At 45.3% G+C, this 232414-nt stretch overlaps 6 protein-coding genes across 27 annotated transcripts; 5 read left to right on the top strand and 1 right to left on the bottom strand.

The window, feature by feature from the left end:
* Positions 1-13282: 13282 nt before the first annotated feature.
* PPP3CC (protein phosphatase 3 catalytic subunit gamma) lies at positions 13283-113196 on the top strand. 3 transcript variants are annotated; one of them, XM_042983277.1, is made up of 15 exons: positions 13283-13612; positions 52775-52972; positions 53297-53421; positions 65072-65183; positions 77420-77565; positions 78981-79120; positions 84170-84247; positions 84334-84428; positions 88155-88280; positions 89010-89081; positions 101772-101853; positions 102473-102570; positions 109373-109402; positions 110759-110962; positions 112621-113196. In XM_042983277.1, exons 1-15 carry the CDS (start codon positions 13564-13566, stop codon positions 112674-112676), a joined length of 1611 nt encoding a protein of 536 aa, XP_042839211.1. In that variant the 5' UTR covers positions 13283-13563; the 3' UTR covers positions 112677-113196. The 3 variants fall into 3 exon arrangements, with proteins under 3 accessions (XP_042839211.1, XP_042839212.1, XP_015398274.1); XM_042983278.1 differs by lacking the exon at positions 112621-113196 and adding an exon at positions 111382-111592; XM_015542788.2 differs by lacking the exon at positions 112621-113196 and having other exon boundaries at positions 110759-111277.
* Positions 113197-115114: 1918 nt separating this feature from the next.
* SORBS3 (sorbin and SH3 domain containing 3) lies at positions 115115-143968 on the top strand. Of its 8 annotated transcripts, none has more exons than XM_042983271.1 (23): positions 115127-115975; positions 116973-117051; positions 119881-120035; positions 125094-125250; positions 125543-125615; positions 127334-127527; positions 128403-128466; positions 130888-130926; positions 131276-131369; positions 133048-133135; positions 133386-133472; positions 133572-133625; positions 134427-134513; positions 135061-135107; positions 135511-135650; positions 135888-135940; positions 136067-136113; positions 136299-136413; positions 137829-137954; positions 139140-139445; positions 140248-140348; positions 140907-141013; positions 143640-143968. In XM_042983271.1, exons 1-23 carry the CDS (start codon positions 115959-115961, stop codon positions 143699-143701), a joined length of 2292 nt encoding a protein of 763 aa, XP_042839205.1. In that variant the 5' UTR covers positions 115127-115958; the 3' UTR covers positions 143702-143968. The 8 variants fall into 8 exon arrangements, with proteins under 8 accessions (XP_042839209.1, XP_042839205.1, XP_042839202.1 ...); XM_042983268.1 differs by having other exon boundaries at positions 115128-115975; positions 125498-125615; XM_042983272.1 differs by lacking the exon at positions 116973-117051 and having other exon boundaries at positions 115128-115975; positions 125498-125615.
* Positions 143969-147845: 3877 nt separating this feature from the next.
* On the top strand, positions 147846-161309 carry PDLIM2 (PDZ and LIM domain 2). Of its 2 annotated transcripts, none has more exons than XM_042983266.1 (10): positions 147846-147994; positions 149425-149519; positions 150240-150391; positions 153189-153258; positions 153368-153519; positions 153676-153754; positions 157245-157333; positions 157581-157726; positions 159168-159285; positions 160600-161309. In XM_042983266.1, the coding sequence occupies exons 2-10, from the start codon at positions 149427-149429 to the stop codon at positions 160775-160777; spliced, it is 1077 nt and encodes a 358-aa protein (XP_042839200.1). In that variant the 5' UTR covers positions 147846-147994; positions 149425-149426; the 3' UTR covers positions 160778-161309. The 2 variants fall into 2 exon arrangements, with proteins under 2 accessions (XP_042839200.1, XP_042839201.1); XM_042983267.1 differs by having other exon boundaries at positions 147846-147979; positions 160600-161308.
* Positions 161310-166792: 5483 nt separating this feature from the next.
* Positions 166793-171695, top strand: CB1H8orf58 (chromosome B1 C8orf58 homolog). Of its 5 annotated transcripts, none has more exons than XM_042983265.1 (7): positions 166793-166966; positions 168132-168643; positions 169003-169167; positions 169276-169411; positions 169545-169657; positions 169899-169981; positions 170535-171695. In XM_042983265.1, the coding sequence occupies exons 1-7, from the start codon at positions 166918-166920 to the stop codon at positions 170644-170646; spliced, it is 1170 nt and encodes a 389-aa protein (XP_042839199.1). In that variant the 5' UTR covers positions 166793-166917; the 3' UTR covers positions 170647-171695. The 5 variants fall into 5 exon arrangements, with proteins under 5 accessions (XP_042839199.1, XP_042839197.1, XP_007093958.1 ...); XM_042983263.1 differs by having other exon boundaries at positions 169875-169981; XM_007093896.3 differs by lacking the exon at positions 166793-166966 and having other exon boundaries at positions 167661-168643.
* Positions 171696-172275: 580 nt separating this feature from the next.
* CCAR2 (cell cycle and apoptosis regulator 2) lies at positions 172276-186779 on the top strand. Of its 6 annotated transcripts, XM_042983256.1 has the most exons (22): positions 172781-173149; positions 173240-173294; positions 173457-173551; positions 173830-173921; positions 174350-174441; positions 174646-174760; positions 174931-175060; positions 175242-175338; positions 179294-179413; positions 181171-181393; positions 181481-181594; positions 181960-182123; positions 182574-182745; positions 182833-183063; positions 183172-183393; positions 183983-184127; positions 184247-184329; positions 184690-184836; positions 185013-185124; positions 185223-185411; positions 185564-185769; positions 186028-186779. In XM_042983256.1, exons 3-22 carry the CDS (start codon positions 173494-173496, stop codon positions 186070-186072), a joined length of 2757 nt encoding a protein of 918 aa, XP_042839190.1. In that variant the 5' UTR covers positions 172781-173149; positions 173240-173294; positions 173457-173493; the 3' UTR covers positions 186073-186779. The 6 variants fall into 6 exon arrangements, with proteins under 6 accessions (XP_042839193.1, XP_042839189.1, XP_042839190.1 ...); XM_042983259.1 differs by lacking the exons at positions 172781-173149; positions 173240-173294 and adding an exon at positions 172276-172579 and having other exon boundaries at positions 184250-184329; XM_042983255.1 differs by lacking the exons at positions 172781-173149; positions 173240-173294 and adding an exon at positions 172277-172579.
* Positions 186780-187136: 357 nt separating this feature from the next.
* Positions 187137-229474, bottom strand: BIN3 (bridging integrator 3). Of its 3 annotated transcripts, XM_042983260.1 has the most exons (10): positions 229399-229474; positions 225484-225544; positions 206749-206797; positions 199998-200038; positions 199502-199563; positions 196215-196351; positions 195617-195657; positions 191068-191209; positions 190718-190852; positions 187137-188008 (listed from the first exon to the last, which is right to left on the bottom strand). In XM_042983260.1, exons 5-10 carry the CDS (start codon positions 199527-199529, stop codon positions 187862-187864), a joined length of 630 nt encoding a protein of 209 aa, XP_042839194.1. In that variant the 5' UTR covers positions 199530-199563; positions 199998-200038; positions 206749-206797; positions 225484-225544; positions 229399-229474; the 3' UTR covers positions 187137-187861. The 3 variants fall into 3 exon arrangements, with proteins under 3 accessions (XP_042839194.1, XP_007093962.1, XP_042839195.1); XM_007093900.3 differs by lacking the exon at positions 225484-225544; XM_042983261.1 differs by lacking the exon at positions 229399-229474 and having other exon boundaries at positions 225484-225550.
* Positions 229475-232414: the final 2940 nt, after the last annotated feature.

Here is a 232414-nt window from a genome sequence, read left to right as displayed (position 1 = left end):
AACTGTTGTGTTTCCTAAGAGGAACTTTCTGTCAGTGCTGTTTCCCCATGTGTAATTCTACGATTTGAAACTCATAGAGTATGCTTGGTTCATTTAGACCACACCTCCTATACGTCTTAACAGGGAAAAATCCTGTCATGGGACCTAAAAGTTTAAACCTGTTCTCACTCCAGTTTAGTCATAGGGCCAGGGCTGTTGTTGTTCTTCCACAACAAAAATGAGCAGTAAGGTATAAGAATTGATGTGACCTTATTACCACACTAGAAAATCCCAAATGCCTATTGCTCAACCCTTCCATTATTTAAAACTCAAGAATTATGTAGCTCATGCTGGTCTTCTAAGTTGCATTAACCAGCTACTCTATGGGGCTGCCATCTGCCAGAGTTCTTCAAAATGACATTCACTCCACTCTTCAGCTTGTATGCCTCCTGTGGAAAGCTTTCCTGGGTTGGCATTGGTGCCTCCTTGTACATATCCCAGTCAGTGGGCTTGTGCTGTAATCTGTCTTCAGACACCAAGTTCCTACTGGGTGGAGGCTATATCTGGTTTCTTGTGATTTCAGCACCTGCCACATAGGAGGAATGAATGGGAAAAAAAAAAGAAATGTCTCAAAGGTCTGTGAAAACAATCTTTTTCCACCAGCAGCTATTCCATTGGTGTTTTTCTGTCTTTGGTGTTGGTTTTGCTTATGTCTTCTTATTACTCATTTTTTTTTCTTAATTTTTTTAATGCTTTAATTTATTTTTGAGAGAGACAGACCACCCAAGCAGGAGAGGGGTAGAGAAAGAGGGAGACACAGAATCAGAAGCAGGCTCCAGGCTCTGAGCTATCAGCACAGAGTCCTACGTAGGGCTCGAACTCGTGAACTGTGAGATTAGGACCTGAGCCTAATCTGAGCCTGAGTCAGATGCTTAACTGGCTGAGCCACCCAGGTTCCCCCTCCTTTTTTTTCCTTAACATTTTTAAGCTTTTACTTTTAAAAGTAATATCCATGCCCAATGTGGGGCTCAAACTCATGACCCCAAGATCAAGAGTTGCTGTAACAACTCAGCCAACCAGGTACCCTTGGTCCTCCTTCATTTAGAAACAAGTTTGAGAGATGAATTTGTGACCCAGGTGGAACAGAGCTAAGCAGAGTAAACAAGTCCTTCAGGAGGTTAAAAGTTAGATATTAGACCATTCTTTGTAATGTTCTTAACCAGCTAGGCCATTTGGGACATTTTTGGTGGGAGGTAAATGCTTTTCTATTGCCTTGCTTCTAGAAGCACACTCTTTATCATGCAGTGATGCTGAGATGTGATCTGAGCAAAGCCCCCTTTAAGAAATAATAGAGACACCAAATGTGGACAAAGCGTTTTTAAGTAATCTTTACACCCAACATGGGGCTCAAGCCTACAATCCCGAGATCAAGAGTCATATGCTCCAGGGGCGCCTGGGTGGCTCAGTCGGTTAAGCGTCCGACTTCAGCTCAGGTCACAATCCCACGGTCCGTGAGTTCGAGCCCCGCGTCGGGCTCTGGGCTGATGGCTCAGAGCCTGGAGCCTGCTTCCCATTCTGTGTCTCCCTCTCTCTCTGCCCCTCCCCCGTCCATGCTCTGTCTCTCTCTGTCTCAAAAATAAATAAACTTAAAAAAAAAAAAAAGAGTCATAAGCTCCAGCCAGCCAGATCCCCCAGTGCTCATCTGTTTTAAAGATTTTTTATTCTTTTTTTTTTAAGATTTTTTTTTTTATTCTTAATGCTTTAGTGTGAAATATCTAAACTTATGAAGAATGATAGGTTCAAATACCAGCAGAAGTGAATCCCTTTCATCCTTCGGGAATAAAATGGATTAACATTCCATTTACAGCAAAAAATATTAGTGGTTGGAAAAGATTCATAGGTCCTTATCGGCCTTTGGCTAAGTATGTTTAGAACTGCTGGTCAAAAAAAAATCATTTTTCTTACCAACACTACAGCCCCTTCTTGCCATATGCCCATTCGTGGTTGTTTTTTTGTTTTGTAATTGTTTGAGTAAGCTCCACACCCAACGTGGAACTTGAACTCACATCCTCAAGATCAAGAGTTTCATTCTCTACTGACCGGGCCCAGCCAGGAACCCATCATGGTTTATTTTTATTTATTTTCAACCTAGAATTTTTGTAATGTTTATTTAAATAATTTTTGAGAGGGAGGAGAGAAAGAATCCCAAGCAGGCTCTGCCCTGTCAGCATAGAGCTTGACGTGGGGCTTAATCTCATGAACTGTGAGATCATGACCTAAGCAGAAATCAAGAGTTGGATGCTTAGCAAATAAGCCACCCAGGTGCCCCCACTCACGGTTTGTTTTAAATGGAGGAAGGAAGTTAACAGAGACTATCCGCCCTGTATAACAGCAATCCTTGACCCTGGCAGTAGGTGGGATTCCGTGATGGTAGCATCAATTACGGTTAAGGAATAACCCAGAAGTGTTCTGACTCTGGCAATCACAAGCCAAGAAGTAGTTCTTTCTTCCACTGGGCTCTGGATTTTTTTCTCTGTCTGTGGTTTGTTTATAGTTGTTTTGGAACACTAAGAATAAACTCAGGCAATAATCCATAAGGGTTTTTACAAATACTATACACATCCTAGAAAGCCATCAGGCAATTCCTATTGGAGCCCCTGACAAGACCTCTTTTGATGAAGTAATTCTAACTGTGAGATGTGCTCTTAAAATACATATTGCCCTGCATTTGGTTTTCTGTGTGTGCACATTTAATATGAGAAGTGGGGTACTGCTGTCTCTGTCAGTGTGTATAGGGTGGTAGGGAGACAACCAGAGAGTAAGAGGCTGTTCTGGCCCCAGGCTGGGGAGAAGGATGCGGATTGAGGGGACGGGGTGGGTAGGGTGGTAAAGCTCTGCACACATCCTTGGACCACAGTCCAGGCACACTCTGTCACCGAAGCAAGAATAGAATACAACAGTGCAACCCTGGTGTTGGGAGGCAGGAAAGGGAAGGCACCGGACAAATGGTGCAGCCCACATTCAGTGCTGCCGGGTCTGGCCCACCTCCTGGCCAGACCCTCTTGACTGACCCCCCTACCTCTATCCCTTGGAACCAAGGCAGGACCCCGATGTAGCTACTAGGTCTTAAATCAGTGATTATCAGCCAAAGCCACCACCATGTGGCCAGTGCCTGTCCCGATGGCTCCTGCACTGGTTCCGCAGTCTTGTTGATCTAGGAGCGGAAGGAGCTGTCGAATACTTGGATCAGCCACCATCCCTCTGGGGTCCACAGCTACTCCCACGGGAGCCAAACTTGAAAAGGAACTCTCCACTGGCACTGTACACCCCCACTGAATGACTGGAAATGCTTCACTACAACTGCATTCCTGTTTACAAGATGGGGCCCTACAAAGTGCATTGGGCTGGGAGGTAAAGACAGAACTTGTTGGCCACAATGCGGTGGCCACTCCGGGGGGCCTGTGAGCCAGCTCTGATCTTTGTCTTAAACGAAGACGCTGCCCCAGTGGTTGTCACAGCCACACTACCATCTCCCTTGGTGTCCACTGCCACAGCTAGAAGGCACTGAAGCTGCCCAGGTGATGCTCTCAAATCCCAGAGCACATCTTCCCAGAACTGGCCTTCACCAGAGAAAATCTGGGTACTTTGGTGGTGGTTGTCTGCTACCACGATGCTGCTGCTGCTGCTAGCTGGCAGATTTGGTCTTCTCCCTTCCATGGCTGCCAACATGGAAGATGGGGGTGTCCTGCTTGAGTCCTGGCTGTGCTCAGGCTGCCCGGAAAGCAGAGACTGGACACAGAGCGGGGCAGGGCCCAGGGAAAGAACATGTGTTCTGCTTGACTAACAGTTTAAAATACAACAAAATCTAAGAATGACACCCAAGCCGGTTAAATGAAAATTCCTGCCAAACATGATGTTAACCCTGTGGGTTTTAAGGGAAACAACTAATTCAATAAAGACTTCTTGTTATTGTTGCTTAAAATAAAGGTTTAGGTCTTTAATTACAGATGCTAGAGAGGAGGGAAAAAAGTCTCTTTGATCTAGTGTATCTTCCCAGAATAGGAAATTCTTTCAAGTGGCATGTTTTTCTATAACTTCTTGAGGTTAATAAAACAAGCTCTTTTGAAGCCAGTGGCTGGTTGTATCGTAGAGACGTGGCCCCTGAGAAGAACTCTCTCAGGCTGCTAAATTCACATAGTTTAAACATTTTGTATTAATTCTCCAAATAATGTAGTTTCCACATCCCCACCCCTTCTCTTGAAAATTGTGTGAGCAGAAAAGAGATTAAATTCGGATTTTCCTGGGGCACCTGGGTGGCTCGGTTGGTTGAGTGTCTGACTTCGGCTCAGGTCATGATCTCACAGTTTGTGGGTTCGAGCCCTGCATCAAGCTCTGTGCTGACAGCTCGGAGCCTGGAGCCTGCTTCGGATTCTGTGTCTCCCTCTCTCTCTCTGCCCCTCCCCGGCTTGTGTTCTGTCTCTCTGTCTCTCAAAAATGAATTAACGTTGAAAAAATTTTTAACTCAGGTTTGCCTTTTTTCTAGAAAAACTGACTTTTTTTTTTTTTTTCCAGTAGGCTCCACTCCCAAAATGGGGCTTGAACTCACAACCCTGAGATTAGAGTCACATGCTCTATGGATAGAGCCAGCCAGATGCCCCTGGAATAACTGATTTAAAAAAAATTAGATTAGACTGATTTTTCAAGATAGATGGTTCAATTGTGTATCATAACTAAAAGAGTAGATAAAATTGAAACATTAGAGATCTCAACATTGTTTTCATTTGATTTTAAGGGTTGTTATATTTATTCTTGCAAACTGATTTTCCTAATTATGCTCTACTTAGCCTAGCAGAAAACTATTTTGCATTCCTTGGTTCATACATTAAAATTTTCCCTGAAAACTGCCTTGATCTAGCTGATGGTAATAATTTTTCATTGAAAATTTTAATGCAGCCTCATATGCTAGTTTAAATAAGGAAGTCTTTAAAAAGTGTTAAGTTTGGTGCTTTTTAAAGCCAATGAAGATGAGCAAGAATGAATGCAAAACTACTAGCCCAGGATTCTGGATTCTGTCTTTGTCTTCAAGACGTGAAAGAGCACAAGATGTTTAGGCCAAAAGAATGGATTTGTCATTCTGTTATTGACCAGCTATGTGAACTGCACCTCAATGCCTTTATCTGTCAAGTAGAAAATACCATTTCTATCCTATCTATCTCCACAGATGGAACGAGAACTAAACGTATGAGAAAGTGCTTTATAAATTATAACTCTATACCAGTGGTAATTAACATTTTGCTGTTTGGATTCCTCTGAGAATCTGAAAAATAAAGGTTTTCCAACATTTCTCTCACACACTCCCAAAAGCACTTGCAAATGTACTCAAACCCTTAATTTCATTTACAGTTGGGAAGGAATGATTTGAAAGCCTTGCACCACAGGTTAAGACCTTCTGCTACAGGGGTGCCTGAGCGGCTCAGTCGGTTAAGCGTCTGACTCTTGATCTTGGCTCAGGTCATGATCTCACAGTTTGTGAGTTCAAGCCCTACATCAGGTTTTATGCTGACAGCACAGAACCTGCTTGGGATTCTGTCTCTCCCTCTCTCTGCTCCTCCCCCGCTTGCTCTCTGTCTCTTTCCCTCAAAATAAATAAGCTTAAAAAAATAAAAAAGAACTTCTGCTCCAGACAAGAGTAAGATATCTGCCCATTCAACAAATTACTGAGCTCCGACTTCATGCCAGACACAGCAATGACAATGGCAGTGCCAGTGAACAGACAGAAGAAGGCGCTTCCCTTAAGGAGTGAGGGTAGACCCAAAGAAACAAGTGCTACAGGTAAATTGGGGTAATGAGGTAAGAGAGTGGTGGGGGTGCCCTAGCTTTAGTTAGCACAGTGATCAGAGGAGGGGCATTAGAGCTAGCCATAATCAGAGGAGACATTTGAGCTGGCCATAAACAATGAAGAGGCAGCTTTGTGAGAATGTTCTAAGCAAAAGAGATGGCAAATGCAACAGCTCTGGGACAGAAAGGAGCTTGGTCTGTGTGAGGCCAGTTTGTATAAATCTAGTATATACAGTATAAACAAGGCCACCATGTTTGAACTTCAGCAGCCATAGGGAATGAGGTTGGAGCTGAGTTCAAAGAGACAGGCCACTTTGGAGAAAGGAAGAGGCACTTGAGGGTTTCAGGCAGAGGAATGACATAAATCAGATTTATGTTTTCAGTTTGGGAAGATTTGTTGTGTGGCAAAATGGACTGTAGAGGGCATCAGTTGACAGGATATGTCCTGTGAGGGATCTTGCCTCCTCCTCCAACAGCCCGCCCATTCTACATTTCTGGCACAAGTGACTTGATGAATGTCAGTGCCATTTCCCTTGTGGGGCCCAGATGTGAGAGAGGTATTAAATTCTGCTCTCCTAGACGATTGTATTATGTAGCCAATAATGACTATCACCATTATCTCCTGCTTCGTAATGATGTAAACAAAAGTAATAGGGAATGATGGCAGCTTTGGGGCTCCTTGTCACATCACAGTTCTCACAGTGTTGGAGTCTCCCAAGAAGACCAAGGGAGACCTTGGTCCAGGAAGGGAGACCTTGGTCCAGGAAGGGAGACCTTGGTCCAGGAAGACCACTGCTAAGACGTTTGCATACTGCCCCCCAAAATGGGCTGAATATCAACCTATGAATACATATTACACATTACACAGTCAGCAGAACTTTCATGAGATTTTACTTACAACTGTCTAGAGGGGTTCCTAATTTGATATCAGGCTATCATAATTAGTAGGATGTTGCTTTGGACTGTGTTTTTTCCATTACAAAATATATAAATATATATATTTTTTGATTCCCTAATTTTTTTAGACATCAAGACTGTGGAGTTTCCACACCAAGGTAATTTAATCGAAACTAAGCATACTCAGGAAGATATGAATTAAATATAATACAGTATATGATGTCTATACCATATGTATTACTAACTGGGGTGCCTGGCTGGCTCAGTCGGTAGAGCATGCAATTTTTGATCTCAGGTTGAGCCCCCATTGGGCATAGAGACTGCTTTAAAAAAATTATGCAGTGCTTTTCATATAAATTTAGGAAGTATACACCATAAAAGACCTTTTCTGTGTAGACATTTTAAAATATTTTTTAATGTTTATTTATTTTTGAGAGAAAGAGAGAGACAGAGCATGAGTGGAGGAGGGGCAGAGAGAGAGGTAGAGAATCTGAAGCAGGCTCCAGGCTCTGAGCTGTCAGCACAGAGCCTCATGCAGGGCCCGAAACCATGAACTAAGAGATCATGACCTGAGCTGAATTTGGACACTCAACTGACGGAGCCACTTAGGCACCCCTGTGTAGCCATTTTAGAAACCTTCATTTTACTCTAATTTTAAAAAAATTCTATAGTTCTCTTACCTGCATTTAACACAGAAGTTTAATATTTAATGGCTTCATACAAATCAAAACTGAAACCAGGTTACTTTTATACAACAATGGAAACTAGGATTCCCTGTACATTTGTTAAATTGAAAGCATTAATAATTATTTCTCAGAAGGGCTGGTCATTAATTAAGATTTATGAAGTGCCTTGGGAGTTTCATAAGGAAATACACCAAATCTCGCAAGCTCTGTAAAATGGAAACCTAGATTTGAAGAGATTAGTAGAAATGCCAATTACACATGGATCTTGGTGATTTCTAAAAAAAATTTTTTAATGTTTTTATTTTTGAAGGAGAGAGAGAGAAACAGAGCATGAACAGATGATGAACAGAGAGAGAGGGAGACACAGAACTCGAGGCAGGCTCCAGGCTCTGAGCTGTCAGCACAGAGCTGGATGCGGGGCTCAAACCCACAAACTGTGAGATCATGACCTGGGCTGAAGTTAGATGCTTAACCAACTGAGCCACCCACCCAGGGGCCCTGGGTCTTGGTGATTTCTAATAATCATAACCAATGCAGAAAGCAAAAAGAAAGAGAACCAGACTTGCTAGTTAGATAAAAACACCACATACCCTGGCCAGGTGAATGGGTGTACAAACTGAATGAAATAGAACATTCGATTGTTGCTGGAAACTCTTAATGTCATGATTAAAAAAAAGCATCACCACTACCAATAAGCTTGAATCTCATTTATTTAAAAAAATTATTTGGGAAGGAGCTTAATTAGAGTTTTCTTTTCATATTTTCATTGAGTGGCTCTGATCAGAGAAATCTGTCAGAAAATCCCCCAAATGAGTATGTAACACTACTGGAAATAGGCCAGGACAATAGGTCTTTGAAAGAAAAGAGCTCTTTATTTTCACCTAGTTATAAAGTAATACTTCCTCAGCATAGACAATTTGTTTTTTTTTTTAATTTTTTTTTTAACATTTATTTATTTTTGAGACAGAGAGAGACAGAGCATGAACGGGGGAGGGTCAGAGAGAGAGGGAGGCACAGAATCAGAAGCAGGCTCCAGGCTCTGAGCTGTCAGCCCAGAGCCCGACGCGGGGCTCGAACTCACGGACCATGAGATCGTGACCTGAGCTGAAGTCGGATGTTTAACCAACTGAGCCACCCAGGCGTCCCGACAATTTGTAAAATACAGAAATTATTGTTCATTTGTTTCTCCTAAGCCACCCTTCTCCTAAGTCACACTACCCAGAGATGGCTACTATTAACATTCTTTTCCACAACAGACAATGCTCCGTGAGGGTTTGAACTGTGTCAATTTTAGTTCATCACTGTATCCTACCGCCTGGCATAGGGCCAGCAGGCACAGTTGGCATTTGATTAATGTTTATTGAATGAACAAATATTTCCTTCTAGCCTTTTTATGCATACATTTGCTTGTTTGTTCACAAAGGGGGTCCATACTGTACATTATTATATTCTATTATTTCCTGAGGCTTTTCTCATATCAAATATCTTTGTAGTCTAAAATACGCTGTTTTTTGGGGGTGCCTGGCTGGCTCCGTCAGAGGAGCATGCCATTCTTGATCCTGGGGTTGTGAGTACGAGTCCCACATGCAATGTACAGATAACAAAAAAATTTTTTTTTTCATTTTTTTTAATGTTTATTTTTGAGAGAGAGAGAGAGAGAGAGTGAGTGGAGGAGGCTCAGAGAGAGAGGGAGACACAAGATCTGAAACAGGCTCCAGGCTCCGAGCTATCAGCACAGAGGCCAATGCGGGGCTTGAACTCATGAACCGCCAGATCATGACCTGAGCTGAAGTCACCGACTGAGCCACCCAGGCACTCCCCCCAAATTTTTTAAATATGTTGGTTTTTCTTAAAACATAATGTTCCATCCGATATCATATTTCGTTTAACCATTTTCCTATGCAAATGAAATAACATAGTATGTCTTATTTTGTATCTCGCTTCTTTTGTTCCCCACAATGTTTTGGAGATTCATCCATATTGTTGTATGTACCAGTAATTCTTTATTTTATTAGCTGAGTAGTATTTCATTGTTTGAATAATCACTGCTGTCAGGTAAAACACCTAAGAACAGAATTACTGAGTCATAGAGTAGGTGTATATTTAACTTTATAAGAACCTTCCCAACGGTTTTCCAAAGTAGGTATAGCATTTTACTTTCCCATCAGTAACGTGGGAAAGTTGCAGTTGCTCTCACCCTTGCCCAACACTTGGCACTGAGAATCTTTTTTTGGTGGGGCACCTGGCTGGCTCAGTCTGAAAAGTATGCGATGCTTGATCTTGGGGTCATGAGTTCAAGCACCATGTCGGGTGTAGAGATTACTTAAATAAAAAGTTAAAAAAAAACAAACAAAAAACTGCTGTATTTTATTTGTTTGTTTTTAAAGGGCTTTAACTCATGACCTTGAGATCAAAAGTCACATGGTCTACCGACTGAGCCAGCCAGACACCCCAGTATTGAGAATCTTTAGTTTCAATTACTCTAGTAGGCTAGTGAAGTGGTATCTCAATATGGCCTATTTTACATTTTTTTGATGACAAATGATGTTGACAGAATCTTTTCATTGGCCATATGTAATCTCTTCTTTATTGATACTGACAAATCCCTTTCTAGAGAAGTTGTGCTAATTTGTAATTCTGCTAACAGTATCACCTTTTCAAAATGTTTTCCTATTTGCTATGTGAAAAATGGCATCTTGTTTTAAATTGATTTTTTTAATTTCTTCTGAAGTTGAACATTTTTAATGTTTATTCTTTTATAAACTCTTTGCTTATGGCCTTTACCCATACTTGTAGAGTTCTTCTTTTGAATAGTGAAAGTTCTTTATCTTGACTTCCGAGATGCAAATATCTTCCTGCTTTTGTGCCTTTTAATTGTGTTTATCTTTTTCAAGTAGTCAAACGTAACATTCCTTTGTGATTCCTTTCAGTACTTTTGAGCTTAGAAAGTCCTTATCTGAATTAACTAAGTTGTTTTTGATCTGATAAATGGGGGGAGGGAGCATCAGCATCTGTTGGCATCTATTAGCTCTGGAGTTACGCCAATCAACCAAGTAGGATAACTTCATTTTCTTCCAGGTTTTTTTCTTTTACTTTTGCATGTAACTTTTTTTTTTTAAGATTCTTTCTTTTTAAAAAATGTTTATTTATCTGTTTTTGAGAGAGAGAGGTAGAGAGAGAGAGCGCACAAGCAGGGGGAGAGGGCAGAGAGAGAGAATCCCAAGCCGGCTCCACCTTAGTGCAGAGTCCCGCATGGGGCTGTGAGATCAGGACCTGAGCCATAAACCAAGAGTTAGCCAACTGAGCCATCCAGGTGCCCTTCGACGTAACTCTTTAAACAAGATTCACTTTATTTTAATATTATGGAGTGGCTCCAACGTGAGATCCAAATGGTAACTTTTCCACTACTACTATTATTATTATTGAAAAATCCATCTCTTCACATTGGTTTGCAATGTTTTCTTACCATTTTTTGTTTTTTAGCTATGTTCTTCAGATGAATTTTAGCCTCTACTATGCTGCAGGCACCACTTTAGTTTTGAACTTTAAAGATTTGCTCTGTTTGATAGAAGTGTGGTGTTCTCATTACTTTTTTTTAAATGATTTTTTAAAAGTTTATTTATTTTGAGAGAAAGAGAAAGCACAAGTGGGGGAGGGGTGGACAGAGAGGGGGGGGAGAGAGAGAGAATCCCAAGCAGGCTCCACACCATCAGCATGGAGCCTGATGGAGGGCTCAAACCCACAAACCATGAGATCATGACCTGAGCTAAGTCACACACTTAACCGACTGAGCCACCCAGGCGCTCCAACTTTTTTTTTTCTTAAGGTTTTTGTTTATTTATTTTGAGAGAGAGAGAGTGTGCGGTGAAGGGGCAGAGAGAGAGGGAGAGAGAATCACAAGCAGGCTCCATTGCTGTCAGTATAGAGCCCGACACAGGGCTTGAACCCATGAACCATGAGATCATAACCTGAGTGGAGGAGTGCCTGGGTGGCTCAGTTGGTTAAGTGTCCAATTTTTGATTTTGGTTCAGGACATGATCTCAGTGTTGGTGAGTTTGAGCCCCAAATCAGGCTCTGCACTAACAGGACAGAGCTGTTTAGTATTCTCTCTCTGCCCCTTCCCTGCTTGTGCTCTCTCTCTCTCTCTAAAAAATAAACATTTTTTAACAATTAAAAAGATAGCTTTAAAAAAATAAAAATTAAAAAAAATGATCTGAGCCGAAACCAAGAGTTGGACGCCTAACTACCTGAGCCACCAAGGGGCCCCACTCATTACTTCTTAAATGAAGAACTTCCTCAGCGTATCTGAACAATTCTCTTGGGTGAAAGCCTTAAGTCAAGACCCAAGAAAACAGTACTAAATTAAATCCAGCTTCCAAAGTGCTCCTACCTTGTTGGGGTTGCTATGAATGGCCTTAGGTCAAAACTGCCAGGCATAATTCAAGGGATGCCTCCAATGTATACCCCCAGATCTCCTCCCAATACATAAATCTATATTAATGGAGATTTAGGCTTTAACCCTTATAATCTTTTAGTTAGAGGCTGTCCAAAAAGACTTTGTGCTATGATGGAAATGTACTATGCTACCATGTCCAATAGGGTAGCCACTAGCCACAGAGTTATTGAGCGCTTGAAATGCACTTGAGGAACTGAATATTCAAATTTTTAATTCTATTTAACTTAAATGTGTATAACCACAAATGACTTATTGGCCACCATTATAACTGTTAAGACTGGTTTGACTCTGTTTCTTGTATCTCGGTTTCAATATCGCATTATCATTGCTAAACTAAACTCAAAATATTTTTGACTTTGCTGGAAGCTATACTCAGTGAGGGAAGGCAGTCATAGTTTCTACTCTAGACTTACAACATAAGGAAAGAAAAGGTCGTTTTTTAACCCAGAGATGCGCTAGATTATTAAGACTCTAGAGACTTGCCCATCGTGTTCCACAGTAAGCATGAGCGGGGCAAACAGGTACTGTGTCACTGTGTCAAAGGGGAAGAGGTGTTGCTTCTAGCAGAGTAGGGGACACGCAGAGCATAATTATAAGGTCAGTTCCTTGCACGGTGGAGGTCTGGCTCAGGGGCTCCCTGGAGCGGCTGCCCTCCCTTCTGTTAGAAGGTGGCAAGGAAGTGAGGAGGCCACGGAGCCTCGTAGGGTCTTAGGCCACTTGGAATCTGAGTCCCCCCCCCCCCCCCCCCCGCCACGTCCTGGACTGGAACTGGCATGGACACGAACGTACTTCTTACAATACTAACTGCACTCAACAAATGTGAAAACTGAAATCAGGTCTTAAATGGGTTTGATGAATCGGGGGAGGATAACCTATGGGAAGGAGCGTGGTCAAATTGTTAGGGACTCCCACAGACAGAGTGGGCGGAAGACCAGAAGAAAAAGAGGGAGGCCTCCCGTGGGGAAGGTCCGGGAAGACAAGGGCTCTCGGCAAGGTGGGCCCAGGGTGAGGTTCGCACCTCCACCGAGCTGCTGCTGGGTAGCTGCGGCCGGGGCACAAGATGGCTGCTGCTTCGCTGCGGCTTTCCGTGCAGGACCCGGGGGCTGGTGTTAGGTGCTGCAGGTCCGGGCAGCGGCAGGCAGCCCAGATGGAGTCAGCTGCGGGGAGGGCAGGCTGAAGAGAAGGGAAGACGGACCGTTGGAAGCAGGAGGGGAGAAAGGAAGCACGCGAGCGCGCAGAGCGCCCGCGGAGCCCTCGGGCCTCAGGAGTGGGGTCGGCAACGACCGGGGGGGCGGGAAGTCAGGTGGCCGCCTCGGCCAGGGCAGCGGGACCGCGCGTTGGGCTTCGGCAAAGCGGCGGCGCGCGCGCACGGGCCGCCGGGAAATTGGGAGCGCGGCGTGCGGCGGCGCGCGCGCGCGCACGCGGGCCCGGGCTGCGAGCAGCCGCGGCCGCCCCGGTTGCCTCCCTTAGCGCGGTGTGCACGGGACTCGGCGCCTCAGGAGGGAGCGGCCAGTGGGCTAGCATCTTGTCGGTGGGGTTCTGAGGCCAGGCTGCCGCGGCCACCTCTTTCTGGTGCCTGAGCCTCCCGGAGGGGCCGGGGCCGGGTCACGGCGGGCTGACTGGTCCCGGGGAGCTGAGACTGCTGGACCCGAAGGCGGAGGTGCACGTCCGGCGGTCGCCTGGCGCCGGGAGGAGGCTGAGGGGACCATGTCTGGGAGGAACTTCCACCTCTCCACCACCGAACGCGTCATCAAAGGTGCTGGGCGGGCTGGGCCCTCCTCGTCCACCCGCGGGAAACGGCCCTCGGCCGGGCGGTGGCGGGAGAACGGAGGGGGAGAGCCGAGGAGGGAGGGCGGCGGCGACCCAGGCTGCTTCCGTCCGGGAGGAGGAGGACCTGGAGGGGCTATGGGACAGAGGAGGGGGATCCCCTCCCCGTGGGGCCCCGGGCATTTTCTGTTGCGCCTTGACCCGTAGTTTGCTGGAGATTGCTGATTTATCTCCGGTCGAGCTGGACTTGCAGGTGGGGTGGGGATTTCTTCTGCCACCACCCCAAAGGGCCAGGATCCCCATCTTTTTAAAAAAGAAACAATTCCTTTTTTCTCGTCTTGTATCTGGTGAAGCCATCTAGAGTGGCGTGGGCAGGGACTTTAGCAGATTCTTCCAAGTCAGATCTTCTGCCGCTCCGCTCCCCGTCTTTAGGATCTGATTATCTCGCCCCTCCCCCACCTTTTTTAAAGGACATTTACGCGTACCTTTTGGCCCACTTTCTAGAGATCATCACAAGTCACTGTTGTTACTAAAAGAAATAGTGTGGTGAAATAAATACAAATAAATCCATTTGGGAATGTGTGAAAGGGATTCACAGGTCTCTTGACATGATGTTGGTGTTTTATTTTTTGGCTAAAGAGACTTGGAGAAGGATGTTCTCTGATTCAGAGGTCTAACCAAAACTAAACTGTTCCTTACTAATACTTGTGCGATTTTACATTGTTGTTTCTATTCTTAAACTAAGAATACTGGTTTAAACATAACCACTAATTTATGCACTTTTGTTTTAGCGTTAACACTTAACTACAACTCTTCTCGCCCGAGTTTTAACAATCGGTTTGATAGCACGATTTTATAAGAAGGGCGTATACCTCGACAAGCCCTGTTAGTGGCTTCTGGATAAAGGGGTTAGCTGTACGAGGGGAAAACTATTAAAATGCTCTTATTTTTTCATTTTGATAATTAGAAGGAGAAAGGAAACTAAGATTGGTGACAAGAATGCATATATTTTTTAAGTGGAAAAGTCTCTTGAATGTTCAGTGAAGGGGGAGAATTTTAGCGTTTAACTTAGATTCTCCCCCCCCCCCCCAACACATGAATCATCATAAATGTTGATTTTCTACACTACATAATTCTAGTGTGTAACTTAGTTTTTTCCCCTCTAAAAAGCCAGGAGCATAAGTGATGATCATAAACATACACTACATAATGTTTAGTAAAGGTAATGGGTTTTTGAGATTTGTCAGTTTGTTTGGTTTTATTAAGGATCTAAGTGAATTGTTCATATAACTGACAGCCCTTTAACTGTTAAATATTTTGACCATTTTAATGTCAGTTTATATAGCATATAACCCATAAAAAGTATAAATCTTCTCTTAAGATAAAGAATATACTAAACATAACCTTTTTTGATGAATCAAGGTCAGTTGTGTACATTAATTTCTGTCCTGTGCTTTTAACATGGCTGGTGCATTCTGCCGTATAAGGGTGTTGGCAGTTTCTTCCTGTACCAAAATGACTCCTTACTGCTATACCATTTAATGCTTTTGTCTGTTTTTAGTTTATCTCCTCCAAGACTGTTTTCTATCTGTCAAAATATGCCCTTCTAATCTGCTGTTTCTAAGCTGAAGTAGGCAGGGAAACCAGATAAACCAGAATTGTGTGTCAAGTCAGAATAAATAGGATCTGAGCAAAGCTTAGTGGCAGTCCTCAAACCTTCAGGTATTATCAAATTCTGATCGCCATTGTTGCATGTAATGTCCATCATAAGATATAAAAGAGATGTTAAAATAACCCTCTTAGACCCTTAAAATATAAAAGTAAAGTAAAATAAAACATAGTTAAAAGGCAGGTGCTGTCTTAGTGCTAGGCATGCTCATAGTTAAGAAAACACCCTCATAGTCTGTATCATTTAAGTTTGGTTTTTGGCGAACTTATAAATTAATGCATGTTGTATACTTATAAGATTAGTCTTAAATAAATGAAATATAGTGATTTCAACGCCTTAGAAATGTATGGATTTATCTTGTATATAAAAACTTTAGTGTGGGGCACCTGGGTGGCTCAGTCTTTAAGCAGCTGACTCTTCTGAGGTGGTGAGATCGAGCCCCTTGTAGCACTCCGAGGTGAGCTTGGAGCTCTGCTTGGGATTCTGTCTCTCTCCTTCTCTCTGTGACATTTCCTGGCTTGCTCTCTCTCTCTCTCTCTTTCTCTCTCAAAATAAATAAATAAACATTAAAAAAAAAACAACAACCAAACACTTTAGTGTAAGAACTTGACCACAGCAATTTTGGCTTCTCCGTGACTTATGTTGCTTTTTTTCTGGGTTTTCCAGAGTTTGAAATAGTTGAGGTTTGTTCTAAGAAAGTAAGGTGTCACTGTATGTATAATATAGCTAAGATCCATTGTACCGGGTACTAAATCCTGATAGGATGTTATCCTGCCTGGCCAGAGTTGTCTGCAGTTATTCACAGCTGGAAATCTTTTTCAGAGGTGAGACCACACCAGAGTTATTTTTGGTTCTGTCATTTCCTGTTAACTTAAAAGTCTACTTAATTGTTTTGTTTGAACAAATCTTGGAGAAGAGTGGGTAGGTAGGAGGGAGTGATTAGTATTTTAAGTGTCCTTTGAAAAGCAACTTTCCTAAAATGAAGGACTAGGCTGATCATCAGAAAAACCTAGATTTTACTGTCTCTGGAACTTACTTGTAACCTTGAAACTTTCTCTCTCTCTCTTTTTTCTACAATCTCATCTGCATAGTAGGGTTAATGATACCTTCTTCGTCAGGCATCTGAGCCATGCAAATGATACAACTGACATGAAAAGCTTAAGACAAGGTAGTATTATGGGGGCCCCTGGGTGGCTCAGTAGCTTAAGCGTCTGACTCTTGGTTTCGCCGCAGGTCGTGATCTCACAGACTGCCAGTTCAAGCCCCGTGTCAGGCTCTGTGCTGATTGAGTGGAGCCTGCTTGGGATTCTCTCTGCCCTCTCTCTCTCTGCCCTTCCTCTGCTCGCTTGCACGCTTTCTCGCTCTCTCAAAATAAATAAATAAAGACAAGGTAGTATTATGAAACATGATAGTAGTTTGATAATAAATCAGTTTCTACAGAAGTGGTAGGTAGAGAAATCGTTAACATTTGAAAAACACCAGAATTAGAAAGTACATGAAATTATAAGTTAGAAAACTGAAAATATCTCTTCTATAATTTATTACTTTATTTTATTTTTTTAAGGTTTTACTTTCAGATAATCTCTATACCCAATGTGGGGCTCAAACTTGCAACACCGTGATCAAAAGTCCCATGCTGTACTGACTGAGCCAGGCAGGTGTCCATTCTCTCTTACAGTTTAGAGGGTATCTGTCTGGGTGGAGTCCCATGTGAAAGAAAGTGAAGAGAGACCAGTACAGTTCTGCCTAGTACTTTCTTGGCAGCTGGTTTCTTCCCTAGCAGTTGAAGGTGTCTGGATCTAAATTTTTTTTAATGTTTTATTTACTCTTGAGAGAAAGAGAGACAGAGCATGAATGAGGGAAGGGCACAGCGAGAGAGGGAGACACAGAATCTGAAGCAGACTCCAGGCTCTGAGCTGTCAGCATAGAACCCAATGCGGGGCTCGAACTCATGAACTGTGAGGTCATGACCTGAGCCAGAGTCGGACGCTCAACCGACTGAGCCACCCAGGTGCCCCAATGTTTATTCATTTTTGAGAGAGAGACAAAGAGCGTGAGTTGGGGAGGAGCAGAGAGAGAGGGAGATGCAGAATCCAAAGGAGGCTCAGGCTCTGAACTGTTAGCACAGAGTCTGACGTGGGACCCGAACCCACAAACCGTGAGATCGTGACCTGAGCCAAAGTTGGACGCCTAACCAACTGAGCCACCCAGGCACCCCTTTTTTTTAATTTTTAAAGTAACAGTTCTGAGTGTCTTTAGAATAGTCCATATGCATTGGGGTATCACTCTTGGTGACTGGTATCGAGAGCAGAAAACCTCAGAAACTCAAATGACTGAATTGTGAAAATCTTTCAGCTTGATTTTTTTTTTCCTTCTGGTTTCCAAGTTTCTTTTCTGTTTGAGGGAATTTTTTTCTTTGACAGTGATTGTTATAAAAACAGTTTTTTCCCCTGGGCTGAATCTTTTCAGAAGCAGCAAGGAAATTTCACCAGGAATTACATGACAGATGTGGAGAATCCATTGTTGGTGGCCAAATGGTGTTTTACAGAAAAGTCTGACTTATTTTCAATAAGATGCTGATATATTGCTCCCATTCATTTGGAATTCAAGTATATTGTTTATTCACAGAAAGAATTGTGTCCTTGGTAGCACACACTGGAGGCTACTGGTTCTTTAATATCCTGCCAATTGGAATAGTGTGGCTATGGTTTTCTTACAGGATTTTAAGAATAGTATGGACAGAAATTGCTGTTTTCTCAGGTATACCCTGAACCCTGTTTCAGTTTCTGGTACCTATTCCTCATTTATTTCCACATCTCTTTGTCTTCTCTTGCCTTTTTTTTTTTTTTTTTTTTTTTATTAGGAGAATGGATTTACTAAGGTTTTTTTGTTTTTGTTTTTCTTTTTAAGATTATTTACTTATTTTGAAAGACAGAGATCATGTGCACATGGGTGAGCAGGGGAGGGGCAGAGAGGGAGAGAGAGAATCCTAAGCAGGCTCCATACTGTCAGCACAGAGCCCGACAAGAGGCTTGATCTCTGAACTGTGAAATCATGCCCTGAGCCAGAATCAAGAGTCGGATGCTTAACTGAGTCACCCAGTCGCCCGCCAAGTTTTTTTCTTTTCAATGTAAGCTCAGTCCTGCTTATTATAACATTTGAAAGGCAGAAAGGGAAGAAAACAAAGGTGTCATATTCCTTCCCTGCAGAAACAAGTTCTCTTAATACTTTTCATGTATTTCTATCTGCTAGTGTATTTTGAATTCAAAGAAGAATGGATCACATATATTAAAGCTTGTACTTGGCAAATGTTTCATATTATTTTAATACAAATATTATAATTTTACCTAAATACTCATGATGATCTCAACCAATATGAAAACGGTTTGAAAGTGCTTGTATTCATATTTTGGTCCTTTGTATTTTCAATCATTTGATACAGTGCCAACCTAGAAGAAACATTTTTAAGTATAAATATTTAATGTGGTCAAGTCATATAGTACATATCTGTTGAATTTGTCAACACCATTTAAGTTATTACTTAGTTTACCATTGTAATTAACAAGCCACCACAACATTTAAACACTGGAAATCTATGCTATTTGAGTTTCATACCTCTCAGTGGAAGTCTCAAACCTTGGAAAGGACATCTTAATGTAAACACTTAAATCTTTTTTGAGCAGGAATAAGGTGTTCTTTCTTACCTGTATGTTAATGGTTGTGATTAAAGCTTTATTTATAACACATGTGGTAATAAAGCTTTCTTCTATAAAGCAACATATTACCACTTTTAGTAAAGTTAAAAAAATGTTTTTGGGGACACCTGGGATTCTCTCTCTCCCTCTCTCTCTGCTTGGCATTCTCTCGCTTCCTCTTTCTCTGCTCCTTTCCCACTCTCAAAATAAAAAAATAAAACTTAAATGTTTTGGGGGGCACCTGGTTATCTCAGTTGGTTAAGCGTTGGACGTCAGCTCAGGTTGTGATCTCGTGGTTCATGAGTTCAAGCCCTGCATCGGGCTCCCTGCTGTCAGCATGGAACCTGCTTTGGATTCTCTGTCTACCCCCTCTCTCTGCCCCTCCCCTGTTCGTGCCTGTGTGCGCTCTCTCTCAAAAATAAACATTGGGGCATCTGGGTGGCTCAGTTGGTTAAGCATCCGACTTCAGCTCAGGTCATTATCTTGTGGTTTGTGAGTTTGAGCCCTGCGTTGGACTGTGCTGACAGCTCAGAGCTTGGAGCCTGCTTTGGATTCTGTCTCCTTCTCTCTCTGCCCCTCCTCTGCTCCCGCTCTGTCTTTCTCTCAAATAAATAAATAAATAAATAAATAAATAAATAAATAAAGTTTTTGGATCATTTGAGTGAAAAATGCTAAGGATTCAGTAGTTAAGATGAATTAAAGAATTAATTGAAAACCTTTCTGAAGTGGTATTTGGTAATAAAATACCTTACCATTAAAGTAACATTTTGGGGAAAAAAATAATTTTTAGACATATCTATGAGAGACAAAATTGTTCAGCTAATTCTTGGTATTTGTAGTCATTTTGGAGCTTTGCTGCTACTTAATTGGAAGGACTAATGGAAATAAAGGGGTGTCTGGTAATCATTATCATCCTTTGGTGCAATCATTAATAGACTATTATACTCTGTTTTAAAGTTTTCATGTTAAATTTTAGCTGCATTTTATTATTTTTTTTAAGTTTATTTTGAGAGAGAGAGCAAGCGCATGTGGGGAAGGGGCAGAGAGAAAGAGGGAGAGAGAATCCCAAGCAGGCTCTGCATTACCAGTGCAGAGCCTGATGTGGGGCTCAAATTCATATACAGCAAGATCATGACCTGAGCCAAAGTCAGACACTTAGCCAACTGAGCCACTCAGGTGCCCCTTAGCCACATTTTAAATTGCAAAACTGAGATGTAAAAATTTCAGCTCATCCTTGGTGGTATCTGACTTAGGTATTTTTATAATCTACCTAATTATTCAGATACATGCACAGAGTACTTTTAGTTTTATTTATTTGATACAAACTAGATTTTTATCAAGAAATTTGTTTCTTGAGTCTTTATTATTAGAAAAACGTACAACTTGGTAACTAGATCTCTAGCCTGGTGACAGAAAGGTACGCTGTATAAGCTGGCCAAGGCAATGTGCATTTTCTATGATCATTATTAGATTTATTGAATGTGAACAATTCATGAGATTTTGTGCAGTCTAGACAGTGTTAGCCCAACAGACTGAAACAAATGAAATAAATACTGGGAGACAATTCAAGAATTTATTCAACAATTACCTATATAATCCTTGCTAAAAATGTTTAATCTGGATCAAGTTATAATAAACAATCAGACAAATCCAGTTTGTGGGATTTCTCTAAAACAACTGGTCTGAACTCTTCGAAAATGTCAAGGTGATAAAAAATATAAAAAGCAGAGAGACTATTATAGATGAAAGAAAATGAAAGAGAAATGACAGGTATATTGCCAAGCCTGGATTGGGAAAATAAAAAGCTGTACAGGCCATTTTGGAGACAACTGAGGAAATTTGAATATGGAGTATATAATAGATAATAACATGTCAGTGTTAAATGTCTGGATCTGATGATAATGCTATTGTGCTTATAAAGGAGAATGTTCTTATTCTTAGCCAATACCTGATATAGTATTTATGTTGAAATGTCATGATGTCAGCAATTTGCTTTCAAATGGTTCAGAAAAAAAAATTATGTATTTGTTGAGAGAGAGTAAAAGTAGCAAAATGTTTACCATGTTGAAAAGGTAAGGAGCAAATGTGTATTCATTTAACTATTCTTTTACTTTTTTTTTTAAAGGTGTTAATTAAATTTTTAAAAAGCTTTTACTTATTTGTTTTGAGAGAGAGGGAGAAAGCCTGAGTTTGAACAGGGGGTGGGGCAGAGGGAGAGGGAGACTGAAAGTCCCAAGCAGACAAAGAATCCCAAGCAGGTTCTGTGCCCCCAGTGCAGAGCCTGACATGGGTCTCAAACACCATCCAGGCTCCCCAAGATTTTATTTTTAAGTAATCTCTACACCCAGCGTGCCCTTGAACTCACAACTCACAAAAAATCAAGAGTTGCACACTCCACTCACTGAGCCAGCCAGGTACCCCTAATCTTTTACTTTCTTATAGGATTTCAGTTTTTCAAAATACAAAGTTGGGGAGAGAAAGGCTTCGGAAAGGCTACCATCATATTTAAGGATTCAGTAGTGTCTTAGGGAAAGCTTAAAAGAAGAAAATTTTAAAGTATATTATACCTGATGTGAAGTAGAGGTAACTTCTTTAGCAGAACAAGAGGTTGTTGCAGTTACATAGGGTTTGGAAAAACATGCAGAAATGAGGATGGAGAAAAACAAAGTGTATTTGATTAAGGAGTAGACAGGGTGGGTAAAACTAGAAACCTCAAAGAATTGAAAGAGGTAAAACAAAAAAGTGGAAGAGAGATAGCTGAAAACTGCTAGGGCAATTGATGGTGATTCTATTAAGGGAATAGCAAGATTATTTTGATGGCTATATGTTTTTAAAAACTCAAAGCTTAATTGGCTTATAAATGTAACTCAGAATTATAGGTAATTGAGGGGCGCCTGGGGGCTCAGTCAGTTGAGTGCCCGACTTCGGCTCAGGTCATGATCTCACGGTTTGTGAGTTCGAGCCCTGGGCTGGGCTCTGTGCTGACAGCTCAGAGTCTGGAGCCTGCTTCGGATTCTGTGTGTCCCTCTCTCTCTCTGCCCCTTTCCCACTTGTACTCTGTCTCTCTCTCAAAAGTAAGTAAAGCATTAAAAAAATTAAAAGAATTATAGACAATTGAAACATTGTACAAATAGAAATTGTGGAAAGTGAGACCTGTTTTAATTTTATTGAAGAGATTATGAAAAAAGTGGGAAAAGGTGGCATAGGGATAAAACAAATATTCAAAAGCACTAATAAGCAGAGGAGATAGAAAGGATTTTCTAAGTGTATTTCCCCATCCCTGTTAATCACACCACTTACCCATTTAGTCACTGGCTCAGATGACAAGCCTGGGAGTCAGGCCAGACCCTGTCCTGTCCCTTGCACTTCACATCCAGTTCTTCCAGACTCAGTTCTATGGACTTTTGGTTTGCACATAGCCTTCTACTTCATCTCCCTCTCTGACTTCTTGTTTATACCATTGCAGTAGCCTTGTGCTAGGGCTATTTAATCTAATGTCTATATTGCCATCATGATCTGTAGATAATGTAAAGGATTATTCTTATGCTTGAAATCCTTCATGAGCCTGTTCTGCCCACAGAATGAACTCTAAACTCTGTTGATCTATAGTTCCCCTCATGCTAAACTGTGTGTTACTTTCTCCTCTCATTTCATACCCCTGTTCCCAAACTTTACTACTGCTTGTGGTCCCTAGAATGCCATGATATTTTATATCTGTGAATGGGTTCTTTGTATTATTTTTATATAGACTCTTGTGCCCCAACTTGACCAGGTCCTATTTCTCTTTCAAGATTTAGCTAAGAGGACATCTGAGAAGCGTTTTCTCTTTTACTAAGAGGCTGTCTAGAATAATGGTTTTTAGAACACGGGCTTGGAAGTCAGACATACTTGGATTCAAATGCTGCGTCTTTTAGTAGCAGTATGACCTTGGACCAGTCACTTAATCTTGTTTTTCCTCAGTTTCTCTATCTGAAGAAAAGGGATAATATAACCCACTTTACAGGATAGTTGTAAGGATTAAATAAACTCCACAAACAGTGATAGGAGCCTAGTAAGTGCTCAATGTATGTTAGCTGCTATCATCATCATTAGAAGGGTTAGATACTGGGGTCCCTGGGTGGCTCAGTTTGTTAAGTATCTGACTCTTTTTTTTTTTTAATATTTATTTATTTCTGGGGAGAGCACAAGCAGGGGAGGGACAGAGAGAGGGGGACAGAGGATCTGAAGCAGGCTCTGCGCTGACAGCCTGACAGCAGCAAGCCCAATGTGATGCTGGAACTCATGAACCAGGAGATCATGACCTGAGTGGAAGTGGGTCACTCAACCAACTGAGCCACCCAGGTGCCCTGCGTCTGACTCTTGATTTTGGCTCAGGTCATGATCTCACAAGTTATTGAGTTTGAGCCCTGCTTTGGGTTCATATATGTATGTGTACATATATTTGTGTACATATATGTATATATAAAAAAAAATATATATATATATATGAAAGGTTAGATATTGCTCCTATGAACAGTCTCATTGCTTTTCAAATTTCTCTAAATATTTTTGTTATTTATTTACATTAAACTATTCTCTTCAAGGGCAAGAACTGTGCATTATTAATGCTGGATACAGTGCCTAGCATGTAAATGCTTAGTAAATGTTTAAGTAAGTGAAAGCTTAAGAAGCTTATTTTATGGAAGATAGTGTAGAAAAGGGCACAGTCTCTGCTAATTACTAGCTCTGATACTTTTTTATTTATTTTCCTTGCTTGAAATTTATTATTTTTAAAAAGAATTTTTAAAATGTTTATTTATTTTTGAGAGAGAGAGAGAGAGAGAGAGACAGAATGAGCAGGGGAGGGGCAGAGAGAGAGGGAGACACAGAATCTGAAGCAGGCTCCAGGCTCTGAACTGTCAGCACAGAGCCCAACGCGGGGCTCGAACCCATGAACCGTGAGATCATGACCTGAGCTGAAGTCTGACGCTTAACCGACTGGGCCACCCAGGTGCCTCTATTACTATTTTTTTTTTAAGTTTATTTATTTTGAGAGGCAGAGCGAGCAGAGGAAGGGGCAGGGAGAGAAAGGGAGAGAGAGAATCCCCAGCATTCTCTGTGTTAGAGTGGAGCCCTGATGTGGGACTCAAACTCATGAACCTTGAGATCATGACCTGAACCAAAATCAAGAGTCAGATGCCTAGCTGACTGAGCCACCCAGGTGCCCTTCCTTGCTTTGAGTTTAAAATGAGTGATAACAGGGGGCGCTTGGGTGGCTCAGTCAGTTGAGTGACTTTGACTCAGGTCATGATCTCGCAGTTCATGAGTTTGAGCCCCACGTTGGGCTCTGTGCTGACCGCTCAGAGCCTGGAGCTTGCTTTGGATTGATTCTGTGTCTCCCTCTCTGCCCCTCCCCTATTGTATGTAATGCATAGTACCTCTAGTGGGTGCTTAATAAATGTTAGCTGTTCTTTATTAAAGGAGTTAATCTTGAATCTTAGATTTGATAGCAGATCTGTTTGACTTTAAGTGGCATATGTGAAATGAATGTTTAAGAGTGTTGTATTTTATGTTTTCCAACTGTAGTCTCCTTAGGACTTTTGAAAGGATTTAAACCTAAAATGCTTGATAAGGAAATTTCCTTTGGGGCATCTGGGTGGCTCAGTAATTAAGCTTGTGCCTTTGTCTTGGATCATAATCTCAGGGTTCATGAGTTCTAGCCCCGCATCAGGCTTTCAGTGCAGATCCTGCTTCGGATCCTCTGTCCCCTTCTCTCTCTGCCCCTCCCTTGCTTGTGCTCTCTCCCCGCCTCTCAAAAATAAACATATAGTAAAAAAAATAAGGAAATTTCCTTCTATAGTATAGGTAGAATTTCATATATCATAAATTTATAAACATATTTGATGAATTCCTACAAGAAACACATTTCTCTCTTAAGCTTAAATACAGTCTTGAAAAGTACTCAGCATATATTAGCTTCCCAAAAGCGTGACAGAGATTAGAAGTATGGAGCTTCCTAGGACTAATACCACCATGGAGAGCAGACATCTAAATGGTAGACTATATCTGATATGAAATCTTTGCTTCCTCACTCTACAAATTGACAATCCTTTCAAGTTTAAACTTTGGACATTGATCAGTAGCCTAAAGAAATAAGACTCAATTTGTGGTTTTTTTGTGTGTATCCATAGGTACGTTGTGTTCTTGTGACCTAAGGGTTTGTGGAGGTTTAAAAATAACATAGGATAAAACAAAAAACTAAATAACATTAAAAGAAAAACCATAAATAAAATAAGAGTTTCAGTGAATGGCCAGAGTAATAAAGGTAATTGGTAGATTTATCCATAAAAGGAAGCTAGTTATTTTTGACTATTGCATGCTGTTTTATTAAAAACTATGAATGTCACTATAACCTTACTGTTTCTATCAGATTATCATTGATAGTGATTATTACTTAATTGGTTTTGGGAGGGCTAGTTCCTAATATTTTGAAAGTGTGCTCTGGAACTATCAGAGAATAGAGGGAATGATCTCAAAGAGCTATGTCAGATCATTGAAATAAAACTACTTGTTCTAGTAGGTTATGAAAGGATCTGAAAGCTACATATGACTTTCGGTAATAATAGTTAACATAACCTTTTCAGTGGTGTTTAACTGGTTCATGATTGGAAAAGCAGGTGAGTAGATTAGGAACTAAATCTGCAAAAGTAGGGCAGGCTTGCTGGCTTAAAATAGGAATGAAAGCAGGGTTATTTGTAGTGAACAGAGATAGCTATTTGGGTAAATCCTGGTGTCCCATGGGGGTTAAGACCACACAATAATCTAAAAATAAAGCTTATAGGCCAATAGCTTTTAAGGTTTATATTTCATAGTTGCTGCTGGATTAAAGTGGTCATCATCAATGTTTTCTTTCTCTTGTATGCAGCTCTGCACCTGATATTAGGTATATTTACCTAAAAATATCATTTATGTAGTAGATCTATATTGTAGCAGGATATTGAACTGATTTTGCCTGTGAAGAGGCTGCAGAATTTCTTCAGTGTGCTTTAGAAACTTAGTTTAAAAATTTTGTGAGGTTTTTGTTTTTAGATTATAGATTCCTAGGATGTTGCAGAGAATGTACAGAGAGAGGTCCTACGCATCCTCCCGTAGGTCTCTGTCCTCCACAGTGTCAACATCCCACACTACCACAGCACTGTACCAAACCGAGAAATTGACATTGGCACAATTCATAGAGTTTATTCAGGTTTCACCAGTTATACATGTACCTGTGCACGCATGCATGTATGTGTAGCTGTATGCAATTTTACTTGCGTAGACTTGCATAACTACCACCATGATCAGTGTAACTCACCACAAGACTCCTGTGTTACTGCCTCTTTGTAGCCACACTCATCCTCTTCAAGAAACTCAATATTGTTTGTTTATTATGTTCTTTAAAAGTTTTATTTATGGGGCACCTGGGTGGCTCAGTAGGTTAAGTGTCCAATTAAATAGGTTAAGTGTCCAGCCTGATCTTGGCTCAGGTCGTAATCTTATGGTTTTTGGGATTGAGCTCCCTGTGGGGCTCTGCACTGACAACATGGAACCTGCTTGGGATTTTCTCTTTCCTTTTCTTTGTGCCCCTCCCCTGCTCACACTCTCAAAAATAAATACATAGATAAATACAAATTAAAAAATAAAAATTTCGTTTATTTTAAGAAATTTGTGCACCCAACATGGGACTCAAACTCACAACCTCAAGATCAAGAGTCACATGCTCTTCTGACTGAGCCAGCCAAGCACCCTTGTTTGTTTTAAATCATGTGTACGCTTGGTTGGATTAGGGTTTTTGATTCTGAGTTGGAAGCACTGTAAAAAAAATTTTATTGAAATACAGGTAATCTAACAACAACTGAATCATGGTAAAAAGCTAGGTTAAAATGTATCAGCAGGGATACCTGGCTGGCTGTCAGTAGAGCATGTGACTTTTTTTTTCTTTAAGATTTTATTTTTAAGTAATCTCTACACCCAACATGGGACTGAAACCTATATCCCTGAGATCAAGAGTCACATGCTCTACTGACTGAGCCAGCCTGGTGCCCCAGAGCATTTGACTCTTGATCTCAGGATCTTGAGTTCAAGCACCATGTTGGGCATAGAGCTTACTTAAAAAAAAATAATATGTTAGCAATTTGAGAGCACTAAAAATTTCTTGGATGAATATATATAGGCTTACAATGATGGTCCTCAACTAATCAGAATCAGCTCTGGAGCTTTAAAAAAATGCAGAAAAATGGCTTCTGTGGCCCCATTCTAGATAAGTCTAGAAAGCAGTGTCGAGTATAAAAATGTAAGTTCCAAAAAAAAAAAAGTGAGTTACAAAAGGATGCACAGTATGATACCGTTTATATAAAATTTAAAATATACTGTGTTGTGTATAGATATAACAAATTATATACATGTGGGAAGGATATACAACTACTTAAATGTAGTAATAACCTCTGGAGAGGAAGGAATCGGATGAAGGTTGCTCAGTTATATCTGCAACATTTTATTAGTTCTTTTTTTAAAAGAAATTTTTTTAATGTTTATTTTTGAGAGAGAGAGAGAGATAGAGATACAGAGGGTGAGCAGAGGAGGGGCAGAGAGAGAGGGAGACACAGAATCTGAAGCAGGCTCCAGGCTCTGAGCCGTCAGCACAGAGGCTGATGTGAGGCTTGACCCCACAAACCGTGAGATCATGACCTGAGCCGAAGTCGGACACTTAACTGACTGAGGTACCCAGGCGCCCCAAGCAACATTTTAGCTCTTAAAAATATTTGAAACAGATATGGCAAACTTAATATTTTAAATCTACATGTTAGGTATATGGGTAGGTAGCAACATTTAAATTATTAATATTATTTCCTATACCATTTTATGTAAAATTATTTTTGAAATATTTCATTAAAAATATCCATACAGGGGCACCTCAGTGCCTGAGTGGGTTAAGCATCTGACTCTTGATTTCTACTCAGGTCATGGTCTCACAGTTTGTGAGTTCAAGCCCCACATTGAACTCTGCACTGATAGTATAGATCCTGCTTGGGATTCTGTCTCTCTCTGCTCCTGCTCACGCACACTCTCTCCCTCTCTCTCTCTCAAAATAAATAAATACACTTAAAAAGATTTAAAAAAATCCATACATGCAGTATATTAGATGTATGTCTGTCATTTCTTCCTTTCTCTCTTTTAGTATACCTTTTATTTTGGTGCCAAGAGTCAAGTGCTGCTATAACAAATACCTAAAAAGTGTGGAAGTGGCTTTGGAACTTTGAGAAGATCCAGCTCAAGTCTCAAGTTTCTGATGTCCTTCCTTGATTTCTGTAGCTACAGCTGACATCCCTTTATATTCTTCCATGCTAAGAGCCTGTACCATACAATGTATTGTTTAACTGTTTTATGTTCATATTAAATCTTGTTTTATGTGAATTCTTTTGCCTACTTAAATAGAACATGGGACACCTGACTGGCTCAGTCGGTGCAGCAGGCTACTCCTGATCTCAGAGTTGTGAGTTCAAGCCCCACGTTGATAACTTAAAAATAATCACTTAAAAGTGCAGAGATTACTTAAAATCTTTTAAAAAAAATTTTAATGTTTATTTATTATTTATTTTTGAGAGAGAGAGAGCGAGCTAGTGGGGAAGGGGCAGACACACACACACTCACACACACACACACACACACACACACACAGAATCCAAAGTAGGTTCCATGCTCTGAGCTGTCAGCACAGAGCCTGATGTGGGGCTCAGACCCACAAACTGTAAGATCATGACCTGAGCTGAAGTCAGATGCTTAACTGACTGAGCCACCCAGGTGCCCCAAAAATAAAATCTTAAAAAAAGAAAAAAGTAGACCATAAAGTGCTGCTATGTGTTAAAACTGTGTAATCTATAAATGACTTACACAATGTGAGCATGTAATAGGTGCCAGATAAATATTGAATTATTTAACTCAGAATATAACTACTTCCCTAGTATTTTTGAATTTTAATTAATGAACCCTTCCAGCTCTCTGTATCCTATAGATTTCAGAACTTTAGAGTTTAGCAGATATTATTATCCAGTTCCAGGAAGGCTAGCTATAGAAACTTAGATCTATTCAGTTATTGAATGTTTTGTTTTTTACTATCATACAGTCTTTCAGCTTTTATAAGGATGACACTGGATAATTAGACTTGAATTGTAAATTGCAGATGAAGGTAAAATGCCAGAGTTTCATAAAGAAACAGGAAAGATTTGGTGATTGTATCCAATCTTTCCTAGCTCCAATTATTAGGAAGAGAGATAGTGAATTCTTCTAAGTTAGCTACTTTAAAAACAAATAGCAATAGTAGGTAGAATGATAAGAGTATAAAATGCTTCATTATTATGAAGAACAGTGCAATCTTAGCATGTGTAGACTTCACATATTGAAGTTGACACTAGAAAGGTAAATTTAGTAATTTTTTTTTAAATCTCTCTTCTCTTTTATAATAGAGCCACAGATTCTTAGTACTCCTTATGCAATTCCGGTGTGAAGTTGTTACTAACAACATTGGAAGTTCTGAAGTTTTTGAATGATTTTGTATATTTGTCTGAGAATTAGGGTGGATTCAAGATGACCACTAATAATCACTTTACTGTCACTCACTTTGTTGTGTGGGATTTTTCTTTTAATATAAAAGAGGCAGTTATAGCTAATTTATCTAGAATTGTGTAAAATCTTTTTCTTTTCCATGAGAGTATGTTTTGTGTATTTGTTGTGTGTTATGCCTACATAGTTCTCATTTGGACTTACACTTTAGTGGCCACTTGGCTTATTTTCATTCCTTCCCATGTTATATCATGTTGATTTGTACATTAAGAAAAAGTATTAGAGATTATTTGGTAAAGCAGTGTAGCGAAAGAGGGAGAAGAGCTTACTTAGGCTCTGGACTCCGCTGACATGGGATCAAGGTCCAGCTCCTCTAGTTGCTAGTTGTGAGGTCTTAGACAAATTTTCTAACTTCCTAAGCCTTGGTTGCCACACCTGTCAAAAAGAGAAAATAATACTTCATAGAGTGTTATTAGGTTAAATGAGAGTATATATAAAGCACATAGCGGGGCGCCTGGGTGGCTCAGTCGGTTGGGCGTCCGACTTCAGCTCAGGTCACGATCTCACGGTCCGTGAGTTCGAGCCCCGCGTCGGGCTCAGGGCTGATGGCTCAGAGCCTGGAGCCTGCTTCCCATTCTGTGTCTCCCTCTCTCTCTGCCCCTCCCCGGTTCGTGCTCTGTCTCTCTCTGTCCCCAAAATAAATAAAACGTTAAAAAAAAAAAATTTAAAGCACATAGCATAATGCCTGTTGTGTAGTTAGCACACAAACAGTAAACAACATGGTCATTATTATTATTGCAAATCCAGTTAAGAAAATTGAAATCTAAAACCTATATTGAAAAGGCTTTGTGGATACTGTAGTTTTAGCAGTTTAGCACAATATAAATAATTTAGCATCGAATGTTTTTTAGCAAATTGAATGTACTTTTTTTTTTTAAAGCAAATTGAATGTATGAATTATAAGAGTAACACATCATTAGCAAGTAGGGTATATCCCAGAAATGCAAAATTGGTTTGAAAATCATTCAGTGTAGGGGCATCTGGGTAGCTCAGTTGGTTAAATGCCCGATTTTTGACTCGGGTCATGATTTGTGACTTATGAGTTCGAGCCCCACGTCAGGTTCTCTCCTCTCAGCACAGAACCCACATGAGGTGTAAAGATTGCCTGCAAATAAAATATTAAAAACATAAGTAAAATAAAAATTTGCCCGGAGTTGAGGCATCTGGCCAGCTCAGTTGGAAAAACAATGCAGCTCTCAATCTTGGAGTCGTGAGTTCAAGCCCCCCATTGGGTTCAAAGATTACTTAAAAAATAAACATTGCTTAGAGTTGAAATGCCTTTTAAATAGGGAAAAAAATATCTGCCCTTTATTGCTAGCTTTAATATGTGGGTGTGTTTTTTAGTGATCTTTTATACCTCCCTGCAAATCACAGAAAAAGAGAAAAAGAAAAATGAGCAAAGGATACAATGTTTATAGATAATTTATAAATGAGTACATTTAAATGGCTGATAAACACGTGAGCTTATAATGTATGAACAAAGATACTTGTTGCTACATTATTCATAAGAGCAAAGAAAATAAAAAAAAATCTGCAATGTTTAATAAAGCAGATTAGTTAGGTGAATTATGTTATCTCCATGATGCAGTCTGAAAATTATAGAAGAACATTTGTTGTTATGAGAAGATTTTAGTAGTTTACTACAAAATTTAACAAAAGACAGATTACAAGATTGTATAGTATAACTGTTTATAAAATAATATATTTAAATATTTAAAATGTTAAGATATATACCAAAATTTTAAATGGTTATCTTTGACATTCTAAGAGATTTGTTTTTGTCTTGTGGTAGTTACTGTTTTTTGTGCTCTTTAGTCTTAAAAAATTCTTTTGCATTGAGTTATAATGTAGTATCTTTGATTTAAAGAAATCTTCAAAGAGTAGTTTGAAGGTTGATAATTGATACTACATGGGTATTCATTATGCTGTTGAACATTTTATAAGAAAAATTTGCTGGGACCCCTGAGTGTCTCAGTCAGTTGAGCGTCTGACTCTTGGTTTTGGCTCAGGTCATGATCTTCCGGTCCAAGGGACTGAGCCCTGTGTCAAGCCAAGCCCCAAGTCAGGCTCTGCACTGACTCTATGGAGCCTGCTTGGGATTCTCTCTCTCCCTCCCTCCCTCCCTCTCTGCCCCTCCCCTGTTTGCTCTCTCTCACATTTTCTCACTCTCTCAAAATAATTAAATAAACTTAAAATCTTTAATAAAAAATAAATTTTATTTATTTTGAGAGAGTGAGAATGCAATAGAGAGTGGGGGAGGGGCAGAGAGAGAGGGAGAGAGAGAATCCCAAACAAGCTCTGTGCTGACAGAGTAGAGCCTGACCAGGCTGGGCTTGATCTCACAAACCCCAAAATCATGACCTAAGGTGAAATCAAGGGTCAGTCGCTCGGGGTGCCTGGATGGCTCAGTTGGTTAGGCGACTGACTTCGGCTCAGGGCACGATCTCACAGTCTGTGAGTTCGAGCCCCACGTCAGGCTCTGTGCTGACAGCTCAGAGCCTGGAGCCTACTTCAGATTCTGTGTCTCCCCCCTCTCTCTCCCCTTCCTCTGCTCTCTGTCTGTCAATAATAAATAAACATTAAACAATTTTTTTAAAAAAAGAAAGAGTCAGTTGCTCAACCTACTGACCCACCTAGGTGCCCTGAGATTTTGAATTTTGACATAAAGATCTATTGATGATATATTGATGATCTGTTAATGTTCTGTAATCCCTCTTAGCCTTATAGAAACAGGTAGTGAGTTTTCCTGTCTGCTGACAGCCAGCAACACTGTGATTCCTGGATGAGTTGTTACTGATTGTATATTGGTAGTGTAACTGTTGGTTGACTCATTTATGATAAGAGTTATATATATTTGTAGATTCTCATTTTATTCTTTTAAATAAATAATATAATAACATGGTATAAAAAATTTTAAAGGTATATAGCAAGGGCGCCTGGGTGGCTCAGTCAGTTAAGTGTCCAACTTTGGCTCAGGTCATGAGTTCATGGTTTGTGAGTTCAAGCCCTGGGTCAGGCTGTATGTGGACAGCTCGGATTCTGGAGCCTGCTTTGGAGGCCCTGTCTCTTGTTCTGTCTCTTGCTCTCTCTCTCAAAAAGAAAAAAAAAATAATAATAATAATAAAAAGGTATACAGCAAAAAGTCTTCTTCCTATTCCCAATTCTGGGCCACCAGTTGCCTGCCTTGGGAATGTTAAAGCCCACGGCCAACGACCACCAGGAACATATCTGTAATCAAAAATAAGTTCACATGTATTTAGCTTGCTACAGCAAGGAATGACACACACCAGAATAACTGTGGGGCATCTCAGAAGGAGGCAGTTAGCAAAGAAGATACACAGGGTTTTAGGAGCTGAGGTTAGTTATAAAGTGATTTTAGGGTGGAAATTAGTTTCAGCAGGGATTGGCTAAAATCTGTAATTTAGGTGAGTTGCTGGGATAGGCAATGGTTTTATCTTTAGTACACAAGAGTCCCTGAGAAGTTATAGCTAGATCACTTTGACTATGGTATTGGAACATAATGAGCTAATGTTTAAAGAAATCTGAGCTTGGATAGTATGTGATGCACATTGTGGTTTGGTTTGGTTCAGTTTATCTGTTTTATAAGTCATGGTGTTTTTCAGAGTGTTTGTGAGCACTTTGTGGTTTCTCTTTCAATTCTTAGTCTCTGCTTTTGATCATTTTTTTCTAAGCTGGAGGATTTAACCTTTAGGGGAAGTGATCAGTCAAGATCTGTATCATTGTTAGGTAGGTTGTGAATGTTTATCAAGCTTTTGATGGTAGGAATTTTGACCTCTGTAAACACCACAACCCTGTTCTGTTTCTTAGATGATCATGTGTTAAATCATCTGGCATGATAATATCTGACTGTAGCATTTAAGACCCTGGAAATCACACATACATGGTTTCTGGTTTCTGCAACAAACAAAACCTCAAACGAGTTACTATTAAAGTTTGAAATAATGTCCTATATGTACCATTATCTATTTGGATCTTCCTTTAGTAACCAAGTAAATTTTTCTCCTTTAATTTTGAATGTGGATTATTTGCCTTACCAGTGTCTGAAGAATTCATCCTTTATGTAAAAGTGATTGTCAAGGATAAAGGTGTTGGTAGTACTAAGAATAAAGGACAGGGTGTTTGTTGACAGTCTGGAATCTTTTCTTTTTCTTTCTTTTTTAAAAATGTTTATTCAGTTTTGAGAGACAGAGAGAGATTGTGAGCAGGGGAGGGGCAGTCAGAGAGGGGAGACACAGAATCTGAAGCAGGCTCCAGGCTCTGAGCCGTCAGTGCAGAGTCCAATGCAGTGCTCAAACCCACGAACTGTCAGATCATGACCCAAGCGTAAGTCAGACGCCCAACCGACTGAGCCACCCACGTGGCCCTCTTTTTTTTTTTTAATATTTTATTTTTTTGAGAGAGAGAGCAAGCGGGGGGGGGGGGTGCAGAGAGGGACGAAGACAGAGGATCTGAAGTGGGCTCTGTGCTGACAGCAGAGAGCCCGATGCAGGGCTTGAACTCATGAACTGCAAGATCATGACTTGAGCCAAAGCTGGACGCTTAACCTACTGAGCCACCCAGGTGCCTGACAGTCTGTAATCTTGAACCGGCAGAGAAGAAAATAGCCATGAGGATAAAGGACAAAATCATGCAAAGTACATGGTAATCAGTGGCTTCTGGGCATCTGAGAGGTTGTGTTCTGATGATCTTGGAAATAGGTGGTCTATTCACATTGTTGTCTTCTTTTGGATCAAAACAGTTCTGAAAACCCAGATTCAGCCACAAGGTCTGTCTGTAGCAATGATGTCAGCAGTACATGTAATTCATTCTCTGCAGCATCAATAGTTGTAAGTGCATGATGCATACCTTTATAGAAGTTCTTTCGATATATCTCCACACAGTTCAATACTTGATCTTAGATTATAGATGGCAACTTTAGGTGAATGTAAGGAAAAAGCAGAAACCACTTGTGGATATTGAGCTGTAGGCTTTAGTTAACTTATTATATTAACCAGCATTGTTAACCAGAATCTTCTACTGATGTATGTAATCAGGTGGTTTTTTTTTTTTTTAATGTTTATTTATTTTGAGAGAGAGAAAGAGAGAGCAAGTGCATAAGCAGGAGAGGGGCAGAGACAGAGAGGGAGAGGGAGAGAGGGAATCCCAAGCAGGCTCCACAGTGTCAGCATAGAGCCTGACATAGGGCTCGATCTCACCAACTATGAGATCATGACCTGAGCTGAAACCAAGAGTTAGACACTTAACTAACTGAGCCACCTGGGTGCCCCCATAATCAGTTTTATAAGGAGTTAGTCACTGATTATCCTGAAAGTAAGAATGTGCTATGCCAAATCTCCAGGCCTTTTATTTACCCTATAAAATGTATCATGAATTTCACCAGTACAAACTTATTTAAGCCTCGAGATACAATCTGTGTAGACAGCTGTTGTGTCAGTCTTTGTATATGAAGGTTTGTTTCCTTTAACCTGAAAGATACACAAACATTGAAGCATATTTTACTCACACATGATTAATTTAGGAAGGTTGAACTCTTTATCAGGTTTTTTTTTTCTTTTAACCCAATTTTAATAAAGCAAAAAAGCTCTCATAATAGTTTTGAGTTAATTAAAAATTGGAGAATGCCAAACAAAACTAATAATTTCTGTAATCCTTTAAAAACATTTTTAATAAGATGAAGGACCAAATCTTTATGTTGCCTAATGATCATTTAGCATAAACCCAAAGATGTCATAGGTGTCAGAAGCATCTTAACAGTTTTATTATTCTGAATTTGGAGAAGAAGAAAATCAAAGAGAATTTTCATTTGACAAAATGTAAGTCATGACTATCCAAAGAAACAGTTATAGGCAGTTTTTTAATTTATTTTATTTTTTAATTTTTTAAAAGTAATCTCTACCTCTGATGTGGGGCTCAAACTCAAGTCCCCAGGATCAAGTCTCCTGCTCTACCGACTGAGCCAACCAGGTGCCCCCAGGCAGTATCTTCAAAAACAGCGATAAATGACAGTTAACTTTTCCCTAAAAGTAAGGAACTTAAAAAAAAAAAAAGATTTATGACTAGACTATTTCAAAAAGCAGAGAGAGTTAACAGAATATTTTGATGATGTAAGGGATGTTTTATCTGGGCACAAAACATTTGCTTTTTTTTTTTTTTAACAAAGCAAAGCTATTTATTTATTATATATTTTTTAATGTTTATTCACTTATTTTTGGGAGAGGAGAGGAAGGGGCAGAGACAGCGGGAGGGAGAGAATCTCAAGCAGGCTCTTTGCCATCAGCACAGAGCTGAAATGAACCGTGGGATCGTGACCTGAGCTGAAACCAAGAGTTGGACCCTTAACTGACTGAGCCACCCAGGAACCCCTAATTTTTCTTTTTTAACAAAATGAAAATTAAATTCTAGATTTAGTCTATTATTCATGAAGAAGCTACATTAAAAGGATTTATAAGGTTTTATTTTTTATGATAAACCTCTCATATTTGACCAATTTTGTCAAAAATTTTAATATATTTCTTCCTTCAAATTCTTTTTTTTGTAACTATTACAAACCCAGACAAATAAAGTGTACTTATTCTTAGACCTTCTTCCCTTACAGTGTATTGTCAAATTTGTTTCTCACTAGATTCTTTCACATCTTGGTACAACCAGAAATTTCTCTTTTTTTCCAGCTTTATGGAGATACAATTGACATATAACATGCATAATTTTAAGGTATGCAATGTGTCGATTTGATACAGCTATATATTTTGGAAAATGATTACCACCATAGGATTAGCTAATGACATATAACACCACATAATTACCATTTCTTTTTTGTGGTAAATCATACGTTACTTATTTAAGACAAAGTTATCCTTTTTATTTCTAGATAAACAAAAGCATTTCTGATACTATGCATTCATATTCCCTTGTCTTCACACACATTCTTTTTTATTCCTCCAAAATCACTGTAACTGCAAGACAATATTAAAGTGAGAAGGAAACTCTGGAGGTGTTAGGAATTGCTCTCACTGAGTAATCTCATAGCTTCCCAGAGAGTTAAAATTTTTAAGGGCTTTTAATTGTTTCTTAAGGATTAATCTTGAAATTCTTTCTAGGGTGATGCCAACTAGCCTTTTCCAGGTTTTGCATCTTGTAGGCACATCAAAGTATGGACTAATTGATTTGGGAGGCCTACGCAAGGCTGATTTTTTTTTCAGTAAACTTTCTGCTTTTTACCCTGGGGTTTGGGAATTCTTTCAGGGAGGCAGTTTTAGAATTTGAATTGCATTTAAAGAATGCAAACCGTTGGATATCAGAGTTCTGGTTCCTTTTTTCTTTCGAGGTGCCTCTCAAACAATCTTGTTCATGTCAAAATTTCCCCAAGAAGACATTTGTAATTCAGAATTTTTCCTTCATGAAATTATTGTTGAGTTATATTCATAATCTGAAAACAGGAAAGAAGTAGATACAGAAAGCACAGAGTAGGCGTGGATTTAGACTGAGAAGATTCTTATGTGACCTACGGTAATTGGTGAGGATGGGGCTTTTGCAACCACCTGTCTCCAGAAGACATGAAGTGACACCAAAGATTGGCTGTCATCATTTGAGGACTTCGCAGAACCTCAGCTCCAGGCAGACAGAACTAAGCAAAACATATCTCAAGATTATAAGGACTAAGGAAGTCCTTAAGAAGTTTTAGGAAATGTGACCCAGTACAAAGTTTATGTAAAGACACTGGTCTGATAAGACCTCCTGGACTTGTCAGCTTTTGGAGCTGGCTGGAAGGTATACATATTAGGCCTATGTCTGTCCTATGCTGTGGAGTTCGTCTTACAGATGCATGACACTCAAGATACTGAAAAAGGGGTGCCTGCCTGGCATATCAGTAGAATATGTGACTCTTGATATTGGGGTTGTGAGTTTAAGTCCCATGTTGGGCATAGAACCTACTTAAAAAAAGATACTGAGCAAGTGGGCAGATGATAGGAATGCTGTTAATTAGGTAGAAGCCAAACTTCACTCATGAACAGTATAATCGATAAGACTTAAAGTCAGAGGACCCAACTATCACCTCAATCCTGAAGTGCTCAACAAAATTACTGAGGCTCAGATACCTCACTGTCACAGGCAGGATGGCCTTGAGCCAGGTAGAAATCAGTGGTCACATACGTGCACACTGTGGCAGAGAGTCATACGTCTCCCCAGGAAAAGGAGGTCGGCTGAATCTTGGAAATGCCAATTGTTAAATAGTAGGACACCCATAAACCACCTACCAAAGATCATCCAGGATTTATTTGTAGTTAAGAAAAAAAAAAGTTAGGTTTATTTAACCTGCTGCAACAAGCAGAGAGAACTGGAGGAACTTGGGATCTTCTCAAAATGGGAGGACAGTTAAGAAAGGCTGCTCATTGAGACTGTTGTTAGATTAGGGACTGTTGTTAGATTTTAGGGTGGAAGTTTGTAATCTGAGCAAGGATTAGATAGAATTTGTGTAATAGATGAGTTGGTAGAACTTGTGAAGTTCTAGTGTAAGATCAGATGTAGTGTTGTGCAGTTACTATTAAATTAGTTTGTGTGAGGTCTTATCTTGGAACATATGGATTTGAAGGATCTGGTGTTAAAAGGAGTTTGAACTCAATACAAAAAAAAAAAAAATCTGATTAAGAAAAGTGGAGAAGACTTGAATAGACATTTTCCCAAAGTAGACATATAGATGGCCAACAGACACATGAAAAAATGCTCAACATCACTGATCATCCGGGAAATGCAAATCAAAACCACAATGAGGTATTACCTTACACCTGTCAGAATGGCTAAAATCAAAAACATAAGAAATAACAAGTGTTGGTGAGGATGTGGAGAAAAGAGAACCCTGTGCGCTGTTGGTGGGAATATAAATTGATATAACCACTATGGAAGACAGTACAGAGGTTCCTCAAAAAGTTAAAAATAGAAATACCACGTGGTCCAATAATTCCACTACTGGGCATTTACCCCAAAAAGTGAAAACAATTCAGAAAGATACACCCGTCCCTATGTTTATTGCGGCATTATTTACATTAGTTAGGATACGTAAGCAGTCTAAGCCTGGGTGTCCATCAATAGATGAATGGATAAAGAAGATGTGGGGTGTGTGTATATGTGTGTGTGTATGTCTATATACATATAGATGTACATACAGTGGAATATTACTTGGCCATAAAAAAGAAAAGAGACCTTGCCATTTGAGGCAATATGGATGGACGTAGAGGGTGTTAGGCTAAGTGAAGTAAGTTGGACAGTGAAAGACAAATACCATGTGATTTTACTTGTATGTGAAGTTCAAAAAATATAACAAATGAACAAACAAAAAAACAGACTCAAATACAGAGAACAAACTGGTGGTTGCCAGAGAGGAGATAGGTAGGGGAATGGATGAAATAGATAAGGAGAAAAATGGAAAAATAAAAAGTTTGAGCATAGATAGTCTGTGTTGCATGTTGTGGTTTAGTTCTGTTCAGTTTATCTGTTTTATGAGTCATAGTACAGTTATAAGGTGTGGCTTCTGTTTTCAGTTCTAAGAGACAGCCCATGTTAGTTTCTTGTGTATTTAAAACTGTGTTTATAATTGTTAAAGGGACGTAGAAAATAATTTTGAAAGAATTCTGCATTAGTTTTCTTTCTTTTTTATTTTTTTAATATTTATTTATTTTTGAGAGAGAGAAAGAGAGAGTGGGAGAGGGGCAGAAAGAGGGAGACAGAATCTCAAGCAGGATCCAGGCTCCAAGCTATCAGCACAGAACCTGATGCGGGACTTGAACCCACGCTGGGAGATCATGACCTGAGCTGAAGTCAGATGCTTAACCAGCTAAGCCACCCAGGTGCCTCTGCATTAGTTTTCTATTGCTGTGTAACAAATTACCACAAACTCAATGGCCAATTTTTAGCTCAAAGTTCTGTGGGTCAGAGTCCAATCATGACATGGATTTCTCTGCTCAGGGTCTCAAAGGCTGAAGTCAGAGTGCCCACCAGGCTGAGTTTTCATGTGGAGCTTCTGGGGAAGAATCTGCTTTTAAGCCCATTGAGGTCGTTGGCAATTCTTGTGGTGGTAGGAATGAAGTCCCTAATTTTGCTGTCTGTCAACTAGGGGTCACTCCCAACTCCCAGAGACCACCTGCATTCCTTGCTAAATGGCCCTCTCTATTAAAGCCAACAATGCAGAACGTGCACATGAAATCCCTCTTGTGCTTCAAATCTCTGAAATCCTACATATCTGACCTCTAGATCCAGATTTAAAGGTCTCATATGATTAGGCCAGGCCCATCTAGATAACCTCATTTAAAGGTCAGCTGATTTGGAACTTTTAAATTTTGTTTTTTAATGTTTATTTATTTTTGAGAGAGAGAGAAAGAGGGACAGAGCATGAGTGGGGGAGGGGCAGAGAGAGAGAGACACATAATCTGAAGCAGGCTCCAGGCTCTGAGCCATCAGCACAGAGCCCAACAGGGAGCTCAAACTCAAGAACTGCGAGACCAAGTCGGACGCTTAACCAACTGAGCCACCCAGGGGCCCCTGATTTGGGACTTTAAAAAAAAATGTTTATTTATTTTGAGAGAGAGAAAGAGAATGAGGGGGGGAGCGCAGAGAGAAGTGAGGAGAGAGAGAATCCCAAGCAGGCTCTGCATTGCCAGCGCAGAGCCCGATGCAGGGCTTAATCTCATGAATGGTGAAATCATGACCCAAGCTGATGCCAAAAATCGGTCGCTTAACCAGCTGAGCCCCCCCAGGCACCCTTGGGACTTAAATTATGTGTGTAGACTTCCTTCACAGCAGTACCTACATCACTGTTTGCTGGAATAACTGGGATGAGATGTGTGTATATCATGGGCCATGAATCTTGGGGGGCCTACCTCCAGCCTACCATAATGTCTTTTTAACATTTTAAGCATAAGCCTCTGGGTCATCTTAGTAACTCTTGGTGGTTTATAGGTGTAACTTAAATTTGAGGTTGAATTTTTGAATGTTACTGGTAAGAGTCAGCTTGGGATACAGCTCTGCTGATATGAGAAAAGTCTTATTCGTAAAACTGAATAACAGAAGGAAAGTTATTGCCAATGGGATTGCTTTTTTCCCCCTTAGTGTCTATTACTTTTCTTTCAATAAAGTTTATAAAAACTTGGAAAAACTCGAATGTAGGGCAAAGCAGATAGAAAAATAACAAAAATCGCCTGTAGTCCAAACACTCTTCCTTATACTTTTATCATTTTCTTCCAGTTTTTATTGTTCAGTTAAAAGAATATTATTATAATCATGTATATATGAAATAATTATATATACTGACTTCCTAAGTATATGTTTTTTTCTGATTATAAAAGTAATACAGGGGCGTCTGGGTGGCTCAGTCAGTTAAGCATCCAGCTCTTGATTTTGGCTCAGGTCATGATCTCATGGCTCATGGGATCAAGTCCCAGGTCAGGCTCTGCATGGGATTCTCTCTCTCCCTCTCTGCCCCTCCCCTGGGTGTGTACTCTCTCTCTCAAAATAAATAAATAAACATTAAAAAAATAAAAGTCAGTCATTGGAGAAAGTTAAAAAAAATAGGAAAGTAATAAGAAAAATAAAATAATTTAGAATCTTGTTACCCAGCACTAATACTTGGGTATATTTCCTTAGTGCCTGTTCTAATGCATTCCTTGGTCACAGATTAGATCCTATTGTATGGATTTATTTTTTTTAATTTTTAAAAATGTTTTTATTTCTCATGCACTATGAAATCATGAGCTGAGCTGGAATTGAGTCAGACACTTAACAGAGCCACCCAGGCTCCCCTGTATGGATTTATTTTTAAATAGAGTTAACACTGGAACACTTGTAGATTTTAAATAAGAGGCATTTGACATATTACTTACTGCCTAGTCATTTTTTTTTGTCCTAACCATTAAAATAACTTCATTGATTCTGTATAAGTTTGTTTTAGATTCATAAATGTGTTTTTTATTTTTAAAATTTTATATATGCTTGTAGTTGTATATATTTGTTGTATATATTTGTATTGATATAGGTTCATAATTCAGTATTTAATGAAATAGTAAAAGAACACACAAAAAACTCCATTGCTCAAATTGATTCACTCCCTAAGGGTCCCTGACAGCTGAGTTTTCACTGTACCTTGTTTATTATTATTATCAATGGGCCAGGGACATCAGTGTTTCCATTGGCTCTTCCCTCTTGCTCCTTGGGACAAGATTCCCCTGGTTCTGGCATCCCTGTGGGGGCAGCAGTTTAGGAGAAAAAAACGCTTTGAAAAAATTTCTCAAAAGAACATTCCAGACTTAGTAAAACAGAGCACTATGTGCCCCCTCTCACCTCTTCTCCTGGTTTCTTATACTATCATGCCAGAATGTCTCAGCTGAAGGTACTGACTGATATCAGTTCTCAGTGCAGTGTCTTTCTGCTGAAACACTGACAGACTGGGCTTTTTTTTTTTTTTTTTTTTTCTTTTAGAAAGAGAGAGAGTGAGCACCTGCAAGCCTAGGCAGAGGGAGAGAGAGAATCTTAAGCAGGCTTTACATAGAGCCCAACTCAGGTTTGATCTCATGTTCCTGGGATCGTGACCTGAGCCAAAATCAAGAGTCCAATACTCAACTGACTTAGCTACCCAGGTGCCCCTAGACTGGGCTCTCTTGGCTATGTGACTATTTATTTATTTATTTATTTATTTATTTATTTATTTATTTATTTATTTATTTAAGACAGAGAGAACAAGCAGGGGGAGGGCAGAAACAGAGGGAGAGAGAGAATCCCAAGCAGGCTCCACACTGTCATTGCAGTCACCAGCCATGTGATCATGACCTGAGCCGAAACCAAGAGCTAGAGGCTCAACCAACTGAGCCACCCAGGCTCCTGTCTTGCTATGTGAGTTTTTAAATAATACGGAAAATCATTACTTGAGTTACTTGGCAGTGAAAATAGTTTGTTACTTACTGTGCTTCTGCTTTTGAGGAGAGAGGGGAGGGAAAGACAGATATTTTGTTATGTAATTTTCCTTGCAGAGTGTCCAAAATGTAATTTGGATGTGGTCATCAACCATGTCAAGAGAGTTTCTGTTTTAACAATGGGATGAAAAAAATCATTCCAGAAACACCTTTCTGGGACTGGGAAGGAACTGAAATGGAAGTTGTTGTGCACACGAGGAGAAGTTTGATCTCAGAGTTGCATAATCTTGAAATCAACCTGGACTTCTGAGTCTAGGGTTCAAAGTAGATAAAAGCTAGACTTGAAAATCTTTAGTACCATGATAGCTTCATTTTAAACTGGGAACTTTTCATTTTATTTTGAATCAAGTATTTTAAAAATGTATACTTTACATGGATAGTTTATTTTTGCATTTTTATCCCTTCTGTTTATTTAGAAGGAAAAAATCTTGATTATTTTTTTTTTCAACGTTTTTTATTTATTTTTGGGACAGAGAGAGACAGAGCATGAACGGGGGAGGGGCAGAGAGAGAGGGAGACACAGAATCAGAAACAGGCTCCAGGCTCTGAGCCATCAGCCCAGAGCCCGACGCGGGGCTCGAACTCACGGACCGCGAGATCGTGACCTGGCTGAAGTCGGACGCTCAACCAACTGCGCCACCCAGGCGCCCCAAAACCTTGATTATTTTTTAACAACTGGCTAATCAGAAAATATTTAGTTTATGCAACTTCTAATATAGCACCCTAAATTATTTTGAAACATTTAGGAATATATCTACTTTAATGTTTTCTCTCTAATAAGTGAATAAATATTCTCATTTGGTAATAGCTTGGAAAATATAGGACAGCCATTTATTTTTTTTCTTATTATTATTAAAAAATTTTTTTAATGTTCATTTATTTTTGAGAGAGAGCAAGAGAGAGAGCACGAGTAGGGCTCAAACTCATGAACTGTGAGATTGTGATCTAAGCCAAAGTTGGATGCTTAACCAACTGAGCCACCTAGGTGCCGCCCCTCTTCTTATTTTTTAAACATGCCACTGCATGAATTTTTTAAAATTATTTTTTATGTTTATTTTTTTGAGAGAGAATCCCAGGAAGGCTCTGAGCTGTCAGCAGAGAGCCCGATGTGGGGCTTGATCCCATAAACCACAAGATCATGACCTGGGCCAAAAGCAAGAGTCAGACGCTTAACAGACTGAGCCACCCAGGCGCCCCTTAAACATTCTTACCACAAATCAACAGGCTGTATATCTTAAACTTACACATTGTTACATGTTAATTGTGTCAATGAAGCTGGGGGAGAAAGGTCACTTCAGTTGCTATAAAAGGCCAAGAATAGAGGAGTGGAAAAAGAGACCAGTTAGAAAACTGTTGCAGTAATCTGGAAGACACAGTCATAGCTAGACTAAGGTAGTAGTGACGGATGTGTTAAAAATTATTGAATCCAGAGTTTATTTTATTATTTTATTAGGGAATATTTATTCAAAGCAATTAAAACTGCTGCCTCAAAAAAATATACACCTTGGAAAACCTCCCCCCACTTTCAAAAGACAGAAACTCAGTGTGACTGCATCTGCTTGGAACTCCTGCCTACACTGTACTCCCAACATAAATGAGGGCTAGCTGGAGACTTTTTGAATTTAAAGTATATTTTAAAGGTAGAATCAGCTAGGGGTGCCTGGCTGGCTCAGTTGGTAGAGATCAGGTAGGGCATGTGACTTTTTAAAAATTTTTTTAAAACATTTATTTATTTTTGAGAGAGAGAGAGAGAGAGCAAACAAGATGGGAGGGGCAGAGAGAGAGGGCAACACAGACACAGAATCTGAAGCAGGCTCCAGGCTCCGAGCTGTCAGCACAGAGCCCCATGAGGGATTTGAACCCACAAACCACTAGATCATGACCTGAGCCTAAGTCGGGTGCTTAACTGACTGAGCCACCCCGGCGTGGCATGTGACTCTTGATCTCAGGGTAATGAGTTCAAACTGCATGTTGGGCACAGAGCTTACTTTAAAAAAGGAAAAAAAAGAGAGGCACCTGGGTGGCTCAGTTGGTTGTGTCTGACTTCAGCCCAGGTCATGATCTTAACGGTTTGAGAGTTCAAGCCCCACATTGGGCTCACTGCTGTCATTCCAGAGCCTACTTCGGATCCTCTGTCCCCCCCTCACAGCCCCTCCCCTGCTTGTGCTCTTCCAAAAATAAACATTAAAAAAAAAAAAAAGAGCTAGTCTTGCTGATAAATTGGGATTTGGGGAGAACTGGGGAAGTCAGGATTAAGGGAAGATCCCACAGGTTTTTGGCCTAAGCACCTGGGTTTAGCGATGTTTCCATATATTTAGATGGAAAAGATTAGAGGCAGTCTGGGAAATAATAAGTTTAATTTTAGACATGTTATTTTTTTTCTAGTTTTATTGAAAAATAATTGGCATACATCACTGTATAACTTTAAAGCATATAGCATGATGGTTTGATTTAGATATACAGTAAAACATTGGATTTTGAGTAACTTGTTCTGTGAGTGTTCTACAAAGCGAGTAAACATTTCTAATAAATTTTAACTTGATAAAGTAGCAGTGTCTTGCATAATGAGTAGTACGTGACACTCAATATCACATGATCACAACTGGGCCAATGGTTTTTGAAATTTGCTTTGATATACGAGTGCTTTGGATTACAAGCATGTTTTTGAAACAAATTATGCTCATAAACCAAGGTTTCACTGTATTTTGAAATGATTACCACAGTAAGTTTGGCTAACACCCATCTTTTCATATACATACAATAAAAAGAAAAAAAAGGAAAAAAAATTCTCCTTGTGAATAGAACTCTTAGGATTTACTCAACAACTGTTCTATCATATAGCAGTATTAGCTGTGGTTATCATGTTGTACATTATATCCCTAGTACTTTTTTACCTTATACAGGAAGTTTTTTATCTTTTGATTATAGTCCTCCATTTTCACCTCCCTTGCCCCAACCACTACCTCTGGCAACCACAAGTCTGTTCTTTTTTTCTGTGAGTTTTGTTTTGATTTGAATCCACATATAAGTGAGATCATACAGTATTTGTCTGTCTCTGTCTGATTTATTTCACTTAGCAAAATCCTTCAAGGTCCGTACATGTTGTCACAAATAGTAGGACTTCCTCATATTTTATGGCTGAATAATATTCTGGTGTGTGTGTGTGTGTGTGTGTGCGCGCGCGCGTGTGTATCACAAGTTCTTTATCATTCATCCATCAGTCCACTTTTATGTTGTTTCCATGACATGTTAAATTTTAAATGCTTATTAAACCTCCAAGCAGATATTAAATAGGCTGTTGGATTTAAGAGTCAAAGGAGAATTTAGGCTAATCATTTTTTAGAAGTTTTATGATGAAATCCTTGGTTGTATTTGTAAAAACAACTCTATGATCATGCTGTAAATTGTATTATGAAATGAAACATTTTCATAATTCTTAGTTTCGCATTTAAAGATAAAATGCCAAATTGTTTTCCCCCACAGTTTACTGTGTATGTTTATTTTATGTGGATACACTTTAAGTGGCCTTTCTTAGTACCAGTCATCTTTGAATAACAAGTACCTCCTCTACTCTTCAAAAAAAAGAAAAATACTGTAGTTTTATTACCCATGAATTATTACATTTCTGGATAAGTGATGTTTTGGTTCACATTTTTTTTTTTAACTGTGTAGTGGTGTTTTGAGACCCTTCAACCCTCTGTTAAGTCTCCTTTCTCATTGGTAAGGGTTGTAGTTTATAAAATAACAGACCTATATTAAAGATGAAGGGACTGCTCTCCCCCCCAAATTAGGATATGATATAACCAGTAAAGCAGTAAGTAACTTGAGCGCTGACACTAGTGACATTTTGGTTCTTTCATTTAAAAACGCTTACTTCAGGGGTGCCTGGGTGGCTCAGTTGGTTAAGCTTCTGATTTCAGTTTGTAAGTTCGAGACCTGAGTCAGGCTCTGTGCTGACAGCTCAGAGCCTGAAGCCTGCTTTGGATTCTGTGTCTCCCTCTCTCTCTGCCCCTCTCCCCACTCACACTCTGTCTCTCTCTCTCTCTGTCTCTCTCAAAAATAAATAAACATTAAAAAAAAATAAAAATAGAGTTTTAAAATTTCACTCGAGAACTTATTTTATTTTTAAGTTTATTTACTTTGAGAGAGAGAGAGAGTGAGCACGAGTGGAGGAGGGGCAGAGGGAGAGGGAGAATCCCAAGCAGATTCTGCACTGTCACTAGGAGCCCAACTCAGTCTCATGAACCAAGAGATCATGACCTGAGCCGAGATCAAGAGTCAGACGCTTAACCGACTGAGCCAGCCAGAAGCCCTTAAAAATGGGGTTTTAAAATTTAATTGGAAAGTTCCTGCTATTTCCTATCGTGACCAAACTTAGCTAGATTCCCTTTAGTCTTCTCAGGATGGTGGCTGTTCCCATTCTTCTATGAATCAACCTCAACTATATTGTGTATACAACTATCTAATAAAGGAAGGAAGTTGTAATTTAGGGCTTCTAAACATAGCTAGGAGTAACTTGAGAGGGGATAGGACCCACTCCTTTAAAGTTGAAGATTCTTTTCTTTTGATTTGAAGGAAATTGAGTTTATTTGCCCTTACCTAAAAACTTAGGATTCTTCTGGAACTTTCTGTTATGTATGTTGTCTCAAGCCAATCTTAATTCCTCTTAGTGTTCCTGGATCAGCTGTGTCCCATTTCTCTTAGCTGGGCATAATCCCCTTGATCCATTTCAACCTTGCTTTTGCTTTCATTTAATTAGGTGACTTGTTTACTTGTTTTAAGTAAATTGCAACTAGAGACTTTGAAAGAAAGAAAAAATATCTTTCTAACTTTTTTTCTCGGAAGTTCTTTAGGTTGCTTATCTCTTTCATAACTTATATGATACATAAGAAAAATGGTTTCCTATTTTGTAAACTGTTACCTGATTGCAACAATAATGGAGGAAAATTATTTTTATTAGTAGGTATAATACTACTGGTAGAAGTCAAGTAATATTTTGTGGATCTCTTGTCTCTGGAACTACCTCTATATATAATAATACCTTTTTTGTCAATTCCAATATATTTGATTTTGTATTATTTCATTTTATTTTTAGTTTGTTAACCAATTTCAATTATTTACAAAGTGGGGATTAAAAACAAGCTGGCTTCTTATGGGGTTCATTTCAAAATGGGGAAGGGCAGATTGGCTAGCTAGAAATTGAGAGTAAGAGTTTGAAAACTGAAAAAGAGGTAAACTAGGTATGAAAAGGGGAATGATTAAATGTGGTATCTTCCATTTGTTTTTCTGGATCAAGATTTCATAGGACTGAGGGTTCTCTGAAGTCACAAACAAGCGATTAAGTATATCTCTTGATTGAACCTCATGTAAGTTTCTCTAAAGAAAGTTTCTCTAAGACTTCCACTCTTAGGGGCACGTGGATGGCTCAGTCAGTTAAGTGTCTGACTCTTGATTTAGGCTCAGATCATGATCCCATGGCTCATGGGATCAAGCTCAGAGTCGGGCCTTATGCTGACTATGGATTCTGTCTCTCCCTTTCTCTTTGCCCTTCCCCCGCTCATGCCTGCATGCATATACGAATTCTCTTTTGCTCTCCCTGAAAATAAATACACTTAAAAGAAAAGATATACTCTTAGTTTGGGCAACTTTTCCACCTTTTTATGCTAAGTATTTCAACCATATTAGAACAGTAGAGTGAATAGTATTATGAACTTCCAAGTAAACATCATCCAGCCTCACTAGTTATTATTGACTCCTTACCAGTTTTTTTTTTCATCTGTACCCCTGCTTATTCCCTGTCCTCCCACTGTTGTGAAGCAGATTCCAAATAGCATATAATTTCATCTGAAAATATTTCAGTAAGAATCTCTAAACTATAAAGGATTTTTGTTGTTAACCACAACCATATTGCCATTACATTTTAGTAAAAATTTAAGTAAGTTTGTTTAGGACTTACCTTTCACTCTGTCTTAAAGACTCACCAGATAAATAAATAAAAGATTCATCATAATATCTTATACAAATTAACACAAATTAAACTGATTTATCTTTCAAATTGGAATACTTGTGAGAGTAAAAGGGGGTGCTATTAACAGTTATGCTAGGACAGCAGTGGAAATCTAGGACTGTCCTGATTAAACTGGGATATATGTGGTCCTCTCAAAGTAATATTTGCTGTTTGGATAGCTACATTTTTTCAATAAGCTTTGAATTGCCTAAATTAGTCAAGTTGTAGCTAGGAGCATGATGAAACTTACATTGAATTTTCAAGTCTAAAAATTAAAAAAATTTTTTTTTAAATGTTTTTATTTATTTTTGAGACAGAGACAGAGCATGAGCAGGGGAGGGGCAGAGAGAGAGGGAGACACAGAATCCGAAGCAGGCTCCAGGCTCTCATCTGTCAGCACAGAGCCCGACATGGGGCTTGAACTCACAGACCGTGAGATCATGACCTGAACAGAAGTCGGATGCTCAACCGACTGAGTCACCCAGGCGCCCCTCAAGTCTAAAATTTTTATAGTGCCTGTAGATTTCAACTTGTTTTTTTTTTTCTTTTTAAGTTTTTTATTATTTAAGTAATCTCAATGTGGAGTTCAAACTCACAACCCTAAAATCAAGAGTTGCATGCTCCTGTGACTGAGCCAGCCAGGCACCCCTCAAGTTAGTTCTCTCTCTTTTTTTTGAGAGGTTTTATTTTTTAATTTTTATTAAACATTTTTTTCTTAATGTTTATTTTTTTTAATTTGAACTTATTTGATTGATTGATTGTGATTTTTTAATATGAAATTTATTGTCAAATTGGTTTCCATACCGCACCCAGTGCTCATCCCAACAGGTGCCCTCCTCAGTACCCATCACCCACCCTCCCCTTCCTCCCACCCTGCATCAACCCTCAGTTTGTTCTCAGTTTTTTTAAGAGTCTCTTATGGTTTGGCTCTCGCTGTAACTTTTTTTTTCCTTCCCCTCCCCCATGGTCTTCTGTTAAGTTTCTCAGGATCCAAATAAGAGTGAAAACACTTGGTATCTGTCTTTCTCTGTATGACTTATTTCACTTAGCGTAACACTCTCCAGTTCCATCCACGTTGCTACAAAAGGCCATATTTCATTCTTTCTCATTGCCACGTAGTATTCCGTTGTGTATATAAACCACAATTTCTTTATCCATTCATCAATGGATGGCTTAATATTTATTTTTGAGAGAGAGAGGCAGACACAGAATCCTAAATAGGCTTCAGGCTTGAACCCATGAGCTGTGAGATCATGACCTGAGCCAAAGTCAGACACTTAACCAACTGAGCCACCTAGGCACCCCTAGAGATTTTATTTTTAAGTAACCTCTACACCCAGCATGGGGCTTCAACTCAAAACCCTGAGATCAAGAACCACACACTCCACAGACTCGGCCAGCCAGGTGCCCTCAACTTGGTTCTTTTTTTTTTTTTTTTTTAAGTTTATTTATTTCTTTTGAAAGAGAGAGAGAAAGCACAAACAGGGAAGGGTCAGAGAGAGGGAGAGACAGAATCCCAAGCAGGCTCTGCCCCATCAGCGCAGATCCCAATGTGGGCTCAAACTCATGAACTGTGAGATCATGACCTGAGCTGAGATTAAGAGTCAGTTGCTTAACTGACTGAGCCACCCAGGCACCCCTCAACTTGGTTCTTTTTTTTTTTTCTAGGTTTTTTTAAATGTTCATTTTTGAGAGAGAGAGAGAGAGAGAGAGAGAGAGAGAGAATATGCATGTGAGGGAGGGGCAGAGAGAGAGAGAGGGAGACAGAAGAAGATCTCAAGTAGGCTCTCTCTGCCCTGTCAGCACAGAGCCCAATGTAGGTGGGCTTGGACTCAGGAACTGTGAGATCATGACCTGAGCCAAAGTTGAACGCTTTAACTGACTGAGCCACCCAAGTGCCCCAACTTGGGTTTTTTTTTGTTTTTGTTTTTTTCCAATTTCTTCACATCCTTTCCAATACTTTTTATTTTCTGTTCTGTTTTTGTGTTTTTCTTATAATCATTCTACTTGGTATGAAATGGTATCTCATTGTGGTTTTAATCTGCATTTCCCTGATGATTAGGGATGTTAAAGATCTTTTATTGACTTATTGACTGTTCATGTATCTTCTTTTTTTAATGTTTTTTTCTTTCTATAATTAATTTATTTTTTATAATTTACATCTAAGTTAGCATATGGTGCAATAGTGATTTCAGGAGTAGATTCCTTAATGCCCCTTACCCATTTAGCCCATCCTGCCTCCCACAACCCATCCAGCAACCCTGTTTGTTCTCTGTATTTAAGAGTCTCTTATGTTTTGTCCCCCTCCCTGTTTTTATATTATTTTTGCTTCCCTTAACTTGGTTCTTAATAACACTTTCATAAAAGTAGAAGTGGAACCATCAGGCATAAATCACAAATTACAATGAACCCCTTGTTTAAATGTATGGTTTATAGGCTTGTGGATATTAGATCATAGAGAATTAGAATACATTATACAGTAGAGTAGGTAAATGAAATGATGGTCCAGTCTAAAATGTCAAAGGTTTTTTCTGTTAAAGTTGGTAATTCACCATATTAGATTAACTTTATACCCAGCATAAACTGAAATTAGTGTTTAGCATTTTCAGATTAGAAAACACAGCTAGACCTTCTTTATCTATTCTTCTCAAGTTTATGCTGTGTTACTATAGCAAGTAATTCTCAGAAATAGCTCCATCCAGTTAGTGTTTGCTTATTATCAGTAATACTTTAAGCAACTACCTTTTTAAAAAAATTTTTTTAATATTTATTTATTTATTTTTGATTTTATTTTTTATTTTTTAAAATTTACATCAAATTAGCATATAGTGCAACAGTGATTTCAGGAATAGATTCCTTAGTGCCCCTTACCCATTTAGCCCATCCCCCCTCTCACAATCCCTCCAGTAACCCTCAGTTTGTTCTCCATATTTATGAGTCTCTTCTGTTTTGTCCCCCTCCCTGTTTTTATATTATTTTTGCTTCCCTTCCCTTATGTTCATCTGTTTTGTATCTTAAATTCCTCACATGAGTGAAGTCATATGATATTTGTCTTTCTCTGACTGACTAATTTTGCTTAGCAGAATACCCTCCAGTTCCATCCATGTAGTTGCAAATTGCAAGATTTCATTCTTTTTGATTGCCGAGTAATACTCCATTGTGTATATATATATATCACTTCTTTATGCATTCATCCATCGATGGACATTTGGGCTCTTTCCATACTTTGGCTATTGTTGATGGTGCTGCTATAAACATGGGGGTGCATGTGTCCCTTCGAAACAGCACCCTGTATCCTTTGGATAAATGCCTAGTAGTTCAATTGCTGGGTCGTAGGGTAGTTCTATTTTTAGTTTTTTTGAGGAACCTCTGTACTGTTTTCCAGAATGGCTGCACCAGCTTGCATTCCCATTAAGCAGCTACCTTTTAATAATAAAGTATACATCTGTGATTGCCCCGATCAGGAGCTGAAGTCAGACTTTTAAAACACAATTCCATTAGGCCAGTTCTTTGGAAAAATAAATACCCTTTAGTGTTGAAATTTCTTTCCTTTCATTTTCTTTAACCACAGTTTCAGTTTTAATACTTTTTCTATAAGTAAAAGATAACTCATATCATCTAGTTCTTTATTTTTTAGTTTATTTTCTGTTTGTTTTTTTTTTTAATTTTTTTTGTAACGTTTATTTATTTTTGAGACAGAGAGAGACAGAGCATGAATGGGGGAGGGGCAGAGAGAGAGGGAGACACAGAATGGGAAGCAGGCTCCAGGCTCTGAGCCATCAGCCCAGAGCCCGACGCGGGGCTCGAACTCACGGACTGTGAGATCGTGACCTGAGCTGAAGTCGGACGCTTAACCGACTGAGCCACCCAGGCGCCCCTATTTTTTAGTTTATTTTCTGAATCGGCTTCAAGTCTTTGACGTTTATATGTAAAACAGTATAATTCATACATCCACACACTGACTTTGACTTTGTGGCCTTTTTAAAAATTAGAATCGATCTTCTGTAACATATAGTATCTTAGATTTTTTTCCCCCACATGGTTCTGTTGCTGTGGATTTGAAATCATGTGATGTATTAGGTTTAATTTGTTACATTAAAAAAAAAATGGGTTCACAGTTCTCTATGCATTTAAGTATTTTGAATTACTTTTTCTCTCTTTCTAGCTGTCCCCTTTCCTCCAACCCAACGGCTTACTTTGAAGGAAGTATTTGAGAATGGGAAACCTAAAATTGATGTCTTAAGAAACCATTTGGTGAAGGAAGGGCGACTGGAAGAGGAAGTAGCCTTAAAGATAATCAATGATGGGGCTGCTATCCTGAGACAAGAGAAGACTATGATAGAACTAGATTCTCCAATCACAGGTATGAGAAATATTTGGGTGGCACTTAGATTTGAGCTTATTTGAAAAATTATTACAAATAACCAACTAAAATGTGTGATAATTTTTCTAGGAATTATGAGGTAGTCTTAGGATTGTTTGTTGTTTATTGAAGAAATACAACTTAAAATATCTCATATTTCCTATGGGACTATTCAGTATTGATAGATTGACTACAATTATAGAACAGTCCAGTCAAAAGCTAAAGTGATTTCAGTTAAAAGTTAAACTGTGATCTTATTGATGTACTGCCCTTTCTCTTCTAAGACATCATTTTTCACCTCACCTTATGCCCTTTTTTTCCTAGTGTGTGGTGACATTCATGGACAATTCTTTGACTTGATGAAGTTGTTCGAAGTTGGAGGATCACCTACTAACACACGCTACCTCTTTCTGGGTGACTATGTGGACAGAGGCTATTTCAGTATAGAGGTAAAAATTAAATTGGATACGTGGGAACTTTCATTACCTTTTTTTAGAACTTTGCTTTCTGTTCTTCGGTAGAAGAAATTAAAATGAGAACACTGGCAGAACTTATAAACCTTGTTACTTTTAGTAATTAAGGTGTTAGAAAAATGTTTTCATTGGTGTAAGAAAGTTCTATTCCTTCTTGTAGCTTCTATATGTGGTAGACATATAGAAGGGGCTATATTAAACCCAGCTTTGCAGGTAAGTCAAATGTTTACCAACCTTTCCTCTTTGAAGATAGTGTACAGGCTGTATATAAATGGCATAAATTGCTATTCACCCTAAACAGGATTTGGATTAGCAGACACTAATTCTAAAACCACAAGCTGGTGGGCTGTAATTTACTCTTAGATTAACTTCCAATGCTAAACCACCAGGCACTTAGTTTACTGTAGGAATACTTTTTGATACTGTTATGCATAGTAAGCACTTAATAAATGTTCATTGAATAAAAAAAATGATTAAAATTAATGAAGTTAATGGAAACTCAAAATTTACTTTCGTGTATTTTGAAAACTGAATGAAGAGAAAAAATGATTGGAATTAAAGTATAAGCTGTTGTGTATAAAAAATAAAACTATTTTAGAACATCATGCAAAGACTTGAGTACAGTGGAACCATATTCATATTTAATATCAATTGATTTAGCTGTACATGCTTGGCAAATAAAAGGCAAGTAACTTTTGAAATAGTACAGGTAATTGAATTTATAATGTGCCCAAGAATAAGCATGAGATGAGAAATTGAGTCCGCTTGCTGTTCTTGTAGTCTTTAGTCCTGCCTCTCCCTCATAGTGTGATGGTCTCAGTGTATTTAGTGTGTTTCTAGTGGTTAAAAGTTTATTTGTGCAGCATCACTCCTAAATCCAAGTCAACTCTCTCACCTAGTGCTTAAAGAAGCAGTGGTTATTCTAAAGCTGGCAGAAACTCTTTAGTTAAATAGATGTGTCTAAATTGATGAATCAGAGAAGTTCAGAGTTATGTGCCAGTGCCCCAAATTAATTTAGTGTCATCTGTGAGGACAAAGGTTAATGGTAGAAGCTAAGAAAATTATCTTCTTGCCCCGCTGCTCAGTAAATTCCCAAGGTCTCCAAGTACGTACCTGAGATGAGTGGAGATGATACCTGCAGACTGTATCATTGAAATGCTTCTCTATTCCAAGTATCCTAAGTGTCCATTGGTAGGGACACCTGGGTCGCTCAGTTAATTGTCTGACTTCAGCTCAGGTCATGACCTCACGGTTCATGAGTTTGAGCCCTGAGTCAGGCTCTGTGCCAACAGCCTGGAGCCTGCTTTGGATTCTGTGTCTCCCTCTCTGCCTCTCCCCTGCTCATGCTCTCTCTCTCTCTCAAAAATAAACATTAAAAAAATTTTTAATTAAAAAATTGTCCATTGATAGATGAATAAATAAGATGTAATAAATATATATAATGGATATAATATAATAGAAAATTACTCAGACATAAAAGAGAATGAAATGTTGCCATTTGCAACAACATGGATGGACCTAGAGGATATTATGCTAAGAGAAATAAGTCCAAGAAAGACAGATACTTATGATTTCACTCAGGTAAGGAATCTATAAAACAAAACAAGTGAACACACAAAACAGAAGCAGACTTATTTATAAACACCAAGAACAAACTGGTGGTTGCCAGAGGAGAGGGGAGTAGGAAGTCAGGATATAGGTAGAGGGGATTAAGAGGTACAGACTTCCAGTTATAAAATAAATAAGTCGTGGATGAAATGTACATCACAGGGAATATAGTCAAAATACTGTAATAACTTCATATGGTGACAGGTGATAACTATCCTTATTGTGGTGAGCATCGCATAATATATAGGATTGTTGAATCACTATGTTGTACACCAAAAGCTAATATTGTATGTCAACTGTAGTTCAATAAATAAATAAAATAAAAAGGGAAGCAAACATAGTCTAAAAAGGAAAAGCTTTCTAATTCCTATTCACATCATGTTTCAAGAGACAATCAAAAATGTGGATGTTTGAAAGACACATTGAATGTTTACTTCTTTGGGTATTGATTAGCATGAAGAGGTTTTATCTATCTATCTATCTATCTATCTATCTATCTATCTATCTATTTTTGAGAGAAGAGAGAGCCAGTGAGCGAGGGGCAGAGAGAATTCCACGAGTTGCAGAGAGAGAGGGAGAGTATGGAGCCCAGAGCTGGGCTCAAGCTCACCCAGAGTTCCACGGCTGGAACTCACAAACCGTGAGATCATGGACCTGAGCCAAAGTTGGATGCTTAACTGATGGAGTCACCAGGCACCCCAGCATGAAGAGGTTTTAGAGGCTGAAGAGAAGAATACAGAACTTACTGAATTTTTAATTAGTCATTATATTTAATGAAACAACTTCTTAAAAAGATAATATTATGCCAAATCATCTTCTCGTTGTTGTTAACTGACATATTTACAAATAGTTTCAATGCATTAATACATTCAGTATAAAGCACACACTGAAAAACTCCATAATGATTTTTGTACGCACATACTATATTCAGAATATTTTCTGTTACATATTTTTTCCTCATTCATCAACAAATGTTTCCTGATTGCCAACTTTATGGCAGGCTCTGAGGATAAAATAATGAATAAGATTTATGCTTTCTATTTTTATTTGTTTGTTTTTAAGATTAATGCTTTCTATAGGAGCTGACAGTCTGTTAGAAAAGATGCACTTGTAACTAGATTTTTCAATACTGTATAAAAGTGCTTGTTTAATTTTCTGCAATATTCTTCATATTAAGACCTAGCATACTAGCATGGTACCTGACACATAATTGGCACTCAATCAATATTTGCTCAATGAATGAATGTTAATAAATCATAGTTTGTATTTGGCTTTATCCTGTTATTTGACGTTTGACTAACTTAAAGGATTTTTCTGGAATAGCTTAAGAGGTAAATGGATCAAAACATTAAAGTGACAATGCTATTTTATACCAGTTTTAAAACTAAAATTCAGGGTGTATATAGTGTTAGTTGGAAGTCACCTACTTATAAACTACCAAGGTTATAAACTTCTGTAGGCTACAGCTTAGTCCAGCATGATATAGGTATATACTGGATCACAGTTTTGTTTTTTTTTTATCAGTGTCCTTGATAAGTATGAGTATGTTGTTTTTGTCAAATGGATGAAAATAAGGCAATGGAGTCCTTACTACATTTTTGTTGTTGTAAATAGTTCATTTTTGTAGAAAAATTGGGAAATGTAGACTCTAAGAAAACAAAAACTTGTATAAATCACATATAATCACTGTTAATATCTTATAGTTTCTTTTTTTTTTCTTTAAGATTTTAAATTATTTTTTAAAAGTAATCTCTACACCCAATGTGGGGCTGTAACTCCCAACCGCTGGACCAAGAGTTGCATGCTCCACTGACTCAGGCAGCTAGGTGCCCCAACATCTTGTATTTTCTTGCAGTCCTTTTTCTTCTTTTACATTTGTATTTATCCTTTTTTAAAGAAAATTGAAATCATTTTGGACATTTCCTTTTGTAGTCTTTTTTTCCCCACTCAGCATTGTATTGAAAACACTTTTCTCTGTGGTTAATGGTAAAAATATCAGAATTTACTTCACTATTCTTTATTTTTGGATGTTTGGTTTGTTGATACTGCTTGCTGCCTATCTTTTCTCTCCTTCCTTACTATCAAAATTCTATTTTTTTCAGATAAGTGAGATTGGGGTTTCAGAGAAAACCTTTGATTTCACTTTGGGGAAGCCCTTAACCCAGCCCCAGGGAATGAATTGGTTGGTCTGAGCTAGTCATATAAACCCATTCCTTGTCACCAGTGATTGGTCTAGGGATAAACATGGGATTCTGTTTTGCCCAGTAATATATAAAGGGAACTCTGCTGGGTGCTTTTTAGGTGTGTGAGTGTGTGCGCGCGTGCGCATGCGTGCTGACACACACTTTGAAACACTTCGTTTCCAGATGAAAAGACGAGCAAGGTGAAAGTTTCTGAACCCCTGTTTAACTACATCATATCAAATGTGGGTGGGTACACTATAGCATTCATTTTGTGATCATGAGGAGGTGCTAAGGATGAAAAGCAGACCTGTGAATTACAGATCATAGAGGGAAAGAGGACATGGTTTCTTGGTGACAGCATTAAGCTGGTACACTAAATCTGGACATCTTACCTCCAGATTTCTTGTTTCATGAGATACTTAATGTCTTTATGGCTTAAACAATTGTTAATTGGATATTTATCACTTGTAATGTAAGTGGATGTTTTCTAGTTACTTCTGCATATTGCTACAGTTAATACCTTTCTGAATTAATAACATTTCTGATATTTACTTAGGTTAGATCCTTATAAGTAAAAGAAGTGGATGAAAGACTATGAACATTCTATTTTTTTTAAGTTTATTTATTTTGTGAGAGAGAGGAAGAGAGCACGCGAGTGCACAAGCAAGTGGGGGAGGGATAGAAAAGGAGAGAGAGAATCCCAGGCAGGCTCCTCGCTGTCAGGGCAGAGCCCGACATGAGGCTCTATCCCATGACAGTGAGATCATGACCTGAGCCAGAGCTGAGAGTCAGACACTTAATGGACTGAACCACCGAGGTGCCCCAGACTATGAACATTTTAAAGATTTTTGATACATATTGCCTCATTGTTTTCACAGAACTTTATTCACTGTATTTATATTTTCTTTCTATACTTAATAATTGTTTTCCTTGAGCCTGTGTGAAATAATCAAGGCAAGATGATTTTTTTCATGCCCAGAGGAAGCATATGTCTTTCCTGAAGCAATGCAGGCTTTGATTAGTACAAATACTAAGGAGTTTTGGCATTTAGGGACTGATCCAAATCTCATTGACAAAACAAAATAGTAAAGTTTCACTTACTTCTGAGCTTTTTGACATCCCTTCTTCATTTGTACCTATTATAAACTACTTACTCTGAGGTAGGGCAAGCTAAATTTTAGTTTCTTTTAATTGATTCTTCAATAAGAGAAAGGGCTAAAGGAGATTTTTTTTTTTTTTTTGAGAGAGAGAGAGAGAGAGAGGGAGAGAGAGAGAGAGAGAGAGAGAGAGGCAGAGGGAGAATCTTAAGCAGGCTCCATGCTAAGTGCAGAGCCCAACGTGGGGGTTGATTTCATGAACCATGAGATCTTGACCTGAGCCGAAATCAAGAATTGGATGCTCAACTGTCTTGATTCACTGAGATGTCCGGGTCCTACTGGCATTTAATGGGCTGGGTCCAGGGAAACAAACATCCTGCAATATGCAGAAACTCCTAAACAACAAAGGATCATGCTTTTCACATAGTCAGTATTACCTCTGTTGGGAGACACTGTTAAATTTTGGGGATGGGTGTGAACAAACAAAGCCAAGTCTTTTACTGTGTTTTCTAGTGAAAGGGGCAGCATTGTGTATTTGTTTAGTGTTATGAAAATCAAATCAGGGTAAGGGACTAAAAGAGCCCACAAGGATAGCTAATTTAGATGGAGATTAGGGAAGGCTTATCTGAGGAGGTAACATCTGAAGAGAAACTTGAATGACCTGAGGGAGTGAGCCCTGCTTACCTGATGGGAGGTGGGGGAGGGGTGAGTACATTCCAGCAGAGGACACATCAAGTATTAAAGCTCTGAGGCTGGAGCACGCCTAATGCAGTCCAGGAATAGTAACAAGGCCAGTTTGGCTAGATGGAAAAATGAGTAGGGGGGGAGATGTAGGCAATGTGTCAGAGGGATAGGCAAGGGTTAGATGATATCAGGCTTTGGAAACCATAGTAAGGAGTTTGGGTTTTATCCTGAATGCGAAAGGAAGCCATTGGAGATTGTTTTGAGGTGGGAGTGACATATTCACATGTATGTTTTGAAACAGTCACTCTGGCTGGTTTGTGGTAAACTGTGGAAGCCTAAGAGTGGGTACAGGGAGGCCAGTTAGGAATCTAATCCTGTAAGCATGGGCAAGAGACATTGGTGATTTAAATTAAGCATTTTGGGAAGCATCTGGATTTAGAATTTTGAAACCTTTTTTTGGGGAGGTGGGAAAATCTCAGTTAAATTCATCAAGCTGTTCAGATCATGACACATTTATTACTAGTCATTGCAAAGTCCCTCTCTGCTTTATTTTTTTCTTATCTATGATCTCTATTAATATTTTCCCCCTCTTGCCATTATATATGTTTTTGTTATATTTGGTATATGCCTCAGAAGACATATAATACATTACGCTAATTTTATAATATGTAAGGTTTTGGTGGATAAAAGTATTTTAATTTTACATAAATATGGTAGTGTTCAGTGTCCTCAAACTCAAGCATACATCATAATTTCCTCGAGCACCTGTTCAAAAACAGATTGCTGGGCCCCACCCCAGAATTCCTGGAGTCTGAAAATCTCTGTCTCTAACAAGTTCCCATGTGATGCTAATGCACTACACTTGAGATGAATGTGACCACGCTATGGCCCTGTTTCTGTTGATTTGAGTTTTTGTCTATCATGATGTTTTTAAGATCTATCCAAGTTGCTGTCTCTCAGTCGTTGCTTTCTGCTTGCCGTAGAGTATTCCATAGTATACATCTATGACATTTTAGTTCTTTATTCTCAATGGTGGACACCTAGGTTGCCTCCAGTTTCTTTTTTCTATGAACATTACTGTTATGAATATTCATAAAAATATAAATCTACCGATGGTACCATGTTTTAGTTTCTCTGTGGCTTATGTACAAGAGTGGGATTGACAGAGAAAAGGGTATATACCTTCCATACTTGAACTGACCATCACAGATTCCTCTTCAGAATAGCTGTACTAATCTATACGCCTGCCTGTAGCAGCTAAGAGTTCATACTTCCTTATAGCCCTCTTTCCAGAATTTGGTTTTATCTCATTTTCTATATTTACAAAAATGATGGGTATAAAATAGTATTTTATGTTTCAAGTAATATTTTTCCAATTACTGATGAAATTAAGCATCTCCTTACATGTTAGCCATTCCACTCTTATAATCACTGTTAAGAGTTTCTTATATGACCTTTAAGATATAGGTTAAGCATTTACCAGCATATTTCCATATCTATTTTTAAAAAATAAATGTACTTATCAGTGTACATTTGCCCTTTAAGTGCTGCTCTATCTGGGTCCTTCAGATTTTGACCCGTATTGTTTCTATTATCATTCAGTAGTTTATATTTTAAGATTCTCTTTAACCTTAACACAATGAAGTAGTATGTTTTTTGTTTCTAGTCATGCAAGATTTTTTTCATAAAGTTAATATTTTGTTATTGATTTTATTAGTGTAATTATTTAGAGAACATAACCTGGACATATTCATTCTTTGGAATTTATGGGGACTCTATTTGTGATGAGATACCTAGTAGATTTTTGTGACTATCTTTTTTTTTTTTTTTTTTAAGTATCTCTGCACCCAAATGGGGCTTGAACTCATGACCCCAAGATCAAGAGTTACATGCTTTACCAACTATGCCAGCCAACCACCCCTTTATGACTGTCTTGTGTATACTTGAAACTTAATGCATTCTCTGTTGAATTGTTCCCTGTGACGTTCATTACTTTTGTCTGCTTGAACTAGGAGTTACTTTTTGGGTGTTTCAGAAGAGCCAACTACAGTTATTACTGATTCTTACCATAGTCCTGTCAGTTGTTGCGTGTGTTTTGAGACTGAGATATGTAATGAGGGAGTGTGTGGCAAGCTGAGGGCAAAATGCAGGCTAAAGCACCCCCTCTCCCACCTCAGGTGGAGTATGCGTGATATTCTGTGGACACTCCTGGCTACCCAAGAACAAAGGAAAGGGGTTAAAGGGCTTGCCATGGTAATGTGGGAAGCAAAGGCAAATGAAAAATTAAATTCCATGCTGCCTGCAGCCCATTGACAAGTCCTTGAAACCAGCAGAGTGACCTCCCTCTAGGATCCCAGCTGCCTCAAGGATGACATTTTTGCTAGGGGCAAAAGAGAATCTTAGTTTAACCTTATCTCAACCTCCAGGATCCTGTAAATCTACTTTGTTTATCTCAAGTGCCCCAAGATATATGCTGGCAATCATACTCCAAGCTTAATGCCCACCCCCCATACATCTGAAAGGTCTCATGACTACGGTTTTACTAAACGGTAAAAAATGGCATTTCCCTAGCAACAGCTGGCCTCTCAAGGTCCTGGAAACCTTGCTTCCACAATACCTTAGGTACTTACTCTATACCTGACCCCCTCCCAACTTGAGGGTATATAATCATATAATCAGTAACCCATCACAACCACAGTGCAGCTCTTCTGCCCCATGGGTCCTGTCCCCATGCTTTAATAAAATCACCTTTTTGCACCAAAGACGTCCTCAAGAATTTCTTGGCTGTTGGCTCCAGACCACCCCACCATCACCCCAAAACTTCATCAATATGTATACTTCATTATTAGTATATATGATTGCTCTTCATTATTTGCAGATTCCGTTTTTGCATACATGCCTCCCTGCTAAAATTTATTTGTAGTCCCAAAATCAATACATATAGTGATTTTGAGGTTCTAGTCCCTTTCATCAGGAGCTAGGAAATACATATAAGCATACTAAGCTGCACATATACCCACATTTTTATCTGTTTCTTTATCTATCTGTATATACCCTTAGAAAAGTGAGTTTTGATTTCAGTCCAAATTCACAAGATTCAGCCTAACCTTACCTCTTTCCTACTCTCATGATTTATAATATATTCACGTGTCTGGTCAATTCTAGTATACTCACAAAGTAGGTATATAGCAGCCAAATCATGCTTTGAAAACAGATTCACTAACTAGAGATACAGTATTTGTGTATATTTCTTTGTGTCTTTACCTTGCAGTATGCAGTCAAAATGCTGTTTTCCAAAGTTACTTGGGTTCTTTTTTCCCCATACCCTCCTTTGTTGCTTTGTTTTTCGTTTATAATACAATTAGGTTTATTACTTGTTTGCATTCTATTTTGGGTTTCTTTCACATGCTGGTTGATTACCTGTTTTGTGGAGGCACATGTAGAACATTACTGTTGTAGAAAATCAAAGCTATCCAAAAAGGTATGCTTTGAGAAGTGTTGTACCCTGCTCATCCCCCTTAAAGTGTTCTCAGTGCTCCCTTCTTTCCACCCCTTTCCTCTGTGCCCTTTGTAGGTAACTGATGTCTCTAGTTTCTGATTTATACTTCCTGTATTTCTTCTGCACAAATGAGTAAATACATGTGGATCTCTTACATCCTTTCTTTATTACAGAAACAGTAGCATACTTTTTTGTACTTTGCTTTTTTTCACTTCACAGTATATTTTGGAAATTGCTCCAAATCTGTTTATAGAGATCTCTCTCTCTTTCTTTTCTTTCTTTTTTCTCCCTTTCTTTATCTCTTTATCTCTTTCTTTCTCTCTTTCTTTCTTTCTTTCTTTCTTTCTTTCTTTCTTTCTTTCTTTCAGCTTCATGGTACTTTATTGTGTTTGCTCAGCCTTACATCCTATGTATAGTTATTTAGTTTGTTTCTAAAATTTTGCTATTATAAGCAACACTGCAACTTTGTGCATATGTATTTTCTTATTGTTGGAAGTGTATCTTTAGGGTATGCTTCTAGAAGTGGTCAAAAGTTAAATGAATATGTTGTTTTATCAGTTTTCGCCATATTTTTTTTTACTGTGCAAATTATTTTTATTTGTAGATAGTCAAATTTATCCGTTTTTTGCCTCTGGTTTTTCGTCATTAGTACACTTTATCTTAGCCAAAAGGCCGAGAAGCATTTGGTTTTTTGTCATTAGTGATAAAGTTTTCCCCTACACTAAAGGATAAAGAACTCAGCACTTTTTCTTCCAGAGCTTGTATGACTTCATTTTGATATATTTGTTTTTTGATACATTTATCTCCCTTATCCATTTGTCATTCATTATGTATTATGTGAGAAATATAGATCTATTTTTTTTTTTTGAAATGCCACCGGTTGTCCCAGAGGCATTTTTTGAGAAGTCCATCATTACCCCCTGTGACTTAGGATGCTAACTTTTATTATATACCAATATTGTATGTACTTGGATTAATTTCTGGACTGTTTTATTCCACTGGTATATTTATTTCTATATGTGCCAGTACTACTGTTTTGTTTTGTTTTGTTTTTTTAAGATTTAAAAAAAATGTTTATTTATTTTTAGGGGCATGGGGGTGGCTCACTTGGTTGAGCGTCTGACTCTTGATTTCGGCTCAGGTCAAGATACTAGGGTCGTGGGATCGAGCTCTGCTATGGGCTCTGTGCTGAGCATGGAGCCTGCTTGGGATTTTCTCTCTCTCCCTCAGCCCCTCTCCCCAGCTCGTGTTCTCTCTCTCTCTCTCTCTCTCTCTCTCAAATAAATAAAATGAAAAAAAAGTTTTTTAAATCTTTAGTTTTGAGAGAGAGAGAAACAAGCAGGAGAGGGGGAGGGGCAGAGAGAAAGAGGGAGGGAAGATCTGAAGTCCGGTTCATAATGACAATAGAGAGCCAGATGCTGGGGCCCAAACTCAGGAACTGAACCTCGAGATCATGACCTGAGCCAAAATCAGATGCTCAACCAACTGAGCCACGCAGGTGCTCCCAATTATAGAAGCTTTACAGTATCTTTTAATATCCAGTAGGGCTAGGCCCCTCTCCCCATTATATTTCTCTTTTTCAGTGTTTTTTGTTTTTGTTTTTTGTTTTTTCCTGGCTGTTCGTGCATGTTTATTTTTCCACAGAAATTTTATTATCAACTTATCTAACTCCATAAAATAACTTGTTGGTATTGGAATTGCAGTGGTTTTATAAATTAGGAAGAACTGATGCTGAATCATCCTATCCAACAAGGAATGTTTTTTCATTTGTTCTTGCCTACTTTTGTGTCTTCCAGGAGATTTTTAAATTTTTCTTGGTATTAGTTTTGCACATTTCTTACTAAATTTATTCCTGTGTGTTTAGTATTTTTTGCTGGTATTGCAAATGGAGTTTTCTCCACCATGTGTCCTATTTATTGTTTGTGGATATTAATTTTATATCCTGCCTTATTACTGAATTCTTTTATTTTTTGAATTAGTTTAATCATTGATTTTTCTGGAGTTTTTCAGGTATACTATCATATCATCTTCAAATAGAGTTGTTTTATTTTTTTCTTTACCCATTCTTAAGCTTTTAATTGATTTCTCTTGTCTAATTCAATTAGCCAATACCTCTAATATAGTGTTGAATAGTAGCAGAGATAGTGGATATCCTTGTCTAGTTCCTTATTTAGTGGAAATTTCTCTGGTGTTTCCTCATTAAATAAAATACAGATTTTAAGATATATGTATATATATATTTATATATGGGGATATATATATATATATATATTTATATGGGGGTGGATTTGTCACAGAGCTCTAGATACTTGGAAAAACCGTGGAAATAGAAATTAAGGAAAGGTATCTATGAAGTCTACTCTATGCTCTGTTGGAGTCTAGGGCAACAGCTTGTTCCTTTCAAAAAGCTGGAAGGTTTCATGTTTCAGTTTGGGAATGACAATTAGATATGCCATTACAACAAGTCATTTAAGTCATTTGAATTCACGTAAATTGTCTTTGTGCGTTGTCATGGTCACAAATAAAAATTTATCCTTATGTTTGTCTTTTTATAGTGTGTGCTGTTTTTGTGGAGTTTAAAGATTAATCATCCCAAAACAGTGTTTCTGCTTCGAGGAAATCATGAGTGCAGGCATCTTACAGAATATTTCACCTTCAAACAGGAATGTAAGTATGATCACTTTTCCAGAACCTTTTTGTTTGTTTAAGTAAACTCTACCCCTCACAGGCTTGAACTCACAACTCTGAAATCGAAAATCCCATGTTCTACCGACTGAGCTAGCCAGGCGCCCCATAACATTTTTAGTTACCCTTTTGTCAGTCCCAAAATGAATCGCACGGAAACCAAATAAAGAAACTAATGGAACCCAAATGGTTTCTGTTGTTTATTTTCTGATAAGAACCAAGATTCTACCTTTTAAGACATTTATTTTGAAAATATCTTTTGTGGTTTCTTCCTATTATGTAATGTAATACATTTGGGATATTTGGAAAACATAGAAAAGTCCAAAGAAGATAAAAGTTGTCCATAGTCATGCCACTTAAAAATAATAACTATTATCTCACTATTTGAGATATAGTCTTCTTTTCTGCATATATAAAAACCTATCATGAAATAGTTGAAATACATATGTATCTATACATATTTTCAAAAAAATTAGACTATTAAATGTACTGTTTAATAAATTGCTCTTTACATTTTATATAATAACTTTTTCTAAATTTTTTTTTTTTTAAGTTTATTTATTTTTGAGACAGAGAGAGAGCATGAACGGGGGAGGGGCAGAGAGAGAGGGAGACACAGAATCGGAAGCAGGCTCCAGGCTCTGAGCCATCAGCCCAGAGCCCGACGCGGGGCTCGAACCCACAGACCGCGAGATCGTGACCTGAGCCGAAGTCGGACGCTTAACCGACCAAGCCACCCAGGCGCCCCTATAATAACTTTTTCTAATTAAATCATTAAGTACCATTAAATATCTTTGAACATGATTTTAAAATGTTATTATAATATTTTAAAAGTATTTCATCTTATTAATGCACTATCATATATGTAGCCAATTTAGTAACAGCTGTATGACATTTCTGTTGTTTCCAACTATAAATCATACTGTACTAGTAAAAAAAGCTTATTATTAAGGTAGAATTTTTTTGAAAGGCAAACCATTGCTAAACCATTTGAAAAAAAAACCCAAAAAAACTGGCACATTTCTTTGACCAGCACTCACAGTTGACTCTTAACATTCAGTGTGATGGTAACTAAATTGGGCTTGAGAGAACTTGCCCCAGGGCATTTGTGCTTATTGTTTCTTGTCTTCCCAGATAGCTATCTGTTTATATATAAGACCTACATCCTTACTTCATTCTTGTCATCTCCTCAGAGACTTTCTTCCCTGGTTCCTTTTTCTAAATTAAAGATCTCATCATTTTACTCTCATACCTTGTCTTTTTTTTAATGGTATCCATCAACGCCTGAAATTTATATATATATATTTTTATATAAAATTTATATTCAAGGGGCATCTCGGTGGCTTAGTTGGTTAAGTGTCTGACTTCAGCTCAGGTCATGATCTTGTGGTTCACGAGTTCGAGCCCTACGTTGAGCTAGGTGCTGACAGCTCAGAGCCTGGAGCCTGCTTTGGATTCTGTGTCTTCCTCTCTCTCTATCCCTCCCTCTCTTGCACTCTGTCTCTCTGTCTCTCTGTCTCTCTCTCTCTCTCAAAAATAAATAATCATTTAAAACTTTTTTATTTAGTATTCTTTAAAAAAATTAAATTTATATTTAAAAAATATATTTATTTGTTTGTTGTTTTTCTATCCTGCCGTAAGTTAAATTCCATGATGACATGTTTTATCCACTGTTATTTTTCCAGAATAGTATCTAATAACTCATTGGAGATGTTTAAAAATAGTGGTTGTGGGGCGCCTGGGTGGCTCAGTCGGTTCGGCGTCCGACTTCGGCTCAGGTTACGATCTCGCGGTCCGTGAGTTCGAGCCCTCCATCGGGCTCTGGGCTGATGGCTCAGAGCCTGGAGCCTGCTTCCAATTCTGTGTCTCCCTCTCTCTCTGCCCCTCCCCCGTTCATGCTCTGTCTCTCTCTGTCTCAAAAATAAATAAAAAAACGTTAAAAAAATAAATAAATAAAAATAAAAATAAAAATAGTGGTTGAATTAATTTGTTAAATGAATGATCATCTAGGACTTTTGTATCTTAGCACAAATTCTCAGAAGAGAATTACTAAGTCAGAGAGCATGAACATTTTAAAAGACTTTTTGATACATACTCTAAATAGTCCTCCAAAAAGATTATATATCAGTTTATATTTTAATGAAGTTTTATATTTTTATATAAGGTGAAAAGAAAATACTGAAATAAAAACCACAAAATTTTACCTTTTCTCATTCCTAAAATTTAGTATATTCTGTATAAAATAAGGAAGCTGAACTAAATTCTTGGATATTGTCTGGCTCTAAAATCTGCTTCTTTCCTCAAATAATAATAAATATATACAAATGTTTTATTGTCATATAACTGATGGTTTGATCAGATTTCACTTTGTGTCCTATTCCAATGATTATCTTGGAGGAATCTATTATAAAATATTTAAAGTTTTATTCCCCCCAAAATATTCAAAGTTGAAAAAAACTGATCCTGGGTGACTCACTCGGTTAAATGAGCGACTCTTGATTTCAGCTCAGGTCATGACCTCATAGTTCATGCGTTTGAGCCCCACATCAGACTCCACTCAGTCGCTGTGCAGAGTCTGCTTGGCATTCTCTTTCTCTCTCCCTCTCTGCCCCTCCTGTGTCTCTCTCTCAAAATAAATAAATAAACTTAAAAAAAAAAACTTTTAAATTTGTTTTCTGAGACTCAAGAGTTTATCCAATCCTTGGCCCCAAAATCCCTTTAATTAATACAACTTGGTAGTGTTTCATATGCTCATATTAACTCTCGTTACCATAGCTTCCTACACTGAAGATGACAGTTGTAATGATGGCCTTTCTCCTAGTAGATCCTGAAAGGAAAGGTCATTCTTATTACAAAAAAGTTTAGAGAATGAACACTTAAAAAAAAAATTCCTGGGGCGCCTGGGTGGCGCAGTCGGTTAAGCGTCCGACTTCAGCCAGGTCACGATCTTGCAGTCCGTGAGTTCGAGCCCCGCGTCAGGCTCTGGGCTGATGGCTCGGAGCCTGGAGCCTGTTTCCGATTCTGTGTCTCCCTCTCTCTCTGCCCCTCCCCCGTTCATGCTCTGTCTCTCTCTGTCCCAAAAATAAATAAAAAAACGTTGAAAAAAAAAAATTAAAAAAAAAAAAATTCCTCTGACAGAACAGTCAGCTACAAGTGGGCTTTTGCTCTACAGATCATTCCAGCCCTTGGGACTTATTAGAATAAACAGTTCAAATCAGTAGGTAATAACCAGGAAATTTTTTTTTAAAGTTAGATCTCTTGGTGAATGTTTAAATTGCTATAAAGTATTTGAACAGCAGTTTTGGAGTTTCTGTAAAAATTTTTGACCCAGCAATTTGGCTTCTAGGAATTTATCATGCAGATTATATAGGTGTTTTGTTTTTGGTTTTGGTTTTTTTTTGGATTGTATAGGTTTTTTAATGCTATATAACAAATTACCACAAATTTAGCTGTTTATTTATTTTTAAAGTTTATTTTGAGAGAGAGAGCATGGGGGAGGAGCAGAGAGAGGGAGATAGAGAGAGAGAGAGAGAGAGAGAGAGAGAGAGAGAGAGAGAGAATATCCCAAGCAGGCTCCACACTGTCAGTGCAGGGCCTGATGTGGGGCTTGAACCTTAAACTGTGAGATCATGACCTGAGCCACAGCCAAGAGTCAGATGCTTAACCGACTGAGCCACCCAGGCGCCCCAGGCTTATTTATTTTTAAATATTTATTTTGAGAGAGAGAGAGAGAGAGAGAGCGCACATGCAAACACACATATGCATGTGAGTGGGGGAGGGACAGAGAGAGAGGGAGACAGAGAATCCCAAGCAGGCTTGGTACTGTCAGCACAGAGCCAGATGCGGGCTTGATCTCACTGACTGTGAGATCATGACCTGAGCGGAAACCAAGAGTTGGACGCTTAGCCAACTGAGCCACCCAGGCGCCCTTGAGAGAGAGAGAATTTGAATATCAGTAAGGGACTGCTTAAATAAGTGATAATATGTTTTAAAAAATGGAATACTAGGCAGCTATTGAAAGATCACCGTGGGCCTAGATGTGCTCCTTTGTAAATTAAAAATACATAATGTGTAGGGGCATACACACACAGACACACATACACACACACACACACACACACACACACACACACACGAGGAATAGAGAGAGAGAGAGAGAGAGCAGAAGAAATTGATAGCAGTGATTATCTGTGGGGAGTTGAGTCAGCAGGACTTGTATTTTTGATTTTGTATCTTCCTGTGGTGCTGCTGGAGTTGTGCTTCATCACCACCGTGTACTACTACTGTAATAAACTTTTAAACTGGTAACTTAAAATCCACCTGGATGGGTGCCAAGCATTTAAGAGGCTTTTTAAAGACCCCAGATAATTGTCCTGCATGCAGCAGTTTAGCACACCTGCTCCAGAGGTTTGGAAAATATCTACTATTTTTCATTTGAGAACCACTTCACCAAATAGTTGAAAAATTGCAACTATTTTGTATTATTTTTCTAAGCCAAATATGGGGATATTACTCATTACACTTCTCTTTCTTTACCTGGGAAAATTAAATAATGCGTATCAAGCAGTTGACAAAGGCCCTAGAATGATTAGTATTTAGCAATAGATAAGTAATAAGAAAGCTGCCTCAGGATGCCTCTGTTCTGAATTAAGGTTTAGGTTTTTTTAGGCAACATTTTATCCAGTTCTTCCTCTGTTTTATCAGAATTCTTTTTTTGACTAGTATAAATTGGCTCAGACTATTTTTAGAAGATGGAACAATAGGTTTGGGAAACATTTTAAGTGTTCTCATTTTTTACAGAATTTCTTATCTTCGGTTTTTATTTGCTTTTCACATGCTTTAAACCAGGTTTCTTTTCTTCTCTTATCTACAGACATACTCCTGTTTCATTCTAATGCTACATCTGAAATGTGAATAAATCTTGGAACAAATACACGAATATAATTTCAAATTTTGTTCTTATAAGCAAGGAGCATGTGTGCTGCTTTGCATGGATATTTTCAGTGATAAGCTGATCTCTCGTAAAGGGCCACCATGGCTTTTAGAATCAGCACCTTATAATTACTGCTAAGTGATGCTTAGTTCCAGATTGTGCAGCTGTAGTCGTGAGAGTATTTCTAAGGGAGTTAGAATATTTTGTAAGGGAGGAGTTGTTTTTTCCTTACATCAATTCTTTAAAAAAAATTTTTTTTTGTTTATTTATTTTTGAGAGAGAGAGACAGAGTGCAAGTGGGAGAGGGGCAGAGAGAAAGGGAGACACAGAATCCGAAGCAGGCTCCAGGCTCCAAGCTTTCAGCACAGAGCCCAACATGGGGCTTGAACTCACAAACCACGAAATCATGACCTGAGCTGTAGTCGAACGCTTAACCGACTGAGCCTCCCAGGTGCCACTCTTACATCAATTTTTGAATTGCTTTATATTGCAGGGGTCTTTAAATACTCCTCTCAGGGTACCTGGGTGGCTCAGTCAGTTGGGTGACTGACTCTTGATTTTACCTCAGTTCCTGGGATCGAGCCCCACATGGGGCTATGTGCTGGCAGCGTGGAGCTTGCTTGGGATTCTTTTCTCTCTCCCTGCCCTTCTCCCACTTGTGCTCTCTCTCAAAATAAATAAATATTTACAAAAAATAGGGGTGCCTTGGTGGCTTAGTCAGTTAAGTGTCTGACTCTTGATTTTGGCTCAAGTCATGACCTTGGGGTTAGTGAGTTCAAGCACAGCATTAGGCTCTGCGCTGACAGTGTGAGCCTGCTTGGGACTCTCTCTACCTCTCTCTCTTCCCCTCTCCCACTTGTGCTGTCCCTCAAAAATTAAATAAACATTAAAAAGAAAACCGTATTGTTATGACAGTTTATATTTTGGACAAGTTTTTTCTTTTTTAATAAACAAATATTGTTTGTCGTTAATTACAGTATTATTTATAGTAGTAAGAGATAGGTGTGGTTAGATTGTGGTATATCCTTAAAGTGAAATTCTCTGTAGATATAAAAGAAATAATTACAAAGCTCTCCGTATAAAGATGTTCTCCAAAATATGTTAAGTACAAAAAGTGAGTGCAAAGCAGTGTACATATGCTTCCATTTATGTAAAAAGCAAAAGGATGTTGAAAAGAGAGTAAATGTACACATCTTGTGTGTTTGCATACAGTATCTTTGTAAAGACACCCAGAAAACTAGTAACACTAGTTGCCTTCAGGGAGTGGGTAGGAGGAGTAGGAGTATGAGACACCATATAATCTTTTGTGACTTTTGCTTTTGAACCATGTAAATGTAATTTTTTTTTAAATAATGAAAGCAAATGAAAATGAAGACAAGTGTGTAATCAGTGGCTAGACCAGGTCATGGTTTCTTACAAATAGTGCTGACTCTCAAAATTACTTTTTTTTAAATTTTTTTAAGATTTTATTTTTTTAAGTGGGGCTCAAACTCACAACCCTGAGATAAAGAGTCACATGCTCCACCAACTGAGCCAGCCCGGAGCCCCTCAAAATCACTTTAGAGAATATTGTTGAAATTTTGTTTTGTGAATGTTATATTATTGATACTAGTTAGAACTTGTATCATCTGTGTGATCCCTGTGACTGAGGTGCATTTTTCCTTTATTATAGAAATGATTGTTTTATGAGATGTAGCTTAAAATTTGTCATGAAAATAAAACACTGAGTCAACTAATTTAATGTTTGGGAATTACATATTTGGCTATTTAAATTCTCCTAGTAGATATTTCATTTCAAATAATGATTGGGAGGAGTATCACATGGTATTAAGAGCATAAGTAGGTTCAATTTCCAGTCCTGCCACTTACTAGCTTGCAACTTTGGGCAAGTAGGCCCAGTTCCTTCAGTTTTTTAATACTAATAGCACTTGTTTCATAGAGTTTCTGTGAAGATAAAATAATTTTATTAGTTAACACTTACATAGTATCTGCTGTGTGCCAGACATTATCAAAGCATTTTACATATATGAATTCATTTAATCTTCACAGCAGTCTTGTAACATAGATATGTATTGTTATTATGCCCATTTATAGATGAGGAAATCAAAGCACAAGGCATGAAGTAATTTGTGCTGAGTACCACAGCTAGTAAGCCAAGGTTCAGATCAGGGCAGTCAGGTTCCAAACTCCATTTTCTTGACCACCATGCTGTGTAGAACACATAGCTCCCTGATGGCACAGATGAATTGTGAGCCTTCAACAAATTTCAATAATAAAGGTAATATAATAATAAATGTTACTATGAAAGTTATATATTCATTGGAGAAAATACAGATAAACGAAGTAAACAAAATATATAGATATCATCTTCAGTCTAACCCCTCAGAAAACAAATATGTTGGTATTTATATACCTATTCATATACTTTAAGAAAATAACATTTTGGGGCACTTGGGTGGCTCAGTCTGACTTTGGCTCAAATCATGATCTCGTGGGTTTGTGTGTTTGAGCCCCGCATTGGGCTCTGTGCTGACAGCCTAGAGCCTGCTTCAGATTCTGTGTCTCCCCTTCTCTCTGCCCTTCCCTGCTGCTTGTGTGCACGCTCTCGGAAAAAAAAAATGAATAAACTTAAAAAAAGTTTTTTTAAAGAAAATAGCATCTTGTAAACTATTTTGGTCATGTGTTAATACAGCATTAACTCCTTTTTGCTTAATTTGATTCATCATCTCCTGGGTTTTTGAAAAAATTTTATCAAATTTTTTTATTTTAATTTCAGTATAGTTAACATGTAGCATTATCTTAGTTTCATGTGTACAATATAGTGATTCAACAATTCTATACATTACTCAGTACTCATCATAAGTGTACTCTTTTTTAAAATTTTTTTAATGTTTGTTTATTTTTGAGAGAGAGGGAGAGAGAGACAGAGCCCGAGTCGGGGAGGGGCAGAGACACAGGGAGACACAGAATCTGAAGCAGGCTCCAGGCTCTGAGCTATCAACACACAGCCCTACGTGGGGTTTAAACCTATTTGCCATGAGATCATAACCTGAGCAGAAGTCAGACATCCAACCAACTGAGCCACCAGGAGTCCTGATAAGTCATAATCCCTTTATCTGTTTCACCCATCCCCCTATCCACCTCCCCTCTGGAAACCATCAGTTTGTTCTTTATAGTTAAGAGTCAGTTTCTTGGTTTGTTTTTCTCTCTGTCTCTCTCTTTTTTTTCTTTTGTTTCTTAAATTCCATATAAATGAAATAATATGATATTTCTTTCTCTGACTGACTTATTTTACTTAGCATTATACTCTCTAGCTCCATCCATGTCATTGCAAATGGCAAGATTTCCTTATTTTTATGGCTGAATAATATTCCTGTGTGTGTGTGTGTGTGTGTGTGTGTGTGTGTGTGTGTGTGTGTGTGTATTACATCTTTATCCATCTGTTGATGGACACTTGGGCTGCTTCCATAATTTGGCTATTGTAAATAATGCTGCAGTAAATGTAAGAGTGAATATATCCTTTCAAATTAGTGTTTTTGTATTCTTTGGGTAAATACCCAGTGGTGCGAAAACTGGATCATGGAGTAGTTCAATTTTTAATTTTTTGAAGACCCTCCATACTGTGTTCCACAGTGGCTGCACCAGTTTGCATTTCCACCACCAGTGCACAAAGGTTACTTTTTCTTCACATCCTCACCAACACTTGTTTGTTGTGTAACCTCCTGTTTTAATGTACAAAATGGAGTTAAGATACTGTATTGCTTGCCATCTTTCTCTAGATTTGGTATTCTTTTGGAAGTAAGCTAAGGAATTCTTTTGAGGCATTCATAGAGGTTTCTCCAAAGAAGACCTACATACAGCCAACAGACACATGAAAGATGCTCAATATCGCTAATCATCAGGGAAATGCAAATCAAAACCACAATGAGCTATATCACCTCACACTAGTCAGAATGGCTAGTATCAAAAAGACAAGAAATAGCACGTGTTGGCGAAGGTGGGGAGATAAGGGAACCCTTGGATTCTGTTGATGGGAGTGTAAATCGGTGCAGCCGGTATGGAAAACACTATGGAGTTTCCTTAAAAAATTAAAAATAAAAGTATCATACGATCCAATAATTCTATCACTTAGATACTTACCCAAGGAAAACACAAACACTAATTTGAAAGATAAATGCAGGGGCGCCTGGGTGGCTCGGTCAGTTAAGCGTCCGACTTCAGCTCAGGTCATGATCTCACGGTCTGTGAGTTCGAGCCCCGCGTCGGGCTCTGTGCTGACAGCTCAGAGCCTGGAGCCTGTTTCAGATTCTGTGTCTCCCTCTCTCTCTGCCCCTCCCCTCTTCACGCTCTGTCTCTCTCTGTCTCAAAAATAAAAATAAACGTTAAAAAAAAATTAAAAAAACAAAAAAAAAAGAAAGATAAATGCACCCTTATGTTTATTGTAGCATTATTTACAGTAGTCAAGATATGGAAGCAACACAAGTGTCCCTTGATAGATAAATATATAAAGAAGACAGACACACACACACACACACACACACACACACACACAGGAATATTACTCAGCCGTAAAAAAAAGAATGAAATCTTGCCATTTGTTACAACATAGATGGACTTAGAGGATATTATATTAAGTGAAATGAATCAGAGAATCAGGCAGAGAAAGACAAATACCATGATTTCACTTATATGTGGAATCTGAAAAACAAAACAGAAACAAACAGACTCATTACCTAGAACAAATCTGTAGCCAGAGGGGAAACAAATGGGAGAATGGACCAAATGGGTTAAGGTGATTAAGAGATACAAACTTCCAGTTAGAAAATAAATAAGTCACAAGGATGAAAAGTATAGCATAGAGCATATAGTCAATAATATTGTAATAACTATATGATGAAGATAACAACTACTCTTATCATGGTGAACATTGCATAATGTGTAGAATTGTTGAATCACCCTGTTGTACATCGGAAACTAATATGACATTGCATGTCAGCTGTACTTCAATTTAAAAAAATCCCTGCCTATATGCAAGCTTAAGACTCTTACAGAGGAATTTCTTTTTTTTTTTTTTTTTAGTTTATTTATTTTGAGAGAGAGAGAGCACACGTGCTCACAGGAGTAAGGGGAGGGTCAGAGAGAAGAGAGGGAGAAGCTCAAGCAGGCTCCGTGCTGTCACCGCAGAGGCCAGTGCGGGGCTTGATCCCACAAACTGCGAGATCATGACCGGAGCTGAAATCAAGAGTCAGTCACTCAACTGACTGAGCCACGCAGGCTCCCCCTTACAAGGGAATTTCTTATTGACATTGACAACAGAGGGAACTCTGGCTACAAGGATTTTCAGGAGAAAAAGTCAATCACTGGCCACAAATGAAAGGATTTTTTGTTTGATTTTTTTTCTTACGTAGACTTTATGGCCAATATGAATCTACTTTCATAATAGCCAAAATTTAATAGTGTTCAAATAAAAAGAATATAAGGATGTAATTATAAGGAGATGTAAAGATGCCTAAGATCTGGCTCCTATTAACTTGGTTGTCATAATAGAGTTAGCATATGTTGTGAAATAGATGATCTGAACTGCTGTCATGGTAATAGAGAATGCTCTGAAAGTTTTTAAAGGAACCCACAAACTCCCTCAAATCTTGACAATAAAGAGAAAATCTTCACATTCAAGGATAGAAAGCTTTATAACCTCAGATATGGTCTCTTGGTTTATACCTTCCCTTTAGGAATGTCTCTCCAGACATGTCTTGTCAACCATGCATTGTACTCTGGCCCAAATTTAGACCATTACCCTTCACTTTATTCTCCATGGCTTGCCACAACCAGGCGCTGATACTTAAATACAAGAAGGAAATACACAAATAATCATCAACTGCATAATCTTAACTCGCTTGCTGTAGCTTTGTAGCTCTAGGTCCTGTAGGCTCTGTTTCATCTTCACAGAATCTTGGAAGAGAAGGAGCTCAGTTCTGTAGGGCTGCCTGCCTGCATGATCTTTGGCCTTCTCTACCAACATGCCCTTCCAAGCATGACTTGACTCTGAAATCCAAGGCCAAAGAAGAAGAAAATATTCCCTTTCTTTTTAAACTAAAGCCATCTTTCAGTTTCTCACCTGTTAGTTCATGATGGATTCTTTCTGGATAATTGTGGAGACTGTACCCTCTGCTCACTGGAGTATTTCCTTGTTCTTTAGCCCCAACATGACAACCACATCAAAATACAATTCATTAAGATGAGCATTTTTACATAAAATAGAATCAGGACAAAATTTACTTAAAGACTTTAAAAATCATGAGCAAAGATTATTGATATTTTATTGATTACTCTTTTTTTTTTTAATTTAATGTTTATTTTTGAGAGAGAGAGAGACAGAACATGAGTGGGAGAGGGGCAGAGAGAGAATGGAGACACAGAATCCAAAGCAGGCTCCAGGCTCTGAGCTGTCAGCACAGAACCCGATGCTGGGCTCGAACTTGGGAATGGCGAGATCATGACCTAGGCCAGTGTCGCAGACACCCAATCAACTGAGCCACCCAGGCTCCCCTTTTATTGATTACTCTTAAAACATCAGTTTCCACTTGCATGTCTTCAGTACCCCCAAGGAGTCTTTTTAGACCCAACAAAATATTCAGGCTTACAGGACTGCCAGGGGCCATACTGGCATTCATCTACTTAGGAGGATACAGTCCAGGAAGGGGCAGGGCTAGGCATCCCTTTTCAGTGGAGTAGTCCTCATAGGAGTGGGTATAGCAGTCCAAAGGTTTTCTGCCTTTCACTTCTTCCTTCCCCATCCCCCTCCAAGTCACAGCTCAGGTGCAGGAAAACAACATCCACATTGTGCAGATCAGGGAGCCACCATGGGTTAGAAGCCTCATATAGTACAACTGCTAATATCTCCCATAGAAGCTTTATTGGTATAGATTCCAGGGTCCCCTAGGGACATACCTTGAGTCATCCCACTCAGAAGTTCAAAGCTATAGCTTCCCACCAGGTAATTGAGTGATTTTTACCGTAAGCAATGTTGCCTAGTAACACAGCTGACATTCACCTTATCAGGTTTCCAGGGCAAAAGAGATAGAAAGTTAATCCAAGGTCACACTTGTCTTTAAGGAGATTTTTTTTACCTTTTATCCACAACTTCTCAAGAGTATTTTTATAAAGATGACTGTGATTTCAAATTTGCCTGAAATAAATGGCTTTGAAGTAGCTTCATAATTTTCTGTCCTATAATGGTAAATTTTAGCTTTTCTTCCTTTGACTGTTTTTCCTTTTTTGATAGGTCGAATCAAATATTCTGAACAGGTGTATGATGCGTGTATGGAGACATTTGACTGTCTTCCACTTGCTGCCCTCTTAAACCAGCAGTTTCTGTGTGTACATGGAGGGATGTCACCTGAAATTACTAGTTTAGATGACATTAGGAAAGTAAGTAATCTTTCATTAGTCTCATGGAGTATATATATCTTTAGTTCAGTTTTTTTGGTTTTTTGTTTTTTTGCAGTCAGCTAATATGCCTCTGTCTGAAAATTTTTAAATACTGATAATCAAAAGTAAGAAACTGGAAATCACCTACAATCTCATTATTGGGAGATAACTACTGATAATATTTTGCTATTCCAGAAAATTTCTGTAAATTTTAATGAAATCTGTACTTTTACCAAGTAGAAACATAACATATTTTGGGTACAGTCCTGAGACTTTAAATAAATTGTGTAGCAATACGAAAGGAAGGAAATCAGGATTCTAATCCCTGTCCTGCAGTCAATTGTGCAATCTTGACCAAATCCCTTAAGTCTTAGTCACATTTTCTTCTCTGGGAAATAAGGAAGTTAGAATGGATGGTCTGAGGACTTCCAGCTCTGAAATTTGTCGACATTGACATTTTAAATGATAGAGTTTAAGTTGCTATACTTGCGTGAGTTGGTGATTATTATTTTCAGGACTTCAAAAAAAGATGATCAATCTTTTTTCACTTCTGTTGTTCTACGTTACCATCTTCTTTTCTCTACCTTTGTATTCTTTTACCTGTCTATGTAAGTACTGAAAGTAAAGATTTTTCTGTTTATAAAACTTTTCTCTGAATTAAAGTCACTTTCCTCAGGGTAAGAGGGTGTGCCTACATCTCTGCTGCCTTATCATCTTTAAAATAACCAGAATTTCTCTTTTACATTGTAAGTCTTGAGTTTCGCAATTCTGAACCAACTGTATTAAAAAAAACACTCTCCTTTCACTTAGTAGAAGTCCTCAGCTACTTTAGTTACTCATTTTGTCTTGGTTTTTACGCTGCTAACCAAAGCAGCAGTGACTAAAGGCTTTAAATTGATAACTTACATTGAAATGCCTCCACTGCATAGAATGGAAAGGATGAAAGTCCTTTACAAAATAAAACTAGAAATCTCCATTGGGATGAGGTAAAAAATGAACAGAACCATTGTAAAACCTTTGCTCCTCTGATGATAACCTTAGCTTACCTAGGCAGTTGAAATGAAGACTTTCCATAGCCTTTCTCAATAATAGTATATCTCTATAGTGGTTGATTTCACATTCGAATTAAATGACTACTGCTTTTAATATTAGGATGTAAAGCAGTCCTTTTCTTAGATGACAGAGATATTTATAAAAATTTATTTCAAGAAAATAATAAAAATTGTATATCCAAATTTGTTAAGTGTTTGTATTCTTCCTAAAGGAACGGTTCTTTAAGGTGCTTGCTGCTTTTTCCCCTAATACATTCTTGTGGGTGGGAGGTTTTTGGCTTTTGGGTTTTTGATGCATACCAGTTTCCAAAAGGTCTTTTGCTTTCATGATTTTTCTTCTTTTGGCTCTTGTGTGTCTTCTAGTTAGACAGGTTTAAAGAACCTCCAGCCTTTGGGCCAGTGTGTGACCTGCTTTGGTCTGATCCCTCAGAGGATTATGGCAGTGAAAAGACCTTGGAGCACTATACCCACAACACTGTCCGAGGGTGCTCTTATTTTTACAGGTAAGCTAATCCTCAAAGTTATAAAATTAGGAAAGGCAATTGCAATATGTTTCATCAAATTATTTTTAAGTATTTTATATCTTTAATTTGTATAGTATCGGACCTTCTGTTTAATTTTTTAATTAACAGAAGGCAGAAAACTCTTGTTTGTTTTGTGTTTTATATCTTAATTGGCATTATGCCCTCATATATGAATACCCTCATGATACTTAAGTGTAATATACTGAACATGATTAAACAGAGTATCTTGCAGTGCTTAAATGTTATTTTCAGACTCTAGATAATCTTGATTATTTGTTCCCAAACATCATTGATAAGCTTTTTTAAAAATAAGGGTTTGTTGACTCTTCCCCCAGAGATTCTGATTGAGTAGGTCTGAGACAGGAAAATCCTGTTATTTTTTAAAAGGTCTCCAACTTTTGGAACCACTGCTATAGGCAAAGATATAAAAAGAACAGGACATTGTGAACTGAGCCCAGGACATTTCCTGGAAGTTGGCTGTTGTCTTAAATCTCACATGAGCTTTTATTGTGTTCTGCCATTCAAAAATAGGGAGGTAGAGGGAGGTTTGAAGTCTAAATATTTTTAGTTCCAATATTTTACTGTGACAAGTGATGCATAAATGTAGTCCCCTAAAAAATCTGTTAATTGCCTAAGATAATATATTCATGAAGTGAAATCCACATACAAAAAGTAAAGAACTTCAAAATTGCCATAGTTTTAACATTTTTCTAAGCAACCTTGTTTTATTCCTTTTTGAATCATTTAAGTTTTACTTCTCTTGGGGCACGTGGGTGGCTCAGTTGGTTAAGCGTCCAACTTCAGCTCAGGTCATGATCTCGTGGTTCATGAGTTCGAGCCCCACATCGGGCTCTGTGCTCCCAGCTCAGAGCCTGGAGCCTGCTTCAGATTCTGTATCTCCGTCTCTCTCTGCCCCTCCACAACTCGTGCTCTGTCTCTCTGTCTCTGTCTCTGTCTCTCTCTCAAATATAAACATTAAAAAAAATTTTTTTTTACTTCTCTTTACATTGCTTAAAATAAAGAGCATCATTTATTTTTTTTATTGTTATTGTTTGTACAGTATAAACTGGTACAGTCTCCTTGGAGATCAGCTTGATAATATCTCTCAATTATAAATGTCCACCCAGGGCCTTTGAACCAGGAGTTCTCCTTCTAAAATGTAATCCTATAGCCATAAGTCAATCCTCGTTATTTATGAATTCTGAGCTGTAAATTTGCCTACTTGCTAAGAATTACTTGTAACTGCAAGGTCACCACTTAAACACTTTCGTGGTCATTCACAGACATGCACACATGCAGAGTAATGCAAAATTCGAGTCACCCCATGTGTGTTCCTAACTGAGGCTAACAAGGAGCTGCTCTGCCTTCTTTTTCCAGCTTTCATACTACAAGACTATCATTATACCATTCTTTCTGTGATCCATTTAGTGCAACATTTTTCACATTTTTTGTTGGCAATTTTGCTGTGTAAAATGGCCCCCAAGCATAGTGCTTAAGTGCTATCTGGTATTTCTATGTGTAAGAAGGCTGTGATGTGCCTTGCAGAGAAAATACGTGTATGTTATATAAACCTAATTCAGGAATGATTTGTGACATTGTTGTCCGTGAGTTCCATGTTAATGAATCAACAGTATGTATTAAATAAGATGTCCTTAAACAGAAACACACATAAAACAAGGTTATGTATTGATTGATTAATGAAAATGTGACCAGAGGCTCCAGGACCCTAACTATGTATTTTCTCTAGGAGCAGTGGTTCAGTTTTGACTAATTCCATTTTTGCAACAACTTTATAGAACATAGCTACTGCAAATAACAAGAATCAACTACATAAATGTGCAAATGTGTAAAATGTATGTACAGCTGACCCTTGAACACGATGCATTTAAACTATGCAGGTCCACTTACACATGGATTTTTTTTTTAAGTTTAGTTACTTATTTTAAGAGAGAGAGGGTGGGTGAGAGGCAGAGAGAAAGGGAGAGAGAGAGAATCCCAAGCAGGTTCTACACTGTCATCACAGAGATCGTGAGAGCCATGAGATTATGACCTGAGCTGAAATCAAGAGTCAGATGCTTAACCAACTGAGCCACCCAGGCGCCCCTACATGGATTCTTTATATAAATATAATACAGCACTATAAAAGTATTTTTTCTCCTTTATGATTAAAAAAAAATTTTTTTTAATGTTTATTCATTTTTTGAGAGACAGAGACAGTGTGAGTGGGGGAGGGGCAGAGAGAGAGGGAGACACAGAATCTGAAGCAGGCTTCAGGCTCTGAGCTGTCAGCACAGAGCCTGACATGGGGCTCGAACTCATGGACCATGAGATCATGACTTGAGCCAAAGTCAAATATTCAACTGGCGGAGGCACCCAGGCACCCCCTTCCGTATGATTTTCTTAAGAACATTTTATTTTCTCCAGCTTATTTTAGTATAAGAATACAGTATATGATACATATAACATACAGAATATCTGTCAGTTGACTGTTACGGGTAATACTTCTGGTCAGCAGGCCAGTAATTAAATTTTGGGGGAGTCAAAACTTATATACATGAGGGGTGCCTTGCTGGCTCAGTAAGCCTGCAACTCTTGATCTCAGGGTTGTGAGTTCAGGCCCCACATTGGGCATGGCGCCTACTTCAAAAGAGTAATACATGTGAAAAAAGGTTATACGGTTACACAGTTATAAAAAGTTACACAGATTTTTGACTGTGCAGGGAGTTGGCACTCCCTACATTATTCAGGGGTCAATGGTTCAAGGTTATTCATTGCTGTATTATTATCTTTTTAAATGTTTATTTATTTTGAAAGAGCATGAGTAGAGGAGGGACAGAGAGAGAGAATCCCAGGCAAGCTCCATGCTGTTAATTTTGACACTTAAGCCAGACACTTAACCAACTGAGCCACCCAGGCGCCCCTCACTGCTCTATTATTTATGATAAAAGATTTAAAACAATCTAGATGTTCAGTAGAAGACTAGTTAAGTACCTTGTGGTACATTCAGACAATGGAATGTGCCAGACTATACAGTGAAGCTGTTTTTAAAAAAGAAAAAAAAAAACACCTTTGTACACTGATACAAAATCCTGGCATACTTCGTTTTATTGCACTTTGCTATATTGTACTTCATAGATACTGAGTTTTTTTACACATTGAAGGTTGGGGCAATCCTGTGTTGAGCAGGTCTCTTGGTGTTATTTTTCCAAAAGCATTTGCTCATGTCATGTCCCTGTGTACATTTTGGTAATTCTCCCTATATTTCAAACTTTTTAAATTGTTATTATATTTGTTATGGTGATCTGTGATCAGTGATTAAAACCACTGAAATCTCAGATTATGGTTAGTATTTTTTGGCAATATTTTTAAATTAAGATATGTACGTTGTTTTTTAGACATAATGTTATTGCACACTCAATAGACTACAGTATAGTGTAAACGTAACTTTTTCATGCACTGGGAAACAAAAAAATTCATTTGACTCACTTTATTTTGATATTTGCTTTGTTGTGGTGGTATGGAACAGAACCAACTATATCTCCAAGGCATGCCTGTAGAACATCTTTTAAAGAGTACTCAAAGAAACTAGGAACACTGGTTGTTTCTAGGGTAGCTGGAAGCTAGATGTAGGAAGAAGGAAGGCATTTGGGGTGCCTAGCTGGCTCAGTTGATCTTGGGGTTGAGAGTTTGAGCCACATGTTGGGTGTAGAGATTACTAAAAATAAATAAGTAAATTTTAAAAAAACGAGAGAAGGGAGGTATTTCATTGTATAATCATTTGTATCTTTCAATTTTATACCAAATGAATGTACAATCTATTTTAAAAGTTAATATTTTCTAATGAGCATCATAAGAAACAAAGATTTAAACATAAAGTAAATAATTGGGGCACCTGAGTGGCTCAGTGGGTTAAGCATCCAACTCTTGGTCTCAGCTCATGATTCTTGGTCATGATCTCACAGTTTGTGGGTTCAGGCCTTGCACTGGGTTCTGTACTGCCAATGCTGAGCCTGCTTGGGATTCTGTCTCTCCCCCTCTCTCTCTGCCCTTCCCATGCTAGTGCGCTCTCTCTCTCTCTCTCTCTCTCTCTCTCAAAATAAATAATGATAAGGTAAATAATTAACACTTGGATAATTCCAGGATAATTTGGTATTTTCCAGTTCTTCCTATCAGGTATTTCTAAATGTAGAAAGATAACATTACTGAAAGAGAATGTTAGGAGCAGATGTAAATATCAGACCTTTCATTAGAATACGGTTGGGTGTAATATTTGTATTTACTCCTAAAATATTCCTGTATAATATTAATTTGGCATAGATATTACCTGTGAAGCCGTTAGTAGATTCTTTAACTTTTCAAACCATTTGACAGTTTGAAAATTGTATATTCAATTTTTAGCAACTAATAATCTTTCTCTGTCTCTCTTTCTCTCACACCACACATACACTCACTCTCTCTCTCTCTCTCTCTCTCCCTCTCCCTGGTACTTTTTTTTATATCAAGACACAAAGAAAAGTTTTGGTTTTGTATTATTATGGATTAAGACAAAAACAGTTAAAAGATAAGGGAGCTTTTTTTCTGTCGTAAGGTTATCTGTTACCTGTATATTTGATCTGGAATGAGTTATATTCATGAAGTAGAAAAACAGTGATGATTGCTAAGCCATAAATAAAGGTTCAGTGGTGGGGTGCCTGGGTGGCTCAGTCGGTTAAGCATCCAACTTCAGTTCAGGTCATAATCTTGAGGTTTGTGGGTTTGAGCCCTGCGCCAGGCTCTGTGCTGACAGCTCAGAGCTTGGAACCTGCTTCAGATTCTGTCTCCCTCTCTCTCTGCCCCTCCCCTGCTTGCTCTCTCTCTCTGTCTCTCAAATAAACGAACAATCAGACAAACAATAAAAGTCCAGTGGTATGTCAAAAACCTGCCTTTTTGAAACAAATTCAACTAATGTCATCTTGACTTTTCCCCTTCCTCCTATTAAAAAACAGTTGTTTTAGTTCTGGATTTATATTTTCTAATTTTCTATTCCAGTTACCCTGCAGTTTGTGAATTTTTGCAGAACAATAATTTGTTATCAATAATCAGAGCCCATGAAGCCCAAGATGCTGGGTAAGTTAGATTTATACTGTACCAGATATCACTGTGGAGTTTTTGCCTTTATTATTAAGACAGACGGACTGTTATTTCTCTTCCAGGTATCGAATGTACAGGAAGAGCCAAACAACAGGCTTTCCATCACTCATTACAATTTTCTCTGCCCCCAATTACCTAGATGTCTATAACAATAAAGGTAAAAGAGTCCAGCGATATTTGAGTTTGAATTTGTGAGTAAATGTGAGCTCTAGTTTAATCATATGTGTGTGTGGTTTTAAAACATATGTAAATTTTAAATAAAAAGAAAAGAGGTCTTAGTTGAAACAAAGGCCAAGAAACTTAGAATTTAGGCTACTGCTTGGTTTTCATTTCCTAAGGAGTATTGGGCTCTGTAAATAAATAATAGGTTTGATTTGTACTCCTGAATCAAAATATAAGACAAATAAATTACTTCAGGTTCAAGTTAGAATAGTCACCATAAATTACTAGTTTTGGTGAATTTATTTGTAACAGTACCTCAATAAAATGTCACTGTTTGGTGTTTTAATGTTTGTACATTATTAAGCTGTTTTTGGTTTTCTTGAGGAATGGTACAGGCAGAGTGAATACCATAAAAAATTAAGAAAAATCATTTTAGTCCAATCCCTGCCAGAAACTAGTAGTAACTTTAGGTCTGTCATGTAATTTTTCTAAACCTCAATTTCCCATATTAAAAAAGAGGATTAAATATAAATATGCCTTCAATCCAGAAGTTCTCATTCTAAGACTTTATCCTATTGAAATTTTTTCTTTTTAAGTATGCCCAATGTGGGCCTTGAACTCATGACCTTGAGATTGAGAGTCACATGCTCTATTGACTGAGCCAGCCAGGTGCCCTGAAATCTTCTTTTTCTTTCTTTTTTTTTTTTTTTTTTTTTAATTTTTTAAGATTCATAGTTTGTAAGTTTTGTAGCAGGGCAGACTTCCTCTGTAATATCCTCTGTAACATCCTCTGTAACTATTCTGTTGTTTATAAAGTATGACTATAAAATAATAGAACTTTAATACAAACATGCCAGAACGTATATATCCAAGTGAGTATTGTCCCTTCACAGTAGTTACCTTGGGAAGCTACACGCTTATTCCAACAATGCTGCCATTGTTCAAAACGTTTTTGGAACTCCTCTTTTGGCATTGCCTTCAGAATCTGCGACACATTCTTTTGATTATCCTCAGTGATGGGAAACCTTCGTCCTTTGAGGGTGGATTTGATTTTTGGAACAGCCAAAAGTTATTCGGAGTCAAGACTGGTGAATAAGGTGAGTGATCAAGCTAGATGGTACCATTTGGGGTCAGAAACAAGGTATGATTATAGGGTAATGAGACTGGTTTTTCTTGTGTTGCTTATAAAATGGGTCTGGAGGCAATTCCACAAGAGGAGTTCCAAAAATGTTTTGAGTAATGGCAGCATCTTTGGATTAAATATATGGTAAGGCAGCAAGGTGTATTGAAAAGAGCACTAATAAGCTGAGTCAGAAGATCTAGTGTAGCCCTGCTTCACTTTTCAGTCCACAGTAAACATGACACTTAATTTCACATTAATAAGATATTTAACTTCTCTGAGCCTCAGTGTATCTTTAAAATACCTGCCATATAGGGTTGTTGAAGATAGGTTGGAATAATAAAAATAAATATTAAAAAGCATCCATGAAACTCTACATTGCTGTAATACTATAACATTTTACAGTTGTGCCTCGTATGACTATGTCAAAGGACCACACTCATCTCATATATAAGGTCTGGTGTGTTTGTAGTTGGTGGTTTCTTAAGTCTCATTACTTTATAGTCATACCTTGTATATGCAGGTGGGGAGTCAAGTTTAAAAGCAGTCCACAGTATACTCACTACATAACCTGAGCCTGTGTAAAGGGAAACTATGGAATGGCACATCTCATTTCAATCTGATTTGAATCAGTCATCTCAGTGTGTCCTTCAGTGGCTTCCTATTCATTTTTAAAAACACTTCTTTGGCTTAAGTTCTCCCCCAGCCGTATAGTTCTTTACATCTCGTCATTCTTTTCTGAGTCTTAGCTACCTAGCCACAACACTCAGCTTCTCCCTAACTCCATTGTTTCTTATTTCCTTCTTCCTAATATGCCCAATATATTAGAGACTCAGTTTTTTTCTTGTTTCTTCCATTGTGAATGGTGTGTGTTGCTTGTGTTGGTAACTTCTTCAAGGACACTTAGTGGCTATAGTCCTCATATTTGTGATGAAGACTGTCCCTTCTCCCTTTTTAGACCTCAGCTGGTAAGTGTGTCTCTTGACTGAACGGTGGATTTATTGGTGTGCTCAACTAAAACGTGCCACCCAAAACAGCAGTCATTTTACTGACTCACTGAACACCAGCTCATTTTTGGCCCATTCTAACCTGGTATTGATCTTGATTATTCCTTTAGCAAACTTTTAAAGTCACAGTCCAGTTTACTGGAATTTTCTGTTGACTTTGATATAACTGGTAACTTTATCTTGAAACATTCTTATTTTCCTTGCTTTTTCTCACATTTTCTTTTTTTGGAAAAAGAAAATGTGGCATCTGAACCAATGTCTGCTGGTACTCAATTACTCTCCACAGAAGTACTTCTTTTCTTGAAAGACAAGACCACTTGTCTTGCAAGACAAGTCACTTCCCCTTTTCTTTTTCTCTCTCTTCTTCTGTTGCTTTTCTTTCTTGCATATTGGTACCAACAAGCAATTCTTAGTTCCAATGATTATGTGAAAGATCCTTAAGTCATAATTTTTGAAGATTTCTATCCCTATTTTTTTGTTTCCACTGGAAACGTACACAAAAACAATTTTTTTTATCCTTTCATTTATAATTATCCACTGTAAAGACCCACCTTTCACCTCTTTTTTCCTGTGTAGATTGAGGGAATTATTGAGTAAAATATGTGCATAATAAAATACATATACATGAAAACATTGTATCTAGTGGCAGGTTTTTAAGAGCAGGCAATCTTACTTTCATGTATTTTCTTCATGATGTACATTTTAGACAGCCAGTAACTTACATTTTGAGCACACTAGGCAATCATTTAATAAGCAAAGAAACGGGAACCAGGGAATGACCTGTATCTCATTTCTGGAGTACTTCATACCCGATTCTATTTATGATCACAATAAGAGTAAAGAGAATAATGCAAACAACATCACAGTACTTTTGCTCATGGTGAAGTCCAAGAAATTGGATTTCAAAACTTTTAAAATATAAAGAAAATGAGTTTGGTACCAAAGTATGTGTACAAATAAATAAACTGGTTAATTTAAACATTTATACAGTGCTAGCAATATACTGGCTGTGTATAGGGGAGATGGCTGTTTTAATCCTCTTTATATATGTAGATTATTTAATCTACTTTTGAGCCTTGTAAATTGCTCTAAGTTTACCATCTGTATCCCCCACTGTGAATTGATAATTGCTATGCTATAAACTCCCAGAGTTTATAAAATCTTTGGCTCTGGATAATGACTAGCAAAATAGGCTGTGTTCATTTAATGAAAAATGTTTGCCTTCAAAAGAGAGCTGTAATTGTAACCATTTGGCCTATAAAGGGAAATTATGACAACATTTTTCTAATGTGGAACCTGAGATTTCTATACATGGTTACTGTGCAGTGGCCCTTTGAAGTTTCAGAGCTCAGTTTCTTTTGTACTTTTATTATATGGGATCTTCAGATAACTTTGTTCCTTGGGGTAATTCTTAAAAGAATGAGGTGTATAAAATGCTTTAAGATTTTCCATCTGCTCTTAAATACCGAGGCCTGAATTTACAAATGGAGAGTAAGTTCCTGAATTCTGTTTAGTAGGTATGCAGCTGTATGAAGCATGCCAGTTGCTGTGTCATGTTCCTCTGTGCCAGATTCTCTTGCTTTTTCCTTTTTAGCTGCTGTGTTAAAATATGAAAACAATGTCATGAATATCAGGCAGTTTAACTGTTCTCCACACCCCTACTGGCTTCCAAACTTTATGGATGTTTTCACGTGGTCTTTGCCTTTTGTTGGGGAAAAAGGTAAGGAACTAAAGCATCTGGGCTATCAGTTGTCTTAATTAGTGATGGAGTACACTTTTATATTTGCATGAGTCTCCTGATGGTTCAGAAATGTTTTTCTTAAAGTTATAAGAAGTATTTTCGAATTTTCTTTGTTCTCTACAAAGGTTTTTAAATGGTACTTGGTTTTTAAGTTAAAGTTCTAGTCGATTATATTCTTCTTATTGTAAATATCAACTTAAAATAGCTATCCTACTGTGATCAAGATGTTAAAATAACATAAGTCACTACACCATTCCTTCAGGGATTTCTTCAGTGGTAAAGATATTTAAAAAGAAAATACTGTCCTTAGAATTTCATTTGTGCACCTATACAAATAAGCTATGCAAATATAAAATAAGTCTGTTGGACATAGACATGGTGGCTTAACTTCTTTGTAAAATGGGAAGAAATCTTTTCATGTACATATCAGTGAGGAAGAGGTTCTGGACAGCAGTCTCATGAAATCAAGTAATTAATGCAATAGAATCATCAAGACCGAACTTTCATCAAAGCAAGTAACTTCCCCAAATTCTATATAAACCCGAAGGTCTAGATTTAATGCTACTCTTTATGAATACTCTTAGTAGCATAATGACAAATCATTTTTGTCTATGTTTATTTAACATGTATGTTTAGACAGCCACATCATTATAGAGAAAGTACCTTAATAATTGTATAAATTTTGGGTTATTTTGTCTTATTGTATAGTCACAGAGATGCTGGTTAATGTCCTCAACATATGCTCTGATGATGAATTGATTTCCGAAGATGAAATTGAAGGTAAACTTGCCTTTTTCTCATTTGAACTAGAAATGAAGAAGTTTGGTTTTGGTTTTAGTTCGTTTTGAATAATTTTTTTGACTTATTAAAAAAGAATTATGTTCGTTCCAGAAAAATTAAATTTGAAAAATACAGGAAACCGTAAGTAAGAACAAAAAAGTTACCTATAATCCTGCCATCTCATAGATATCCACTGTTCACATCTTGATGTGATATTGTGTTACCTGTCTTTTATCTTTGCATATATTTTCCCATTTTTTCTTTTTAACAAAAATGAGGTCATATAATAGTATCACAAACATTTATAGTTATTTATTTTGAGAGAGAGAGAGAGACAGTGCAAGCAGGGGAGGGACAGAAAGAGGGGAGAGAGAGAATCCTAAGCAGGCTTTGCACTGGACATTCAGAGAGCCCAATGTGGGGCTTGAACTCACAAACCATGAGATCATGACCCGAGCTAAAATCAAGAGTCAAGATGCATAACCAACTGAGCCACCCAGGTGCCCCTATAGTTTTTTTGTAGACTAATTTTTAACAGTTATATAGTTGTCCTTGTTGATAAATTTTTGTTTTAATCAGTCCCCTGCTGTTGGATGTTGGATTTTTCCAACATTTTTGTTTTAAAACCCCACAGTTTGGAAAATTCTCAAAGATAAATCTTTATACATTCTGTCAACAACCACTATTCATCACATGCCTAATATATGGCAAGTACTGTTTGGGTCCTTGCATACAGTAAACTTATATTCTAGTGGAAGAAAGAGAAACAATAGATAAGTGCAAGTCAGATGTTGATATATGGTATGAAAGAAAGGAAGCAATATTAGGATGTTGAGAATAACATTTTCTTGATTATTTTCATAGGATAAATTTCTAGAAATCATAATTTAAATCAGATACAGATAACCTCTAGAAAGGTTGTACTAGGTTATATTTTTTGTGTGTGATGCATAGTTCATAGTGCTCTCTCCAATTATAGTTTTTATAATCTGGTGCTTTTTATATTTTAATTTGTATTTTTATGATGACTAATGAACATTTTTTGTTGTATTTGTTGACCATATATGTTTTTCTTTTGTGAATTTGTCAATGCATACCTTTTGCCCATTTTCCTACTGGGTTATGTGCACATTTTTTTGTTTTTTGCTTTGCTTATTGGCCTGTGGGCGTGAGGGATCTTTATGTAGTAACATTTTGTTATATATGTAGCCATGTATTTTTTTCCTAGGGTGTTGTGAGAAGTTTGATTTTAAATATATATTTGTTAATGTTTATTTATTTTGAGAGAGACAGAGACAGAATGTGAGCAGGGTAGGGGCAGAGAGAGGGAGACACAGAATCTAAAGCAGGCTCCAGGCTCTGAGCTGTCAGCACAGAGCCCATCGTGGGGCTCGAACTCACAAACCGCGAGATCATGACCTGAGCCGAAGTTGGACGCTCAACCCGGATGCTTAACTGACTGAGCCACGCAGGCGCCCCGAGGGTTGATTTTAAAGTTAGGTCCCAACTTATCTGAGAATGCAGAAGATTTTGGAAAGATGGTGGTACCTGAGTTCAAAACTCTGGCTGTCTCGTTTTCCAAGCTGTGTGCTAAAGTGATTCACTCAACTGTTAGGATAAATTATCTACGTCGGGGAAAGCCTAGCCTACTTTGGGCAGATAGAGTCTTAAACGTATTTATGTTTTAGATTCCACAGTGAAGGTGAGGAGCAGATGGAGCGTAGCTTGTGAGTAACTTTATGTAAGATAAGAGATCACTAGAAGGAACCAATTCTTTGTGAGGGAAGAGTACAGACAAGGAAAATTAAAACGAAATAAAGAATTTAAGTTGGAGGAAGAGGAAGAAATAGATCTAGTAGAATTTATATTCAAATTTAAGTGGACATGGAAGTTATTGTGAACTCTATTATATGTATTAAGAAAGGATTCTTGATGATCATAAAGGTATGCTTATAAAATTATGCCAAAAATTGCATATATATATATATATAAAAGGATTGCAAATATATATATATTACAAAATTGCAAATATATATATTAAAGAATTGTTATAATAGCAACAGATTCAAAGCAATCTAAATGTCCCTCAGTGGAGAGGTGGGTAATTCAATTATGATATATCCATATGATTGATTCTCTACATAGAATATTATTTTCTTCATGCAAACCTCCTTTGTCCCATTCTCTTCTAGTCAGCTCTTATTCAGCTTATTGTAACATCCTCATGGAAGACATTTCTGACCTCCCTGACTAGATCCAATACCCCTGTCAGGCTGTCTCATATCAACCTGTACCTCTCCTTAGCATTTGATAGAGTTGTAATTTTGCGTTTATTTATATTATTGTAAGATTAATATATTTTACTCCCACTCAACTGTCAATTCCCTGAATGCTGGGACACAATTGGTTTTTGGTTTTAGGGTTTACCAGTATAGCCCTAAAGCCAAGTGTAGTGCAGTGAGCATGGTAAAGTAAATATTTGTTGAGTTAGATTCAGTGATATGAAGGGCAACTATTAAAAAAAGAATGGAGTAAGGCTATCAGTGCTAATATGGAAAATTTATTAGATATTCTGTTAAGTGCAAGAGTGAATGAATAGAATCCTGTCATTCTCATTTTTTACAGGGTGTAAAGATATCAGCTGATACATGCTTTTTAATTTTTTTTCTGAAAGGAAACAAAGAATAACCATCTAGATTATAATGGTGAATTGAACACACCTCTAATTCCATTCCTTCCTGAAACCACACTAAAACCACAATACAATTTTGGTTTTATTTAAGTGATATAAATTAAGGATTTCCACTTTAGTAATATCAGACTAGATAGTGTAAATCAACCCTGACTTAAGATCACTGCAAAAGCTACACACAGGATTGTAAAATTTGCTTTAAAGGCGTTCAGAAAGCTAACAAAGTAAAATAATTACCAAGTTGAGATCTGGAAAAAGGCATAAATCCAGAGAGGTAAAACCAACATTTGGGACTATTTGTCTCCTGGAGATAATGAATTTCAAAAGAGAGGGTAAGAGGTTGAGCAGCCCTCTTGATAGAAGCTAAAAAGTTAGGGCTCATGGCTTGCTAAGGATGATGTGAGTGCTGGTAAGTTTCTCCTCATTGGTTTGGGATCCCAGAAGGTCGCATCCATGTAAGTAAAGGTAAGGGTGAACTGGAAATAGAACAGCCCTCAAAGGGACTACAGTTTACCTTCAAATCATTTCAATCCACGAAATTTAAATAAAGTAGCTGCAGGCGCCTGGCAAAAGCAAACCTCTCTAGGCTAAGATAACATCATGTAGGACCTTAAATTCCTACAAATAGCCTTTCAAATATAATACGTGGCTCACAACCAAAATAACTAGGCATATGAGGAGATAGAACAACATGAATGAGAACCAGCAGAAACAGCAAAAAATAAAAACAGATGCCAGATTCTCCAGACATTGGCTTTATCAGACTGAACTTTAAAATAGCTATGCTAGGGGCTCCTGGGTGGCTCTGTCGGTTGAGTGTCCGACTTAGGCTCAGGTCATGATCTCATGGTTCTTGGGTTCAAGTCCCACATTGGGCTGTCTGCTGTCAGTGAGAAGCCTGCTTTGGATCCTCTGTCCCCAAACCCCCTGCACCTCTCCTGCCTGCTCGCTCTCTCTCTCTCAAAAGTAAATAAAATAAAAAACATTTAAAATAAAGTAACTGTGCTAAAAACAAAACCAAAACAATGATTACTGTATTCAAGATCATAAAAAACTAGGTTGAAGGGGCACCTGGTCAAGCATCAGACTTCAGCTCAGGTCACAATCTCACAGTTTGTGATTTTGACCCCTGCATCAGGCTCTGCACTGACAGTGCAGAGCTTAGTTGGGATATTCTCTCTCTCTCTCTCTCTCTCTCTCTCTCTCTCTCTCTGCCCCTCCTCAACCTGTGCTTTCTTTCTCTCTCAAAATAAGTAAATAAACTTAAAAAAAAAAACTAGGTTGAAAATTTTGGCAAAGAATTGTGAATTATAAAAGGAGATGTAGCAGAGTTGATCAAGTACCAAAAGAAAATGCTAGGAAGGAAAAGTAAAATAAAATTTAAAACTCTGGACAGATGAATTAACAGATTCAATAAAGCTTAAACTGAGAATAAATGAACTAGGTAAGAAGTCAGAAAAAAACAATCTAGAATGAATGAATCATGAAAAGAAAAAATAAAATACCAAAAAGAAAGCCTAAGAGACAGAGGATACAGTGAACAGGCATATCATCTGTGTGTTTAGAGTCCCAAAGAAGAGATAGAGTCAGGGACAGAATCATTATTTAAAGAGAGAATGGATAAAAATTTTCTAAATTTGTCAAGACATTAAGCTATAGGTTGAAGAAGCTCTGTAAACCAAAGCAGAATGAATTTAAAAAATAACAATAACATCTTAAACGCATCATAGTAAAAGTACTTTGGATGACAAAAAAACTTGGGGTTGTAAATTCAAGCCCCAAGTTCGGTGTAGAGATTACCAAGTAAATAAATAAATAAACTTCTAAAACAAAACAAAACAAAACATGTCATACTTTGGTAAGAAATGGGTGTTACAATTTAGAGTAACTTTCAAGAAAAGAGAGTTTTTTTAAGTATGTAACTTTCAAGGGGCACCTGGGTGGCTCAGCTGGTTAAGCATCTGACTTCGGCTCAGGTCATGATCTTGCAGTTCGTGAGTTCAAGTCCCACGTCAGTCTCTGTGCTGACAGCTCAGAGCCTGGAGCCTGCTTCAGATTGTCTGCCTCCCTCTCTCTCTGCCCCTCCCCCACTTTCTCTCTTTTTCTCAAAAATAAACATTAGAAAAAAAAAGTATGTAACTTTCAAGTTTTAGAAAAAGTGGAACAATAGAAAAATAATCCAGAAGAATGCAAGAAGGGAGGAAAGGTACATATAACAGTAAGATAAATAGAATAAATTATCATGGTAAATGTTTCAGAAATTTTATTAAATGTAAATGGATAAAAGACAAATTATCAAGTAGGATTTTTTTAAATTTTATGTTTGTTTTTTAACTTTATTTATTTATTTTGAGAGAGAGGGCATGTGCTCGAGCAGGGGAGGGACAGAGAGAGAAGGGAGAGAGAGAATCCCAGGAGAATCCCACTGAGGGGCTTGATCCCATGACCATGAAATCATGACCTGAGCTGAAATCACGAGTTGGACACTTAACTGACTGAGCCACACCCCAGACTTTATGTTTTATAAGAGACAAGTTCACAGCATAAGGATACAGAAAGTTTATAAGTAAAAGGAGAAGAATAAATAATATCATGCAAGTACTAACCAAAGAAAAGTTGTTACAGATAGAGTAATATTACATGAAGTAGAATCTAAAAAATAAGATGTAACAATTTTAAATGTATATACAATTAAATAATACGGCTTCATAATATATAAAATGAAAAATAACAGAAGTATAATGAGAAATAAAAATATTCACAGTGGGTAGTAGGAGAATTTAACACATACCTCTCAGTAATTGATGGAATAAGCAGACAGACAAAATTAGGAAGATCGTAGAAAATTAGAACAATGTAATTAATGAACTTGACCGACATAAAGAACACTGCATCCAACAGGTGCTGAATACACCTTCTTTTCAAATACACATAACATTTACAAAAATTTACAGAGCTAAAAGCAAGTTTCAGACATCAAAGGATTAAAATCATAATGACTATGTTCTTTGACCACATGCAGTTAATATATAAATCAGTAACAAAAAGACAATCTAGAGCACCCTCATAATATTGGGAGATTTAAGAATATACATGATAGGGGCTCCTGGCTGGCTCAGTTGATAGAACGTGCGACTCTTGATCTCAGCATCATGAGTTCAAGCCTCATGTTGGGCCTAGAGCTTACTTAAAAAAAAAAAAAAAAAATGTATACAGGGCGCCTGGGTGGCTCAGTGAGTTAAGCGTCCAACTTTGGCTCAGGTCTTGATCTCATGGCTTGTGAGTTCGAGCCCCATGTTGGGCTCTGTGGTGACAGTGCGGAGCCTGGAACCTGCTTTGGATTCTATGTCTCCCTCTCTCTCTCCCCCTCCCCTGCTTGTGCTCTCTCTCTGTCTCTCAAAAATAAATAAACATTGGGAAAAAATTTTTTTTAAGTATACACACACACACACACACACACACACACACACACACACAAACACACTTGATAACCAATGAATCAAATAGCAGATGACGTTGAAAATTTGAAAGTATTTTGAGCTGAATGACTATGAAAAGTAGTACATATTAAAACTTGAGGACAGGCAGCACACCAGGCAGGCCTGGGTTTGGGACTGGAGCCTAAACCTTGTGGCCATGTCAGCAGATGCTAACTGGTTGACAGCAGAAGAGAGGAAGTAAGTTATACTTGACCTTAAAGTAACAGGATGGTCAGAATTAAGTGAAAGAGATGCCATCTACAAAGAATTCTTTAAAATTTTTATTTTTAAGTTTGTTTGTTTGTTTAAAGAGAGCATGTGTGAGGGGGAGGAGCAGAGAGAGGAAGACAGAGAATCCCAAGTAGGCTCCACACCTCTAACAGAGAGAGCCCCACACGGGGCTCAAATTCAAGAACCGTGGAATCATGACCTGAGCCAAAATCAAGAGTTGGACGCTTAACTGACTGAGCCACCCAGGTGCCCCTCCTTCAAAAATTTTAATCAGGCATTTGGCTTCATGTCCTGAGTTGCCCTTGAAGCAGAGAAGATGAATCATCACCCAGAATGGTTCGGTGTGTACAGCAAGGTCCGAGTGACTCTCCTCTGTCCTGACTGTGGTGAACTGACCAAAAGATGCGAAAGTGGTCAAGCTTAATGACTAATCAGCTGCTTCTGTGTGAGTTCTTCCAAAATGCATATAAAATCTTGCATACGTCTTAGTTGCAATGTTTTTTTAAGGCATCTTCCATGAACAAATTAAGTTGTAAATTTAGTTCATCTTATACTACATTTGTAGTATAAAATCAGTGCTTAAACTCAAACCGATTTAAACTTGGGGGGGGAAACAAAAATTGGATGTATCTAAAGCCATGCTTAGAGGAAAATTTATAGCTTTAAATACATATTTGGAAAAGGAGAAAGGCAGAAAATCAGCATCTATCTCAAAAAGTTGACAAAAGGTAGATAGCACTTTACGCCTAAAGAAAATAGATGTCATGAAATAAAAAGAATATTGTTACAAAATAGGAAAAAAGATACAGAAAAGCAGTAATAACCAAATTGTGCTCTTAAAAGAGACTTAATAAAATTGATAAATCCCTGGTAAGACTTACCAAGTAAACAAAATGGAGACATCGGACCCTATAGACATTAAGAAAATAATGAGAATAGGGGTGCCTGGATGGCTCAGTGGGTTAGGCATCTGACTTCGGCTCAGGTCATGATCTCCCAGTTCATAGGTTCGAGCTCCTTGTCAGGGTCTGCGCTGACAGCTCAGAGCCTAGAGCCTATTTTAGATTCTGTGTCTCCCTCTCTCTCTGTGCCATACCCCCATCAAAAATAAATAAACATTTAAAAAAAAATAATGAGAATAAATTTATACCAGTGAATTTTAAAACTTAGATGAAATGGACGGATTCCTGAAAAACGTAACTTACCCAAACTGACACCATATAGAAAATCTTAATAATTACAGTCCTACCAAGAAACAGGATCTGTAATTTAAAAAAAATTTTATGAAGAAAATTCCAGGTGAAGATAACTTCACCAACAGATTTACCAAACATTTAAGAAAGAAACAACATCAATCTTAAACAAATTCTTCCTGAGAATAAAAAGAAGAAATGCTCCCCTATAATTTAGTGAGGTTAGTATAACTGTGATCCTAAAATGTGAAAGGACGTTAATCCTAAACAAAACATCATCAAATTGAAACTAGCAATATACATAAAAGAATTCTGCCTCCCAACCAAGTTGGAAGATTTAACATTAAAAATTTAATCAGTATTACTAATGTAAAATCTTAATACTAGTGGAAATTGCGAGAGGGGTGTATGTGAACTCCGTAGAGTCTTCACTACTTTGCTGAATGTCTAAAACTATTCTAAAATAAAAATTTTATTTAAAAAATCAGTATAATTCACTGCATTAAAAACCATAGATGTAGAGATAGCTTTAGGTAAGATTCATCCTTCTTTTGCAATAGATCCATTAATCTAGGCTTGGAGAGGAATTCTTTAACATATTTATAAAAGCCTATTGCAAACATCATATGGCAAGATGTTGAAAGTTCTTCTTGGTGATTGGGAACAGGTAAGGATGTCAGTTATTAATACCTCCATATAATACCGCATTAGAAGTTATACCCAGTAGGGGCGCCTGGGTGGCTCAGTCGGTTGAGCGTCCGACTTCAGCTCAGGTCATTATCTCGCGGTCCGCGAGTTCAAGCCCCGCGTCAGGCTCTGTGCTGACAGCTCAGAGCCTGGAGCCTGTTTCAGATTCTGTGTCTCCCTCTATCTCTGACCCTCCCCCATTCATGCTCTGTCTCTCTCTATCTCAAAAATAAATAAACGTTTAAAAAAAAAAAGAAAAAGAAGTTATACCCATTATAATAAGGCAAGAAAAAGCAACATAGGGTATAAAGATTAGAAAGAGAGAAACAAAGCTATCATTATTTATAGGTGATTTGACTGTGTATAGAGAAAATTCAAAGGAATTTATAGATTGTTAAAATCAACAAGGGCATGTAGCTGCTGGATACAAAGTTAGTAAGCAAAAATCATTTGTGTTTCCATTACCAGCAACAAGCAAAATGAAATTTTAAAGGTGCCATTTACAATATCCTCCCTAACAATAAATCTGACAAGTGGTATGTGATACCTCTAAGCAACAAACTATAAAACATTATTAGAGAAATTAAAGGAGATCTAAATAAATGGAAAGAAATAAAATGTACATTGAGTTTTAGAAAACTCAATATTGTAAAGATATGTTATTCCCAAATTGATCTGTGGATTCAGTACAAAGTCAACTATTAACAGACCATTTGACTGTAAAATTTATATGGAAATACTGAGGATAGATTCTAAAATTTGTATGAAAATGCTGAGGATAGGTTCTAAAATTAGTGTGGAAATAGTTTAAGTTTTGAAGAAGATCAAGGTTTACTGCAAAGCTAGAGCATTTAGGATTATTAGTGCAAGGACAGATGGGCACTGAAACAGAATAGAGAATCCAGAAACATCACAGCATTTGTGGACACTTGATTTACACCAGAGGTGGTACTGCAGAGTAGTGGGGAAATGATGGTATTTTTAATAAGTGTTTTGGGGATATCTGAGAAAAAAATTAAACCTGACCCATATCATATTTCAAACACAAAATAAATCCCAGACAGATTAATACACTCATATATGAGGGGCACCTGGGTGGCTCAGTCGGTTGAGCGTCCGACTTCAGTGCAGGTCATGATCTCGCAGTCTGTGAGTTCGAGCCCCGCATCGGGCTCTGTGCTGACAGCCCAGAGCCTGGAGCCTGTTTCAGATTCTGTGTCTCCCTCTCTCTCTACCTCTCCCCCACTCATGCTCTGTCTCTCTGTCAAAAATAAATGAACATAAAAAATTTTTTTTTAATAATTCATATATGAAAGGCAAAAAAATAAAGCCTCTAGTATTTATAATACAAAATATCTTCATGACCTTGCGGGAAGAGGACAATTTCTTAAATACAGGTCACAGAAAACACTTACCATATGGAAACTATTGATAGGTTGGACTACATTAAAAGTAAGAATTTATATTTATCAAAAGACCCTTTTAAGAGTGTGAAAAGTCAAGGTACAAAGTGGGAGAGGGTATTTGCAACACAATCAACAAAGAGCTCACTTGAAGAATATATGAAGAACTCCAGGTCAGTTAGACGAGACTTGAATAAGTACTTCACAAAAGAGAATATCAAAATGGTCTGTGAAGATATAAAAAGATATCCATCCACATTAGTGATTGTGAAAATGCAAATTAAAACCACACTGGCTGATTCTATACACCCACCAGATTGGCTAAAATTAAAGATGAATTAAAGATGACACCAAGTGCTGGCCTGGATGTGTAGCAGCAGGAATGCTCATACACTGAAATATAACTTCGTACGTCCACTTTAGTAGATAATATCTAACTTATCCAAAGTTGAACATATACATACCCTGTAACTGATCGTTCTAATTCTAGGAATGTACTTAACAGAAATAGCAGTAAAGAGAAACGCATAGGAATATTCATAGCAGTTGAATTCACAATAGCCAAAAATTGGAATTAGACCAAATAACCACTGATAGTAAAAAGGAAAATTGTGGCATATTCATATGGTGGAATTGTATACAATAATGACCATGAACTACAATGGGCAAAACATGGATCAGTCTTACAAACATAATGTTGAGCAAAAGAAGCCAGACACAGAAATACATATTTGATTGTTCCAAATACACAAAGTTAAAACACAATGAAAACCATAGTGTTTGTGGATACCCACACGCTTACATGGTAAAACTATAAAGAACAGCATGAAAGTGATTTCAATAAAGGTCAAGAGAGTGATTTTCTTTGGGAAGAGAGAGACATTTTACATTTGTTTTGTGCACTTTTCTGTATGTTTATCATACCTCACAATAAAAAAGTGATAAACCTAGAAAAATGTGGAGATTTTTATAGGAATTTTTAGAAGCTGGGAAACATGAATAATTTGTGTTCCTCACTTAGCTAATTCAAGAAAGCTAAAGTAATGTGGAATGCTGAATTATAGCACAGAATCCTCAAAAAGCAAAGGAATTGGTAGTACCAGTTTCTAGAATTGGGGACTGGGTTAGGGGGAGTAAGGGGATGGGCACTGAGCTAAAAAAAAAAAAAAAAAAAAAAAAAAACAACTGGGTAGAAGCTGTTTCAAAGGCAGTTAAAATCCTAATTGCCACTGGGCAGTTGCCTCTCCTCCAGGTCTGGAGGCTAATCTCTAAAAAAAGTGTAACCAAAGAATTTCTGGGCTAGGAATACAGCTGAGGGCATCATTACCTGGCCCCAAACCAGTGAATTAAGCAGCCATGTGCATCCTCAATACTGATAAAGAGAATTCCCTAACAAAAGTTCACCCTGATCACAACCTGTAAAGCTCCAAGTCTGCAGTCTACCTGGCAACTCTGAGAGCCTTTTAGGCCCTCATTCCTAATCAGGAGCCGACACCAAGGATTACCATCCACCTCAGGAAAGTCTTGGAGTCAGTCAAACAACAATACAAACAGCAAAAAACAATGTGAATGAGCTTGAGATTCTCAAGAAAATATAAAACTTAAAAAAGGAAAACCTATAATATCTCCAAAAAGGTATAGGAAGATAGTGAATCCGTTAAACAAAAACATCTTGCTCTTATTACGAGATTTATAGGCTGTTCATTCTGTCCTTTGTTTTTTGTTCCTTGTTTTCAGCATCGTTTTGTTTCCTAAGTAATATCTTTTCCTTTGTCTAATTTTATCTTCATGATTTGTGGGGATGGGATATGTTAGATAAAAACAGATGTGAAATAATGTAAAACTATAAACTTTAAGAAATGGAAAACTGCTGACAAGAAGTTTGTAATTTAATGTTCTATCATGATACCAAGGATGTCTCTTCTGAGCTGATAAAGATAGTAGCCTGCTTCTCTCATTGCATTTCACTTTGATTTTTTTTCTCTCTTCCATGTAAACTTAAATTTCTCTTCTCATATTTCTATCTTCATCTCCTTGTTTCTTGGTGTCTCTTCTCCCTGAAGATCACTACATTTCAAGCTATCGGAAAGGTATCCGACTAAAATGTGCTAAGAGCTTACTACTCGCTGTCTGTCACATACAGTCTATTAATTTTATTGGATCTTTTTAGTTGTAGTTGAGTAATTTCAGACAGGCTCTCCATCCTCCCTTTCTGTTTTAATGTGAGTGTTTTCTCTGGACCTGCCATATAATTCTGCAGGATATTGAGAGCTGGAAGGGTGAGGAAGGAGAGACCATGTTTCTCTTTCTGACTTTTGAATGTGGTCACCTGGTGCATGCCTGGACCTTGGCTTCTCATACGTGAGCTGTTTCCTGAATCATAGATGGGAAAAGGCCATAAAATGTTGTGGTAACTTTTTTTGATGTTGCTTTATAAAGACCTTACCCATCATCATGATTTGTACCACACAGTTGTCTATGGTAGGCAATAACTCACCAGTCTGTGAGTAAGTGAGGATTATAGAATGAAAGTAGCCCTCACTAAGTTCAGGAGAGCTAGCTGTATATATGCAGAAGACAACTGCTTGAATCATCACTTGCATTTGGCAGGCCAAACCCTGCATCCTAAGGTGGCCCACAGCATTTGCAAAAGAGATCTTTGCTGTAGCAACTGTCTTTGTCTATGTGTATATTTCATTCTTTGCTGTGTTCTACATTTCAGAACCACAAATAAGTTCCTACCTTTCATAGATCCATCCAGTCTGTCTTTGTTGTGACCCCTCCATTTTTACTTCCATCTTTTTTTCCCCCCTTCTTCTGGGTTGTTTTCTCTCTTGCTCCTTAGAACTTCCTGGGATTTTTGTTTGTTTAAACAAACTTAGGCCTTGATTTCTTTTTTTAAAACAATAATTTCTTTAAGTTAGAAAGATACTTCATCCTGCATATTTTAAAACTAACCTTGTTAACACATTCTTTTAACTCACTTATTCTTTGTATTCTTTAAGGAGGCACTACAGTTCGAAAGGAGATCATCAAGAATAAAATCAGAGCCATTGGGAAGATGGCACGGGTCTTTTCAATTCTGCGGTGAGGATAAATCTGTCATTACAGTATGGGATAAAAGTATTTTGAGAGACAATTAGAAGTTGATTTCAGAACAGTTTTTTTTAGAATTAAAGTGTAGTACAATTGGATAGGTCTTCAAAGTGGAGTGCAGATTGAATCTGACCTATCTACTAAAGTAACTAGAAATGTTTTGGCAAACATTCATTTGGTACAAGCTTAGGTATAGTGAATGGAGTGATTTAGTGTGAATTCTTGGATCCAGATTGCCTGTTCACATCCTGGCTCTACCTCTTCTTAGCTGAATGGTTTGGAGCCTCAGTTTCCTTGTCTATAATAGAGTGACAATAACAAGACCTGCCTTATACAGTTATTAGGAGGATTAAATGGTATGATATATGGGAAACATTAGAACAGCGGCTGCCTATTAAGTACCTCTAATTGAGAAGCAAGAACTGGCTGGTGGTTTAAAATTGGAATATTTTCATAAAACATCGGTTTCTTTGGGTCAGGGAAGGGGTAGGAAGAAGGAGAACCTGTCCTCCATCTCTGTGCATCCTTTCTTAACTTCCTTCTAGTATCTTTGAACTGCCGAGTGGTGGACACCCTGGCGTTAATGCAGGATTTTCACCTTCCTTTGCAGGGAAGAGAGTGAGAGTGTGCTGACTCTCAAGGGCCTGACGCCTACAGGGACACTCCCTCTAGGTGTCCTCTCAGGAGGAAAGCAGACTATTGAGACAGGTGAGTCTGAGAAATACTGCTTTCATGGAAGATGTGCTCCCATTACCCAGCAGTCAACATAAAATCTAAAATTAGGGCTTCTTTGAAGAAATGATACTGGAGCAATTGGACATCCATTTGGGGGAAAAGTGAATCTTGACTCTTTTCTTTACATATGAAAACTAATTCAAAATGAATTATAACTTAAATATAAAAGATAAAAACAATAAAACTCCCGGAAGAAAGGACGGAGAGTATTGGGGTAGATAAAAAGTCCTTATATAGTACACAAAAAGTGCTAACCTTAAAAGAAAAAAAATCAACTAAATTCCATAAAACTAAGAATTTCTAAAAAAAAAAAAAAAAACTTAAGAATTTCTATTTACAAAAATATATGATTAAGAAAGGGAAAAGGCAAGCCATTAACTGAGAAAAGATTTTTTGCAATGTGTATGTCTGACAAAGGGCTTGAATTCAGAATATATAAAGAACTACAAACTCAATAAGAAAAACACAACTAATGTTTTGTTTTGTAATTTTTTTTAATTAAAAAAAAATTTTTTTTTTAAACGTTTATTTATTTTTGAGACACAGAGAGACAGAGCATGAATGGGGGAGGGTCAGAGAGAGGGAGACACAGAATCTGAGACAGGCTCCAGGCTCTGAGCTGTCAGCACAGAGTCCGACGCGGGGCTCGAACTCACGGACCGCGAGATCATGACCTGAGCTGAAGTCGGCCGCTTAACCGACTGACCCACCAGGCGCCCCTGTAATTTTTTTTAATGTTTATTTTTGAGAGAGAACAAGAGAGGCAGAGTGCAAGCGGGGGACGGGCAGAGAGAGAGGGAAACACAGAATTCAAAGCAGGCTCCAGGCTTGAACTCACAAACCGTGAGATCATGACCTGAGCCGAAGTCAGATGCTTAACTGACTGAGCCACCCAGGCGCCCCACACAACTAATGTTTTTAATGTCAAAAGATATTAACAGGCACTTCACAAAAGAGGGTATCAAAATGGCCAATGAGCATATGAAAAGATGCTTAATAAAGTTATCTGGGAAATAGATATTAAAATCGCAGTGAGATGCCACTACATATTCACCAGAATGGCTAAAATTAAAAGTCTAATAACACCAAGTGTTGGTGAATTTATGGACAAGAGAACTAGATACATTGTTGGTGTACTTGGAAATTGGTTCAGCCACTTTGGAAAACTGTTGGGCAGTAAAGCAAAAACTTATGTCTTACCCTGCAACCCAGCAATAAGACCTGGCATATATTGAAGAGAATCAGTGCGTATGTCCTCCAAAGGATAGGCATAAGAATGTTCACTGTGGCTTTATTCATAATAGCCCCAAACGGGAAACAACCCAAATGTTCAGCAATAGTAGAATAGATAAATGTGTTCTATTTATACAATGGAATACTACACAGCAATGAAAAATCACATTACGAATACATGCAAAAACAGGGTTGAACCTCACAGACATTATGGTAAACTCAAAAAGCTAGGCACAAAATGGCACAGACTGTCTGGTTTACAGAATGTTCAAGAATAGGCAAACTAGCCAAATGGTAATAGAAGTCGGAATAGAATGGCACTTCCTCTGGTGGGAGACTAATTGACCCCGAAGGAGCAGAAGGGACTTCTGGAGTAGTGGGGGTATTCTGTATCACTCTCTGGGTAGTAGTTACACAAGTGTATTCATACATAAAAACGTATAGAGCTGTTCACTTCAGATTCGTGCACATGATATGCCTCACCTAATGTATATTTTATACCTTAATTTTGGGTGTTAGAATGTCTCAGAGAGGGAGTTTGCCTCTGCCTACAAGCCATGTTCTACTCCACTGCCATGTCACCTATCCAAACAGAGTGTCTGTTCTAAAAATTGTGTGGGTGCTGGCTTGTAAGGAGAGGGCTTTATGGAATCCTGGAATGAAAAGATCGATATTTGTCAGAATAGACATAGATCTGGTCAAGCAAGACAATTAATTCTAGGCACAAAAACTGGAGTCGAAGCATTAGCAACTTAGAGTTTCACTGCTTTTTGCCCCCTTATTTTATTGAATTGTTTCTATTTAAGTTTTTTTTTCTTGTCATCCCATTACTTACAGGAATCCTTTCCATTTTGTGGAAAGTCCACTGATGTTGATTACTAGGAACAAGCCCCTTTTTCCCCTTTCTTTTTATAGGATTGATTTTCTCCTTCTCTTTCAAATTAAATACTGGAATGTTAGAGTTCAGCTATTTAGAAGGAGGAAATAAACATTTTCTCCTTGGAAGTATATAACTAATTTTCTTAATTTGTTTAGTTTCATTAAAAGGATCAGTAAACTATTTTAGATTGAATTTTTTCTCTCAAATAAATGTGCAGTTTCTTGTGAGGAAATACTTCCCACTGTTACTTTGGTAATTAGTCATGTGAGCTACTCTGAGAGCAGTTTTGGTAGGTTGGAATTAGTTGGAAACACCATGGGTGAAGAAGAAGGGAGTGTCTTCTACAGCCTTTCTTGAAAAGTTTTGGAAACTTGCTGATCCACAAAGTTGTTGTTTTAATCTGGACCTTGAAAGAGCAAATCAGAGATGAATAATGAAGAGAATTTTATAGATGTGTTGTTTGGAGATTTGTTTGTTTATAATCTTTGATCTGCCTTCTGTTCTCAGTCCCAAGTATATTGTTTTCTTCATTCCTAATTGGAATATTAGTGTTTTAATCACATAAGGTTTTTCATTGATAGACATCTTCAGGAATGTATAAGAACAGAACTGAAGGTGGAGCCAGCTTTTTAGACTTCCTTATCTCTCTCACTGATTGACAGGAACTGAGCTTATTTTGTCATTTTCCCATCAGAGTCTCAGTTCTGTAGGTTCATTGGCAAACTGGAACATTAGCTAAAAAAGACCTTTTGTTGTTCTTGTAACTTTTAAAAAAATTATTTACGTGATTTTGTTTTATTTTTTAATATAATTTATTGTCAAGTTGGCTAACATGCAGTGTGTACAGTGTGCTCCTGGTTTGAAGGGTAGATTCCCATGATTCATCGCTTGCATCCAACACTCAGTGCTTATCCCAACAAGTGCCCTCCTCAGTGCCCATCACCCATTCTCCGCTCTCCTCTACCCTATTGTTCCTGTAACTTTACTTGGAGACCTTTCAACCAACAATATCCCATATGGCCTTATAGCACGCATTCACTTACATCTTACCTTGTTCCACGAGGGATTTGAGTAAGTTACGGTACACACATAATACAGGGAAGTAAAGTAAAGTAAAGAAGCTAGGAATTTGGAGCACAAAGGAAAACAAAACAAAACAAGCCAATAGCCACAACTTTTACTACAAGCTTCCTAATACCAAAATAAAGAGGAGTGCCAAGAACTGAACAGATTCACAAAGACCATAAAATAAAAAAACAGATTAGGTATAAATTGGACTGCATCAGAATTAACATTTGTGCAGCAAACTGAGCCATCATCAAGAAAGTAAAAAGACAAGCCATAGAATGAGTGACAATATTAACAATCATGCATTTGATAAGGGACTGGTATCTAAAGAATTTAAAGAACTCTTATAATTGAAAAATAAAAAGACAACTCAGGCAACAACAGATGTTGGCGAGGATTCAGAGAAAGAGGATCTCTTTGGCATTGTTGGTGGGAATGCAAGCTGGTGCAGCCATTCTGGAAAACAGTATGGAAGTTCCTCAAAAAACTAAAAATAGAACTACCCTATGACCCAACAATTCACTACTAGGTATTTATCCAAGGGATACAGGCGTGCTGTTTCAACATGCAACCCCATGTTTATAGCAGCACTATCAACAATAGCCAAAGTATAGAAAAAGCCCAATGTCCATCGATGGATGAATGGATAAAGAAGATGTGGTGTATATATACAATGGAGTATTACTCGGCAATCAAAAAGAAAGAAATCTTGCCATTTGCAACTATGTGGATGGAACTGGAGGGTATTATGCTAAGCGAAATTAGTCAGAGAAAGACAAATATCATATGACTTCATTCATATGAGGACTTTAAGAGACGAAACAGATGAACATAAGGGAAGGGAAACAAAAATAATATAAAAACAGGGAGGGGGACAAAACAGAAGAGATTCATAAATATGGAGAAGAAACAGAGGGTTACTGGGGGGGTTGTGGTGGGGGGTGGGCTAAATGGGTAAGGGGCATTAAGGAATCTACTCCTGAAATCGTTGCACTATATGCTAACTAATTTGGATGTAAATTTAAAACAATATAATTTTAAAAAAGAGAGGATTAACCCTAAAAAAAAAAAAAAGACAACTTAATTAAAAAATGGGTAAAAAAGTTGAGTAGACATTTTTCCAAAGACATACAAATGGCCAATAAGCATGTGAAAAGTTGTTCAACATCATTAGACATTAAGGAAATACAGATCAAAACCACAATTAGATGCCACTACACCCACTAGAATAATAACAAGTGTTGGTGAGGATGTGGAGAAATTGGGACCCTTATATGCTGCTGGTGGAAATGTGAAATGATGTGGTACTTTGGAAACCAATCTGGGAGTTCTTTGGATGATTAAACATACAGTTGACCTTATGAGCATCTGTTTCACTTGTAGTTAAATACCTCAGAGAAATCAAAACATATTCACACAAAGACTTGTACACAAATGTTCATAGCAGCATTTTTCTTTTCTTTTTTTTAATTTTAAAATGTTTTATTTATTTTTGGGAGAGAGTACAAGTGGGGGAAAGGCAGAGAGAGGGGGACACAGAATCCAAAGCAGGCTCCGCACTGACAGCAGTGAGCCCTATGTGGGGCTTGAACTCATGAACCATGAGATCGTGACCTGAGCCAAAGTCAGATGCTCAATTGACTGAGCCACCCAGGTGCCCCAAAGCAGCATTTTTCATTAGAGCCAATAAGTGGAAACAGCCCAGATGCCCATCACCTGATGAGGTGGATAGCCACAGAATAGAATACTATTCAGTCATAAAAAGGAATGAAATACTGGTGCAGGTTTCAACATAAATAAACCTTAAAAATATTAGACTGAATGAAAGAAGCCAGTCACTAAAGTCACATATTGTGTGATTCCATTTATATGAAATGTCCAGAACAGGCAAATCTGTAGAGGCAGAAAGTAGATTATTGGTTGACTCTAGGATCAGGGGAAGGGAGGCAGGAGGTAAATAGGTTTCTTTTTGGGGTGATGAAAATGTTCTGACCACAGACTGTCCTGTTGGTTGTACAACTCTATATCAAATTGTACACTTTAAGCAAGTGAATTTTATGGTGTATGAATTATATTTCAGTAAAGAAAGATATTTAAACAAAGAAAATTTCAATAAATATAATAAAATAAGAAATATATATATAAATATAAATAAATAAAATAAACCAGTTTCTCAGTTTTATGGGACTATTTCTTATAATGTCCTTTAATGCAGGCTGGTATCTAAATACCCAATGCAAAAAGCAGTTCTAGGAGGACCCAAAACAGTGCAACACTAGTACATATTTTACCACATAGCTTTTAAACTCCAATTAGAACAACAATCTGTATACAGTTTCAGGCTGCACTTTGTTCGTCAGCTTTGTAATAACACCAGTGATATACTGTTTGAAGGCACTATCGTTTTCTTGTGAAAGTTTATTCTATTTGAGGAGATTAGGGAGGGTGTGACATTGCTTTACCACAGGCCTACAAATGGTTGACATATTTAAGCACTTGATAAATTGATTCCAAGTTTCCATTTTTCACATTGTGATAGGAAGTTAACTGTCAGTTCTTCCAGTTTCTCCTCTCTTATTGACACGTAAAACTTCAGGACAGCAAACTGTTACTGTTCATTATTCTTTCCTGACTTCTTTTTAAAAATTGGTACTGGAGGAACTGAGAGGGTTCTTCTAGTAGGATCTTTCTTGCTACAACCTGTGACCTTTTCATATATTCGAGTTTTTACTGTTTTAAAAAGATGATACTAGGAAACTTACCTGTTGGCACTAATTTTTAAATTGCTTCCTTTTCCATCACCGAAGGAGAAGGCCTTAGTAATTGGCCTGCCCTCCTGCACAGTAAATAGAAACACAGTAAATGGAAGCCGTATGGGTTGGAAATGTCAGCTTCTGCTGTATCTCTAATCCCAGATGGCAGGTGAATTTGTATCCAGGATTGAGTAGTTTTATGCCTTTGCCAGCTTAGTACTCCACCCCTGGGACAAGAAATAATCGCTCACTTATAACCCACGTTCCTTTCCCTTCCAAATGCTAGTCTGTTATTCAAAGGCCATTCATTTTTTTATTAAGTAATTAAAAAGGACAGTTGGACCCCACATAAATTGCTTAAGAGCAGGAAGTAGTTTTAAATAACTGTTTTGAATAGGTCCCAGCAACAGCTCATTTAATACCATCTGAGCTGTTAGAAACTAAAGAACAGTTGTAATGTTAAATTATTTGACTCAAGCTATTTTGATACGTGAATGTCAAGACGTAAATTAGCAGTTGGCTATTTAAAATAAGTAAAGCAACATAACTCTTGGTTATTTGTAGTCAGCTTGACTGACCCATTGTCTTAGCTGTGGATGCCATTAGTTTAAAAGGTTCCCATGCCACCTGAAATGTTAAAAATAATAGACACTCTCCCCGCCTCACATTTCCCCGCAATTTAGTTTCTCGCAGCAATCCTCGCTTCTCTAGTTGACTTTTGTTATGAATGGGAATAGGCTGAGGTGGGAGCCTGGGATGTCTGTGCTGGCAGCAATGCTGTTGGTTTACTCACTCTTTTTCTGTCTTCATTTTTGCATGCCACTGCTCCTGCCTCTTACAGCCACAGTAGAAGCGGTAGAGGCCCGGGAAGGTATGGCCATATTCCTGTGTTAGATGTGATCATGTGTCTGTCTACTAGTTTTAAAGAGCTGTGTCAACATTTGAAATCTTCAATTATTGCATCGCCAGAACTGTAACAGTGAGAAAAGAATTAAGTATTTCTAGGCATGCTCATAAAGTGTTTCCTCAGTGTCCTGTATTGGTGTTAATTTAAATGACTTTCTCCACAGCTGAAGTCCTCTCTGGGCTCTATCAGTTTTTGTTTTTTATTTTTGTAAAATGTTTATTTTTGAGAGAGGTGGGGAGGGGCAGAGAAAGAGGAGAGAGAGAATTCCAAGTAAGCTCTGCACGGACAGCACAGAGCCTGATACAGGGCTCGATCTCATGAACCTTGAGATCACGACCTGAGCTGAAATCAAGAGTCAGACACTTAACCAGCTGAGCCACCCAGGTGCCCTTGGGCTCCATCAATTTTAATGCAATGGCTGAAGCTTAAGCAAGTGGTCATGAGGGATCAAGTGGTTTAATCCAGTAGCCCCTCCATGTGGAAGTGATTTCTATTTGATTACTAGAGACTCAAACAGGTCAGCTTCTTTTTCTAATGATTCTAAAGGACATCAAGAACAGAGTCAAAAGTAGACAGAGATTTAGTTTAATTCATTTCTGAGGTTGCACTAAGGCAGTCAGGCTAAATTATCTTTGTTTCTAAGAAAACAAGTTTCAAGTAACAAATCATCTATGAATCTGATGGTGAAAATCACTGGAATTGATAAACATGTGTTATAAATTTAATTGTTCTGTTAAGTAAGGTGATTGAAAATGGGAAGGCCTTCCCTTGGTGATACAAAAATTCAATTAGAAAGATCTCCAGAAGCTCTTTTTCAGATGGCTTTTAACTTACATTCAGCTCCTGGTTGTGCAAGACAAAAAGCTGTCCTTTTAAACAAAAAGATGAGCTCTTATTGGTACTTTTTTTGTGGCCAATATGGTGTTTGTGCTAAAGTTAACTACTCTGTTTAACGTGTTCTGTTATTCTAGCATTGCCTTTTTTTCTGACACTCAGCATGTTTTAGGCCCATAAGAAACTCTCAAATGTGTTACAGTTGGGAACGAACCTCTTAGCCATTTGTCAGGCGTGCTTCTGCCATGATTAATTACAGAGAGCTTCTGTGAAAAGTACTTCCACAGTGTCAGCTGCCCTCTGAGCCTTAAGGAAGCAGTAGCTTCAGACAAATCTGATTCAGATCAAATATTGCCTATTTACCTTCACCAGACGTCTGCTCCAACCCTGTATGGTACTCTCTATGGAGGTTGCTGTGTGCTAGCATGCTTTAAGCTTGTTGCTTTGCTGTCTAACTGAGCTCCTCCCTTTCCTGTTTTCCTGTAGCCATCAGAGGGTTTTCGCTTCAGCACCGGATCCGGAGTTTTGAAGAAGCCCGAGGACTGGACCGAATTAACGAACGGATGCCACCTCGAAAAGACAGCCAGTACCCTGACGGGCCAGTGAGACTGCCGGCACAGCCCAGCGCTGCGCACAGGAGCGACAGGGGGAGAAGAGCCAACAATGACACAGAGCCCTGCTGTGGCACAGGTGGATCGAAAACTTAAGAACAAATTTTATTTATTATTGGAAAACAAAACAAAAACAACTTTAACAACTTAAACCTGGAGGTGCATTCATATACACTTTGCATTTATGCTGTAAGAAAGGTGACCATTTTATAAATTGTTTTTAATTTATGTTTAATATATATAAAAAGTGCATCTGTTTTGTTTTTCCCTTTTCTTCCTAATTTTTAGGAACTGATCTGATTGTCTGATACATATGTGAAGTCTTGTGCTACACAGGGGACCTTCCCCTAATAAAAGGGCCTTGGAAACCTCCACACTGGGCTTCTGACTTGAACTAGCCAGGCTTTTCTCCGGTTCTTTTGGAAGGTGATAGCTTTCATTTCAGACTAATAATAGTTTTTCAAACATAAGAGGGTTTTTTCTTTTCCCTTTCTACAGGGTACTGTTGAAGAAGATGGCCTGGATTTCACTGGCTAAAACTACTCTTCTTATGGAAAACTTGATTATAGGCAAACTTCTCAGTGAATAACCCAAACCCAGTGATTTTGAGGGCCAAGGAGAATGTTTTCCATATAACCTACTTTCTTCTGGACTCTCAATTCCTTTTAATATGTTCTAGTAAGACAAAATAAAAAGCAATGAGAGATTTTCTTAGAATTATTCAAAACCTGTTCTTCCAACCATGGGCATGGTTGGTTTAAACTTCCCTTAGAATTTTGGAGGTTTCTTATCCCAAATCCTTTTGCTTTCATTTTTGAAACCCAGGTAATTTACCCAACTGCAAAGGAAGCTACATTTCTAAATATTTTATAAATGTCCTCCGTAGAACTTTCAAAAATAAGAGGTATTTATGTCCTTCTGTGCGATTGTATCAGCTATTGCGTCTGTTCTCCCCATTGTCCTTATATTCCTGTGTCAGCATTTTAAAAACCAACTGGGGTAAAGGAAACTGACTAGAGTAGAATGATCCCCTTATGAATTGGGAGTCTTGCTAAAGGACATTGGACAAGTGAGGATTTCCTATTTTCTGTATCAGTTACTGGGATGTTTCTCCACCTTACACACTCATTAGGTTGAACTGTATGTCAATCTCCATCAACAAAAACAAGTGTTCAGATACAGTGTTTGAATAGTCTTCTCAACAACCAGTGAGTGAAAGAAATTTTGGTTATCCTTGGGCTCCCATTTTTGGTTTAGCCTGGTGACAGGTACCATGTCATAATGCTCGTTTGTCAGCTTTGCAGTGAATGTCCATGTCTGGGCAATACTACACCAAAGTGCATATTTACACAGTTCTTAATATCATTTGGCATGTAGGAGTCCAGCATTGAAGCAAGCATCTCAGACAGTAGTACTTGATGTTGTAAGCTTAAAGGACACCAGAAACCTTTTTCAAAGAAAAACCCACAATTTCACTAGAAGAATGAGGATTTAGCCCATCTATCTATGTTTCCCTATACCTTTTGCTAATAACAGTTCCCAATTTATGAGAGAGAAAGCATGTTGAGGCTTGGGATCTGGTGGCATGGATTACTCTGTTAATAAAAAAAAGATAGGAAGGATATGGGGGAAGGAGATAAAAGACCTCTTACTAGGTTGTGAGTAAAACCTGTGAAAGGAGGGAGACAAAGTCTTGAATAGTTTCCTTTACCGATGGTCATTTCTTTATATTCAAAGAGGGAATTCATCATCTGCATAGCCTCGTACTCCTCCCTCCCCTAGTCCCACTCTAGAAGGGACACTGTTTTGGAAATCTCACCTAATAAGAAGGTCAGTCCACATGACAGTTGATGGATGGGAGGGAATCCCTTACCCCTTTCTCCTTTTCTTCTAGCTGAGGCTATTGTTATACATATATAATCCACAGGTAGAAACCACTCTTAAGGGCTTCAGTCAGCAAGTAAGTAGTGAAATAGTTACTACAAATCCTTACAAGCAAAAGATACTGTATTAGTAAAAAGGATGATTATTTAGAAATGTCTTCATTATCTTCTCAAAAACAAGCTTTACAGTAAAGCAAGTTTCCTTGATAGAGGATGGCAAAAGACCTATACATACAGAGAACAAACTGAGGGTTGCCAGAGGGCACGGCGGGGGAGGGGGTGCAAAATGGGTGAGGGGGAGATACAGGCCTCCAGTTATAGAATGAGTAAATCATGAGAATAGAAGGCACAGCATAAAGAATACCATCAGGGATACTATAATAACGATGTAACAGGACACATGGTAGCTACAGTTGTGGTAAACATAGCATAATGTATCAACTTGACAAATCACTGAGTTGTACACCTGAGATGTAACGTGTATCGACTATACTTAAAAAAAAAAAAAAAAAAAAAAAAAAAAGATGGGGGGGGGGAGGATGTATTTTACAGGTACCCTGGGAGCTGTTGAGGGATCAGCCAGAGGGGTAAGAAGTCATGATTCAAGAAAATCAGAGTGAGTTGAAAATAAAGCAACAAGGAAGTTAGGTTTGAAAATTCAAATTTTGTTGAATTCTAAAGATAAAGGTATTTCTTATGTTCTGTAGAAAGCTGGGGTGTGTGTTTCAGCAATGGAGAAAGTTGTGTGGTAAACGTGTCTCTGTGTAATACACACAGCTTCTGAAAGTGAGACTGTCAGTCTATACTTTATATGTATTTACACCTGTGACTCAAGATGGTTTAGAAGGCATGTGCCTTGGGGAAGTATATATATATATGGATATATATATTGTGGTAACAGGACTTGTTCTTCACTTTAGACTTCATTGGAGGGTTTTAACATATTTTCGAATGTTTTCATCTAAACAGTAGCTCCCAAGATGGCTGGCTGCCTGTTCTGGGTTTGCCTTAAGGCCATCATTTCAAACAAACATTTTCACTGCTGTCAGAGCTCTGCAGTATTCCCATTTTCAAAGCCTCTTCTATTATAGTAAATCATACCCCTGTGGGTTCTAAAGATACTAAAAATACTTTTCTCTTGTTCTCTTTTACTTTAAGGTCCTTAGGGACCTTATTTTCTTCAACTTCTTTTATCTGGGGAAAAAAAACAACACTTCTTACATCAGTTCCCTAGGCATGTTGGAGGACTCTTTTATATACTTTACTGAAATATCACTTTAAAAATGACACTTCCCAAGGACCAGTTTTTCCATTTGTGTTTACGTCTGCATCATATGAAATTTCAAATCGATCAGGTGACCGTTTTTTTAAATAAAAATTTAAAAACTCATCTAACACAAGTTTAGAACATACATCCTTTTTAAATCTCTGTGTTCTGAATATTTAAGAGCAACGCCCCCCCCCCAATAAGCCAAGGGGTGTGTGTGTTTAATGGAATACTAAAACAAACGCCGCCTCAGTTTCTTTTAAAACCTCAAGGCAAACACGTGGTTATGGGTCTGACATTGCTGGTCTGCTGGCCTTTTGTGACTAGATATTGACCAGCAGAGTGAAAATTGCTTGTCACTCTCTGATGGGCTTGATCTGGCTTCTTGCCTAGAGATAGAAAATCAGGCCTTCCAGGAACATTGGTAAATTTTATCTACATTTATATTGCCTTTTCTGTTTCTACACAATAGTTGCGGTTCAATGAAACAAGTTCCTGTCAATAACAAAGAGTTGATTTCTTATCCTAATAACTTAGGTATGACTTCCTGATACTGTTCAAAATAGGAAAAGAAAAATCCTTTTATTTGTTTTGTTAACAGAATATTATTATTTAATATTATTAAGGAGCAAGGGTGGGAGTTTTTAAAATTAGGTAACTTTGGGACCCTTTCAGCCTTGTCATTGTCTCACAGATCCTCTTCTAAGTAATTTTAAAACAAAGTTTGAAGCAGCTGCCCTTTGTAAGAACATTACAAACCATGCTTACATGGCACACAGCTGGGCTTACTGCTCATGGTCATTACTCGTGGGTCTTCTCCAGCCTCTCTGAAGGAGCAAGGCTAAAATCACTTCCCTCCACCCTCCTTTGTTTTATGTACATATTGTAGCTGATCTCCAGAATTTTTGACCATACTTTATCTATAAATATAAAATTGAAGTTCTTGAGAATTAACCGTTTAAGTTAAAATAATTAGGAAGAGCTTGCCCCAGGTTGACTAATTTATAGTTTTTCTTTGTATTACCAGTTTTTTTCCTCCAGTTTTTCTATTGAAAAGTATTCCTGAACCCATAAAGACTTGTTAAGATATCATTCTAGAATCCCCACTATTTATTATAGTTGTTATAGTAACAGTGGAACCCAAGTTTTTTTTCAGAGCATTATTCAGTTTTTCATATGTAGGCAGAAATGATTTCAGGGGAAAGGTGAACCCAAAGCCCCAGTTGTGGGCATGAGGCTCCAATTTCCTAAATCATTTGTGGTTATAATGATGGATAGATACCACCTTGTCTGGCACCTGGTCCACAGCTTTCCTGAAGTCTGCTATAAGAGGGAGTAAAGGGCAGCCTGGGGGCCCCCAACAAGAGCTGGAGGCCTTGGAGCTGGAGGAGGGTCTGGATGACCTGGAGGGTAGTTCCAAAGCAGTGTTGCCACAGCCCCTCTTCGGCATTGCTGTGATCAAATGCTCATAGGAAAGCCTGAAGAGAGAGCAGATGTGTATGTAGGGGAAGAAAGCTGTGTAGTCGAAAAACAGGGTTGTTATTCTTGAGTTGTACAGAGAATTGCGTTAACAGTAAAGCTTTGTGCCATTGACAGGGTGTGAAAGAGGTAACCTGTGTTACTCTGAGACTTGTGACCTGCCCTGCCTATGTCTAGCCAGCCAGAGTGAATGGGGCCAGGGTTAGCTGCCTTCATCTATGCAGTCACAAAGGTAAAGGTGATACTGGAGAGGATATTCCCTCCTGGGAGGCCTTGGCCTCACGCCCCAGCAACCTTGGCCAGACTGGCTAAATAACACCTTTGTCTGAGACAGGGTTATGCATGTTCTCCTCTTCTACACCCTCATGACAAGTCAAGGTGGCTTAAGATCAAGAAGCAAGGACATGGATGTGGACTATCCCTCCGAGCAGCTCTAAAGTAGGGCCATGCACATTGCCTTCCTGTAAGTTCTTGCCCAGATTCCCTTCACTTCCTTGATGTAGCTATCTCCAAATAACTTGTTGTGTTTTGTTTTGCATGTTAAAGTGGAAGTGCATGTGATAAGGAGGCCTACCACAGATTTTGATTTGCGGCAGTAAAGACACATTTTTTGGTCTGTCAGAGAACTTTTTGAAGATGCCATCATGAGCACCTTTTCCTTTCTCAGTGCACTGTGACCAATATTGTTTTTTCCTAATAGAAATGTCAGCAGGCATTTTCTAAGAAAGGATCCTGGTTTCGCTTCCTGAGGTGGTCAGACATAAGAGTAGCTGGTGATGGTCATTTTTTTAAAGGCTCTTCTGAATGATAGATTATGTGCTTGTGCTGAGAGATTACTTGCTTTTTCTTGCTTTCAGTTATGTTTAAGAAAATGGTGAAAATGTTATTTATTGGCAGAAGTGAACAAGTCTTTTTTGTGATCAAGAAATTAATTTGTTCAAATTTTATTGTAAATTGGAAGTCATCTTTAAAAAAAAAAAAGCACTGTTAAAATTAAATGATAACTTTATTGGCTTCCTGTGTCTTTATTTCCTTTATTTCCTGTTAGAGGCACTTATATTTGGCTCTTATCCATTTTCTCAAAGCCTAATAATTCCAGAAGTCAAGGGAAGGCCTGGTGTTTGATGTCTGGTCTGGTCTCTGATAAAGGAATCTCATCACAATAAAAAAAGACCTCTTTCCTTCACCCTCTTCAGCCCTTCCTTTAGTTTTAGACAGGCTTTGGTGGCTGCAGGGTGCTCTCCCACTCAGAATCCACTGCCTTGCCCCAGCCTCCTTCCCAGCACTCTTCCCACCACTAACTCAAGTTCCAGCTCCTTCTGTTGCTTCTCTGGCAGAGGCCACTACTTGTAGAAAAGGAAGAAAGACATCCCAGAAAATGTATAGTCTTTAAAAAGATATTAAAAATACTTTTTATTGTAGCAATTTAATAACTCTGCATATGATCCTAATAATAACAGGCATGAGTTCCATCTCGGGAAAAGTCAAAGGAGCCAGAGAGGCGTTGAATGTGGAGCTGAACTAACAAGAAAAGGAAGTGTAAGACCAGCCTTTTGATTCCTTTGAAAGTAGAACTACCCTGAGGTGCTATGGACTCAGAAGGGAAAATAAATGGAGGATTGAGGGTAGGGCAAGCACCCAGGGCCCTTGCAGAGGAAAACGTTATCTGAAGGAGTTTTATCAGTTCTGGCAGTAGAGGCAGAAAGTCTAAATCGAGGCCCTGCCAGGCCTAAGTAACGCAGTTTTACCAAAAGTACGGCCACATCAAGGGCCACAGTGCAGTTTACAGGCCTAAAAACAAGCCCAGATTTCTAATAAGCTGGGTATGCATTTTGGGATCTTCGTTATTCCCCAATAGCATCCTGACTTAGCAATGTCCTTATACCACAGCTAAACATTGAGTAAAATGAGGCAGTGTTTGCCCTTATTTCCAGAGTTGTGAAAAAAATTATTTAAAATACTGGAAATTAAGAGCTAAAATGCAAACTCATGTTTACCTCCCACTACATGGAGACTCAACCCCTACTTGACTGCCTGCTTTATGTAATTACATGGTCTTTCTGATTTTTCTATTGTGACTTGCAGGTTTTAGGAAGAAACTAATGTTGATCTAGTAGATTCATAACAGTGGGAAATTGGGCTTTTTAATGTTGGTGCAGTTCAGGGGAAGGTTCATCGTAGAATCAAGGAGTGGGAAGACAAAGTCCTACTTTGAAGGCCAGTGGACACCATAAAGTTGTGCTCTGATCAACATATCAACCGTCTTGTCTTCCTCATCTCAGTTTACCTGCACTAGGAGAGAAGGTTGATGCAGACCTACTTTTCCAGCTCCTGGTCTGTGTGCCCTTCTTTGTGGCTGAGTTAACTTGGCTGGGTTTTCCCTCTGAGGTCATCATTTATTTATCCATCCCTTATAAAACCTGCTTTCTAAAGAGCTGACAGCCATTTGCTTGCTCTTTCTTTCCTGAGAACTAAAAGAGGTCCCTCCAGCTCAGCTCTTCTCAAAGGCACCACATCTGCACGTGACACTTGTTCATTCATCTATAAAAGGAGGGAGAGAGAACAGTCTCTGATGTGATGTCAGTGTAAAGGCTTCCTTGAATATAGACTAGACAGTTGGACAAAGGGCTGAGTTCTCTCACAGCCTTCGGGCTGAAATGGGACTGACTCAGAGGACCCTGAATAGGTGTCGCCTGTTCCGTCCTGTGTGTGCTAGGGGGAGATCTGTGCAAGGCAGGCCTGGAAGCCGCCTCCTCCATCCCCGTGAAGGTCCACTCACTTGCCCCAGCCGCCGGGCCCCAGCACTGACCATATTTGACCTGTGGTGGGTATTTTTTCACTCTGCTCTGCTCTGCTGGCTTTGTTCCCCTGGCAGGAAGAGAACACTCTTCTGAGAGTACAAATAAATTTGCTCAAAGCCTAACCAAAGAATATACTAGAGTTTATCCGTGTGGAGGAGAAGAGAAGGAATAGCAGATGCCCTTCCTTTGCCTAATGTGGAAGGACTGAGGCACCGGGCCAGGAAGCCACTTAGCTGCTCAAGGGTGGATCTGAGTGCCACATTCAAATGCCAGACTCCCAGTACTAGATAAGGAAACTCCTCAAGAAACGGGACTTCAGGTGTATGTCTTCTGGGATCCCTGGCTTCTTTTTCCTCACTTGAGAACTAAAACTGAACTCTCTGCTCACTTACTTACAATAAAAAGCTACTTAAGGGCTCTTTCCACTCATCCTTCCTCTTGGTGACACAGGTTGGTTTTCAGAGTGACCCATATTCCTGTATGAAGAGCCACCTTCTTCTCCTGAGGCTGCATGTGAAGAGCCAGATCTATTGGGAGTCTCTTGGCTAATCAGGGTGGTGGGCATGGACAGATCTCTGTTGACATGAGTGTCATGGGATAATTCACAGAACAAAAGGTGGCAGGCTCGAGGATCAGGTGGGGGTGGGGCATACTCCCGACCAGGATCAGATAGCTAGGAAAAACAGAGTAGTTATGTAACTGTGTTTACTATGGCTCAGGTGACTCTGAGAAGGCAGAGGCAGCCCCCTGACAGAAGGCAGTGCCAGAGACTGGGAAGAGTCACAGGGAGGGAGGTCCCTGTTAGATAAGGGAGTCACCAGAGGAGACGGTGTATTGGGATGAAAAGAATTTTTTTGTTGTTGACAACAGCCTGTCACCTGGGACAGCCTTCTCTATCCTTAGCCTCTCCCTAAAGCATGCCAGCTGTCTGTGGGGTTGGGCCAGCAGCAAGTAGAACTGAGGGTGGAGGGAAGAGTCGAGAAATCAGATACCTGTTTCTTGGCTAAATCTTTGGACTTTGCTACTTCCTGCTCCCCCCCCCCCCCAACCCTTAATCTTCCACTTTTTCTAGGAGGGATTCTTGTCCCTAAATGTGGGCAGGAAAGGAGGAATCAGTCAAGGTTCCTTATGCTCTATGCCCCCACCAATCTCTCATCCTCCTTGCCATGAGGCTGGATGGCCACCAGGGAACCTGCAGGGATCCTATTCTAGCTCCTCCTTGGTCTAGGCACATGGCCTAAGGCTCAGAAGGAGAGAAATTTCCACCGGATCAAGGGCAGAGCAGGTTCTGATCTGAGAGAGGTGATAAGCCCAGTAGAGTCTGGGCCTAAGTAGACAGGTAGAAGTCAGAGCAACTGGGGAGAAAGGCTCAGGTCTCCAGTGGGACCTACCCGGCCTCCTCCTACAAAGCTGTTTACTGGACTCCCTATTCCCATAGAGATGAAACTGGTAGCCAGTCCCCAGCTCCTTGCCCCTGGCGGCTACCTCCCTTTGTGAGAAACAGGAAGTGAGGACCTTTGTCAGCTCAGCTGCACCGTCTACATTAAATATTTATCTTGGAGTCCAGGTCAGAGCCCTAGAGAATAAGAGACGCTCGCTGCTGGTGAGAGAGGGTATGGCCAGGATTCCTGGAATTGGAAGATCTTCAGCTTCACCATCTTTGGAGAACAAGGAAGAACATGAACGAGATGTGGCCCTTCTTAGTCGCAAGGATTCTGACAGGTGGGAAAAGACTGGTGACAAGGGAAATGGGCACATATTTTATCCCTGAGGGAGACAAGAGGATGCTGCCCAGGGTGGGTAAGCAAGTATCCAGGCTTTAGGGGCAGGAAAATGCCCTGCTGCTTGTCCTCAAGAAGTCCCAGAAGGCCTATGCTCCTTTCTGCAGCTGTCTTCTGTGGGCGGGGCTATCCATCCCCTCCCTCCCCTCAGCTTTCCTGGAGAACCATGGATTGTTGGAAGGGGCCTTAAAGGTGACCCCGTTCAGCTCCCTGCTGGGTGCAGCAATTGCTTTTATAAAGATGCCCCATAATCAGTAGGCTTGGAACCCCTGTAATCATTCTAAAAGTTCTTTGGAAACCTTGGGCGTGCTTCCAGGTATGCACCCAAGGGTCTCACTTCTGCTAGTGCAGCCGGTCTGTTTCCCCCCAGCAGTCCGGCAAACACTGGAAACTAGCAGCATGCCTGTCTCTCAAGCTTCTCCACAACCTAAACATCCCTCCTTCCTCTTTCACATGCAATATTGTTTCAAGCTGGTTCATCACACTGGGATAGCGCTTTTAACTGAATTGAGAAAAGATAAAGCTAATAGCATCAATAATGGTGGGATTAAATTTTTTTTTTCATCTTTCTCCATTCTCTCTCCCTTCTCAAATTGGAGTGGAACGATGTGCTTGGAAAACACTCTAAAGTGCATGGTGGCGCCAGGGCACCAATCTTACACCCATAGGTACACATAAATGTTTTCTTATTTTTATAATTTATCACTGATTACTCCCAAAATGGATCTGAAATTGCCCAATAACTACTTGCTGTTTGGTTGTTTTGGGGCTTGGGGTCCTAGAGACAAGCTAAGGGCTAAGAAGTACTCCAGTCTTTCCATTAGCAGTAAAATCTACGCCCTCTGTGGGGACACAGAGGCTTGTGGGAGAGGGGAAAGAAGGGATGGCCAGAGGGGTTGGGAGCCAATGGGCGCGGGCTCTTGGGACTGGTGTCAGAGCCTCGGGAACAGCGGAAAAGCAGCAAAATCAAAACAAATACGGTGTATGGGAACACCAAGACCCTGGTAACCCCATCCCCGCCAAAGGGACCCCGCCCTCATCCTCTTCAGGGGCGCGGCGCGCCCAGGGGGCCGCTCCCTAAGGCCGATTTCCTCCCGCCACCGCCCTCGGCGGTGCTTGCACGTGTGTGAGCATCCGCCCATTTGCTGGTGCACGCGCGCCTGTGTGCGTGTGTTTGTTTGCACACGCCCGGACACGCGCTTACGAAATCACAAAGTCTGTCTCCCCAAGTAGGGAGGGAGGCGGCGGGACCGTAACTCGGTCCGCTGAGCTACTCCACTTGTTGGGGTGCCCTTATCTCGGCCCCAGCCTGTCTGCATCTCGGTCCTGTCTCCGGGGCTGCTGGCTCGGTATCAGTTGCTGGCTTGACCCGGGACCTTTAATCATTCCTGCCCTCTGTCCTGGCTCCGCCGTGCAGGGCTGCCTTCCCACACGCTGGAAATGTCGCTGGAAACTCTGAGTGGCGCTCGCCAACCCCCACCCACCCCCGCCCCCCCGGCCCGATGCCAGCCCTGCGGTGGGGGCCGAGGAAGGCAGCTGGGAAACCAGAGCGGGCTCCCCAGGGACCCTCGGCGGCCCCTCCCGGCGCCGCCCGCGGCCGGCCCGGCCCCCTCGGCAGGGGGCCACAGCGTCCCCGCGGCGCGCCCCGACGGAGGGCACTCGCACGCCCCGGCCGGCCGGCCGGAGCCCCCGCCCCGCAGGCTGGAGAGGCCCAGATTGGAGGGAGACAGACCGCGCCGCCCGCCCGCGCGCTTGTCGCGGTCCTCCCTCACTGCGCGTGCCCTCGGCCCGGTCGATCCCCCTCTTCCTCCTCTCGCGCCCTGCCTCGCGGAGCCGGTCCTGACCCGGTCACGAGGGCGGGTGGCACAGCCCGGACTTCTCCCTGCCCTCCCTCCTCGAGAGCCCGCCGCGGCCGCACCAGGCAGGAGCCGGGCAGAGATGCTCCTGCCCTCCCGGGCGTCCTCGGTCCGCGCCACCTGCTTGCTGGGAAAGGTAGGTGCTGCTAAGGGGAGGGGGCGCCGAGGAGGCGGGGGCCCCGCAGGCGGGGAGGGACCCGTGCCCAACCCGAAGGCAAGGCAGCGTGCCCCTCCCCCTAGAGTCTCGTCCCCAACTCTGGGGTGGAAAGAGGTGAAGAAGTCCCTCCTCAATCTAGAAAAGGCGAAATTCGAGAAAACTTGCCCTTGTCCACGTGGACTTGTATCTGGGAAATACCTGGAAAAACGCCTAGGGCCAAGCCCCCAAGGTCAGGTCCGTACTTGGAGGTGCAAAGGAGTCTGTCAACTGCAAACAGGGAGCTACTTCACCTCTTGCAGCCCTTGGGGTGAAGGACTGCCAGAATTCTGGGAGGACCCCAGAGGTTTCCTGGCACCCTCTCTGTCCTCTGCCAGGTGCAGGACTAGTGCCTCCGTGCCCCCATCTCCATATGAGAGGTCGCTCTTAGTTTCTGCTGGCACAGCCACTGAGAGAAAAAACTCAGCCCACTCTTCCCCACCCACAGCTGCCTATCTCTAGATGATACCTGCCACAGGCAACAGTGTTGGGAAGTGGCTTGCTACACCACCAAGGATCAGCAACCCCTGAAAAACTGGGTGCAGGGAAGGGGCGACCTCCTGTCCTCCCCATCCTACCAGAGGGCAGTTCTCTTTGAGCACAGCAGGGTGGGACGGCAGGAGGGGGAAGGAGGCCTGGGTCAGCTGATGGCTGGGACTGCAGATGCTGACCTCGCATCTTGGTTTCAAGCAGTCAGCTGGGAAGGGAGGGGCTGCTGCTAGGACCCAGCCTGCCCCAGGCCTCTGGATCTCCTACTCTCCCCTGCCTCAGTTTCCCCCTCAAGGGGAGGGAGAATAGCGGGAGCTGGGGTGTGTCTACATGTTTTGCTTTTGGTAGGAGTCCTAATTGGATCCAGCTGGGGAGCTGCCCCTCCTCCAGCCTCAGCCCTCACTCCCCCCACAGCCAGGGATGGGCAAGGAAGAGCACTGTCCCCAGTAGGTCTTTCAAATGGTAGAAGAAATCCCCACTCAGAACAGAGACAGGGACCTGCCACCAGCCTTGTTGGTACCCTCCAGCCCCTGTGGCCCGAGCAGGAACAGGGCACAGGATGTAATCACAGCCCCCTATTGTATCTTCATCCCCTCTAGTCTCTGTAGACCTTGTGCTACCCCTATGAACCCCCGCTGCACACCCCCCCCCACAGCTACCCTTCAGCTTACATCCTTCTGTACCCACCCCCACCCCATGCTCACATGTGTCCCACCCCCACAGTACCTCCCACACTTCACAATCACAGCTCTGCACTTACATTCCACCACACACAAACACAGCACCTCACAAGGCCCCCTGGCCCTTCTCACGAGCTCCCAAGCTCCACAGGCACACACAAGCCTAACTCGAACACACAGGCCAGAATGGGTCCAGCCCCGGCAGTGGAGGTTGGCCCAGCTCTGATCCAGTCCAACAGCACACGTGAGGAGGGACAGCCCTGTTGGGCAGCCTGACCACCTTCATCTCCTGGGTGCCTGGAGTCCCCTTCTCCTGGCCAAGCCTTTGCATGAGGCAGAAGAACTAGGCTGGCCAGTCAGGTGTGCCCAGCTCTCTGTATCCTCAGCCTCTCCCTAAAGCATGCCAGCTGTCTGTGGGGTTGAGCCAGCAGCAAGCAGAACTGAGGGTGGAGGGAAGAGTCGAGAAATCAGGTACCTGTTTCTTGGCTAAATCTTTGGACTTTGCTACTTCCCCCCACCCTTACTTAATCTTCCACTTTTCCTAGGAGGGATTCATGTCCCTAAATGTGGACAGAAAAGGAGGAATCAGTCAAGGTTCCTTGACTTGTTCAAAAAACAGCATAGGGGCACCTGGATGGCTCAATCGGTTAAGACTCCAACTTCAGCTCAGGTCATGATCTCGCGGTTCGTGAGTTCGTGTCCCGCGTTGGGCTCTGTGCTGACAGCTGGAGCCTGCTTCAGATCCCGTGTCTCCCTCTCTCTCTGCCCCTCCCCTGCTCATGCTCTGTCTCTCAAAATGAATAAATGTTAAAACAAAACAGCCTAGAGGATAGGGGCACCTGGCTGGTTTAGTCGGTAGAGCATGCGACTCTTGATCTTGGGGCTGTGATTTTAAGCCCCATGTTGGATGTAGAGATTACTTTAAAAAAATAAAATAAAATCTTAAAAAAAAAAAAAAAGCAGCCTGGAGATGTAAAAGAAAATGGTGTATGGGGGTGGGGGAACTCAACACCACCTCTCCATCATAAGCACCCCCCACTTTGTTCTTATCCACGGCTTTGCTTTCCATCCCACCCCTCACCAGCACCCTGAGCCCTCTGAGGCTTCAGTTCCAGGGAAGAAGGCCAAAGAAGGGAGCGGATAGTCCTTTGAGCCTAGAAGGAGTGGTTCCTGCTGCCTGGAAAGGCCCCCACACTCTCCCCCTCCCATAACCTTGGCCCCGTTGGGCAGTGGGCCCGTGGCCTTGCTGTTGTTCAGGGCCTCTCCCACAGCCCAAGTAACCTGTTGTGCCTGCTGGCAAGCCGATGCTCACAGAGGGACTGGAGGAGACAGAGGGAACTGAAACAAAGTCCTGAGTGCCCAGGCCCTCCTCTGCCAGCTGCCCCAGTTCCCTCATCCTTCCCTCTGGGGGAGCGGGCTGCACTGTGCAGTGAGAGCCCCAGAGGGGCTGGCCAGCAGGCCCGTGTGCCCAAGGCTTTGTCCAGCGGACCTGCTCCTGGCCAACCTCCCCTCCTCCCTGCCTGACTTCCCCCTCCCCCACTCCCACCCGGAGCTCCTGCCCCGGGCCTAACAAGCAGCCCATTGTGCCTCTGAGAGCAGGCATGGGCAGCCTGCAGGCGATCGCCCGCAGAGGCCTGTTTCCTGGGTCCTCAACTCCCACCCAGCTGGCCTGACCCCCTCCCACAGCTGTCCCCTCCAACCCCCCACCCCAAGGTTGAGCCCAGAGGGCATGGGCAGCCCAAGCCCAGCAGGGCTTTCCCTTCCTCCTTCCTTCCCCACAGAGGGCACACAGAGGAGCAGCTGGCACACCAGGAGCCCTCCAACCTTGATCCAAGCATGCAGGCTCCACCCTGCAGCCTCCCCGCTGGGCTCAGCCTGGACGACTTCATCCCTGGCAATCTCCGGGCTCACATAGGGTCATCCTCTCAGGGGGTACGGGTGAGTGACAGTGAAGAGAGGGTTACTGTGGGCCCAGAGTTGATGGGGACCTCAAAGGACAGGTGGGGGAGCAGGAGGATTAAAGGGAAGGAAGGGGCAGAAGATAGCTCTAGAGAGCTTTGCTGGCTACCTACAAAGGGGTTAGGCTGACCCTCCAGCGCTCACCATGGGGTAAACCTTGTCCATGGTTCCCGCCCTTCTGCGGAAACTTCGGGCCTGAGCTGCTGCTCCTGGCCCCTCCCCACAGGTGCCTGTGATCCGGAATGGTGGCTCCAACACCCTTAATTTCCAGTTTCATGACCCTGCGCCCAGGACCGTGTGCAATGGGTACTCACCTTCCAGGAGAGATGCTTCCCGGCACCCAGGTGGGTCTGCTCCAAGATCCCCATGTTGGGGGTGGGGGGATCAGAGCTTCGCGGGCCTTTGACCCGGTACCACCCTGTGATGGGCAGGAGGGCCAGGAGGGCAATGGCAGGACTCTCAAGGTCCTGGGCCTCCAAGCTCAGCTAGCTGCCCTTCTCTGTGTGAGCACTGGTGTCCTGTGAGTGTAAAATGTGCTGTGGGAGAGCAGACCGACGCATCTCTTCCCCTCATCCTGTACCCCAGTGCCAGGGGAAGGAAGTATGCAGGGGACACAGTCTTGGGAGGCTGGGGGACCTCTAGCAGACAATGGAATAGCTTGGATTTGGGATGGAAGTGTGGAGGAACGTGAGCATATGTTGTCTGCCGAAGGTGTGGGGGCCAAACCCCACAGCAGGGCCTAGGGGCTGCTCCAGTCTGTACTCACCAGCCAAACGGAAGTTTGGAGAGGCAGCTCTGAGAGCCCGTCAGCTCCTAGGCTCCTACCAGTCACCAGAGTCTGGGCCATGGGGTCCAGAAGATCCTGGGACCTTCTGGGTGCAGGTCTACCCTGAAGGCCCCTCTCCTGAGGAGGGAGACCTCCTTCATTGAGCATCCTCTTGAGGCAGGCTCTGTGTTAAGTAGTTTATTCATTTGACAAATAATTGTTGAACACTTAGAGCTTATAGGACACTGAAAAGACACATTCACAAGCCTTATCTCATTTAATCCCTTGAAGTCCTGGGAAGGTAAGCTACAATTATCAGCATCTTCCTAATAAGAACCTGAGTCTCAGGGATGTTCAGTTGCAGAGGCTGAACCGAGATTCAAACCCTGGTCCTTCCAGGCCTGAAGACCTTCTGCTGCCACACTGGTGACTTGGGGGCTGAAGGTTCTGGGGAAGTTGAGGATGGTAGCCACTGTTGAGACGTAGCCACATCTGGCAAATGAGTTTCTGTCCCTTATCAAGAGCCTTGAGGGGCACCTGGATGGCTCAGTCAGTTAGGCGTCCGATTTTGGCTCAGGTCATGATCTCGCAGCTCATGAGTTCGAGCCCCGCGTCGGGCTTTGTGCTGACAGCTTGGAGCCCAGAGCCCGCTTCGGATTCTGTGTCTCCCTCTCTCTCTGCCCCTGCCCCACTCGCATTCTGTGTCTCTCTCGAAAATAAAAACAAACATTAAAAGAAAAAAAGAGGCTTGTGAGTGTGTGTCAGGCACTGTGCTCGGCACGGTCACACACACTGGATCTCCCTGGATTTTTGCCATGATTACCCTTGTTTTACAGAAGTGGAAACTGAGTCACTGAGAGGTTGCTTGCTGTGCCCCAGGTCACACAGCCAGTAGGTGGCAAGCTGGCATCTGAATTCTTTGTCCCCTCCACCCCTTTTCTGCCGCACCCTGCTGCCTTCCCAGCTGGGACTGTCCCCAGCATTCTCTGCCAGTAATGGTTCGCAGCCCTCATTCTGAAGACTTTTAGGGCAGCCCGAGGAAAGGATAGGGTGGACTTGGGCACAGATTTCTCGGGAAAAATCCACTTTCATTCACTCGAACTTAAAAAATAAACAAAGGCCTGTGGTCTTGCTGGGGATGGGGAAGTTTGTAGGGTCCAAGCCATCAGTCCAAACAAACAAGGAGATGTTTAAATTTTTTGCACCCACAGGATCAGTGTTCTGAAGAGCAAAGGGACAAACAAGTCCAGGTGGGGCCCCTGCCCTTTGCTAATGCTCTACTGCACACTCCCACAGACCCTGCCTGGTATCAGACCTGGCCAGGTCCTGGGAGCCAGCCCCCTGGGAGCCAGAAGACCCCTGCCTCCCAGCACCCCCACAACTGGTCAGCCACATGGACCAAGGACAACAAGTGTCGGGACAAGCGCTGGATCAAGTATGAAGGAATCGGGCCTGTGGATGAGAGCGGCATGCCTATTGCCCCCCGATCTGTGAGTCCAGGGCTGGAGGCCACTGACAGATGGGGCCTAGGGACCCGCGCTGATCTCCACTTCTGTGAATTAAAGTGGGAGCAACAAAGAATGCACCCAAACCATTTCAGACTAAAGCAGGGCTCAACCATGATGGGTTTTGGGGGGTCATAAGCCACATAAAATTACAGGTGCTCTTGTGTGTCTGAGTTGCACAAGTGGTCTGTGGGGGGAAATGGGATCTAGAATGCCCCCAGGTTCTCAGAGGAGCAGAGTTCCTGCTGTAAGGGCTGAGCGAGGCAGGGATCCCCTCTGTTCATAGCCACGGGGCCTAGCACAGCCAAGGAGTGAAGGACTGGGCTGAATGAGCTAGCGAGAGTCCTCTGAGTGAGAAGGCCTCACACGGTGGCAGGCATGGAAGGATCCAGGGCCCAGGCTCTGAGGAGCCTGCCTTTCTTCCACTGCATGCCTGTCTTGAGCCGGCCACCTGCCTTCAGTTCTCCACCCGGAACTGAAGTTGGTAACAGGCCTCCCACAGCTGTTTTCAGCCTCCGGTGAGGCAGGGGCCATGAAATGACAATCCACCCCTGTGTTATTGCATTTATTTTTCATTGTGTGCAAATATATGTTTGTTGTAGAAATACCAGAAATATAGAAAAGCAAAGAGGGAAAACAGAAACCACCCCAAATCTCACAGCCTCGGGACCATCACTGAGGGAGATCCTTCCCTATACCTTGTTCATATGTAATGTGCTACATGAAGTTACTGTTATTAGACATATCACAACAGCCCCCCCACTGGGGCTTCAAGGGTGGCCAGAGAAATGACCAGTGTGGAAAAACTCCTGTGGCTTCATATCAAGAGGGTGGTCTGACTTTGTCTTTTCTGACCCCAGAGTGTTGACAGCCCCAGGGACTGGTACCGAAGAATGTTCCAGCAGATTCACCGGAAAATGCCAGGTGAGACACGCTTCTAGGGCCCTCTCTCTGCCTGATTGGGCTCCACCCCTGAGGCAGGGGGAGGGATGGGCAGAAAAGGGAACGTACCTCCTCAGGGAGGTCTCCACCACCCCAGGCTCTGTGGTGAGCGTCCCTAAAACAGGCCAAAGGGTTTGGAGCCTCCAAAGTCTTCTCTGTCCTTGGGCGGGGAGGGGGGACGATGACCAGACACTGTCCCTGGTATCCTCTGAGAGTTCTAGGAAGCCATGCAGTCACTCATTTGTCACATCAGCCCCCCGGTCACCTATTGAGCACTTACTGTGTGCTGAGCACTATTCTGGGTGCTGAAGATAAAACAGGGAATAAAAAAGAATGTCGCTGCTGCAGTGAAGCTGAAGACAGAGGGAGACACAGAATAAACAGATAAATATTTAATATGGCAGATTGTGGTAAGGGCAAGGGAGAAAAAAAGAGGTCAGTGCCCAGTGCGGGCTGGTCAGGGAAGGCCCTGATAGGTGGTGGCATCTGAGCAGAGCTGAGGGAGGGAAGGAGTCAGCCCTGCAGATCCAGGAGAGGAGCCTGGCAGCAGGGGGAGTGGCAGAGACCCAGAGGCAGAAGCAGGCCTTTCTGGAGCAGCAAGGAGAGGCTGGGCTGGGGTGAGAGGGGCACTGGTGGGAGACAGAGGCAGAGTGATGGGATCTGGTCACAGTGGGCCTTTAGGGCCATTATCAGACTTTGGCTTTTACTCCGTAAGAGCTGAGGAGCCGCTGGGAGGTTCTGAGCAGAAGAGTGACCTGCTCTGGAGGCTGGCCCTGGCTGCCGGGTGCGGAGGAGACTCTGGAGGCCCGGCTGCCAGGTGGGGAGGAGACGAGGATGCAGGATGCGGTGAACCACTTAGGGGGCCTGGCTTTAATCCAGGTTAGAGACGGACAGTGTCTCAGACCAGGGCAGTAGCAGTGGGACTTGTGGGATTGTGGAGACAGAGTCATGGGGATTTGCTGATGGATTGGATGTGGCATGAAGGAGAGACGTCACGGATGACTTGAAACCTGAGCAAGTCAAAGAGCGCCCCTCTTATAAGTACAGGGAAGTGAGACAGGTACAGTCTAAGGGGTGTTCAGTTTTAGATGAGGTCCATCTGCTTGGGGGTGTCAAGCAGGCAGTTAATATGCAAGTCGGCAGTTCAGGGGTGAGGCCTAAGCTACAGATGGAAATACCTGGGATTCACTCAAAGATATTTTGATTTAAAGCCCCCCAACTAATTCCAATGTGAATTCCTGCAATAGACAGTATTTTTTTTTTTTTTTTAAGCCAGAAGACTAGACAGGATCACCTGGGGAGATAGACAGAGGCCCAAGGACTGAGTCCCCAGGCACTTGGATGTTCAGAGATTTGAGAGATGAGCGGGAATCAGACAAGCAGACAAAGAAGGTACAGCAGGGAAGCCCAAGTGAAAAAGAACTTTCCAGGAGGAATGATCCACTGTGACAGATTGACCATTTTAAAAAATATTTTTAAAGTTTGTTTGTTTTTGAGAGAGAGAGAGCGAGCAGGGGAGGGGCAGAGACGGAGAGGGAGAGAAAGAATCCCAAGCAGGCTCCACGCTGTCAGAGTGGAGCCTGATGCGGGCTGGAACTCACCAACTGTGAGATCGTGACCTGAGCTGAAAGAAAACAAGAATTGGAGGCTTAACTGACTGAGCCACCCAGGCACACTGACCATTTTGATTTGGTTAACATGGAGGTCACTGGGGTCTTTCATAAGAGCAGTTGGGGGCAATCTGTTGGAGCTGAAATCTGCTTACCAAAAAGGGGCATTGGAGGCAGTGAGTTAGTGATGGCACAGCTGTTTCTTGCAAAGGAAAGCCAAACAGTCTAGGAGCTGGAGGACGTATGGGATCTGGGGAGAGGCACTTTGGTTTGCATTTAAGACAAGTGCTGTTGTGGCACGTCTACATGCCAAGGGGATCAAGTGGGTTGGCTGGTCAGCAGCTTTTCCTAGGAGGCCCCGGAAAGTCATGAGCTCCATGAGGAGTGGGTCTGGGCAAAGGGGGAAGGACAGGCATCCAGAAGGGGGTGCAGAAAGGGAAAGAGGGAGAAGGGGAGGTGGAATTTCCCCAACCTGACATGGTGAGGGCAGGTTTACAAAGGTCAGGGAAAGGGTGTGTGTGGGAACGTGGGGAGGGAGGAACAGGAGGGTTTGGGCAAGTCCGCTGCCTGGGTTGGCTCACTCAGGCCCGACGTCTGCCAGAGGCATTTCAAGCCCTCCAGAGAACTGCCCTCCTAATTCCTTCCCTCCCTCGGGACATTCTTCAGGCCCTGACTCAGCCCCTTGTCCCCTGCTCTAGCAGGAGGATGGCTGGGAGCAGCTGAGGGAGCCTCACAGGGCTCGGTGTCCTCATTTGCGGCCCCATCCCTGATCTGGTCCTTTCTGCTCCTGCAGACCTGCAGCTGGACTGGACCTTTGAGGAATCACCCAAAGGTGAGGGGATGCGGGTGGCCCGCCCCAACTCAGTACCTGCATTTGCCCATCTCGTAAGCCGTGCCTGGCTTTGAGGCTCCCCCGTTGGCTTCCTTCAACTTGAGAAGTTCCTATAGCCCTTTTTCAGTGAGCTTCAAATCCCCTGGTAGGTGGCGATGAAAAACCTCAGCTTCGCTGTCCAGTCGACATCTTAGCCCTGGCTCTGGTTTCTCTGGGCTTCTCTCTCATCATCTGTAAAATGGGGACACTACCTACCCCAGAGTTGTGGAGATTTAGTAAAGAGTGTGGTCACCCAGGTATCCTCAAGCTCAGCTCTCACTTCCCCTGGCCTGTCTTCTCCCACCCTCAGTGGCTTCCTCCTGTGCGGCCTCTGCAGACTCAAGGCATCCAGCGCCCCAGCAAAGACCGGCTGCCAGGCCAGGCCAGGCCTCTTCTCTGAGTGGGTGAGCCATCCTAGGAAAGGGGCCCAAGTGCTGCAGAGGGGTGCTAGCTTCCTTGTGGGGACTGGCACCCCCTGGTGGCCATGGCCGGTGCAGCCTCTCTGTGCCCCCCTCCCTCCGCCCTACCCCACAGCTCTGCTCCTCCTTAGGGTCCCTACCACTCCAGATACCCTCCTCGCAGCCAGGGCCAAAGGGGAATGGCGGGCAGGGGTGGACTCCGCACCCATTCCTGGTCAGGAATGCCTGTGATTCTTTTGTGGTTGGTAGCAGGAACTCATCACACCAAAGATCCACAGGTCATATGGGGTGGAGAGTGGAGTGGCCCACAGGCTGGGCGTGGACCTGTGGCCATTCACTCCACAGCCTTAGAGAAAACAAGGGGTGCAGAGGATCCCAAGTTTCCTCCCAAGTCGGGGGAGATGAGGATGAGAGAGGTACCCTTCCACATAAGTGAAGGATGTAGTTCCTTTGTTCTGCACAAACCACACAAGCCCAGCCCAGGCTGCCAGGGTCCTGGAGGGGCTCAGCCAGACCTTGAGAATCAGGAGCTCTGCTCACAGTGAAATCAATGGGTTTCTTATTCCTTTATAGGAAGGGATTACCCTCATTAGCGTGGCCATAACTGGCCTGTGGCTCTTGGTGTCATCAGTAAGATAGAGGCTAAGAGCTCAAGATTTGAACCCAGAGTTTGGATTCAAGCTGCTGTGCTGCCACTAGCCATGTGACCTTGGGCACCTTAACCAATCTCAGCCATCTGTTGAGTGGGGACCACAAGGTGGTTGTGAGTATAAAGGCACATAGCAAGTCTCCACAAATATCACTAATATACAGGATTAAATATGACTAGAGCTCCCTTAAATTAGGAATGGTGTGTTCTATTCTCATTACCACTGTTATTACTAATATCATTATTTCTAAAATAGAGAATAGAGTCATACAGCCAATAAATCCTCACCTTCCGGTCAGACATTCCATCATTTGATAAGCTTGGTACAGTGAATCCACTTGGTGGAAACATTCAAACTCAACAGAGGCTGGAACATTTAAACCAGCCAAGAAAGGAGCCCTGGAGGGGAACTAGGGCAAATGTGACCGTGTGGAGCTTTGGTGGCTGGAGTGTTTTCACAGATGACATCACTGAATCCAGAACCCTTAAGGGACTGAGGCTGAGGGAACAGAAATAGCTTACCCAGGCTCCTGAGTCAGGGCCACAGGCTCTTTCCCCTGCCCTGGTTTCTTCTTGGACTAGGATGTGGTCCCACACTCAGGCATGTGTGTAAGACCGCTCAGCTGTGACAGCCAGAAAGACCAGCTTCATCAAAGCTGCACAGACATACATAGCCACAGCCATGGGGCCAGACTGAACACGAATGTAGAGTATTTCACCAAGGCCAGTAGGAAAGGTCTAGCCATAGCTTCACCACACCCTCATGAAGGTGGGAATCCTACTCATAGGTATCGCATCTGAGGCTCTGAGAGCCCTGTAACTTGCCAAAAGGTCACAGCTAAGTGGTAGAGCTGGCATTTGAACTCAGAGCTCGTAACTTTCCACTATGTAACACTGCTTTCGCAGGCTGGAGCCAGTAGTGAGGGGTGATGTGTGTATGTGCAGGGCTGTGTTTTCACGTATGCCTCAGTCTCCCTAAAAGGAAACTGAAGAGATGTCCTCCCCTGTCTTTAGAAGAAGTTGGGACCCCTCTGAAGAGTCTTCTAGAAGCACCTTCAACTGTAATCCTGGAGCATCCTCCCTACACCAGACCCCACATCAGGTAGCCTTCCCAGCATCCTCCCCACACTACCCCCAATGCTGTGCCCTTTGGCCAGTCCCCTCTGCCGAAAGAGTATAGATAATGCCCTTTCAGTTTGGGGCCTGTCCTGTGCAGCCATGAAAGCCCAGAATCCTTAGGAGGGCACTGGCAGGCACAGGGGTGAGGCAGTGGCCTACAAGCCTACTTTTTGAGCCTGGACAGTCTCCTGGCACCCCTCTACTCAAGCTGATGCCCACCAACTTCCATGCAGGTGCTCAGACGCCAAGAGAAAGTGGAAAATGTCTGGACGGAAGATTCTTGGAACCAATTTCTGCAAGAACTAGAGAGTGGGCAGAAGGTGAGTGTCCTCCTGGCCCTCTGAGAGTGGTCATACTCCTTAGCTAGTGCATTTTGGAAAGGGGATTCACCCCCTCTGACTTACCTTTCCCACCCTTAGCCCAAGAAACCGCTAGTGGATGACCCTGTTGAGAAGCCCTCCCAGCCCATTGAGGTGAGTGCTGCAGGATAGGTTGGTGAAGGAGAGAGACAGCTATGTTGGGGGACAAATGAGGGAGACTCCTGGGTGGTATTGGCCCCAGTGACCGTGGGCAAAGGCCAGAGACCCAAAGCTCTGACCCTCTCCAGTCCCATAGAGTTGACCTCTGTACGCCCAGCACCTGGGACAGTACCTGGCATACAGTATACACTCAAATATGTGTTGAATAAATGTCTATTGACCAAAGCAGGACCAGAGAAGTGAGTGGTCAGTGTGGACTTGTCAGGAAGTGTTCTTGGAGGTGGAGCTGGGCTCTCAAGATTTGGGAGAGCTTGTTGAGCCAGAGAGAGAGCACTCAGTGTGGGGAGACACAGAGGCAAAGGCTGGAGGGGCAGCAGGAGGGAGAGCAGGTGGAGTACAGGCTGTGGAAAGCACAGAAGACTTGATCAGAGAGGAAATAGGGAGTCTTATAGGCTCTGGAGCAGGGAAGTAACAAGACAACAGACACTATCAGGAAGTACTAAGGTACTATCTTGGGAGTAGGGATGGGCGAGCCGGGTCAGATGGGAGGGGCCAGTGAGAAGCTGTGGAAAGGCCATCCTGATACCCTGAGACAGCTCTGGGCAGGCCCACAGGCAGGGAGCCTGCCCTTTACCCAAGCACTGCGTGCTTTGTCCAGCTGCCCATTGGGTTTCTCACATCTGACCTTCGATCAGCGCTCCCGCACTGTGTCCTCCACCACCCCGCGCTCCCGCCCCTTCCTCCCTCTCCCCACCCCCGTTACTGCCCAAGTCTCTCCCCATAACCCGCCCCCAGGTCCTGCTGGAGAGAGAGCTGGCCAAGCTGAGCGCGGAGCTGGACAAGGACCTTCGGTCAATTGAGACCCGGCAGCCATCCCCCAAGGTACCGGCCTCCCAGTCCCCTCCTGGGACCCTGAGCCCGCAGCAGCTGAGCGTGGGTGGGAGGGGCAGGCAGACCAGAGGTGTTGCCTCCAGCGCGACCTTGGACGGACTTCATCCCTGTCTGCTCTCTCCTTTATAAAATGCAGGGCGTTGACTTTTCCAAATGACCCCTAAGAACCCTTCCAGGCCGACTCCACGTCAGCCTGACGTCCTAGTGCCGGGGGCTCCCCGCCCCGGCCTCGCCCCGCCCCGCACCCCACCCCACCCCCCGGACCTCGGCCCGCAGGGACCCCAACCCTTACCCGGCCCCAGTTTCCTGGGCCGGCCTCCCCTCTTCCGCCACCCCACGGTTCCTCCCCCGGCTCGTCGGCTCCTCCCGGGTTCCCGGCCCTCCCGCCTGCGCGGGCGACTCTAGGACCCCGCGTCCCTCCTGCCCCTTCCCACCCCTCCCGCCCTTCCGAGCCGCAAACTTTTCCGGAGGCGGCGGCCTCGGCTGCCGCGGGGCCCCGGCGTCCCGGGCCCTGACCGCTCCCGGTCTCCCCGCACAGAGTTCCCAAGTGCCCCGACGGTGCCGGGAGCCGCGGCCTCCAGCGCGGTGAGTGGCCCGGCGGGGCGCCGGGGACGTGGCGCGGGGAGGGGGCGGCCGCGCTGGGAAGGGGGGCGAGCCCCGCGGAGGGCGCGGGAGGAGGGGCCTGGGAGGTTGGCCAGTGGCCGCGGAGGGAAACCTGTCCCCGTCCGAGGACTGGGTGGCCGCGGCCAGCGGCGGAGCGAGGCCGAGGGAGCCTCGCGCTTCCCACGCGCCCTCCTGCGGCCCCAGGCCGCACCCTTTCCCGGCCGCGACCGCTGGGGAAGTAGGACATCCTGTTCAGAGCCCGGGACGTGGGAGACGCCTTGGGAGGAGGCGGCGGGAGATGCGGGGAGACATTTGGGCGGGCAGGGGTGAGCGGCGTAGGGTGTGAGGCCCCGGACAGGTGGCTCACTCGCTGTGTCCCGCGCAGCCCGGCTTCCGCCTGGAGCTCCAGTTACCCGAATGCACTTTACCAGGGTTCCTCCCGGCCCCTGAGCCCCCACAGAATGGCGGATGGAACAAGCCCCTTTCTAGGTCGCAGGGACTTTGTCTACCCTACCTCGGCCCGGGGTAAGGACCAGCTCTTTTTCTCACCCAGACGCCCGCCACCACGCACCAGTTATGCTGGTGCCTGGGCTGGGGGTGAGGGGCGGTGGGGGGGTGGGGGGGGGTTGGGTGGGGAGGCAGGACGTTCATAGAGCCCCCTGCTTCCACTGGTCCCTGTCATGGGGTGGGGGAGCGGAACACCATCCCAACTCCGCCCCCCCAGACGTGGCGTTCCCAAGCTGAGGTAGCGCTTCTCCACAGACCCTAGTGCCTCTGAACGAGGGGGCAGCCCAGCCAGGAAGGAAGAGAAGAAGGTAAGGAGGGGTGAAAGCACTAGGGTCAGGGTGCGAGGGGGTCTGGGGTGGGTCCCGGTGATGGCTGTTTCAGACCCGCCGCCTGCTTGACTGAGGTGACTCCCTCTGTCCTCTCCTCCTGCCCAGAGGAAGGCCGCCAGACTCAAGTTTGACTTCCAGGCACAGTCCCCCAAGTAAGTGCCCTTCTCTCTCCTCCCCACCCCCAGGACTGTCTCTGCACCCTATGGGAGGAGGGGAGGACAGGGCTGCCGGGGCCTCCCCAGAGGTGGGTGAGACTCTGGGTGCATTAGACAGGGTCTGAAGGGAAGGAGGATTGGGAGGGCCTCACTTTGCTGGATGTCCTTACTCTGGCCTGCAGGGAGCTGACTCTGAAGAAGGGTGACATTGTCTACATCCACAAGGAGGTGGACAAGAACTGGCTGGAAGGGGAGCACCATGGTAGACTGGGCATCTTCCCTGCCAATTATGTGGACGTAAGCAGGAGAGCAAGCAGGAGTGCGGCCTGGAGGGCGGATGGGTTGCAGAGACTTAGAGTGCAGACGCACTGACCCCTCCACAGCCCTTCTCTGGAGCTGACTGCTTCCCACACATCTCACAGGCTTCCTGATAGGTAAAACTGTGAACTCCAGGGGCAGGGGCCTGGTCAGCCTCATTCATGCCCTTGGCCCCCCCCCCCCCCCCCGCCAGGGCCGCACCCAGTACTTTGCCTGTACTCAGGACATGTTTCTTAAATGAGGACTAAAGGTAGAGCGCAGCCCATGGAGGAGAACCAAGTGACCCCATTCTTGTGCCCAGACTTTCACCATTCAGCAGCTCTCTCAAGCTGTCTTTGGGAAGGATCCCGAGGGCAACTGGCAAGGGCATGTAGTGTGTGACAGCTTTCTAATCACATCACATATACCTGCATCACTTTCTTCATCTGTAGTACCTTCCTTGCTCTCTCATTAACCTGAGAAGAGATCAGTCATCCCCACTTTACAGATGCGCTTGTAAGGTTCAGAGACAAGTGGTTAAGTACAAGATCCAGAGGTGCCTGACTGGCTCAGTGGGTAGAGCATGTGACTCTTGATCTTGGGGTTGTGAGTTTGAGCTTCACATTGGGAGTAGAATTTACTTGAATAAATAAAACTTTATTTTCCTTGAGTATTTAATGATATAAATTTCTCTGTAAGCACTGATTTAACTATGCTCCACAGGTTTTGATGTTTTGCTTTTTTTTAATTCAACTCAAAGTATTTTCTCATTTCCTTTGTGACTTCCTCTTTGACCCATGGATTGGGTTATTGTTTAATTTGGGCTCTTGATTTGATAAGAATCAGTAGGCCTCCCTTACTTTCAGAACAGTCTCTGTGATTCTGAAACTCCACCAAATATACGCAGTATCCCGTGTTATTAGTCATTTACATATTAGTATGAAATAGTTTACTAGCTTCTTGATTTTTTTTTATGAATAGGGTGAAGCAAAGGGAATGTGGGGATTCTAGGCACCTGGTGGGGTAGAAGGGACAGGGAAGAAGGATACTTGGTATCGGCAGTGGTGTTAGATCCTCACTTTTAGATCAGGTCGCAAGATGTTCCCTGCTTTTTAGAACTCTTCATTTACTTCTGTACTCTAATTTAAACTGTCTCTTAGGACCTACTTCCATCTTTGTTCTTCCACTGCCTACTCCACATACCACAGGGGAAATTCTTCCTCCAGTAGCCTTCTGGGACTAACCACCCCTTGGCTGTGCTCACCCTGGCCACCCCAAAGCTTGTGTCTGCTGTCTGTATCCTTGCTGGCTTCTGGGGCACATCTCACCGATACCATCTTCTCTTTGTTACCTCACCCTCCCGGGAGCCTCAGATCTGCCCAGTTGATGCCCAGGCTTAACCTTTCTTCCTCTAGGTGCTGCCTGCAGATGAGATCCCTAAGCCCATCAAGCCTCCAACCTACCAGGTGCTGGAGTATGGAGAAGCAGTGGCCCAGTACACTTTCAAGGGGGATCTGGAGGTGGAGCTGTCCTTCCGCAAGGTGCGGCCAGGCAGGAAGTGGGGGGGGGGGGCGGTCAGGGGCCGGTGAGGACATGGGTAAATATGTGTAGTTAAAACATTTTTTTAAGGAGTCAAATGTACCCATCTTCTCCCAGTATTTAAAAATTTTCCTAATCTCTTTGCATATTTTCCCCCTAATTTAGCCCATTTTTTAAAAGTTTGAAACTTCTAGAGTAGTTGTGCTTTTTTCAGTTGCAGGTTGGTAGGCTGTGAGGATCATAATCAGCATTTTTATAAGAACAGAATGGAAATCTTATAATGCCTTGCATGTAGAAAGGGTATTTTATCAAAGTTTTAGGCAGTTACATATGTACTTATGTGGGTGTGTGTGTACTGGGTTGTTATTAGAATGTTAATTTTTACTATAGATCATAAGGAAGTTTGAAAAAGTCCTAGAAAGCGGGGAGCTGGTCTCGTTTTGGTTGATTTTGGGGGCAGAGACCGTGAATGCCCCTAGTGAAGGTCCTCCAGAAGAGCTAGCCCCAGGGAGAGAGAGGGAAGGAGCTGGCTGGGTAATGAGAGGTGGGGGGCGGGAGAGGGCTGGAGACCATCCTCCCCAGGGCAGCCCTGCCTAATGTTAGTCAGCATGTGGGCTTGAGGACACACTGGCTGTCCCTGGGAGTTTGTTTTTTGATGCGCTGGTGATAGATCACCCAGTGAAGAGGCAGGGACAGGACCGTGTCACGGCAGTGGCGACTAATGGCTGTCCAGTGCTTCTTACCAGTCGGCCACTGATCTCTCTTGCTCCTCACAGCAACACGATTGCTATCCCCACTTAACATGTGAGGAAACTAGGCTCAGAGAGGCACAGTAACTTGTCCGAGGCCACACAACTTGAAATTGGCAGAGCCACCAGGTTCCCCTGTGACTGGAATTCCGGGGAGAGGGTGCTTTGGAGTCAGAGGGGTACATGTCACATAGGCTTCCCAAAGAGGCAGGGCTTGATCCGTGCCCAGTGCGGCATGTTGTGGGAAGAGCCCAGGCAGCCGGGGCTTGGCTCCTGATTCCACCACCTTCTAGTGACGTGACTGCACAACCTGCTGACCTGCTCTGAACTTGCTCTGTGCAAGGCATTAGGTTTAAATGAGACAGCCCCCGTGGGCACCCGCAGGGGCATGGTGCCCAGGAGGGCCTTGCAGATGTTGATGCTTTTCTGCACCCCCAGGGGGAGCGCATCTGCCTGATCCGCAAGGTGAATGAGAACTGGTACGAGGGGCGCATCTCCGGCACAGCGCGCCAGGGCATCTTCCCTGCCAGCTACGTGCAGGTGTGCCGTGATCCCCGGGTCCGGATCTGTGACGATGGCCCCCAGCTCCCTGCATCTCCCCGTCTGACCACCGCCCGTCTGGCCCGGCACTCCAGCTCCCCATTAGCACCACACAGCCCAGTCGATCCTGACTGGGGGAGCCAGACCTCCCCCCGCCATACTGGCTTCTCCTTCCCCACCCAGGAGCCCAGAGCCCAGGGCCAGGTAAGGTGACCTGCCTCAGCTTAGAGAGCTGATCCCTGCTTCCCACACTATTTCCTCCATTCCTTTGACAGAATCCTTTGGATTCCTTCCTAGTCTGCCCCAGGACAGATCAGTGGAATAGCTGGGCAGAACCTTGCACGGCAGAGCCACCCTGGCCTTGTGGACCACAGACCTCTCAAGTTGGTTCTGGCTCTTGGGCTGCAGCCCAGGAAGGCATGGGGCAGCCAGCTAGTTTTAGGTGTGACCCCAAAGCCAGCCCCGACCTCCTGACCATATAGACTCCACTCTTGTGATTGGCCTGTATCAGTTTCTAGGACAGGGTCATGTGGGAGTCAGAGGTCTGCCATTCCCTTGCGTCTGACCTTAGGCAGATGACATACAGTCTCTGGATTTAGGTTTTCTCCGCTGTGGAATGGGGATAATAATTCCCACTGGAGAGGGTACTCGGGTCAGTTTGAACTAAAAGCTTATAGTAGCTGATGGGGAAAAGTTATCATTGGTTCTTACGCTGACATAGTCCACAAACAGGTACGCTCACTCCTGTGCTCATCCATTCACTCAGGAAACCTATGTGAGCATGAGGCACGTCCCATGCCTGGCTTTGTGCTGGTGTTTAGAATCGGCCACCTACCCTAGCTGGACCTCAGCTTCCCAGCCCCTGTGAAGTGCAATGCTCAGACAGACCTCTCTGCCGTGGGGGTTCAGAGGATGAGATGGGGTCAGGAGGTAAAGTGGGAGGGCCCGCTGCACTTCCCCTCCCTCATGCCTGCATGTGCCTGCCTTTCCTCCTGTGGATCCCCAGGGTTTAGGCACCCCTGGGTCAGCTCTGTCCCATCCTGGAGGCTCCAGCCGTCCCGTGGACCTGGGGACCTCCACCAACACCACTCAAATACACTGGACCCCGTGAGTACCATCTGGGGGTGCTTGGTCAGGGGTGGAGTGTTGCTTGCAGGCAGTGCTGAGCACAGTGACGCCCCCCCCCCCCCCATAGCTTGCCCTTTTCCCACTAAGATAGATTTGGTAAACTCCTGCCTTTGGCACCGATGGATGATTTGCTGGGGGGCCACTTGTCTGTGGTGGTCCTGACCTGTCTCTGCTAGCCCTTTGTCCTTAAAGCAAGTTTCCCACACTCTGCCCCTTGGCCTCAGTCTCCTCACTGTGTTTCCAGCCCTGAGGTCAGTGCGTGTATGTGTGAAGTGTGGGAACTGGTAGAACAGACCTGAAGGCACTGGGAGCTCGGAGGAGGAGGGGTTGGGGTAGTTAGGGCTTGGAGCACAGGGTGCAGGCCTGGGAAAGGATGCACTGAAGCCAGACAGAGTTGCCATTCTAGAAGCTGGGCCAGAGGCCAATGGGATTATCTGGAAAACTCAGAGGACATGGCAACACTTGAGTTAGACTCTCTGGGCCTGATCTGAGGCAGGGGCCAGACTCTAGTTGTTGCCATGATGCTGTCTCCCACAGGTATCGGGCGATGTACCAGTACCGGCCCCAGAATGAGGATGAGCTGGAGCTGCGGGAGGGGGATCGGGTGGACGTCATGCAGCAGTGTGATGATGGCTGGTTTGTGGGTATGTGGGCCTGGCAGGTGGGCTGGGGGGTGGCAGGTTGGAAGGGGTATTTCAAGGTCCCAGGGAGATGGGCTAAGGGCCAGACCAGAAGGGGATATCTGTGAGTTCTGGGCAGGATAGCTGGGGAATATCTCAGGGTCCTGGGGGATGACCCAAGGGACAGGTCAGAGTGGGTATCTTGGGGTCCCTGGGAAGATTTAGTGGGCTGTTGGCCTGCCAGTGTCGATTCAGCAAAGATTTGCAGTCTGACCGACAAACCTAGGGTCACTGATGAAGTCAGCATGGACTCAAGACAGCAGCGTTCCTGACCCTCACAGCCCTGGTCCTTCCCACCACACACCTGTCTCTGATGGAAAGGACCAAGTCTCACATCCAAATATACCCACCCCCACACCCAGTTAGCAGCTGGCTCCCCTGCCCACAAGAGGGAGTAGAGAAAGATCCCGGCCCTTAGGGCTGGTCCTAGGGCAGCTCAGGCAAAGGACTAAAGCAGGAAGCCTCAAGTTGGCCTTGGCCTGGTTCAAGGTGACCAACCCAGCAGGCTTCACACAGCCTGTTTCCTCCAAGTGGGCAGGGCCATACAGGCCTCAGCTTCAGAGGAAGGGGCCGTTTTCAGAGAGTAGCGAGCAGCCAGAGCCCCCTCCCACAGCAGGCTGCCGAGCCTAAAGGGTGGCAAGACTGCTTGGTGGCCCCAGGGGCAGTCTCTTGACCTGGCAACCCACCGTTTCTCATCTGAATCCTAGCACCTCATTGCTGACCAAGTTTCTGACACACCAGCGATCACGGAGCACTAACGTGTTAACAGTGCTTGCCTCAGAGGGGTGGGCTTGGGGGGCACATCCTCATTTTCCTCTGTACACTTCTGCTTTTGCTGGATTTACTAACTTAGTTTATTTATTTATTTTGAGACAGAGAGCGCAGGGGAGGGGCAGAGAGAGTGGGAGAGAGAGAATCCCAAGCAGGCTCCACACTGACAGCACAGAGCCCGATGCGGGGCTTGAACTCACGAACTGTGAGATCATGACCTGAGCTGAAATCAAGAGTTGGATGCTTAACCAACCGACTGAGCCACCAAGGTGCCCCTGCTTTTGAATTTTTTTTCTTTACTACTAATAAAGCTTTGCAAATGTAGACAAGAAGAAAAAGCACCACTTTTGTGGTATAAGCCACAGTGCTTTTAGAGGAAAGACTTGGAAAGTTCAGTATCTTAGTCATGCTAGTACAGTCCAAGAGCTCGGTAGCTACATGTGGCTAGTGGTTATCATTTTGGACAGGGAAGGCTTCCTGGAGGAAGTTGGGGAGCTAGGCCTTGAAGGGCAGGGGAAGGATTAGGGGAGGCATCCCAGGTAGGGGAACAGTATCGGCAAGGCCTGGGGACAGGGTGAGCATAGGCTGCTCATAAGGAAGTCAGGATGCCAGCCTGCTAGCAGGGGAAGGTTCAGGACTTTATTTTCATTTTATATTCCTGTGTCTTCTAGCATTCCCCCTTCTCCACCCCCAGAACATGGGTTTCTTTGGGGTTGTAGCAGACCCAAGGCCTGGATTTTACTCCCACCTCTACCCCTAAGTGCTTTTGGGGAATTCACTCGGCCTTCTCTTTAGGCCTTGCCTGTCTGTCCCATCTGTAAGGTGAAGGTGAAGGACGCCTAGGTGGCTCAATGGGTTAAGTGTCTGACTCAATTCTGGCTCAGGTCATTGATGGTGGTGACATGGAGGCCCGTGTCCAGCTCTACACTGGGTGTGGAGGCTGCTTGGGGTTCTGTCTCTCCCAAAATAAATAAATAAACATTTAAAAAAATAAATTGAAGGTGGGGCATCTGAATGGCTCGGTTGGTTAAGCATCCAGCTTAGGCTCAGGTCATGATCTCGCGGTTTGTGGGTTCCAGCCCCGCATCGGGCTCTGTGCTGACAGCTCGGAGCCTGGAGCCTGCCTCTGATTCTGTGTCTCCCTCTTTCTCTGCCCCTCCCCACTCACACTCTGTCTCTCTGTCACTCTCTCTCTCTCTCTCTCTCTCAAAAATAAATAAACATTAAAAAGTTTGTTTTTAGGGGCACCTGGGTGGCTCAATCGGTTAAGCGTCTGACTTCGGCTCAGGTCATGATCTCGTGGTCTTTGAGTTCGAGCCCCGCATCAGGCTCTGTGTTGACAGCTCAGAGCCTGGAGCCTGGTTTCGATTCTGTGTCTCGCTCTCTCACTGTCCTTACCCCGCTTGCACTCTCTCTCTCTCTCTCTCAAAAAATAAACATTAAAAAATTTTTTTAAATTGTTTTTAAAAATAAAGGTGAGAACAGTGAGTTTCCTCCATATTTAAGGTCTGCTAAATCTCAGATTTAAGGTCTGAATTCATCCGCCTGCTTACTTTCCTGAGGAAGGCTGGGTAATTCAGTGCTGTGTGCAAAGTTATACACTGTAGAGTACTCAAACTCCGAGTCATTGAATTTAGGAAGTGTAGCTTTGCCCAGCTGCCCGCTAGGGGGCAGAAATGAGGAAAGCAAATCCTTCGTCCCTGGGACAGGGACTCCACATGCAGTTCCGTGGGCTGCCAGTAGGGAGAAGGTCCCACACCCCCACATTCCTACTAAATAAAGAAGTTTAGGGAATGCCTTTTCTCTTTTTCTCTTTCAGGTGTCTCCCGGAGGACCCAGAAATTTGGGACATTCCCTGGAAATTATGTAGCTCCGGTTTGAGTGGTGGTCTCCGTGGCAACTCAGAGCCAAGCCAGGATGGGGTGGGGAGCGGTAGCACTTACAGGAGGGAGAGAAGATCCCCCCTCCCTCCCTTCCCCAAGACCTGAGCTGCTGGCATCTGCAGACAACTCCAGCAGCCATTCTTTGGAGCCCCCTCGAAGCCCCCTGGACTGCTTCCCACCCACAACTCACAAACATTCCTCCAACAGCCTTTTTATTTCCTCCCCTACCACACTCCCCAAATATAGAGGTCTGCTTTGAAGTGGAGACTGTTTCCAGGCCTTATTGAGACCAGACCCTGGAGCCCCCCACCCCGCCCTGCTATGGCATTTCCTCTAACAGGGACCAGCTCCCAGCTTCACCCCCATGGGGTTCTTCTAACAAGGACCAGCTTCCTAACCTAACAGAGACCAAAGGCCGCCTCTGCCTGGAGGAGATTCCTCCTCTTTCAGTCCAGCTTACCTGCTGCCCCCTTTGCCTTCCTGCCTCCAGCTGGGATTGGGAGTGAGGTGGGAGAGGGACACAGCACCTCCTTATGCCCAAGGCCTGGTAAGAGGTCTTGCCTGAAGGCACCCTCTTCCCAAAGGCTGCCAGCCCTGGGCTTGGGCTGTGTGGGCCATCCTGCTGCTGTAGTGCCCAGGAAGGGGTGGGCCTCAGAGGACTGGCCTATTCCAGGTGTTCTCCCAGAAGACTGATGTGTGCTGCCCTCCAGCCTCCCCAGCTCCTCCAACCCCCAAGTCCCCTCTGAAAGAGAATGTCAAATAAATCTGGATACCAGGGACCTTGCCAGTCCTTTTCCTTCTGGGCAGGAGAGGGCTCCTCCCGCTTAGCGTTGTGGGAATTCTCTCTGCTGTCAGCTGTGCTGGGAACCAGGTGGGATGTTGAGTGTGTGTGTGAAAGGGGAGGCTGGAAAAGCACCATCATTGTCTCTAAAGATCTCAGCCCCCGGGGTCTCAGGCAGAATGGGGCAGCCCCCAGGACCAGACAGCAGTCTGACAAGCAATGCTGAGAGAGAACTCACGTCACAGGGCCCAGGGCAAGGCCTGATTGTGGGGAGAAACCAGAGATGGGAGCTGAATGTGGCCTTGTGTGCAGGCTGTTTTGATTCCGGAGTGGCCATGGGGTTGCTGGACTAGATGACATTTCTAGCTCTTCTGCTCCTAATGTTTTCCTTCTGTGTGCTCCAGTTCCACACCAAAGCTCTCGTGTGTTTGTTTACTTTCTTCTTTGAGCTCGGGTTTTTGAGCAATCAATTGCGGGAAGCTGGGAGTGGTGGGGCACAGCTTACCCGAAGCAACTCTTCTCGCCCAAGGTTTCAGAGTCCTGGGGCCTGGTGGATCCTGCTAGGCGACAGCAGTGGCACCGTCTGGGCCGGCTGCTCTGCCAAGAAAGAAAACTCCAGTCCTTGGCAGCTGCTGGGAGTTGAGCAGGGCATGAGGTGCTACACGTGTGTTCTCTGACGTAAGCGTCTCAATGATAGGTGTATGATTCTGTTTTATAGGACGAGAGAGCGAGGCTGAGAAGTTAAGTTGTCTGGGCCACATGAATGTGAAGTCAGGTCCAATGACTCTTGCCACCTGTCTGCACAAAGTGTATCAAATGCCCAGGCAGTCCTTGTCCCAGAGAAGAAAGGTCATGCAGGAGGCCAAGGACTTCCCTGGGGCCGCCCCAGGTTGGGCCTCCTTTATATACTTCCTGGCAATCCTGTCTTCCAGGCCTGTGGGTGGGAAGAGGTGCTGGTGCCTTGCTCTGCCGGGATGGGGGTGGGGGAGACCTGTGAATGACAGGGCCATAGCCTGGGTGTGGCCTGGGCCCCAATACTGGTTAAACAGCAGCTGGAAGAACAAGACCTACGTGCACACCATCTGTTCTGTCCACCCTGGTCCTCACCATGATCTGCTTCTAAGTTGGTAGGTCCAGCCCATCTTGTGCAAATGATTATTCTCCAGGAACCCACTGGCCTGTTCCTCATCCCCTGTCCCAGCTTCTCCACATTCCCTGATGCCCTCATCAAAGATAGCAGGGTTGTGACTTCCTTTCCCTGGGGCAGAAACCAAATCCACACCCTCTTTGATAGATCCCTGAAACCTCCCCAGCAAGCCAACCCTACGCCCCTGGGCTGCCTGCCACGACAGACCTGCCTGTACAATGACTACTTCTGTGCCTTGACCTGGTGTGAGGCAGGAGGTCACCGGAAGATCACAGGCCTGAGGGGTGAGGGGGACCTGTGGGGTCAGAGTCAGAAAGGGCTGTAGGCCACTGGGGATGCTCATGCCATTAGAGAGGTGAGCTGATAGATTTGCCCAGGGCCACAGAGTTGCTTAGAGCAGGACAGTACTCCCTTCTGTTCCACAGGATCTTGTCCCTGGGTCGGACGACTTTGTCTTTGTCATGAGTTTTGTGACTGCATGGCCCACAGAGCAGAAATCCTGTAGATTAACCTGTAGATGTTTCTAGAGACCAGTGCAAAGTCAGGAGCACAAAGAAGTGTAAAACAGAGGCCCTGCCACAAATTGGGGGTGAAGGAAGGGAAATTAATCCATTCAATCATTTCAAACAATATTCATTCAACATTTATTGAGTGCCTACTGTGTGCCAGGCACTGTACTAGGCTCTGGGAATGGAGCAGTGAACCAATCCCCCCACCCTGCTCTAAGAGGAATCTGCACGCCAGCAGCTTTATATGAGAGGACAGTCTACGCAACAGGAGGCTAAAGTATGCATTATGCTCACTTTACCTGTGGGGAAACTGAGGAAATTACCCAAAGTCCCACAATAAGAAGCAGATCATGCATTTGAGGCTAGGTCTGTGTGACCCCAAGGCTATGCTTGCCTGTCCTGCAGCTTCCTGCTCCCTCAAGGGCTTCCAGCCTAGTCGGGGAGGTAGAGCGGATGTACCAGGCAAAGTGGCCATTCCAGGAGGCCCAAGACTGGTTGGTGGGAGAGTGGCTTAAGCACACAGAGGACAGAGGCTGTGGGAGGGAGACCCAGAGTCTCCGGGTTTGTGAGTGCAAGGAGGACGAGACACAGGGCATAGGTTGGCGAGAGGGATGGTGAGGGCACTCCTTGCAGAGGGAACCTGGAGGGAATGACTCATACCTGAAGCAGGCAAGTTACAGCTGTGCCCACAGGTGTGCTTCCCTGAAAACAAACCAGCCTGGCAGAGACAGTGCAGACCAGAGGCCGGTGGGAGATGCCAGAGCCAGCTCTGGTGGGCCCCGAGGTCTCCAGGGTGAGGGTTGCCAGGTATGGCTCTGGGGAACCATTTGCCAGATGGTACTGAGCTGGTGCCTGGGGCCTTTCTTCGGCTGTCCTCTCCAGAGCCCTAGAGCCTGGGTTCCAGGTGGTTGGCAGAGGGCTGGCCACATGGGCAGCGAGGGCCAGTGGTGACTGTTGGGGCTGGCCCACCCCAGGCGGGGCAGCAGAGAGCGTGAGGGGAGGGCAGCTAGGAACGGAAAGAGCATCAGCCCGGGAGAGTGCCCAGCGCCCTCCAGCCAGCAGTCTCTCCATCTCTTGGGCCTGGAAGGTCTCCCTGAGCGGAGCAGGCTTGAGAAGCATCTCATACAGGGAAGCTCCGAGCAGCCCGAAAACCCCAGCAGTCTGCGCCACCGACTAGCCGGGGCGCCGGCCGTTGGGGAACGGAGTTGAAGAGGTCGGAGGGGCGGCCGCGGCTGGGGATCTGTGGGTGTCGGGACTGCACCCGCGCCTGTGTCAGAGCCCGGAGTGGGCGGCGATGCCAGACGGACCGCAGACAGACCCAGCCGGCCCAGCCCCGCCCCCGCCCCGGGTGTGGGGGTGCTCGAGGGGCCCTTCGAAGGCGGGTGGGCGCGACCGGCCTGGGGGAGTTTCGGGAGGGGCGCCAGTCTCAGCTGTTTGTGAAGTGGGGCTCGCGACCCGTCACCGGAACGCCTCCGCGGCACCCTCAGGGGCAGTCGGGAGGAGAAGGGCACCTCGGGGACGACGACCGCAGCCTTCAGGGGCCTCTAGGGAGAGACCCTCCCCCCACCCGCACACCCCCCGCGGGGCGCGGGCCAGGTGGCAGCGCCGGGGCTGGGCTGCGCGGAGGAGGCGTCCTCCCCGGCCAGGGGCGGCGGCAGGGGCGGCTCCGGGATCACATGGGCGGAGGCAGGTCCTGGAGCCCCGGGCGGGCTCTCCCCAGAGTCGGGCAGACGGCGGCAGCGGCGGCAGCGGGAGCGGCGGTGTCTCCACACCTTCCCTCCTTCCCCTCCCTTCCCTACCGGGCCTGGCCTCCCAGCCCGACGAGTGAGAGCGAGCCAGGTGAGCGGGAGCCAGGTGAGCGCGCCCACCTGCGCACCGTCCGCACGGCCGACGAGCTTCCCGGCTCCGGGGACCTCGCAGCTCTGCGCGCCGCGTCCCCTCTGCGCAGCTCTCAGCGCCTCGGCTCTTTCCTCCGCCCACGGCCTGCAGCCTCCCTAGAGGCTGGTGCGCCCCGCGTGCTGGGCTTTCCTGGTCCCGGGCGCTCCTCCTCCAGCCCCCGGCCCGTGGGTACTTTGGCCTCGGAGCACAGAAGGTGCCAGAACTGGGAGAGCCGGGCCGACGGGCTGGGCACCTCCCCGGGGCCCCGGGCGCGGAGTCCACAGGCAGGCTCAAAGGTCTGAGACTCCAAAGCGTCTATGAACCGCCAGCGCCAACCTGGGTACCTAGGCAGGGACAGGGGCTAGTCCGGAGCAAAAGGGGAAGCCAAGGACCGGGGAGAGGGCAGACAGCTCCTCTTGCTTGGGCGTCCTCTGCCCAGGTTCCTAAACACGGGAAGTGGCCCTAGTGTCTTTGATGTTGATTGGCAGCACTTGCAGTCACTGGGCCTCCCCAGGGGCAGCCCCAGGGTGGGTGCTGGGCAGGGTGGTGGCCCAGGCTGGCATTGCAGCTTCCTGCCTGGGTTGGCTCCCAGCTCCATAACTAGAGGCTCAGGAAATCCTACAAGGGCTTGGTGTGCAAGGACACTCCCTTGCCCAGCGGAGGGGGCAGTGGATGGGAGGCCTGTGGCCCCAGCTAGCAGGCAGCATCAATCAGCTCAACCTGCTGGCCATTGCCAGGGGGTGGGTGTGCCCAACTTGGCAGATGAGCCCGTCCTCCTGGCCGGGGCTGTTCAGAGGGCAGCAGGCCCCTGGAGGAGGTGGGAAGCCCAGTCTTGCCTATCTGGACCACATCGCCAGGGGCCAGGCAGGCAGCCAGGAGGCTCCCCTGAAGACCTTGGGCCAGTCCCCATCCAGCCAACTACTTGAAGAGTCTGTGGTGGCATCACCCCCTTGTTTGCTATCACTCCTGTTCCCAGAGTGCTGCCCTCCCCCAGAGTGGGGAGGAAGTACCTTGTGCAGTCAGTTTTGGGGACCGGAAGCCAGCACTGGTGGGACTTAACCTTGTGGTGGGGGAGGGGGAGAGGGAGAGGCAGGAAACCATGACATCTCCTACCACCTGCTAGCCCCTGCCGCCTGTTCTCCGGCAAAAGCCCCTGTGAGGCACCCTAACAGCCTGCCTTTGGGGAGTTGCTTTGCTGAAGATGGTGGCGGTGAAGGGGGAACTCAGAGTCATGGCTTCCCAGGGCGGGGGAAGTGAAACTGGGGGGGGGGGAGGGAGGGAGTTAGTCACTTCCTCTACCCTCCCCTTCACCCGCCCAGCCCCTGACTGGCTGCTCCCTGGACCTGTCATCCCCTCTCTTTTACCTCTTCCATCACCTTACAGTGTCTCCATCCCTTCTTCCTCAGATATGGCCCTAACAGTGGATGTGGTGGGGCCAGGGCCCTGGGGCTTCCGGATCACTGGGGGCAGGGATTTCCACACGCCTATCATGGTGACCAAGGTAAGGACTAATTCCAGGAGCTAAGGTGGTACCCCCAAAGTTAGGGTCTACCCTGTCTACCTGGTCCCCACAGGCACCTTTCTTTTTTAATTCTGGAGCCAGAAGGCCTGCTTCTGGGAGTGTTAGCCTGGGGAGGACCAGGCTCCTGGGCCCTGTTGCCATGGGGATGTGGTGACCACTTCAGGAGCAGACTACTAGGGAGTGAAAGGGAGCTGGTCCAAGTACAGGGCCTGCTCTTTTCTCCTTGCTCACCAACCCCATACCTGCTGGCAGCCATTTTGGGAGGTTATGAGAACAGGAGCCCCAAGTTCTTGGCAGTTTCCTCTTGACCCAGGCCCAGGCCAGGGAGCATTCATGCAGAAGGCCTGTGTGCAGGCAGCCACCTGCATGGTGTGATTTGCACGGGCAGGGCTCTCTATCCAAAAGTATTTCCAAGCACAGTCCCTGAAACTCTGCCATTTCTTCTGGAGGCCCCTGTTAGAGTGTCAGTGCTGGGGTGGGGGGTGGGGTTCCACTCCAGCTTTTGGAGGGGATTAGCTGATAAGCTGGGCAGACACTGCTGTGCAGAGAGACAAAGGGGGACACAGGCCAGTCTGGTTCAAACCAGGTTCTGTGTTTCTTGGGCAGGACAGAGAGAAATCCCCTCTCCTCCATTCCTACATAATGTCATCACTGTCTGAGCAGGGGTGCCTCAGACCACTTGCTTCTCATCCCCTCCAGGTAACTGAGAGGAGCAAGGCTGAGGCTGCTGACCTCCGGCCTGGAGACATTATTGTGGCCATCAACGGGGAGAGTGCTGAGGGTATGCTTCATGCTGAGGCCCAGAGCAAGATCCGCCAGAGCCCCTCACCCCTGAGGCTGCAGCTAGACCGGTAGGCCCTCCACCTCTGCTGGGCCTGCCAGCATTCTCCTCCCCTCGGCCAGCCCGCTGCACAGTGGCTGCCCTCACCCCCTGTTCTTAGCCCCAGCCCGGCCTTCCTGGGCCCTTTTGGCTCATCTTTAGACGGTCTGGGCTCTGGACCTGCAGCAGAGTGGGCTGAGGGGTGTCCCTGTACCTAGCTGGGCATGTAGCCATGGGCAGGGCAGGCTGGCATCAGCCACCTGGATGCCCGGGTTTGACTGGTTCCCAAGTGTGCAGGGCACAGGGTGTGGGCATGAAGTGGGTTGAAGAGGGGAAAGGTGTGCCTTAGGCTGGGTCTTCTGGGCCCCTGCCTCCAAGAGGGGATGGCCTTTGTTCATGTCCTGGGGAGTAGGTTGAGGAGTTTGGAGGCTCATTCCCCAAAGAACCCCTCTGTCCTTCCCCTTTGCCTCTCCAGGCTGTGTTGGTGAAGGCAGATTCCTGGGCTTGGGTTTTCAGTCCAGAAGCCTGGGTTGGGGAGGGGAACAGGTGGCTCCCTGGGGTGGGGCATCATAGTGAGTCACAGGGAAGGAATGCTGGAAGATCCCCCAGCCAGGAGAACCCTCTGGGCGGGCCTTGAACTTGAGTCAGATACCTCCTGCCTCTCTGCCCCCCCCCCCCCTTCCCCACTGGGCTCTCTCTGGGCCCTGGCTCCATGCCCTCTCTTCACCTCTACCATCCCACAGTGCTGTAGAAGCTGGCTCCCATGATGTCCCGGCCCCTTTAGTGACTCCCTCATGCCACTCAGACTCATGAGTGTTTGCAGGAGTGGGACCCAGACGAGGAGGGTGGAGAGTAGTACCTCATGGCAGCTGGGAAGGGGACCAAAATCTACAAGAGACTGCAGAGTCGGGTGGGGGAGGGACAGGGAGCTGCTGACACCACCATTTCCTCTCAGGTCCCTCTTAGAGGGATCCAGTCCCATCAGGGAGTGGGCCTGGCCGAGTCCCTCCAAGCCTCCAGCTCCATGTTGGGCAGGTCAAGACTCTCTGCCTCTTCTTTCCCTTGCCCGGCCTGCTCCTAAACCCTCCTAGTCTTCCCCACCTCAGGAAGCCTCTTGAGCACCCAGAGCTCTGTGGCAGGAAGCAGTGCTCTGGACTGGAGCCAAGGCCCAAGCTCCCTTCACTCTGATCCCACACCCCTCCCTGGGGAGGCTGAGGCTGGTGTGTGTGGTGACTGAGGTTCTTGTTGACCTCTCTAGAAGTGGCCAGACAACCAGGAACGGTATAGTGGGATTGGGACATGGCAGGCTCTTTCTCCACCCTCAGCTGGTACCAGCCCTCCAATGTCCTCCTGTTCAAGGCTCCAGTGGGAAGGGCTTTGGAGGGGGTCTCCTGGGGTTCTTCTCTTGCTGGCTGCCTTGGTGATTGGTGGAAAGCTGGGCCTACTTGTTGCCCTGGCTCTCCAGGTCCTGCAGGAAGGGGGGCTGGCTCCACCCTTTGTTTCACGGAGAAATGTTTAGAAGGGACCATGGAGCACCTGGGTGCCTCAGTTGGTTAAGCATCTGACTCTTGATTTTGGTTCAGATCATGATGTCACAGTTGGTGAGTTCAAGCCCTACATCAGGCTCTCCACTGACAGTGTGGAGCCTGCTTGGGATTCTCTCTCTCTTCCTCTCTCTTTGACCTCCCTCATGCAGCACACATGCTCCCTCCCTCTCTCTCTCTCTCTCTCTTCTCTCTCTCTCTCTCTCTCACTCAAGAATAAATTAATTAAAAAAAAAAAGAAGAAGAAGAAGAAGGGACCAGGAATGATCCTCCCCAAGATATTCCAGCCATCAGCAGCAAAGCTGGTGGGGAATAGCCTCTGGCTGGGTAGAGGAGAGTGAGCAGCTGGCCCAGCCATTGTCGGGCTTTAGGAAACTCACTTTCCTTCTCTAGGCTTCAGTTTTTCTATGGGTGAAAGATAAAGAATTATTTATGTGAAATCAGCAATCTTCCCCAAAGTTGATCTACAAGCTGATGCTGACCAGTGACAAAGTCTGTATGAAATTAAAAAAAAAAAAAAGGAAAGAAAGAAAGAAAGGAAGAAAGAAAGAAAGAAAGAAAGGAAGGAAGGAAGGAAGGAAGGAGGGAAAGAAGGAAGGAAGGAAGGAAGGAAGGAAAAGAAAAAGGCCTCTGGGCTGGCTCAGTCAGTGGAGCATGTGACTTTTCATCTCAGGGTTGTAAGTTTGAGCCCCACCCCACAGTGGGCACAGAGATTACTTCAAAAAAAAAAAAAAAAAGGGGGGGGGCACCGGGGTGGCTCAGTCAGTTAAGTGTCTGATTCTTGATTTTGGCTCAGGTCAGGATCTCACAGTTCATGAGTCTGAGCCCCGTGTGAAGGCCCAGAATGGGGCCTCACTTCAGGCTCCAAGCTGATAGTGCCTATGGATCCTGCTTGGGACTCTCCCGCCTCTCTCTGCCCCTCCCTTGCCTGCACCCTTCCTCTCAAAATAAATAAATAAGTAAACTTTAAAAAACAGAAAAGAAAAAAAAGACAAGAGATAATAGGAGGAGTTTTTACTAAAATTGAATTTATTCAACTTTTCGCTGAAATTCTACATACTGATGCTAAACCTTCCATTCCTTTGAGAAATGATGGTAGTTGTTAACAATAGTTGTTTGTTTTCAATTTGGCAAAGTTGAAATTTGACAGCCTGATGTCCAAATGTTTTGAACCTTGTACTAGTCTTGAGAATCTTGTGGGAACAGCTGCAATCTGTGGCCCTTATCCCGTTAGTGGGGGGCCAGGACCCCTGTGACTTGCCTCCCCCCCTACCCTCTCCTCAGGTCTCGGGCTGCTTCCCCCCAGCAGACCAATGGGGAAAGCTCTGTGGAAGGGCTGGCGACTCGCTTCCAGGTAGGATGGTGCCTTCTGCGGGGAACTCCAGCACCCCAAAATGAGGGGAGACCTGAGGGGCAGGGCTGGTAGGGGACGGGTACCCCCTTCTCAGTCCTTCTTTCCACAGGGCTCCGTGAGGACGCACACTGACAGCCAGTCCTCCCTGAGGTCTTCCTGCTCCAGCCCAGTCTTTTCCAGCCCCCAGCCCGGCAGCCCGTTCTCTGCCTTGCCCCCCACCAGCCCGCAGGCCCTCCCTGGAGAGACTGTTGTCAGCCGCAGGTGAGCCCAGGGGGTGAGCACCGTGGCCACAGGGTCTGGACCAGGCCTCTCAGGCTGAGTAACTGGGTTTAGGGGAGTTTGAGGGCACCCTCCTCTTCCCTGAGGCAGGCTGGATGGGATGCCCGGCGCGCACACCATCCATTTCCCCCATTTCAGTTTCCAGAGCCTGGCACATTCCCCGGGATTGGCTGCTGCTGACCGCTTTTCCTACGGGGGCCGCCCCAGAAGTCGACCGGTAAGAATACCTGGTGGGGAGGATAGATCCTCCTGTCCTGGCTGGTTGCCAGTGGCACACATTGGGCTGCAGATGGCAGGTCCCACCTGGGCAACCAGCGCCTCATCTCTTAGCAACAGGCATGCCCCTCTCCTGAGCCAGAAGGCCACTGTGTCTGGTGGTAGGCCACACTTCCTGTGCCTGGGGCCCTGTCCTGCCAGTCCCAGGTGGCCTTCTACCTCTTGTACTCCCATTTGCCGCCTCCCCCCTTCTGCTAGCTTCCTCCCTTCCTGAGTGTTTCTCTTGGGCCAGGGCTGAAATAGTTTTGCTGCTGTTGTTGGGATGGTTCCCTCTGGCTCTGGCTGCATCTCTTGAACACATTCCTCCCCATTCCAAGCCCCATGCCTGCCCCCAACTCCCATCACCCCATCCCCCTTCCTCCTTGTCTGACTCAGCCCAGAGAACCACCAATGGGACTGTGGTTCTGCCCCATGTAGCACTTGGCTTACTCTCTGTCTGCCCCTCTCCCTGCTCTTCTACCTTGGATGCCCCCCTGCCAGATCCCACTGTGCACTAGTGACAGCCTTCCCCACCCCCCCACCTCCCTTAGCATTTCTCCTCTCTAAGGGCAGGGGTGGTGAGGAAGTGAGGGACTGAGTCGGCCAACAGTCCTGGGCCACAGCTGCTGGGGGCAGAGTCGGTGGGGGGCATGTCCAGCCTTTGGGGTGAAAGGGATGAGGCCCAGCTGCTGGAATCCTACCTCCGGTTGATTCTGCATTCCAGAAAGCAGAGTCTTTGGAGATGGCTGGGGGAGGGAATTAGAAACTGGGGGCTCTGGAGAAGGAAGGAGTGGGCTTCACTGGGGGCTGCACAGTAGGGGCTCTCCAGTGGCCTGCCAGGCAATGTGGGCATAGAAATGCATTCAATAAGATCCCTGTCTTTAAAGAATTTAAAATGTAGTTGGGGAGATAAGACAAACATGTAAAGCAGTTTTGGAACAATTAAGTACTAAACAGTGTGGTCTTAATTATAAAAGCAGGAGGCATTCTGGGAGGGGAGAGATGAATGTGGGCTGGGTGGCCTGAGAAGGCTTTGTCAGGAATTTTGCTGGACGTCAGAGGTAGGACCGGGTAGGGTTTAGATTAGAGGATGATAAGCCAGGGAGACGGGAAAGCAGTTTGTAAGCAAGACCTGGCGTGTTTGGGCCCGGTGAGGGGGGGCTTCTCTGGGAGATCTTTGGGCTGAGACCAGTTGGGAATGTGCTTGGCCCAGGGCGTGGCTGGAAAGGGCCCATCCATCTTGGCCTTCTTCCTTGTGGTGTCCCAAACTTGGGCAAAGGGGAGATGCTGGTGGTACAGGGAGTGTGTCCCAAAGCAGCAGCAACACCTTGGAACCTGTTAGAAATGCAAATTTCCAGGCCTCAGCCTGGACTTACTGAATCAGATGCAGGGGTGAGAGTGTGGACAGGGGGACCAGTCTGTGTTTTAAGGAGCCTTCAGGGATCTGATGCATCCAAAGATTTGAGGACCACCCATGTGGTGTAAACAGGAGCCCTGGGCCGGGTGGCAGGGAGACTTGGGTTAGTCCCACCTCTACCATCTAACTAACCTTGGATAAGCAGTCCCCATGCACCAGGTTCCCTTCTTTGGCCCCAAGGACCGTGATCATTCCTTCAACAAATTTTTATTGAGCAGTTGCTTTGTGTCAGGCACCCTTCCCAGGCTCTGGGGATGCGTTGGTGGATAAACAGATATTCCTAATCCAATGAAGTTTGCATTCTGGTCTGTCAGTGAGGCTGTGGTCAGATGGTGTGGGAGTGTCGGGGTCCCACACTTCCCTCTTGGGAGTCACTGTGTACTTTTAGCACCTTTAAAGATTCTAAGAAGTCCCGTGATAAATAGATTTAATTTTATTAGTTGTCTAAACTTGTTTAACTATAGAATTTCTCCTGGAATCCCCCCGCCCTAACCTGCCACTCACTTATTAACATCCCTGTGTTCCCCAGAACACATGTTGAGGGGTGTTGGCCACAGATGAGCTCTTGTTGGGCAGGTGGACAGCTTTTCTGGACTTGGAGATGAAAGGTTCCTTTTGTGAAGGCAGGTATCCCTGGCTGACTAGGAGGGAGGGAGGGAAGAACTTTCTCCAGTAAGGGAGTTGGGCTCCTCTCTCTCAGGGCACAGTGGTCTGGAAGGAAGAAGGGGGTTAGAGGTGACTATAGATGAGGTGTCTGCTGTGGCCATGATTTTGCTGCTGGCTTTCGAGTTGGCTGAGGCTGCGCTCAGTCCAAGGCACAGGACACCACCAGCCTCCATAGTACCCTTCTGGAAACTGGAAGTTGCCACCTCTGGGTAGGTACACGCCTTGCTGAGCAGATGTGAAGACAGCACCCCTCTGGCTGGCATGAGAACTGGGCTTACAAAGGGAGCCTGGGCGGATTTCTCCCTGCGAGCTGCTGCCCCTGTGCAGGGCACATGCTGGCTCAGGACAGCGAGATGGGATGTCGTTCTTAAGTAACTGGTGCTGACTGTCCTTCCTGAGGAAATTATCTTACCGTCTGTCAGTTGACCGCAGGCCACCAAGTGTAGGAGGAATGTAGACTGGGGGAAAACGGCTGGGGGAGTGAGGGTCTGGGGCTTTCTTCTCAAAACTCTGCAGTTTCTGTTTTTAGCTTTAAAATCCATGCAGTTTTGTCATTTGACCCCATAACTTGTCCTTGATTTTGAATTTTAAAATGGAAGAAAGCTGGCTTTCCAGGGAAATGTGCCCTCAGCTAGTGCACGGTGGCCTGTCTTTTTGTCTCTGGGGTTCCCCTTTCCGTGGGGGATGGCCGTGGAGAGGGGGCAGGGTAGTAGGGGAGGGTGCAGAGGTACATGCCAGAAAGCAGAGCAACAATGAGGTTGAAGGCAAGATTTCCAGGTAGATGGCAAGTGAAAAGAGCCCAAGATGGATAGCACACACCTGGGGAGGGGGAGCTGCTGCTGGGGTGTGGATCCAGAATGGGCCTGGCCCCTAAGGCTCCACGGGGCAGAATTAGACCTCCCAGGGCAGCCAGAAGAGGTTGGTCAGCCCAGACCCTGGGGCCCTCTTAGGAGAGGAAGTGTGTGTAGGAGAGAAGTCCCTTGTGCTGCCCCATCCCTGACTCCAAGACGGGTCCTTGGGCCCTTCACTCCATCCCTTTGTGTTTTCTTCTCACTGCAAAAGCATCTGCTTTCTTCCTCTCTGCTTGTTCTGCCCCTTGCCCAATCTGCTTGCAGAAACTTCACACCTCCATAGTTGGGTGCTGGCCTCTCTCCCCTTCTGGGAATGAGCAGAACACTCCCTAGTGCCCCGAGGGTAGGATTTGGTGTATTGGGCCCTTGCCGCCTGAGGGCCTGTTGGTCAGCAAGAGCTGGGGGCCCTCTGGTGTCGGGCCTGGGGAACAGCCGGGCTTGGCTCGGCAGCCCAGACGGGTGTGCGGGCCAAAGGCTCCAGCCACTGACTCCTCCCCTGGTGCCTCTCTGTCCCACAGGCCAGCCTCACCCGCGCCACGGCTGGTGACTCGGCTGTGCTGGTGCTGCCGCCTTCCCCGGGTCCCCACTCCTCCAGTCCCAGACTCAGGTACCCGGTGGATTCCGGAGGGTGGGGTGGAATCCTGGAGGGCCTGGGAGGGGCAGGAGACAGATTGGCTTTCCAGAGAGGGATTTGGGCAGGGGGAGGTCCCCGGCCACTTTAAGCCCATTTGGCTTTCCTCTGAATCCTCTGAATTCCCTCAGAATGCCTTCCCCCGGACACTCTTTCCCTGCCTTCTTGCTGGTCCTCATACCCGGGAAGGAACCCTCACTCCTGGCTGCTCCTGTCCCTGCAGTGTGGACTCAGAGGGGGGAAGCCGCCTTCTGGAGGAGGATTCAGAAGTCTACAAGATGCTGCAGGAAAATCGTGAGGGGCGGGTGGCCCCCCGACAGTCCAGCTCCTTTCGGCTCTTGCAGGAGGCTCTGGAGGCTGAAGAGAGAGGTGAGCCCCTTGGGGGCTTGGGTGCAGGAAGGAGATTCCTGCAGGATACCCCTGGACCCTGACTGGACATGATACAGAACAAATATTTCCTAAGTGCTCATCATAGGAATAGGCTCCAAGGGAGTCCCTGCACTAAAGCAGCTTTCAGTCTGGTGGGGGTTGTAGGGGTGGACCCAGAGGTGCTGGCTGGGGTCAGGAAAGTGCCAAAGGGGAATGAGAAAGGTAGGTGGTGGGCTCTGTGGGGGCTGGGTCTCCAGGGTGGGCTTCGTAGAGGAAGATGGATTTGACTTGACCCTTGAAGAAAGATCAAGATTTTAACAAAGGGCCTTAAGATGGTGGCAGAGAGCGCCGTGGCATGCAGTGGTTGGCAGCTGGAGGGCTTTGGTGTGGGAGCGAGAGAGAACAGGGGGGCCTGGCAGCATGGAGGGTGGTCTCAGAGGTTAAGTCCTGGCCTCACGTGCCAGGCTGAGGAGTGCCCTCACCTAGAAGGACTGGTTAAATGATGCCAGGCAGTGCATCAGATGCTGAAGTGCATAAGAGATATGGGCTCTTGCCAGCCATTCAGTTGTTTGCTCGACAGACATCCACTGTGCCTGTCTGATGGGCCAGTGATGTGCAGAGTGTGGAGGCTGAGGGCAGACAGGCAGGCCCACCCAGCTCCTGAGGTGTGGTCAGTGCTGCAGTTGTACTGTGTGTGTTGGGGGGGCACCGGCCTAGTCCAGGGGAGAGATGAGAAAGCCTGGCCTGGGCAGTGGCTTCTGGGAGGCAGAGGATGGGACATTCAGGACTACGGGATCAGCAGCCTCACCAGCACAGTATCTGGTGGCTGGCTCCAACTCTGACACTTAGCTCCGGGGGTGTTCACTGGGGTCAGGGTGAAACGGTTTGGAGCAGACCTTGTGCATCATGACCCGGAGGCCTTGGCAGGCCCCGGGAGAGGCCCCGGGGTGAGGGGAGTGCAGACGGTCAGTGGCTTCACCGCTGGAGTCCCGGAGCCCTTGGCTGCAAACAGGGAACGTACCCGCCCAGTAACATCTGTGCTTTGTCTTCGTGTTGTTCCAAGGCTCACATGCAACTGTGCCCATAAGAACCCTTTGAAAACTTTATAACGGTGTTGTGGCGCTGTTACTATCTATCATCAGCATCTTTTAATCAATATCACCATGCCTGCTTGGCGGGACGTGGGAGGCACCGCGCAGACACTCCTCAGGTTGCCCTAGCTTTTGGGCCAACTCAGCCTCAGCCAGGGAACTGCCATGATCACTCCCTTCCTCCATTACCCACTCACCTTCATACCCAGTGTTACTTCAGGGGTCTGCATAGAAGCGCACCTTTTAGGAGTCTCCTGGGAACCGTGCTAGCGGAGTGTGAGTGGGAAAACACAGCCCGGGTGCCGCGACCGGTGGATGAGCTCTGATGTGTCTGCCCCCACCCCTCCCAGGTGGCACACCTGCCTTCCTGCCCAGCTCGCTGAGCCCCCAGTCCTCCCTGCCCACCTCCAGGGCCCTGGCCACCCCGCCCAAGCTCCACACGTGTGAGAAGTGCAGCACCAGCATTGTGTGAGTGTCTACGGCCTGGGAGGCAGGCACACCCTGACAGGGAGGTGTGGGGCGGGGCAGGGCACGGGATGCCCCCTGGAGGAGTCAACACCAGTCAGGGACCCTGGAGGGGTGTTTCCACAGCAGACCTGTGATGGGCTATGTTGGTTATTTTAAGCCTTCTTAAAATGTCTTGCTGGCTTCTTCCTGCCACATCCCCTTCTCCCTGATTTCTTCCTCCCTCCTGGGAGGAGTAAGAAATGACGCTTCTGATTTCTCTGCAACAATCTCAAGGCCTCTGGAGATCTGCCTCTAGATGCAGTGCCTCCTCCTGGAAAATTTTGCTCTTGCCCCTTCCTCACCCCCTTTGGAAAGGGATGACTTTTCCGGAGGTAGGTTCATTTTTCCTCACAGGGTGGCATTGTAATGCAGCCACATTCTCTGGAAAAGTGCTGAAAGTCCACCCGCTCCGCCATAAATTTCTTACATGCCATGATGACGGTCAGATGACTCACCTTAGGTAAATCCCTTAGCCTCTGCAGGCTTTACTGTCTCAGCTCCAGAATGGGATACTATGCATGCCTGCCGTGCAGACACAAGGGAAGTGTTGTATGTGGTGGTTCTCAAAGAGCAGCTGCACAGTCCCTGAGGACTTGTTAGAGGGACTGCTGGCCTGTACCCCAGAGTTTCCTCTTCAGGAGGTCTCTGGCCCCAGCATTTGCATTTCCAACTTGTCCTCAGGTGATGTAGTGCTATGGTCCCGGTACCTGGGACCACACCCAGAGGACCACTGCTCCATTAACAACCCAGAAAATTCAGGACGAGTTTATTTGCCTATGTGTAAAGGAGAAACAGCTTTAAAAAAATATTTTTTTAATGTTTATTTATTTTTGAGAGAGAGAGGAAGAGAAAGAGAGAGCGTTAGAGGGGGAGGGGCAGAGAGAGAGGGAGACACAGAATCTGAAGCAGGCTCCAGGCTCTGAGCTGTCAGCAGAGAGCCCAACATGGGGCTCAAACTCATGAACCACAAGATCATGACCTGAGCCAAAGTGGGATGCCCAACCAACTGAGCCACCCAGGTGCCCCCCTTTTTTAAAAAATTAGAAGTCCCGGAGGTGATGGTTGAGGGTTATTGAAGTGAGATTCCTGAAGGAAGGCTTGGGGAGTCCAGTGTCTGAGATTTGGGGATCTTTCCAGGTCCTGACTGTGGGCCTGGAACTGGCCAGGAACTAGGCTCCCTGGGAATGAGAATGGCAGCATCATGCTATCACCCTGCCTTCCCCCACTCCCCCCTCCACCAGGCTAATGGTTTTCCCTTCTGCATTGCCCCTGCAGGAACCAGGCTGTGCGCATCCAGGAGGGGCGGTACCGCCACCCAGGCTGCTACACCTGTGCGGACTGTGGGCTGAACCTGAAGATGCGTGGGCACTTTTGGGTCGGAGACGAGCTGTACTGCGAGAAGCATGCCCGTCAGCGCTACTCCTCGCCCCCCGCCCTCAGCTCCCACGCCTGAGTACCCGGCTAGGTTCTCAACCTGCCCTAGACCACGTAGGCACCTGTGCACCAGGACCATGCCAATAGCAAGTTGGCATGGAAGGGTGGTGGTTGGTGGTGGGGCCCCTGCCTCCAGGCTGGGTGAGGCTAGAGCCTGGGACCTGTGATGGGCTGTGGATGAGGACAGCTTCACCATCCCAGGCCTCTGCTAGATACTCACTTCCTCCTGTAGAACAGGCTGTGCACCAAAGTGTGAGGTGGGCACTGCATTGGATATCTTTGTGCAACAGGGATTAAGCAGGTTGGGATATAGAGATAAATATGTAGAAAGAGAGGGATAGGTCAGAGGTTAAAGGTATTCACTCTGTAAACTTTTTTGGCATATGAACTCTATAAATATACATATATGGATGAAACAAAGTAGCTCTTTCCTCTTCTTCTCTGCTTCTGCCCCTGGGGATGAACTCTGTCTACCACTGGGTAAAGAGTTTTTATTGACACAATTTTTCCCCTTTATTCCCCACATCCCCAAACCTTACCAAACCTTACCAGGTGCTTCACCACATGACACCCTCTAATGAAGAGGCTTGCATTATTTATTTATTTATTTATTTATTTATTTATTTATTTATTTAAGTTTATTTATTTTAAAAGAGACAGAGACAGAGACAGCATGAGTGGAAAGGGCGCAGAGAGACAGAGAGAGGGAGACAGAGAATCCCCAAGTAGGGTCTGCACTGGCAGAGCCCGACGCAGGACTCGATCCCACCAACTGTGAGATCATGACCTGAGCCGAAACCAAGAGTCAGATGCTTAACCAACTGAGCCACCCAGGTGCCTCTAAAGATTTTATTTATTTTTTTATTTAAAAAATTTTTTTTAACATTTATTTATTTTTGAGACAGAGAGAGAGCATGAACAGGGGAGGGTCAGAGAAAGAGGGAGACACAGAATCTGAAACAGGCTCCAGGCTCTGAGCTGTCAGCACAGAGCCCGACGCAGGGCTCGAACCCACGGACCATGAGATCATGACCTGAGCCGAAGCTGGACGCTTAACCGACTGAGCCACCCAGGCGCCCCTAAAGATTTTATTTTTAAGTAATCTCTGCACCCTGTGTGGGGCTTGAACTTACAACCCCACGATTAAGAGTTGCGTGCTCCATCAACTGAGCTCGCCAGGTGCCCCTCCTGGACTCTTTTATAAAGATGCCAGTTTTACTGGGATAATCTCTGGTACTTTAGAGGAATGAGTTTCTCATCCGGAGCCTGGAGAAGAGGAGGAATGCCGGAGGGCGGGCAGCAAACAGGAGGCAGGCCCGGATGTCCATGCTATCCAGGCCTGGCTCAGTGACAGTCTCATGCTCCACCAGCACTGGCTGGGCTGGCACTCGGTGCCCCTCACTCTACTTGGGGTGAATGCTGCCAGCCCAGCTGACCTACCCAGATGAGCCGGGTGGGGAGGAGAGGGGGCAACATGTAGAGTATCTTTTGCACTCCCCCAAGGCTGTCTGCATGCACTTGAGAAAGATAATCACCAGCAATAACCTTGAACTGGGCTGCAGGTTAGTCTTGCCTGGGAAGCATACACCAGAGGAGCCCCACCCTGAAGGACCTACCCCCCAAAGGTCCTCACATCCAAGCCAGGCTTGCTCTGTGTGTCCCTTCCCTGGGAGACCCTGCTGGCTTCAGTGGTAGTTGATTTGAAAAACAAACAAACAAACAAACAAACAAAAAACCCAGAAACAAAAATAATGGGTGACTAGTGTTAGGTGTGCCTGCCCTCAGGTATGTTTGAGTTGACACAGGGGGCAGTGGTCCCCTACCAGATTTTAGGCTTTATTCACCCACCACCCCCATCTCAGAGACATTTCAGAAAGGTGCATGGGTGCTCCAGACCCACCCTGTTCCCCAGTTAGCCTGAGGAATGGGCCACAGCCTCAGCTTTATTTTCACAGAAAAGATCAAAGCTGGGCTCCAGAGGGTGTTTGTGCTGTCTGGTTCTTTTGGGAAGGAATCTCGGTGGACTGTTGGTGTTGGCTCCTCAGGCACCTGTTGATATAATTTACACCTTGATTTAACTGTCTCACCTTTTGCCTGGATGGCTGCCTTTATTTTCATAGAAAAGATCAAGGCTTTCTGTGGTTCAGGAGTGGGTGGGGCCAGAACTTTGGTCCGCAATGGGATAGTCTCCTTGACGCCACCTAGTGTCAGATGTAGCCCATGGCCGGGGAGAATGCCTGCAAAAGGGGAATTCACCCCTCTGTAAACAGTTGGGTCCTGGCACAGTGAGAATACAGAAATCTACTCCTGAAGGTAATAGTCAAGTGGCAGCCACTGAGCTGGCATGAATTAAATAATGCTACATGGCAATGAGTGCTAAGAGCGGATGTGGCACATTCAGGCATGCCCTATGCCCTGTGAGTACAGAGCAGAGACCATCTGTGTGTAAGGACAAACAGGACTTGGGCAGGTGGAGGAGACAAACATCCACTGCCAGGGGTGAGTGCAGGTGGAATGCTCAGTTTAGGGCAGCGGCTGAAGGAGGTACCAAGAGAAGACTGGAAAGGGAGATGGGAGCCTTGAATGCCAGAAGAAATGGTTTGATTTCACCTTGAGGCTCAGGGAACATTTTGAAAATTTTAAGCAGGGAAGTGACAGGTTGGAAAGGGTGGGTTGGAATATGAACATGGTGGGCCAGCGGTGTTCTGAGGAGTAGAGGAGAAGAAGTAGGGAATGAAGACCCTTGTGAAATGGGTATGCCTGGGAGTTGTTGAATGCCTTTCGAAGGCTGGACGGGTTCAGGCTGAAATCCACCTCTTTAGTTGTGGCAGGCAGCTCTCCTCCCAGGGGTCGGAGGGTTTCAGAGTGCTTTGCGGCTACACAGCCAGCTCAAGCTTGGGGGCAAACTTCTTTGGGAGATGGGAGTTATTAGTCAAACCCATTTGTCAAAGAAGGTTGGGGTCTGTCTTTGATCTTTTACCCCTGCCCTCAACCCCACCCCAAGCCAGCTGTGAGCACCCACCCCCTGTGTCCCAGTGAGGGCGGGGGGAGAGATCACCTAATTTTTTTAACCTTTATTTTTGAGAGAGAAAGAGAGAGAGTGCAGGTGGGGGAGGGGCAGAGAGAGGGGGACAGAGTGGGTTCTGTCTTGACAGCAGCGAGCCTGATGCAGGGCTGGAACTTACAAACCGTGAGATCATGACCTGAACTAAAGTCGGATGCTCAACTGACTGAACCCCCTGGGCTCCCTGAGAGACCACCTAATTATATGACTGCAATTTATCCAGTACTGTACCCTCTACTTTTTTTGGCATTTTGGGGAATAACCTCAGAAATGATGACAGATTCAAGTTAGAGTTTCCCAGGGAGAGCATCTAAGATAGCCACCTTCAGTTAGAGATGGGAAGGTGACAGATCCTAAGTTACAAAGGTAGATAATTCTTTTTTTTAAATAATTTTTTCATGTTTATTTATTTTTGAAAGAGAGAGAGAGAGAGAGCGTGAGTGGGAGGGGGCAGAGAGAGAGGGAGACACAGAATCTGAAGCAGGCTCCAGGCTCCCAGCTGTCAGCACAGAGCCCGACTCAGGGCTCGAACTCATGAGCTGTGAGATCATGACCTGAGCTGAAGTTGGATGCTTAACTGACTGAGACACCCAGGCGCCCCACAAAGGTAGATAATTCTAACAGCACGAACTTTTTGAGTGCTTTAATCACCCACCTACAGAGGTAGGTATTCCTTGTTCTGTAAATGAAGAAACTGCGGACAGGGAGGAAAGTGACTGGTCCGAGGACTCCTACTTGGTAAGGGGGTGTGCATGCTGGGGAAGGAACCTGGGGTCTGAATTCTGAATTTCTGGTGTGGGGTGGGGGCTCTTGCCCCTCCATCACCAGAGGCTGCCTTCCAGGGCACAGGGAGGTCACCATGGCTCCCAGCCATCTCTGCTCTGGCAGGAGCTGCCCTCTGCCTTCTTGGCTTTGCCCTTCCTCCCACAGGGCATAGCTCAGTGCTGAGCTTGCAGGAAATGTGCTTCCTGAAGCTGGGACTTCCCCATGGAGGTGGAGGGGCAGCTGGGCATCCCTGGCCTCAGCCTAGGGAATGACTCTGCTCAGCCACCATGCATCTCAGGAACTCAGGGCAGCTGCTCACCCATCAGGTGGGCAGCGAGGGTGTGGCTGTGCTCTGGGCACACGGCTGCTCCAGTCAGGGCCGCAGAAGGCAGATGGGAGGGTGTGGCCCCCAGTGAGGGATCCCCATCACATGAGGGCTCAGGCACATCTACATGGGGGTCAGGCAGTGCAGGAGCCCACCACCCGGAAGGGAGTGTGCTTGGGTGTGTGTTGTGGGGGTGGGGGTTCTTTTGAGCCCACACAAAGCCTTGTGCTGAGACACCACATTCCTGCTGGCTGGGCTTCCTGTTCCAGATGCATTCTTGCCCCAGAGTCACCAGGGAGACCGCTTGGAATCTGGCCCCACATTCTCCAAATTCAGGGTGAGATCCGACAAAGGTTCCCTCCCTTTCCCTCCCTACCCTCTCACTTTGGAGGAAGGAAGCCACCTGATAGGCCAGCCCTCCAACTCCCCGACCCAGGGAGGGCTGGGGTGGGGTATGACACTGCCTGCCGGGTTTGGTGCCACACATCCTGTGGGACCTGCATGAAGCAGTTCCTGCCAGGCCCTGCGTTCATTTCCCTGTCTGTATCTGGGAAAGAGAATGGGGTGGGGGTGCTGTCTAGGAGGACAGGGTTAGGAGGAGGCCACCCAGACGACCTGTGGCTAGCAGAGAAGGGCTTGGCCTGAAAATCAAGGTGTTAAGAGATGTCAGGTAATTCAGGCACTTGGCTCTCATTCTTTCTCAGACCTGGTTATATAGGCCTCAGTTTCCCCATCTTCTACAGTCGGAACCTTACAGTTTGTGGCTCTCTGGCGAAGGTTCCTGTGTAAGGTATTTGAGGAAGGGTATGAAGGAGCATGGAGCAGAAGGGGTGGGCAGACTGTTTTCTCCCTCCCAGTTAACAGCTGCTTCCTCCCAAGGGCTCTGGTTCCAGCCCCTCCCCCAGAGGCTCAGGTGCAAGTTTGCACGTCCACCAGTCTCTTTATCTGCCTCCAGGGGATTTGGGTCCTGCTGGGATTTTTCAGCCCTGTCCCCTTCCTCAGGAGGATGAGGTTTTCTTAGAGGCCAGCAGCCCTCTGGTCACCAGGCTGTGTCACCTTCGGCAGCTCCCTAGGCTACCAGCTTGAAAGCAGGCTGGGAGCCTTTAAGGGTGGGGGCTGGTGGAATCCCAAGGGCCAAAAGAGGGTTGGGGTTGGGGGACAGGGAAGTATTCACACTTCCACCGCCTCCAGGCTGCTTCCCTGTTCGCCTGGCTCACTTCCCTAGATCGTGAAGTTCCCCCCCCCCCCCCCCCCACCGTACCAGGCCCCAGCTTTAGGGTGCTCGGGTGCGGGAGAGGTACGGGAAGAGGAGGGGATCAGATCTAGTAACAAGGCGCTCTGCAGTTGTTGGAAAGGATTTCCACGTGGACAGGAATCATTTCCCCCTTCTATCGCGTCAGGTTTCCGAGTGGCCGAGTGACGTGCCCCAGGCACACAGCAGGGAGTGCAGGGACAAGCGTGCAGCCAGCACGTGGGACTCCATTTCCTTCCGCGCGGCTGTCCAGTCCCTACCGACCCTCCACCCCCATTCCCAGCTTCGTTTCGGCGGCAGGAAGACAGACCAGCATGTGAACCGCGGGTGGGGGGTGCCCGGTAACCCCGCACCTCGAGCCAGACAGCGTCCCCAGGCGGGGGCCTCCGTTCCCCGGCCGGGGGCGGGAGCGTGGGACTGCCCGGGGCCCGAAGGACCGGGGACCCAGGCCTTTTCCCGGCTCCCCCCCCCCCCCCCCGCGCTCCGCGCTCCCCGGCTCCCAGCCCCCGCCCCTGCCCCCCACGGCCCCACTCGGCGCGCCCACCCCCAGCCGCCCGCACACCTGCGCGCCCCTCCCCACTGCCCGCCCCTTCCCCTCGCCCCCGCGGGGAGTGTCCGGGGGCCGCGCCCAGCCGGGGCCGGACGCGCGTGCGAAGCCGCCCGCCCGACAGCGGCTGGGGGACGTGGGCCGGGATCGCGGGGCGGCTGCAGCGGCCGCGGCCGGGGCGCCGCGTCGGGGCCGGGAACTGGGCCATGCTGGGCCGGCGGCGCGTCTTCGCCGTGGAGCCGCTCGGCGGCCGGGGTGAGTCGCCCACCCCCAGGCCGGCCCGGGCCTCCTGCCCTGGAGCCGACTCCCGCGCCCGGGCCCCGGTCTGTGTCCCCTGCCCCAGCCCGCACACCCCGCCGGAGGCGCCCGTCCTCGCCGCCTCCCTTCGGACGGGCTGAGTGATGGCGCCTCGCACTCTGGAGACTCTCTGGGTTTGGGCGTTAAATCAGCCACCACCTTCCATCTCACTCCCTTCGGGCTCCACTTCCCTCTATAATTCCCCATCGGGATCATTCTCCGCCCAGCCCTTGCCCCGGCCGGCAGGTCCGAAAGCCCCCCCCCACCCCAGCGGCGGCGGCGGACCCGTTCCCGAGGTAGACTTCCTGGCTGACCTCCTTGGCCAGAGGGGCCTGGCCTGGCACCCAGGTCTCCTGCGTGGCCGGCGGTGAGACGTGGGCGGCCCTCCATCCTCTCCAGCCGTAGTTTGTGCATCATTATTACAGTTGGGGACCCAGCGCGTGGGTAACCCCTGCCGCTGCTTCTCCTCCTACCCCCTCCTAATTCCAGTTGGGTGTGTTTCCCCCACCCCCCCCAACTCTCCGCAAAATCTTCACTATTTCCCATTTAAAAGAACAGAAGCCGCAATGGTTGTAGCTGTTGTTATTTTATTACTCTCCCCCAGGAGCTCCAGGAGAGACTTCATCTTGCATCCTGATGCTAGTTTGGACCCCAGGCTTCCTGCTTTGTGCCCTTTCCCGTCTCTCTGAAAGCTGGAGGGTGGGGGTGGAGGTCGTAGCCATGCTGCCCGGTGGGGAGCAGTTGAAGAGACTGGGGCTCCCCATTCATGACCTGGAGGTCTTAGGCTGACCCTAGGCTCCAGAGCACAAGGGCTCCCCAGGAGAAAGCAGCTACTCCCTCAAAGGAGGGTGGCCATATAAGGAGCTGATAAATAGGACCTGCAAGGCTTTGCCCATATCCTGGGTCTGTGATCCTTAACAAAGACTATTTGTGAAGGGATCTTGTCCTACCTTCTCCCAGCCAGGGATGGGGAGATATCTGGGCGGGGCCGTGGCTGCCCAGTCCCGGCCCCTCCCTTCACCTCTGGCCCAGGACACTCCTCCCCTGGGAATTTTGCCAGCTTCCAGGAATGCTGGGGGCGTTCAGGGCAGCCTGCCCAGCCTGATACTGACTGTCCTTGCAGATGGGGTTGGCGAGGACCTGGCACGCAGCTGTGTAGTACCTGGAGTCAGCAGCACCTACCGAAGGATCCCGGACGCTGTTCAAGGTTGCTCCCTGGACTCCTGGAAAGGGGATGGCCAGCTGAGAGGTGTCAGGAGGCAGGAGCCACTTCTCAAACTGGCTTCTCGGGACTCTGGAGTGGAGATGGTGGTTGGGGACAGCCCCCTGGCCACCTCACCAGGTCTTCCTCAGGACTCTCTGGACTTTGAGCCCGCAGGGAGCCCTGATCCCCGGGCCCTTGCTGCCATGGAGCCTCCTGCCCACCTGAGCCGGCTCCTGGCCAACCGTAAGCTGGAGCAGGTGCTGGAGCGGTCCCGCCAGCTCCCGACTTCCCCTGTCGGCATGTCACAACACCACTACTCCCTGAAGCCACCTATCAAGCCTGAATGTGAAATGCCCCCTTTTGGAGCAGGGGAACAGGAGGCCACTGAGGCAGAAACTGACCTAGAGGCAGGTCTGGAAGGAGCAGAGGTGGTGAGTGTCAACTCTCAGGCTGGGTGAAGAGTGCGGTGGAAACGGTCTTTTTACATGGAGGGGTGGGTTGGTGGCTGGTGGGTCCTCCCTGACTTCTTCTCCTTGGAGCTCTCTTGGGGTGGGGCATTCCTTGCCTCTAATTGATGGGTTGTGTCTCAGCTTGTTGCCTCAGCCCACTCCCAGCTGTGTGGAGGTGAGCAGTATGGGGGACGGCCTGGCAGCCTGCCTGGCCGGGCACTGGGAAGCCAGCTAGGGGTGTGTGCCTCCTCTCCCTGGCCCCTCTGTTCCCATCTGCTGGCTGCCTAGGATGGGAGTCTGGTTGAGTTCAGAAGTCTTCCTTGCCTCACTCTGTCCCACAGGTGGGGGGCCTGGGGCCTAAGGCCTGGGCCTGTCTCCCAGGGCAGGGTCTCCGCTATCTGGAACACCTGTGCCTAGTGCTGGAGCAAATGGCAAGGCTCCAGCAGCTCTACTTGCAGCTGCAGACCCAGAGGCCCCCAGGGGCGAGTGAGCTGCAGGTCGGGCAGGTGAGTGGGGGAAGCAGAGGAGGGCTGGGAGCCCTGCAAGCAGGGCTGCCTTCAGAACAGGCTCAGCCATCTAGTCAGGTCTTGAGTACCCGTCTCTCCTGTGCACAGGATCCTGAAGCGGTGGAGGGGGAGTGGGGGGAGCAGCAGCAGCGGCCACCGCCACCAGCCCGGGACCCTTCGCCTCCACCTTCTTGTGCCCCCGGCAGTGAGGTACAGGAACTGCTCAGCCAGACCCAGGAGACAGGTGAGGTGCCATTGTGTTTCCCTGTGTGTCTTGCCAACCCAGGGCCCCCCACCCCGGGCGGACCTCCTCAGTCCTGGTTTTGATGGGTGGCTTCCTGTTTCTGGCCCTGGGTAATGGGATTTTCTTTCTGAAGGGGCCAACACAGCTTCACCCCTAAAGGTAGGGGTTCCTGGTGCCAACCCTCCCAGGCTCTTAGAGGCTTCAGCAGAGCCAGCTCATATCTTTCCATCCTCCCAGGGACACAAGGTAGGTGATGGGTATGTGTGGAGGCAGGTGATACAGGATGGAGTCGGGGGTAGGGGGTGTTTGGGTTTGTAGATACCCTGAAAGCCAGAAACTCTGGGAAAATGACAGAATTCCTGATTGGAGCAGTCCTGGCTGTGGCGACTGCTATCTCTGGGAGCTCAGGCAGGGGTATGTTGTGGGGAGGAACTCTGTGGTGATCCCCTCACGCTCTGCTCAGCGGGATCTCTCCCACTGGAACAAGGTCAAGGTCCTGCTCAACCGGATCCGTTGGAGAAGCTCGAAACACTCTGAGTCCCCTGCCCCTCCTGATGGCCCTGCCCCAAGGTGAGTCCTGAGGCCCAGCCCAGGTTAGGGCAAAGGAAGGAGCCTGATGAAGCCAGAAGCTGAGACTGTAGTGCCAATTGTGGGTTTTTTTTGTTTTTTTTTTTTTGTCCCTTTGAAATCTGAGAGGTGTAGATAGTCTTGGTGAGGGTGGTGGAAGAAACAGAAAGTAGTTAAAGTGTTCCATTTACAGATGAAGAGGATGGGGACTGGGCTGGGGAAGGAAGTCGCTTTCTGAATCTACATGCATGCAAGTCAGTGACAGAGCCAGGACCAGCATATGGGGAGTCTCCCTCACGCAAGCCCAGCAAAAGCCTTCACCCCTCACAGCTGAACCTTAGGCCACCTCCTGGATTTGCTGGGAGAGCAAGGTTGGGACACAGAGGATCCCACAGGAGATGATGGGGGATAATGCTGAATAATTCTGTGGCGATAAGAAGCTCTACGTCAACATCCCCAGGCTCCCCACGGCAGATAAGCAATGCTCCATCAACTCTGGGGCCATTGTTACCTTGTTTCCTCCTCCTAGCCTAATGCTTCCTTTCCTTTTTCACAGGATTGAGTCAAGGGGTGTCCCTGAAAGACCTCCATTCCAGCCCCTCCGGAAGACCTTTATGCCATCATTTGTGGTTAAGAAGCAACGAGCCAAAAACCTTTCTGTATGCTGAGAATTCCTGGCGCAGGGACATGACCTTGGGTGGAGGGGTGTGCAGTGCAGTCATCTTCCTCGCCCTTTGCCCTGTTACTGTTTCTGGGCACTGCCAGGAAAAGCTGCTGATGCTCACCCTTCTCTCTGAGGAGAAGGCTGGACCTTTCTCCTCTGGGCAGCCTGGCAGAGGAGCCCTGGTTCCCTGAGTGGCCCCAGGGTGTGGCAGCCCCTGGGCGCCTTGCTGGTTGCCAGAAATCCCTGGGCCTAGACAATGTGAACTAACTTATTTATCAGGAGTCCATGGAGCATGTTTGGCCTGGTGATCTATTGGGGCCTAGCATGTCACAGATGTGTATTTATGCAAAGTGATACGTGTATCTCTGCAAGTCTGTCACTGTTGTGAACTGGCTGGATCCAACCATGTCTTCTGAATCATGCATTCAAAGGGTTGGTCTGGGTGAGGTAAAGGATGGCCACCTTCATTCCTCAGTGGAGAGTTACTGATTTGGAATCTTGCTTTTCTCCTCACACCCTCGTGGGCAGCCCTAAGACAGAGAAGGGTGCTATCTTGGGTTCCTCTGCATTGAGTCTTGCCTGTGGAGCAGAGCCCCTGAAGACTGAACCTGGAATAGAAAGGTCAGGGACAACATGGAAAATAGCAGAGTAAGCTTCAAGGTCTGCCTTTAGCTGCTTTGGTCCCTAATAACCTTAACACATCAGAGTTGAAACCAGAGACTCATTCTAGCTTTTGACTCTACACTCATAGCTTCCTACTTAATCTCCCAAATGGTCTAATGATACCTGCCCTACCTACCTCACAGTCTTATTAATGAAGATAAAACGAGATGAAACTGTCTCAGAGTGCTTTGTGAACAGGAAGGGGGAGGGTATGGGTGTTGGAAGGAGGCCAAGCTGGAGGGATGATGGGAAGGCCAGAGGGTAAGGGAGGACTGGGGTTGCTAATGGAGACTAAAACGGCCAGTGATTAGCAGCAAGACTTATAGCAGGTCACTTTACTGAAGTCTCAGGTTTCCTGGGAATTAGGGCACTAATTCCTGACCTAATCTTCCAGCCCTGGGAGGACTAAAGGAAATATTTCCTTTTTTTTTTTTTTTTTAAGAAACACTCAGAGAGTGCAAGAGTGCACGTGCACGCAGGGTGAGGGGCAGAGAAAGAGAGGAGAGAGAGAATCCCAAGCAGAGCCTGACGGGGGCTCCAGCCCACAAACCATGAAACCATGACCTGATCAAGAGTCGGATGCTTAACTGACTGAGACACTCAGGCACTCCTAAAGGAACTCTTTCTGAGAACATTATAAATGTCTACCAAAATGTTGTGGTGGTTTCTTTACTACAGTCTGGCAGGTTCCTATATGTTTGCTAATTGAGAAAGAGCAAAAGTTTAGTCTCCTGTAGATATTCAGAGGGCAGGAGAGGAGGGTGTGTGTGTGTGTGTGTGTGTGTTATCAGTGGAAGGACAGGGCTAGGGATAAGGTCACTGGCTTAAACCTGGCGTCTCCTCCTTTACTCAGGAGGGGCTGGTTCTCTTGCGGCTGCAGCCCTGGGGTCTGCCAGAATGAGGCCAGATGTGGGGTGATAGGTGCTCTCTTCCACTTGGGGGTCCAGCTCCTGCTGTCTTTGGACAAGGAACCAATGCTCTAAAGCCTGTTTTTCTAATGGGACACTTAAGCGAGGACACCGCGGAGGCCCAGCTTCCTCACGCGCATCCGATCGGGGAAGGTGCAGTTCCGTTCCACAGTTGGAGCGGGATGGCAGACCGGCGTGGGGGAAGGGAGAAGTCGGTGGAGAGGAGGGAGGGACCATATCCGGGAGAGTGGTAGCTTCCGACCAGTGGTCGCGCTTCCGGAGAGGCGCTTCCGGTGGTGGCGGCAGCAGCGGCTGTGGTGGTTCCGGGTGTCTTTGTCCCCCCGGTGTCGCGGCCCTGGCCCGCAGGTGGGTTGGGGGGCCCCCCGCCGCCCCTCTGCCCCTTCGCCCCTCCCCCGGCCGAGGGGCTGCGAGGGCCGGGCAGCAAAGATGCACGGGGCGCGGAAGGGGCCGAGCCCCCCTTCGGACTGCAAGTCCCGTCTCCCTGGCAACGGCCTCGGCCCTGGGGGCGGGCGGGAGGAGGAGAAACCGCGCGCCTTCGTCCTCCCACGGTGGCCCCGCCGCGGCCCGGCCCGGGAGGCCCGGTGCCGGCGGCTGCTGAGGCGGGAGCGGAGGCCCAGGGAGCACGGGAGCAGGAGCGCGGGCGGGCGCGCTGCCGGATTCGCGTTCGGCCGAGCCACAGGGCTACCTTCCTACCAGCCCGTCCGGGGAACAACGGGCCGGGCTTCCGGGGAGAGGGCCCACACCTTCTCTCCAGCACCAGCCTCCTCCATTTTTCCGGGCCTTGCGTGGAGCGTTTTGGCGGATGTATTTGAATGAATGAATGCCACTGGGGCTCTTTCCAATCCCCCCACTCTCCCCAAGCATCTGCGGGTGGTGTGGCATAGTGAGAGGAGCGTTAAGTTGTTGGAGACCTGGGTGCGAGTCTCAGTTTTGTCACCAACTGGTTCTGTGTGGCCCTGGGCAAGTCTCTTAATCTCTTTGAGCTTCAGTTTCCTTTTCTTTCAGATAGCTTGACAGTATCACCCACCACTAAGTTATTGTGAAGGCAAACTGGAACAATGTAATTTTTTCATTTCCTGCCCCTCTATGTTCTCTCCATCTCCATTCATTTTCAGTACCCACCTCACCTTTATTAAGATCTCAGTTACTTTTGTGGGGGGCGGGAGGAGGGGTCGGTGGAAAATTTCCCTCTAAGCTGTTAACACTGCTTTTTCAATTAAAGGTTTTTTCTAAGACTCTGAAAGAGGACAGCATTCCCAATGTCCCAGTTTAAGCGCCAGCGGATCAACCCGCTTCCAGGGGGACGCAACTTCTCAGGTGATCACCTTTATTCCTGCTCGGCTTCAAACTGGGTAGTAGTTCGTGCTTTGGAGATAGTCTTTTAAAATGTGGCTTTTGGGGTTTCCTTGGTGGAGTGTGATTGGTTGCCAGCGTTTCATAGGAAACTAGGAGATGAGCTCAGTGGTGGCCAGTGAAACCCTGTGGAGGAGTTGGTTAGAGCCACTTTGCTCTTTGGGCCTCCCGTATCTTTGAGCTGACTCCAGTGCTCAAAATGGTAGGCGCACTTCCTGGAGGTTGCTTCTCTGTCCACATAGGCGCAGCTTCAACATCTCTTCTGGGTCCTCCTCCTGGTTTGCTCACTCCTCCTGTGGCCACAGACCTGTCCCAAAATGCCAGGCACCTTCAGGTAGGTTGGGCATTTTTTCTAGTGAGTTTCAACACTCAAGACTACCACAGCATGCATGGGTGCCTGGTGCTTTCATTCTTGCATTGCTATGTTCATCCTTCCTGACACTCCCGGCCTGAGCCAGGATGGAGGTGACTAGACACCTCTGACTGGGGAGTCCTAAGTCCTGGCTCTAGGGAAATCTTTAGGCTGCTTCTGGGAATTAGAAAACTGGAAATCCTAGAAGCAGCTGGTGACCTTAGAATCAGCGTGATCTCCCCCCATTCCTCCACAGTAGATTATAACTATTGCACACGCGTGCCTCCTTCATGTGAACCTTGATGCAATACTCTGCTGAGCCCGGTGCGGTTTGGCTGGAGAGGAGATGCTAATGGCAGAGTGTGGACAGATGCTCTCTATGACTTTCAAACTGCACTATTCTCTTACAGGGTGGGGAGAAGCAGCGGGTCTTCACTGGCATTGTTACCAGCTTGCATGACTACTTTGGGGTGGTGGATGAAGAGGTCTTTTTTCAGCTAAGGTAGGCTTGAGGTTAGTCCCCTTCTGGAAATGCTTATTCAGTTCAGTTCTGTCACCATGCTGGTGGGACCCCTCTGAAGCCATTGCTTTGCTGTTTTTATGCAAGGTGTGAGAAATCTTGATGGGAAGGGCCTCATAGGGGCAGTCAAGGTGGCTTGGCCAGGGTCTCTCTCCTGACTGGGTCTCCTGGCTTGTGTGCTGGCAGTGTGGTGAAGGGCCGGCTGCCCCAGCTGGGTGAGAAGGTGCTGGTGAAGGCTGCATACAACCCAGGCCAGGCAGTGCCCTGGAATGCTGTCAAGGTGCAAACGCTCTCCAACCAGGTATCCATCTTTCCTCGGCATGTGCGTTGGAAAGGGGAGGGAGGGAAGCCCCTGTGCCCTGAAAGCTGGGCGAGAACCTTACTTTTGTCAAGAGGTGGGGCTGCATCTTTCCAAGGTGGTGAGCAGATCAACCATGGGATGCCCTGACTTTCCTGGCTATTGTTCTGCAGCCCCTGCTGAAATCCCCAGCACCTCCCCTTCTACATGTGGCAGCCCTGGGCCAGAAGCAAGGGATTCTGGGAGCTCAGCCCCAGCTGATCTTCCAGCCTCACCGGATTCCCCCGCTCTTTCCTCAGAAGCGTGCGTACCAGTGGCGTGGATGTTGGGATTTGGCTTTATAGGGTACTCTGGTTGAATGGGCCTGTAACTCTCAGGTTTGCTCTCAGAATGGAAGTGGGTACTTCTGTCACTGGAAGAAAGGGACAGGGAAGCTGGGCAGATATTTAGGGTTTTTGAGTCACCAACCATTTCTTCTCTGCAGCTCTGAGTCTCTTCCAAACATCCCACACACTTCATCTGAGCCACCTGAACAGATTTCCTGCTCGGGGCCCTCATGGACGATTGGATCAGGGCCGAAGGTAAGAGAATGATTAAGCAGGGAAGATATTTTATTTGCCCCTAGTAACAGTGTCTCTTTCTTTGCCACCTGTTGACGCTAACATTTTCTTTCTGCAGCCAGATGTCTCTTTCTAGCTAGGCCCTTTACCCTGAAGCAGGCTGATGCATTGAGATGTATCTGCAAATATTAGAACTATATAAACTGGTTCAGCAAGCAGGGATTTGATGTAGTTCAGCTTTCAAAATACCATATTGAATTTTTAAAATACATAATTTTCTTTTATTTTTAGTCCTTAAGATTGAGGTGTCAAAAAATCAAAACTATCAAGAAAATGGTAATTGTCCAAAAAACATAACATCGTAGCGTAGGTTTTATTTGCTGATATAAAACGTGTTTGTTTATATACGCTACGCATCAGTGTAGTGTTAGAATGTGTATGTTGCACTCTGCCCTGAAGCCCAGGCCTGTGCCTTGAACATGCAGATAGATTCATGGCCCCTCTGTAGCCGGCATAGTGACTCTGGGACTTTGGAGGTGTCCATCTTCTGTCATCCGTGAGCTACAGGGACTGCGAGAGCATGCTGCCTATTCCCTCTAGCTCCTGTGTCCTTATTCCGCCTTACTCTCTCTCTAAAAGGTTTCGCTTTTATCCTTAAGCTCTGGACTGGTTTGCTTAAGACTGGTTTTAGTTCTCCTGTTGGTCCTCATTTTAATTTTTTATTATGGAAAATTGTAAATATAGGTAAAACAAACAAAAAGATGATGAACCCTCATATACCCACCATCCAGCCTCAACAAGTATCAATATTTTCCATTCTTTTTCATCTGTACGTCCATCTATTCCCTGCCTTATACCTTTTTTAATTAAAAAAATGTTTTATGGCAAATTTTATATAGGTTGAAATGCACAAATCTCAACCAGTTTTGACAAATGGGAAATCCCATGTAACCCTCACCCCAGTTAAGATATAAAACATTTCCGTCACTCCAGAAAGGTCTCTCATATTCAGGTTCTTTTTTGAAATGAGAACTCTACTGATAAGGAAGATCTCCAGATGCCAGTAGGTTATTACGTGATGAGGGCTGAGAATGAACTCCAATGTGAACTCTTAAAAGGAGCATGGAATAACTCAGGGAAAAAGTTTAGGCAGAGGGCATAGTCTGCTGAAGCTAGTGGTGGTTCCCTTGGGCTAGGTCATTATGATTTGTAACTAGGAGGATGGTTCTCCACCATGTCCCCACTACATGAAACACTTTGTCCTGTTCTCAAGTGACTGGTATATATTTTGCATACACCTGCACCCCTTCCTTGTCCCTGTGCATTTTCCTGGTCTTCAGTTTCCAAGGAGTTTCTACCTGTCACATTCTGTGAGTTTATTAAAGGCTTTATTACCAAATCCCAGCAAGTGCCCTCAGGGATAATGTAGCTTGGGTGGAAATCAATGGCTGCTATTGACTTTTTGCTTTAGGTTCAAATTCAGTCTTTCTGTACAGTCATATGCATTTGATTGTCCTGGACATGCTAAGCCCTGTGTAAGGCCTGTTGGTATTACTTTCGCCATAATGCTTCTGTGTTATGGTTTCTAGAGAAAGGAGACATTACCACTGGCAGGGAGATAACACCATTAGTCAGTGCAGAGAATTTGCAAAGTAGGAAAGGGGGCAGTAGGAGTTCGGTCACTCTGGGACAACAGCAGTTTACAAAGGAGTCAGGCTGTGTTAGCATTTTGGCTGGAAGCCAAGTTTTATTTTAAATTTCAGGTTCTGGGATGGAGGTAACAGTGTCTCCGTTGGACTGCCAGTACTGAACTACTGAGGTTTTTTGGACAGGTGTGTCCAGTGGGATATGCCATCTCAGTATCCTGCTGAGGTTAGAGATGTCTCTCACTGGTACTGCTTTCCAATGTGTTCCTGACGATTCACAGTAAGGAGAGAAAACTGGCCATTGATTCCAGGATTCAGTGGGATGTCCGGTTTCACTAGGGGTGGACAGCATTTCCCAAAGAGTTCACTCCAGTCGTGGGTGAGCTGGAGAGAGCTGTCAGAATTACTGTGTTAGAAATGTGGAAGCTGACATTCTGTAAAGGCGAGATTAGAAGGCAGCTTTTGGATGGAGATGCTAATGAGCAGGGAAATGAGCCAGGCAGATAGAGAAAAAAAAAAAACCCTCTGTGTTAAATGTAATGAACTTCGATGCTCAGGGCCATAATGACAAGGGAAACAATGCAGGCAGGTCTGAGGGGAAGAGCAGAGGCCTTCTGGCAAATAGACTGCAGGCAGCCCAGTTACCTGGGCAGGAAGACCTGAGAGTTGATTTTACTTCTCTAGAGACACAGGAGTTTGTTTTCCCCTCATCAAACTGGCATTTTTTTTAATGGTCTAAAGGTTTTTCTCTTCTATTTTTTTTTTTAGAGGTGGGGAGGGGCAGAGGAAAGAGAGTCTTAAGCAGGAGCCAGATCTCACAACCATGAGATCACTACCTGAGCCAAAATCAAGAGTCAGATGCTTAACCAATTGAACCATCCAGGCACCCCTCTTCTATTTTTATTTATTGAATCCATAACATAGTGATACTATAATAAGTATTATATCATAGAAGTGTATAAAGTAGTACATGCTATTATATAAAGCCAAAATAGTATAAAAATGAGTCATTTCCTCTTTCCCTTTAAAGGTAATAATCATTCTTAAACACCTTTAGAAAATAATTTTGAAAAAATTATTTACGGCTGCTTTTTTCCCTATGTCCTTTTCTGGTCTTTATAGGGAAACATACTTTTTATGACTCTAATTAAAAAATTAAAAAGTCTTAATTTTAGAGCCCACATTACTATCTTTTACGTATTTTTTTTGAGAGCGCGAGTAAGCGCACATGCACATGCGTGAGTGTGGGGGCAGGGCAGACAGAGAGAGAGAGAGAGAGAGAGAGAGAGAGAGAGAGAGAGAGAGAATCCCAAGCAGGCTCCATGCTGTCAGTGCAGAGCCCCATTCAGGTCTTGGTCTTGCAACCATGATATGACCTGAGCCGAAATCAAGAGTCAGATGCTTAACCAACTGAGCCACCCAGGTGCCCTAGAGTCCAAATTATTTTTATACATTATGATTAAGGTGATTAAACATTTTTTCCATATTGCATTTTAATCCTCACGATTGTTTTAACGGCTGTATGATTATTGTATTTGTTTACTATAAAAGTTCAGGTGTTGCTGGATGTGAATATGGTTTTCTTACTCTTGGTTTGAATTTTTTCCACTGTTTATAACCTCTTTTTCTTTTGAATTAACTTCCTTGGGATAAATTTTCAAGAGTGGAATTACTGGACCAAAGGGTTTGAGTGTTTTTCTGACTTTAACGTGTATTGTTAAGGGTTTGTTACAAGAATGGTCTCTTAATAAAACTTGCTTTATAGAACCCTTGCATGGTAGCATATATGTGTCTCATGTTAGAAATCAGTTAAAATCTTTGCTCGTTTCAAAAAATTATATGTTCACTGTAATTTTTAAAGTTCAGAAAATATAAAAAATAAAATTACAAGTTTTACCAGAGGCATTTATCGTTAATACTTTTTTTTTTTTAAGATTTTTTTTTTTTAAGTAATCTCTATATTCAATGTGGGGCTCAAACTTACAACACTGAGATCAAGAGTCATATGCTCCATGGACTGAGCCAGCCAGGTGCCCCAATACTTTATTTCTTTTCAGTTTTTAAAAGGTTATTTTGCACAGTTGAGGCACTACTGTATACATATTACTGTGTACTAGTCTTTGCTTATCATGGGTGGTTTTCTGCTATTAGAAATATTTAAATACTCATTTTAATAACTTTATAGCTATGTGTCATAGGGCTGTTGGCATGGCTTCTTTACCCATTTCCTTGATGTTGGGGATTCAGACTGTTTCCTTGTCAGGCCAGTGTGTATTGAATCTTAATGTAACAGTGTGGTTTCTTCCTTCCGGTGACGGGCCAACTTCCAGCGATGACTATGACTCCAAGAAACGCAAACAGCGGGCTGGTGGAGAGCCTTGGGGTGCTAAGAAACCACGGCATGACCTGCCTCCTTACCGGGTCCATCTCACTCCCTATACTGTGGACAGGTGAGTGGCAAGGCTGGGGTGGGGGCTGAGGCTTACAGCTGGTAACAGTTTCTTGTGTAAATGAAATACAGTCTATGCAAGAGACTGTGTGTATATGGGGTCATGTGCTTGGGACCTTTTTGTTTGTTTTTTTAATGTGACAGTTTTTTAATTTCTAAGTCTCAAATTTGGACCAGCGTAGCACCACTTACATGGGTTCCCTGATAGAACTTCTGTGATTTGATCACCAGAAATACTTCTGCCAGGTTATCGTTAAGGCTTACCAATTCAAATTCGGGTACCCAATACTAGTTCTAATTCAAGTAGAAACTACAGATCGTAAGAGCCCTGGGACTCGTTTTCCAGGGAACCTCTCAATCCTTTTTCAAGTGCTGTACGGTGTATGAGGACTCTGGCCTGCAAGCCTACCTATCTCACTTAGCAACTCACTGACAGAGGTAGATGCGCGATTCCAGATTCCATCTAGCGGTGGAGAGGCAGGGCTCCAGCCACTGCCCCAGTAGCAAAGTTCACTTAAGCCCAAGCTGAGGTGGGGTGGTGGCCTCCTGGCTACTGCTCAAGGTGGAAGGGAAAGAGGGCTGTTCCCGCTCTACCTGGCATCACCGCTTCCTGTCCACGGGGCCAGGCAGGACCTCTCCTGTGCTCCATGCTGAGCCACCTGCCTCACAAGACAGTGTGGTCCCTGCATCAGCCCTGCATCAGGGCTGCATGTAGAGCCTCCTCACATCAGTCCAAATGTGACTGCGAACAATTTGCCACACACAATGTGTCTTTTTGAATGTATATAGAAGCTTCTTGTATGTACTGTTTGGTATTTTGCTTTTTCACTTAATACATCTTGGAATTTCTTCCATGTTAACATTTATTAGGTTGGGGTTGCATTCTTTTCAGCAACTACACAATACTCCACTGAATGGACAGACACTTTTTTTAGCCAGTTCTCCATTTTCACTTTTTAATTGTTGTAGTAAACATTCTTCTACAAACATCTGTGTGAACAGGCACAAGTATTCTGTTGAGATCAGTTCCTAGAACTGGAGTAGCTGGCTCAAAGGTCTGATTTTAAACTGGACGTATATTGCCAGTTCTGTCCAAGAGGCTGTGTCGATCTACGTTCTCGCCAGCGGGGCATGAGGTACTTGTTTCCTCCTGCTGCAGCCGGTGTACCTTGTCAAACGTTTGGATCTTTGTCAGTCTCATAGGTGAAAAGTGATCCTCTGATTTGCATTTCTTTAATTTTAAGTGAGATAGAGCATGTTTTCACAGGCTGTTAAGTCTCTTTTCTTTTTTGTTAAGTATCTATTGATGTCAGTTTTCTCAGACTTGTCAACTTTCTGTTAGTCATTTGTGGGCTCCTCATATCAAGACAGTTGAGCCTTAGCTGTCATGGATTGTAAATGTTTTTCTGTTTTTTCTTCTCCAGTTCAACTTTATTTTGCAATTAGAGGTTGAAGCATTTTAGTGGTCAAATCTCCATCTTTTTCTTTTCAGAGACGTCTTCTTTCCCAGGTTAGAAAATATTTTGCCCTTTCCCCTCCAAGTCTTTTATAGTTCCATTTTTTATTTTTTATTTTTTTCGTTTATTTATTTATTCTGAAAGAGAGCAGGAGAGGTGCAGAGAGAGGGAGAGAGAGAATCCTAAGCAGGCTCCACACTGTCAGCATGGAGCCTGACGTGGGGCCTAAACTCATGATATGGTTCCATTTTTAAAAATAATTTAGCCTTGCCCAGTCTGGATCTTTGCTTTCTTCCTGCAGCCCCACCTGTGACTTCTTAGAACTCCAGCGCCGCTACCGCAGCCTCCTGGTTCCCTCAGATTTTCTGGCTGTGTGTCTGAGCTGGCTGTCAGCCTTTCCTCTGAGCCAGCCCTTTTCCCTCCATCATCCAAGCCGTATCCAGGTATCTTCTGAGAAGGAGCCAGCTCCAGACACTGGTGCTGAGCCCATCCCTGCAGACAGCGATCCCGCTTATAGTTCCAAGGTAAGTGGGCTGAGGTCCTGCCGCTTTGTCCCGTTGTCGGAGGCTGAGAAAGCTCTCGAGTGTGTCCTTCACGCCGCCCCTGCACAGGTACTGCTGCTCTCTTCCCCGGGACTGGAGGAATTGTATCGTTGTTGCATGCTCTTTGTGGATGACATGGCTGAGCCAAGGGAGACACCAGAACATCCTTTGAAGCAGATTAAGGTAAGAGCTGGTGTCCGTGAGGCAGGATGCAGTCATTGATAATGTCCAGGCCCTGTCAGGTTTTCGGCAGCTTGGCTCCTATTCGTGAACTTGTAGAAACCAGCAGTCTCAGAACTGAAATACCACTACCACTCACTTCACCAGGACCGTATGGCTCAGGATCTTCTTGTCAGAAAAAGTTACATGGCTGGTTCACGTTCATGGGTAGAGAGATCCACCCCTCCCTGCTTCCCACCCTGTGTGGGGGATTCTTCACCACATCCTGCTGCTTTCACTCTCAGGGGTGTAGGCTGCCTCACGGGAGATCCAGGTAATTGGGTTTTTGTTTTTGTTTTGTGTTTTTAATCTCGGATCTATTTTTGCAGTTTTTGCTGGGCCGGAAAGAAGAAGAGGCGGTGCTGGTTGGGGGTGAATGGTCTCCCTCTCTGGATGGCCTCGACCCCAAGGGCGACCCGCAGGTGCTAGTCCGCACCGCTATCCGCTGTGCGCAAGCCCAGACCGGCATTGACTTGAGCACCTGCACAAAGTGGTGAGTGGCTGCCCCAGGCTTGTCTGTGGCTGGCCCTCTGTATTGGGGAGGCTGTTCAGGAGGTCAAGTTCCTGTGCCTTTCTGACTTGTTAGCTCTCTTCTGTGTCCTAGTGCTACCTCATTCCTCCCTCTGGCCCTCAGTGACGGTCACCTTGGTCATGAGCATGACTAGGAATGTGTATGTGTGTTGAGGGCCAGCTGACCCTCCAAGGCTCGTCAGATGTGATCCCTCTGCCATATTAGTGGTCCTTGTTGCTTGTAGCACCTTGGATAGTAATTGTCTCCTTATTTGTGTCTCTCCATTGATGAACCATTTCTTGAGGACTTGGTCTCTTTTGTTTTTGTATTTTCAAAGCTTCGTATGCAGTATGTGCTCATTAAGTGTTGACTGAAGCACTTGCTTGTGAAGGTCATGGGTCAGTTCTTCCTTCTTCCTTTTGCTGTGAGCAGGTGGCGCTTTGCTGAGTTTCAGTACCTGCAGCCGGGCCCACCGAGGCGGCTCCAGACTGTGGTGGTGTACCTGCCAGACGTCTGGACCATCATGCCTACTTTGGAAGAGTGGGAGGCCCTGTGCCAGCAGAAAGCTGCAGAGGCAGCTCCCCCACCCCAAGAGGTGTCCGTGGTAAGACTGAGCCTTACAAATAAGGGGGCAGGGTAGATGCCCTGACCCCTGGGCCCAGGTGGTCACTGCTCTTGGCTTTTGTCACAGGAAGCAGAGCCAACGGAACAGGCAGCTGATGTATCAGAGCAAGCAGCAGACGCCTCTAAACAGAATGCAGAGAACCCAGAGGCCACCGCACAGCAGGAAGTGGACACCGATCTCCCAGAGGCCCCTCCACCCCCTCTAGAACCTGCTGTCATGGCACGCCCTGGCTGTGTAAACCTGTCCCTCCACAGTATTGTGGAAGACCGGAGGCCAAAAGAAAGGATCTCTTTTGAAGTAAGTGTAGGAGTCTGGGGGGGCTGTGCAGTAGGGTATCTGGGACGGCAGGGCTTGAACATTCCCCTTTTCCTGATGCTCGTGGACCTCTGCTGACTCTCCTACCAGGTGATGGTGTTGGCTGAACTGTTTCTGGAGATGCTGCAGAGGGATTTTGGCTATAGGATTTATAAGATGCTGCTGAGCCTTCCTGAAAAGGTTGTGGCCCCACCTGAACCTGAGAAAGAGGAGGCAGCTAAGGAAGAAGAAGCAGTCAAGGAAGAGGCTGCCAAGGAGTCCAAGGATGAGGTACAGAGTGAGGGCACAGCTGCCGAGTCAGACGCCCCACCGGTGAGTACCTCTGCTGCCCTGCACGGGCACTGGGGCTGCACACAGTAGTGCTGTGCCATACCAGGCGCTGCTGGGGGGCCTCACGGGGCTCCTCTCACTGCCCGTGTGTGCCTTGCCACCTGGCACGTCCTCGGGAGCAGGGCACCTCGCTCTCCCACCTGGCTGTGCAGCTAGGAGGTGGTGTGCTGAGGAGAGGGGAGGCGGGCCTGGCGGCATGGTTGACCTGCCAGGGTGGCACAGAAGCCTCAGTTACTAATGCTGTGGGGAGGACGGGTGTTTGGGCTGCTTGATGGTTAACTAGAGCGCCGCATCTTCTTAGCCCTTTCTAAAGCACATAGGTCTGTTTCTTGCCTGATGCCATCAAGTACACATATAATTTCTTACGAGACCGTGACTGACTCCCAAAGAAAACTCCGGGTGCCCTGGAGCCGCCCTGGTGTGCTCTGAACCCCACGTAATGAAGTGCAGTAAATGGGAGCGTGTGTACAAACCCCTTACCACAGTGCCTGAACACGGTTGATGCTCAAATGTTGGCTGTTCTAATTGTTAGCAGTTAGAGATGACTGTTCTCGTCCGGGTCTGTTTCTAGAAGGAAGATGGGCTTTTGCCCAAACCTCCATCTTCTGGGGGAGAGGAAGAAGAGAAACCCCGGGGTGAGGCATCCGAGGACCTCTGTGAGATGGCGCTTGATCCGGAACTACTGCTCCTGAGGGACGACGGAGAGGAGGAGTTTGGTACGTGCGGGCACCACACAGCGGCCTCCTGGCTCTGTGGCTGGACTGCTTTCCTGTTACGGCTGTGGGATTTGGGCCCGTGTGGTCCCTGCTCCAAGCTTATCTCAGGCTTTCTGCAGCAGGAGCCAAGCTGGAGGATTCTGAGGTCCGGTCGGTTGCCTCAAACCAATCGGAGATGGAGTTCTCTTCTCTTCAGGACATGGTGAGGCCTCTCTTCCATCCCCCAAGAGTCCGTGAGGCTTATTAGCGAGGTCTCTGACTCACTCCTGGGAGAGGGAAACTTTTACCATTTGATTCCGGTTGACAAAAACCAGAATGTGGTTCTTGGCTCATGGAGTGGGGTGTTCATAGGATCGAGGGCACTTCAGTATCTCCATCTGGGTGAATCTGAGTGAGGTATCTGATCTAGGAGCGCACTCACTTCCTCTGTGTGTAAAAGTAGCCTGGGGGCCTGTCTCCAGGCGGAAGGGTGCCCCGGTGTCATTAGGTCAGCTACGTCCTAGGTGCTTTAGCCACTGAAAGAACTCTTTGTAAATCTTGTCCATCCTCGTTTCTCTTGCAGCCCAAGGAGCTGGACCCCTCTGCCGTGCTCCCTTTGGACTGTCTCCTTGCTTTTGTCTTCTTTGACGCCAACTGGTGTGGCTACTTGCACCGGCGAGACTTGGAGAGGATCCTGCTTACCCTTGGGCTCCGGCTCAGTGCAGAGCAGGTGCCTTCTCTCACATCCTCTCCGCCCTTTCCAAGACGGCCTCCCCTAACGTTACATGCAGACACTGGACTCCTGTGGGTGGCTCAGAGAGCTCTAGTTCTAGGCGCTTGCATACAACGGGGGCAAGGGCTCGCGTCTTCTCATCAGTGGGTGTCTGGGGCGTATGTTTTCTGCAGGCCAAACAGCTGGTCAGCAGGGTGGTGACCCAGAACATTTGCCAGTACCGGAGCCTTCAGTACAGCCGCCAGGAGGGCACAGACGGTGGGCTTCCTGAGGAGGTGCTCTTTGGTGCGTCCTGGTGCCTGTAGCCTTCTGTGGAGGATGGGTGGGGCACGCTGCTTTCTCCTGAGAACTCTTCCTTCTATCTCTTTCTCGGCCCCTTCTAGGAAACCTGGATCTGCTACCTCCTTCTGGGAAAAGCGCAAAGCCGGGCGCCGCCCCCACAGAACACAAAGGCCTGGTGTCCCACAATGGCAGCCTGATCAATGTGGGGAACCTGTTGCAGCGCGCAGAGCAGCAGGACAGTGGACGGCTCTACCTGGAGAACAAGATTCACACACTGGAACTGAAGCTGGGTGAGTGGCCCGAAGTCGCAGGGACCCGGCACGCATAGGACATGCAGCCGTGGGTGTGGAGATTAAGAGGGGTCCCTCCTTACGCTCCGGGCCTGTTGCCCTGTGCGGCAGTGCTTAGCTTAGCAGCGGTCTTTCTGCCGTTTCCCCCCCAGAGGAGAGCCATAACCGCTTCTCAGCCACTGAAGTAACCAACAAGACACTGGCGGCGGAAATGCAGGAGCTGCGGAGCCGGCTGGCCGAGGCCGAGGAGACGGCGCGGACAGCCGAGCGGCAGAAGAACCAGCTGCAGCGACTGCTCCAGGAGTTCCGGAGGCGCCTGACCCCCCTGCAGCTGGAGATGCAGCGGATGGTGGAAAAGGTGAGCCTCTAAGGGCAGAGCCGGCTGACGGTCGTTCGTCATTCGGGAGGCTTGGTTGGGGTGACAGGTGACAGCCAGCCAGCACGCACATTGGTCCTCCTGCCCTTGCCGGGCTTTGCCTCGCCTTGCCTTCTCCACCTACTGGTTTCTTTGGGAATCGGTTGGTAGCAGCTGCAGCCTGGTCTCCCGGGAGGAAGTGCTGCTGTCCTCCCATCTTGGCCCTTCCTCTCGAGTCCTGAGTCCTGATTCTCGTTCTAGGCGGACAGCTGGGTAGAGAAGGAGGAGCCAGCACCTAACAACTGAGGGGCCTGGTGCAGGAGCTGTCCTCCCGTGAGGTCAGCGATGGAGCCTGCTGACGTTCGAGCCCTTTTGGTTCCAGAAAGAAGCTGGAGCAGGACCTGGGAGCCACAGGCAGGGGTGGCTGACCCCTATGCTCAGCCTCCGTAGAGGAGCTCAGGCCATCAGGGTGGGGTCTGTGCTATGTGGGACGGATGTGTGAGGAACCCTGGTTCCACTTAACAACTAAATCCAACACCTTCTGCACCCCTCGAATGTCATTTTGCCCTCCACCTTGGGATTTTTCCTGGGGCCCTTTAGTCTTGTGCTGACTTTTCTCCTGTCCTCTTCCAGTTTAGAATAAGACAGGGGAGGAAAAGGCTTTCGAGTATGTCATAAGGTCTGATGCCAATAAACTGAGGAAACAGACGTGGACTCTGGCAGGGGGTAAGAGCCCTTCCTCTGGATGGCACAAGTCCTGCCAGGTACAGGAGCAGGTTCCTAGGGGAAGGGTCTTCCTTGGCCATCGCAGAAATGGGAGTCTGTGCTGGCGAACTCTTGGTGTTGGGCTGTGTCTGCCAGAGAGCACTGTGCTCCAGCCACCCTGGACTTGCCAGAAGAAACCAGCACCTCCCCGTGTTCAGAATGTGGTATTGGCTCTGGCCCAGCCTTTTTCCCTGTTCCCCAGAAGTCTCGCCTCTTTCCATAATCCGTGGTTTCAGTTTGACTTTGTATATAAAGTTGGTTTTTTTTTTTTTTTTTTTGGCTTTTTGTTTTTTAAATAAACCAAAGTCAAAAACAAGCTAAGTGTCCTCCATAGCTCCTACCTTCTTCCTCTTCTAGGTCTCCCTGTGCTGCCCCCTTCCTCCTAGTCCTCAGCCTAGCCTCTGCTGGATGGGGGGTGCAGCATCTCCAGAAGGTGGGGCCGGGTGGCAGGAAGACGAGCCCCAGGGTGCTCTGGGTCCTGCCCCCTGCTGGTCAAGAGACACTATGCCACAGGGGTGCTGTCAGCTCAGCAGAGGGCAGCACCACCCTGACACAAACCTGGGGTGGCTCTCTTCTCTCCTCAGTTACAGCACAGTAACAGCTGGCAATTTTATTGAAAACTTTACTTGAAAAAATAAAATTTCCAAATATTCAGGTGAGACAAACCCACTGTTCTTGCTTTGAGGCCTGTGAATCAGGCTGTGACATTTTGTTGGTTGACAGCCTATTTACATGAGCTGAGTCTGGTTTCCTAGGGAACCTACAAGGCTTGGGGTTCTTCTCTGCACTTGACCTAAGGGATAGAAGTGGGTGAAACCAGTTTTTATCATGCTGGGAGTCTGGGCTAGAGGAGAGGCAGTGTCTTGGGCCTCTCCCAGAAAAGAAGAGTCTGAAGGGGAAAGGCAACGAGGGTGGGTGGACTCCCAAGGATGGGTCTTTCTTTGGAGGTAGGTGAGATCACAACCGTGCAGGCAAGGCTAAGACCTCAGGTGAGCGGACAGAGCCTCTGCCTTTGAAGGCTGGAAGCTTGCTCAGGTCCTAGACCAGGCTGCCCTTTGGACGGTTCTTTTGGAAACAAAGCCCTTGGAGTTTTTCTGTGCTGCTTACCTGTCTGAGTTCTTGCTATGGGTGGGGAGGCAGCAGCCTGCTTGGGGCTCCTGGTGCCAGGCTCACTGCAGAGGTCTGGTGAGGTAGAACAGGGGCCACTGCTGTCCCCATACTTCTCTCGGGGGAGAGCCTTTTGCTGGCTGTCGCCTGAGCCTAAGCTTAACAAGGGCTAAGACCAGAAAGGTTGACTTGTATCCCAGGAGTCTGAAACGGTGGCGGGGACTCAGTCATCAGCCACAATGGAGAGGGCTCTGAGCTCACTCAGTCTGGCCTCATTCTCCCTCTCCCGCTGCTCATCAGTGTGGCCAGGCTGGTCGAGCTGCTGGGTCAGGTCTCCGAAGATCTTCTGCATTTCAGAGTAGTACCCAACCTGGAGGCAGGGATGGAGAAGGAGGTTGGCAGGTGCTGGGCTCCTGGGGTACAAAGCCCCCTCAGCATTGCACCCCCTGGGCGCGTCCCAGAGGCCCACATGCTGCTTGTTCTCTTAAGCAGAGCGCTCAGGCTGGGTGGAGGGGGCTGGCTTCCACTCTTCCCTCCATCACTGCCCTTCCTCTCAGCCCATCTCCTGAAACTGCAGGGCAAGTAGGGAAACTGAAGCCACAGACCCCAGCCCTTCAGGAACGTCCACTGCTGCTGCCAGGATGGCAGAGGAGGGGGGGCAAGGGGGCCTTGGTGAGATGGATGGAGGCGGGGGTTCTGACTTTGGAGCCCTCCAGGCAGCTGAGGGGCGTTGGGGCCTGTGCCGGGAGATATAGGACAGTGCAGCCTGAGGCTGGCTGAGGGCACTGGTAGGACCCTCCTCGAGTCCTAAGGGAAGCCAGGGAGTCAGGCACTGACCCGAGGTGCTTCAAGAAGCTAGACCTTTGTCCATGGGCTTTGGGGGGCGTGGCTGGCCCCCAGAACCCTGAGAGTCTTAGAGGTAAAGGTGAGAAAGGTGACCCCCCCCGCCCCCCAGCCGCGTGTTCCTTCCCAACCTGTCCCACCATTAAGCATGCTGCGGCTGTTTGGCTGGAAAGCAGGGCTCGCAGACCAGCTCGTTTCCGTGTCCCTATGTGTGTAGGCACCGGGGCTGATGGGAGAGTGGGGTGGGGGTGTGCTGAGGACAGGGGAGACCCCTCAGCAACTCTCCGATGGCTGAGGGCTGCTCAGACCAGGGGCCACTGCCTCGTCTCCACCTCCATGACCAAAGGCAAACACTTCCGTGAAAGTGATCCACACTACTCAAAACTCTATTCAGACACTGCTTCCACTCTAGACAGTGGAGTGCTGTCACTGGGAAGGCCAGGCCGAGTGGCAGGTTTGGTGGCAGGGCCATGGCTCAGCTGCTTCTGAGGAGGGGTCTGTCATACCCCCACAGCTAGATTTCCACTGGGCTGAGGGGAGCTAAATGAGGGTCTCCAAATGCTGCTGTCCCCTGAGGGGACGGGGCGTAGACCAGGGCCGGGAGAGGGCAGGGGATGGCCTGCCCTACCCCCACTCCCCGCCCCAGAGCCGCACTGCGCAGGCTGAGTCACTAGGAATGCTCACTTCTCCAGTGACTAATGGCAGCGACAGCCTCGGGAGGGGGAGGCTGGTGCTGAGGAGGCAGTAAACAGTCCCTATCCACCCCGCTGCCCGGCTACGGGGCATCCCTAGCCCCTAACCTCAGGTCTGGGCACCCTGGAGCTTCCTCCCGTGAGCGACAGAATGGAGGGGGCAGGGTAGCATGCAGGGGGCCGGGAGCAGGGGTGGTGGTGGCACAGGGAGGGAAAGCACGGGTCTCCTTAAACACATTCCTCCACAGACTAGGCTGAGCCTCTGGAAGGAAGTCCTCGTCTCCAGGAGAATGCTCTGGAGGCAGGTGTGGAACCCCCCCTCCCTGCCCCCCTTCACTTGTGCATGTTGGTGCTCTGCCTCATTTCTCCCTAGCGGCCAAAAACATGGTCACTAAGTTCCAGCTCCAACATCAACCCTGCTCGGGGTTCTGAGCACAGGCATGCAGCCTCATGGGTTTTGGTGTTCTCCAAAGGCTGATAGGCTGGGCAGGTAAGGATCGGGCTTTTCCTTGGGTGCCCTGAGGCCTTTCAGCTTCGTCACCTTGTTGACTGCAAGGAATGAGTGTGTCCACTAGAGGGCGCCAGACACCCAGGCCAAGCACCGAAGTGGGCAGGAGGGGGCCGAGCCTTTAGCTTTGTCACCGGCTGGGGAACGGTGGGAAAGGTGGCAGGATGCTGAGTGCCTGCAGGAGGCTGATGCGGGGGCCCCACATGGCAGAGACCTCTTGGTTTGGCACCTTAACCTCCTCTCTTTTACAATGGGGAGAACAATCCCTGCTAACAGTTTAAAGAATGGCCGGGGCTGGGGGGCGGGGGGGTTGCTATGCAGGAGCTACACGCAGCTGGACATTGTGTCCTCAAACCCTCGAGTGGTGGGAGGCCTTAGCCTGCTTCCCACCCTCCAGTTGCCCGGCACCGGTGCTACCCCGGGCACCTCCATGCACACCTGGCCAGAGGCCGGCCTGCCTTTCCACTGGAAGGTGCCCTGTGGCCTGGCACCCAGGCAGAGGCCTTGAGCATGGCCCTCCCCAGGATGTAGGGAACCCTCCAAGGGTTGCTAGAAGTCAAGAGAGCCTGTGGTCTCCTGCCTAGCGAGGAGGAGCAACTAGAGCGGGGAAGCAGGGGTGTGGGCCTTTGCCCTGCAGGCCTCTGTGCTGGACCTGAGCACACCAGGCAAGAAGAACCTGCCCGTCAAAGTGAGGTGTTGAGAGGGTGGCTCTCTTCTTGCCACTGGTGGTACAATGAGAGGAGAGAGAGAACTTGAGGGAAAAGCCATTCGACAAAAAGGGGTCTCATCCTGGGACTGTGATTCACCAAAGAGCAACGGAGGAGCCCAGGCGGTAAGTCCAGCAAATGCTCAGAGTCAGACGCAGACGCAGTGCCGGGGGCAGGGTGGCAGCACTGCTGACTTGGCGGAGAACGGCTAAGCCACCCTCCCAGTTGGGAAGCGGGGACAGGCGCGAGGGTGTCTACAGAGCCCAGGACCATCTCCCAGGGGAGCAAGCATTTGCCGTCCTTTGGGGCAGGGTGGGGAGCCGCCTCACCTGCGCTCGGATCAGGGACTCGAAGCTGGGCTGGAAGTAGTCCAGGCGGCTGTTGTAGAACCGCGGCATCTCATCCAGGAGCTGCTTGTTCTTGGCCTCAAAGTCGTCCCGCACAGGCCGAAGCTCTTCTCGGGCCTGAGGGACAAGACACTGGGTGTCACAGCTCTTGGCAGCTTATCCAGAGTGTGTGCTGGGGGCACGATGTGTACGTTGGGGGCGGGGGTGGGGTGGGGATCACATCTGGTGTCTTGGTCTCCTAGCCCCCAAAGCTGGTCCCCAGGTGAAGGAGGAACTTGCCACACGTCACCCACGGGGCCCGTTGTCCACACCCCCCTCTCCCTTCTTAGTACCTGGTGGAGTTTGGCCAGCACTGGCCCCGTCTTCTCCTTCTCCTCGTACTTCTCCACCTTGGCCTGCAATCTTCTGTAGTCCTGCAAGGCCTGCTCCCGCCGCTTCACCGCCATGTTGAGGCTCGGGAAGACACTGCTAAACCTGCCGCACAGTCGGATACAGGCTGTTCTTGGAGCCGCAGCCCAGCAGCTCGGCGTCCATTCAAAAATACATACTGAGTGCCTACTAAGTGCCAGACCCTGTTCTAGGTCTTGGGGATTTCACGTGGGTAAGACAGATGAGGCCATGGCCCCTGGGGAGCACCCACTGCTGAGAATGCCGTCCGGGGTAAGGCCACAGGAAGGAAGTAGGACTAAGGGTCACTCTACTGATCAGAGTGAGCCACAGGGGCAGGAATGCAAGGAAGCCACTGGCATGGCCACTGCCCCTTCCCCACCCATCTCATATGACCCCGCACATGACAGAGACCTGTCACAGAGCATGGGAGAGCTGAAGACTCTTGGGAATAATCTGTCCAACATCTTCCTTTAACACAATCAATGAAATTGAGGCCAGAGAGATGACATGACTTGTCCAGGGTCACAACCAGGATAGTGACTGTCCAGCAGAGAGCTCAAGCATCCCAGTTCTCTGGCACCTCCCTGCCACCTCATGGTGGCACTAGCAGTGACAACTGCAGTCGAAACCTAGCCTTGGCCTATTTCTATCAGCTGACCGTGAGAAAAGCAGGAACCCTCTGGTTCTGCCACTGAAATGGCTGAACCGTTGAACCAGATGTTTGTGGAAAATGACTCAAGGACATGTTGTTGCCCCACCGGGACTAAAAAGGACCACAGGGAATGCTGAGGAGTGGGCCACTCACAAAGAGTGGGAGCGGACACTTTTGGCCCCTGTGGGCATCATCTTTGTGATGACTATCATCTTTGACTGGGAAGAGCAATGAGGTCTTGAGACAGACACCGGGCAGGACTGCATCCCAGGCAGGGACGCTGTATTTCCCTTGATTAGAGTGTTGGAGAAGGCAAGGCAAGCCTGCAAGCAGGTTTTCTGGAACTGGACGGGAAGAGATGGGGCGAGCAAAGCCTGCAGGGCAGGAGGCGGCAGGAGGCATCTACCCTGCAGGTCGGGCCCTGCAACTGAGGAAAATGGTGGCACAGTGGTTACTCGGGGTTGAGAGGCACAGAGGGGGCACTCGGGGCCAGAAGACTGGGTTTCTCTAGGAGCGGCCGGGACAACATGCTGTGGGGACCTCCCCTTCCACAGTGCTGGGGCCGGAGGTGCCCGTCAGCTCCCGGGCCATCTTCAGGCAGTTCACATGCCACAGGAAGAACAATTTTCCAAGTCTGCCTCTCAAAGAAGCATGATCATGAATTTGGTTTTTAAAAGCCCCAACAAATCACGAGTGCCCGTGACATAAGAGTAATGAAGATTTCTGCCAGAGAACAGAGAGCATAAATTTGACCAAAGCACTGAATTCCCCAGCCAAGGCTATAGATACAGGCAGTAGGTTCTGGTCAAACAAAAGCCTTATCCCTAAGAAAGGACACTAAAATGAGTCCTTCTAACTGACTGGGTGACCTAATGGGCTCACTACCTAACTGGAAAGGCTAGAAGTGGGTAAGACATGCCCTTAGACAAATCAGTCATCAAATCGATACTTGAATGACTGATCTGCCAGCAGAGGAGCCTCCTTGCTGCTGTGTGAACTGGGTGTGGGGAGTAGTACCTTCAGGACAAAGGCCCCCTATCCCGGGTAGGTCTGAACAGATAAGACCATGGGCAGGGACCAGCCTCACTGTTTGTGCCTCAGGCAGCAGCTCTGAGGGGGTCTCAGTTGCTAGGCAAGCCCCTCTCCCCTCCTGGGAGGAGTGTGACCAGCAGCTGAGAGGCCTGTGACTCAAGGAAGCAGGTGCAACGGAGCCTGAGAAACCACCACCACCACCACCACCACCACCCTCTTGACCCCAACCAGACTAGAGGCCACAAGTGGCCACCCTCATTCTCTCATTAGAAGTGGCCTGCTTAGGTGGCCCCAGTGCCTGGGCCTCTGCTGTCCATGCTGCTGGCGGCCTGGGAGGAGTGGGCACGGACAAGAATGGGGCAGGAAGCAACAGGTGGAGGGTTTCCTCCTATTAGGAAAGAGGGCAGCACCAGGGATGCATTCTATGGGTGCCAGGCGGGACGACCACCATGCTGGTGGCTGAGCAGTTCCGGATGCCCTCTGACCCCAGAGCACTCGTCTCTTTGCTCGCCCTCAGTTGTCAGCTGGGGTTGATTCCCAGGGCTGGGATCAAAGGCACAGAAACGACAACTAAATGCCATTGCAGGGGTTGGGTTTAGGCCTCCCCTTCCACAGATGGGGAAACAGATTTGGAGGAGCAGGGCGCTGGCCAGGGTCATGGGCTGGCTGGGGGCCAGCTGGGACTGCCCGCCTAGCACTTTCCCCACTCCGCTGCAAAGCGCCCCCTCGGCATTTATGGACCATCCTGGTCTTTCTTCCTGAGAGCGCCATCATGGCTTCAACACTGGGTCACAAGCTCCTAAAATCTGTGTTGTGTCCGCCCTCCAGAGAAAGCAGAACAGGGCTGGGCCTACACCACACCCTCGCTGAAGCTCTGCCCAGGTGACTGTCCTAAGGTTCAACCAAACTGCCTCCCCTGGGTAAGCAGTGGGGTGAGGAGGCAGTGAGAGGGAGGAGGGAAAGGGGGAGGGAGAAAGAGGCCGGCTGGGAGGTAGGCTGGGAGCAGCCGGCCCTGGTGGGGAATGCCTGCCATTCCTCAATCTGTGCCCACACAGCCGGGATCTTCCACCCACCAGGAAAGGGAAATTGAAAGCATCCCCATCCGACCATGTGAACACAGCCCAGAGACTGGGGGATTAGAGGCCGAGCCCCCTGGGGGGAGGCTGGGGGCGGCAGGGTGGCCATGTGGTGATGTTCTTCATCAGAGGACAGGAAAGCTGCAGTTTCCTGTTTCCGGTACTGGGGTCCCTGGGAGCTTCTCTCCTGGCAAGAGGCGGCAACAGGCAGTGCCGGTTTTATGTGGTTGGGGGAGATCGCATGTCGGTTACGGGATGGAGAAGCCGGCCGGGTAGGCAGGCAGGCCCGGGGGGCTCAGGCAGAGGTCAGCGGATCTGCTGCAGAGATGGTGCCCGCCTCCTGTGCCACTCACCCACCTTCCTGGCAGGTGGTGGGCTGCTGGGGCGGTGGGAAGCAGCCGGGATTTCTCTCCATTTGGCTCTAGAAGCCAGGCATCAGATTTCAAGGCCGCCTCCTTGGTTGTGAAATCGAGGTTGGAGTCAGTCCCCTAGCTCTCTGAGCTGGTGTCCCCTGCCTAGCTCTGCCAGCCATGGGTGTCTCTGTGGCAGCTCCTGGAACGCCAGGGGCAAGGTCTGCTCTGCCCGTGGTCCTTCCCACCCAACTGCGAACGCTCGGTCCTGGGGACCCGGTCAGAAAGCCACCAGCCACGGAGCCCCTGCTGCCACCTCCCTCCTGAGCCACCAGCCTCCTCGGCACCCAGTTCCTCGTGTGGCCCTGCAACCTGGGCCCGAGCAGGGGGTAGGGGAAGGGGCCCAGGGAAGGAGGGTGGGCCGAGCCTCCAGACAGCCTGGCTCAGAAAGAGCTTTCCCTAACCCCACCCCTTGGACCTGAACAGGGAGTGAAGAGCTCAGTAACCTCAAAGCCAGGGGCTAGAGGACCAAAACCTGCTCTCTTCATCTCCCTCTGGGCCCCGATCCAGGCCTAATGGTAATTAGCAGAGCCTCATTACCCAGGCCTGGTGAGGCAGCTGCCAGGGACCACCACAGAAGAGGTAATAAAGTGCAGCTGCCGGGCTGGAGCGGGAGCCTTTCTAGGTCAGAGTCAGTTTGGGAGAGGCTAGGGGGGCAGAAGAAGTGATCTGGAGCTTCAAGGCAATGCTCCTGCCTGTCCCCGCCCCCCCCCGCCCCCCCCCCGCCCCCAGCCCACCACCTCAGGGGACCCGGGGATAGGCCTGTCTGATCGCTGCCCAGAGCCTGCCTGAGAGAAGATGAGCCTCGCAGAAGAATTTCTGACCCTGTCGGGTCACGAGTTTGGGGACCTTCCCAGGCAGGACCCTGCTGCTGCGCCCTTCCCCATGTGCAGCCACCCCCACATCTCCGAAGCCGGGCGCCGCAGGCAGCTGCTCTCCCGGTGCGGCGGGGAGATGAAAGGCCTTGCTCATCCCCGCTGAGGGCTGGCCAAGCGCTCTGCTCGCTTCATTCAGCAAGCTCTGAGACCTCTGGCTCTCAGTCGGGAACAGAGGGAAAGATGGCAAAGTGACCACTGACTAGAGGCTGTCTGCTGGGGCAGACCACGAGTCACTGAGTGCACTGGGCAGGGCGGGTGCTCTGGGGCCACAGATCACATCGCCAGCGTCCCTGTTGAGTTTCCGGTCAGCTCCCTGGGAGTCTGGGGTTCTAGGCTGCTGGAAATGATATTCGGTCCCCAGTCGGCCAGTTGACCTGCCTTTCCAATAAGCGCCCCCAGCCTAGTTCCCTCAGGCCTGTGGTCCCCAGATGACCACTACTCACTTTTTTAAGGGTTCAATCACGGTCTTTTGGATCTGGTTCACCTGTTGAAAGAAAGACCCAATGAATCAAGACCAAGGGGAAGCCGGACTCTTCCTAAAAGGGGAGGATCTACGTTCCTGAGAAAGGGGACAGTCAGGGCTGTCCTGAGAGCCCTGGGTGGGGACGAGATGGGGTGGGGGGCACCCCTGACTCCGCAGCTGGAGCGAGGCGGAGAGGACGATGATGGCCAGGACGTCGAGGGCACCAGGGAGTACTGTTCTTGTTCCAGGTCTGTTCTCCTCCCGCCAGCACCGTCTGCAGGCTGCTGACAGCCGTGCTCAGGGGGCAGGCTGGGTGGGCAGCTACAGAATGTGTGAGGGGCTCCGGGTGAGCAGAGCTGCCCTGCCTCCCTCGGGGTCTCACAGTGAGCGATACGAGCTCGTGGGAGTCACGGGCAGCACAGGGTGCCGAAGCAGGTCCAGGAACGAGCTCACGGGGCTCGTGACACACGGGCGTCAGAGCACTGAGGGCGTCGGAAGACCGAGCCCTGGGAGGGCTCTGCACGGGCGCTCCACCCAGGCAGAAGCCACGGGAAGGGGGAGAGCAAGACCCCAGCTACCTTCTCCTGGTTGAAGGCGTCCATCCGCTTCATGGCTGTGTCCAGGGCTGTCACCATGTTCAGGAAGTCCTGGTCTTGCTCGCAGAGGGGATTGGAGAGCAAGTCCAAGGATATCTTCACAGCAGATTTGGATAAGGCTGTAAGAAGTCAAAGCTCGGTGAACCTATGAAGGGACAGGCTTCAAGGTCTTGTCCTTAGGACCCTGTCCTTCCTCAGTCCAGCGGCCACACCCTGACCGCCATCCCGGCCATAGGCCAGAAAAGCTACAGAGTACCACAAGCCGAAAGTCAGCGGTCCTTACTGGATGGTGTTTGCTCCTGACCATCTGAGGCTGCTCTGGGTAGTTCTTCGGAGCACCTTTACCTTTGGCAATGACTTCATTTCCCAAACTCTGGGTTTTAACAGAATCCTTTGGGCGGGAAGCTGTAAAAAATACCTATTTTCTAGCTCTAAAGAGTCTATCTCAGTAAGTCTGTAATCCAGAAACATGTACCTTAAAAAAAACTCTCCAGGTGGTTTGGGCATGAAGCTTGGTTTGGGAACCTCTCACGGACAAGAGTAAGAGTGTGCCCCACCAGGGCTGGCAAACATACCATAAAGGCTAGAAATCAAGATGGCAGGCTGTGTGGGCTGCATGGTTTCTGCTGCAACTACTCAACTCTGCCACAGACAGTACCTAAAGAATGGGTGTGGCTTTGTTCCAATGCCCCTTTATTGACAAAATGAGGCCAGATTTGGTGTGGCCAGGCAACCCCTGGTTTCAATGACATACACTCAGAAACTTGTTTTCCCCTGAGCCTCTGGAGCTGGTACAGACCCTACCGAGCAAGCACGGCCCCTTCCCAGTCTCTTCCTGCCCCTGTAGACTTTTGTTTGCACGTAGTGGAGACTGAGAGACTTGTACTTTAGACCAAAAACTCCAAAGCTGCTGACAGGTTTCCATCCTGCCTCTGCAGGGTTCCCGTGCCCCCACTGTTTTATCCAGGGCTCATACAACGCAGGAGACATTTCAGGTAGTGTATTTTGGCCCCGTTTTACAGATGAGGAGGGTGAGGCTCCAAAGAGGTTATAACTCCCTCAAGGTCAAACAGCTGTAAGTGCTGAGCCAGGACTAGACCCTGGGCACCCGCCTCGCCGCCCACTCCTCTCCTGGTGATCCGCCTGGAGACAGCTGTGGGCAGGCCCCACAAGGCTCTGCTGGGGTATCTGCTTATGTTGTTAAAGGTCTTCTGTGGTACCATTTCCCCACAGATGGAGGCCACTGCCCTGCTGTAGTCTTGTTCACATGTTTCTACACCATGTTTGACAGAGGATATGGGGATATGGGGAGCCTGGAAATCAGAGGGCAGCTCCAAGGCAGGATGGAGATCTATTGGCAGCTTTGGGGTTCTCAGTCCCATACAAGTTTTCGGGTCTCCATTATTTGCAAACAAACCAACAAAAAAATTCTAGAGGGGCAGGCAGAGAGACTGGAGAAGGGGCATGCTTGCTCCATAGTGTCTGTACCAGTTTAAGGGTTTCAGGAGAAACGTTTTTGAATGTATTCCTCACTACTTTATGCCACTGAATTTAAGATGGTAACACACCATTAATGTATAGCCATTGAGAAAGAAAAACTATGCTGCGAATTATGTTACGGTGTGTTGATTTCTGAGATGTTAAAAGCGAAACAATGTCTTTGAATCAATGAAATGAGGTCCACTCCAGTTAACCAGAGATGTGCCCCTGCCTTGCCATGTGAGGAGCGCGTTGGCCCCACGCGCCTACTCCTTGGCCCCAAGGGCCTACTTCTCTGTTTCCGGTGGGAGAAACGGAAACCTAGCGGGTCCCTCTCCACTCAGGCTCCTCCACATGCCAGCAGAGAAGCCCACAGTGGATGACTGGCTCACACAGCGCCCTGTCCTGGGCCTCCCTCTAATCTGGTAGCCTGCTGCAGTCACCCAGCAAACAGGCACCGTATGGGAGAAGCCTGGAAATATATACTTCCCAGAAATGTTGAGGCAGTGGAGCTAAGAACCCTCTTTCAAATCTGTGCAGTGACTTTGTAGGCTTAGGAGCAAACATCATGTGTAACTGGACTGGATCATGAAATGGTCACACACAGTATAATTAAAGGATAGAAACTTGGGACAAAACTGGAAACGTTTTTGAAAAATTTCTTCCACTACTTTTTAATATTTGAGGACAAAAATCCTGAAAAGGTAGGGCAGGGGAGACTTCCTTCCCAATTTTCCTTTTCTTTCCTAAAGCCTCACACTTCAGGCCTCTGCCTCTGTCTTTGTTAGAACCATCTGAAGTCAATTAACAGTGTGGAATCCCACCGGGAGTCCTCACTGGCCTATGTGAGTGAGTGAGTGCCGCAGGGCAGGGCCATAGAGCCTCCATTCTCAGGGACTGGGAGGGTGTGGCCAGCCCAGCACCAATTGGGAGGCTGGTGGTCTTTGAACCTTAAAGAGAATGTGGGTCTCCAACTCCACGTGGGTCTCTGGAACCCTGATGCCACCTCAAAATATAAGGGTTGACAAAGACCTAACAGGGACTGGCGGTGCACAGATGATCTTGTTTGGGAACACAGAATGGGATTTTAGATCTTGTCCAGGCAGTTGATTTCCCTCAATTGTCTGGGGCAGTGGTTCTCAAAATGAGGTCCCCGGGCCAGCTGCCTCAGCACTGCCTGGGGGTGGGCTGGACAATCTGCCTCGTGGCGGGCCTTCCGGTGACCCTGATGCACTGACTGTGACTGCTTCAGGAGGGCTTTCTCTGCCCAGATTCTAGTTCTGACTGGGGGCGGGAGAGGCCAGGAACCCTGGGCCCCAGGGGTCGCCCATTTATTTTGATTTCTTGTGGGGAAAACCATGCTCTCCACTTCATGGATCCCTGACGTTCCACAGCTTCCAAAGCTGCCCACTCTGAAAACGCAACCTTCCCTTCATCTGTGCTCTGACAGTGCAGTCTATCTGGAGAAGTACCAAAGAAAGGAAGCAATAGGTCACAGCTTCTCCTGTACTGGAAAGGCAGTGGCGAACGATAAAGATGCCACCCAGGGAACCTGGAACTATCCACAAAACAAATAACAGATGGGCTCCGTAATCAGACCCTTGGCTCGCTGCACACGTAGTCTGGAGATGCCAGGGACAGTCGTGTTCAGACCCACCCATGTCCTCTGGATGAGCGGTGACATGAGCATCTGTGCACAGACCACAGGAGCCAGCCCTGACGTGATGGAGGGGCAGAGGTCCACCCGTGACCCGGCCAGGCCCGGCCCAGCTCTGGGCTATGCCACCTACCCAGATCAGCATCGGTGCCCTTCTTCATGTCCTTCTGCAGCCTCCTGGTCTGCTCCTCCAGCCTGCAAGGCAGGGGCACAGGCTTAGGCACCTGGCATCGTCAGCTTGCTTCAGCCCCCTTCCTTCCCATCTACCTGAGTGAAGCCCAGCCTGATGCCCTGGAAGGCCTGCCAGGAGAGGGGGCCCCTGCTCCATGGGGAGTTTTCCCACCAACTGAAGGGCTGCTACTGGCTCTGCATGAGGCCAAGCACCCAAAGGCTATGAGTTAACGACTGTCACATAGCCATCAGCTGGGGGAGAATTTCTGGCAGGCTGTGAACTGAGCTGCCCTCTGCTCCCGCGGCACTTACGGGACAGCTGAGCGGCCCACTGATGGAGGTGCCGGAAGGGGCAGTGCGAGAACTGAGACCTGGTAGAAGGCTCCTGCCCTTCCCCCCCTCGCCCCCCCCCCCCCCCACTCCTCCCAGCCTCCATCCTTCTGGGCTTTGACACTCACTGCTGGAGTTTTCCATACTCCCTTTCAAAATCTCTCTCCACCTGTAACCAAAGAGACAACTCAATCATCGGAGAAATGACAACACGCTGGAAAAAATCTGCCAGCCTACTGAAACTCCCTCTCCACCCTCCCCCCAGCTGCAGAAAACAACACGGTCCAGTTCATACAAGCTCCAGCAGATCGTTAACGACACAGTATCCCTGTGTTCCCAAATTAATTAAGTGTTTGATTTAGGGCACAAGACTCCCCTCCCAGATGGGCCAGCCAGGCAAGTAGCAGCGGATTGTGGCTCTGTTCCTCTACCACAGGGAGCCAGGCCCTGGGCTGCGTTCCCTCTCTCCTCACCCTCCCATTGAGAGGCAGGTGAGGTGCTTGGAATGTGAATGTGACTGAGACTCGCAGGGGGGGAAGCAGGCGGGTCCCCTCCTACTCCTGGCCCTGGTTTCCTCACAGGGCTTACCAACTGTGAGGTTCAGGGTGGACCAAGAAATGTCCTGTCTGCGCACTCTGTGTGCTGGAATGTACCGAGCACAAATACTATTGCTACTGACCGGCAAGGCTCTCTTAAAATTCTTGATAAGTAACCAGATTTCCCCGATGCCAGCAAGACTGACATCAGATGGGTGTAAGTCCTGATCCCAATTCTGCCACCTGCATGTCAGGTGAAGTCAAGAAAGTCACTTGCACGTCCAGTGCCTGAATTTCTCCATCCGTCAAACAGGGCCCTGGCAATGGCCTCTCAGGAGAGTGGCCTGTGAGGGATATGACACCTGAGAGCCGAGAGGAGGGGACCGAGGCCTGTCCTGGTTCCCTTCTGCAGAGGCAGCAAGAGCTCCCTGGCCGGCGTGCTGAGCCTCTGGGCTGAGGCGCTCAATTAAGAGCAGCTAACATTCACGGGGTGCTCGCCGCATGCTTCTGTGAACGGCTTCTCCCCCACAACTGCAGAGGCAGGTGTACTTGTGGCCCTCACTGCACCAAGGAGCTCCCTAGGACAGAGGGGACGTATGCTGCACTAGCTCACACGACTAGTGAGTGGCAGGGCTAGGATCTGGACACAGGCAGCCTGGCTCCAAGGCCTGTGCTCTTAACAAGCATTCTACCAAAAAGGGGAAAAGGTATTTGCTGATGAATTAAAGCCACGACCCAAGAAAGGTGCCTTCTTGGCTGCTCCCCGAGATGCCTTCCAGTGAGAGCCCTAAACCCTGGTCCTCACTCTCACAGCAGGCTGAAGGTCACAGAGCCCAAAGCTGTGGAAAGTGTCAAGGCCCCATTGTTCTTTGCCAGCGCACCCTTCCGTCACAGTGCCCCATGAAGGAGCATTCTGAAAGCCCACGGACCCCACACTCATGTGCATTTAGGTAAACTCAACACAGTCACAGAACAGCAAAACATTATTCAGGCCGACTATTTCATGTTATAAACACAGAGGACGAAGCCCAGAGACGGGGAGTGATTTAATAAGGACGCAGGGCTAGTCAGAGGCAAACCAAGGCTAGAATTCAGACTCCTAGTTCAGCACCAGCCCCCTTTTTAAAATGACATTTAATAACCTCACAAACATTTATTGAGCACCTATTAAGTGCAACGCAATCTGTCAGGTGAGAGAGATGCTCTGGTGAATAAACAGATGTGGGTCCTGGCAGGGGAGATAAAACAAATACACCTCTAACCTAAACCACGGACAGCCCCGTGGAGGACGGGGGCTAGAGAATGGCATGGAGAAGCTACTTAGCTAAGGTCCCGGGGCACAACCACATGTCGCCCTTGCATGGACACACCTCACGTTCCTCAACTGAAATGTAAAATTTAGAAGCAGGAACACAGGGTCTTTCCTTTTACTTTCTGACCCCAGCACCTGGGGTCTGACACAAAGTCGTGAAGTAAAATTCACCATCGGTTTCCCCCACCCTACAGTCTTTGCCCTCTTTTCAACAGACCCCCTGTTTTTCCATCCAGGAATGCAATGTTTTCATCATCACCTTCCTATGATCCATCAAAAGCTGCTCTTAAGAGGAAGCTCAAACTTCGCTCCCACTAAAGCGTATGTTCCTGAAAAAAGCTTAAAGTGCTACCTGTCCCAGGGGATGTGTAGCTGGGCAGGAATCAAAGTCTCAGCCAAAGGCCGGAAGAGTGTCTGGTGCGATGCAGGCGGGAGATTTGTTCTGGGGTAGCGAGGCCTCGCCCGGGCCCAGCAAGCCCGCGCTGGGACGGTCCAGCCCTTTCTCCACCAACACCATCGAGGAAGGTGGTAGACAGGAATGAGCAGAGACGGATGACAGATGGACTCTGATACCAGCTGTGCAGTATTAAAAATACTACCTAACATTTTGAGTCTCACGTACTTTTCTAGAGGAATGGGATAACTCCATTCGGCCTTCCCCTGGGAAGATTTTCAATGGCTGCCAAGGAAACGGGGTAGCAGTGTCCGTCTTGTTGGCTTGTTTAGAGGATCACCGAACAGTCTGTGTAGAGCACAGAGCTCGGTGCCTGGCCTGTGGATAGGGTTTCCTTGTTCTTCTCCCATGCACTGGGGTGCTGGGGGTGCCCAGAGAAGTCTGGGGGTGCAGACTGGTCTGTGGCCCTTTGGCAAGGCACGGGGTCAGTTGATAGCTGGGATGAACGCTGATTGGGCTAAGCCAGGATCCTGTGCCTGGGGGTTACACCTGGGCCTCCCTTAACTGGACATATCACCCCTCTTATTTTGTAGGATGTGACGGCTGAGCAGAGTCTTTACATATTAAAAGTATTCTTTTCCAAAAAGACGAAGTCAAGGATGTCCTGGTCAGAGTCCAGCTTTTCTAAAGATGAAGAACATGCAGTGGGTGCTCCCAGAGGGAGGCGGGCGCAGAGAGCTCCGGCCTTGGCTCCTGGCGCTCTCTTTTGCAATCCCCAAGTGTGCCGGTGCGTGTGTGGGATGTCAGAGAGCACCTGGTCCCCCTGGCTGGGAATGCTTGGACTTGCACAGAGAGCGAGCGACTGCGGGTTTCCAACTGGGCTGGAACATTCTGGTTGGGGAGCCGCTTGAGGTCTTACCCCGGCAGCTGAGAAGTGTGTCGGGGTGGAGCTCGATCCTTCTGCTGCTGCTCACGGCCACGTGAGAGCCTGAGATGTTCATGAACGTGTCCCCCTTCTGCCTCTGGCAGCCAGGTGTGGGTTGCTCTCAAGATCGCTCTCCTCCCTTGGGGAAAGATCCGAGGCAACACCACCAGGATTCTGGCCCCTCGGATAATGGATAAGGGAATAAGGAGACACACTGGAGTCCTAGTGCAAGGTATCTCCATTTTGAGGGAAACAGCCAAACACAGAAGATCTGAACATCTCTGAATGCTTGATGCTTTTGCCAAAAAGGCGATTAGCCCCCAGTCAACAATGCAAGTGCAAACACATGTGCACGGCTGTCAGCGGGTCAGGGCGGGCCGGGCCGGGCGGCGAGGTTAGCGAAGGGGGAATGAGCACCAGACGGCCCGCTGCTCTGGGCATTTGCAAAGGCTCAAGGTGGAGGGGTGAGACTGTGCTGCTCAGCGCTCTACCCCCCGCGCCTAGGGTCAGGCTGGCATGGAGCAGGAGTCCGTATTCGTTAAATGAATGAGTGGGCTGAGGTCTCACCCAAACGGACACTCGGGGTGAAGTGAAGAAGGAGACCGGCAGGCAGGGCTCCGGCTCTAGCCCCGGAGCTAAGCCGTGTCGGATCAGAGCTGGCTGAGGCAGAGGGCACACTGGGTGATCTCGGAAGCCCCCTCTTGGAGGGGTGCTAGGGGCGGAAAGCAGCCTCCCTTTGGTGGATCATGTGTTACCACATGATCAAGTGAGGCTGAGAGGCTCTCCACTTTGCAAGTGGAGATTGTCCTCAAGTGGGGGCTCCGTGTGGCAGGATGCTCCCCTGCCCTGACGCTGTGGCATGCCTGCCTAGCTCGGAGTCTAAGAGTGTGCTTTCCTTCGTGTGCGAGACCCAGGGTTCCAAGAGCTCTTCCCTCCTCGAAGGTTACGGACGGGGAAGCGGCTGCTTTTTGCCATGCCAAGATGCTCCGGCTTCCTTATGGGAGTGGTGGGGCAGGAGGGGTGTAAGCAGAGGGTGCGGAGAGTTCGGACTGGGAGGTGGGCAAGCTTTTGTCCCTCCACCTCCATCCAGTGGCCAGCCCCTGCAGAGAACATGCCATTCCCTCGCCAGAGCCTTGACAACAATGGAATTCGTGTTAATAACCTGGGTGCAGAAGAACAGTGAGAGCAAACACACAATGCTTTCTTTGTGTCTGACAGTTGGGTACCTTGAGCCAAAAACCTCCTGAAACTCCCTGAAGATAACGTGAGCGTTTCTTCCCATGACGGGGGCGCCATGACTTCCAGGCAGCAGGCAGCCACATCTGCGCCTCTGACGGTGCCTGGGCAAGAACGGTAGCGCGTCACCACTGTCTGGGGGCAGCTGCCGGAGGCGCTGAGACGGCTGCCCGGGCTCGGCCTATGATGGGGGCCTGGAGGGGCTTGTGCGGCAGAGAACGAGATTGAAGAGGCAGGCTCTCGCTCCCTATACTTCGGTGCCTCTGGGGAGTTGAGGGAGCAAGTAACTCTCTTCCAAAGCCTAAGTCGGCTTTGATTCCTTGTGAGAGATCAAAGGCCCGGCCTACCATTTCCTTGTAGTAGGGGATCCGGCTGCTTGGAACAGGCTGAGTCCTCGGTGGTTTCTAAAGAGTCAAATCAACTATCTTCCCACAAGGTAGTTAATATTTATTGAGGGCTCATCATGTGCTAGACACTGTGTTAAGTGGTTCATACACATGACCTCATGTACACAAGACTCATACTATATCAGTGGCATAGGTACTAAGATCCTCACTTACGAAGGAGGAAACCAACGCTCAGAAACAGTAAAGGGCCTTGCTCAAGGTCACATACAGCATGTGGCGGAGCCAGTGGGAATCCAGGCAGGAAACCTACCACATCTGGCTTCTTAATCACTACTTGGTGCCCAGTCTGACTGGGGGAGCAGATTCCAGAAGTCAGAGGACCGCAGTTCCATCCCAAACAAGACTGACGTGAGGAGGGGAAGAGGGAAGCCACGGGCCCATCTGTGGGCTTGTCTGTAGGGCCGTCCATAGGTGCTGGGATTGTCCATTTGTCCCTCCTCTGGGGAGTCCTTGCCACTCCTCAGATTAAAAGACCCAGAGATCTTTCCGTCAACAAACTGGCAAAGAAGCTAGAAACTGAATTCTAACCTATACTTTTCTGTAGAGAACAACGGCTATCTCTATAGAGGTAAGGGTGTTGGGAGGGTTTTCTGTTTGCCTGTTTGTTTTTTGGTAGTGAGCGCTGGGAATAAAAGACCCTTCTCAAAACCACTTCCCTTTCAGATCTGCCCTGGATTAAACTCTGGAGACACAAAGCCACACCTTCCCACTTCCTGTAGCCGGCTAGAGCCCAACATTTGCACGCCCAGATTCTTTGCGCTTCAGCTGAGAGCCTCCACAGATGGTCAGCCTCTGCATGGGAGGTAAACTCTCAGTCTGTCCTCGGCCTGCCTTCACTTGAAAGAGAAACGCAGCCCATTTCCTTTTAAGTGGCTTGCCTTTGGATTTTCCAAAGACTGAGCCATTGGTCAGATGTGTGCTGAACTTCCCTTCCTGCCAAAATGAAGCAGGAGCTTTCCTGTAGTCCTGAGTTCTGAGCCAAGGAGGGCCGAGGTTATTAAGACAAGGAGAACCGTCAGAGGCTCCAGCAGGCTGACAGTTGCTGGAACTGTCACAATGAGAGATACTGTACAGTTATGGGTTCCCACGGTGAAACCAACAGCCTGATTAGATTTGGGGGTGAGGGAGTTCAAGAGGCCATTCTTTACTAGAATTCCCAAACCTCAGCAGACCTTCACAGCCTGAGTGAGGCAGCATAGAGCAGTGGAATGTGCATTGAACAGAGACTCCGACTTGGGTTCCAATTTTGGCTCTGTCGGTATTAGGGTTTAAAAAAAAAAAAAATTTTTTTTTTGTTTTGTTTTAAGAGCACTCATGAGTGGGGGAGGGGAAGAGGGAGAGAGCAGCTCAAGCAGCTCTGCTTGAGAGTTGGATGCTTAACTGATTGAGCCACCCAGCTGCCCTAGTGTTAGGTTTTTTACAACCTTAGAAAGTCATGGTGGCTTCGTGGGCCTTGGTTTTCTCGTAAGGAAAATCAGGTTGGACTAGATGATCTGTAAGGGCTTCCAGCTCTAAACTTTCTAAAAATCTGTGATTCCTCTCCCATTCTAGAGATAAAATAGAGATAAAAATCGTGGGTTCTCAAGGAGGTAGGATTCAATCATGCCCTCCTGACTCTGGGTCCTGGCTAAGAATTCCTTTGGCAGTGGAGAGAAAGGGACCTGGAGCCTCCTGGAGAAGCTTCCTGGTCTTCACACAGCCTGAGGTGGCTGGAGATAAAGGCCTGGGACATGTCCTTGGCAGGGGCCTAGGTTTCAGGAGCCCACTCAGGAGAGTGCAGAGTGCCACGCCAGACTGCAGAGATGGGCTGTCACCCACCTGTCACCCACCTCCTCCACCTGCCCCAGGATGGGGACGAGCCAGCCTGATTTGCAGAAGGAAGATGTCCCAGGCCAGGAGGCCTCCGCAAGCCCCAGTCTAAGTGAGGTTCCAGAGCGACACGGCTGGGAATGAGGCAGCCCGGGTTCTGCCTTCCCCAGCCCCACGATGTGCTGAATCAAACCTCTGGTTCTCTGCAAAGACCATGTGAGACAGACGGAGTCTCAGAATGAAAGAATCGGGTTACTCACTGTTTTAGGGACAATCTGTTTCTTAGGCTGCCCAATCTTGAAAGGAATCCTAGGAGAGAAAGAGACAAAGAGGGATTTTAGGAGAAATGGGGAAGGACGTAGCTGAAAAGAACTGATGAAGTCAAGGCCACTTGACTTCAAGGGTAATGAGAGCCAGTGGTCTGCTCCTGGCACTCGAACCACACGCCCTGTGGATCTAGGGCCGTCGGCAGCCAGGCTGGGCTCTGGAGGGTGATCTTCCCATGAACAGTGTCGGATGGAGGTCCTGGGCACCACCTTCTGCCCCAGAGCATCTTTCCTACTAGTAGCCAGGTGTTGAAACACGTTGCAAAGGTGAGGGCAGGGAAGGGGAGATACCACACGACAGACAGTCATTGTAAATCTGTGCCCTGAGGAGCTGCAAAGTCAGAATTACAGGCTCGCTGGGGCAGCTATCATCCTTGAAAACAAGCGTTTAAAAACACCATGAGAACCACTTATCGTCTGTATTAGGTGCTTCGCTACTTCTCTATAGAGGACTTGTTACGTGGCTGGAGACAGAGGATACACTACAGGGCATTAAGGCCCAGCCAGGCTGGGTTATTTCTGGTGAGAACTGACAACGTGAAACGTGGCTAACTCAAAGAGGGACCTGAATCTAGCCCAGGTCTGCCCTCTGCACCTTAGGTTCTCCACTTGGAAATGGAAGGCAGTTTGGCATAACAGAAGGAGGGTCAAGAATCTAGCCTCTAAATCTAGGCCCCCCTCCACTGCCCCCCACCGTCTCCCGCTCTGAGGAGCGGGCTGCCCCCTGGCAGGTAACGACTGCCCTGGGATTCATTGCCCACTCTGTGAAAGGACAGGGTTAGACTGGATAATTCAGAAGCTTCCTTGAGGCATGAAAAATTCTGATTCTACAATTCTGAGAAGCGTGGTCCCGCTAGGAGCAAACACAGTGCATTCCAACTGCTGGAGAAAAAGAGGCTCCCCAGAGCCCCCAAGGTAGCAGTGAGTGAAGCACCCCTGGGATCAGCTCAGGGCACAGGGAGTCAGCAGGAGAGTCCCCAGGGCACGACTCCACTCCCACTCTTCTCTCAGTGCTCAGGACGCTGCAGTCCCTCCCTTTCAAACCTCCCGCTTCCAGCTTCCACCGCTGCACCCGCCCCTTCCCTCCGCACCCCCTTCTGCCCAAGCCTGCTTTCTCTTGGCCCAAACTGACCAACACTGTTGCTAAACCCAATGGTATAATTAACCACCGATAATAACCCCAGACAACGATCCGGTCGAGAGGATGGGCCAGCCTGAGTCACAGTGGTTTAAATTTAATTTCTGGAGGACATCCTGTTTATTGTTAACCCAGCCCGGTAATTTGGGAGCATTAACCCTTTGGGGGCTGGCTGATTCACGTGGCTTCTGTAAACAAATAATCAGTGGCTATATAATTACCAGGGGAAAGGTAAGCTCTGAAACTGAAAAGAAGAGAAAGGGAGAAATTGCTCTTTCCCCTCCTCAAATCTAAAGAACAGAGGTTAAGGGAGCTGAGCTCCATAGTCCGCTCCTCGTGTCCCCAGTTACTTTTCCCCAAATCAGGGATTGGAGTTGACTGACACAATGGTTTTGGACAGTGAACAACTGCCCTCAAGGACTATTTTGGTGACAGTGCAAATGAGGTCCTGGTGGCATTGAGAGAAGATTGAGCCTGCACGAAGCATGTTGTGGGATAATAAGCTTTGGACCAGGAATCAGAAAACTGATCTCTGCCTTTGACTAGTTTTGTGATGCGAACAAATCACGGTCTCTCTGGAGCTTTTTCTTTCCCTTTCTTTCTTTCTTTCTTTCTTTCTTTCTTTCTTTCTTTCTTTCTCTTTCTTTCTTTCTTTCTTTTCTTTCTTTCTTTTTTAAATTCTTTTAATGTTTATTTTTGAGAGAGAGAGAGAGAGGGAGGGAGAGAGAGAGACGAACGTGAGCAGGGAGGGGCAGAGAGAGAGAGGGAGACACAGAATCCCGAGCAGGCTCCAGGCTCTGAGCTGTCAGCACAGAGCCTGACGTGGGACTTGAACTCATGAACTGTGAGATCGTGACCTGAGCCAAAGTCAGCACTTAACTGACCAAGCCGCCCAGGCGCCCCTGGAGCTATTTCTTAAACTCTAAAACAGAGGAGATGGAAACTTGAATTCTAAACTGAATCTCTGTTCCAGGAACACGGGGCAGGGTGAAATTCTACAGAATTCTCAGAGTGGTCTTCACAATGATTCTAACTTAGAGTCTAGTACTACAGACTAGCTATAAAGAAATGAAGAACTTAGATGCCATTATTTGTGGTGCCACAGCCTCTCTAAATCTTAATTTGGAATCACAGTATTTTTAGAATTGCAAGTTACCATAGAAATTGTTCCAGTTCAACCCTCTCATTTTGTAGATGAGAAAACCAATCTGGAAAGGTCCAGTGACTAGCCCAGGGTCATCCTGCTGGTTCACGACTGAACCAGGAGTAAACAATCCACTTTTCTCTCTGCTATTCTTTGCCATGAATTTGTTATGTTTATTTGAAGGAACTAAGGAAAATCATCTGATCAAAATACCTAACCTTAAAATACTGTGGAATTTCAAAGGGGCTCACTATTCTTGAAAAGACTGGAAATGCAAGGAATGAGGAGGGCAGCATTATCGGGAGGAAGGAGGCTTGTGCTGACCCGGCTCCGTCTGAACAAATGATAGGTTCCAGGTATCATGTTGGCTGAGTGCAAAAACGTCACTGATAATGTCTTTGAGACAACAGGTAAAGAACCTGGACTGTCCAGGGCAACTGGGACACATGGCCATTACACCCACATGGAATGCCTTCCCTTCTCCCAGCTTGATCAAAGCTGTTCTCAAGTCCAAAACCTTGCTTACCTTCTTCTAAATGTCTAAGACTTCATTTGGCATTGAAAAATAGCCTACCTTTTATATTAATTGAAGTTTACCCATTTAAAAAAGTAAAACATACTCATCAGAGAAAACTTGGGAAATACAGCAAAGTCAGAGACAGAGAGAGAGAGAAAGAGAGAGGGAGAAAGGGAAGGAAAAGAAGGAAAAAACCAAAACAGCACACGGTCTCATATCTAAAGATAACCAAGGCTAATGTTTTGGTGTTAATTATATTTTAAAAGTTTGCAGAAAGAAAAAAATCTGAAGCAAATATGCCAAATGTTAATAGTGGTTAATTCTGGGTGGTAAGAGTGTGATTACTGTTTTCTTCTTTGCACTTTCCATATTTTTCAAATAAACTAAAAAAAAAAATCCCTTGTTTTTTTCCTTGACTACAAAAATAGCACCTGATCAGTGTCAAATACTTGGAAAACATGGAAACACACACACACACACACACACACACACACACACACACACACAGTAACACCCTGAATCTGTGTGTAAATACATGGACATGTGTACATATGCATATTTATATAACTTAAAAAACCTAAACATATCATAAAGGCTTCTATATGCCAAGATGTGGTTGTCATCAGCCTGCCCTGTTAAGAGCTACCTAGTATTTCATTATATATCCCTATTTTATTTTTGTGATCCACATCACTTACTAATGATCATTTCAACTGTTTCCAATTTTTCTTCTATTATTAAAAACACTAATAGCTAAATCTTTGTGTACATCAAGGATTAGTCACATAGGATAAGTTCTTAGAATTGGAATCGCTGGGTCAAAGGATATATACATGTCTAAGGCTTTGATACATTTGCCAAATTGCCCTGGAGGCAGATTGAGACAGTTTACATTTTTTAAAAGATTGAAATGGTTTACATTTTACCACTAGCCCTTTGGCCTGTTTATCAGGATTTTTTTTCTGGCTTAGCGTTTGCCTTTCCCTTTTGTGCAATTAATCTGAGTTTGCTTTTATCAAAGTTACACGTGTGCATGGTTTAATAGGACAACAAGGTTTGTTAAGTGAAACATGAGGTCCTACCCTCCCTCCCCCTGCCCTAATCTCACTTGCCCAAGACAAGCACTTTTCGACTCTGCTGGGTTTTTTGGCATGTACCTTTGCATCTCTAAATAAAAATGCGTCTATTTCTATCTCTGGTTAGGTTTTAGGCACTAGCTGCTGACTTTTTCTTTTGCAAGGGGAAGATTTAACGAAACCAACCAACTGACCAAGCTCTTGCAGGCTTCTACCTGTTACACAAAGGCACATCCGAATCTCCTCTTCTTCTCGATGCAGTTACGTGATTTGGTCAGATCAATAAGTAAACTGTTGGGAGAATAATGTGATTTCTTGTCCTTCCTGCATGTGGCAGCCAGCAGATTTTTCAGCCTCAGCCAAACCTTCAGAAGCTGCAGAGTTCCAAGCCAAGCCTCGCAGCTAGGCCACTCCCAAATTCCTGACCTGTAGAAACTGGTACTGTTGTTTGGAGACGCTAAGTTGTGGGGGAATTTGTTACACAGCAATACGTAACTAATAACACTGCATGCTTTTGCTCCTAAAATTGTCATTTTTTCTTTCACGTGCTGAATTTTCTATGTATTTACTGTCTAAATTTACTCTTAATACATTCACTCGTGTCAGGTATTCACTTCTTGAAGCGGTGTCCGAGGCAGCCTCCAAGCTGCTCCGGTCAGGACGGGTCGCCTCGGCCCCTGGTGTAGAGCCGGAGGCCCAGGCTCGCCCTTCTCCTGCCTCCTATAGGAATTCTGACACCTGGAATCCGGGTCTTCCTCTTTGCTGGTTTACTCCTCGTTTGGGCAGAGTAAAAGTGTGTGTGAGATCACCTTTTGAGACTTTGCATAACCAAAACCTCTTTGCCCTGACTCACACCAGTTAGTCTGACTGGGTATAGAATGTAGGTTGGACTTCATTTCTTTCAGAATCTCACAGACTTTGCTTCCCTGGCTTCTCATTTCCCAGTGCTATTGTGGTGAAGTCTAAAGCACTCCGATTTCTATCCTTTGTAGGCAACCTACCCATTCTTCATGCAAGCTTCTTGAATCATGTTTGTCCCTGGTGGTATAAACTTTCACAGTGATGTACCTCGTGGGTCTAATTGCACTCACTGTGCTGGGATACGCACCAAATTCTTTCAATTTGGCAATTTGTAATCTTTCGTTCTGGGCTTAAAAAAACTTTGTTGTGGCTCGTGTCTTCCCCCATTTTCTCTGTTTCTCATTTCTGAAATTCATTTTTTTAAAATTTTTAAATTTTATTTATTTTGAAGGAGAGAGAGAGAGAGCAAGCATGGGAGGAACAGAGAGAGAGAGAGAGGAACAGAATCTGAAGCAGGCTCCAGGCTCCGAGCTGTCAGCACAGAGCCCAGTGCGGGGCTGGAACCCATGAACAATGAGATCATGATCTGAGCCGAACTTGGATGCTTAACCAACTGAGCCACCCAGGTGCCCCATTTATTTCTGAAATTCTTGTAATTCCAGTGCTGACCCACCTTGGTTGCTTCTCCAGTTTCTTTATTTTTCAACATTTCGTATCTTCTAATACTTGTAAAGTTTTTCATTTCTGCTATCGTATTTTTAATTTCTGAGAGGTCTTTTTACTTTTCAGGATGTCCTTTTTTTTTTATGGTATCTTGTTTTATTTCATGGATGGCTTCTCTCTCTGATGATCTTTAAAAAAATTCTTTTTTAATGTTTCTTTATTTTTGAGAGACAGAGAGAGACAGGGCATGAGCGGGGGAGGGGCAGAGAGCGAGGGAGACACAGAATCCAAAGCAGGCTCCAGGCTCTGAGCTGTCAGCACAGAGCCTGACGGGGGGTTCGAACTCACAGACCGCGAGATCATGACCTGAGCCAAAGTCGGACGCTCAACCGACTGAGCCACCCAGACGCCCCATCTCTCTCTGATGATCTTAATAGACAGATTTACAAAAAGTTTCTTCTTTCTTCCTTCAGTCTCAGTTTCCCCTCAAGTTGTTTTCTGCTTTTGCCTCCATTTTTCACACTAAACACTCCCCTTGGGAGTGTGGTAATCTTGGGTGTCTGCTCACATACGGGACTGGAGACAAGACAGCTGATCAGAAGCTGTGAGCGCTCAGATATTGTCTGCGTACTGTGTGCAGTGACCTGGCTGAGCAGTGTTGTGGGGAGCCCCTGATGTCAGTATCTGTACTCCTGGGCAGGTAAGATTTCCTAGAGAATTTTTCAGTCTCTCGCCATGGGAGTAAAGGCCCAGCAGAGTTGTTCCGAGAGCTCAGTGAGTAGAAGAGGTCACTCGAGCACATGCCATGCGTGCAGGTGCCATGGGGGAGGGGAAGGGTTGTCTTGGCACTCCCCACGCATTTCTTCACTTCACCCTCCTGCCTTCAGGATGGTAGTCCTGCCCTCAGCTGGGCTTACAGTGGATCTGTGTTTTGTGGGCCCGAAGCTTATATGATTTTGTATGCCTTTTAAAGAAAAAGAAAATGAATTTACAAATATCAAAATTGGATGGGGCCCCTAGATGGCTCAGTTTGTGGAGCGTGGGACTCCTGATCTCAGGGTTGTGAGTTTGGGCCCCAGGCTGTATGTAGAGATTACTTAAAAATAAAATCTTTTAAAAACATTAAAAAATATTAAAATTGGCATGAAAGTGTTTATTTAGACAGAGAAAAGAACATAATAAATTACAAGTTATAAAAGCTGACAAATAACATGAAATCAAAAAATCAAGAATAACCTAAAATTTTTATTAATCGTCTGCCTGACACACCTCTGTATTCATTTCCCTGCATTTTTTGGCTGCGTAGTCTATGATTGCCTCTTCATGTGACACCGAGTGGGTAACATCATTTTCGTAGAGAAAAGAAAGGTAATTCAGCCTTTCCTCTAGTATGGTTGACTGAAACTTGTTTTCTATCATTGACAGTTCAGAAAAGCTTTTTTTTCCAGCTTACCAGTAATATATAAATATAATAAAAATTTTGCTGTAAAACTTAGGAAAATCTCGTTTCCTTCATAAATAAACTGTAAGATTTCAGGACACATTTCAAGGTTTCTTGTATAATGACTACTCTTAACCACTCTCTGAATTAATGGGGGTAACCAGCTTCTCTGTTCCTGATGTCGCTGGCGGAGGGCCCATCATGAGTTTTGTCATCTTCGTTATCTTTCGTGTTAAGAACTTTAAATTGTTTTATCAATGTGTTCTAATGATTTGCGCCTCTTTATTAACTAGATTATCAAACCATCGCTCCTCTTTAAAACTGATCTCATTCTTTTTTAAGAAATATTCTTAAAAAATTTTTTTTAAACGTTTATTTATTTTTGAGAGACAAAGAGAGACAGAGTGCAAATGAGGGAGGGGCGGAGAGGGAGGGAGACACAGAATCCGAAGCAGGCTCCAGGCTCTGAGCTGTTAGCACAGAACCTGATGCGGCGCTTGAATTCACGGGCTGCGAGATCATGACCTGAGCTGAAGTCGGATGCTTAACCGACTGAGCCACCCAGGCAAACCCCTGATCTCATTCTCTTAATGAATGACTAGGTTTGAGTACAATTTGAAAATGTTTTGTTGCACTTTGATTTCAGAATATCTCTTGATTTAACTGCTCACCTGTGTCACTTTTGTTTTGTGTTATTTTTTACCCAACTTTTCCCTTAGTTTTTTTCTTCTTTAAAATTTTTTCCCCAGCTTTATTGAGATACAATGGATCTATATAACACTGTGAAAGACATACAACTTTTTTTTTTTTTAATTAAGCTCTACATCCAATGTGGGATTTGAATTCATAACCCCGAGATCAAGTCGCATGTTCTACTGACTGAACCAGCCAGGCACCCCTTTCCCTTAGTTTTTAAATACATTTAAAGATCACCAAAAGAGGTGCCCTCTGTATATTTCCAATTCAGGAACCTGAAATTTCTCACGGTTTTATCAAAGTTTTCAAAAAATGTCTACAAACTGCAGCTAAAACAGCATATTTCCAATTCAACCCTCCAGTCGCATCCCAAAAGGCCTAGGCTACTCCAAAGCTGCCTGACATGAGGGGTAGTATCAAGTAGCAAAAGGAGGAAGTGAAGGCAGACGTTTTCTTAACTGAATGCAGTATAAACACATTGTTGATGTTTGCAAAAACAGAGGATCATGTGAACACACAGCTAAGGTTCCTTCTGGGTCTTGGACAAGGTCCATGCCAGCAAGGGGCCCTGAAGCTTAAATTGTATTAAATAGTTTTTACATAGTAAATCCACCTTTGTGTGCCTAGTATAGGAACTCCCTGTCTCATACTCTCCAAGGGGTGGGGCCCCTTCATTCTTTTGCTAGGGTGAGGCAGGGACAGTCTCCCAGGGACACCGAAGTTGGAGAGGAGATGGCAGGGCTCTAAACTTACTCAGAAACAGCTTTCAACCAGTTCTTCTGATCCGAGCGCTCGGCTTCACCCCACTTCTGGAAGTACCCAGTGCCACCGATTACTGACCCTTTGAGGATTCTGTGATGTAAGTCATGATGGCTTGTGGTTTTCCTAAATGCCAGTTTGGGATCTGGCTTTCCTGGAACTAAGTCAGTTACTGCATGCAACTGCATTCCAATTCCCAAATGTTGTTGATGTCTCTATCCTCCCTGAATTTGTAGATCTATGCCTTAAAAAAAAAAAAAATCACTTTATTGTGTTTTTGTGGGATTTGTGAGGGAGATAAATTACATGTACGTATTCAATCTGTCATCTTTGCTTCGAAGCTGGTTTATTAATTTTTAAATAAGAGCTTTATTGAGGTATAATCCACACACCATAACGTTCATCAAGTGTACAATTTGGCTGTTTTTGGTATATTCAGAGAGTTGTGCAACAATCACCATGATCTAATTTCAAAGACATTTTCATCACCCCTAAAGAAACCCTGTATCTATTAGCATCATGCCCCGTTTTCTCCTCTCCTTCCAGCCCACAGGCAAACCAGTAATGTACTATCTCTACGGATTTGCCTATTCTGGACATTTCATATCAATGGAATTATACAATAAGTAGCTTTTTGTGTTGGCTTCTTTCAATCAGCAAAATGTTTTCCAGGATGATCCATGTTTGGGCATGTATCAGTCCTTCATCCCTCTTTTATCACAGAATAATAGTCCATTGCAGGGATACACGACATTTAGCCACACATCCACTTATCCATTTATCCGTTCACTGAGCGGTGGTCACTTGGGTGGTTTCTACTTTTTGGCCATTATGAATGCTGCTCCTATGAACATTTGTGTACATATTTTTGTGTGGACATATGTTTTCATTGTTCTTGGGTATATACCTCGGAGTGAAACTGCTGGGCCATATGGTAAGTCCACGTTTACCCGTTTACCCTTCTGAGGAGCTGCCAGACTTTTCCAAAGTGGCTGCGCATTTTACATTTCCACAGTAGTGTATGGAGTTTCCAATTCCTCCACATCCTCACCAACACTTGTCATTGTCTTTTTTATCTTAGCCACTCTGGGGGCTATTTCACTGTGGTGTGATTGGCATTTCTGTAATGACTAATGATGTTGAACATCTTTTCATATGCTTAGCAGTCATTTGTAGGTCTTCTTTGGAGAAACATCTATTCAAACCCTTTGCCTATTTTAAAAATGGGTTGTCTTTTTAAAAATTTATTATTATTATTATTTTAATGTTTGCTTATTTTTGAGAGACAGACCATGAGCGGGAGAGGGGCAGAGAGAGAGAGGAAGAATCTGAAGCAGGCTCCAGGCTCTGAGCTGTCACCAGAGAGCCTGATGTGGGGCTTGAACCCATGAACCATTAGATCCTGACCTGGGCCCAAGTCGGACACTTAACTGACTAATCCACCCAGGCGCCCCATCTTCTTTTATTGTTGAGCTGTAAGAGTTCTTTATTTAGGGTACAAGTGCCTAATCTGATATATGATTTGCAAATATTTTCTCTCACTTTTGAGGTTTTTTTTTTTCACTCTTTTAATGGTATGCTTTGAAGCACAAACATTTTAGGTTTTGAAGAAGTCTAATCCATTTTTTTGTTGTTCGTGCTTTGGTATTACATCTAAGAATTCTCTGCCAAATTCAAGGTCATGAAAACTTATCCCTATGTTTTCCTTTTATGATTTCATAGTTTTAGCTTTTACATTTGGGTCTTTGATCAATTTTGAGTTAATTTTTGTATATGGTGTGAAGTAAGGGTCCTACTTTATTCTTTCGCATGTGGATATCCAGTTGTCCTGACGCTGTCGAAAGGACTATCCCTTCCCCATTGAACTGTCCTGGCATCTTTGTAAAAAAAAAATCAACTGACCGTAAATGTAAAGGTTTATTTCTGGACTCTTAATTCTATGCCATTGATCTACGTGTCTATGCTAGTACCACAATGTCCTAATTATTGGACTTTTGTTGTAAGTTTCAAGATTGAGAAGTACTGAGCTTTCCAACTTGGTCAAGACTGTTTTGGCTACTCTGTGTCCCTTGCATTTTCATATGAATTTTAGTGGTTTATTTTTTATATTTAAATCATCACTCCATTTAGAGTTTGAATGTTGGCCAGCCAGTTGTTTAGTTATTTTAACATAATCTAAAAAATAAACTATCTTTGAAAAATCATTTTATTAGGGTTAAATACTTCTATTCCATACCACAGACCTGTCTACTCTTTGGCCAGTAACACAGATTTAATTATTTAGGGTTATAACAGCTCTTAATTTCTAGACAAACAGATCTCTTCTCATTACATTTCATTTTCAGGTAATTTACTGGCTATTTTAATTTGTCTTAATATTTATTTGTAAGTTTATTTATTTGGGGGGGAGGGGCGGAGAGAGAGGGAGACACAGAATCCCAAGAGGGCTCTGTGCAGAGCCCGACATGGGGTTCAATCTCATAAACTGCAAGATCATGACCTAAGCCAAAATCAAGAGTTGGATGCTCAACCTCCTGAGCCACCCAGGTGCCCCTGTGTTACTTTTTTTTTTTTTTTAACTTTTTTTTACATTTATTTATTTATTTTTGAGAGACAGAGAGAAACAGAACACAAGTGGGGGAGGGGCAGAGAGAGTGGGACACAGAATCCGAAGCAGGCTCCAGGCTCTGAGCTGTCACAGAGCCCGACGCGGGGCTCAAACTTACAAACCATGAGATCGTGACCTGAGCCGAAGTCAGAAGCTCAACCGACAGAGCCATCCAGGCGCCCCTCCCCTGTGTTACTTTTTAAGATGAACCTCAAAATCATAGGTGGTGCGCCCCCCTCCAAAATCAAGATACTTATTACTGAAAATGCATTATATTTATAGATTAACTTCTGAAGATCTTACATTTTTACAAATACTACATTTGCTCATTCAGGGCCATAACATTTCTTTCCATTTATTCAAGTCTTTTTATTAGGTCTTTTAGTCTTAAGAGTTTTTCCATATAGGTCCTCTACTTTTATTTTGTTTAATACCAAGATCCCAAAGTAACACTTACATGTGAAATTTTTAGCCCTACACAGGTCTTAGGTACATTCCACGAGATTTTTAATTTTTGGTTGTACTGCAAATGGAATTCTCTTTCTCATTTTATTGTCCTGGTACACAGGAAAGCCATTGGGTATTAAATATTTACCCTGAAACCATTCATCACACCTATATACTTAAGCTATACAGCCTGAGAAACTCAGGTAGGAAAAAACCCCCAGAATTAGATTTTCTAAATAGCCAAGTCATATCACTTGAAAATAATGATAAAATTTCCCTTTTCTTTCTCAATGTTTCATACCCACTTCTTGTCTTGTGTGTTATAGCATTGGCCAGAAATTGGAGAAAAATGTTTCTGACTTTAGTAAGAATGGTTCAAATCTGATCTTTCACTATTAAATAGGAAGAAGGCTACTGGTTCCATTCAGAAAGACTTCTAATAGCAAGGAAATATCTTTTTGTTCCTAGTTTCCTAAAAGACACAAAGATTGGATTTTTAAATTATATCACAGTGCCTTTTTCAGCATACATTTAGATGACCAGTTTGCTCTCTTTGACCCAGTACTGTGATGAACTGTGCGAATGTATTTCCTAAGACTGAGCCACTGCTTCCTTACTGAAGAAAACTCTGCTTGGTAAAGGGTCAGGTTAACTAGCTTTGCTGTGTATGCATCTTGCTTTCTGATTATGCCACATAAACCCCTCAAGTGCAGGGACTGAATGTTACGGTTCTTTGCAACTCCCGTAAGTACCGTACAAGGTACAGTGTTATTTTCAACCTTTCGTTGAATGGATGTTCGGTAAATATTTATCGAGGGCCTCCTTTATGCCTAGAACTCTGCTAGGTTCTAGCAATATCAGGATGAACAAGACGAACTCATTCTATGATCTCATGGAGCTCATGGTCTAGTTTTGCGCACACAGTAAACACTGGATAAATGATTCAACAAATAAACAAGTACATGGCCCCAAGGGCCCTATATAATACCATACTCTAATTTAAGTTTCCTGAAAAAAGTTACTCTCAGATAAGGCTTTAGAAAGAACAAATAAAGGTAATATCACTGTCTTTGGGTCTCCCAGTCCTTATCCAACTCAAACAAAAGCTAGAAAGGGGAAAGTGTACTCGTGGAGACCGAGGAAACGGAGGTGGCCTTTGGCGTCCACAGTAAAGCCAGGTGATGTTATCAGAGTGTGGGTTTAGGGAAAACCAACATTTCAAAGAGCTTAAGAGGAAATATGAAGGGAGAAGAGTCTCCTGGGCTTATTCCAAGGCTGCCAAATGGTCGATATGCTCCCCTCTGTCGGAGGAAGGGCCAGAAAACTGGGGCAGGTGCCCCACCACCACTGAAGCAGTCAAAGGTGGCGACGGGAAAGCGAGTAGAAAGAGCAAAACAGCCACCCTTCAAGCAGCTCTTCTGCCTCTTCTTGCCACTGCCTCCCTGATCTCCCCCTGTGGCTCTAGGGACTTCTTCGGGACAGACAGCTGCTCTGGAAGGCGTGTGGCAAGAGCAACAGCATCGCAGTGGCTCCTCGGCCCAACTGGGGTGGTGGATCGAGGCTGACAGTCCTCCAGGACCCGGGAAGGCTCACTGGGCCTCGGGACCTCAGTTCCCCTCCTCCTCACAGCTTTCCTTAGGCTCTCCCCTTGGCATGGGGTGGGTAAGCAGAGGTCCGGAGAGAAGACAGGGCCTGCTCCCCACAGGATGTCTCTGCCCTGGAAGAAATCAAGAGGGCTCTGAGCTCCCGGCCTCTGGAGTAGGATTCCTTACTTGGTTCTACTTGCCATTCCGTAAATATGAGCACCGGAGGGCAGGAGCAGGGATATTTTGGTCTGAGCAACAAAATGCAGAGGGCAGTTCTCTCAAGCGTACTCTCCTCCAACCTCCAACATGCCCCACCTCAAAACAGAAAAAAAGTTCTATGTATACAGAGGGAAAGGGGGAAAGATTTACTTTCACAATAAAGAAAAGTCAACAGGATGTTCTCCAAAGCTACAAATACACTTTTTCAAACAGTAAATATCTCTATTAGCAGCACGATGCCAGTTGGCTAATTCTGTCTGTCTCAGTAAAACCTTTCCAAAAAAGCTCCTGCTCTTGTGTAATGTCTATTTACAAAAACAGCTCTTTTGCATTTTCAATTTGCTAGGTTTCTCAATCTTTTGCTTCCCCACCCCCTCTGCTGCAGAGGCTGAGACAAGAGGCAGGCCCAGATGGCAGTTGGGTGGGGATCCCCTGGTCACCCCAGCAGATCCCTTAGCCCCGCCTTCTTTGGAGAGTCCTCTGCTTCCATTACAAAGATGAGTGGAAAGAAGCTGAAACCTACACATTCTTCCCTGGTCTTCACCTTGGCCTCTGGAATTCATTTCTGCTGAATGTGAATAAGCCTCGGCCTGGCTTGGGGGTGGCAAGAACCCTGAAATGATTCAGTCTATGCCACCCCACACTTTCTGATGGATCACAGTTTTGGGGGCAGGGAGGAGGTGAGGGAGGTGAGAACGGAGGGAGGGCTGAGCAAAGAGTAGGCGGCAGCTGATAGTGGCTGAAATCCTGGCTCCCCGGGGAGTGGTCTGGGCCTGAGTCACTGTCTCGGCAAGAGCAGGAAGGTGGGCGAGAGGCAGCAGCTTCTGAAGGCTGGAAGGACAAGCCCCTCCCCCGTCCCGGCCCTTCTGTTACCCTGTCCTTGGGTCACTGCCTTCCCTGGTCTGAGGCCCCACCAGGCTATCACCACCTTGACACTGGGAGAGAGAACAGAGAGCCGGGTGCCGGACAGGGCTTCTGGAGAGGCAGCCGGCTCCGGCAGAACAGCTGCTTGCTGGGTGTCATCCCCTCTGCAGGGCCAGCTGGCCATGATGCCAACCGGCCACACGAAGTTCAGCCTGAGCAAGGACGTGAGAGACCCCATCACAAGGGGAAATGAACTGAGCTGCAAAATACCCATTTCCAGCACCTCTGACCACAGCGCCCCCTCTCACCCCCCACCGCAGTCCTTCCTCGAAATTAGCCACATCTAAAACCAGAGCAACACACACTACCCTACTCGCCACCAGTCCGAGGAGGTATGTGTGTGTTTAAAAATAAAAGGCATGACTCTGTGACTTGGCTGACTTGTCACTTGGACTAGAACAGTCCCCCAGCTCAGCTGTGATCCCTTCTTCTCCACTGTTCCCCACGCTGACCTCTGAGTTTAGACAGAATGAATCACAGAATGGTCAGTGTGATCTCACAGAACGTGAGATCACAGAAATCATCCAATTAAAGTGACCATTTATGGAGCATCTACTATTGCTGGTTTGGGCTGGGTACTTCAGAAACATCCGCTCATCTAAAGCGGTCCACTCCTGTACTCCTCACAAGAGACAGTGCGCTGGATAGGGGGGCGTGCTCTGGAGCCACACTGCTTGGCTTTAAGTCCTTGCTCTGCCAGCCGCCAGCTGTGAGGCTTCGGACAAGTTACCTAACCTTTCTGTCTCTCAGTTTCCCTGTGTATAGACTGGGACAATAACATAGCTATCATGTGGGGTTGCCGTGAAGGCCAAATGAGTTTAGTGCTCAAAACAGATCCTGTCGTAGGTCAGCAGCCTGTAAATACTGGCAGTAAAGGCAGTGGTGGTGATATTTTGATGATGAAGATCAAACTGAGGCCTGAGGGAGTGGCTCACACTCAGTTACACAGAGGTAAGTATGGTTAGGAAACCTGAAACAATTCTTTTCTGTTTGGGGGGCAATCAGCCACTGCCAGGCCCCCCAAGTGAATCCATTTGCCAACAATGAATGGGGACTTCCTCCCAAGTAGTAAAAGGATCTGTGACAGAAGTCTGGAGGCTGATGGAGCATCTAAAGGTCAAGAAAAGGGAGGAAAGAAGGCAATTCAGGGAGGGAGGTTGTTTGTTTATTTTGTAGCTCTTTAGAAAATGGGTTCTCCATGTTATAAAAGGGAAACAGAAGGCATTGCGAGGTGAAAGTCTTCTCCTGCTTAATCCACAAGCCGGAGACAAGCCTCAGGGGCCTGCTTTCCATGCTGATGGGGCCACGGTGGCTCAGATGCCCACAGACTGCGAAGTGCCGGGCCAGTTGTTTAGCTTCTGAGGCACGAGTTCTAATCTCATGTTCACTTCTGTCTCTTACCAACGAAGGATTGTACAAAGAGCTTTCAGTCTACCTTTTCTCTTATCTGCTGAAGGTTTGGAAGCAGAACGGAGGAAGAGGAGGAGGAAGAGGAGGAAGAGGAGGAAGAGGAGGAAGAGGAGGAAGAGGAGGAAGAGGAGGAGGAGAAGGAGGAGGAGGAGGAGGAGGAGGAGGAGGAGGAGGAGGAGGAAGGCTGAGATGGAAACTCGGAAACTCGCTCCTAGGCCCACTGTCTTGGGACATCCTCACCTACCGGCCGCAGGAGGCAATAATTCCCTTGCTATGAGCGGTGAGGTCAGCTCTAGTCGTGATGGCAGTCAGGCTAGGCATGACAAAAGTTAACAGAGAGTATTATAAAATATTGCCAACACTCAGAAAGTTAGAATACATAATAAATACTCCTGTATTCACCTACTGTTACCGCGTTTACAATACTGAGCCACACTGCTTCAAATCTTATTCTTTAAGCAACGTAACAGCTCAGATACTGTTGATGCTCCCTGAGTGTTACAGTCTGATTCCATTTCCTTGTCTCTCCTCATGACCTTAGCGGTCACCACGACCCTGAATTTAGTATGTATTATTCTCACCCTTTCACTACATTTGTTTAAATCCGTGAGCACAATACAGTATGGTTTTATAGGTCTGAACTTTATAAAAATAGCACAATATTGAATGTATTACTTTGAAACTAACTTTTTATGACCAGCATTCTGTTTCTGAGATTTGTCCGTGTTGATAGATATAGCTGCACTTCATTCATTTTGACTACGTGTTTCATTATGTAAAGACAGCACACATAGGCTGGACATCTATGAACAATGAAGCAACTAATACTCCCCTGCACTCACCTGCTGCAGGAGAGCTCAGGTTTCTCTGGGTGACTGTAGAAATCTCCAAAGTGATTGTATTGTGTCAATTTTTACCTCCACGCTCTACGCCACCCTGCACCCGATGCCAGTAGATGGGAGCTCCCCCTGATTCTCATCCTTAGATACTTGGCATTGCCAGACTTTAAAATTTTTGCCAGCCAGATGGCTGTGAAATGGCATCTCATTGTTACTTTAATCTGCTTTTCCCTGATTACTAAGAAACCAACATCTTGGTATAGGCTTTTGTCCATTTGGGTTTTCTTTTCTATAAAGTGATGACGTTTTTCACATCTATGGATTAAGTTCTTATAAAGTACATTGCTGGTGCTCTTCATAGTTGCCCCTTCCGTATTTCTTATTATAACCCACGAAAAACAACTAAGTAAACCAACAACACGGAGTCATAGCTATTAGCTTATAGCCTGAATATTTGTAATAAACACCTAGATCAGTGTGTTTCTAAATGGGATCACTCATCAATCATGTAAACCGCTATACGTTATTCCAGTGTGTTTGCCCACAACACACCGGGTCCAAATTAGACATGGGATCAATTGAAATGCATCATTCTTTAAAAATGAAATAGAACATAATAGAAAATATAGGAATGCATCACACATATACCATGTGAAACTTTTATTTGAAGTATAAATGTTTTTGTGTGCTGCAATAATGAAGGTTTTTTTCTTTCCTTTCTTCTTCTTTTTTTTTTTTTTTTTTTTTTTAGGCTTCATGCCCAGCGCAGAGCCTAACATGGGGCTTGAATTCACAACCTTGAGATCAAGACCTGAGCAAGAGTTGACGCTTAACTGACTGAGCCACCCAGGAGCCCCTCAAAGGTATTTCTAACTGCAAGTTGTGGTCAAAAAGTTTTGGAAGCCACTGTCCAAGTTAGCCCCCTGGCTCCATTCTTCCTCTGGCCTGAAGTACAGACTGTTGCCAAATTAATCTGATTAACTCACTGATTTCCCCATGCCACTTCCTTGCTCAAAACCTTCAAATTTCAAAAGCTTAAGCTCAATGTCAGTCCCTCAGCATGGCACTCAGAGTACTGACAGTGGGGCCCCAACCGCCATCAACGAAGCCTCTACCCAAATCACTACTTGCTAAACCCAAGCTGGTCTCCTGACCATCCACCCCAAATACTCTTGATGCATTCCGTCTCCACACACCTTTTCCACACTATTCTTCTAATGTGGACCCCTCGCCCCCCACTGTAACAAATCACATCCTCTGAAATCTTTCTTGACGATGCCACACCAACATTTATTGGCTGTCATTCCTATGAATCCCGGGCACTTTCCAGACACTGGCTGAAGATAAGTATCGATTCTTACAGCCTTCTGACTGTCCACCAGTATTAAGTATCAGCACAGGCCCTAGTACATTATAAATGTTCAATGAGCATTAAATCAACAAAAATTTTATTGAGCATTATCTGTATGCAACATGTTATACTGGGTCCTGTTTAATGGACTAGCTACCAAAATAGTGGGTTTGGGGAAACAACAGCTTAACTGCCAACTCCAAAGCCACTTCAACACATGTACGTCAAGAGTGTAACACAGAAGAAAACATCCTTGATGAAGAAGCTGTGGGATTCAACATACTTGCCTCTTTCCAACTACTCCCAAATCTGGAAAGAGCCCCTTCCCCTCTCATTACAAACAGCTGGAACAAGAGTGAGATGTTTTACATTTGTGCCCAAAGCAACGTCAAATACAGGGTCTCACAGGCTCTTCTAGGGGGTCCCTGCCTTCTGGGCATGACCATGCTCTGTATAGAAGAAAAAGCCTGGGGGGAGTCTGGCCTGTCCGAAGTGAGTGGGAGGGCCACCCAAGGCGGGGAGGCCTCAGAGTACCACAAAGCTGACATGGTCCAGAACACCTGGAGGTCTGCAGGACACAGGACTTCCTCTTCACTTTACATGTGAAAACTGACAACTTCCTGTAATTCACTACCAACCTGGTAGTGTTCATACAGACCAGCAAAGTAAAATAGCGTCCTTTGGGACCCAATCAGCTTGGGAATGGTCTTCCACTTTTCAAGCACAGAGAATACTCAGATTTTAGTTCTAGCTCTCCCAGGTACTCCGTGAGTGAATTCTAATAACTTGTCAAAGGGAGATAATAAGACCCGAACTACATACTGCCAAGGGTAGATGTGGGGAACGAAATCAGATAATGGATGGGAAGGTAACTTGAAAAGGTGAAAGCACTATACGAATGCATGATAGCAAGAGTAATACTAGAGGGAAAAGAGATTCCACTGAGAACATGTTTGAAACAGAATGGATGGTTCAGACTAACCCAGCAGTTTACCTTCTTTCCTTTGTAGTCCATTAACTTCATTTAACAATTACTGACTAGGTACTTACTATGTGCAAACAGTGCGCATACACAAACGTGAAGAACTTGTAGATCCTGCCGCCATGGAGTCTGTGTGGGAGAGGAACACGTTTTTGGTCCCTGGAAGGATGTGGAAGTGCTACAGGAGTTCTATGCAAGTTCGGAAGAGGATAGTTTGGGGAGGGGGTGGAGAGGAGAGAGGAGAGAACAATCAGAGACAGCCTCAGGGAGGCGCTGAGGCCACTTCTTCCCTCTTTGATTTAACAACAGCACGCTTAGAGGCTCTTCATTTGAGGAAGTGGCTTATAGGTTCTGCACATTTTTATCTGAAAACTTTTCCTGAGCTGAGGCAAGCCAGGAAATGGAAAAAAAAGTGCTCATTCATACATTCAGTAAACATGCACTGATTGCTGGGAATATTACTAGGGATATAGTGATGACCAAGCCACAGTCCCTTTTTCAGTAACTTGCAGACTAGGGGGTCACTGACAAGTAAACCAACGATTCAAGTCCAGATGCTAATGAGGGTCAGAGCAAGGGGACCCGGCTCAGTTTAGTGGGGTGTGGGGGGCTGTTCAGGGGAGACCCTCAGAAGAGGCAAAGCCTGCCGTTATTCTGGAAGAATGAGTGCACCTTGGCCTGGTGGATGAGGCGGCGAGGGGTGGGAGCAAAGGGCATTGCAGCAGAGGAACAATGCATATAGAGGGGCAGAGGCACGAGAGGCCGGGGAAAGCTGAGACACAGGAGTAATGTGGACAGCCAGATCCAGAAAGGCCTTATAAGTTACGGCCCAGAGTCAGGCCTTTATCCTGAAGATGATGGGGAGGGCATATAGGGTGAGAACATGGGGGGGACAGGTCCCAAGGAATACCAATATTTAAGGGGCAGACAGAGGTAGAAGAGCCCAGAAGAGTCAGAAAACAATCATATTTGCATAGTCTCCATTTTTTTCACAACAGGCTTGGGTGGCAGCGTCAGCTTGGATTATCCATTCCATGTCAGAGGCGGAGAAAACAAGACCGAGGAAGGTTAAATGCCTGACCAGGCCACACTGTGAAGGAGGGAACCAGAACCTGAACTCAGCCCTCTACCTCCCAGCCACATTTATCTGCACTGACTCTAATTTCCTTCATTCTGAGTCAAACCTCTGGATCCCTAGTATAGGAAGATTTCCTCCAGGACTACTTTTTTCCTTGACCTTGAACCCAAAGAGCATCAAGGCATGTGGTTCCAGGGAAGGCTATAACCCCTGATGACAGCAAAGCCAGGTAAATAAGCCAGATTCTTCTTAATTCTGTTGAATTCTCCCTCCATACAATAATAAAGACACATACACATAAGAAGAGAGAGGAGACCAGCAGAAGGAGAGGAGAGGGAAGCACCTGACTTAAGCCCAAATGGTGAATCAGTGATCTGACATATGAACATAAAATGCCTCCTTCCTCGCAGGGCACACCACTGGACAGCCTGGCTTAAAGACACGTGGGTGGTCAGTGGGTGAATGCATGGGTAGATGAACAGGAAGGCAGCAGGTACCCACAAAACAAACGGGGTGGGCGGGCTGCATGCACAGAGGAAGCGGGGAACAAAGACCTCTTACTCTTGATGCAAAATCCACAGTGTGCAAAGGGCATCAATATTGGACATTTCTCACTGTGACATTTTGAAAGCCTGGCCTAGCCCAGAACAATGGTTACCCTCTGGGGACCAGGGGCTGAGTGCCCCTAGGCCTTATTCAATGATGGCTTGGCATACCCCATGTGCTTGGTGAACTCGACCTTGGGCATCAGCCTCCCATGATGGCTCTACGTCACTCTGGTCTCTTCCCCCACTGAGAATTCCAGTCTTGGATGAATGGATGGATTCATTCTGGGAGCAGGAAAACCACTCCAGGAGTGAATCAGAAGGACCCAGCCCTGGTCCCTTTGCCAGCCATTGAGCCAGGAACTGAGTGTGATTGTGTGCCCAGGCGCCGGTGCTGTTCCCCTCTCAGGGAGATAGGGTCAGGGTCCACGTAAGAGATGACGTAGTCGCCCTCTAAAGAAGAAGAAAAAGGAATCTCAGCTTTGAGGGACAAAGCCGCCCTTTTGGTTCTGACCCTCAGTCCAAAGAGGTGCCAAGCTGCACATGTACTAATAAGTTAATTCTACAGGATAAAAATCGCAGCTTTTGCTGAACAGTTAGTTGTCAATTTCAATTCTCTGCAGCCTGACAGACCTCAGGAAATAGGCTACTACTTTTTCAGAAAAAAGCTTCTTCAAGATGGGTGGGAACAGCATGCCTCAGATCACCAAGAGAATATTCTACTCTGGTCTGGGCTCTGTTCTCCTCCCGATTTGTGAAGAAAAGGTCAATTTATTTTTAAATTTGTAAATGCCAATGTAAGCAATATAAAACATCTGAACTTCCTGCTTTCTTACCTTGAAAAATTAAGCAAGAGAACTCCAACGATTCAAGGTGCAGCAGGCAAGAGGACATCTGTATCACAAGGCTGGGAGACCCAGGCTGACATTTTAAGGAAGTAATTCCTCTAGGAAAGGGAACTGAAGGATTGCTACTTTGCCCATTGTTAACTAGGTTATAACAAGATGGGAAAGTTAGCTAACTTTCAAGGCTCTAGCCCCGTATCGGCCTCCTGGAGCTAAGGTGGAGGGAAAAGGAGCAGTTCCTACTGGGGCTTATTAGGGCACTGCTCCAGGCTGCCCTCGTGTGCAGGCACCAACTGTCTAACGTTTGTCCATCAATCTTTGTCTAAGAAACAGGAGGGAGGAGGGGACAGAAATGGTTTAAATTTTGTATTACAGAATTGTCCTGAACACTGACTGACATTAGCTGCTTGTCACCAGAGCTTAGTCTCCACTAATGGTCAAATGTGAGCCCGTTAAGAGCCTTCCTGAAGGATACTCTACTATCTTCATTCATTCATGACTAGTTATCACACATTTACTTTGTGAAAAGAAACAGCTAGACTATGAGGACAGAGTGGCAAACATGTTCCCGATGCTAATGGATCTTGGATTCCAAAAGGTTTGATTCATCTTGTACATCCCCGGGGGGGTGGGGTCAATGTATTCAGACAAGCAAACTACGGCTGGATCCTCTGAGGTTTCGCATTATGGATATGCAGGTCCTTGGGCCTGAAGGTAAGGCCCTTTGGGCAAACTGAGTCTTACAAAATAAATCAACCATTAAATATTATGAAGTATCTACCATGAACCTAGCACATATAGCAACGTACCTTCCAACTCTGGAGTCGTGACTCTACATCTCTGAGACTCCTAGCGTCTTTTCTCATGGCCTGCTAGTCCCCATAATGTTTAAGCTTACCAACCGCTATTTTCAAGAGAAAGCAGTGAGTGGGTAATGGCCCTGGAAATGATTAAAACTAGTCCAATCCCACACTGGGAGTGTGGGTGTGGGTGTTCAATTCTGGACCTTTCCAAAAGAGAAGCAAGTTTTGTCCTTTGAAGACTGTCAAGTGGTGCAAAGGCTAGTCATCTGAAAGCGAGTGGCTTTTTGATCAGTGAACTGGGCCCAGACTGCCAGTGAGGGCTACAGCTCTGGGGCCGCGGGAGCGGTGAAAAGATGCCCACAGGGAGAAAGAAGGCATTTACTCCACCTCAGCGGATATTTACAAGAGGAGGAGACAGGAAAGTTCCTCACTTCAAGCAGCTGGGAAAAGACGGGACGAGCTTGGAAGAGAAAGAGTCAGGAAACAGATGCAGGATTCCAGGCCAAGGAGATCCCCCGCCCCATATCCCGGTGAGTCCTGCCGACAGACGGAGCCTCCGGGAAAGCACCGGAGGAAGGGCCCTCGAACGACCCTGGGTGGAGGGTCCGTGTGGGCAAGGCAGGCAGCGGGGGCGAAGGGACTCAGGTGGGCGCGGGCAAGGCGCACGGCGGGCCTGGGGCTCCAGCGGCTGTGCTGTCCCGGCCTCACTCACCAGCTCATGGTCCTGAACCTGGCCCTGCTGCCGGGGTCCTCGGCCGCTACAGGGTCCTCAGGGATCACTTCCGGATTCAGCCAGTCTCCAGGAAGTGACGTGAACCCCGCCCACTGTGCCCGGAAGAGGCGGGGGTGGGCGGGGCTCGGAGAGTTAACCCTTCCGCGGCGGCGGGCGTCCCGCGCACTTGCCCCGGCCCGCGACCTGGGGTATTTCCTCACGGGGCTTGGGGTTCAGCCTGTGCCGGCGGCGTGGGAACCCCCGGGTGCGTTTTCTGCCTGAGACACTGGCTTGTAAAATTCTCATTCGCTTACTACACGTGCCTCTTAACCTTGTTATTGCCTCAGTTTTTCTGTCTGTAAAGAGATTTCTAATCCAGAGACAGTAGCAGTATTTGTTGATGGGAGAAGGAGCCATGGGGTCATCTGAAGTCTGGGGAGACTTACATTCACTGTATGGTCTTTAATATCTTTGAAATTTTGTACCCTGCACATGCCTTACCTGTTACAAACAAAGAAACAAATGGATCTATTCCCTTCTGTGAGATGGCATAGGGCTCTGAATATAAACAGGTGCTTTTCAGGTTGGAAATGTTCTGTAGCTTTAACCAACAAAAGAGAAAAAAAGAGTAAGGATTGCTCCATGTCTCCCAGTCTTTCCCTCTGCTCCCCTCTACAGAACCCAGATGATGTGAATGGTCCCATTCTTTTTACTTGGTCATTTAACAAATATTCACTGAGCTCCTGCAATGTGCCAGGCACTGTGTTAACCTAAAAGATACAACCATGAAAAAGAAGTAAGGATCCTGCCCTTATTCTCTCCCAGAGCTACTTACCTAGAGAGAGAAGTAACTGACAACTAAGTAATAACATAGTTTGGAAAAGGACAGGGCACTGTGGCTGCCTATAAGGGGCTCCTGCAAGCTGCCCATGGGTTTTAGTGAAGGCTTCTAGGAGACACCAATGTGTAATTCAAGTCCTGAAGGCTAATCAGGCTAGGTAGGTTAATCCTAGATGAGGGCTGGAGAGGGTCCAGGCAGAGCAAACCCGTCTTAGCTGAGAAGGGGACTGAGTTCCAGGTAAACGGCTCACTTTGGGTCTCCCAAAGTCAGAATTCAGGTCCTTAGTGCCTCAGAAGCTGCCTGGGGTCCAGGGCCATGTTGGCCTCCTCACCCCTAAGAACCTCTCTGCGTTAGAAGAGAGGAGCAGGCAGTGAGGCCTGTACAGGTTAACTGCTGGGCCCACAAGGGCCTTCTCTCTGAGAATTCTCTTCCTTCAAATGGATCTTAAGTGTTTTAGGGTCATTTGGAGAGCAGCTAAGTCATTGAACAGAAGACATGTGTTACTTGTCCTGACTTCCCAGGTCAGGAGGAGTAGGGGGCTCAGAGGATCGTCCACAAGAGACAGTCTCTCATTTGTGTTTCCTGTTTCCATCTTTGAGGGTCTAGAGTTTGACTCAACAGAGGTTTTCCAGCCAAGTGTGTTACACAGATCGGCTTCATCACCATGTTCTTCCTCAGGAAACAGGCCAAAATGAGCACTAGAGAAGGCTTGAAGAATAAAGATGAGGGGAAGTCACCAAAAGGCAGCCAGGGCACAGAGTGGGCAAAGGGAGGGACAGTCCCTGCTGCTGTGTACAAGGTGTGGTGGATGCTGTGGTTTAGGAACCATCTGACATTCTAACACCTGCAGATGGCTCTCCCACCTGCTTCTTCCTTTTCCCACACTCTGTATCCCTTAGTTATTGTCCCAGAGTGTTAAATAATTTCTAAAAGTATTAGCCTAGGCAACCACCATGTCCCAAGGGAAGTCTGTTTCAAGGCTGTGGGTAGGAGACACATCCTATGGGACAAGAATGATGAGTTCTGGATTAAGAGTCTGAAGGAGCCCTGGGTTCTAGTTCCGTCTTTGACACTAGGACTGACCTCAGGAAATCACATCCTCTCTCTGGGCCTTGACCCCCTTGTCTAGAAGATGAGTGGTTGGATAACACCTAAGTTGCCAACACTCTGAGGTTTTAAGTTGACTGTCTTGTTGACTGAAGAAGCTCTCAGGAAATAGGAAAATGGGGAAAGCCTGTGGGGTGGGGCCTGCACAGAGAAGCAAGCTGAGAGAAGTGAGCAGCTCTGAGGAATCAGTGACATCTTGGGAGGAAGCCAAACATGAATCTTCTGGAAGGGAAGGATTCAGCTTGTGGCCAAGCTAGGGTTGCTTACCTCCAATCCCTGCTATTTAATGTGGCCTGCAGGACCTCGGAGGGTACTGGAAAGGATGCTGGCCTCCTAGGAGTCTGTCTGGAAAGTGCCCCTGCTCTGACTTCTCATCTGTGGCTCATTTGCTCAGCCTGAATGAGGTGTGCCACGCTGAGGATGGATGGCCAGGTCCCCTGCTGCCCTGTGGACCCACAAGCTTCCCTCCATGAGCATGACTTGCCATGTGGCATTGATCCCTGGGCAGCTGAACAGCAGGAAGCACAAACACCTCCCACTGCCCTAGAAAACTCAGCTGCAGGGTCTCCAGACCCAAGGGTGGGAGCTATGTCCTTCTTCAGAACCAAAGAGCGGCACCACGCAGGCTGATCCTGCCCCTTCAGGGGAGGGGTGGAAAAGGAGCAAATTCAGTGTCTATGTGGAAGCTGAGAGTGGAGGATCTTGGGTAGAAGTGGATGCTTCTGGCTGCAAGCCTGGTGAACACGGCTTCCTCCCCCAGAGTCTGAGCCTGAAGTTCAAAGAGTATTCAGGTGGCAAAGATCTGCCTGGGCAGACAAAGTTGTGCACCAGAGGGAAAGCAGCCAGTGAACCAGCTGTGCCACCACACCCCTTACTTCTTGGAGCATTTCACTCAGAAATTGGTAAGCAGCCCCCCCCCGCCCCCACTGACCCTCCTCTCTGGCCTTGTCGTATATGCCCTCCGCACACAGAGGTCTAGGCCTGACTCTCTGATTATCTCACCACGCCAGCCTCTAATTAGCTAAGAGCAAGGATTCCAGAACTGGAGCCGGGCCGTTAGGGGTTTCA

The sequence above is a fragment of the Panthera tigris genome, chromosome B1 (genome assembly GCF_018350195.1).
Source record: "Panthera tigris isolate Pti1 chromosome B1, P.tigris_Pti1_mat1.1, whole genome shotgun sequence".
Taxonomy (NCBI): domain Eukaryota; kingdom Metazoa; phylum Chordata; class Mammalia; order Carnivora; family Felidae; genus Panthera; species Panthera tigris.
The sequence above is the reverse complement of the archived record's forward strand: the minus strand, read 5'-3'. Positions and strand labels throughout refer to the sequence as shown.

Excerpts from the sequence above, each read along its gene's own strand:
- PPP3CC (XM_042983277.1), top strand. The coding sequence starts at position 13,564 with ATGTCTGGGAGGAACTTCCACCTCTCCACCACCGAACGCGTCATCAAA. Across the intron at positions 65,184-77,419 it reads TTTCACCTTCAAACAGGAAT|GTCGAATCAAATATTCTGAA; the intron begins GTAAGTATGATC and ends CTTTTTTGATAG. Across the intron at positions 101,854-102,472 it reads CGGGTCTTTTCAATTCTGCG|GGAAGAGAGTGAGAGTGTGC; the intron begins GTGAGGATAAAT and ends CTTCCTTTGCAG.
- SORBS3 (XM_042983268.1), top strand. Across the intron at positions 120,036-125,093 it reads AGTCGCAAGGATTCTGACAG|AGGGCACACAGAGGAGCAGC; the intron begins GTGGGAAAAGAC and ends CCTTCCCCACAG. Across the intron at positions 128,467-130,887 it reads GATTCACCGGAAAATGCCAG|ACCTGCAGCTGGACTGGACC; the intron begins GTGAGACACGCT and ends CTGCTCCTGCAG.
- PDLIM2 (XM_042983266.1), top strand. The coding sequence starts at position 149,427 with ATGGCCCTAACAGTGGATGTGGTGGGGCCAGGGCCCTGGGGCTTCCGG. Across the intron at positions 149,520-150,239 it reads CGCCTATCATGGTGACCAAG|GTAACTGAGAGGAGCAAGGC; the intron begins GTAAGGACTAAT and ends CATCCCCTCCAG. Across the intron at positions 157,334-157,580 it reads TCCTCCAGTCCCAGACTCAG|TGTGGACTCAGAGGGGGGAA; the intron begins GTACCCGGTGGA and ends CTGTCCCTGCAG.
- CB1H8orf58 (XM_007093895.3), top strand. The coding sequence starts at position 167,975 with ATGGGGAGATATCTGGGCGGGGCCGTGGCTGCCCAGTCCCGGCCCCTC. Across the intron at positions 169,168-169,275 it reads GTGAGCTGCAGGTCGGGCAG|GATCCTGAAGCGGTGGAGGG; the intron begins GTGAGTGGGGGA and ends TCCTGTGCACAG. Across the intron at positions 169,658-169,874 it reads CATCCTCCCAGGGACACAAG|CGGGATCTCTCCCACTGGAA; the intron begins GTAGGTGATGGG and ends CGCTCTGCTCAG.
- CCAR2 (XM_042983255.1), top strand. The coding sequence starts at position 173,494 with ATGTCCCAGTTTAAGCGCCAGCGGATCAACCCGCTTCCAGGGGGACGC. Across the intron at positions 173,922-174,349 it reads AAAATGCCAGGCACCTTCAG|GGTGGGGAGAAGCAGCGGGT; the intron begins GTAGGTTGGGCA and ends ATTCTCTTACAG. Across the intron at positions 183,064-183,171 it reads AAGAAAGGATCTCTTTTGAA|GTGATGGTGTTGGCTGAACT; the intron begins GTAAGTGTAGGA and ends CTCTCCTACCAG.
- BIN3 (XM_007093900.3), bottom strand. Across the intron at positions 199,564-199,997 it reads GAGTATGGAAAACTCCAGCA|GCTGGAGGAGCAGACCAGGA; the intron begins GTGAGTGTCAAA and ends CCTGCCTTGCAG. Across the intron at positions 195,658-196,214 it reads ACGCCTTCAACCAGGAGAAG|GTGAACCAGATCCAAAAGAC; the intron begins GTAGCTGGGGTC and ends TTCTTTCAACAG.